General features: G+C 41.8%; 2 protein-coding genes and 1 long non-coding RNA gene across 9 annotated transcripts; 2 read left to right on the top strand and 1 right to left on the bottom strand.

Annotated features, from left to right (window-relative positions):
* The first annotated feature begins 50,113 nt into the window (after positions 1-50,113).
* On the top strand, positions 50,114-99,674 carry LOC125456396 (MOB kinase activator 3B-like). 3 transcript variants are annotated; one of them, XM_048539453.1, is made up of 5 exons: positions 50,114-50,315; positions 59,922-60,497; positions 85,174-85,376; positions 94,734-94,787; positions 97,188-99,674. In XM_048539453.1, the coding sequence occupies exons 2-4, from the start codon at positions 60,080-60,082 to the stop codon at positions 94,761-94,763; spliced, it is 651 nt and encodes a 216-aa protein (XP_048395410.1). In that variant the 5' UTR covers positions 50,114-50,315; positions 59,922-60,079; the 3' UTR covers positions 94,764-94,787; positions 97,188-99,674. The 3 variants fall into 3 exon arrangements, with proteins under 3 accessions (XP_048395410.1, XP_048395412.1, XP_048395409.1); XM_048539455.1 differs by having other exon boundaries at positions 50,114-50,311; positions 94,734-99,674; XM_048539452.1 differs by having other exon boundaries at positions 94,734-99,674.
* LOC125456397 (uncharacterized) lies at positions 99,374-104,428 on the bottom strand. The gene is made up of 3 exons (XR_007248441.1): positions 104,330-104,428; positions 100,418-100,640; positions 99,374-99,530 (listed from the first exon to the last, which is right to left on the bottom strand). It is a non-coding gene; the product is annotated as an uncharacterized LOC125456397 (long non-coding RNA).
* On the top strand, positions 103,721-200,952 carry LOC125456394 (MAP kinase-interacting serine/threonine-protein kinase 1-like). Of its 5 annotated transcripts, XM_048539445.2 has the most exons (14): positions 103,760-103,795; positions 104,315-104,604; positions 125,035-125,155; positions 133,659-133,760; positions 136,778-136,875; positions 138,964-139,043; positions 142,751-142,824; positions 153,333-153,437; positions 159,557-159,612; positions 163,419-163,514; positions 165,961-166,155; positions 169,390-169,554; positions 170,497-170,540; positions 172,413-172,916. In XM_048539445.2, the coding sequence occupies exons 4-14, from the start codon at positions 133,664-133,666 to the stop codon at positions 172,657-172,659; spliced, it is 1,257 nt and encodes a 418-aa protein (XP_048395402.1). In that variant the 5' UTR covers positions 103,760-103,795; positions 104,315-104,604; positions 125,035-125,155; positions 133,659-133,663; the 3' UTR covers positions 172,660-172,916. The 5 variants fall into 5 exon arrangements, with proteins under 5 accessions (XP_059503975.1, XP_048395400.1, XP_048395403.1 ...); XM_059647992.1 differs by lacking the exons at positions 104,315-104,604; positions 172,413-172,916 and adding an exon at positions 200,741-200,952 and having other exon boundaries at positions 103,721-103,795; XM_048539443.1 differs by lacking the exon at positions 104,315-104,604 and having other exon boundaries at positions 103,721-103,795.
* Positions 200,953-245,274: the final 44,322 nt, after the last annotated feature.

Raw genomic sequence — 245,274 nt, 5'->3', positions numbered from 1 at the left:
CATTTATCTTGATAATATAAACCATCATTTTTCGAGGTTGAAATAAAGAGGCCTAATACAAAACTTCAGTAATCCTATAGAATGGATCTTTTAGGGTAATGTGGATAAGTACGACAAACACATTGGCTAGGAGTTTTTGGAGGCAGCAGGGATCCCTGCATGAGTTAAACAGGGCTTGAAAGGTGAATGGCGATGGTGAACCCCTAATTTAGCAGGCAAAAGGACTTGGAGACCCATTTTAGATAATTTTAATAAACCTGTTATGACATGACACACCTCTTGTCCAGATTGGAATTGAACACAGGCGTCTGGCTCTGGAGGCCCAATTCACAGTTGATAGCCAATTAAGTGGCTACTGCTGTTCCATTAAGGATAGCGTCCTGCTTTCAAGGTAAAGTTGCCATAGTCCTACCAGACTATAAGACTGGTCTGTCATTAGAGGGAGGACTGGTGGTGGTTTAGCCTGAGTTACCATACCTCAGTTGAGGGGAGAGGTTGAGAAGGAAAGTCCTTCATTTGCAGGTATTAAACCCACACTGTTGGCAGCATGCTACATTGCAAACCAGTTGGCCAATCAACTGAGCTAACCAACCCCATATTGTCTTCAACATCGGGTCAGCAACTAACTGAAGTGTGAGGGAGTATTGATTACCACTAGGACTCCACCTGAAAGGTCAGGATGCATTGCTGGATGTGTGCCCTCAAAGTAAGACAATGCGTAACACCCTGATAAACAAGTAATTAATTGTGTTCCTGTGCTGAAAGGCATCAAAGGTCTTTCAGGAATATCCTGCAAGAAAATGCTCAAGTCTTAACGTCTCATTGTAAGATTGTTTTATTAATCCCATTAAGTTTTAACATATTATCTGTATGATGAGAGGAATGCAAGCCCCACTATTCCACCAAAAGGTACTAAATCAGCTTCAAAAGTACTTTTCTGGCTTCTCCATCTTAATTTACCACCTTGAAGTAAGATTGCATTCATCCTCATTACTGGAATCAATTGCCACTTTAAAGTGTTTATTGATTTTTGAGGTGCCCAGCGATGACTCATTTATTAGCATTGCTTTCATCTTCAGAAAAGCTGTCTGGCATTCTTTTTCTTCAAAGTGATCACTTTCACTTTGCCTGCTTTTTCAATAAATCTGTTAAAGACACAGCTACTGTGCTAAAGTTAGACATACACATTCCCTAAAATCTCTCCATTTCATTTTAGGAATTGGAAATTATATTAAAGGCACCCTTAATATAATAGGTGCCTTTAATAACAATAATATATTGTAAACTTTCACCACAGAAAATATAACAGGCTCCTATCAAATGGCTTCAAACAAATAGCTTATTACCGATTGTACGATTAACCCTGTCATTTACATACTTGCATATTTTTACAAAACTGTAAAAGCTCAATTGAAACAAAAGAAAATGCATGTCTCAAATGGGAGTTGCAAAATTTAGCAATGTTTTTTCTTACACTCTTCCTCTAGCTTTGCATTGAATATTTCAATGACATCCATAACCCAAGTGTCACTCTATATTAGCTCTAGGTGTTGTCACAATTCATTGAGGTAGCACATTGGAAATCAAGCCGACTTATTCCTATTCATCACAAGAGTTTTTTTTAAATATGCAAAATTGTTAAAGTACCTAAATTTTTGGACCTAGATTGATAGACAGTATGGACAAGGTTTCTGTACCTAACAACAATCACTATTTATTACTGGTAATTAGATTCTAGGTACAGGTGAACAATTAAACTAAATTAAGTCAACTCTACAATTAAAGCTCTAAACTCCCTCTAAATGTGCTCTTACAAACATTGGCAGAGATATAAAGAGGGAGAAATACAAAAACATTGGGCTGAGGGAAAAGTGGAAAGTTAATTCCACAGTCTTTGTTCATGAGAACTGTTGGATGGGTTCTTGCTGATCTGAAGGTTTCTCCTCAATGATCTTTTCACTGCATGCTTCCACTGGTTCATAAGAGGCACCAGGTGGCTGATTCACTTATGAAAGGTCTCTGACTTATCCAATTCGAAGTCACAGCTTGCTACATCTACTGAAGGAAAGATAATTTGGTTTTCTACTGGTTTAAAATGACTTACTACATAGAACTGAGAGACAGAAAGATTTTTGGCCACTGCAGACCTGCTTCTGGTCCGGCCAGCTTCTGTCTGTCTTATTCACAGCCCAAACTGTTCGGCTACCCGACACCAATCACAACAGTTGTTAGCAGGCAGAGGGTTTGTCTTTGAGAATTTGCCATGAGTCCACACCGATCAGCTTCACTTGTAAACTATAACTTGGCTCCAGATCATCTGCAAGTTGCTGGAATACACAGTTATTCAAAAAGGATTCACAAAAGGTAGAAAATTCCTTACTTCCAAAACATGCAACCACCTTTGTAAATCCCTGCAATTTCAATCAATTCTTTTTCACTGCAGTCTACAGTTTTAAAAAGCACAAAATAAAAAAAAAGACACAGTTGTTGCAGTGGTAGTAGGAACTGCTGATGCTGGAGAATCTGAGATAACACGGCGTGAAGCTGAATGAACACAGCAGGCCAAGCAGCATCAGAGGAGCAGGAAGGTTTCGGGTTGAGACCCTTCTTCAGTCATCACCGTGTTGTTCTACCTTTAAATTCAGTTTCTAAACTCAAGTAGGGTAACTTCTCATTTTGAGACAATAAGGTCAAAATGGCCGCTTTGTACCTTAACAATCCCCACTTCAGTCCTGATCAAAAGCCCTTTTGTGTTTTTCAAGTATGTTTGAGTTCTGCGACGATTGTATTGCATTCCTGCTAGATTTGATCTCTGCACTTTCAGGTTTTTCACTTTTTTCACATCCCATCCGACTGTGCCTCGGTTATATTTATCCAGTGATATTTATGGCTCCCCAAGTCTGAATTTTGATTTCCCTTCCCAGCAGTTGTCAATTTACAAACCACATCCTTCCAATCATCTTGGAGTCTGAAACAGTGTTTTGAGAACTGCTGACTTGCCTGGATTCCTGTATCTTCATATTGACTGTTCAAAGTCATTTTGTAGTCTTAATCCTTTATAATGAAAGACATTATTTGGCCATTCTGCAGGCTGTACGGTCTCCGTAGTCTCTGTACTGTCTATCACTGATATGGTCTCATCAGTCTTGCTACTTGAAACAATCCTCTGCTCAACTGAATTACAAATAGGTATATGCACAGAAACAGCTTCAGAATTGGAGCATTTCTTCCCAAGTGGTGGAAAATCCATGTAATCCACTATGTCATTTCCCAATATAAAATCTATCGGTGGAATCCTATAGGATTCTGAGTGACAAGGTCTACTGTGAGAGAAGGCGAGGGTTGGCAGAAGAGAAGACAAGAAGACCAATCTTGATATCCAAATAATCTCATTCCATCTTTTACATTTCTGATAACCACGCACTGGGATTCCCGCTAGGCATCAGAGGGATAAACATTTGTTGAATGATTTGTTAATGGTACAACCTGCTTCATTATTGTTTAGCCTCCCATGTTTCCAAACAACCTAGACATTGGGAAAATCTGACAAAGAAATCAAAGCGGCCAGCTGGCAGATTCAGCTCACCACTTGCTCCAACAGCAGCAACAGTCCAGTTGCACACACCCCTTGTCGAAGAACATTAGCATGTGGCATCTGCCAATATATCACAATAATCCTGGCACTTGCCCTATACACTGGCAGTGTGCTCTGGAAGCAGAGACTTGTATTGCAGGGTGTACCAGCAAATAGCATTGAACAGCTGCAGCAGGGACATTTTGTGTGCAGAGGGACAAACACCCATCTCAGAGACTGGACTGGGCTGCATCTCAGGGATGTTCACCTTCACTTAGTGATCACCCACTTAGCACTTACTGCTTTTTTATAGCATCCCTGCTTTGCCATACCATGACAATGAGCACAGCCACAAAAACAAACACCTTTCCTTGCTTTAAGCAGTCCTCAGTCGAGGCACAGGGTCACACATCATGTAGAACAGCAGTGTGCTACATCAATGTCATACATGAACAATGTCTCAGCAGCTTATGTGGTCAACACACTGCATGTACAGCAAGCAGGCAACCACATCTCAATGTCTTAGGGGAGTCGTCCAGAATGAAGTCTATGGCGGCCCCTGTCAGTCAGGGAGCCCCCACAGTAAGTCACCAGCAGCTTCCTACACCAGTCCTGGGGATTGGTCACGGCCAGGTACCCTGTCAGGGTTTCTTCGGTCACACGCTCCATGTCTGTATTGTCTGCAGTCAGCAGCGCTCTGTTTTCAAGATGGAGACAGTGAATGAGTGCGCTACACATGGTTACCTCATAGGCAGGTGTAAGCACAAGTAGAGGGATTGTGTCGGATCTTGGAAAAGATTTAAGCCTGTGGGGTTAAACAGGTGGGCTACTGGGAAGGCAATGTGTATATATGGGAGCTTTGCCGACACAGTCAGGTTGAGGCTGCAAGTCACTGGAGGAGGCGGACTCACTGTCACTTTCCATTGTGTTGGAAATCAAAAGTGTGCAATGAGAAAGAAACTGGCTGCACCCACAGTCAGAGAGGGCGAGGTAAGTAACTGTAAGGGAGGGAGCTGCAGCATCACCAATCACGGGGCTTTTAAAGGGGAAGAAAGTTGGCCACAGGCCCAGGCAATATAAAGCAGACAGACACGCAGGCTGCCTACTCACTGGCTATCCTACAGCGTTGACCCTCTCTGTATGGCACAGTCACTGCTATTTGACAACTACACCTTTGGGAACAGACAGAGCCAAACATTAGGCATGTTGAACGTGGAGGGGCAAAGGTTTCACTGGGACCCACTGCCATGCGTATGCAATGCTCCTCCAACTTCAAAATGGTGCAGTGGACTCTCGACACTGACCTCCATCCACAGAAACTCACTGTGGCCATGAAGTGCTGACAGATGACATGAAGATGTGCTTAGTGTATACACTGAGAGACTCACAAACTCATGAAAGTTAATGTCAGGAACATTCATGCAAAAACTGAAAGTGACACAGAAGCCATCTTTACCCATGCCACCAAAGCACTCTCAATGTGCTTTTTTTCTCCATCTTACTCCCACTACTTGTTAGTATAGTCCCTGATTCCACAGTAAGGGTTAAGGCAGCCTGCTTCGCTGTTGAGTCCATTGGCCCTGTATGTTTGGTCACATGACTCCAGGGGTGTTTGTGTCTGGATGGGCCACACAAGTTGAGCGTTTTCTTGCTACAGGCAAGTTTCAACTTCCAAGGGGACAGGCAGGGCGTAGATACGCGGCCCAATCACCTCTGTGGTGTCCTGTGTGGAAATACAGAAGGTCCTTTGTGTGATTCAACCACGGGCCAGGTGCTTCTAACATCACTCTGTCTCCCACTAAGGGGGAACACCTGGACTGGCATTCAGATCATAAGAAATTAGTTATCTGATGAGAAATATGATACGCTGTGCCTGAGTTTCTGCCTCTTTGACTTTAGATATCTGAAACTCATTGAAATAGGGCATATTAAATTTTTCTTGAATTATCCACATCTTCCATCCTTTTCTAATTTACAGGAATGAGTGTCAGAGAAAACCTTTAGATTTATAGATTGTCAATCATCTCCAGTTGTTTAGCTTATACAATTCTCTGATCTTCAACGTGATTTCTTATTATTGGAGAAAGTGAATTTTTACATTCTTCTAAGAATGACAGAGTTTCATATATGGCTGTAACCTATGTCCTCAGCCAAGATTTCTTTATCTTTTTAAGTTCAGTGGGTTGCATTAAGTTGCAAACCTTTCATTTTTTATTCAGGAACTAATTCATACTCATCCAGCCTTCTTTTTAACTGTGCCATAATCCATAAAAGCCTTTTCTGAAAGTGATGCATAGATCGCACGAGTTCTTCCCGTAAACCTGTTTTACATGGGTACTAATATAGTAGGAACTACCAATGTTGGAGAATCTGAGGTAACACGGTGTGAAGCTGGACGAACACAGCAGGCCAAGCAATATCAGAGGAGCAGGAAAGTTTGACGTTTCGAAACGTCAAACTTTCCTGCTCCTCTGATGCCGCTTGACCTGTTGTGTTCGTCCAGCTTCACACTGTGTTATTTTACATGGGTACTGTCAAAATTTCCTTTGGCCACTCCATTGCTTATACTCTTCTGTTGTATTACATTAAAACCTTCCTTCACACCATTTTCCTTAAATTTTGGTGGGGCTTGTTTAACAAATATAAAATTTTCTTTAATGGACTTTGGGTTACAGTATGTTTCTGCTCATTGGAATCTTCCTCTGTATCTGAGGTTTTTTTTTTAAATACAACCTTCTAAGCTAGTATTATCTTTCTCTCTTGGCTGAAATGCTCTTTCTTTTTGCTCAAGTTCCAGTTTCTTAAAAGCCCTTACTTTTACCTCACCACCCTCTTTGGAATTCTCTTACCATTTCTTTTTCCTCTCTCAGGAGTCCAAGTTCAAGTTCATTTTAAATTTTCATCACCATTTCCATCTCAAACTGCTTATTTCTTTTTCATACACAAGCTACTTAACTACAATTGAATTCTTGTCTACTCAATTGACTCATCTCTTTGTGTACTTGGTCCATATTGTACATCCAACAAACACAAATGCTGAGCAAGGACTTCAATTATCTCTTTCTTCTTTACTTTTGTGGGCAATTCAATTTCTAACTCTGTTGTCAATTATACTAGCTGAGCCCTAATAGCCCTTGCAAACTAGTCAGGGAATTTCCCATCCTCTGGAATTAAGGACGCTCTCAACCACAACTCCAGTTGTCATACTTTTGCCCTCAAATCCATTCCCTCAACAACAGTAAGGATAGAGTCCCCTTCATCTTCACATACCAACCCACCAACCTCCAAATCCAACGCATCATCCTCTGCCAGTTCCACTACCTACAATCAGATCCCACCACCAAAAAGATATTTTCCTCCCCACCCCTGCCTGCTTTCGCAGGGCCTGATCATTCCACTACTCCCTCGTCAGCCCTACACTCCCGACCAACTTCTCCATCATACCTGGTACCTTTCCCTGAAAACACACCTGTCCCTACACCTCCCCTCTCACCTTCGTTCAAGGCCCCATGCAATCCTTCCAGATCCAGCAGAGACTTAGCTGCACTTCATCCAACCTGACCTGTTGCATCTATTGCTCTGAATGCGGTCTCCTCTATATCGGGAGATCAAATGCAGACTCGTGGATCAGTTCGCGGAGCATCAGTGCACTGCACTCAACAACTAACCTGACCTTCCAGGTGCCATCCATTTTAATATCCCCACCTTCTCCTGGAGCAATTTATCCATCTTTGGTCTTCCACTGTCAGAGGGAGTCCAAATGTAAACTGAAGGAACAACGCCTGATTTTTTGCCTTGGGAGCTAACAGCCCAGTGGCCCCAACATTGACTTCACCATTTCAAAATCCCTCCATTCCCAGCCTATTCCATATCCGGCCTGCCCCCTCCTTCTCACCTCCCTGACCTGCCCTGACCTGCCCATCTTCCTACCCACCTATCCACTCCACCCTTCCCATTGACCAATCACAGTAACCTCTTACATGCATCCAACTACTACCTTCCCACCAACCCTTCCCATAGCACCCCCCAACTAACCTACTCCATTTGCTTCTGGGTTCCCCTTTCCCTCCTTAGCCCTGACAGACATTGACTTTCCTGCTCGTTGGATGTTGTCTGACCTACTGAAATTTATATGGGGTTGTGCAGCAGTTATCCATTTTATCACAATATGAATCTGCATAGGTGAATTGCAAAGTCTACATTCTTATTTTCAAATACCCATTGAATTTAATTAGTTCATAGCAAATTAACACAGAGGCTGTGAAATGATCATTGCTACAATTCCGAAACACAATTACCTACAGTTCTGACCTAACACAGGAAGGAAATATGTTTCAGCGGAGAGTATTCAAGGCAAGTAATTTTAGAATCAATGGAATAAAAACTCTGAGTTTCCGCTCAAACAGAACCGTTCTCAAATTGCCCAGAATCTATGTTTAGATTTTCTTGGAAACAGAAGTATTTATTACATTTTGACCCTTATTGTAAGTAGGTCTGTGGGCAGGAGAGGCTGCCCATCAGAGTAAAAGCAAGGTAGGAGAGTTTAGTGAAAAAAACAGTGAGGATCTGAGAAGGAAGTCCATTCTGTTAAATTAAACAGCTGCTAACAATTACTAAGCCGCTGCAGTTCTTTAAACCCTTCAGGAGTTTCTGATTTATTGCATTTCAAATAGCTTTTGTTCCTTTTGGGGAAAATGGTATGGGGCCAAATTGTACAAAGTAAAGGAGGTAGATCTCCAGTAAAGAAAGTGCAGAGTAGTGGAGTTGGGATAATTTCATGGTTTCTCAGACACCCATGCCCCAACAGGGAAGGGGAAAATGGGAGGTGATACTATTTTGGGGTTGAGAAAGGGGTGCAAGAGTTCTTAACATCATCTCGGTGTTCATTTGAAGAATGATATCACTAGTCACCAGGAACTGAGTCTCTCTCCACACCAGATAGCCAGGAATGATGTTTACTGAGGAGCCCAGCAAATGAAATGGACACCTACAGAGCTTTGGGATGGAGCAGAGGTCAGAGCCAGAACAGGCATAATAAACCAAATGGTCTTTTGTCGTGTTGCATCAATCTAATATTTGCTGATTTTGTATGGAAAGTTATTTTGTGTCTACAACTCAGTTCCTGGTCCGTAAATAATCTGCTATTTAAAAATAACTTTTACTTACTCTTCATCATAAAAAAACTTCAAAACTGTCTTATTTTATCCATATAGTGGCTTACTTTAAATTGTATTGGTAAATATTCTGAGACAGCTAGTTGTAATATACAACCTTTAATAGCTCAGTGAGCAAACAGTTCAATATTCAATGCCAAAGACCACCCAAAGAAAGCTCTAACTCTATGTGACATTGCATAAAATATATTGAGAACTGTAGCACTGTCCAGGAGCAGGCGAGTCTTAATTACTGTAATGCAATCAATAAAAATATCAGGAAGCTTCCAGCATTTTTCCAATCATTGCATAATGAGAAACTAATCATGTGAAAACTTCAATGCTCATAGTTAATGAATTGGGTTTATTAAAATTAAAAATTAAATATTTAAACTTGTCAACACAAGTTTGATTACATTACAGATTTTAAATGCTATGCTTTCATTTGCAAAATAATGCAAGATATATTACTGCACATAATATTTGATATATTGCCTTCTCAGATTAGTTTTTAATTTGATCGAATGAGAAAAACTGCTAAACTGGCAAACAATGCTAAATATATTTCCCTGTCTGAGTAAGGAGATGTAAATAAGCAAATCTCAAGAGACAAGGGAGATCATACATATTGAAGGTTATATGAATTACAGTCAGGTTGAAAGATAAAATATTGATGTCCCAGAAACCATCTCCTGCTATCTAGCCCTTTTCAGAACCAAACCAAATGTGTATGCCCTTCCTGGACCTCTCTGTCTCCATCTCAGGCAACCACCTAGAAACCAACATCCATTTCAAGCCTACTGACTCCCACAGCTACCTAGAATACACCTCCTCCCACCCACCTTCCTGCAAAAATTCCATCCCCTATTCCTACTTCCTTCGCCTCTGCCGCATCTGCTCCCAGGATGAGGCATTCTACTCTCATACATCTCAGATGTCCTCGTTCTTCAAGGACCGCAACATCCCCCCATCCAGTGGTCGAGAATGCCCTCAACCGTGTCTCCCACATTTCCCGCAATTCATCCCTCACACCCCCTCCCTGCAATAACCGCCAAAAGAGAATCCCCCTCGTCCTCACACACCACCCCACCAACCTCCGGATACAACACATCGTACTCCGACACTTCCGCCATCTACAATCCGACCCCACCACCCAAGACATTTTTCCATCCCCACCCTTGTCTGCTTTCTGGAGAGACCACTCTCTCCGTGACTCCCTTGTTCGCTCCACACTGCCCTCCAACCCCACCACTCCCGGCACCTTCCTCTGCAACCGCAGGAAGTGCTACACTTGCCCCCACACCTCCTCCCTCACCCCCATCCCAGGCCCCAAGAAGACTTTTCACATCAAGCAGATGTTCACCTGCAGATCTGCCAATGTGGTATACTGTATCCGCTCTACCCATTGTGGCTTCCTCTACATCGGGGAAACCAAGCAGAGGGTTGGGGACCGCTTTGCAGAACACCTCCGCTCGGTTCACACTAAACAACTGCATCTCCCAGTCGCGAACCATTTCAACTCCCCCTCCCATTCCTTAGATGACAGATCCATCCTGGGCCTCCTGCAGTGCCGCAATGATGCCACCCGAAGGTTGCAGGAACAGCAACTCATATTCTGCTTGGGAACCCTGCAGCCCAATGGTATCAATGTGGATTTCACAAGTTTAAAATCTCCCCTCCCCTCACTGCATCCCAAAACCTGTGCAGCTTGTCCCCCCCTCCCTACCCTGTTCATCCTTTCACCTATCCTCTCCTCCCATCTCAAGCCGCACCTCCATTTCCCATCTACCAACCTCATCTCGCCGCCTTGACCTGTCCGTCCTTCCCGGACTGACCTATCCCTTCCCTACCTCTCCACCTATACTCATCTCTACAGGCTCCATCCCCACCCCTTTAACTTGTCTGTCTCCTCTCCACGTATCTTTTCCTCAAACCATCTTCGATCCGCCTTCCCCCTCTCCCTATTTATTTCAGAACCCTCTCCCCATCCCCCTTTTCTGATAAAGGGTCTAGGCCCAAAAAGTCAGCTTTTGTGCTCCTAAGGTGCTGCTTGGCCTGCTGTGTTCATCCAGCTCCACACTTTGTTATCTCAGATTCTCCAGCATCTGCAGTTCCCATTATCTCAAATGTGTATGCCCGCTGGGATTAACCTCATTGCAAAGGTGCCTCACAAAATGCTAAGTGAACAACCTTCCAGAAGCAATATAATGACAATTGTTGTAGGTAAAGTTCCGAGGGAGTGCAGACACTAACGGTTTTATAAATATAATGCAGGGATCATTTGTCTCATTGAGGGAATCAGACTCTGGAGATAAATTAATATGCTATTCCCAAATCCCAGATGAAAGTAGTCATTGTGGTGGCTGGGCCATTGCCCTGGTGATTAGGCTGTAAGTTGTACAGGGACTTCATCTAGGTCAGATTACAGGTCCTCAGGCCACATTTTATGAGAGCCAGATGACAAATCAATTGCCATCAACATTGTTATCCTTTTGACGGAGATACACCAGCTACTAGGCACTGTCCCCCAAGAGCAATGGTAATGGCTGGGACTACATCTGGCAGAATAGGATGCCATGGAAATGTGCCACTACTCAACTATGTTCTTGGGGCTAGTGGATTGGTGAAGGAGAGTGGATTACTGCAGGATAGCCATTGCTACTGGCAAGCTCTCTGCTGGCTACAGAGTATCTAAATAGGAATTACCACAACATACCACCATCTCCATATCATTTTATTCCTTCATCCACTTCTCAGGCAATCCTAAAGAACTGGTAAAATTAGCTCTGAACAAGCTATTGTTTTACAATGGCTCATCTATCCTTACTCTTAAAAAAATTAATACAAAACAGAAACATGGATAAAGTACTCCAGTTGTGAACATTCTTGTTTTCCGAAGACTGTTACATATTTGCATTAATTTCCTCCCGACTTTCTCTTGAACGGCAGTAACTATCTGCTGGCATCTAGTACTCGTGGAACATGGGATCAGGAGGTGACTATTCAATCCCTGAAATTGTTCTGTTATTTAATTAGATTACGCCTGATCACCTATGTGTAATCCTTAATAACCTCAGCCAATAGAAATATATTAGTCTCAGTGCTGAAATCTTCAGCTGATCCAGCTGCAGCAACTTTTTGTGTAAGAGATTTATTGACTTTCTCTACTCTCCGGATCGGAATTTATGGGGTCCTACGGTTCCCACTGGTCCAGCCAAAAAAATTGGAGATGGGAGCCCACCTTTGATCCCAATGGCTCCCCACAGTAATTTGAATTGAATGGAATTAAATTAGCTTTCTTATCACATGTACTCATTTGGGTACAATGAACAGTTCAGTCAATGCATTGCAGCATCATGTTAGATCCAAGATACAGATATTTAAGACCAAATTCTTAGGAAACAAACAAATGAGTAAAGAAATAAATAGTCCAGCATTATATGTCATAGGAACAAGTTAGAAAAATAAAGAAGTAAAAAGTTCAGAATGTTAATCCTTGCAGCCTAGTCCATGCTGGCACTTCGAGGCCTCCACTTCCTTTAAGGCGAAGCTTCCATCCCTTTTTAGAGAAAGGAGGCCTGTAGTGTAGAGGCAGTCTTCAGGTAGGACCGGCATCAGTAGTCTCAGCCAAGGGGAAAGAGTTGAATGTTATTTGGGAGAGAGTTGTTGAATTTTGACCCAACGGTAATGATGGAAAGGTGATATTGTTCCATGTCAGGTTGATATCTGATTTGAACGGTAAGTTTTAGGAGGTGTTGTTTCCATATGTCTGCTGTCTTCTTTTTAGGCAATAGATGTTGTTACGAACTCACAGCACAACAGTCTTGTTGGTGTTGTGTTTTTATTGAACCAGCTGCACATTTGCATGCATTACCATTTAAACTGTGAATTACCCAATTTACCACTGTGCATACAACTGTTCTCATGAATTAACAGATCCTTATTTTCTGTGCGTGTAAATGGAACATAAAGTCTTTAAATAATGCTGGTTTCTTGATGTTACACATATGTATTATCATGACTGTTAATTTAGATGATATTCCTTCTCCAGGGAATATTATTTTCATGTCACTTGTTGTCACTGTACCTGTTGTTGCTCCATTTCCACTGGGTGCTGTAAACTGCTGGGATTGATGGTTGAGCTGTGCTGTGCACACACTGTCAGTTCACATCTGCTGATCGGCACCAACAGTGACGGAACAGCTTCTTCGGTCATATATACGTACTTGCACTTACGACTGTATATTTGGTCATTCATTTCCACCACGTACAATCGAGGTGGCAACTGCTCTAGACAGGTCCCAGGTCCCATACTGGTTAGCATATTGATAGAACCAAAGGGTTTCTGTACTGCCATACTGACTTCCTCTTTTACTCAGTCACACAGACAGGCTGCCTGTCTTTAGGGATCTGTCTGGGATGGAGGTGGAGGAACATCTTAGCGTACCGTACACCAAGATATCAGTTCAATACTGATGGCATGAGCCAGCTGACTAGGGGACTAGGTGGAGACAAAGTTTGATGTCGCAAATCTTGACATTGGGAGGAATACTGGAGATGGGTGACTTCAACCAAGCCAATCTCGAAAGGGTGCTCCCAAAGTATCACCAACACATCTCCTGCCCCACTAGACAATGAGCATCTTAAACCACTGCTGCACAACTATCAAAGGTGCCTACCGCTCCGTGGCCCACCCACGCTTCGGGAAATTAGATTACAACCCTGTGTTCCTCCTCCCAGCATATAAGCAGAAGCCAAAACTGGAGGATCCTTCTCAGAAAGAAATACAATGCTGGTTTGAGGCAGCGGAAGAACATCACTGGGACTGCTTGGAATTGGTGAACTGGACCACATTCAAGTACTCAGTGGAAAACCCATACAAGTATGCCACCACCATCCTGGACTTCATTAGCAAATGCATGGAGGACTGCATGCCAAAGAAGTCAATCTGGGAGTTCCCCAACCGGAAACCTTGGATAAACCGGGACATCCACTCACTGCTGAAGACCGGGTGTGCGGCATTCAAGTTGGACAACCCAGACCTATACAGAGAATTCCAGATATGATCTCCGCAAGTCAATCTGAGATGCCAAAAGGCAATACCAGACCAAGTGAGAGGCCCAAACCAACCATATGGACACCTGCCACCTGTAACGGGATCCAAAATGAAGCAGAGCAAGATAGCGGACAAAGGCACATCTCTACATGATGTGCTCAATGCTTTCTATGCTCGGTTCAAGCAGAATGTCAGCGGCACAGTGTCACCTGCCCCAACAGCTTCAGACACACCTGTTCCCTCCATCGCCGCTGAAGGCGTCAGATCAGTTTTCTTGCGAGTCAACCCAAGGAAAGCAATGAGCGAGGATGGTGTCCCCAATGTTGCATTTAGATTCCTGTGCAAACCAACTGGCAGATGTATTTGCTGACATCTTCAACCTCTCACTTCTACAAATCGAAGTCCCCACCTGCTTCAAGAAGACCACCAAACTCCCCGTACCTAAGAAAGCACATGCAATGTGACTGAATGACTACTGCCCAGTGGCTCCAACCTCTATAATCATGAAGTGCTTCAAGAGGCTGGTCATGGCGCTCATCAACTTTAGCCTCCCAGTCTACCTTGACCTCCTGCAATGTGCATATCGATGTGACAGTTCAACAGCAGACACCATTTCCCTAGCCTTGCACACATCCCTGGAATACCTGGACAACAAGGACACTTGTGTCAGACTCCACCTCATCAACTGCAGCTCCACCTTCAACACCATTATCCCGTCCAGACTGATCTCAAGACTCTGCGACCTAGGCCTCCATTCCGATGTCTGCAACTGGATCCTCAGCTTTCAGACCCGCAAACTGTACGTGGTGAAGATAGTCAACTGACCTCCTCCACAATAACACTCAACACTGGAGCCAAGGATGAGTTCTCAGCCCCCTACTGTACTCATGTACACCCACGACTGTGTAGCCAAATTTCAAACGACCACCATCTGCAAGTTTGCTGATGACACTACCATGGTAGGACAAATGTTAGACAATGATCAGTCAAAATACAGAATGGAGCTAGAGGCTTGGTGTCGTGGTGCAAAGATAACAACCTCTCTCTCAATGTTGGCAAAACAAAAGAATTGATCATTGGCTTCAGAAAGAAAGGAAGAGGACACACCCCTCTCTATATCAACAAATTGGAGGTTGAGAGGGTTGAGAGCATCAAGTTCCCGTAGTAACGATAACCAACACCTGTCCTGAACTTCCCATGTACTTGCGACAGTCAAGAAGGCACCACAACATCTGTTCTTCCTCAGGTAACTTAGAAAATTTGTATGTCCTTAAGTATCCTCACCAATATTTACAGATGCATCATTGACAGCATACTATCTGGGCACATAATGTCCTAGTGTGGCAACTACGCTGCTCAGGATTGCAAGAAACCAAAGAAGGTTGTGTGCATGGCCCAGACCATGATGGAAGCCAACCTCCCATCCATAGACTCTATTTACACTTCTGCTTGTTGCAGAAAGGTTGCCTACATCAAAGACCCTTCCCACCATGGTAATGTTCTCCTATACCCTCTTCCATCTGGCAGAAGATACAAAACCTTGAACATAAGTACTAACAGGTTCAAGAACAGCTTCTTAAAGAAATGAGCAGTCAACGTCTTTGATAAAACTGAAACTTCTTCCCTGCTGTTATTCGACTGACGAATGGAATCCCTAACTTCAAATAATGTTGAGCGTGTTAATGCTGATTGTGCTTCACACACTTCCTGTGCAGTGTAACCTGTATGCCTCACATTGTCCAATGATCTGTATTTCCTGCTTACTATGATCTGCCTGTATTGCTCACAAACAAAACTGTTCACTGTACTCAGGTACACACAACAATAAACCAATTCAAATCAAGAATCAAACCATAGGGATCAGTTGCTCACAATATATACTAACGATTTAGACGAAGGAACTAAATGTAGAATCTCTCTCACAAACATTCTCTCTGTCTCACATCCAGTCCCTCTCTCATACACACACTCTCTTACACACATTTCCTCTGCCACACACACATTCCCTCCTTCTCATGCATAAACCCTCTCACACATTTGCACACACATACCCTCTCTTTCACACAGACACTCCTTCTCTCTAACAAATACACTCTATCTCTCTCACACATATGCGCACACACACACACACACACACACACACACACACACACACACACACACACACACACACACACACACACACACACACACACACAATCCTCCCTCTCTCTATCTATCTCACTCGGTTAAACTTATTCACAGACTGCCTCCCTCATTTTCCCCATGCTCGAAGGCCTGAATGTCTTCATGCTGTTGACAGTGTGGTAAAGTTACACTTCATCCCGCCTCGTTCACCCCACACTTTGTTATTTCATTCACCTCCTCCTTGTGCTGCCACCTCACGCACCATTAGGGGCAGCGTCTGCATTGCTAACAAGTGGAGAGAAAATGGAGCATGTGGAAAGCAGACCAATACCTGAAAGAACAGGTTGTTTTGTGAGAAGTAGTTGGACAGTCTGGGCTTGTTTTCATAAACTTTAAAGAGTAAGGCTGAAGTATGCAAGATCCTGAATGATCTTGACAAGGTGGATGTGAAAAGGATGCTTCCTCCTGTGGAGGGGGTTGGGGTCCAGAACAAGGGGACACTGTTTAGGTGTTGCCCCATCAAGACAGAGATGAGGAAAAATATTTTCTCTCAGAGGATTGTCTCTGTCCCAGAAGGTAGAGGAAGAGATTTCTTTGAAAATTTTAATGGCTGATTTTAGTATATTCAAGTTTGGCAAGAGAATTAAATTCCTCTGGCTCCGCCACATCTGCTGCCAACATGAAGTGGTCCACTCCTGGACATCCCAGATGTCCTCCTATTTCAAGGGCTGCAACTTCCCTCTTCCAATGATCAAAAATGCCCTCAGCCGCATGTCTTGCATTTCCCGCCCTTCAGCCCTCAAACCCTCTCCAAATAACAAAAATAAAGACAAAATATCCCTGGCAAATACCTCCTCACATACCACCCAACTAATCTCCTCTTCCAGTGTATCATTCTCTGCCATTTCCACCACCTAACATTCCAAATCCACAACTAAAGAGATATTTTCCTCTCCAACCCCTATTTGCTTTTCGTAGGAACCACTCACTCTGCACCTCCCTTGTCCACTCCATGCTCCCCACTAACTCCACTGCACATGGCACCGTTCCCTGCAACTGCAGGAAGTGCTACATCTCGCCCCTCACCTCCATTCAAGGCCCAAAGCAAACCTTTCTTATCTGACAGGGGTTCACCTGTACATCCTCCACATTGGTCTACTCAAACACTGTTCCCAATGTGGCCTCCTCTACGTCAGTGAGACCAAGTGTAGACCTGGGGATCATTTTGCAGAACATGTGTGCTCTGTAGGCAACAAACCTCAACACCTTCTAGTCATTAATCATTTTAACTCCCCTTCCCACTCCCTCGGTGACATGCCCATCCTGGACCTCCTGCAGTGCCACAATGACACCATACACAAACTGGGGGAGCAACACCTCATATTCCATCTCAGGAGCCTACAGCCTGATGGTCTTAACATAGAATAGCGAGTTTTAAGAAGATTTGTACATGGAATTTACCTGTTTTAAAATCTCCCCACCCCTAGCCTTATCCCATGTCCAAACCTCCCTCTCATCCCTGCCTCCTTGACCTGACACAAATGGTCACAAGCTGTCCATTTCCTTTCCCACATATCCGCCCTAGCATTCCTGCCAACCAATCCCCACTACCCCTTACCTGCATCCAACCTATCATCAAGCCACCTACCTTTCAAAGAAACAAAGAAACCTACAGCACAGGAACAGGCCCTTCGGCCCCCCAAGCCTGCGCCGATCAAGATCCTCTGTCTAACCTGTCATCTATTTTCTAACGGTCTGTGTCCATTTGCTCCCTGTCCATCCATGTACCTGTCCAAATATATCTTAAAAGACGCTAACGTGTTTGCATCTACCACATCCGCTGGCAACGCGTTCCAGGCGCCCACCACCCTCTGTGTAAAGAACTTTCCACACATATCTCCCTTAAACCTTTTCCTCTCTCACCTTGAACTCATGACCCCTAGTAATTGAGTCCCCCACTCAGGGAAAAAGCTTTTTGCTATCCACCCTGTTTATACCCCTCATGATTTTGTAGACCTCAATCAGGTCCCCTTTCAATCTCCGTCTTTCTAATGAAAATAATCCTAATCTATTCAACCTCTCTTCATAGCTAGACCTCTCTTCATAGCTAGACCTCTCTTCATAGCTAGCTTTCCCCAGGCCCACCCATCGTCCCTCTTACCTCTTTGACCTGACACAACCTGTCTATCTTCTCTCCCACCTAGCTACCACACCCATTCCACTGGCCAATCCCCACCACTCCCTGCCTGTATTCAACTATCACCATCCCACCTACCTTCACCAGCCGCACCCCTCCTCTCTCTATTTATTTTCCATCTCCCTTCCTCCTCCCCATTTAAGAAGAAAGGTCCGACCCGAAACATCAACTTTCCTGCTCCTCTGATGCTGCCTGGCCTGCTGTGTTCCTCCAGCTCCACACTGTGTTATCTCTGACTCCAGCATCGGCAGTTCTTGCTATCGCCTATCAATATCAAATATGGGGAGGAAGCAGCCCAGCGATTGTATAAACAGCTGTACAGCAATTGCCAAAGCCACTCCACCTATTATTCCATGTGCCTTAAGCAAGACGTTGGAAGCTGCATACAACATCTTGGCTGGCCATTTTCTGGCCAGTGGGCTGCCTGTTGGATGAGCCTGCTGTAAACATAAATTTGTAATAAAACAAAGAGGTGCGGATGCTAGAAATTAGAAACCAAAACAGAAATTGCTGGAGAAACTCAGCAGGCTTGGCAGCATCTGTGGGAAGAAAACAGAGTTAATGTTTTGAGTCCAGTGACTCTTCATGAGAACTGTCAGTAAATGGAAAAGACAGGTATTTATGCTGAAAGTGAAGCGGGGGAGGGGTAACGGGGAGAGGTGAGCGGATATTTGGAGGAGTAGCCCAGACAGACAGTATGAAACAGGGTAGATTACAAGCTGATAGTGGATAGCAGACAGAATAAAAGCTCAATAAGACATAATAAAAGTGAAAACTGGGGAAACGGGTTAGCTGTGCTGAATAAAAACCAAAAGAACTGTGGATGCTGTAAATCAGATACAAGTTCTGAGGAAGGGTCACCGGACCTGAAACATTAACTCTGTTTTCCCCTTCACGGATGCTGCTAGACCTGCTGAGCTTTTCCAGCAACTTTGTTTTTGGAGCTGTGCTGAATGCTGGATATCTCTCTCTGATAGTTCTGATGAAGAGTCACTGGTCTCGAAACGTTAGCTCTGCTTTCTTCCCACAGATGTTGCCAGGCCTGCTGAGTTTCTCCAAAAACTTCTTTTTGTAAATATTGTTGTTCTCCTCTAGAATCTGTTCCATATTCAATGGTTTAGCTGCTATATGTTCAAAATCTCTTTTGGCAGGATGATCCTCACCAGTCTAAGCTTTACCCATGCTCTGGCTGAGCCAAATGATTTTTGCTTGTATTCCAGGCTGTGGAACTCCAGCATCCCATTCTTGTCATTGCACGGTGCTCCCAGAGTGATTTGTCCCTCAGTACGAGTTTTGCCTCAACCTCACTTTTGAGGGCCTCATGTTAGATTGTCACATTGAGATAGTTTGCACAGGTCTGTGAAGCTCATGATATTGCATGAAACTCCAATGTCCATCTGACACGTTCTGTTGACCTGATGTTCTTCTTCTACAGTCATTATTTCAAAAGTTACAATTCGTTTGTCACCTAGTCACTTGACTAAACAAACCTATCGTATGGTGTAGAGTGATTTGTCAAAATCTTTGGTTGAAATCTCTCCAATGGCCATCTGTGGGCTTTTGTCTAGCCAAACATCTGTGGATAAAATGATTCAGGTTCTTGCAGTGAGAATGCTGCTTTCCTTTGGTTGGAAATGCTTTCTTTTCCTTTGTGTGATGCCCTCCAGAGAATTTGCAACCAGCTCTTTGTCCGTGATCTGACAGCCTTTTTGCTCTGGACTATCTATTAGCATAATACAAGGCGTGGTCTGTTCTGCCATGAATGTGATCTAACTGCTGATTTATGATCCCTCTACACAGAGTGCATTGTGTTCCTTCATTAAAAAAAGTATTTCTTCCAAGTAGTGATCAACACGGAAAGGCACTGACTGACTACCAAACAGCGGGAAGTAATGAACAGGAGGTTTCCCTGCCCCTGTTTGACCAAATAATGAAACTTTATGGGGTCATTGTTAAATTTTAGGATGTGCAGGACAACTCTCCCCCTGACTGTATACCATTGCATAACTTCCATCAGCTGGGTTTGATCTGTGGGTGATAGGACTTACCCAAGGATGGTGATGTTGGATTCTTGGACACGGGCTTTTGCCTTCTCAATGGCAACATGTCAGCCAATCAGAGATAATTTTCCAACCAATCAGCACGTTTTTCTCCTATGGTATAAGTTGTTGTTATTGTTTGAGATTTTACATTTTTAGCCTACTGAATGCAAGATAAGAACCTTTTGCAAGGTATCCCTCTTCAGCAGTTTTCATATAATGTACTATCATGTGACTGTTAGTAAGACCAGCTTTTCTAATCCTTAATTTAATTTAAATTCCTTCTTCTGCCGTGGTGGGACATGTCTTCAGGGTATTAACCCAGGCCTCTGGACTTTTAATCCAGTAACATAACCATTACAGTTCCATTCCTGGTAAATTATAAATTAGATAGAGTTCTTCCAGGATAGTAGGAACTTCAAATGCTGGAGAATTTGAGATTACAAGGCATTTAGGCTGAGGATTTTTCAAGTTTTGATCAGTCTGCTTTTAAAATTGGTTTATAAGGCGCTGAGCCTGACACTGTGGAAAAGAAGGGAAGAGGGCAGAATAGAAAAGTACTCGTGGTAGGGGACTCTATAGTTAGGGGAATCGACAGGAGATTTTGTGGTCAGGATCGGGATTCCCGGAAGGTATGTTGCCTCCCTGGTGCCAGGGTCCGGGACGTCTCCGATCGGGTGTATAAGGTTCTAAAAGGGGAGGGCGAACAGCCAGAAATCGTGTTACATATTGGCACTAATGATATAGCCAGAAAAAGGATTGAGGATATAAAAAGTGATTTCAGGGAGTTAGGATGGAAGCTGCAAAGCAGGACGAACAGAGTAGTGTTCTCTAGTTTACTACTGGTGCCAGGTGATAACGAGGTGAGGCACAGAGAGCGGGTGCAGCTTAACACGTGGCTGCGCTGCTGGTGTAGGAGGGAGGGCTTCAAATATGTAGATAATTGGGATGCCTTCTGGGGAAGGTGGGACCTGTACAAGAAGGATGGGTTACATCTAAACTGGAAGGGGACCAATATCCCGGGTGGAAGGTTTGCTGGAGTAGTTCGAGGGTTTAAACTAGTATGGCAGGGGGGTGGGAACCTGAGCTGTATACCGGAGGTGAGAGTTGATGCAGGTGAGCAAGAGGTAGACCAGCTAGTGGGAAGGATTTTCCTGGGAAGGAACCAAGGGATCAGTTAAAGTGTGTTTGCTTTAATGCAAGGAGTATCAGGAATAAAAGTGATGAACTTAGAGCATGGATCAGTACCTGGTGCTATGATGTTGTGGCCATAACAGAGACATGGGTTTCTCAAGGGGAGGAATGGTTGCTGGATGTTCCAGGGTTTAGAACATTTAAAAAGAATAGGGAGGGGGGAAAAAGAGGAGGGGGTGTAGCACTACTAATCAGAGAGGGTATCACAGCCACAGAACTTCCACTGTCGAGGAAGATCTGCCTACTGAGTCAGTATGGGTGGAAATTAGGAACAGCAAGGGAGTAGTCACCTCGTTAGGGGTTTACTACAGGCCCCCCAATAGCAGCAGGGAGATTGAAGAAAGCATAGGTCGGCAGATTTTGGAAAAGTGTGGACGTAGTAGGGTTGTTGTAATGGGTGACTTTAACTTGCCTAATATTGATTGGAACCTCCTTCGATCAGAAGATTTGAATGGAGCTGTTTTTGTAAGGTGTGTTCAGGAGGGTTTCCTAACTCAGTACGTTGACAGGCCGATGAGGGGAGAGGCCATTCTGGACTTGGTGCTCAGAAACGAGCCGCAGCAGGTATCAGATCTTGTGGTGGGAGAGCATTTTGGTGATAGTGACCATAACTGCCTCACATTCTACATAGCTACGGAGAAGGAGAGGATTAGGCTAAGTGGGAGGATATTTAATTGGGGAAGAGGAAACTATGACGCGATTAGACATGAGTTAGGAAGCATGGACTGGGAGCAATTGTTCCATGGTAAAGGCACTATAGACATGTGGAGACTGTTTAAGGAACAGTTATTGCGAGTGATGAGTAAATATGTCCCTCTGAGACAGGCAAGAAGGGGTAAGATAAAGGAACCTTGGATGACGAGAGCGGTGGAGCTTCTCGTGAAAAGGAAGAAGGTAGCTTACATAACGTGGAGGAAGCTAGGGTCAAGCTCAGCTCGAGATGATTACACGCAGGCGAGGAAGGAGCTCAAAAATGATCTGAGGAGAGCCAGGAGGGGGCACGAGAAAGGCTTGGCAGAACGAATTCGGGAAAACACAAAGGCATTTTACACTTGTGAGGAATAAGAGAATGGTCAAAGAAAGAGTAGGGCCGATCAGGGATAGCATAGGGAACTTGTGTGTGGAGTCTGAGGAGGTAGGGGAAGCCCTAAATGAGTTTTTTGCTTCTGTCTTTACGAAAGAAACGAACTTTGTGGTGAATGAAACCTTTGAAGAGCAGGTGTGCATGCTAGAATGGATAGAGATAGAGGAAGCTGATGTGCTGAAAATTTTGTCAAATATTAAGATTGACAAGTCGCCAGGCCCGGACCAGATTTATCCTCGGATGCTTTGGGAAGCGAGAAATGCAATTGCTTCGCCACTTGCGAGGATCTTTGCATCCTCTCTCTACTGGAGTCGTACCTGAGGACTGGAGAGAGGCAAATGTAATTCCTCTCTTCAAGAAAGGAAATAGGGAAATCCCTGGCAATTACAGATCAGTAAGTCTCATGTCTGTCGTCTGCAAAGTGTTAGAAAGGATTCTGAGGGATAGGATTTATGGCCATCTGGAAGAGCATGGCTTGATTAAATGCAGTCAACACGGCTTTGAGAGGGGCAGGTCATGCCTCACAAACCTTATCGAGTTCTTTGAGGATGTGACTAGAAAAGTTGATGAGGGTCGAGCTGCGTTGGAGAAAAGGAGGAGGAGTGGGGACCTAATTGAGGTACACAAGATAATGAGAGGCATAGATAGAGTTGATAGCCAGAGACTTTCCCAGGGCAGAAATGGCTAACACAAGGGGTCATAGTTTTCAGCTGGTAGGAGGAAAGTATAGAGCGGATGTCAGAGGCGGGTTCTTTACACAGAGTTATGAGAGCATGGAATGCGTTGCCAGCAGCAGTTGTGGAAGCAAGGTCATTGGGGTCATTTAAGAGACTACTAGACATGCATATGGTCACTGAAATTTGAGGGTGCATACATGAGGATCAATGGTCGGCACAACATCGTGGGCTGAAGGGCCTGTTCTGTGCTGTGCTGTTCTATGTTCTATGTTCTATGTTCTAAATCTTCATGATTTAATCAAGACATTTGTAAGCAGAAGACTAAGCAAATTGCATTCAGATTTTTAGATGAGAGATAATGGGAACTGCAGATGCTGGAGAATCCAAGGTAATAAAATGTGAGGCTGGATGAACACAGCAGGCCAAGCAGCATCTCAGGAGCACAAAAGCTGACGTTTTGGGCCTAGACCCTTCATCAGAGATTTTTAGATGATACTTTTCAAAATACCATCAATATTGGGAGTGTTAAATCAGTGTTGCAAAGGGTATTAATAATAGTAGACTAAACATGCCATTATGGATACATCGTAACAAAGAGATCAGAACTGAGAGCTTAATATTCCGGGATTTTTGAACATTCAGGAAGACAGGAAGTAAGGAAAAGGTGTAGGGTGGCACTGTCAATAAGAGATGTAATGAGGGCCGTTGTGAAAGATTATTGAGGCTCAGATGGTGTGGAGTCCATTTGGATTGAAGTAAAAAAAAGTTGAGGAAACAAAGACATGGGTAAGAATCATGCACAGACCCACTAACAGTAACCACACTGTAGGAAAGGGTACAAATCAACAAATAATAGGAACATGTCAAAAGAATGGAGTAATAATTATGGATGACTTCAATTTCTCTTACATTCACTCATGGAACGTGTGTGTCACTGACTGGGCCAGCATTTATAAGTGGTCCCAGTTGTCCTTGAGAATGTTGCAGTGAGCTGTCTCTTGAATTAATGCAGTCCATGTGCTGTAGGTTGACTCACATGTCTTTAAGGACAGAATTCCAGGATTTTGATTCAGAAAAAGATGAAGGAACGTTGATATATTTCCAAGTCAAGGTGGCGAGTGGTTTGGAGAGGATCTTGCAAATGGTGGTGTTCCCCTGTACCTGCTGCCCTTGCACTTTGAGATGGAGGTGGTCAATGGTTTGGAGGGTGCTGTCTGAGGATCTTGGTGAATTTCTTCAGTTCTGCTTGTAGATCATACACACTGCTGCGAGTGAACATCAGTGGTGGAGGGAGTGGATGTTTGTGGCTGTGGTGCCAATCAAGTTGGCTGCTTTGATGTGGGTGGTGTCAAGCTTCTTGAGTGTTGTTGGAGCTCCACCATTCAGGTAAGTGGGGAGTATTTCATCACACTCCTGACTTGTGCCTTGTAGATGGTGGATAAGCTTTAGGGAGTCAGGAGATGCATTTCTTGCTGTAGAATTCCTAGTCTCTGACCTGCTGTTGTCATCACTATGTTTCTGGATGTGAGTTTGCTCGCTGAGCTGGAAGGTTAGTTTTCAGACGTTTTGTCACTTTTTTTTACTTGAAAAAATATACTTTATTCATAGAATGTACAAAAAATAAAACATTTATACACCTACCCAGTCATGCAAGCCACTCTGGGTTACCCAGGGGGTACGCACACTAACTAAAGGCTAAAACAAAACAAAGAGAAAAAAACAAAGCAAAGAAAATACCCCGGCAATCGTCTCCCCACACAGTCCCCGTTGGCCCCCTGACCAGTTGGGGAAGGCGCCAGCTGGGCCCAGTTACCAGATAGGGTCCTTTTTACTATTCTGGACGAGGGGTTTCATACGGTGGTCTTTCCCCACCGCGCCTTGGTGGCGGCTGCCCCAAGCTTTAGCGCGTCCCTCAGCACGTAGTCCTGGACCTTGGAGTGCGCCAGTCTGCAACACTCGGTCAGAGTTAGTTCTTTCAGCTGGCAGACCAGCAAGTTGCGGGCAGACCAAAGAGCGTCTTTCACCGCATTGATGGTCCTCCAGGCACAGTTGATGTTGGTGTCGGTGTGCGTCCCAGGAAACAGCCCGTAGAGCAGGGAGTCCCGTGTCACGGAGCTGCTCGGGACGAACCTCGACAAATACCACTGCATCCCCCTCCAGACCTCCTGTGTATAGGCACACGCCAGAAGGAGGTGATCGACAGTCTCGTCCCCCCCGTAGCTGCCTCGAGGGCAGCGTGCGGTGGCGCAGAGATTCCGGGCATGCATAAAGGATCTCACTGGCAGAGCCCCTCTTACCGTCAGCCAAGCAATGTCCTTGTGCTTGTTTGAAAGTTCTGGTGATGAGGCATTCTGCCAAACGACTTTGGTAGTCTGCGTGAGGAACCACACGACAGGATCCACCCTCTCCTTTTCCCGAAGGGTCTCGAGGATACTACGTGCTGACCACTGCCTGACGGCCTTGTGGTCAAAGGTGTTTCCTTTCAAAAATTTCTCCACGAAGGACAGGTGGTACGGCATGGTCCAACTACTCGGAGCGTTCCGCGGCAACGAGGCCAGGCCCATCCTTCGCAACACCGGGGACAGGTGGAACCTCAGTAAGTAGTGACACTTGGTGTTTGCATACTGAGGATCTACGCACAGCTTGATGCAGCCGCACACAAAGGTAGCCGTCAGGGCGAGGGTGGCGTTCAGTACGCCCTTTCCCCCATTTCCCAGGTCTTTGCACATGGTGTCTCTGCGGACCCGGTCCATCCTCGACACCCAAATGAAGTGGAAGATGGCCCGGGTGACCGCAGCGGCACAGGTCCAGGGAATAGGCCAGGCCTGGGCCACATACAACAGTACCGAAAGCCCCTCGCACCTGACAACCAGGTTCTTACCCGTGATGGAGGGGGACCGGAGCGCCCACCTGCCCAGCTTCTGCTTCAGTTTGGTGATACGCTCCTCCCAAGTCTTAGTGCACACCCCAGCTCCACCGAACCAAATGCCCAGTACCTTCAGGTAATCTGTCCTGACGGTGAAGGGGATGAAGGAGCGGTCGTCCCAGTTCCCGAAGAACATGGCCTCGCTCTTACCCTTATTGACTTTGGCACCCGAGGCCAGTTCAACTGGCTGCAGATGTCCAACAGCCTACTCACCAACCGGCAATAGGTACAGAAGATGATGGCATCGTCCACGTACAGTGAGGTCTTGACCTGAAGGCCTTCGCTGCCTGGGATAGTCATGCCCTTCAGGCTCATGTCCTTCCTGATGGATGCGGCGAAGGGCTCCGTTCAGCACACGAACAAGGCAGGAGAGAGCGGGCAGCCCTGCCTGACTCCAGATCTGAGGGGAAAACTGTCGATTCCCACCCGTTAATTGAGGCTGCGCTAACAGTGTTGGTGTAGAGCAGCCGGATCCAATTGCGGATGCCCTCCCCGAATCCAAAATTGGAGAGGACGTCCCTCGTGTAAGCATGAGAGACCCTGTCGAAGACCTTCTCCTGGTCCAGGCTGACGAGGCAGGCATCCAGCCTCATGTCCTGCACATAGGCCATTGTGTCCCTGATGAGCGCGAGGCTCTCAGCAATCTTCCTGCCCAGCACAGCACAGGTTTGGTCTGGGTGAATCACCGACTCCAGGACAGACCTGACCCGGTTGGCTATGATCTTGGCCAGGATTTTGTAGTCCATGTTCAATAGTGAAATGAGACGCCAATTCCTAATTTCTTCCCTCTCCCCCTTCCTCTTGTAAATGAGGGTGATGATGCCCTTCCTCATGGACTTGCACATTTCCCCTGCCCGAAGCGCACTATCGTACACCTCCAGCAGGTCCTGGCCGACCAGGTCCCACAGAGCGGAATACAGCTCGACCTGTAAGCCGTTGCTCCCGGGAGTCTTATTCCTCTCAAAGGACCTGAGGGCTCTGGTCAGCTCGTCCAGGAATATCGGCCGGTCCAGCCACTCCCTCGTGCCGTCGTCCAAGACCTCCGTGATAGATGACAGGAACGATTCAGAGGCCGTGCTGTCCATGGGCTTCACGTTGTATAGTCCGGCATAGAAGGAACTGCTGATCCTCAAAATGTCGGGCTGAGACGATGTCACCGAGCCATCATCCTCCTTCAGCCGGCTAAGCACAGAGCTCTCTTTGTGCACCTTCTGAAAGAAGAAATGCGAGCACATCTCGTCCTGCTCCACGGAGCGGACCCTGGACCGGAAGATTATCCTGGAGGCCTCTGCAGCGAAGAGCGAGGCTTGCTGGCCCCTCACCTCGCGGAGGTCCTCCGTGACATCGACCCCCATCGACTGCAGAGCGAGCAGGTTCTGCATCCTTTTCTGGAGTTGCGACAGCTTTTCCCGCCTCTCTCTCGCCTTCCGAACACCCTTGAGAACAAAGAACCTCTTGATGTTCTCCTTCACCGTCTCCCACCAGTCGCCCGGAGACTCATAGAGGGGTTTCACAGTTCTCCAACCGGCATATTCCCTCTTAAGCTCCTTGACGTTCTCTGGGGTCAACAGAGTTGTGTTGAGCTTCCACGTCCCCTTGCTGGCCTGTTGGTCGTCCTGTAAGTGACAGCCAGCCAGCAGGAGGCAGTGGTCAGAGAAGAACACCGGCTCGACGCCGGTGGACCTGACCAAACGCCCGTGACACAAACAGGAAGTCTATCCTTGAGCGAATAGACCCGTCTGGCCGCGTCCAGGTGTATCTCCGCTGCGCACCATCTGCAGGGGTGCTGAAGATGTCAAGCAACTTGGCGTCCTTCACCGTGCCCACCAGGAATCTGGACGTGACGTCCAGTTGACTCCCCCCACCCGCTGTCCCCACGCCGGATCTTCCATCTGCATCGATGATGCAGTTGAAGTCTCCGCCTAGGATGACCGGCCTGGATGTAGCCAGCAGGGGTGGAAGCCGCTGCAGGACGGCCAACCGCTCACTCCGTACCGCTGGGACGTACATGTTGATCAGCCTCAGGGGAGCATTCCTGTAGGTGACGTCAGCCACTAGGAGGCGCCCCCCCCCCCACCACCACCTGAACTTGAGAGATGGTGAAGTTGTGCCCCCGCAGCAGAATAGCCAGGCCCAAGGAGCGACAGTCATTACCCCCCGACCAGATTGAAGGCCCACAGGTCCAGGCGCCGGACCATTTCCCATACCTGCTGAGGTGCGGTATCCCACACTCCTGCAGAAACAAGAGGTCTGCCTTGACGGTGGTCAGGTAGGCCAACGTGGACACACATTTTGCGATGGACCTGACACTGCGCACATTAACGATCGCAACTCATACCCCCATTGTGGGCAGTGACCGCAGTACCCTCCCCGAATCCAAAGTCCAGCCCCTCCATCCATCCCTTCATGCCCATTGCCCGGGCTAACTGCTGGACGCTCTCCGGGCTCAGGAAACCATCCGTGCTGCCTTCCGGGTGGCATCCCCCCATCGGGGGTACGGAGGCAGGAGAGTCAGGCTGGGACACGCTGTTTCCTGCTTCCTGCCTGAAGGTTCCGGGGGGCCCTCTAGGGCCCCAGTGGCGCGTGGCTGGGTGTCGGAGGGAGCCTCAGGACGCCTCCCGTCACCTGGAATCGGTGTTCTGCTTTCCTTCTCCCTCGAGATCTTCAGCTTCTGCTTTGGACGGACCTCTTCCGAATCCCCCTCGTCAGAGGACCTCTTATAGCCCTCCTGCAGCTGCCTCTTCCCGCCTGATGGTTGCGGTGCTGGGGCCCTCCGGTGCGCCTTCCTCCTCACCTTCCGGACCGTCGTCCACTCCCCTGGGTCACCTGTCGCCTCCTCCATTGACTCCGGGTTGTCGGGGGGGAGCGGAGCCTGCAGGGGCACTTTGCGGGCCTCGGGTCCGTCCTGTGGAGTTGGCCTTCCTGCGCGACCTGGCCCTCCTGCACATTAGGGGGATCCTTGCAGGGGCCTGGTGCCTTCCTGTCCTCCGGGGGGGCTTGCCCCGCATTGGCCCTGCCGGCGACATGGGCGTAGGTGGTCCCCCGCTGCGGGCATGCCCTGTAGAGATGGCCCACTTCCTCGCAAAGGTTGCAGCTTTTCTCTTGTGGGCAATCCTTTGCAAGGTGTCCCTCGTCCCTGCAGATGGTGGCTTTGCAGTCGGCCGCCACGTGACCTGACCTACCACAGGCATGGCAGACTTTAGGTTGCCCTGCATAGGTCAGATAGCCCTTGTTCCCGCCGATCGCGAAGCTGGACGGTGGGTGTACGACGTTCCCATCCGCGCCCATCCTCAGCATCACCTTGACCTGCCTCTTACTCGTCCAGATCCCGAAGGGGTCCACGATGTCAGTTAGGTCCCCTTCCACCTTCACGTACCTTCCAAGGAAGGTCAGGACATCAGCTGCTGGCACGTGCGGGTTGTACATGTGTACAGTCACCATATGGCTCCTCTGCGCTGGGATCACAAACAGCGGGACAGCGGTCAATACAGAGAGGGGGCCCTCACCTCCTTTCTCCTTGAAAACCTCCAGGAAGCGCTTGCAAAGCTTGGCACTCCTGAAGGTCACATCGTAAAAACCTCCTCCTGGGAAATCCTGCAGGCAGTAAATGTCCGCAGCAGCGAACCCACAACAGTCCAACAGGACCCTCTTCACGAAGAAGGTGTGTTCCACAGGTGCACCTTCATCCACCTTCTTTACGGAAACGTGGATGGTGTTCCGGACCCCCTGACCCGGGGCACGAGCACTCGCCACAGCCATCGTTGCAGGTTGGCTGCTCCCCTGAACCAGCGTTAGGCCGAAGCCAGCATTAAGATCCACCGGTTGCAAGGGTGCACAGCCAACCCGACATCTTCCTTCCACCTCCAACACAGTCGTGCTCTCCTATTCTTGGTCCACAAAAGAGTGGGTCTTTATTTTGTTCCGGATGTAAGCTGGTTCAATGAGCTTTCTGCCTGTTTGTCCAAAGCTAGCCACCAGGATACATGAACATCAACTAGCCACAAAACGACATGACCCACTATCACTCGTATCCTTACATACAGATGAGGAAGGACACCACTTTGATTGGGACAACACATCCATCCTAGGACAAGCCAAACAGAGACACGCACGAGAATTCCTAGAAGCATGGCATTCCAACTGGAACTTCATCAACAAACACATTGATTTGGAGCCAATCTACCATCCCCTGAGAAAAAGAACAGAAAATGACATCACCAATGCAGGAAATGACATCACCAACCCAAGGAAACCTAAACAGATAAATAGAAAGTGGGACATAACACCAGTGCTTCACCGGAGGCTCACTGATGCTGTTACCTAGAATGGTGATGAAATGTCTGGGAACAAACCTTCAAGCTCAGTGAACCAGCTTACATCTGGAACAAAATAAAGACCCACTCTCTTGTGGACCGAGAGGAGGAGAGCGCTGTGTTGGAGGTGGAAGGAAGACGTCGGGTTGGCTGTGCACCCTTGCAACCAGTGGATATTAATGCTGGCTTTGGCCTAATGCTGGTTCAGGGGAGCAGCCAACCTGCAAAGATGGCTGCGGCAAGTGCTCGTGCCCCAGGTCAGGGGGTCCGGAACACCATCCGTGTTTCTGTAAAGAAGGTTGATGAAGGTGCACCTGTGGACCGCACCTTCTTCATGAAGAGGGTCCTGTTGGACTGTTGTGGGTTTGCTGCTGCGGACATTTACTGCCTGCAGGATTTCCCAGGAGGAGGTTTTTACGATGTGACCTTCAGGAGTGCCAAGCTTTGCGAGTGCTTCCTGGAGGTTTTCAAGGAGAAAGGAGGTGAGGGCCCCCTCTCTGTATTGACCGCTGTCCCGCTGTTTGTGATGCCAGCGCAGAGGAGCCATATGGTGACTGTACACATGTACAACCCGCACGTGCCAGCAGTTGATGTCCTGACCTTCCTCGGAAGGTATGTGAAGGTGGAAGGGGACCTAACTGACATCGTGGACCCCTTTGGCATCTGGACGAGTAAGAGGCAGGTCAAGGTGATGCTGAGGATGGGCGCAGATGGGAATGTCGCACATCCACCGTCCAGCTTCGCGATCGGCGGGAGCAGGGGCTACCTGACCTATGCAGGGCAACCTAAAGTCTGCCATGCCTGTGGTAGGTCAGGTCACATGGCGGCCGACTGCAAAGCCACCATCTGCAGGAACTGCAGGGAGGAGGGACACCTTGCAAAGGATTGCCCACGAGAGAAAAGCTGCAACCTTTGCGGGGAAGCGGGCCACTTCTATAGGGCATGCCTGCGGCGGGGTACCACCTACGCCCAGGTTGCCAGCAGGGGAAATGCGGGGCCAGCCCCCCCGGAGGAGAGGAAGGCACCAGGGCCCAGCAAGGACCCCACTAATGTGCACGAGGGTCAGGTCGCGCAGGAGGGCCCAGCCCCGCAGGATGGGCCCGAGGCCAGCAAAGCGCCCCTGCAGGCTCCGCCCCTGCCCGACAATCCAGAGTCGATGAAGGCAGCGACAAGCGACCCAGGGGAGTGGATGACGGTCCGGAAGGTGAGGAGGAAGGTGCGTCGACGGGCCCAGGAACCGCAACGATCAGGCAGGAAGAGGCAGCAACAGGGGGGCTTTAAGAGCTCCTCTGACGAGGGGGATTCGGAGAGGGCCCGCCCGAAGCAGAAGTTAAAGATCTTGAGGGAGAAAGAAAGCAGCACCACGCTTCCAGGTGACGGGAGGCGTCCTGAGGCTCCCTCCGACACCCAGTCAAGTGCCGCTGGGGTCCTGGAGGGGCCCCCGGAACTTCCAGGCGGGAAGGAGGAGACAGCGCGTCCCCAGCCTGACCCAGAGCCGGACCCTCCTGCCTCCGCACCCACGACGGGGGGATGCCACCTGGAAGGCAGCATGGACGGTTTCCTGAGCCCGGAGAGCGTCCAGCAGTTAGCCCGGGCAATGGGCATGAAGGGACAGATGGAGGGGCTGGACCTTGGACTTGGGGAGCGTACTGCGGTCACTGCCAACAATGGGGGTACGAGTTGCGAGCATTAATGTGCGCAGTGTCAAGTCCACCGCAAGATGTGTATCCACGTTGGCCCATCTGACCACCATCGAGGCGGACCTCCTGTTTCTGAGGAAGTGCAGGATACCGCACCTCAGCAGGTACGGGAAATGGTCCGGCGCCTGGACCTGTGGGCCTTCGATCTGATCAGGGGGTAACGACTGTCGCTCCTCGGGCCTGGCTATTCTGCTGCGGGGGCGCGACTTCACCATCTCTCAAGTTCAGGAGGTGGTGGGGGGGGGCGCCTCCTAGTGGCTGACGTCACCTACAGGAACGAACCCCTGAGGCTGATCAACGTGTACGCCCCAGCGGTACGGAATGAGCGGTTGGCCGTCCTGCAGCGGCTTCCACCCCTGCTGGCTACGTCCAGGCCGGTCATCCTAGGCGGAGACTTCAACTGCATCATCGATGCAGATGGAAGATCCAGCGTGGGGACAGCGGGTGGGGGGAGTCATCTGGACGTCACGTCCAGATTCCTGGTGGGCACGGTGAAGGACGCCAAGCTGCTCGACGTCTTCAGCACCCCTGCAGACGGAGCGCAGCGGAGGTACACCTGGTCGTGGCCAGACGGGTCTATTCGCTCAAGGATGGACTTCCTGTTTATGTCACGGGCGTTCTCGGTCAGGTCCACCGGCGTCGAGCCGGTGTTCTTCTCTGACCACTGCCTCCTGCTGGCTGACTGTCACTTACAGGACGACCAGCCGGCCGGCAAGGGGACGTGGAAGCTCAACACAACTCTGTTGACCCCAGAGAACGTTGAGGAGCTTAAGAGGGATTACGCCGGTTGGAGAACCGTGAAACCCCTCTTTGAGTCTCCGGGCGACTGGTGGGAGATGGTGAAGGAGAACATCAAGAGGTTCTTTGTCCTCAAGGGTGTTTGGAAGGCGAGAGAGAGGTGGGGAAAGCTGTCGTGACTCCAGAAAAGGGTGCAGAACCTGCTTCTTCTGCAGTTGATTGGGGTCGATGTCATGGAGGACCTCTGCGAGGTGAGGGGCCAGCAAGCCTCGCTCTTCGCCGCGGAGGCCTCCAGGATAATCTTCCGGTCCAGGGTACGCTCCGTGGAGCAGGACGAGACGTGCTCGCGTTTCTTCTTTCAGAAGGTGCACAAAGAGAGCTCTGTGCTTAACCGACTGAAGGAGGACGACGGCTCGGTGACGTCGTCTCGGCCCGACATTTTGAGGATCAGCAGATCCTTCTATGCCGGACTGTACGACACGAAGCCCACGGACAGCACGGCCTCTGAGTCGTTCCTGTCGTCTATCACAGAGGTCTTAGACGACGGCACGAGGGAGTGGCTGGACCGGCCGATATCCCTGGACGAGCTGACCAGAGCCCTCAAGTCCTTGGAGAGGAATAGGACTCCCGGGAGCGACGGCTTACCGGTCGAGCTGTATTCCGCTCTGTGGGACCTGGTCGGCCAGGACCTGCTGGAGGTGTACGATTGTGCGCTTCGGGCAGGGGAAATGTGCAAGTCCATGAGGAAGGGCATCATCACCCTCATTTACAAGTGGAAGGGGGAGAGGGAAGAAATTAAGAATTGGCGTCCCATTTCACGATTGAACGTGGACTACAAAATCCTGGCCAAGGTCATAGCCAACCGGGTCAGGTCTGTCCTGGAGTCGGTGATTCACCCAGACCAAACCTGTGCTGTGCCGGGCAGGAAGATCGCTGAGAACCTCGCGCACATTACGGATGCGATCGCCTACGTACAGGGCAGGCAAGTGGACACCTGCATTGTCAGCCTGGACCAGGAGAAGGCCTTCGACAGGGTCTCTCATGCTTACATGAGGGATGTCCTATCCAAATTGGGGTTCGGGCAGGGCATCCGCATTTGGATCCGGCTGCTCTACGCCAACATCGTTAACGCAGTCTCGATCAACGTGTGGGAATCAGACAGTTTTCCCGTCAGATCTGGAGTCAGGCAGGGCTGCTCGCTCTGTCCTGCCTTGTTCGTGTGCTGTGTGGAACCCTTCGCCGCATCCATCAGGAAGGATGTGAGCCTGAAGGGCGTGACTATCCCAGGCAGCGGAGGCCTTCAGGTCAAGACGTCCCTGTACATGGACGATGTCGCCGTCTTCTGCACCGATCGTCGCTCGGTGAGTAGACTATTGGACATCTGCGGCCAGTTTGAACTGGCCTCTGGTGCCAAAGTCAATAGGGGTAAGAGTGAGGTCATGTTCTTCGGGAACTGGGACGACCGCTCCTTCATCCCCTTCACCGTCAGGACAGACTACCTGAAGGTGCTGGGTGTTTGGTTTGGTGGAGCTGGGGCATGCACTAAGACTTGGGAGGAGCGTATCACCAAAATGAAGCAGAAGCTGGGCAGGTGGACGCTCTGGTCCCTCTCCATCGCGGGTAAGAACCTGGTTGTCAGGTGCGAGGGGCTTTCGGTACTGTTGTATGTGGCGCAGGCCTGGCCTATTCCCTGGACCTGCGCCGTTGCGGTCACCAGGGACATCTTCCACTTCATTTGGGGGTCAAGGATGGACCGGGTCCGCAGGGACACCATGTACAAAGACCTGGAAAATGGGGGAAAGGGCGTACCAAACGCCACCCTCACCCTGACGGCTACCTTTGTGTGCGGCTGCATCAAGCTGTGCGTAGATCCTCAGTACGCAAACACCAAGTGTCACTACTTACTGAGGTTCTACCTGTCCCCGGTGTTGCGAAGGATGGGCCTGGCCTCGTTGCCGCAGAACGCTCCGAGTAGTTGGACTGTGCCGTACCACCTGTCCTTCGTGGTGAAATTTTTGAAGGGAAACACCTTTGACCACAAGGCCGTCAGCCAGTGGTCAGCAAGTAGTATCCTCGAAACCCTTTGGGAAAAGGAGAGGGTGGATCCCGTCGTGTGGTTCCCCATGCAGACTGCCAAAGTCGTTTGGCAGAATGCCTCATCACCAGAACTTTCAAACAAGCACAAGGACATTGCTTGGCTGGCGGTGAGAGGGGGTCTGCCAGTGAGATCCTTTATGCACGCCCGGAATCTCTGCGCCACCGCACGCTGCCCTCGAGGCGGCTGCGGGGGAACAAGACTGTCGATCACCTCCCTTCTGGAGTGTGCCTATGCACAGGAGGTCTGGAGGGGGATGCAGTGGTATTTGTCGAGGTTCGTCCCGAGCAGTCCGTGACGCGGGACTCTGTGCTCTACGGGCTGTTTCCGGGGACGCACACCGAGACCAACATCAACTGCGCCTGGAGGACCATCAATGCGGTGAAAGATGCTCTTTGGTCTGCCCGCAACTTGCTGGTCTACCAGCTGAAAGAACTAACTCTGACCGAGTGTTGCAGACTGGCGCACTCCAAGGTCCAGGACTACGTGCTGAGGGACGTGGTAAAGCTTGGGGCAGCCGCCGCCAAGGCGCGGTGGGGAAAGACCATGGTATGAAACCCCTCGTCCAAAATAGAAAAAAAGGACCCTATCTGGTAACTGGGCCCAGCTGGCGCCTTCCCCAACTGGTCAGGGGGCCAACGGGGACTGTGCGGGGTGACGACTGCTGGGGTATTTTCTTTGCTTTGTTTTTTTTTCTTTGTTTGTTTTTTTTCCTTTAGTTGGTCTACGTACCCCCTGGGTAACCCGGAGCGGCTTGCTTGACTGGGTAGGTGTACAAATATGTTTTTTTTGTACATCTTATGAATAAAGTATATTTTTTCAAATAAAAAATAGCTGATGAAATGTCTGAAAGCTAACCTTCCAGCTCAGTGAGCAAACTCACATCCAGAAACTCAACCTGAGCTACAAATCTTCTCAAAACTTGCTATCACTATGTTTATGTGGTGAGTCCAGTTGAGTTTCTGAAGGTTGGTAAGCCCAGGGATGTTGGTGGTAGGGAATTCAATGGTGATGGTGCCATTGAAAGTCAAGGGGTGGAAGCTAGATTGTCTCTTGTTGGTGTGGATGATGATTGCCACTTGTCTGCCCACGCCCATCCAGATATTGTTGCACTTGGATGTGGACTGCTTCAGTGTCTGTGCAGGTGGGAATGGCACTGGACCTGGTGTGATTGTTGGCGAACATCCCTAATTCTGATTTTACGATGGACAAAAGATTTTGGTGCAGCAGCTGAAGATGTTTGGGCCTGGGACACTACCTGAGGAACCTCGACAGAGTATTAAGGTGAGAAGGAAAAGATTTAAAAGGGACCTGAGGAGTCACTTTTTCACATAGAAGGTGGTGCGTGTATGTATGCCAGAGGAGGCAGTAGAGACAAGTACAGTTGCAACATTTAAAAGGCCTCTGGATAGGTACATGCATAAGAAGTCTTTAGAAGGCTATGGGCCAAATGCTGGTAAATGGGACTAGATCAGGTTACAAAGTCTGATTATTGCAGATGAGTTGCACTAAAGGGGATGTTTCCATACTATGACTCTTTGACTCTATGACTCTCTAAGCACACAGGTAAATCTTGCAGAATTTTGCTGTTGGCAATGTGAAGAGTAATGTCACTCTATTATTTGTCTTTGCTGTTTTTGAGCCAGAGTAGACTCCAGAGCCATGTCTCTTTCTGACTCTCTCGCTCTCGCTTTCTTCTTCTCCTTTGACTCCTTGATCTTCATATATGTAGCAATTTCTTTTTACAAGTCGTAGAGGTAAATGGTGGTTGGTTTACCTTAGTTGGATTGGATGACTGGTTGGTGATGCAGAGTGATGCCAACAATTTAGGTTCAGTCCTGTTCCAGATAAGGTTATCATGAAGGATTCTCCTTGTCAACCTCTCCCCTTGCCTGAGGCACGGTAACCATTAGGTTAAAACACCACAAGTCATCTATCTCTCATGAGAGAGCAGCCCTATGTTCTGGGATGACTATAATGATTTGCACTTTATGTAAGTCATCCTCTCTAATCCCTGTCTCTCTCTTACCACCACCACCCCACCCCGCCACCCCAACTTTCTGAACTTTATGGAACCCAAATGAAAAGCTACAACTGATGTGTGTCAGGAATGAGAGGTTGAATCCTTCTGATAATTAAAATTGAAACAGAAGCCCCCAATCTGTTATGGTGGGAGTAGAGGTCACCCTCTAACAATTAAACCAGAAACAACCAGAGAGGTTCACCCAACCTCACCTCATCTGTTAAACTGTTACAAAGAAGGTCAGGTTAAATTAAAGAAAATCTGTGATATTCACTTTATAAGTAACAAGTAATTTATTTTGGGAGAGTAGGAACTGTAGATGCTGGAGCATCTGAGATTACAAGGTGTACAGCTGCATGAATAGAGCAGGCCAAGCAGCATCAGAAGAGCAGGAAGGCTGACGTTTCGGGCCTAGGCCCTTCTTCCGTAACCCATTTCTGAAGAAGGGTCTACGCCCGAAACGTCAGCCTTCCTTCTCCTCTGATGGTGCTTGGCCTGCTGTGTTCATCCAGCTCTACACAATTTATTTATTTTACTCTAACAGTGAACAAATTAACAGAATTACTAACAAACCAAATGATTTCCCCCTTAACTACTTAGCATTCTCTAACTGAAATTCTATTGGTATATTGTTCCATTAAATCAAATGCGAGGTGATGCATTTTGGAAGGGCGAATTTGAAAGCTGAGTACAGGATTAAGGATAGGATTCTTGGCAGTGTGAAGGGACAGAGGGATCTTGGTGTGCAGATACATAGATCCCTTAAAATGGCCACCCAAGTGGACAGAGTTGTTAAGAAAGCATATGGTGTTTTGGCTTTCATTAGCAGGGGGATTGAGTTCAAGAGTCGTGAGATCTTGTTGCAGCTCTATAAAACTTTGGTTAGACCGCACTTGGAATACTGCATCCAGTTCTGGTTGCCCTATTATAGGGAAGATGTGGATGCTTTGGAGAGGGTTCCGAGGAGGTTTACCAGGATGCTGCCTGGACTGGAGGGCTTATCTTATGAAGAGAGGTTGACTGAGCTCAGACTTTTTCTCATTGGAGAAAAGGAGGAGGACAGGGGACCTAATTGAGGTATACAAGATAATGAGAGGCATAGATAGAGTTGATAGCCAAAGACTATTTCTCAGGGCAGAAATGGCTAGCACGAGGGGTCATAGTTTTAAGCTGGTTGGAGGAAAGTATAGAGGGGATGTCAGAGGCGGGTTCTTTACACAGAGAGTTGTGAGAGCATGGAATGCGTTGCCAGCAGCAGTTGTGGAAGCAAGGTCATTGGGGACATTTAAGAGACTGCTGAACATGCATATGGTCACAGAAATTTGAGGGTGCATACATGAGGATCAATGGTCGGCACAACACCGTGGGCTGAAGGGCCTGTTCTGTGCTGTACTGTTCTATGTTCTATTTCAGTCCCACTTATATCAATGCAAGTAATAAGATAATAAATTAAAACTTAGTCTCTCAAAGTCTATATGCCTCTCTTCTGCTGTTCTCAAGTCATAAACACCTTTCTTCTGCTGATCTGGGATGTTTTCATCATGAAGTCTTCTGTGAGGACTCTTAGCTAGAAGTGCCTTTTATGGATAGATGGTGCTTTCTTACAGAGCTTAGCAATTTCTTGTCGAGCTAGATGCTTATTTGTCAGATGGTGGCTCGCTCTCACACTGATTTTCAAAAACTCTCTCATGTATCTTGGATGGCATAATTATTTTCTTATAATAGCATTGGTCCGAGGTGGTCAAAACCATCAGATTTAAATTCAATTGGTTTTCAATCGCTAAATGCTTGCTTTAAATTAATTGGTTATTTCCAGCTTGTTGCCAAAACATCAAAACAAGCCTAAGGTTTCCAATCACACAGCCAATTGATACATGTTTCAATTTCAGAACTGGCTGTACATATTCAGCAACATACAGATTTTTTTTTCTGTATATATCTCTAAGCTTAGAAAAACATTTTACCTCTTAAGGGAGCCACATACTCTTCTCCCTTATCACTTTTTTTACAAACATTTCAGCTTCCTCCCTTCCAATTCATGATTAATCTACACAAATTTGTAACGTGTAATTGGTATGCTGTCATCTTCAAAGTTCACTTTCCCACAGATAGCTGCAGATGTACACAGCATTTCTGTTTATAATTTATTCAAAATACATTTTACCTCATGGGCAAATATTAAAAGCTCAAGAAAAATATCCCAATAATGGTTCTAATGCAGATAAATACAACAAATTTTTAGCTCTAGGTTAAAATAAATGCCTAACTTGGAAATCTGCTGTGGAAAATTCACAATGAGAAACTGACGTTCTGAGACTAGCATTGTGCTAAATGGTATTTACTATGAAAAGATGTAGCACCTGAAAACTTAACATTCATGATGTGCTGCAGACCATCAGAAGCAGTAGAAATATATTTAGCCACAATCTGTAATTTCAAGATGCAATCAATTCCTGCTCTATCATTAAATAACAAATAACAGCAGATGGGGCCTCCACAAACATAAGCAATGATGAGCCCAGCACATCAGTACAAAAGATGATTCTCATGCTCCCAACTGCTGGTAACACTGAACAAGTCAGATCCTAGAGTGAAGATAATAAATTCTGCTACCTTCGGGTGGCATCATTGTGGCAGTGCAGGAGGCCCATGATGGACATGTCATCTAGAGAATGGGAGGGGGAGTGGAAATGGTTTGCGACTGGGAGGTGCAGTTGTTTGTTGCGAACTGAGCGGAGGTGTTCTGCAAAGCGGTCCCCAAGCCTCTGCTTGGTTTCCCCAATGTAGAGGAAGCCACACCGGGTACAGTGGATGCAGTATACCACATTGGCAGATGTGCAGGTGAACCTCTGCTTAATGTGGAATGTCATCTTGGGGCCTGGGCTAGGGGTGAGGGAGGAGGTGTGGGGGCAAGTGTAGCATTTCCTGCGGTTGCAGGGGAAGGTGCCGGGTGTGGTGGGGTTGGAGGGCAGTGTGGAGCGAACAAGGGAGTCACGGAGAGAGTGGTCTCTCCGGAAAGCAGACAGGGGTGGGGATGGAAAAATGTCTTGGGTGGTGGGGTCGGATTGTAAATGGCGGAAGTGTCGGAGGATGATGCGTTGTATCCGGAGGTTGGTAGGGTGGTGTGTGAGAACGAGGGGGATCCTCTTAGGGCGGTTTCTCTAGATGACATGTCCATCATGGGCCTCCTGCACTGCCACAATGATGCCACCCAAAGGTTGCTCGTTCTCACACACCACCCTACCAACCTCCGGATACAACGCATCATCCTCCGACACTTCTGCCATTTACAATCCGACCCCACCACCCAAGACATTTTTCCATCCCCACCCCTGTCTGCTTTCCGGAGAGACCACTCTCTCCGTGACTCCCTTGTTCGCTCCACACTGCCCTCCAACCCCACCACACCCGGCACCTTCCCCTGCAACCGCAGGAAATGCTACACTTGCCCCCACACCTCCTCCCTCACCCCTATCCCAGGCCCCAAGATGACATTCCACATTAAGCAGAGGTTCACCTGCACATCTGCCAATGTGGTATACTGCATCCACTGTACCCGGTGTGGCTTCCTCTACATTGGGGAAACCAAGCAGAGGCTTGGGGACCGCTTTGCAGAACACCTCCGCTCAGTTCGCAACAAACAACTGCACCTCCCAGTCGCAAACCATTTCCACTCCCCCTCCCATTCTCTAGATGACATGTCCATCATGGGCCTCCTGCACTGCCACAATGATGCCACCCGAAGGTTGCAGGAACAGCAACTCATATTCCGCCTGGGAACCCTGCAGCCATATGGTATCAATGTGGACTTCACCAGTTTCAAAATCTCGCCTTCGTTGCGAGCCCAGTTCGTCCCCTCCCCCCACTGCACCACACAACCAGCCCAGCTCTTCCCCCCCACCCACTGCATCCCAAAACCAGTCCAACCTGTCTCTGCCTCCCTAACCGGTTCTTCCTCTCACCCATCCCTTCCTCCCACCCCAAGCCGCACCCCCATCTACCTACTAACCTCATCCCACCTCCTTGACCTGTCCGTCTTCCCTGGACTGACCTATCCCCTCCCTACCTCCCCACCTACACTCTCTCCACCTATCTTCTTTACTCTCCATCTTCGGTCCGCCTCCCCCTCTCTCCCTATTTATTCCAGTTCCCTCTCCCGATCCCCCTCTCTGATGAAGGGTCTAGGCCCGAAACGTCAGCTTTTGTGCTCCTGAGATGCTGCTTGGCCTGCTGTGTTCATCCAGCCTCACATTTTATTATCTTGGAATTCTCCAGCATCTGCAGTTCCCATTATCTCAGATCCTAGAGTGAAACTTGGTTTGACACACTATAAGATTTATTTTTACAACTTTTGTAACCTTGGTGGTGAGGCACATATTCACAACAGGCTGCTAATGAATGTACTTTTAACAGAAGACTATCAAAGGTTATTACACACAACAGAAAAACATTAATTATTTTAGACGATATACGACCCATTCGAAATGATCTTAGATTAAAAATTTGGATTCATCTCTTTTATCTTCAATAACAATCTGACAGATACTTAAAACTCACTGAAGCGTCACCTGTTTCTGTCTACAGATCTTTGTTCAGTGCATACAGCTGTAATTAGTTTGTTTTCAGCAGGCATCTGCATTTACTTGAAGCTGTTTCTTTACTTAATGTCTGTTTCTGAGATCCTTACACAAACTGCTAACACAGCTCACTTATTACTTAACTTGTGTATTGACTATGAATCCTTAAATGTTTCTTCAAGTCTTCTATTTCTGATTCTTTTTTCTTACTTATGTTAAACCACTAAGGATTCTTTCCTTCTCTCCTGACCACTTTTGAGACTGCTAAACTGCTCTACTGCTACTATTGGTGTTTTTCTCTCTGAAAGAAACATGTACATTGACTGACTCTTCTGTTTTTCTAAAGCCAGTCATTTCTGCCTCCATCTCCGTGTGTCATGGGACACCATATTGTTTGATGACATCCCTTTTTTTTCCTTCTACACGTTTCAAAGACTGAATTATTCAAATTCCGCAATTTAAAAAGCCTTATTTAAATAAATGTAAACAAATTTTTAGTTAGCCAAAATCACTCACAGAACTCAAAATGAAACTAAACAATGTTTCCCCTTCTTAACATGATAGAAATGTAAAATCAAATTTAAAGGTATTTATGGTTCTAGTCACCTTAGACACCATTTTCAAATAATAGTAACATATTTTGAACCTTCATCATTCCTCCCCATAGAAGAGGATATCTTTAAGCGGTACTTTCATGTTTCAATTTCTTTTCATAATATCTATTGTACTTACACACATTTTGTACTGACACTTAATGGCGGGGTTCATATTAAATGCACAAGGACTTTCCATAAAAATAATTTTCTACAAAAGTCCATTTTAATTGCAACATTTGTTTTCTTCTATATTTACTTGAAATGAGTGGCTTGTCATATGAGGAAAAGCTAGATAAGCTATTTCTATGTCCTCTAGAGTTTAAGAGTCAGAAGTGACTGAACTGAAACATATAATATCCTGAGAGGGACTTGACCGGATAGATGTCAAAGGGATAGTTCCTTTTGTGTCAGAACCTGGATTTAGGGGTCATGGTTAAAAAGATAATTTGGTGCCCAATTATGGCAGAGATGAGAAAATATTTTTTTCTCTTGAAGGATTATGAGTCTTTGGAAATTCCTTTCCTCAAAAGGCAGTGGATGCAGAACCTTTAAATACATTTAAGGCAGAAGTAGTTAGATTCTTGATTACCAAGGGGATTAAATATTTTCAGAGATACGCAAGAATGTTGAGTTGAGGTTAAAAATCAGATCAGCCATGGTCTTTTTGAATGGTGGAACAGACTTGAAGGGCTGCCTGGCCAACTTTTATTCCTTGTTTGCATGATCATATTTTAGCTCTTGATAAAGCATCTGGCATCACTATAAAACTGTCTTTTCTACCAGTGTGAATGATTTTCAAATTGTATGGTTGTACAATTAATGCTAATGGAACAGTCTCAAATTTTTGATATGAAGTTTTTCAAACAGGGAAAGCGTTTTAATCTGTATATATGACAGTCTCTGCAGAGTTATTAGATCCATAGATTTAAAAGCCTCTTTTTCCACTGCTGAATATTTCTTTTGACATAAATTTAGCTTGAGAGAGAAATAACTGATTAGCTGTTCAATCCGCATCTTCGCTTTCTGTGATAATACTGCACCAATGCATTACATTAACAGCTAGTTTGAGTGGCTTATCATAAATGGGTGCTGCTAAATCCAATGTAGTAGATAATACAGGGTTGTAGTAGTTAATGCAGCCCCATAACCGTGGAATTGGATATGAATCATAGAAACATAGAAGATAGGGGCAGGAGGAGGCCCTTCTAGCCTGTTCCACCATTCTTCACGATCATGGCTGATCGTCCAACTCAATAGCTTAATGCTGCTTTCTCCACACAACCTTTGATCTCATTCATCCCATGTGCTATATCTAGTCGTCTTCTGAATACATTGAATGTTTTGGCATCAACTACTTCCTATGGTAATGAATTTCATGGGCTCACCACCGTCTGGGTGAAAAAACTTCTCATCTCTGTTTTAAACCTTTGCTACCATGTTGACTTTGTAACGATTTATACACATTTTTTGTAGTCTGTCTATTTTTGGACTAGGTTCCGATCCTCATATTAGGTGAGCTCCAGTTACCAAGACTCAGTTCAATAATGTAATTGTCCATCACAAACTTGATTGTTATCCTCACCTGAGCTAATTACTCACAACTGAATCTTTAAGGATAATTGTATAATGGGAACATATCTCCTACATTTACACTATTTAAAACCAAAGATGGTTTTGCTGGTGTAGTTATAGGAATCAATTTACAAGTGTCTAAGCACATCTCTAAATCACTGATAATTTTCTGGGAGAATCATAATTTTACATCAGACTTTTCAAGCACCTCTGTATTATCCAACATGAATACTGAATGTCAATGTTTGAACTTTCAATTTCTGATTCAATCTCAAATCATTATGATATACTTATTTCATTCCTTATTTCTTTTACCACTATAAATACATATGTTTACTTTTGATTTGATAAGGTCCAGTGAATCTTGCTTTTAATGAATTCCCCACAGATATCTAACATTGCTAGTATCTTGTCTCCAGCAACAACTTTCCATGCTTTAACTTTTTTGAAAAAAAAAATCATCTTTAATTCTCATGAGATAACAAGGCACAGAGCTGGATGAACACAGCAGGCCAAGCAGCGTCAGAGGAACCGGAAAGCTGATGTTTCAGATCTAGACCTTTCTTCAGAAATGGTGGATGGGAAGGGGATTCTGGAATAAATAGGGAGAGAGGGGGAGGCAGATAGAAGATGGATAAGGGAGAAGATTGGTGGAGAGGAGACGGACAGGTCAGAGGCGGGGATGGAGTCAGTAAAGGTGAGTGTAGGTGGGGAGTAAGGGAGGAAATTGGTCAGACAAGAGAGGGCGGGATGAGGCTAGTAGGTAGGAGATGGGGGTGGGACTTCAGGGTGGAGGAGGAGGGGATAGGTGGGAGGAAGGACAGGTTAGGGAGGCGGGGACGAGCTGGTCTGGTTTTGGGATGCAGTGGGGGAGGGGAAATTTTGAAGCTCGTGAAGCCCACATTGCAGCCCAATAGTATCAGGGTTTCCATGCAAAATATGAGGTGCTGTTCCTGCAACCTTTGGGTGGCATCATTGTGGCACTGCAAGAGGCCCAGGACGGACATGTCGTCTAAAGAATGGGAGGGGGAGTTAAAATGGTTCATGACTGGGAGGTGCAGTTGTTTGTTATGAACCAAGCGTAGGTGTTCCACAAAGCGGTCCCCAAGCCTCCACTTGGTCCACGTGAACTTAAGGTTGGGATGGAAGGTGTTGGTGAAGTGGATGAACTGTTCGAGCTCCTTGTGGGAGCACAAGGTGGCACCGATTGAGTAATCGATGTAACGGAGGAAGAGGTGGGGTTTGGGGCCAGTTTATCTACGGAAGAGGGATTATTCCATGTAACCTACAAAGAGGCAGGCATAGTTTGGGTCCATGCGGATACCCATGGCCACCCCCTTTATCTGTTGGAAGTAGGAGGAATTGAAAGAGAAATTGTTGAGGGTGAGGACAAGTTTGGCTAAACAGATGAGGGTGTCAGTGGAGGGGGACTGGTCGGGAAGAAGCGGAGGCCCTTTAGGTCATCTGCATGGGAAATGCAGATGTATAGGGACTGGACGTCCACGGTAAAGATGAGGTGTTGGGGACCAAGGAATCGTAAGTTTTGGAGCAGGTGGAAGACGTGGGTGGTGTTACAGACACAGGGAGTTGCTGGTCAAAGGGGGAGAAAATGGAGTTGAAATAAGTACAAGTAAGTTCAGTGGGGCAGGAGCAGGCGGAGACAATGGGTTGACCAGGGCAGTTAGGTTTGTGGATTTTGGGATGGAAATAGAAACAGGTGGTGTGGGGTTGGGGAACAATGAGGTTGGAGGCTGTGGGTGGGAGATCACTTGAAGTGATGAGGTACTTCTCATTGTTTGTTGAGTATTTTTCAAATTCTTTTCAGTCAACCTTCATGCTATGATTTGTTTCTCTGGGAAACTTGATACATAACCCAGAACGTTAGTTTCTGAGATAACAAAGTGTGGGGCTGGATGAACACAGCAGGCCAAGCAGCATCTTAGGAGCACAAAAGCTGATGTTTAAGGCCTAGACTCTTTTCTGATGAAGGATCTAGGCCCGAAATGTCAGCTTTTGTGCTCCTGAGATGCTGCTTGGCCTGCTGTGTTCATCCAGCCCTACACTTTGTTAGATTGGATTCTCCAGCATCTGCAATTCCCATTATCTCTGATCACAGCGTTAGTTTCTGAGCTTTGGTTTATAATTTTTTTTTAAGGAGTCGTCTCACTTCATGCACATGTACCAGTTCTAAACAACTGAATCCTGTGGACAGAGTAGTGGCATCCCTAATTATAAATATTAACAGGAGAATTCTTCAACCCTAATCACTCAACGTTCTTGACAGCAATCTGTAATGATAGACTTTTAAGTATAACACCATCTTTCCAATGTTCTTTGAGGTAATGAATGATAATCCAATTAGTTAGGCCACATTTGGTACAGTGCGTTCAATTCTGGTTTCCCTGCTATAGGAAAGATGTTGTGAAATTTGAAAGGGTTCAGAAAACATGTACGTGTTTGTTGCCAGGGTTGGAGGGTTTGAGCTGTCGGGAGATGTTGAATAGGTTGGGACTATTTCCTCTGGAGCGTCAGAGGCTGAGGGGTGACTTTACAGAAGTTTACAAAATCATGAGGTGCGTTGATAGGCTGAATAGTCAAGATCTTTTCCCCAGGGTCGGGCAGTCCAAAACTGGAGGGCAAAGGTTTAACGTGAGAGGGGAAAGATTTAAAAGGGTTCTAAGGGGCAACTTTTTCATGTAGAGGTTGGTACTGCCAGAGGAACTGGCAGAGACTGGTACAACCACAACATTTAAAAGGCATCTGGATGGAAACATGAATAGGAAGGGTTTAGAGGGGTATGGGCCAAATGCTGGCAAATGGGACTCAATTATTTTAGGATATCTGGTCGGCATGAATGAGTTGGACTGAAGGGTCTGTTTCCATAATGTACAGCTCTTGGATTCTAAATATTGAGATGAAACAAAGAAATGCAGATGCTGGAAATCTGAAACAATAACAAAAATTCATGGAGAAACTCAGCAGGTCTGGCAGCATCTGTGGAGAGAAAGCATAATTTACATTTCAAGCGCAGTGACCCTTCTTCAGACTAAGTATTGGGATTTGTGTTTAGACTGCAGTCCTGAACTTACACCTTGTTGATTTCTAACTCGACCATTTTCCCCATGTAAATATCTGTGGGAGAATATCATAGATCTCCCAAAACTGCCACATCTCTGATCTTCGATACTTAATGCTCATCAAAGTAAGTCTTACGGGTTAGTGGAATACTACTTCAGAAAACTTCCATAATTATCAGTTCCCTCATGTTCTCATGTTTTTTCTTTGGCTTCAGTGATCAAAACTACTGATCACACAACATTTTTTTGCTTGCAAATTCTACAGATGTCTAATTAGATTTCTTTCTAAAAGTCCTGAATTTTAATACATCAGCTTCAGAGACAACCTCAAAAGCATTGTGCAGTTCCCACTTAAATTTTTCATAGGTTGCAGATTGGTCTTCTGACAAACTAGTGTAGCTGTAGACCTTCTTGAATAGCTATAACACCGAGGTGCAAATATTTCTTGGTCACTTCAACTTCACAGCTATCTTTCCAAATGAGGTGAAATATCATTCAACTCCATCCTCCATATAATTAGGCACCAAACACATATTTTAAGGTAAATCAAATGCATCATTGGAATCAGAATCACCCTCTATGCAACTACCTCTTTTTTCTTTCCTTACCCTAAGGTTTCCTCTTGCCAACTCATATCAATCAGACAGAGATAATAGGAACTGCAGATGCTGGAGATTCTGAGGTAACAAGGTGTAGAGCTGGGTGAACACAGCAGGCCAAACAGCATCAGAGGAGCAGGAAGGTTGATGTTTCGGGCCTAGACCCTCTTCATTTCTGAAGGTGGGTCCAGGCCTGAAATGTCAGCCTTCCTGCTCCTCTGATGCTGCTTGGCCTGCTGTGTTCATCCAGCTCCACACCTTGTCATATCAATCCGACAAATTGTTTTAAAATATAAGATTTTAAAATTGAAATTCCTTGGAATTAAAGCCGCTTAAATTCAATTTCTTTTTCTTTCTTACTCTCTCCTCCAATTTTCATTTCTCTTTGTTTTTTCTTAGCACCCACTTTCTGGGAAAAAAAAACTGACATTCAATTTGAATTCCACCAACGTCACTCAGCGCCTGACCTTACTTCAACTTCAGTCCAAACATGGACAAAGGTGTTAAACTCTACAGATCAGGTGAGAATGACTGTCCTCAACATGAAGACAGCATTTAACTGACTGTGGCATCAAGGATTCCAATCAAAGCCAGATTCAATGGGAATCAGGAAATTTGGAGTCTCCAATATTTGGAGTCATAGCTGTCACGAAGAAATATGGTCGTGGTTGTTGGAAGTCAATCATCTCAGTCCCAGGACATCGCTGCAGGATTTCCTTGGAGTAGGTGCTGACCTAACCACCTTTAGCTGCTTCATTAATTATTTTCCCTCCATCATAAGGTCTGAAGTGGGATCAGCATTCTCCCTAAATTGACTCCTGGCTGCTCATGTCTCTGTGGCCTGTGTGTAGCAGTCAATTCTTGAATTGAAATCAATGCTCTTATTAGCGTGCTGATGCCTGTGCCATGTGTGGGTCATCAGGACAGTTGCACACACGCTCAGCCACATAGCTTAGAGGGAACATTGGACAACATTCACGCTTCAGTTAATAATTGGCTGGTAGCACTTTACAAATACCAGGCAATGATCATGACTTTCAATAGCATTATCATCAGTGAATTCCCCAGCATCAACATCCTGGGGTTGCGACTGACCAGAAAGTGATCTGGATCAACCATATAGTTACTGAGATGACAAGAGCAGGTCAGGCACTAGAACATTTGTGACGGGTAACTCACCACCTGATTCCTAAAAGTCTGACCACCATCTACAAAGCGCAGGTCAGGAATGTGACCTACACTTGTCTGGATGAGTGCAGTCCTAACAACATTTATGAAACGCAAAACAATCTACAGCAAAGTAATCCACTTGGTTGATCAGCACCCACTCCAGCACAGCATACATTCATTCTCTCTGCCACCAATCCCCAATGGCAAAAGTGTCTACAATTCCTCCCACAGTCCAAAGATGTCCAGATTAGGTGGATTGGCCATGATAAATTGCCTGTAGTGTTCGGGGTGTGTGGGTTATAGTGGGATGGGTCTGGGTGGGATGCTTCAAGGGGCAGTATGGACTTGTTGGGCTGAAGGGCCTGTTTCCACACTGTAGGGAATCTAATCTAATCTACATGATGCACTGAAGGAACTTGTGAATGCTTTTTCAACAGTACCTTTCAAACCTGTAGCCTTGACAACCTGGAAGGACAAGGGCAGAGGTATACAGGAACACCAGCACCTGCAAGTTTCGCTCCAAGCCACTCACCATCCTGAATTGGAACTACGTCACTGAACCTTTACTGTTGCTGGATCAAAATCGTGAATCTCCCTTCCAATGACATTGTGGGTGTACCTGGTCTACATCTGCAAATGGCGACTCACCAGCACTTACTCAAGGCTAACCAAGGATTGCGATCAAATGCTAGCACTGCCAGTGATATTCATTCCATGGAAGTATAACAAACAGGATTGGGAGATTTCTGCCAAATAACAGTGGTTCAAAGTTCAAGCGTAGGCCTGTAATAAATGTGAATAGACACAGGATGGAATCCAACAGTAACATTTAAACATTACTGTGAAATATTTAGATTTGTTTTTGAGTTTTAAAATATATTTTTCCCTTATTTTTATGAATAAGGGAAAGAATTGTATGAAGATTTTCAAAATACATTTTGAACAAATGGGGGAAAGGGTTGTCCAGACTGTACAACTCTCCTGAGGCTGAGAAAACAAGACATAATTTTTTGTAACAGGATTACAACAACACAGGTAAAGAATCAATTTTAAGCGCATGCAGACTTTATTTTGTTTAGTAAGGGATGGGTCTTTGCCTCTGACGCATAAGTACTGCAAATGTCCTTTTTTAAAGCGTCGATCTATATTACAGCTGCTTGTGTTTCAGTGAACACGCTGTGCGAGGACTGCATTCACAGAAATTAAATATTACTTCGATAGGTGCACTTTCTCGTAACTGTTATCAGATGCATCTGTTTGTAAGATTTCAAAATGCTGAGTATTTATAAAGCTGTGAGAAGTAAAATGCTAAGGGGTGTGGCTCCCTGTCTTCTATCGCCCGGACATGCCTGATCTGATGTTCAACAGCGGCCGAAAATGAAGAAGGCTTAAGACTGACATTTAGCAGTTAGACAGTAAAATACTTGGTCTGAAGTGAGCTGCTGAAACCACACTACCCCTTTTACATCTTTGGTAGTTAACTCCTTTCAATCGAGCCAAACAAACCAAGGGAACTATTTATTTCAACATTTGTTAAAGCCCTGAAAAAGAAACAATACATATGTGTGAGGAAGAGGATACATTTGTCTCAGGATGTGACATCATTAACAGGAAAATAGGAGAGTAAGCAATTCTGATATAACTCTCTCCTGTCCCCGCGCTCTGGTGAAAAATCGCTAGATTGAGTTTGCAGAGAGGAAAACACCAAATTGCGGTTGTGTTAAATTGAGCCTATAACAATACCATCCCTCCCCCTACAGTTGCAGCTTCCTGTAACAACTGTGAAGATCGTGTATGCAGGCGAGACAGAAAGAGAAATACTTTGTGAGTAAGTGATGAAAGTTTCAACTTTTTCATACTAAAGTTTTATTCTACATCTGACTTTAAGAAGTTTTATTTTTAAAAAATAAAGTAAAAAATATTATTTTCACAATAAATGATCTGTAAGTGTCAGTTTTGTGAATATCAGCTGCGGGGAATCAACTGCCCACTTATTTGTGGAATGCAGGCTAAACAGAAAGACAGCTGTTTCAGTCTGTTCACACGCACAATAAAGTTAACAACTTCTTATTGCAGTAACCAAAGAAAGGGAGGGTGAGCGACAACGTGCTTAAAATGTTAACAAGCCGAGAATGCTATTTTTATTTTTTTTAAAGAAAAGCATAGTTCTTTCTCGGAGATATCACAAACTACAAAAATTGGATAGTTGCCCAAGGACAATACACAGACGCTACATGCTGGAGGTGACTGATTAAATAGGATTTAGAGCAAGATTTTACGCAAATCCCTGACCTTCCTTGAGAGTTCCACAGTGCTATTATTTTACAAAAGAGCATAAAAATGTCAACGTTTCTGTGTCTGGTTGGCTGAGAGATGCCCTGAGGAGTAAAAAGGAAAGTGATAACTGCCAGAATGTGTAAATATTTCAATACGACGTGCCATTGCTTCCTCCTTCTGCTCACCTGCAAAATCTAAATTCAAAATAATTTCATAAATAGTTACATGCTTCGTTAGGCAGTAAGCAGGGGTTAGCACAAACAGCTAGGTTTGACAAGTGTTGAATTTTAAAAGAGACCTTTAAAAATTAGGACAGATGTCGGAAGGTGGATGAAATGACTGCACCTAGACAGCTATCAAATCACCTTTTATTTACAAGTGCAGGGTCCACACACTGATCCAGCTTCCTCAGAGTCAGCTCTCTGGGTGAGCAGCACCTCTGAAACTTATTTTTTTATCTGTCAGATAACAGCCTTAATCAGGGATCTGTTACTCACTGAGATCCTCCTGGCTCTTGTTCCAGTCACTACAGTGAAGGATCATTAGAAGGAGCTCCAGAGTCTGGGGCCATGACAACTGAGGTCTTTGGCAACAGCAGAGCGGAGGGCAAGACATAAAAACTCAACAAGAGCTCTACAAAGGGCAAATGCAAATTGCAACATGGAGATGAGACTGAAACAGGATTTTGCAATCAATGTGTTGGTGACTAGAGAGCTGATGGGGATCAGTGAGGGTAGAATAACCTGCATTGACAGATGGGGAAATACCCTCTGGTCTTCGGCGTGACCAATACAATTGTGCTACCATATATAATAAATTACTTGTGTATGCAATACCTAAAATTTTAAGATCAGGGTTATTGAGGTGGAGTCCTAAGTGAATATATTGCAGGATATCAGGGAGTGGGAGAGTTAGCTGGGAACTTTGATCCAGGAGGCTATGCTACCCCTTTTGATTATAAAGTAGCAAAGGTTTAGTAAGCAGGATGTATGCGACTGCAATTCCAGATAAAGTTCTGGAGGAATTTAAACCTGACCGTTACCCAACAGTTTTGAGATTTTTGAGTTCTGAAGAAGGGTCACTGCTTTTTCCTTCACAGATGCCTCCAGACCTGCTGAGCCTTTCCAGCAATTTTGTTTTGTTGTTGTTGTGTATGAGATTTTTCTGGCCTATGTGGATGACAGCAAGATCTGCAGCTAGTGAACAAACTGCTTTGTATGGGAGGTAATTTAAATAGGGGTGTCACAATGAATGTCAATAGGGACTGTATAGATAGATGTTTTTTTTTACTATTCTCTGTAGCTAGGAAGAATATTTTCAAACGTTATGCTATCTGCTTAGTGCAAGGGTTGAGGAAGACATCTTATTGTGGCTGGAGCAGAACCTGAAGTGGGACGATGAAAATCCATTTGTTATTCTGGGATAACACTAAGGAAAAGACTGGAAATTGGATATATAAAACAAATACTGAGAACACCTATGTTCTGATGTAAGGTCATAGACCTGAAATTTTAACTGTTTTTCTGTCTTTACAATTCTGTTAGCGTAATCTTTGCTTATTTCTGTGGGGGAAATTTGAACAGATTAGGTCAAAATTAACAATCTGAACCTCAGAAGATAATAAACAATATGCTTAACATTGGTATATGTTTAATATTGGCATATGTTAAACAGTCAAAGCATCAAATGCGTGGCTCAAAGAGTGATGTGGAGACAGATTTTGATTTCAGTGAGCACAGGGCACTGGCACTAGTACTGGGAAAGCAGGGGACTGTTCTGTTGCGACACATTTCACAAAATCCAGGCTGGAACCATGGCTTGGGAAATTGCATCATTAGGGCTTTAAACTAAAATGTTAGGTGTGAGCTTTTAATTGAGTAACTCAGAAATCCAGCAAATACATCAATCCCAAGCAGCATTTCATCGATTTGGTAGAGATCGACAGAACATAAGAGACAAAATATTTGATATGGTATATAAGTTTAATAATTGTGCATCTATGAATAAGTCCAAAGCAGAGAAAAGTGATATAGGTAAAATGGTAAGTGTCTTATCTGAATGCATAAAATATTTGTAACAATATAGACAAATGAGTGGCACAAATAGTGCGGATCAGCCATGATTATAATGAATGGTGGTGCTGGCTAGAAGGGCCGAATGGCCTCCTCCAGCGTCTGTTGTCTAAATGAATTTAATTTAATAGCTGTTATGGAAATGTGGCTGCATTGTGGTTGAAAACTAAATATGAGGGTACTTGTTGTTTTAAAAAGGCAGAGAAAATGAAAAAAAACATAATTCCATAAGAAATGGGAAGAAGACTATGCTATTTTACTCCTTGAGCCTGCTGTGCCATTTAATAAGATCAGGGCTGATCCCACACTTCTCACATTCACTTTGCTGTAATTTCCCCATAACCTTTGATTCCCCTATTGATCAAGAATCTGTGTATCTCAGCATTAAATATACACATTGAAGCTGCCCCCACATCTGTCCATGGCATTGAGTTCTGAAGACTGTCAAGTCTCTGAGGGAAGAAATTCTCATCTCAGTCTTAAATTGGTATCCCTTAATTCTGAGACTATGCCGTCTGGTCCTGGATGGTTGTATGAGGAAAAACATCCTCTCAGCATTTGCCCTGTCAAGCCCCTTGGGAATCCTACGTGTCTGAATGAGATCACCTCTCATTCCTCTAACTTCCAATGAGTAGAGTCTCAACCAGTATAGTCTTTGTTCATAAGATAATCCCTTCAGACTAGGAATCATCCTCATGAACCTACTTGAACTGCCTCCAATGAAATAATATCTTCCCTTAAATAAAAGGGACCAAAATTCTCACATTACTCCAGATGTGAACCTTGTGTAGTGCAGAAGACTTCCCTCCTTTTATACTCCAAACCCCTTGAAGTAAAGGAAGGCGTGCTAACTTAGGGAACAAAACAAAGTTGCGGAAAAAGCTCAGCAGGTCTGGCAGTATCTGTGGAGGGAAAAACAGAGTTAACGTTTCAGGTCCGGTGACCCTTCCTCAGAATGGGAGTTTTATAAATAAATTCACTTTCATAATTAGAACTTAAAGTCAAGTCAAAGACAGAGAAATTTGGACAGTGGGGTAAAGTACTTAGGAAGTTGAACTGTATGACAATAGTCAAAAGTCTCACAACACCAGGTTACAGTCTAACAAGTTTATTTGAAATCACAAGCTTTCAGAGCTTGACTTCATCTGATGAAGGGGCAGTGCTTTGAAAGCTTATGTTTTCAAATTTACTTGTTGGTCTGTAACCTGGTGACTCTGACCTTGTCCACCCCAGTCCAACACTAGGACTTCAATATCATATACGACAATAGATGAGGAGTGGTGAACATTTTTTAATAAATGTTTCATAATTCTCACAGTCAATATTCTACTGAGAAATGAAATATCCACAGGAAGATAGATTCATTTGTGTCTAATTAAAATTGTTAAGGAGAATTTTATATTAAAATAATTACAATAATGCCAAGAAGCATTGTGATTGGAAAAGTTTTGGATATCAGCTAAAACTGACCAAAAAGTTGATTGTAAGGGACAGTATAGGATATGAGGGTATGTAAACTGGAAGTGAGTAGCGAAATAAAGGGAGGTTCCTTAGAGGCTGTGACAGTGGAGTTCTAATGGAAAATAAGGAAATGGCAGAGAGGTTAATTGGATGTACTGTGCCTGGCTTCACTACAGGAGACACAAAAGAAATATTAGAAATAATGGGAAATCAAGAGCTAATTAAATTGAAAAACTTAATGTAAATAATATTTCATCATTTGGTAATACAGAACTTGAGATTTTGCTGAAAAAGAACTGATGCCTCTGCATGGCCATGTCTTCCTGACAACCAGTCACTAATCTTCTCTCATGCTGTATAAATGTTGTTTTCCCTTAGGTAAATGTTCTGAGTGCAAATTACTTGAATCGATATTGAGAGATGAGATTAACTGTAACTTGAAGGGACACAGAGATTATTTGGGGATAGATAGCATAAATTTATTAACAAAAGGTTATGTCTTATTACCTTATTTGATTTTTTTTGAGGAAGTAACATGGCAGATTAATGAAAGTAGTGCGGTAGATGTGGTCTACATGGATTTTAGTACAGCATTTGACAGGGTCTGACCTGGCACACTGTTGAGAGAAATTGCACAAAAATGAGTTCAATTTATCCTTCTCTCTGATTTGTTCCAGAACGTACAATTATCTTGAAAGCGTACTATGAAGTTCTCATCCAGGCTACTATTGTCAATCTAATCCTTCCAATTTACGTAAATAAAAATCACCTCTGATTTTTGCTGGCCCTTTATCACAAACACCTGATACTTTTTAGTGTAAAGTTCACGATAAATTGTAGTTGTTAGAGATGTGGTTACTGTCAAATTTTTGCCAGCCCTTTATCACAAACATCGAATATTTCTTTTGTGCATTTGAACACCCTGAACTGTGGTTACTGTTAAGCAGCCTGAAGATAATTCTCGATAGTGATGATTTTGCCCTTCTATACCTCATCAGCACCAAAACCCGTTCTACATTCTGATCTTCTGAACCAAGGTCACCTCTAACTATTGAACCAATGTCATCTTTGATTAACAATGCTACCCCTCTACATTTACCTAGTTTCCTATTCTTCTTGAATGTCATGTACCCCTCAGTATTGATAGAATCCCTACAGTGTGAAAGCAGGCGGTTCAGCCCATCAAGTCCACACCAACCTTCCAAAAATCATTCCAGCCAGACCCAGCCCCACGCCATTATCAGCCTGCATTTCCCATGGCTAACCCACCTGGCCTGCACATCCCTGGACACTACAGCCAATTTAGCATGGCCAGTCCGCCTAACCTGTGCATCTTTGCACTGTGGGAGGAAACGCAATGCAAACACAGGGAGAATGTGCAAATGGCACACAGACAGTTGTCTGCAGGTGGAATTAAACCCACGGCCCTGATACTATGAAGTAGCAGCACTCACCACTGAGCCACCGTGTTGCTCTAGCTTATAAAAGCAAAAACGTTGTATTTATTTACTTTAATGCATGCAGTCACTTCATTTACTTTTATTATGAAGTCAATACAAGTTCAGATAGAGAAGTTTCCCAATGGGAAAAACAACTTTTTTTTAAAAGCAATCGTTAGAAAGGAACATACTGTTTCTCCATTTTGAAAATTACAGGATGGGTTATATGGACTAGTATGTCCCATTTGCAAGTTTTACTGGTTTGTTCCTTCTGGGGGGTTGGTGTGTGCTCCCAGCCAACCACATTGGAGTCCTAGCAGTAGTCCCTCTAATTTCCTTATCTTCCATTTGGTGCTCTGAGGTTCATGTGTGGCAGTGACTTCTGGACCTGGAAGTCAATGATGCAGTCAGCGTCAGTGCGCCAGTTGCAGTACATGGAATGTCAGAATGAGAGAACATTGGTCCTAGGCACCCATTTAATGCTCAAAATGAGCATAGCACCATTGAATTTCTGGACCCCTGTGTATGTCAGATTTTTGGACAAATGGGCTCATGTTTATCTTTATTTCTTTTTGGTTTTTATAATCTAATAAGTACCAATTATTTCATATTAAATAGTTAATTAAAAGTTGTTACGTGACACAGTTTGAAAACAAATTTTACCATAACTTCTCTGTCAGTCATCCGCTGTGTTGACCACTTTTGACAAACACTGTACCATTTAAAATGTGCATGTCAACTACAATAATTCTCAGAATAACTTTGATTTTTTAATGTTACAGCTGGTTTATTTAATATGCTTTAAATCTATTTAAGATAGTCTGGAGAATTTCGGAATTTTATTCTGCAGTCATTTTAGAGCAGAAGCCAAATCCAGGAGGATTTTCTTGTGTTCACAGAGCTTAACTTATAATGGAAAACTTTGTGCTCTGAAGAACCTTATTTTGTTAAAATATAGAGTTAATATTAATACCCGTGGGAAAGCCTTTTAAGTTGTTTTTATTTTCTCTAGTAATTTTACCCAATATGGCCCATAGTAGCTTAATTTGGAATAACAAGGTTAGAGTGTAATCTGAATCCATGGGATTCCTTGAAACCAGAGCATTCAAAATGCCGCAGAAGTAGTGTATTGCCTTTCAGGGCCATCTGAAGCAACCCTACTCTTTCTAGCATAGCTGCCTCAAGGTCAAGTTCACTTCTGAAACATCCCAAAGTAATTTGATTCTAGAGTCTCCATTCAAAGAAGGTCATATCAGCTTTTAGTAAACTGAACCTTTAACAGAAATTTTCAATTACAATATTTTAACTTGAAGTGTGTTAGGGTTATCTGAGCAGAATGATAACATTGCAAATTATATTGAAATAATTTTTATGTCAATGAACTCCCCTACCTTTGACATAGATTCTGCTTCAATGTTTGCCACTGTCTGAATGGCCAGGTGCAAACATCACTTAGCTTTGCACATGGAGTAATGTGACTAGTTTTGATCTCGTTATTTAAAGGAGTTATTTGCATTGAAGGGGATACAGCAAAAGATTTGCTATATTGGCTCCTGGCATGGGAGGGTTGTTCTGTGATCAGATACAAAGTAAGTTGGGCCTATACACCCTGGAGTTTAGAAGAATGAGTATCCTCATTGAAATGCGCAAGACTTTAAGATGATATTTTCCGTGGAGTGGAAGATCTAGAAAACCGAGGCATAATGTTCTGCTTCACTGGGGTAGTCACCTGGATATTCAGCTCTGCTTTACGCAGGGTCATCGCCGAAATTAGAGTTTATAAAAGTGCACAAAGACTCAGGTTGACAGCACCAACTAAGTATCTGGACTTAATGAGTGACTATATAATGCAAAAAATAACTTCTAGCTACAGATAGTTATGAACCATTGACATATAACTCTACTACCAAAACTCTAACCCACTCATTGAACTTCCCCCTATACACAGACAAACACAAAAAAAAGGATGTTATGGGTGGAGAGAGAGACTGTGAAGGCAGCTCAGTGGTCCTTGTCCACAGGATTTGGTGACGTGATCCTTTTGCTAATCTGAACACTGTTCCTTGATCCTCCTTTTCCAGATGCTTTCACTTGTTTGCAGGAGGCTTAGGGTGACTGGTCCACACTAATGAGGGTCTCTGACTTATGAATTAAAAGTCACAGCTCACAGCAATTGATGAAGAGAAATAAACATATTATGTTCAGGCTTGAGATCATTTTACTGCAGAGCAAATACAGCTTCTCTACCTGAAAGCCAATCACACATTTATTGGCAGGTGGAAGACCTTTATCGTCAATAAGAAATCACCATTTCACAGACCAATTAGCTATTTGTTTCTGATCAAATCTCCATTCATACAGTGTCTGCAGCTCATTTGTAAGTCAGCTTTCACCTAGAATGACAGCTAGTAATAGCAAGTAAGTTGGCTTTTTCTAAACAAAAAAGCATAGTAATCCTTCCACAATCCTTGGCTTCTAAAGCAGTCGTTTTTCAATTTCAATCCATTATCAAAAATACAGAAAAATAAAAAGATACGCTCTTTACAATAAGTTGTAGAAAAGAGGTTGATTATTTAGGACTGAGATGAAGAGAAATTTCATTGTACTGAGGGTTGTGAACCTTTTGAATTCCCTACCCCAAAGAGTTGTGGATGCTTACATGGTTGACTGTATTTGAGGCTGAGATAAATAGATAGTTTTGATTTCTCAGTCAATCAAAGGATCTGGGGAATGGATATGAAAAGATGGTTGATTGTTCCAAGGTCTCCTATTCTGCTGCCATGCACCACTATATTCTTAAAAGAAAATCCTAGATTCACAAAGTCTGTCAAATTTTCCTCTGTGTGTTCATATTGAAAACTGCATATGTGAATATGTCACACTGTACTTGCATCACCCCTTCAAGCTATGACATTTCACACCTCAATGTGTAAAGCTCCTTGAGATCACGTCAGCTTTTGTGCTCCTGAGATGCTGCTGGGCCTGCTGTGTTCATCCAGCCTCACATTTTATTAGCTCCTTGAGATCTGTTTGCTTTGTGAATTGCAACAAGTGTTTCTGGACTTATTTCACTGTTGTATTACTTATAGTTATGAATTACAAATGAAAAACGATGTGAATTTAAAATGGAGACTGAATCCATCTGGTGTCTAGCTGAATTATCACCAATTTCTAACACTAGCTCACCTGTAATGCACTGTAGACTATACTAGAGAATGGCTTCACTTGGAACATAGAACAGTACAGCACAAGAACAGCCCCTTCAGCCCACCATGTCTGTGCCAGCCATTATAAACTAATCCCATCCGCCTGCACATGGTCTGTATCCTTTACTCCCTGCCTGTTCATGTCCTGGAATGACCTAGGAAATTGTCTAGTCGGGGTTGTTGATTTTGTTTTTGCGAGTTGGGAGGTTTGTTGGGAATGTTTCATCACCATACTACGTAACATCATCACTGCGCCTCCGATGAACCATTGTTGGTCTTTCCTGTTTATTATTTGTTACCTACTATGGTGACAAAACATCTGCAAATCAACCTACCAGCTCGGTGAACAAATCAACAATCCCATCCACAACCCGAGCTACAAGTCTTTAATTGTCTAGTCTATAATGGCGAAATACCAGGTTGCATGTCTATTTTATGTTCTGACAGACAATGAGAAATGAATAGAACACAGAACATAGAACAATATAGCGCAGAACAGGCCCTTCAGCCCTCGTTATTGTGCTGACCTGTGAACTACTCTAAGCCCCTCCCCCTACACTATCCTGTCATCATCCATATGCTTATCCAAGGACTGTTTAAATGCCCTAATGTGGCTGAGTTAACCACATTGGCAGGCAGGACGTTCCACGCCCTTACCACTCTCTCAGTAAAGAGCCTGCCTCTGACATCTGTCTTAAATCTTATCACCCCTCAATTTTTAGCTATGCCCCGTTGTACAAGCTGAAGTCATCATCCTCGGAAAAAGACTCTCACTGTCCACCCTATCTAATCCTCTGATCATCTTGTAATGTTTTCTGTTAATATTTTAACTTGTACCTTAAAATTGCATGTTAGCGTATTTAAGTTCTGACAAAGTGGTAATTTTATCAGGAGTTGATATGCCAATCAGTTGGATACCTTGAAAAAATATCACTGGACTCAGTTCAATTGAGTACGAAATGTTTCTACTGTCTTACAGGATACACAGATGGCTGCAGCAACTTGTGGAGAGCAAACTAATTAAAATATCTGAAGCTCTTAAATACAATCAGCTTAAGCCAAGAAAGAAACAAACCCTTTTTGTACTGAATCTTTTTTGAAAGGAAGAGATTGGTACCTCTCTGTACTTTCCGAAAGATGGCCCTTTGCCTGAAGCAAGTCTTTAATAAGGACAGGACTTTTCGACCCCGAAAGAAGTTTCAGCCTGGAACCCAACGCTTCGAGCTCTTCAAGAAGGCACAGGCCTCACTTAAATCTGGTGTCGATCTCAAGACAGTAGTTCAGCTTCCTGCAGGGGAAAACCTCAATGACTGGATTGCAGTCAACACTGTAGATTTCTTCAATCGCATCAACCTCATCTATGGTACCATTTGTGAGTATTGCACCGAAAGGAGCTGTCCTGTCATGTCTGGTGGGCTGAAGTATGAGTACAGGTGGCAGGATGAACACAAGTATAAGAAACCAACCAAAGTGACTGCTCCACAATATATGAATTTGCTCATGGACTGGATTGAGGCCTTGATCAATAATGAGGAAAATTTCCCCACTCGTGTTGGTAAGATTTTTTTGATAAAGACTTAGAACTTTTGATATAGTGTAAATGATGAGCTGTACATTTGTCTTGGAAGTTAAAGCTAAATACCAAAAGGCATAATATGTATTGTTTTAAAACCATTGAAATAGAACTGCTGGTTACAAACCACTTTTGGATACGGTTCTAACAATAAGTCGGTGATCTAATTTGTTGTCTTAACGTCATCAACTGCCTCACTATTAATATTTGATGAACCACTGTTACTCAGCAAGCATTAATTACAAAGTACACTGCCTGAATTGAATAACAGCCATCGCTGGGAAGACAAATATAGACATGGCAATACAACAAAATGAAAAGGCATTTTCTGCACGAATAACTATTTCCAGAGCCCTTGATTTGAGTTGATTAAGGGAATATGAAACACTGACATTAGAAAAATAGGTTGAGTATTTTTCAAAAATAAGCTGTAATATGAACAAAATGTTGTATCTGTTGTGCAGTCTAAGCTGATATTTATCAATGAACTGAAAAGGTACTGTTTTAGAAATGGTTAACAGAAAAATTCTTATTTTGTTCATGGTATTGAGAGATTAAGAAAATCGGGTTAGACCAGATGTTATTAATTTCTTTTGGCAATATGAATTCTAGAATCATAAGACTTTTAAAGTTTCTGTTTTAAAAAAAAATAAATGGCCAAAATACAATTTCTATTAAAACTTTCCACTAGTTGTTGATGAATTCAATAGTCAATTGAGAATTTTAAAATAATCTGAATTGAATAGAGTTAGTGAGAATTTCCATTAACAAATAGACTGCCAAATAGGTCTCAAAGGTATAGTGTATAACATTCTGTATGGTATTCTGTTTGCTTGATGTGCCCTTTGTAATACATTTTTCCTGGGTTGATACTGCATCTTCTGGTTCAGCATATGGACTGGCATCTTGCACCCGTGTGTGTGCACGCACGACAGTGTACTTCGTATGATATTGCCTCACATTTTCCCCTTTCCATAGAATGCTTGTCCTTTGTTCAGATCATCTATCAATTTTTAAAATGGTGTGTCAATGTGAGGATATAATTATTGTATCCTAACAAGTTTTTGCATGGTGGATTGATATTGTATTTATTTCAATAGATATATTACAGAGTCATAGAATCATACAGCATGGATACAAATGTTCCAGTCCAACTCATCTGCAAGTTATTAATTCAGTTGTAGTTTACATACCTGGGTGAACCTGCCATAAAAACAAAATTGTCTTCAGATAAACTGCACCACTCTGTACCTGCCCTGAGAATGAATCTAAATTGTTTTTGTATGCTTTCTGGTATTATTCCTTAATTGATGGAATTCCACTGATGGGGCTGACAGAAACCATTTCAAGTGCCCAATTCTATTACTACAAAGGATGCTGAATATTTTCGCTATTAAGTAGATTTACAAAGTTATTCAAACTGCATGTTAAATATTTTGTCTCTGAGAATTGAGCCAAAGAGTTTGTGTGACAGGAAATGACATCTAATTTTGTAGACTGTGCATCTTTCCGATTTCAAAGAGAAATCAAATCAAATAATATTGAATACAACTTGAGTTATGCAACTTATCTCAGGCAATTTAAATTAGGATTCCAAAAAAATACAAAATCATACATGTTTAATCAAAGGTGCTGAATGGCCTTTATTCTGTTTTATACATGTTGCTGTTTTAGGAGTGAAGAGTTCATGATGACTATACAGGGATTCCACTCCCGCACATCCCAGATGTCCAAATTCTTCAAGGACCGCAACTTTCCCCCCGCAGTGATCGAGAACGCCCTCGACCGCGTCTCCCGTATTTCCCGCAACATGTCTCTCACACCCCGCCCCCGCCACAACTGCCCAAAGAGGATCCCCCTCGTTCTCACACACCACCCCACCAACCTCCGGATACAACACATCATCCTCTGACACTTCCGCCATCTACAATCCGACCCCACCACCCAAGACATTTTTCCATCCCCACCCCTGTCTGCTTTCCGGAGAGACCACTCTCTCCGTGACTCCCTTGTTCGCTCCACACTGCCCTCCAACCCCACCACACCCGGCACCTTCCCCTGCAACCGCAGGAAATGCTACACTTGCCCCCACACCTCCCCCCTCACCCCTATCCCAGGCCCCAAGATGACATTCCACATTAAGCAGAGGTTCACCTGCACATCTGCCAATGTGATATACTGCATCCACTGTACCCGGTGTGGCTTCCTCTACATTGGGGAAACCAAGCGGAGGCTTGGAGACCGCTTTGCAGAACACCTCCGCTCAGTTCGCAACAAACAACTGCACCTCCCAGTCGCAAACCATTTCCACTCCCCCTCCCATTCTCTTGATGACATGTCCATCATGGGCCTCCTGCACTGCCACAATGATGCCACCCGAAGGTTGCAGGAACAGCAACTCATATTCCGCCTGGGAACCCTGCAGCCATATGGTATCAATGTGGACTTCACCAGTTTCAAAATCTCCCCTCCCCCCACTGCACCACACAACCAGCCCGGCTCCTCCACTCCACCCACTGCATCCCAAAACCAGTCCAACCTGTCTCCGCCTCCCTAACCTGTTCTTCCTCTCACCCATCCCTTCCTCCCACCCCAAGCCGCACCCCCAGCTACCTACCAACCTCATCCCACCTCCTTGACCTGTCCGTCTTCCCTGGACTGACCTATCCCCTCCCTACCTCCCCACCTACACTCTCTCCACCTATCTTCTTTACTCTCCATCTTCGGTCTGCCTCCCCCTCTCTCCCTATTTATTCCAGTTCCCTCTCCCCATCCCCCTCTCTGATGAAGGGTCTAGGCCCGAAACGTCAGCTTTTGTGCTCCTGAGATGCTGCTTGGCCTGCTGTGTTCATCCAGCCTCACATTTTATTATACAGGGATTCTGCCTCTTTTGTGAGTGAAGATTTGAGTCTTAGTCACTGAGAAACGGTCAACCAAGAGATTACACTTTGAATGGAGAAGAAGCTCTCATACAACATAATCACCTGTTTTCAACTGTTTTTATGAACTAGTCTCCTCAGAGAGCAATCAAAAGATTATCACTATTACTACCAGTTTATCCCACCCTTTTGCGGCACCTAATCATTATCCCACCACTATTTACTGCATGGACACTGGCCTCTGTCAGCTGTAACTACTGGCACCGAAAGTACACGTTATGGTTGCTTTTTCTTTACTGACAACTTAATACTTGGGTACTTTTTAAGGTATAATTTCAGAAAAATAAAGCTGCACAATCTGATATAAAACTAATACCTGCATTCCAAAGAATTTGTTTTACTTTAATATGGGACTTTTTACCCCAGAGCGTCAGAGGCGAAGGTGCGACCTAATAGAGGTTTATCAATTCATGAGGGGGATGGTTAGGGTAAATAAGCAAGGTCTTTTCCCCAGGGTGGGGGCGTCCAAAACTAGAGGGGATAGGTTTAAGTGAGTGGAAGGATTTAAAGGGGACCTAAGGGGCAATTTTTTCCACATAGAGGGTGGTGCCTGCAAGGAATGACCTGCCAGAGGAAGTGGTGGAGGCTGATACAATTGTACCATTTAAGAGGCATCTGGATGGATATATGAATAGGAAGGATTAGAGGGATGTGGGCCAAATGCTGGCAAATGGATTAGGTCAGATTGGGATTTTTGGTCAGCGCGGATGAGTTGGACGGGAACATCTGTATCCATGCTGTATGATTCTGTGACTCTGTAATATATCTATTGAAATAAATAAATACTGAAGCAAGAATGATTCATAAACATTGTAATTACTTCCCACAATCCCGATAGTAGATACTTGTGGTTCCTGTTCAGTTCACAATATTGAATGTTTATCATCTTTCAACTTTAAGTCTGTATTTTCTCCTGGCACTTTCGAGCGAAATGTAATATTAATAGGCCATTATTAGGCAGTATCAATACAAATTTATGAAAAGAAAATCGTAATTGACAAGTATGTTAAAATTTTCAGGGTGCAACTCACAAGTGAATAATAGTGAGCTAATAGATAATTATATTTGAGTTTTCAGAATTGGTCAAATACAACAATAGATTGTTACATATGATAAGGATTCATGGCATGGAAGTAGCACCTTTATCATAGATTGGCTACTGACATAAAATGTAAAATAATGTATCATTTTCAAGATAGTAGGGTGTAATTAATGGAGTGCCACAAGGATCATCTTTAGAACCTCAGCTTTTTATGATGCATATAGACTGTGATATATTCAAGTTTGCTGATGGTGCAAAGCTAGGTAGGAAAGGATGCTGTTAGGAGGATCTGATGCTTCAAAGCCATGATGGTAAGGTGACAAGTAGTATAATGCAGGCGATGTGGAATTATCCACTTTGTAAAAACAATAGAAAGCAGATGTTTGAAACTAATAAACATTGGGTTCTCAGGGATTTCACCGCCCTTGGATAACATTCACAGAAAATTAACATGCAAGTAATGTACAATTAGAAAGGAAAATGGTATGAATGTGTTTATGGAAAGATAGTTGCAGTATATAAGCAAGACTTAGTAAAACCATGCTTTGAATACTGCACATATTTTTGGTTTGTGAGATGAGAAGCTGTCCTTTGAAAAGAGATTGACTGGAATGTGTACTTAAATTGCCAAGAGTCTAAAATAAAATAATCTCTTTGAACCATAGACAATTCTGAAAAGGCTTCCCAAGGTATTTGCTGAAAGGCGGTTTTACTTGGCTTGGTCATAGAGTTGGCCATTTAGCATTAATATGAGGTAAAATTCCTTCATTCAAAGGCTTGTGAATGTTTAGAATTCTCTACTCCAGTAACTGACGACATTTGGCTGATGAGAATATTCAAGATTGAAATCAGTACACTTTTGGGATCTAAGGGTATTGAAAGCTGTGGGAATAGGATAGGAAAGTAATTAATTGAAATGTTGAGCCATGATGCAATTAACTGTAGAGCAAATACAATAGGTCATGCAGCCCATGACTGCTCCTGTATCGTATGTCCATTCTCAGGATGAAAGAATTTACGCTCCCGTCCCTGCCATTCCGCCTGTGTCCTTGTTGACTTACATTCAATCGACCTAGAATGCTGTGGCTCATAATGGGATGATGCTGTCCGCAGCCATGTCAACAAGGAGCAGAATTACTTAAGATGAACTGTATTCTTTTTCACTGAAAGTCAGTCTTCCACCCACTGTGCTACAAACACTAGAATAGCACTGCTTAGCGTATGGGAGAAGACAGGCACTAAGGGATTCATGAGTGAATAACTTCATTTATACGTAATCAAAAAAAATGCAGGGAGATCTAAAGATAGTACGAACTGAAGATGCTGGAGAATCTGAGATAACCAAGGTATGGAGCTGGATGAACACAGCAGGCCAAGCAGCATCATAGGAGCAGGAAAGTAACGTCAGCTTTCCTGCTCCTCTGATGCTGCTTGGCCTACTGTGTTCATCCAGCTCTACACTTTGTTATTGCAGAGAGATCTAGGTGTCCTAGTGCATGAATTACAGAAGTTTAGTATGCTGGTACAGCAAGTAATTGGAAAACTAATAAATGTTATGTTTTATTATGAAGGAAGTTGAATACAAGATAAGGGAAGTTATGTTTCAGTTGTATAGGTGTTGTGAGATCCTATCTAGAGGACCTTTATACGTACTGGTCAATGTATTTACTGAAGGACATTAATGAGTTGGAAGCAGTTCAAAAAAAGGTTTACTAGATTCATACCTGGAATGAATAGGTTGCCTTATGAGGAAAGGCTAGACAGGCTAGGCCAGTATCCTCTAGAAATTAGCAGAGTCAGAACTGACTTAATTGAAATGTGTAAGATCCTGAGGGGTCTTGACTTGGGTGAATGTTGAAAGGATGTTTCCTTTCGTGGGTGAATTGAGAACTGGGGTCATTGTTTCAAAATATTGATTTTAGAAGGTAGGGATGCAGAAACTTTAAATATTTTTAAGGCTAAGGTAGGTAGACTTTTGATGAAAGATTATTGGGAATGTGCGAGAATATTAAGTTATGACTAAAATCAGATGAGCCATGATCTTATTGACTGAGTAGGGTTAGTGCCTACTCTTGTTCCTTGTTCATATGTTAGTAAAGTATGGCATGATTTCACTTACAGATTTGTTTTGGAATGTTTATTTTGTTGAGGCTTTCATTTTGGTCTTGATACCAAATATGTGATGGCCAATAGGGGAGAAGGAGTATGGGGTTACTGGTGAACTGTGAATTGGAGTTGTGGTTACACAAAGTAAGATGAAGCAGAAAGAGGCTGTACAGTATAGATTTGCTACTTTTCATCCTCTTTGTATTTTTCCTCTCCACTTTGTGAGCAGCTTGTCCTGTTTGGGTGGCTTTTGCTCATTCTTCCAAATCAAGCTATATTCAAAATGGAGGGCACAATGATGTAATCATGGCTGGCAGCAACTTATCAGTGGAGAAGGCATACTACTCGAGAGGCAACCGAGTCCTTTATTGGTTTAAAGTGTTGAAATATTAGCATGTCTAAAGATCTGTGCTCCAAATTTCAAGAACAGATTGGCTCATATTGGAATAGATATCTTTATTGATCCTTGGATCTGTTGTTGCCCACCCTGGCTGTGTGAAAGACTTTCATTGTGTCTTAGGAAAGAAGACTTTGAATCTGTTCTGACCCATCTGTTCAGGGGAAGTGGGATCCCAAAAATTTCCGAAGTGTTATTCTTAATCCTGGAAGCTCAAAATATAAATTGTCTGTAAGAAACTTGCAAAATTTTCTCAGGAGTACAACCAACATGTTTTTGGCTGTGGTGAAAGAAAACAAAAATAAAAACCTTTTCATGAACGGTTAATAAAGCAGTGATTCAATTTATAGTTGATTAAACTATTGAGGTTGCTTCATATAATAAAGATTAGATGAGATGCTCTACAGTGTGGAAACAGGCCCTTTTGGCCCAACAGGTCCACACCGCCCTTTTGTGCATCCCACCCAAACCCATCCCCCATAACCCACACACTCCTGAACACCACAGGCAATTTAGCATGGCCATTCCACCTAGCCTGCACATCTTTGGACTGTAGGAGGAAACCGGAGCACCCGGAGACAACCCATAAGGACACGGGGAGAATGTGCAAACTCCGCACAGACAGTTGCCCGAGGTTGGAATCGAACCTGGGTCCCTGGTGCTGTGAGGCTAGAGTGCTAACCACTGAGCCACCGTGCTGCCCCATGCTGATGAGACACGGTAGATAATGAAAAACTAATTAATATTTTGCTCATCAATGAACTATATTGGGCAGTAAGTTTCAGTATCTTAAAAATATATAAGAAATGTTGGTTACAATTGAAGAAATAAGTCTGTCAATATATGTTTATCATTTAAATGATTGCAGTATTCACTTAAGTTACTCATTTATTTAGAGATAACAAGGTGTAGAGCTAGATGAACACAGCAGGCCGAGCAGGAAGGCTGACGTTTCGAGCCTAGACCCTTCTTCAGAAATCATTTCTGAAGAAGGGTCTAGGCCCGAAACGTCAGCCTTCCTGCTCCTCTGATGCTGCTTGGCCTGCTGTGTTCATCCAGCTGTACATCTTGTTATCTCAGATTCTCCAGAATCTGCAGTTCCTACTACCCCTTACCCATTTATTTAATGATTTTACATGTATTTGATAGTTTGAACTTAAACCTGAATACAGACCATTATTGACAAGTGATGGAAGTGTCCCCTCTGTGCAACTTATCCAAGTCCTAACTTAATCTAATCAAATACCTCAGTCAGATAGATGATGTGATCACATTTACATTTCCTTTTTAAAATATAAATCTGTATCTTGTTTTACAACATTGAAACCAAAATGTCTGTTTGATAGACATCTTTTTTCTGGTACAGTATGGCTCCTGTAATCAGTGTTTAGTGTTCTTGCCTCTGAGCCAGAAGGACTGAGTTGAGTCTTACTCCAGGACTTTACGTCCACAGAAGGTGCATTCATAATGTAGCCAAACAGGTTGAGGTTCAATACGTAAATCCTTTCAAATATTCCCAAGGCACATGATAGAAGTAGGACAGACCCTTAGTCAACCATGCTTAATATAGAATGATGAACCTCAAGCTATAGCCTGACAGCCTTAATAACTGTTTTAAGAAAAGCTAACTGTGAAAAAAAACATGCTTTGTCTGCTTCGTGTCATTTGGCATGAGAAGAGAAAAAGGGAAGAATTCCAGCATCCATTCTACTGTTAGTGTGTTCTTTTTGGTGCGTATCTGGTACTGAGTGAACAGTCGACTATGAGAACAGATGGAAATACTCCAGGGGGCGATTTCTTTCAGGATATTGCCACTGAAAACTCGAGCATTAGATGATATTGCACTGTTATAATTTAGTCCTGTTGAGCAAGACGAGTTCTGATCGTTAAGGGAAGGAAAATGACTGTGCGTTATGATGGCATGCAATATTTTCAAGAGTTAGAGTCTTACAGCACGGAAAAAGATCCTTTGATCCAACTGATCCGCAACCAACAGACAACCCAATATGACCTAGTCCCATTTGCCAGCATTTGGCTTATATCCATCTAAACCCTTTCTGTTCATATACCTGTACAGATGCCTTAGAAATGTTACCATTGTACCCACCTCCACCACTTCTCTGGCAGCTTGTTCCATATACGCATCACCCTCTGCGTGAAAATATTACCCCTCAGATCCTTTTTAAATATTTCCCCTCTCACCTTAAACTTATACTGTTTAGTTTAAGATTCGCCCACCCGAAGAAAGAGACCCGTGCTATTCATCCTATCTATGCCCCTCATGATTTTATAAATTTCTGTAAAGTGAACTCAGCCTCTGATGCTTTAGGGAAAAAGTCCCACAAAACACAAAAAACGAAAAAACTAGACCTGCAGAATAAACTAGACAAACTCACACAAAATAACAACACAGACAGCACAGAAGCATGGATAAAAAACTTATCTGACCAACCATTAACAGACACTGAAAAAGCCGTCTTAGTAAAAGGATTAAATTACAACTTGCAGGATGCGGACAAAAAGATTTCTTAGCAGCGTTAGAAGCAACACTGAAAGACAACAAACTCACAGAAGAAACCCAGCAAACCATCAGACAGACAGTCGCACCAACACTAAGCAGGAAAAAGGAAGAAAACACAGTCAATACACAAGAAAGGAAAGCCCTAAAAGGACTCAAAAGATAAAAACATCGTTATCCTACCTGCAGATAAAGGACGCTTGACAGTCATTTTAAACCGAACAGACTACATTGAGAAAGCAAACGCACTGCTTGCAGATATCGACACTTACCAACAGGTGGCGACAGACCCGATCCCACAACTAGAGAACCGAATCACAGCCTTACTCAAAAAACTTCAAAAATCTGGAGGATTAAACAAGAGAGACTTCCAAAAAATGAAACCAGATGGATCCAACACACCACGCTTCTATGGACTACCAAAAATTCACAAACCAGGAGCCCCCCTGAGACCCATAGTGTCGCTACCTGGAACACCAACCTACAGATTAGCCAAGGAACTCACCAAAGACTAAAACACCTAGTAGAAGACTCCCGCCACTCCATTCGCTCCACCCAAGAATTCCTGAACACCATCAAAGACACCAAGATAGAAGAGGATGAAATAATGGTCTCCTTTGACGTAACAGCCCTGTTCACATCCATCAACATCAACCTGGCCAAAGAAACACTGACTACACTATTAGAAGAACCGAAGACACATACACCAGACACCACCAACCTCATCAGCAAGGACAACTTCATCAAGCTAGTGGACCTATGCCTCACCACCCACTTCACTTTCAATAACAAAACCTACAGACAAACCAACGGTACACCCATGGGATCTCCAATATCAGGGTTCTTAGCAGAGACAGTAATGCAGAGACTCGAACAAACAGCTTTGCCAATCGTCCAACCCAAACTTTGGGTCCGCTACGTGAATGACACCTTTGTCATCACTAAACAAAACAAATTAGAGGAAACCTTCAAGACCATCAATAATACCCTTTACTGGCATAACATTCACAAAAGAGGAGGAAAACAACAACAAAATGCCATTCCTAGATGTCACAGTAGAGTGAACAGTCAATGGGGAACTTCAAACCAGCGTCTACAGGAAAACAACACATACGGACCAAATACTGAACTACAGGCGCAACCATCCCAACACCCACAAACGAAGCTGCATTAGAACATTATTCCAACGAGCCACCACACACTGCAGCACAGAGGAACTATGCAGAGCAGAGGAAAATCACCTGTACAGCATATTCAAAAAGAATGGGTACCTTATGAACACAGTCCACCGATTCCTCAGCAATAAACCCAAACAAACAGACAAAACGGGCTCAGAAACCATAACCACTCTCCCCTGCATCAAAGACATTTCCGGAATGACTGCCAGACTACTCGGACCTCTTGGCATCAGGGTAGCCCACAAACCCACCAACACACTAAAACAGCAGCTAATGAACTTAAAAGACCCTATACAGACCACAAGCGAAACAAACGTCATCTACAAAATACCTTGTAAGAACTGTGACAAACACTACATTGGACAAACTGGCAGAAAGCTAGCCACCAGGATACATGAACATCAACTAGCCACAAAACAACATGACCCACTATCACTCGTATCCTTACATACAGATGAGGAAGGACACCACTTTGATTGGGACAACACATCCATCCTAGGACAAGCCAAACAGACACGCACGAGAATTCCTAGGAGCATGGCATTCCAACAAAGATCAACAAACACATTGGCTCCAAATTAATCTACCATCCCCTGAGAAAAAGAACAGGAAATGACATCACCAACCCAAGGAAACCTAACCAGATAAATAGAAAGCGGGACATAACACCAGCTCTTCGTCGGAGGCTCACTGATGATGTTACCTAGAATGGTGACGAAACGTCTGAAAACTAACCTTCCAGCTCAGCGAGCAAACTCACATCCAAAAAAGTCCCATATATTTGGCCTCTCCCTATAGCTCAAACTCTCCCAGCAACATCCTTATAAATTGTTTCTGCACCCTCTCGAATTTAACAGCATCCTTCCTATGCTTTGGTAGAAATTGCCTCAATGTGCACTCATATTTAACAAACACAAAAGACTTCTTCAATGAAACCAGTGCACCTGAGATAACATGAATAATAAAGTTAATAGATGCTATTTGGAGTGAAATATGGAACTAACTCTCTCGCCTAAAAATGCTTAACTATTACAATATGGAGCACAGCAAATTGGAGTCATAACAGACTTTAGGATAGAAATTCATCTGTTTCATAGAACATAGAACAATACAGCACAGAACAGGCCCTTCAGCCCTCGATGTTGCGCCAACCTGTGAACTAATCTAAGCCAGTACCCCTACACTATCCCATCATTATCCGTATGCTTATCCAAGGACTGTTTAAATGCCCCTAATGTGGCTGAGTTCACTACATTGGCAGGCAGGGCGTTCCATGCCCTTACCACTCTCTCAGTAAAGAACCTGCCTTTGACATCTGTCTTAAATCTATCACCCCTCAATTTGTAGCTATGCCCCCTTGTACAAGCTGAAGTCATCATCCTTGGAAAAAGACTCACACTGTCCACCCTGTCTAATCCTCCGATCATCTTGTATGTTTCTATTAAATCCCCTCTTAGCCTCCTTCTCTCCAATGAGAACAGATCCAAGTCCCTCAGCCTTTCTTCATAGGGCCTGCGCTCCACACCAGGCAACATCTTGGTAAATCTCCTCTGCACCTTTTCCAGTGTTTTCACATCCTTCCTGTAACGGGGCGACCAGAACTACACGCAATATTCCAAATGAGGCCGCACTAGCGTTTTGTACAGTTGCAGCATAACATCACGGCTCTGCAACTCAATCCCTCTACCAATAAAACCTAACACACCGTAAGCCTTCTTAATAGCACTATCAACCTGGGTGGCAACTTTCAGGGATCTATGTACATGGACACCAAGATCCCTCTGCACATCCACACTACCAAGAATTTTTCCATTGACCCAGTATTCTGCCTTCCTATTATTCCTCCCAAAGTGAATCACTTCACATTTATCTCTAAACCTTTTGCCACCTTTCGGCCCAGTTCTGCAGTTTATCCAAGTCTCCCTGCAACCTGCAACATTCTTCCACATTGTGCATCACTCCACCGACTTTCGTGTCGTCTACAAACGTACTAACCCATCCACCTATGCCTGCATCCAAGTCATTTATAAAAATGACAAACAGCAGTGGTCCCAAAACAGATCCTTGAGGCATACCACTAGTGACCTGACTCCAGGCTGAATATTTTCCGTCAGCCACCACTCATTTGGTTTCTAATCCAAACTGCTAAATCTCCCTCAATCCCGTGCCTCTGTATTTTCTCCAATAGCCTACCATGTGGAACCTTATCAAAGGCTTTACTGAAGTCCATGTACACCACGTCAACTGCCCCTCCCTCATCCACATGCTTGGTCACCTTCTCAAAAATCTCAATGGGGCTTGTGAGACATGACCTGCCCTTAACGAATCCATGCTGACTATCTCCACAATCAAATTGTTGCTTGCTAGATGCTTATAAATCCGATCTCTTATAATCCTTTCCAAAACTTTTCCTACAACAGACGTAAGGCTCACAGGTCTATAATTACCTGGGTCATCCCTACTGCCCTTCTTGAACAAGGGCACAACATTTGCAATCCTCCGGTCCTCTGGTACTAAACCTGTAGACAATGAGGACTCAAAGATCAAGGTCTCAGGCTCTGCCACCTCCTCCCTAGCTTCCCAGACAATCCTCAGAAAAATCCCATCCGGCCCAGGGTTATTTGTCCTCCTTCTCACCTTCTAGAATTGATAACACCTCCTCCTTACTAACCTTAATCCTTTCAATTCTAGTAGTCCGTAACTCGGTCATCTCCTCTACAATATTCTCCTGTTCCTCAGTGAAAACAGATGAGAAGTAATCATTTAGCACCTCTCCAATCTTCACAGGGTCCACACACAACTCCCCACTTCTGTCTTTGATTGGCCCTATTCCTACCCTCGTCATCCTCTTATTCCTCACATACCTATAGAAAGCTTTAGGGTTCTCCTTTATTCTACCTGCCAATGTCTGCTCATGTCTCCTCCTTGCTTTTCTTAACTCTCTCTTTAAATCCTTCCTAGCTAATCTGTAACTCTCCATCGCCTCATCTGAACCATCTTGTCTCATCGTCACATAAGCCTCCCTCTTCCGCTTAACAAGAGATACAATTTCTTTAGTAAACCATGATTCCCTTACCTTATCGCTTCCTCCCTGCCTGACAGGGACTTTATATCCCAGATTTGGCAATATGAGTAGTATATACGTGTGTCAAGAGTGCGCAGCATAGATGGAAATTGCTTCTTGGGCGTCAGCAACATATTTGTATCAAGCTGTTTGCAACTCCATGAGCAACTTCCTTAGGACAGACATCAGTATTGAGACAAGCATTCGTTGATACTCCTGAGAAGGGCTGGGTATAAGATGGGTCGACACATATGCCTGAGGAATCATGAGAACATTTCTGTTCCCCTTGGTGTTTCTCTGATTTGAAACTTGATTCAATCCAGCACCATTGCAAACTCTGTTGGTGGAATATTTAAATATGGGTGAATTATATGGCTAATCTATCCAGTCCAATATCACCTTGACTTTCTTGTTAGTAAACTAACAATTACAAGGTGTAAATCATTTAAAATTAACTAAAAGGCATCATTTTAATGCATAAATTCTAATCTTTGTGGAAGTATGTTTAGATATAGATATTTAGATTTGGCTGTTTTCTCTAATGTCCAACTTTTTTTAAAAAAGAATTCATGTCATTTCCTTTGGGTGAAAACATTCAAAAACATCCTAACAAGTGAGTGCACTATTGGGAGAACAACACTTGCCTGAAATCTCCTTGGGCACCTTTTTAATTCCAGAATTATGACTTTGTACTTTTGTTTTGCATTGTTACGTAGTAACTTTCTAATTGGTACATCTGGTTAACTGCCTTCGAGATGCATGACAGGAGACAAGATGATCATTTTGTGACGAAGGGGTAAGATGTGAAAGTGTGATTATCATAGTTGCTGGCTGAATATGCAGGTCAGTGACCGACAAACATTAACTGATCAAAGGATGTCACATTCCTAAGTGAAATAAGGCAGTTGCAAGAAGATCTTATAATGATTTATGGTAAATAGTCTAATAATCAACATCTATAAAATCAAATCCATTTATATACTGTGTTTTGTTTTATCATAAATTACTTATGGACAACTAGTGCTTTAAAACAGTGGGTGTTTTATATTTTTTAATATTTTGGATACAATGTTGAGCTCAGGGTGTAATGTTCAATCCTGTAAGCTGCTTCTGTGTGAAATTTGGCCATTTGAAATAATTGAAGACTGCTGTGGTGCAGTGTTATGTAATTTGTCAGTGGAGTGCCATCAATCACAGCTCATTTCAAGTGTCCAGCTCTATTCCGTCAGTGGAGAAAATTACTTTCATCTTTTGACGTTTAGACCACAGGATAAATCCTTCCACAGCTTCGTCTATATAAAAATTGTGTCTCAGACATGTCTTTTAAAAAAGACTTAAATTTACCAATTATCTATAATAAGAGAGCAGAAATTCCTTATTTTAGATTTCTTGAGTAGTCTTTTCCCTCTGAAGACCATTGTGTTTATTTTGTTTATTTAATAAGCAATAGGACTGTGAAGCAGGTAAAAGAAAATGCATTTGAGAAAATTACAATATTTATTTCTTAAAATTTGTTTTATTACTGGCATTATTATTATTCCATGAAGAGCTTAGCACATAAACCTGTCTTCCTATTTCTGGGAAAGCAACATAAAAATAAATAGATGTGTTGAGGAGAATATTCATTTGTAAGGCATTGGCTTGGGCTTTAAGCTACAGAGACGGGTAAATGTGAACTTGTCACTTCTGGGAAGAGGAATAGAAAAGGTAATGAAATATGCTGTATCCCTTGTTATTCCTTGATATCCAGGGTCCCTGGACTTGCTGCACTCACTGCTTGTAATTAGAGGGACAAACTGGCCCTGAATTCTCATCACACTATTTACAAATAGCTACCACTTTCCAACATCCCCCTGTAGACTGTACCTGCAAGTAATTGCTCCCAGTCGATGTTTGCTAAATCCTGTCTAATGATATTGCAATAGGACTTAAGACCATAAGACTTAGGAGTGGAAGTAAGGCCATTCGACCCATCAAGTCCACTCCGCCATTTAATCATGGCTGATGGGCATTTCAACTCCACTTCCCTGTACTCTCCCCGTAGCCCTTGATTCCTTGTGAGATCAAGGACTTATCAATCTCTGCCTTGAAGACATTTAACGTCCCGGCCTCCACTGCGCTCCGTGACAATGAATTCCACAGGCCCACCACTCTCTGGCTGAAGAAATGTCTCCTCATTTCCGATTTAAATTTACCCCCTCTACTTCTAAGGCTGTGCCCACGGGTCCTAGTCTCCCTGCCTAATGGAAACAACTTCCCAGTGTCCACCCTTTCTAAGCCATACGTTATCTTGTAAGTTTCTATTAGATCTCCCCTCAACCTTCTAAACTCAAATGAATACAATCCCAGGATCCTCAGCCGTTCATCGTACGCTAAACCTACCATTCCAGGGATCATCCGTGTGAATCGCCGCTGGACACGCTCTAGCGCCAGTATGCCCTTCCTGAGGTGGGGCCCAAACTTGGACATAATGTTCGAAATGGGGCCTAACTAGAGCTTTATAAAGTCTCAGAAGCACATCACTGCTTTTATATTACAACCCTCTTGAGATAAATGACAACATTACATTTGCTTTCTTAATCACAGACTCTATCTGCAAGTTAACCTTTAGAGAATCCTGGACCAACACTCCCAGATCCCTTTGTACTTCTGCTTTACGAATTTTCTCACCATTTAGAAAATAGTCCATGCTTGTATCCTTTTTTCCAAAGTGCAAAACCTCACATTTGCTCACATTGAATTTCATCAGCCATTTCCTGGACCACTCTCCTAAACTGTCTAAATCTTTCTGCAACTTCCCCACCTCCTCAGTACTACCTGCCTGTCCACCTATCTTCGTATCATCGGCAAACTTCGCCAGAATGCCCCCAGTCTCTTAATCCAGATCATTAATATGTAATGTGAACAGCTGCGGCCCCAGCACTGAACCCTGCAGGACATCACTTCTCACTGGCTGCCATTCCGAAAAAAAGTGTTTTATCCCAACTCTCTGCCTTTGGTCAGACAGCCAATCCTCAGTCCAAGCCAGTAGCTCACCTCGAACACCATGGGCCCTCACCTTACTCAGCAGCTTCCCGTGAGGCACCTTATCAAAGGCCTTTTGGAAGTCTAGATAGATAACATCCACTGGGTTTCCCTGGTCTAACCTACTTGTTACCTCTTCAAAGAATTCTAACAGGTTTGTCAGGCACGTCCTCCCCTTACTAAATCCACGCTGACTTGTTCTAACCCAACCCTGCACTTCCAAGAATTTAGAAATCTCATCCTTAACAATGGATTCTAGAATTTTACCAATAACCGAGGTTAGGCTAATTGGCCTATAATTTTCCATCTTCTGTCATGATCCTTTCTTAAACAAGGGGGTTACAACAGCAATTTTCCAATCATCTGGGACTTTCCCAGACTCCAGTGACTTTTGAAAGATCACAACCAAAACCTCCGCTATTTCCTCAGCCACCTCCCTCAGAACTCTAGGATGTAGCCCACTGGGGCCAGGAGATTTATCAAGTTTTAGACCTTCAAGCTTTTCTAGCACTTCCCCTTTTGTAATGCCTACCATACTCAACTCTGCCCCCTGACTCTCCTTAATTGTTGGGATACTACTCATGTCTTCCACTGTGAAGACTGATGCAAAGTACTTATTAAGTTCTTCAGCTATTTCCTTATCTCCCATCACTAGCCTTCCAGCATCAATTTGGAGTGGCCCAATGTCTACTTTTGCCTCTTGCTTGTTTCTTATGTATTGAAAGAAACTTTTACTATCATTTCTAATATTACTAGCTAGCCTACCTTCATATTTGAGCCTCTCCTTCCTTATTTCTCTCTTTGTTATCCTCTGTTTGTTTTTGTAGCCTTCCCAATCTTCTGATTTCCCAGTGCTCTTGGCCACTTTATCGGCTGTCTCTTTTTCTCTGATACATTTCCTGACTTCCTTTGTCAGCCATGGCTGTCTAATCCCACCCCGGATAATCTTTCTTTTCTTTGTGATGAACCTCTGTACTGTGTCCTCAATTACACCCAGAAACTCCTGCCATTGTTGCTCCACTGTCTTCCCCGCTCTGCTTCCAGTCGATTTTCGTCAGTTCCTCTCTCGTGCCCCTGTAATTACCTTTATTTAACTGTAACACCATTACATCCGATTTTGTCTTCTCTCTTTCAAACTACAGACTGAACTCTACTATATTATGATCACTGCCTCCTAAGTGTTCCTTTACTTTAAGATCTTTTATAAAGTCAGGCTCATTTCATAGCACTAAGTCCAGAATAGCCTGCTCCCTTGTGGGCTCCATCACAAGCTGTTCCAAAAAGCCATCCTGTGAACATTCCATGAATTCCCTCTCTTTGGATCCACCAGCAACATTATTCACCCAGTCCACCTGCATATTGAAGTCCCCCATGATCACCATGACCTTGCCTTTCTGACATGCCCTTTCTATTTCCCGGTGCATCTTGTGTCCTGATCACTGTTAGGAGGTCTGTACATAACTTCCATTATGGTTTTTCTGTCTTTGTGGTTCCTCAACTCCACCCACACAGACTCCACATCCTCTGACCCTATGTCATTCAGTGCCGTAGATTTAATTTCATTCTTAACTAACAAGGCAACTCCGCCCCCCTCTGCCCACCTCCCTGTCTTTTTGATAAAGTACTTGTACCAATTTAGGCACTTAAATTCTGCATTATCCTTATCCTTTGCCACAATGACTTTTAAACTCATAACTCACTCCCCCAAAATGCTCACCCACTTAAACTTCAACCACTTAACAGGTTCCATTCCCTAGGATTAGGTGTGTCACTGCCCCAACTCTCATAGAACTATCCTATCGCACAAAAAGCTCTCTAGGATGCACTTTTAAAAATTCCACCCTAATCCCTTCGCGGTAAGGCGATCCTGGTTAATGTTAGGTAAGTTGAAATCACTTACAACTATAACCCTGTTTCCTTGTGATTTACCTACATATCTGCACCTCTATCTCCCTCTGACTGTTGGGAAGCCTGTAGTATAATCCCAGCAAGGTAATTGCCCTCTTTTTATATCTAAACACTATCTAGCTGGTCTCATTTGAAGACCCTTCAAGTACATCTCCCACATTACTGCAAGCGATGGCTTCTTTTACCATTGATACAATACCCTATCTTTCAAACTCCCCACTAACTTTGAGGTTGAGGAGGGCAGGTTGACCAGAGGCTTGCACTGTCCTTTCCATTATCAGTTCATGTTTTTTTCCTCTTTGCTGCTGAAAGTGCCTGTTCATATAGATCCTGGGTCTGTATACTCCTGACTCTGTTCCACTGCCCTACAAACTGCATATTTTACAACTGTGAATTAAACGAGATGCAAATCTTTTGAAGATGACTCATTTGATTGGTTTCAGTCTGTAGGTATTATCAATGAAACATTCTGCATTGAGTTCACACAGGTTCCCTGGACTTGCCTCAATCTCTGGTCAGATGTTTACAGTCCTGTATGTTGGTACTTGTTCTTTTCAAAAAACACTTAAATCCATGGTAGGTCTCGGGTATGATAATCAGATTATGGATGTTCTAGTGATTGTAATGCGGTCAGCCATCTGGGCTTTGGCTGTTAATCTGGTCCAATCAAGGACCCCTGGCTGACATTTAAAGAGGGTGAGTGGTGCCTGACTTTGCATGAAGCAATAATACAGTCAAGGAGACTATGATGTCTAAATAAAGGGTGACTTCATGATGGGATACTGGCCTCTCTAGAGTTATTTCAGAAGTTGAATCTTGACAGTCCATTTTTTTTACCATTATAATAGCATTGGCACACATGTTCTCCTTGCTCTATGTTCACAGTTTCACATTAATCAGCCATCTGTTCAAACAACCGACGAGACCTGGGGGTGCAGGTGCGCAGTTCCTCGAAACTTGAGTCAGATATACAGAGTAGTGAAGAAGGTTTTAGACCACTTGCCTCCATACGTTAAAACATTGAGTATAGGAGTTGGGACCTCATTTTGCCACTGTACAGGACATTGGTGAAGCCACTTTTAAAATATTGCATTCATTTCTGGTTGCCCTTCTATAGAAAGGATAGTGTTAAACTTGAGCGAGTGCAGACTATATAAGGATGTTGCTAGGACTGGAGGGTTTCTGTTATAGGGAGAGGTTAAATAAGCTGAGGCTTTTTTCCCCCTGGAGTGTCTTAGGCTCAGGGGTGACCTTACAGAGATTTATAAAATCATGAGGTGAATAACCAGGGTCTTTTTCCTAGCGTGGTGGGGAGTCCAGAACTCGAGGGCATAGGTTTAAGGTGAGAGGGGAAAGGTTAAAAAAACCTGAAGGCGAACTTTTTCACATGGAGGTGCCTGTATGGAACAAGGTGCTAGAAGAAGTGGTGCAGGTGGATACAATGACAAGATTTAAAAGGGCAGCTGGATGGGTATAAAAACCGAAAGAACCGCGGATGCTGTAAATCAGGAGCCAAAACAAAGTTTCTAGAAAAGCTCAGCAGCCCTGGCAGCATCTGTGAAGTTGAAAACAGTTAACGTTTCGGGTCCAGTGACCCTTCCTCGGAAACAGTGAGATTTTGGGGAAGGGTCACCAGACCCAAACATTAACTTTTTTTTCCTTCACAGATGCTGCCAGACCGGCTGAGCTTTTCCAGCAACTTTGTTTTGGGATCTGGATGGGTATGTCAGATTTCGTCAATTGTTTACAGGTACCACATTCCAGATCACAGCTACCCTGAAGAAAATTCTTCCTATTTCCCTTCTAATTCTTTTACCAAATTATTTTAGTTTTGAACTCTAGATATTGGCTTACTTATCTGATGAAACATTTTCGTGCAGTTAATTGGACAGCTTGACCAAAAAATTGACACAGGCGTAAATGACTCCATATTGTTCTTCTATTCCATATCATTCTATGATTTCATATCCAATGAGACCTGAACAGTGACTTTTAAAGCTTTAGCATGATTTCCTTGTTTTTGAATTCACTGCCTTTCTTTTTAGAGCCAAGCATCACATGCACTTCGTGAACTGTCTTATTAATTCAACCTGTCACCTTCAAGAATGTGAATTTGCATTCCTCCATTTCTTTGTTCATTCACTGCCCTCAAAAATGTGCTGATTACTGTCTCTCCATTGTTTATCTCCGAAAGTGCACCACTGAACATTTACTTGTCATAAGTAGCCTCTGCCTGTTTCAATGATCTGTCTATGGATTCCAAAAGCCTGCTACTATCCTACTCTGCATTTTTTGCCTTGCTGAGTTTTGTGACATATTTTACTGGAAATGCAATGGTTCTAAAATCCACTCTTGTGAAATTCTATTGCATTCATCCGTCTGATGAGACAAACATATTTTTGCCAATACTGTCTCATATACCTCAATCAATTACTTAGCCAAGTTACCATTTCCCCTTCAACACCATTTGTTCCTATTTTCTGTATAAGTATGTTGGGTATTACTTTCTCAAATGTTTTTCAAGCATCTGCAACTATCTTCTTCAACTCCCTTGTTTCAGCATAAAACTCAAGAATACATTGGTCTTCTGTCAGTAATGAAATAAATAATTGCTCACAATGGAACATGTCATTTACAGGATAATGTAATATTTCATTTTCACACTTGAGACTAATGATAAAGTTTGATTCATCTTGATTATCACTATTTGCTCTACAAGTGATTGGTAAGAAAATTCTCTGACTTTTTAATATTCTACACATCCTTTCCCATCTGCATGTCATAATATGGTTTTCTCATTAGTGTAAACAATATGTTTGATGTAAATAATCATTTCTTTTTACAGAAAGCAGAGGAGGGATTATTTGAAATTGATCGTTTAAGGTGCCAACTAGTGATGATCATGGATGGATGAAAACTGTTGCTTGCAATCCTAGTGCCATATGGAAGCTTCAGGATCTGTCATGTGTTGTGGGAGACTAAATGTGTAGGAAATATTTCCAGCTGCTTCAGCTTGAGCTCAGAGTTTCCAATCTTGAGGAGCAGCTGGAATCCTGTGCGAAACAAAAGGGAGCTTGAGTGTTTCACAGATTCTACAGTCCCAGAGGTGACCACTTTAAAGAGAGTGTGTGTTCAGGACAATAGATGGCTGGCCATCCAGATGAATAGGAAAGTCAGGAATTGTTGATGTCCATGAGTGTATGCCACCCTTAAGCCAATACTCCGTATCGGAGATTGTTGGAGGTGATGATATATTGAGAGAATGCAGTTAAAATCATGGCCCTAATGGACAAAGTCGTGCAGAGGGAGGAATGACAAAGCACAGAAATGGAGGTATTCTGGGTGATTCTATGTCTGGGGAACAAACTAATGGGATAATACCCTACTTGGAATGTTGTAACCACAGAGCCTGAGTTGAGGATTTCATGGTGAGGTTGCAGAATATTCTGCACTGTCAAAGGAATGAGTTTGAAATTAAGGTACATGACACTACCATTGATGCAGTGGTCAGGTTTTGAGGTACTGAGATAAACATTTAAGATTTGGGAAGGAAGTTCAAGAACTAGGGCCTTGAAAGTCATTTCATATTTCAGACAGAAAATAGGGAGTTGTGGTAAATTGTTGTTTTCAGACCGAAGGATGGTAAACTCGGGTGTTCCCCAAATTCAGTGCTAGGACCATTGCTTTAATGTCTTTTATGTAAATAATTTAGATACTGGGCAATAGAGCAAAATTTGACAGTAATATCAGCTTGGAGGTGTGACTGTAACAGGATATAGTCAGTCTAGTTGAACAGGCAGTCAGAAATCAAGGTGGCACAGTGGCTAGTTCCTTTGCCTCGCAGCATCAGGGACCCAAGTTCAGTTCCAGCCTTGGGCAACTGTCTGTGTGGAGTTTGCATGTTCTCCCAATATCTGTTTGGACCCATAGTGTTCAGGGTTGTGCCGGGTAGGTAGGTTAATTGGTAAATGCAAGGTTACAAGGAGATGGTGCTGGGATTGGTTTGGGTGGGATGCTGTACAGAAGGTCACTGCAAACTTGATGGGCCGTGTGGTCTGCTTCCACGCTGTGAATTCTACGATTCTAAGTGGCAAATGAAATTTATCACAAATAAGTTTGAGGTGATAATATTTTGATCGAAGGTATAGGGAGGGGCAGTATAGACTTTATGGCACAGTTCTAAAGAGTGTGCAAAGATTGAGGGACCTGGAAGTTAAGATGCATAGATATTGGAAGTTGACAGAATATGTTGGGAGACATTCAGCAAAGCATGTGGGAGCTTGGGTTTCATGAACAGAGGTATTGAGTAGAAAACAGGCAAATCATTTCTGACTTTGTTTATAAATCTCTAGTTTGGAAACACATTACTGCTTCCAGTTTTGATCACTGCATAGTAGGGAGATGTGAAGGTCCTTGACAGGGTATGAAGTTTATCAGAATAGTTTCTGGCATGGGATTTTTAACTGTAAAGTTAGGTTGGACAAGCTGGAGTTGTTCCCCTTTGACCTAAGGAGGTTGCAGGAAGACTTCATTAGGTGAACTTGATTATGACAATTTCTGACACAGTAGACAATAATAAGAAAACAGCTGTTCCCACTGGCTGATTGTACAAGGACTGTGGTGGGACGCATGCTTTTTTTAAAGATGAGATACAGGGGTGTATAAGGTTTAAATTTTTTTAATGCAGAGAGTAGTACTAACCTGGAACTCACTCTGTGAGGGCTGTGGATGTGGACATAATCAGTCAGATCAGATATGATCTTATTGTATAATGGAACTGTCTAGAGGGGCTAAACAGTCCATTGCTGCTCTTAATTCAGGAACACATCTCTACAACATGGAGGGATTTGAGGGGATGCAAGACATTTTTATGAGGATGTTAGTGAAACCATTGAGTTATATATGAGGAAACAGTGAGTAGGTTAGACCTCCTTTCTCTTTAGAAGAGAACATTTGGGGAGAAAACTAAAGAAGTCTTTAGAGTTAAGAGGTTTCATTGGAGTTGACACAAAGGGTGAATTTTCCTCAAGACAGTGGGAAACAGGAGTCAAATTGTTTTGGAATCTGTCTCTTTCCATTGGTAAAATGAAAGTTAGTATTACATATGGGTGAACCCTTAGTTGACATGGAGACAGGTTCCCTGCCCATGAAGGGTGGTTTGTAAGCTCTGGAAGATAGAGGGCCAATCAGAGGCCTTTCAGCTTCAGAGAAACCACTTGGTGTTTTACTAGGTAAGCAATGTGGAGGGTAGTTCAACAAGAAGGTTACCTCTCAGCTACTTACTAAAGTTTAATGTAGAAATATACAATGAAGCTAGGCCACCAGGTGTGTGATGTGGAAGAGGTGGAAAGGGACTTTCTACAGGGCTAGTCTATTATTATACCTTCACCCATGTAGGCTGATAAAAAGGACCTGTGATGAAAATTTGCTGTTGGGCCCAAGATCTAACAAGGGTGAAGAACTGCCACGCTACTCACCTTGGAACCTTTGGACACTGTCCAGCTTCTTTCTGATGCCTGTGAACCCTGAAGATTTAGGCCAGTGTATGTTTCCACTTGAGTGAATGGGCATGAGTGTAAAACTAGTGGACAGCAGTAGAAGATAGCCACCAGGAAATCAGCTGAGTAATTCTGAAGAATTTTGGTTAACTCAGAAAGTGGTGAGAAGATACAAGTAGTTGTTGTGATAAATAATATAAATGCATTCAAGGGGAAATATATATACATTGGCATGCACTTGTTGAGCTGAATGACCTTTTTCTGTGCTGTTTATCATTTGTGATATCAATTGATTCAAAAGTCAGAATCAATCTCTGCCTCCTCCTACTAGACATTTGGGCAGAGCTTGGAGTACTTGTCAAAATTGGCTTAAGAGTTTTTGGTTGGGTCAGTGACGGGCTGGCAAATTTAGTGGAACATTATGCATATGTTCGTGATTGAGGGAAAGCTGATGGATATTGTGTTGGGCAGCAGTTATAGAAAGTAATGGTGTGATTTGCTCATCACAACCTTACCAAAACACAGTTTTTGTTTTAATAGAAACAGGAAACGTGTGAGAACTATATTTCTATTCAAGTTATGAATTTGCTTTCACCCTGTCCTGTATCATTGCTATAGAACTACTGCCCACTCAGTATGCCCGTGACATTAATGTGGAATCTTCCTATGTCACTTTGCCACTCCTACAATTTAGCACTGGCTATGCTTCCACTACTTCCATACCCTCCCCCCATCTTTGGTAAGTTGTGGTGTCGCTTTGCACTAAGATGGTTAAATGCAACAAACTATATATCCTTTGTACGTTAAAGTAGATAGTCTGAAAGTACTCCCATCTGAATTTGCAGCTCTGGGACTGCAATGCAGTTGTGTTACTTAATCATCCGTATGAATAGAAAGGGAAAATGAAAAGTAATTATTATTTTAAATAACTTGTACATGTGGCAACAAAGCTCTTTATGTTTAACTTTGCCTCCTTTTCGATAGGTGTTCCCTTCCCCAAGAATTTTATGCAACTCTGTAAGAAGATTCTCACTCGACTTTTCCGAGTCTTTGTTCATGTTTACATTCACCACTTTGATCGTATTACTGCCATGGGGGCAGAGGCCCATGTCAACACTTGCTATAAACATTTTTATTACTTTGTGACGGAGTTTGACTTGACAGATGAGCGGGAATTGGAGCCTCTGGTATGTATGTTTACATGTATGGTTGTATGTATTTCTGAGTCTTACCTGTGAAGTCATATTCCTCTTGGCTTTATTTTCAAGAAATAGTCTTGCATTTTGCCACTTGTGCATCAGGAAGGGTGTAGAAATTTTCAGCGGCTGTTTTTTAGAATGAGGACATCACTGGCCAAACTAGCATTTATTGCCAATCCCTAATTGCCTAAAGGGCAGTTCAGAGTCAGCCACATTGCTGTGAGTCTGAAGTCACATGTAGGCCAGACCAGGCAAGGATGGCAGTTTTCTTCCCTAAAGGATATCAGTGAACCATATGGCTTTTGCAACAATTGACAATCATTAGACTCTTAATTTTTTAAAAAATTTGAATCCAAATTCTATCATTTGCTGAGGTGGGATTCAAACCCAGATGCCCAGAACATTATCTGGATTAACAGTCCAGCAGTAAAACTACTATGCCATTGCCATTCCATTTATGGGCATAGAAAGTAGGTGCAGAGTTACTGTGATGCTGTGAGCCTGCTCCACCATTCAACAAGATTGTGCCTGATCTGTTTGTTTTTTGAATTTCACATTGCATCCACCAATGATAACCGTTGATTCCCTTTACTAGGGAAACATCTATCCACCTCTGTCTTAAAAATATTTAATGACTCTAGTCCACCACCTATCCAAATGTTGGTTGATCCTGCCCTCCGTATCTTCTCCAATAACCTGCCTACCACTGATATCAGGCTCATTGGCTTGCCTTTGCTACCTTTCTGAAACAATGGAACAACATTAGCTAGATAATAAAATGTGAGGCTGGATGAACACAGCAGGCCAAGCAGCATCTCAGGAGCACAAAAGCTGACGTTTCGGGCCTAGACCCTTCATCAGAGAGGGGGATGGGGGGAGGGTTAGCTACCTTCCAGTCTTCTGAACTTCACTAGTAGCTAAAGATGAAGGAAAGGTCTCTGCAAGGGCCTCCCACAATGTCTGAGGATGGACTTGGTCAGGCCCAGGGGATTTATTCACTTAATGCGCTTTAAGACTGCAACCACCTCGTCACTGGTAATATGGATGCGGTCGAAAACATCCCCACTTGTTTCCCTTATTTCGTTAGGATCCATGATTCTCTCCTCAGTAAACACTGAAGAGAAATATTAAAAATCTCCCCTGTCTCCTGTAACTCCACACACGGCCATGCTGATCTTTAAGGGGGCCTCTAGCCACCTTTTACTTTTAATACAGCTCTAAAACCTCTTGGGATTATCTTTAACCTTATCCGCCAGATCAATCTCATACCCTCTTTTTGCTCTTCAGATTTCTCTCTTTAGTGTACTCCTACACTTCTTATAGACATCCAGGCATTCATTTGAGCCCGATAGCTTAAACCCAATGTATGGGATAATGGGAACTGCAGATGCTGGAGAATCCAAGATAATGAAATGTGAGGCTGGATGAACACAGCAGGCCCAGCAGCATCTCAGGAGCACAAAAGCTGACGTTTCGGGCCTAGACCCTTCATCAGAGAAGGGGATGGGGTGAGGGTTCTGGAATAAATAGGGAGAGAGGGGGAGGCGGACTGAAGATGCAGAGAAAAGAAGATAGGTGGAGAGAGAGTATAGGTGGGGAGGTAGGGAGGGGATAGGTCAGTCCAGGGAAGACGGACAGGTCAAGGAGGTGGGACGAGGTTGGTAGGTAGGAGATGGAGGTGTGGCTTGGGGTGGGAGGAAGGGATGGGTGAGAGGAAGAACAGGTTAGGAGGCAGAGACAGGTTGGACTGGTTTTGGGATGCAGTGGGTGGAGGGGAAGAGCTGGGCTGGTTGTGTGATGCAGTGGGGGGAGGGGACGAACTGGGCTGGTTTTGGGATGCGGTGGGGGAAGGGGAGATTTTGAAGCTGGTGAAGTCCACATTGATACCATTGGGCTGCAGGGTTCCCAAGCGGAATATGAGTTGCTGTTCCTGCAACCTTCGGGTGGCATCATTGTGGCACTGCAGGAGGCTCATGATGGACATGTCATCTAAAGAATGGGAGGGGGAGTGGAAATGGTTGCCAATGTATGCCGCCTTCTTTCCCCTGACCATTCACTTTACTTTCACTTCTGAGGTTAGATGTCTCTGGACCTGAAACATTAGCTTTGATTTCTCTCTACAGATGCTGCCAAACCTGCTGAGCTTTTCCAGCAATTTCTGTTTTTGATTCACTTTACTTTCTCCTTTCCTTTTAAAAGCTTTAAAAATGGATAGCAGGAGTTTCTATATGAGTAGCTAGCTTTCTCTCATATTTTATTTTTGTAGCCGATTAACCTTCCAGTCAAACTCTACCATTCTTTATTTTCTGACCAATTATCTGACCTGCGACATACCATTTCTGCAGTTATATGCTATTTCCCTAACTTTAGTTAATCATGGATGGTGGGTCCTCTGTGAAATTTTCCTTTATGGTTGGTATATATTTATTTAGAGGATTCAGAAATATCACCTTAAATGTCTACCACTGCATCTCTAGCGGGTTTTGAGGAGGAGATTTGAATGGGTACCCTATGAACACAGTCCGCCGATTGCTCAGCAACAAACCCAAACAGACAAAACGGGCTCAGAAACCATAACCACTCTCCCCTACATCAAAGACATTTCCGAAATGACTGCCAGACTACTCGGACCTCTCGGCATCATGGTAGCCCACAAACCCAACAACACACTAAAACAGCAGCTAATGAACTTAAAAGACCCTATGCAGACAACAAGCAAAATGAACATCATCTACAAAATACCTTGCAAGAACTGTGACAAACACCACCATTGGACAAACAGGCAGAAAGCTAGCCACCAGGATACATGAACATCAACTAGCCACAAAACGACATGACCCACTATCACTTGTATCCTTACATACAGATGAGGAAGGACACCACTTTGATTGGGACAACACGTCCATCCTAGGACAAGCCAAATAGAGACACACACGAGAATTCCTAGAGGCATGGCATTCCAATTGGAACTCCATCAACAAACACATTGATTTGGAGCCAATCTACCATCCTCTGAGAAAAAGAACAGGAAATGACATCACCAATGCAGGAAATGACATCACCAACCCAAGGAAACCTAATCAGATAAATAGAAAGTGGGACATAACACCAGCGCTTCACCAGAGGCTCACTGATGATGTTACCTCGAATGGTGACGAAACGTCTGAAAACTAACCTTCCAGCTCAGCGAGCAAACTCACATCCAGAAACTGCATCTTTATTGATCTATCCTCCAGTCTTGCATGCTAGTTCATATTTTAGATTTCTTGCCCATGTGGTCACCCTTGCTTAAGTTTAAAATATTCTTTAAAGACCCAGTCATCTCCCTTTAAGACAGGATGTAAAGTACAGTCAGATTGTGGTCACTGCTACTTGGGGTGTCTTTATGATGAGGTCTTGAATTAGTTCTGTCACATTTCACAATACTAAATCTGCTGATAACATGCCATCTGGTTGGTTCAAGAATTTTCCATTCTAAGAAATTATGTTGAAACTGTTCTATGAATTTATTGTCGCTACTATAGCTGACCTGTTTGTTACAGTGTGTATGCAAATTAAAATCACCCAAGATTATGACCATCTCTTTATCACAAACATTTGGCATTTCTTCTTGTTTACTTTGTCATAAATTGTTAGTTACTGTTGGGAGGCTGGTAGACCACTCCCTGTAATGACTCCATTCCCCAAACCTTACCTCCGTTCAAATTGTTTATACGTTATAATCTTCTGAACCAAGGTCATTGCTAATTATTACACCAATGCCATCCTTCATGACAAGTGATATCCCTCCAACTATTCTTGTTGAATGCTGTGTACTCCTCTAATATTGAGGACACAATTTTTGTCATCCTGCAACTACATTTTTGTAACAGTAATATATTTATGTTTTTGATCACAACTTTCAAAAATATCCTGTGTTGTGTGTTTGCACAAATATAATGAAGATTTAGTTGTGAGGCTGCCCAGTCACAGTAGCAATGTAAATCAATTAGTAGCACTCAATCCAGTTACATGGTTATATCATGCCACAGTATGAGGTATTCTAACAAAACACCACAAGAATTCTAATACTTCACACTATTTTCCTGGGACAAATTGTTTGACCCATTCCTTGGTGCACTATTTTAACACAACTGCTAACCTCTTTAAAACAAATAGATTTTTCACAAATAATGCAACACAGCAAATAATTTAAGACAAGACAATCCTACATGAATAATTAAGTTGTACACTGTCAAAAGAAGTTAATCCCACAGTACTTTTGCTGTTGCTTCCGTCCACTCTGCATATAAACTGTCATCAGGTAACTTCTGGAATAGTGCACTACAGCAGAATATCTTTAACAGCAGTAACGAATGGGAAGGATGACTTCATCTGATCTGAATAACAGCTGATTCAATTTGCGTAATATGATTGAATATTTCAACAACCACAGGATCATCCTGGAATGCAGGACAACCATTTACTTCTTTTCTCAACTGCAGGCAACCTTAAACAACCGGTGTGTGATCCTGTTTCAGGTTGGAACTGCAGTGTCAAGGTTGTCTGCGGCATCCAGACAGATGGCCTGTTTGCAAGTTGACTGCAGAAAACCAGTTAGACTCCAGTGCTTGGCTTTTAGGTTGTTCTGATAAGCGCACTGTCATTTCTGCCCATTGATCCAGCCTGCAGGAACATGACTCAGAGATAAGGCGGTGTGAGCAGGTGAACCAGTTGCATAAAATTATGTGCCCACCTACCTCCATTCTCTATTTCCAGGTAAAACTTTATAGGTAGGGAAGTATTGTGGTATGACGATAATTGTCATTTAACAAGCAGCACTATTGCCAGTCAATTGGACTAGAGCATGGGGAGTGTGATATTTTAATATTATCACTTGTATGTAGATACAGTAAAAAGTGGGCAATAAGAACTAGGACCAGGAGTAGGCCATCTGGCCCCTGGAGCCTGCCCCGCCATTTAATAAGATCATGGCTGATCATTGAGACTCAGACTCAGGTCCACTTACCCACCCACTTACCACAACCCTTAATTCCTTTACTGTTCAAAAATATATCTTTAAGCCTTGCCTTAAAAACATGCAGTGAGGTAGCTTCAACCACTTCACTGGGCGGAGTATTCCACAGATTCACAAGTCTTTGGGTGAAGAGGTTCCTCCTGACCTCAGTCCTATATCTGCTTCCCTTTATTTTGAGGCAGTGCCCTCTAGTCCTAGTTTCATCTCCTAGCGGAAACAACCTCCCTGCCTCCACTTTATCTATTCCCTTCATAATCTTATACATTTCTATAAGATCTCCCCTCATTCTTCTGAATTCTAATGAGTATAAGCTCAGTCTCTGCTCATAATCCAACTCTCTCAACTCTGGAATCAACCAAGTGAATCTCCTCTGCACACCCTCCAAAACAAATATATCTTTTCTCAAGTAAGGAGATGAAAACTGCACACAGTACTCCAGGTATGGCCTCACCATGACCCTATACAGCTGCAGCATAGCCTCCCTTTATTAAACTCCATCCCTTGAGCAATGGCAGACAAAATTCCATTTGCCTTTTTAATCACCTGCTGCACCTGCAATCCCACCTTCAGCAATTCATGCTCAAGGACACCCAAGTCCCTCTGCAGAGCAGCATTCTGCAATTTTTTACCATTTAAAACATAGTCCATTTTGCTGTTATTCCTACCAAAATGGATGCCCCCTCACTTATCAACATTGTACTCCATCTGCCAGACCTTTGCTCACTCACTTAGACTATCTATATCCCTCTGCAGACTGAATGTCTTTTGCACACTTTGCTCTACCACTCACCTTAATGTCATCTGCAAATTTTGACACACCACATGCAGTCCCCAACTCCAAGTCATCTATGTAAATCGTAAACAATTGAGGTCCCAGCACTGATTCCTGAGGTACACCACTAATACTGACCGCTGACCTGAAAAATACCCGTTCCCCCCTAGTCTTTGGTTTTTACTGGTCAACCAATCCTCTATCCATCCCAATATATTACCTGTAATACCGTCCAACTTTATCTTATGTAGCAGCCTTTGGTGTGGCACCTTGTCAAATGCCTTCTGGAAATCCAGATACACCACATCCACAGGTTCCCCAATGTCCACGATGCAAGTAATGTGTTCAAAGAATTCCACCAAACTGGTTAAACATGATCTACCTTTCATGAACCAATGCTGGGTGTTCCCAATGGGACAGTTTACATCCAGATGTCTCGCTATTTTTTTCCTTAATGATAGACTCAAGCATTTTCCCCACTACTGAAGCTCAGCTAACTGGCCTATAGTTACCTGCTTTTTGTCTACTTCCTTTTTCAAACAGCGGCGTCACATTGGCTGTTTTCCAATCTACGGGAACCAGAGTCCAGTGAATTTTGGTAAATAATTACTAGTGCATTTGCTATTTTCCCCCATCGCCTCTTTTAGTACCTTGGGATGCATTTCATCAGGGCCAGGAGACTTGTCTACCTTTAGCCCCATTAGCTTGCCCAGCACTGCCTCCTTAGTGATAATGATGGTTTCTAGGTCCTCACCTGCTATAACCTTCTTGCTGTTAGTTTTCGGCATGTTATTTGTGTCTTCCACTGTGAAGATCGACACGAGGTAACTGTTTAATGTTTCGGCTATTTCCTGATTCCCAGGTTTACCTTCGCCACTCTTTTACAACTTACATATTTATAGAAATTTTTGCTGCTTTTTTTTTTATACTGAGCTAGTTTACTCTCATAATCTCTTACTTCTCTTTATAACTTTTTTTTTGTGGCTTTCTGTTGACCTTTAAAGATTTCCCAGTCTACTAGTTTCCCACTACTCTTTGCTTTCTTGTATTTCTTTTCAATCTGATACTTTCCTTTATTTCCCTAGGCATCCATAGCTGGCTCTCTCTTTTCCTACAGCTCTTCCTTGTCATTGGAATATACTTCTGCTGAGCACTGTGAAAAATTGTTTTGAAAGTCCTCCTCTGTTCCTCAATTGACCCACCATAAAGTTTTTGCTCCCATTCTACCATAACTAACTCCACCCTCATTCGTTCATAGTCCCCTTTGTTTAAGCACAGGACATGGGTACTGGATTTAACCTTCTCACACTCCATCTGTATTTTAAGTTCGACCATACTGCGATCGCTCCTTCTGAGAGGATCCTTAACTGTGAGATCATTAATTATTCCTGACTCATTACACAGGACTAGATCTAGGATAGCTTGCTCCCTCGTAGATTCCATTACATATTATTCAAGGAAATTATCACAGATGCATTCTATGAACCCCTCCTCAAAGCTACCATGACCGACCTCGTTTGACCAATCGATATGTAGTGTAGGTTAAAATCCCCCATGATAATTGCTATACCATTTTTACATGCATTAGCTATTTCTACATTTATTGCCTGCCCCATCACGATGTTGTTATTTGGTGGCCTATAGACCACATCCTTCAGTGACTTCTTCTCTCTGCCATTCCTAATTTCCACCCAAATGGATTCAACATTTTGTTCAGTAGAACCTATATCATCTCTCAATACCGCCCTGATATCATCCTTAAAAATCAGAGCAACACCACCTCCCTTACCTTCCTGTCTGTTCTTCGAACAATTTGATACCCCTGGATATTTAATTCCCAGTCATGACCATCCTGTAACCATGTCTTTGTAATGGCCACTAACTCATACCCATTTGCCATGATTTGCACCATGAACTCATCCATCTTGTTTCGAATGCTCCGAGCATTCAGATAAAGTGCCCTTATGCCAGTTTTTGCACCTTCTTTTTTGGGTCCTATTAGCTCCATTACTAACAACTCTTGAGTTCTCCTCGTGCTTCCTCCCGGATTCCCGCCGCTGAAACTACTACTGTCATAGTAGTACTTCAGGCGTTGGCCTGCTTTCTGAGTCAATGTTTTGTGAGGTATTCTGTTATAATGTGTAGCATAAGTACTACAATACTGTTAGGCCTTCATCAGATTTGTCTTCATTCATTGAAATTCTACTCAGTAGTAATAGCATTACTGATTTTTGCTTTGCCGGGACAAATGGAAAATTTGATTCATTTAAGTCAAAGTCTGGCACAGACTATCAATGGTGCAAGCCATATCACCTAGTAATTGGTAATAACATGTATAACCATTATTTAACAATAACTTCTTGTAAACACAAGTGCTTTATGTTGTTAGATTTTCTTTTGCGGGCAATGAAAGGGAAGAGCTGCATACTTCAAGTACTATCTTGTGGGATAAAAAGTAGAATGCAAAATCCCAATCCAAATCATCAGTGAGTGCAAGATTTGATTGATTATTGATAATGAAAAGTAAGTCGCAAAGGAGCTTGATCAATGAATCCCTCATAAATAAAGCAACACAGACTCATCAAACAGTGGTGGACAAAGGAGCACAACTAATTGAAAACAATGTCATAAAGAGGAAACTTTATAAATTAAATAACAAATGTATTATCCATGTCAACTACGCGGTCTAGTTTCTGTGGTATTTGCCAGTTGTAGAAGGTGATGAGTACCACTGGACAACACACAAAAGCAAAAAAGGCTTGCATTTATCTAGCACCCTTCACAACCACTGACACGTTTCATAATCAATTAAATACCTAGAGGATCACTCGATAGCTTCATAATAAAAGAAGCTAAACACCTAATCACAACAACAATTGTACACAACTATATTATGCAATTTAAAGTAAGAGTCCTGTCTGGTTTGGGTCTAAGTTATCACTTAACTAATAATTGTACTTCTTGAAATTCTTTCCATTTTTAATTTGTTATGTGAGCCTTTTAAATTGAAAAGTATTTTGCAAAAGCTAATATAACATAAATATATTGGACCACCACAACACAACCAGCCTACCCACATTAAGAAATGTTACCAGAAATCTCTGGGGCATAATTTATATTCCAGAATGGGGTGAATATGGAAGTAGACAGGAGCACAAATTCACACCACAGGCCGATCTACCGGTACAAGGTCAGGAGCACCAGATGAACCTATATTGTGGTTCTGACACAAAATGAAGAACTGTGCCTCTCTTTGGTTGTTTAAGTTTTCAGTTAAATTCCTTTAACCTTTATCAATCTAATTATCTAAAGTGACAGCAGTGTAATTATGTTGTTGATTACGTTGAGTGCCTTGGGACACTGTTTAAATAAAAAAAAGGGTACTATATAAAGGCAGACTGTTGTTGGTGGTCCTGTGACGTTCATAGTGTCTGCTGCAATGCAGAATTCCCCAATTGCCTGGCTGTTCCAGTAACTGAATGTGCTCAAAAATGTCTCTGAACTGCAAAATGCTTCTTTTAATGAGATGTTCTTTTATTCTTTTTCTCCTTAACAGAAAGCGATGACAGAGAAAATTTGCCATTGATTCTAGCTTGAGAGAGGCCTTGCAGTAAGTCTCTGAAGTGACATGACACTTTAAAAATTGAGCCATATACTGGAAAGGATTATCAGGAAATCAAATGCTACAATCTGAATCCTTGCAAAGGCTTACCAAGGGAAATTGTTTAAAAGCATAAGAATTCCTAAAATTCGTGGGAACAGATTGATGTTGATGGAATGTATTCCGCAATTGGTGCTCATATCCTCCCTCTATGTTCTCAAATCTGATTCAATTTAGTCAACTGAACATAGTTCAGTTCTTCTAGACAAATTATTTAGATTCCCAAACTAAATACACCTGTTTGAACATTGTTACAGGCCAATAGAAACTTTGTCATTCATGTCATGACTGTCTCTAAATTACTTTGTTTATAAAGTGTTCTTTGCTTATTTGATGATTCCTATAACAACATATTTGAAACCTAAGTGACCACCACCATCCACCCCCGATACTTCTGCATATTGGCAGTAGATGTACACTTCATCAGAGTACCTTCTGGAGCACTTAAATATTACAGAGCAAAAATTTACTGCTTCACCATCAGGCTACCAGGAATCAGAAACCACATCGACTGCAAACCAAAAGTTTTCATACATATTCAAAATCATTGGAGTTCAAGTATATGCCATCCTGCCATGAGACAAGGTGATTAGGGATATACCATCAAGATCAACCACTAACATTCCAGATCTGGATGATCAGGGATCAGATGTCCTGTGAGTGCTGCTCATAAAATACCAGCAGCACCATACCATTAGTAGTACAAAGACAGTTTAGTTTTTACTCTGTTAGTGTAATGATTCAAAACATCCTCATTTTTATTTGGCAGATTAATTCTGGTCTCCCAAACAGTGAATGGTTTTAATGTAGTAGAATTGTAGTACAAGGATCATACTGCAGACTTTTAAATTTTTACCAGAACAGTAACACGGTAGAGACACAGATACAGAAGTTGTACGTGATTGGGTCAAGAAGAAAATCATTCATCTGTGATACATCGAGAGCTGACACGGAGATATATGCAGAATTGATGAGATTTAACAGGAATGAAATGTTTGATTTCATCAATTATCTATTGTCCTTTTACATAATTCAAAATTGAGGCAATATAGTGCCTCGAAAGTAGAATGCAAAATCCCAATCCAAGTCAGATCAGAATAACATGCCAGCTTTTGCATTTTTCAGAATCTGCCAAATAACTGCTTGAAATCACCTGGTATGAAACCTATCCAGTCTTTGAATTGAATGCAAGTTACTTCTGAACCCTTGTTTTAAATGTACCACTCTTGCTAGATTTGAAATATCCTGCAGCCTTAATTCAAAGTAGCTATAGGTCCTAGCATACAAAAAATGGCAATGAATGTGCCACAGTTATGCCTTTAGATAATTGTCAAACAATAGATTCCAATATTTTAAAGAAAATAAGAAATGCCAACTTCATTTCTTTTAAACATGGCATGTTTTACTATGACTTATACTGAAACATCTGAAGAATGTCAGTTATTTCATAATGACATTCAATCAAAATGATAAATCTGTTGGAGTTATTTTCTATAGAGTTGGTTGAATGGGTAAGAATATAAGCAATGGGAACAGACAACCATATTGCCCGTTGAGCCTCCCCCTTATTTCAGTTTGATCATGGCTGATTTTCTGCCTCAACTTCATTTTGCCACTCACTCAGTACAGCTCTTTGCATGTTGGTATAAAAATCTATCACCTTAAATGCACTCAAATATACATCTAAAATTCCAAAGTTTCACAACTATCTTGAGTAAAGAAATATCTTCTAACATCAGTTTATCCTTCAACCTCTCAATGTTGCCCCTTCAAAAGTTTGTATGTTTTAAGGAGATCATCTCTCATTTTTCTAAACTGGAAAGTAAAGGTCCAACTTACTCCAACTTTCATCTTAGGCACTAACTCAGTAACAGCTAGCAAACTGCTGGACAAGCCAACTTCTTTATAACTAAGCTTACGCACAACACACAATACACCAACTGTTCACTGAAAATGTATCCACACAATCAAATTACTGCAAATACTATTGTTTACTATAAGCGAAGGAAAGTAACACAAATTTATTTATAGCGCTGTGTTCCAACTGGCTTGATGTTTTGATCATCCCTGCATTAAATGATTCAGTTTGCTAGGGACCAAATCTAGGCATGTGTATTCTAATATTCTAATGGTCAAATATTGAATAACTTTTTGTGATTGAGAGTTATGCTGTGTGACTTGAAGAAGACATAGTTTGTCAAAACAGTGAGGACAACATAGTTTGTCAAAACAGAATACATCTTCACAACAGAACTGAAGAATGACGACTTGTTACTCCTTTGTTGTTTTTGGTGGAGGAATAAACATTTTCCAGGATAATGGAGCACTTTGTTATATGTTCTCATGTAGATCTTTTATGCGTATTTGAACAACTGGATGGAGCCTTGGTTCGATGTCTCATTGAAGACATTACACATCTATCAAGAAAGCATTCCTCCAGTACTTCCAATAGAGTAACATAACTGAGCCATGCTGACAGAACATTTATATAGCCTCCTCCTTAGAATTATATTTGGCAATGTGGAGGTAGGGTCCTCATTTTTCTAGTACACTGACGTTCACATCTTCTGTAGATCTTCTTGTGACTGAAGATTGATGCAGTATCGCAGGAACATTTACAATCATGGCAATATCAGATTTTGTATCGGGTGTAGTTGGCTGTGACTAGCTTAGAACATCTGTGAAAACAGTTTGATGGGAATAACGCATTGTGTATCAGTCACAACCCAATAATTATGTGGGGTTCTTCACTGAAGTACTGTTTAGACTGTCAGCTAATAAGAATTTACATTTTTGAGTTTGATTTGAGAATTGTGAACCATACATCAGTTGCAGGTATATGGAGTCTGAAAAAGGCTCCAGTTTGTGATATTATCTTATTCAATGTGTATCACAGCTGATGACTAAGATGAAACAAATGTCCATTTATCTATGGACTTGATGGGAACTCAAAAAATGTATTTTGAAAAGTGTATGCTTTATTGCTTATTCAAGTTTTATACTTTTATATGAATGAATGCTTTGTAATTTCTGTTTTTTAAAAGTGGTAATTGGATGATTTAATATCTTGCTTAAAGTTCAATGCTGTTATGATGGACTTACTGTGTCAAAGTTTGTGTTGTTTAAAGTTGTTTTCAATCACCAGTTTCCCCCTATCCAAAGTCTTTCATACCTTGCAGATCGCCATTGCCAACTAATAACTCATTCAAGTAGTCAATACATAAATGCAAGCCTCAACATTGAGTGTAAGTAGATTTCTCTGGAATGGTGGATATCATGTCCAAGTCAGATACTATTATATATATATGCACACTGTCATCAGAGGTAGTTGGATAACAATCAGAAGCACAAAATATGGTTAGTTTTGCTTTTCCAAACAGAGGGTGAGGGTTATGCTGATAATAGCAGGTCAACTGCCAATTATATCCAAAGAACATAGAAATTGGAGCAGGAGTAGGCCATCGCTCTCCCTCGAGCCTGCTGTGCCATTCAGTAAGATCGTGGCTGATCTTTTGTGGACTCTGCTCCATTTACCCTCCTGCTCACCATGACTCTTAATTGTTTCACTGTTCAAAAATCAATCTTTGCCTTAAAAACAATGAGTGAAGTAGCATCAGCTGCTTGGTTGTGATTCTGTGGAATTCCCTACCCCTCTGGGTGAAGAAATTCCTCCACAATTCTGCCCAAAATCTGTTTCTCCCTTATTTTGAGGTTGTGCTCCTATTCCAGTTTCACCTGCCTGTGGGAACAACCTCCCTGTTTCCATCTTACCTTTTCCATTCATAATTGGAAATGATTTATGAGATCACCCCTCTGCTCCCCCAACCTCCCACCCCCGCCAATTCTTCTAAATTCCGATGAGTATAGTCCCAGTTTAATCAACCCCTCCTCATAAGGCAACCTTTCCAACTTTGGAACCAACACAGTGAACCTCCTCTGCATCCCCTCCAATGCCAGTATGACCTTTTCTCAAGAAAGGAGACTAAAACAAACTAACTCAGCTTAGATTAGGGAAGTCATAGCGATTAAGGTGCTGATATTTGCTATATGAAATTACTGAGGCATTATGATCATCCTATTAACTTAGTAAAAGCAAAATAATGCAGATGCTGGGAAGCTAAAATACAACTAAAATGCTGGAGAAACTCAGCAGGACTGCAGCATCTATGAAGAGAGAAATAGTATTCACATTTCAAGTCTAAAATTACTTAATCAGAACAAAGTATTAAGAATCATATTACACTCAAAACGTTTAAGCTGTTTCTGTCTATACAGACGTTGCCAGACATGCTAAATTTCTCCAAAAATTTGTTTTAATCCCATTACTTTAGCCTCAATATTACTTTCAAACTAAACGTTTAAAAATTCATCGATTTTATGTAGGTTATTTTCTTTGATTTGAAGAACTGACATGATCCATTTTAAAATCAAGCATGTTGAATTAATGCATTTCGAAACAGTCATTTTTCCATTAAATTCCTGAACATTAAACTGATGAGGTTTCATATGATTTATATTTTAATGTTCTTGTGTACAGAATATTGTTTTGCATAGGTTTTTTAATTGATGGAAATTTCTGAAATAATTTTCTACATTTATATAAACAAGATGACGTCTGAGAGTTTTCCAGAAGTGTTGCTTTTGATAGCCATGGTACTGGAATCAGGAAATTGAAACTGCAAGGATCATCTTCTGAAAATGAGTGAACAGGAGTGATTGTGAATTATTTTTTTACAAGAACATATACTGAGCTGGAAATGGATAGAATTTGTAGGACATTATAAGGAACTTGGTTTGTGAAATGACTAAATAAAAAATTCACTGGTCATAACAATACTTAAGCTATTGTAGACATTCTTATTATGTTTTTCCTACTTGTGCATTGCACTTTTAATATTTTTTTGCTTTTGGGCTTTATTATTCTCTTTGTTTTAAATAGAGCTATTATGAATTAAAATTACTAAGTTATTGGTTTTCTACCAATTTGAACAGAAATGCTTAAAAATGTGGACTGAATTTTCAATTTTTTTTGGACAGTGCTTTTTCGAGCAAGATTCATGGCGCCCAGTGCACTGTGAAGCATGGCGATTTTTTTATTTCTCTCATGCAATCTTCTGATCTTCATTAATCATGCAACTGAATTCTTTGGCACCTGTCTCATGAAGTCATGTGGCGGGGTGGGGGGTGGTGAAAACAAGTGCTTGCTAATGCAGGGACTTTGCAGTGTTCTTGCTGCTGGTGGTCATGGCATACCGTCTACGCGCATCCACACACACACGCATCAAATATGTACCAGCTCCTAAGAATACTAATGGTGTATCTGCACCCCACAATATAGTACGCTTGTTCAATTCAATAATGCACTTTGGGTTGCAGCAACAACTATTATTGTAAAGCTGCAGTGAAGACACTTGGTGCTCAGGAATACACATCAAGCTCATGGACCAGATCTGGCTGCATCTCCAGGTTCTTTGCTTACTGTTAAGTGCTTACTTACTCTGAGCCTACCTGAATGCATGCAATATCCCCGCCTTGCAATGCTTTGCCTTTTTTGAACATTTCCCCTCAGCCAGACCTACCAGCCTGAGATTACTTCTGTCTTGGGGCCTTGCTGTTTACAAAGCCAGGAAGTTTGTCATGGTAGTCAGCAGTCCTCACTCAAGCTGACATAGGTAGACTGCAGTCAGAGGGGCCCTGCACAGTAAATCAGATGCTCAGGGTGATCAGAGTAAGGTTCTTCTTCATATAGGGGCAAACAACCACCCAACTTTCATTTCTGCCCTACGGTGCACCGTTTTCCACCTGTAATGAGAAAGAGGCAGGTTTTACAGGAATGAAAAGTGTATGATATAACTGATGCAGATGGAAGTTTCCTGGGTGAGTGAGTAGGCAGGGTTAGAGGTGTTGAGGTGAGTGAGCGCAAGTGGGGAAAATGCGATAGTGTGTGGGCTTCTGTAGGACCTGAGTACAATAGCAGAGTTAGTGTGAGATATCAGAGTGATGGTGGCACATACACTGGTGGAATGGAGAAGGTCACTAACTTTCTTCCTACACTATTGGACATTCCTTCAGATGGTTGAAACTCCAATAACCCAGGTGACCGGACTAGTGTGGTCTGGTTTTGTGGCTCCCAGCGCTGTTCCTGGGCAAGAGGCCATTCCCTGACTGCACTGCCCTTTTCAGCCACACTTTCAGTTCCTATCTGCAAAGCAGTGGTGCCAATTTCCTTGTTTGGCAGGTACAGGGAAAACGTCAGGGATGTGATCTACAGCTGATGACTGACAGTGCTTGTCCAAGGTGCACAATGGGCTTTTAAATGATAGTGTGGGTATAAAGCTGCTAGTTCATCAGTGAGCATCTAATAAGCGGTGAGCTGTGTTAAAATGTGGACAGAATTAGACAAGAGGGTTGCAGTAGGGCGAAGTAGTTGTTAAGTAGTTAATGAGGTGAGTTGTGAAATATACATAGGCCTCCAGCGAGAGTCCCTCCAAAAACTTCGACACAACTCACACTTAGTCAAAAAAACTGCAAGATTTAGCCAAGATAGTAGGAACTGTAGATGCTGAAGAATCTGAGATAACAAGGCGTAGAGCTCCTGCTCCAATGATGCTGCTTGGCCTGCTGTGTTCATCCAGCTCTACATCTTGTTAAGTAAGATTCAGCATATAGTTTTTCAAAACTATGAAATTTAGGCGAAGGACAGAACTTCCTCTTTTCTTAAATTTGTTCATTAGATGAGGACATCACTTGCTAGGCCAGCATTTATTCTCCATCCCTAATTGCCCAAAAGGCAGTTAAGAATCAACCACATTGCTGTGGGTCTGGAGTCACGTGTAGGCCAGATTGGGTGAGGATGGTAGTTTCCTTCCCTAAGGGACATTTGTAAACCAGATGGGTTTTTCTCAACATTCAGCAATAAATTCATGATCATCATTAGACTCTTACTTCCCAATTTTTATTGCATTTAAATTCCACCATCTGTCACGGTGAGATTTGAACCTGGATCTCGGCCCAAAACGTCAGCCTTCCTGCTCCTTTGATGCTGCATGGCCTAATGTGTTCATCCAGCTCTACACTTTGTTATCTCCCCAAAACATTAGTTGGGTGTCTAGAATAACAGTCAAAACATTAATGCCATTAGGCCAGCACCTTCCCATAATCTCTAGCAAAAGATTAAATAGAATCATAGAGTCGTACACCATGGAAACAAACCATCGGTCCAACTCGTCCACGCTAACCAGACATCTCAACCTGACCTAATCGCATTTGGCCCATATTCCTCTATATCCTTCCTATTCACATACCCATCTAGATGTCTTTTAAATGTTGTAATTATACCAACCTCCATGACTTCCTTTCACAGCTCATTCCATACACTTACCACCCTCCACATTAAAAAATTATCCCTGATGTACGTTTTAAATCCCTCCCCTCTCACATTAAACCTATGCCCTCTGGTTTTGGAATGCTCCACCCAAGGATAGAGTGGAAAGTATGAGGCTTTTTCCCAGGGTGCAGGGGTCAATTACTAAGGACACAGGTTCAAGATGCGGGTGGGGGTGGGGCAATGTTTAAAAGAGATGTGTGAGACAAGTTTTTCCACACGAAGGGTACTGAGTTCCTGGAATGCGCTGCCAGGGGAGGTGGTGAAAGCAGACACATTAGCAGCATTCAAGAAGCACCTAGGCAAATACATGAATAGGAAGGGAATAGAAGGATACGGCTCCTGTAAGTGAGGACAATTTTAGTATGGAGGGCAAAATGTGTCAGCACAGGTTTGGAGGGCCAAAGGGTGTGTCCCTGTGCTGTATTATTCTTTGTTCTTTGAAAAACATGTTGGCTCTTCACTCTATCCATAAACCTCTATAAGGTCACCATTCAGTCTCTGATGCTCCAGGGACAAAAGCCCCAACCTATTCAGCCTCTCCCAATAGCGCACACCCTCTAGACCCAGACTGGCAGGAGGATAAGATTTATATCATGCATTTAAAGGAGATGTTTGTAACAGTGCTTTATGATACTTTGTGAGCTAAGCAGATAAATACTAATTTTCATTAACCAACATCTCCGCCTATTAATGTTTCAGCAATTGAAAGCTGAAAATGCTGGAAATACCGGGCTTGGCTGTATCTGTGAAGAAAAACAATTCATGACCATAATTCAAAACATTGCTTTCAGGAAATTTAAGTGTTAACTATAGAGAAAACAATGTTCTGGATTTTGTAACCTATCCTATGTTTTATTGTTCAACATTTAAAATACATAATAAATCTCAGAAAATAATTTCTTAAACTGACAAGATTAAATATTGCTAATTCTTGATCACGGTTTGTTTTGCCACTGTTAAGTGATGCAGAACATTCAATATTGGAGAAAAAATTATGATCTTTAATGATCCTAAATGAAAAAAATGTTTTAAAAAGTAATACCTAGAAATGGATGTATTGGATCTCCAATTCCTGTCTTAACCTGTGACTACTTAAATGGCAGTTATGGCTCCGTAGGAGATCTATACGCTTTATTTTCACATCTGGTGTGGGAAATATTTCCTGTTTTCAGACATTATCAGATCAACTAACCTGAGTAAGTATAATGAAGGTGAAGACACAGCTGAGTAGCAAAGGAGTGATGAGCACATTGAACAGAGTATATGGGGCAGTAGGTCCATAATCCTTTAATCAATCACTACAGATGCTCTGTTACAGAAACAGAAATTGCTGGTGAAACTCAGCAAGTCTGGCAGCTTCTGTGGTAAGACGGAGCTAATGTTCCACGCACGGAATCCTTTACCTTTAATAAGATGGCACCCACGAGCAGTCAATTCCCTTCCCAAGAGGGCGGTGGGACGGTGGCCGGGAGGTGCCTCGACAACACCCTCAGCTCCGGGAATTTCGACAAGCCAGTAGCGGCCAGGAGGAAGGAAAATGGCGGAAGGACCTTACGGCCGGAGTTGCAAGGTAAAGACTGAGTGGAGTTTGACTCTTACCGTTAGATGGGAGGACGTAGGTTTTTATTGTGTGTGAGTGTGAGTGAGATGGGGAGACCGGGGGACAGGCCCTAGCCGCCGGTTTCTCGGCCACTTTGTCTCTGAGTGACACAGAATGGACACGGCTTGGGATGACATTGTCAGAAGTTCTTATACTCTCTGTGCTAAATTATGTCGAGCTGTGTGATTTATTTGTAGTTGAGTTTTGTTCTTCCCCCGTCCCCCGCCTGTATGGAGACTCAAACTTATGACTCCGTCCAGTTAAAAATAGCAGAGAGACCAGGTTTCCCTTGAGGGAGGAGTTTTCAGTTTACGATCAGATAGCTATAGACCAGATCAATGGTGAGCATTTACCACCATCGTGCTCCCATCTGATTTGCAAATACATCCCGCCCCTCCCCAATCACAATGGAAATAAAGTCCCATCTTCTCACCACGGGCTGAGCTGCTATATTACTGCTCCCAATTGTTCTGTTTTTATTTGTAAAAGAACAAATGCACCGACCTTAAAAAGTGATACTATCCGGAGGGAACGTTGCAGGAGAGGAATCAGTTAAAATTTCGGATCGATCTGGGCGAGGAAGTCCTCCAGTTTTAGTTCATTGTAACTCATCTTGCATGATGCAACTTACCGGGACAGTTTCACCATTCAGTGACTGCGGTGGGACTGGTGTTTCCTCATCAAAGTTGTCACCTCAACACACAAACTCTGAATGTAGCTTTTGTAATTTTATTTGCGGAGGCTGTTTGTAACAAAGCGACTGCAATCTCATTTTCCAGGTATGTATTATCGTGGTTTAAATTGCGTTTATTTGAAACCCATTTCGGCTCATTGCTGGATGTGCTGATGAACTCCAATTCGTGTGAAATTTACTGTCGTACTCGCTGGGTAAATTGTCAAAGTTGTTTGTAAATAATGTTTCGAGGACATTAACACTGCTAACTGGCATGTTTGCAAAACAGGAACGGTTTAAGATCTGGCACCTTTGTATTGGATTTACTAAATATTAAACATTATTATGGCACAATCAACATTTACCCTAGCGAAAAGTTGTGTAGATGAAAAAGTGGCAGATTCCAAGGGCGATAAAATATCATAAACAATCTCCGACGTAGTCGGGGTGCAAAATTCAGGAATATTCAACATGTGTTTATACTGCAACATGATTGTTAGGTGTAGTTCTAGTTTCGGCCGGGCAAATAAACGTAAGCTTTACTTGCAACTCTTCATGCTCTCCATTTGAGAAATAAAACACGGTGTCTGCACGGGTACACAGTTATGTGGTTGAGGGGAGAGGGAGAAATTGAAAGTTATTGTTCAAATGTTTAAACAAACTGGTTTAAAATTTGTCCAGTGTGTTGAGCGCTTTTGACAACAACGAATTTATGCTGTGCACCGCGGACTATAACGCCATATCATTGCAGAATCAGGCTTAGCACTGACCTCTGATTAACGCTGAATTTAAATTCCGTAGGTGCATACGGCTTGAGACTAGCACGCTAAACTAACTTTATACGAATTGTGTATTCATGCTAAAGAAGTGTATCTTGCCTGATGTGTCCAAACGTGTCTAATTAAACCGAATTTGTCGTTATTTTTCATCATTAATCGAATCATAGGATACCAGTTAAAGATGTGAAAAAATACATTTAAGTGTACACGGGAATGATGATGATTTGCTTAAGAACAATTTCTAATGGGTTCGTTTTCCCCCTCAATACCATCACACACTCAACAGATGGCCTCCGGAACTGTCAGCATGCCTTGGGGATTTTTACTTAGAAATCCAGTGTGCAAGTTCCGTTTTCTTTCAGAATTAGGATTTGCAAACTTGGCTGTTACCAACATTTCTTAAGCGATAATAGTAATTGCAGATGCTGGAGAATCCGAGATAACAAAGTATAGAGCAGGATGAACACAGCAGGCCAAGCCGCATCTTCGGAGCTGCTTGGCCTGCTGTGTTCATCCAGCTCTAGACTTTGTTATTTCTTAAGTGATGTTTTGTGGCTCCCCATGTGAGGTAAAGCATATTTTTCACAGGGATACTTCTGGTGGATTTTCGAGGATAAGAGTTGTTGTTTTGATCTGAACCACTGTCTCTGGCTTCTGCACTGCCGCTCACCTTGCTGCAGTTGCATTAGCGAGATGACTGTGCTGGGCCTTGAAATTTTTACAATTTACATCAGTGGCAGAGAATTGTGGGGGACGGGTTGGCATGATGGCATGGCAACTAAATTTGCTGACTATGCAAAGGTAGGTGGAGAGGTATTTAGGCAGCAGGGATGGCAGTGACGGTGGCTCAGTGGTTGGCACCGCTCCCTTGCAGCCCTAGGGATCTGGGCAACTGTCTGTGTGGAGGTTGCACATGCTGTCCATGTAGTTTTCCTCTGTATGATTCAGTTTCCTTCCACAGGCCAAAGATGTGAACATTGAGTGGGTTGGCTTTGCTAAATTGCCTGTAGTGTCCACGGATTTGCCATTGGAAATCAGGTGGTCTGAATGGGATGTTCTTTGGAAGATCAATGTGGACTTGATGAGCCAAATGGCTTGCTTCCACACTGTTGGGATTCCATCAGTAGTAAGGAGTTTGCAGATGGATGCAGACTGAATGGGCAAAAAATCCAGCAGATGGAGCATGATGCAGGAAAATGTGAAGGAGGAATAAAAGAAGCAGAGCATCACTTAAATAGAGAACCACAGAACCTGAGGTGCACAGGGCTTAAGTATTCTAGTACAAGTAAAAAAAAAGTTAGTATACAGATAAAGCACATAATGAAAAAGACTGATCTCCTTAATTATGAGAGGAATTGAACACAAGAGGAAGGATTACCTGAGTTTTATTTATCATAGAATCCCTACAATATGAAAACAGGCCATTTGCCCCAACAAGTCCACGCCAACCCTCCGAAGAGCATCCCATCCTAACCCACCTAACCTAAACATCCCTAAGCACTATGGGCAAGTTAGTATAGTCAATCCACCTATCTTGCACGTCTTTGGACTGTGGGAGGAAACTGGAGCACCCGGAGGAAACCCATGCAGACACGGGGGAAAATTTGCAAACTCCACACAGACAGTCGCGTGAGACTGGAATCGAACCTAGGTCCCTGGCGTTGTGAGGCAACGGTGCTAACCTGAGCCACCATGCCACTGTAGTTGTATACCAATCTTTAGTACTTCATGCACTCGGATGTCAAGTTCCCTGTGTATAACTGGATTCTTCAATCTGCTTCCATTTAATGGTACACTGCTTCTATATTCTTCCAGCCAAATGGACCAACTCACATTTTCCCATGTATTTCATTTGCCCAAAGTTTGCTCACTTAGTTAACTAGTCTATAACCTTTTTTGTAAACTTTTTTTTTAACTTGCAAACTTGCAGTCCACCTATTATGGTGTTATTGGCAAATTTAGTTTGCTCCCTTCATCTAAATCCTTAATATAAATTCCAAATAGCTGAGGCCCAGCAGTGCTCCCTGTGGTAGTCCACAGCTTTCGGTTTGTCAACCTAATAACGATCTATTTATCTTCACCCTCTGTATCCTGTTAGCTACCCAATCTTTAATCCATACCAATAGGTAATCACCCACAACATGAGCTCTTATTTTGTGTTTTGACCTTTTGTGAAAGCTTATTAAATGCCTTTTGTCTTCAAAGGACTCTATTAGTTATGTTCCTTTAACAAAACCATGTTGACTCTGTCTGATTGCATTACGATATTTTTAGGTAATCCACTATAACTTCCTTAATTCTAGCATTTTGCTGTGGTAGATGGTAAGCTCGCTACTTAAAATTTCCTGTTTTTTGTCTCCCACCTTTTAAAAGCAAAGAATAGTACAGCACAGCAATAGGCCCTTTGAGTCTATCAAAACTGCACCGATGCATGATGCCTTTCTAAACTAAGAACCTTTTGCTTTTATGTGGTCTGTATCCATCTGTTCCCTGCCTATTGTCTCCTCCGTCAAATGCTTCTTAAATGTTGTTATGTATCTGCCTCCATCACTTCCTCTGGCAGTGCATTCCAGGGACTTAACATCCTCCGTGTACAAGAACTTCCCTCTCACACCTCCTTTAAACCTACCCCTTTTAACTTCAACCTATTTCCCTAGTAATTGACATTTCTCACCTGAAAAGGTTTTGCCTATCTGTTCTATTGATGCCAGTCATAATTTCGTAAACTTCCATCAGATTGTCCCCTTATCCTTTGATGTTCAAGTGAAAACAAACTATTTCTTCACCCTCTCCAAAGCCTCCATGTTCTTCTGGTAGTGCAGTGACCAGAACTGTATTACAGCATTGTCAATACAGTGTGGAGCTGGAGGAACACAGCAGGTCAGACAGCATCAGGGGAGCAGGAGAGTCAAGGTTTTGAGTCGGGACCCTTCCCCAGCATCTGTAGTTCTTGCTATCTCCTTGTATACAACAATTGTTACCTGATTAAAGTTGTGTACAACTGCTACATGCCGATTTTTGTACTCTATCTCTGTCCTTCAACTAATGAATAAATGAAGAACCCAACTTCAGGCACCTGTCCTGTGACTAAAGAGGATACAAGGATTTCAAACAGGGCCCCCGCAATTTCCTCACCTCCCTTCGTCTGCGCTCTGAGAGAGATTCTATCACTTCTTGAGTACTTGTCAACCTTAATGCTTTTCAAAACATTCAACACCTTTTTTGTGTTGACATGCCCTAGAGTTTCAGCTAACTCTTCCTGAGACTCACCATTCATAGTGTCCTAGCAGCATCTCAGGAGCATAGCTTTTGTGCTCCTGAGATGCTGCTTGGCCTGCTGTGTTCATCCAGCTTCACAGTCTGTTATCTCGGATTTTCCAACATCTGCAGTTCCCGTTATCACTCATTCATAGTGTCCTCCTTTTTTGTGAATACTGATGCAAAATAGTTGTTGAAGACCTTAATTAGTTGCTCTGGCTGCACACACAAGTTCACTTTTTTGTCCTTGGTGGATCTATCCTTTCCCTAACCACCCTTTTGCTCTTTGTATAAAACATCTTGGAATTTCCTTATTCCTGTTTGCCAAAGACAGTTTATGGCTCCATTTACTCCTAATTCTTTTTTAAAAATTAATTCCTGCTATCTTTGTGTTCTTCAAGATCGCTGTCTATCTTCAGTTTCCTAAACCTTATGCATGCCTCCTTTTATCTTTTTGACTAAGCTCTCAATTTCTCTTGTCATCAGAGGTGCCTGAATCTTGCCACCATTATCCTTCATTTTCACAGGAACATATTGGCCTTAAGTCTAATCAATCAGCCTTAAGGAAAAAAAAAAATTCCAGCATGCCAGATGTGGACTTACCCTTACACAGCTGCCCCAATTTACATTTCCCAGTTCCTGCCTAATCTTTTGGTTATTCACCTTTCCCCAATTTATTACTTCCATCTGGGGGCTACTGTTACCTTTATCCATAAGTTACAGAACTATGTAGAGTGTTCCTGAAATGCTCCCCCAGTGAAACTTCGATCCCTGGCTGGATTCATTTCCTTAATATCAGGTCTGGTATGGCCTGCTCCCTAGTTGGACTATTTACATATTGTTTCAAAAAGCTATTCTGAACACACCTAACAAATTCTGCCCCTCACTGTCCAAACCACTTGTACTAAGTGTGTCCCGATCAATTAAGGGGAAATTAAAATCACCCACCACAAACCCTGTTATTTTTACATTTTCTCACAATCTGTCTATATATGTGTTCCTCTTTCACCTGTTGAATGTTGGGACATCTGTTGTACAATCCCACTGAAGTGATTGCATCCTTCCTGAGCTGTGCTCATGTGGTCTCATTGGACGAGCCCTCCAGTACAGCTGTCATTTTCTCCCTTATTTGTAATGCAACATCCCTCCCCACCCCTTATATCCCTATCTTGTCTGAAACATCTTGAATAAGGTATTAAATTGTTATTTTCCAGCTCTGAGGAAGTTTGGAATATGTGACTGTCTACATGGACCCTTCCAATCTAAGTGAAGTGGCTTTGCAGTCTTCTTCCTGCAACTCAGGTGTTTGAGAGCCATAACCAGACTTCCTGTTAGATTTTATCTTGATTCTCTTATAATTCTCACCATGGGAGCCACGTTGAGTGGTTCCAGCTGATATATCGCAATGCTGTGCGGCTAGGACTTGAGGTTAAAGCTTGGCTGACAAATAGTTGGCAAAATTTCAACTTTATTCTGGAGGTGAGTTTGATTCGCCAGATGTAATAGTTATGCTGTATACACTGTTGTATGTTAGAGGGAGTTTCTTACAGAATTGTGTGCCCTTCATCTTCAGATATTAGGTAGTACACTTTGTAGGCATTGCCAGCAGAATCTTACTAATTGACCTATTGCAGTAGCCAAAGTACAGTTTACAGTTCACCTTATTTAAAACATTAAGACTTGGCACAACATTGTATAACTGTGCAGAATAGCATGGCTTAACCATGCACCCATAGATTCAAGTTATCTGCTTCTATGTAAAATTAAGGTTGGCTGCAATATATTATTTTCAGATATGTAATTGAACGCTAAATGGCGCATATGCAGGAATGAGAGAAGACACATTTCCAATCACCAACCCTCTCCCACTTGAAAACGTTAACTCCTTGCCGAATTACATACCCATGAATGGCATTTGTACTGACAAGGGATGAGCTATTTTTCTAAAGCCCAAACTGCTGAAGAGGAAGCAGAATGATCCACAGGAGGGCAAAATTGTAAAAACAGAGTGTACTGAGTATTGGGACTGAAGAAGCTGAATTTTCAATGCCCTCTAATGTTATGAAACACATTGTTGTAAGTGCACCAGTTACGATGTTGCACCAAAAGAAACTCTTGAGGAAGATAAAGTATTGCACAGTACCTTGCTTATAATATGAACAGCAATCAAGATTGGAATAAACGTATGACACACTTAATCATTTGGCGCAAGTAACAATTTTACAAATCCTGTAGTGTTTATTTGATTGGATTCTTAATCAGTTGAATTAGGTTAGTAATTTACTTTGATATCTATCTTTGTAAACCATCAGAACATCTACAACAGAGTAAAAATGTCACTGGGTATCCACCTTTATCTTCTACATCATCCATTCCAAACTTGCCTGATAATTCTGTTACAGATGAATTATGTAATATGGTAATTATATTTTGGGTATTTACTCTGTGTAGCTGGCGGCTTGGGAGATATCAGTAGTTGCAACACAAAACTACAGGGAGTACGGGGAATATTGCAGAGCTGATTTAATATTTCAATTTTTAAAAACTCTTTGGAAGAAGATGTAGGAAAGAAATTAAGAGTACACTTGTCAAAAGGTAAAGTATTATTGATAGTCTGTTTGCCTGAGGAATAATGCAGAAAATAAAGATTCTTGTTTAGGCTGTGAATAATTGTCTACTGCAGCCATATACTGGTCTTCATTTTAACCTGAGCTGCTTTCTTCACCAGGTGAGCCTTTTGTTTCTGTTCGCTTCTTTCACTACTCTTGCATTAATTCTCAAGAAGTCACAGCTATCAGTGACTCTCCCAGTTGACAGTGTCAATTCTGGATTTCTTTGATTTCTTGATTTGGATGATTTCTTTTTTGTTTAGTTCACTAAAATGTTTACTTTATCACACAATTGACAGCTATGGTGAGGCAGAATATGATAATAGAACTGAAAAACTGTCAATGTTTCTTTTAAGATAAGCTTCACAGAGGCAAATATTAATTTCCAATGAAAAAAGTAATTGATAGGATTCATGCTTTTGCATTAGCAAGTTATTGAAATTGTCAGTTACATATGATATTTTGTCTAGCTTAGTCAAAGAAACAGACCCAAATGAATGACCCAGAGAAGAAAGGAAATTCTCTAGATACTTTGAAAAGGAAGCCTTATTCTGATGTTGCACTGAAAATCAAGCCCTGCTATTCCCAAACTTATCACAAAAGTGAAAATTTTAATTTAAAAATGTGAAATTTCCCAGTTTAAATGTCTTTTTAGACCCATGCTAAGAGACAGTGTGAACCAAGTTTGTGTAGTTAACAAGACTTACTATTTATTACAAATTGATTCGAGCCACAGCTTTCAACTGTCGGCATCGAACTATACCAGCTAAGATTCTTCCGCACTTATAACTCATCCACCCATACATACCCACATGAAGACACACGAATCTCTGGAACTATTGTGGAAGGAAAAATTGGAAAGGTAGTTCATTGGCCCCTAAACACAGGGTTGGCTGTGGACTGCAAAATGTACTTTTTATTTGTCAGGACTTGGCTCTGGATCTTGTTTCTCTAGGTACTGTCACAGAGGCATAGAGCAATTAGTTCACAACTTGCATCTCACTTTCTGGATTCTTCTGCAACATTGGCTTTTCTGTTTGGACCCCCAAGTTTTTCAGCTACTTGTGTGCTAATGGCAGGCTTAAGACCTTTGCCAACTGGTCACTACTCCGCAGACTATTCTGCTACTTGTTGACAGCTGAATCTCATGATGCTGAGGCCTCTGGCTCCAGCTTGTTTGCAGTCATCTTCCTGCCTCCAACCCTTGTCCATGATGCCAAAACTATTGGTTGAACAAACAACAGTGTAAACAGCACTTGGTATGTGTTGGCTGCTAGCTTTTAAAAAGCATCGCAATCCCACCCACCTTGGTTTCCAAACTGGATATTTTTATAAATGCAGTTCCAAATCAAAGGACAAAATCAAGCTACTACATCTCATATGCATCAAGTCAAATGGACTAGATTTCTAGAATTGGTACTGGCCATTGAGATGCAGTGGAAGTCTTCTGTCTTGTAAAATGATTGTTTGCGGAACTCTATACTTCAACACAGCAGTCTCTGCATCATGTAAGCTGCAAAGACTGTCATCTGAGAAAGTGTATGATTCACTGCCATCTGTTTTACCTGAGTTGCTTTATTCACCATGTGAGGTTTTTGTTTCTGTTCGCCTCTTCCAGTACCTTGCATTCAGCCTCAAGGATTCACAGCCACCAGTGACTCTCCCAGTTGACAGTGTCAATGTCCACCATCTTAGTATCTTACTTGTAGCAAAGAATTGTGATATCCAGGAGCTCGTGGACCAACAGCCAATTTACTACATGAAGATCTTTAGGTATACAGTTATTATCTAGTCAATAAATGTGACCAAATCAGCATGGACATTCTCGACTTAGCAATGAGTGTATGTTGATGGAATTAGCATGCTCAAGGATCTCAGAGTTAGTGATGCTGTCCTGCTAAGAAATTCGAATGTACATCTGAGACAGTGAAGATGCAAACTGTGATAATAAAATGTGAGGCTGGATGAACACAGCAGGCCAAGCAGCATCTCAGGAGCACAATATCCAAGATGCAAACTGTTCTGCCTTTTCTACTGGCAAGCATCTATTACCCTGATCTCACCATTGCAAAGGACTACACTGAGAAGATTGGCTTGGTAGATTTGCAGTTTGGTGTTCTCAGTCAGGTAGGTGTTCCACGCTCATACTCAGCACGAGTATAACAGCTGCAATCCTTGTGATGCAAATTTTGCTCTCAGCGTCACTAACAGACTGCTGGGTATTTTGAATTTGGATGTTGAAGCCATCAAAATCCTTCTGCATCACATGGTCAGTGCTGGTGACATGATAATATCCTGATACATGGTAGTTGCCTTTTTGACTATGGTAGTCAAATCAGATTTGTTCCAGGTAACAGTGAGTTTGTCCACTTGCTGCTGAAGATGTTCTTCGCTATGGATTGCTAGTGCAGCATCGTCAGCAGAGGACAACTGTCCACTGAGGACTTCATAGATCATACAGTCATAGAATTCTTGCAGTGCAGAAACAGGCTATTCGGCCCAACAAGTCCACACCACCCCAATGAAAAGCTTCCCACCAAGACCCATCCTCCTACCCTTTCCTTGTAACCCAGCATTTTCTATGTCTAATCCACCTAACTTACACACCCCTGGACACTACAGGAAATTTAGCATGGCTAATCCACCTTACCTGCACATCTTTGGACTGTGGGAGAAAACCAGAGCACCGGGGAGAATGTGCAAACTCCACACAGACAGCTGCTGAGGGTGGAATCAAACGCAGGTCCTTGGTGCTGAGAGACAGCAGTGCTAACCACTGAGCCACGGTGCTGCCCCCGACTTGGTGTAGTTTTGTCTTGGATTTCGGAGCGGCAAGCCTGAACAGCTTTTCGACAGTTTCGGAATGTAAGTAGGCTCCCTGCAGCTAATTTGAAGACTTACAATAGTGGCAAAGAGTGTCACTTCCAGAAAAGATTCGTGTTTAAGCCTACTCCAAATCTGAAAGTGTTCAGATATTGTCCTATCTCTCTTTACTACTCATAATGGTATCTAGAGAGAATGTAATTACTTAGAGCAGTTTTAACAGGAAGCCAATCTTCTCCAGCATTTTAAGTAGACCATCTCTGCTCACAATGCCTTGGTGAGATCAATGAAGTCAGCATTTACTGGTGTCCTTTAAAGTTCCGAAGAAGAATCATTGAACGTGAAATCTTAACTCTACTTCCCGCTCCTCGGATGCTGTCAGATTTGCTGAGTTTCTTCACCATTTGACTCCCGTGTTAGTTAAGTACCTATCTAAATCTGTCTTAAAAAATGTTCAATAATTCTGTTTCCACTGCTGTCTGGGGAAGAGAATTCCTCAGAGCCATGATATGTCTCTCATTTATCTTAAACTGGAGATTCCTTATCTTTAAACTGTCCCCTAGTTATGGTCTCTCCAATAGTCCCCAAAGTTGAGGAACTTTTTTAAAAAAAAATTAATAAAGTAGTGTCGACCATGGACCCGAAGATGATTGAGGATGTAACCAAAAAGATTGAGAGCAGAGGGGTAGACGTTGTCTTCAGACATCAGTAAAGCTTTAGACAAGATTCTGCATGGTAGACTAATTAGTAAAGTTAGATCGCATGGGATTCAGGGAGAGCTTGCCAAGAACAGCAAGGTGGGAGCCGGTAGCCGAGGGCAGCTGGTGGCGAAAGCTGGAGCAGGGATGAGGTTGAGCCTTTAGGAGGAGTGCAAGCCCAGCATGGCCAGGTGCTTATGGACTGTGGTGTTGGAACTGTTAACTGTGTTTCTTTGTTTTTTACCTTTTTAGTAAGAAGGACTGTAATGTTTAACTTCTAAACTTTGTTTTCATTATTCTTCTGCTTTGCGCAGAAGATTCTGTACCTAGGCACCTTCGTGCCTAAGATGGTGACTTGTGAACTTTTCACTGTACTTCATTTTGAACCGAAGCGCAGTACAGGCTGTATATTCGTGTGAGTACGTGTGACAATAAACCTAATTCAGTTCAGTTCAATTGGATTCAAGATTGGCTTGATGGTAAGAGACACTGTCTTTTTTTGGACTGGAGTCCTCTAACCATTAGTGTTCAGCAAGAGTCGGTGCTGGGTAAACTTCAGTCGCTCATGTAAATGATTTGGATGAGAATATAAGAGGCATGGATGGTAAGTCTGATGACACCAAAATTGGTGGTATAATGAACAGTGAAGAAGGTTATCTAGGATTACAAAGGGATCTTGATCAATTGGGCCAGTGGGCTGAGGAGTGACAGATGGAGTTTAATTTGGATACAACAAACAAGGGCAGGATTTATATAGTTAATGGTAGGGCCTGGGTTGCGTTGTCAAACTGAGACCCAGGGGTTCAGGTAGTTCTTTGACAGTTGCTTCACAGGTAGACGGGGTGGTTAAGAATGCCTTCATTGCTCAGCCCATTGCGTGTAGGTGTTGGGACATCATGTTGAAGTTGCACAGGACATTGGTTAGCTCACTTCTGGAGTACTGTATACAGTGCTGACTATCCTGCTGCAGGAAAGATATTATTAAATTGGAGAGGGTACAGAAAATATTGACCAGAATGTTGCCAAGACTAGAGAGTTAAAGGACAGGTTGGGATGTTTTTCGTTGGAGTGTAGAAGGTTGAGGGGTGACCTTTATGATTCTATAAATCTCCATGAGAGACATAGATAAGGTGAATATCCTTATTCAGCAGAAAACAGAACACATCAGTTAAGGCTGCATCTGTGATGCTGTCACACCTAGTTTGTCCCTTCAGCTGGTGTGGGAAAGACCACCAAGTGGAAATTTTTAGATGTGGTGATATCCTTAGCAGAACAGTTGTTTTCCCACTGTGCCCATGTTGAGAGTTGTGCCAGGTGACAGATCCTGCCAGTTGAGACCTGGAAACATTTTTAGTGGAGATGGATGTTTCTTTTCTCACCACTTTTTTGTCTGGAAAAAAAGGTCTTTTTCTTGCAGTGGGTGGAGTTCAAAACTAGGGGGTGTACTTTCACAGTGAGAGGAGAAAGATTTAAAAGGGATCTGAGGGGCAACATTTTCACTAAGAAGTGGTAGATGCAGGAATGGATACTCTATTTAAAAGACATTAGAATAGGTACATGAAAAGGAGGGGTTTGGAGGGATATGGGACAAACACAGGCAAGTAAGATCAGTCTAGTTTGGGGAAACTTGGTCAGCATGGAGGAGTTGGACCGAAGGGCCTGTTTCCATGCGGGACGTCTCTGTGATGGCATTTCTGCTTTGATTGAAGAAACCTCAAAGGTTACAGCCTAAGGGGTGATCTGTGGTAACTGCACAAGTTGAGAATGCTGTTCAGAGTCATATCAAGTAATGACCATACCCAGCTAGTGCCAGTGCCCTAAAGTTGATGTTTCTGGGATATCTTGTGGCACAGTGTGTTCTGAAATAAGAGGATGATACTGCAGAAACCTCATGATAGTAGTTTATGGTTGACAACTCAAGTGGTCTCTGAGTGTTCTTCTTTATCTTTACCAGGACATGCTGACCAAGGTAGGACTGTCAGGTCTCCTGGTCCACATGTATTCTTGCATTGAAATTTCCCAGAAGGTAAAAATTTAGGAATTACACTGATTGTTGTGTCAAGTTCCTCGTTGAACTAATCTTTTGCCCCTCTATTCAAGTGTAATGTTAGAATATGAGATTAACTGGTCCCGTTTAAGTTGAGATACAGAGAGAGAGATCACGTTCTGAACCATTTTGTGAGTGTTCTATCATTGAGAGTAGTGATGTCATTATAGCAAAGTCTACAAGTTTCCCATGTGTTCCTGTGAATTTTTCTCCTGCTAGATGAAGTGTGATGTTTTTGTTTAAAGTGATCCACTTTCACTGAGCCTGATCTCTGGTAACAAAATAACGTCAATATTCAAGCTGTCAAGTTCCAATGTCAGTCACAGCTATCTTGAACAGATTTTGACCAGCTGAAAGTCATTTTCTGATTCTATTCATGTGCTCCTGGCGAATCAGAGTTGGCATTTTGTTTCGGTCTGTTTGCCTGGTATGATGGCTTCTGTCCATTTGTTGAGCGGAGATTCTAAGTTTAAAAACACCCATTGAAGGAGTTTAGCAGAACTCTATTTGGATCTTACCAATTAGACACTGCCAGATTTCCAGTGGCTGGTGGCTGACCAATGTATGGCTATAGTTAGACTCCACCCCCAAAACCGTCAAAGATAGCCATTTCTCTACACGAGTTGGGCTTGTCACTTGTAATTGTTGTCTCTAATACTGTATTAATCCCTTGCAATAAAAACCAGTGTCCTCTCCATTAGTGCAAGCTTGGACAGAATTTATGAAGTTGCTGGGCTAACCAAATGTCAAGTTCATCCTCTATGTACTGAGTAGGAATGCAAAGCACTACATGCGGCATGGCTAGTTTGCAGGAGTTGGTGGAAAGATTAAATGTTTAAACATCAGTCTGCCTTTTAAGAGTTTGTGTTTTTATCAGAGGGTCAAATCTCTTGAGTTCCTCTGAAGATTTAAACTGAGGGCATGAGAGACTTAGTTTCCGTATGTTACCATGAGGAGGGATAATTGAGGACTTGCTGATGCAGAGACTGTATGTGAGAGAGACTTACAAAGACTTGTTTTCTTCACACTGTTGTCAACCAGCAGTGTAAGCTGAAATTGAGATGCAAACTAGCACATAAAACTGGTTTCTTCACCAACACACTAGGTGCTTCATATTAACCAGTTGGACACAGTGAAGATGCAAGTAGATTCTTATCATATGGCATCTGGTGAGAATGTTGCTCTTTTTGGATAGTTGGAATCAAATACAATGCAAATTGAAGTGAAAGTGCCCTCTGTAACCTGACTTTAATTTCATTTGGGAAATTAGAAATACAACTTTATTATATGTGGACATTTCTAGTATGCTTCCGTCAGTATTCTGGTAAAAGGTGTTGATGACAGATCCAGGACTAATTTTGAGTGGAAGTATATTTTATCGCTATCTATAAGTAGCATCCACTTGTCTAATTCTTTTTGGGTTTTTTGCTTTTCTGTCCCTTTCCGGGCTACTCACCTGTTTTTATTTTATCTGCATTGCATCACTAAAGAATTGAATTGAATTATTTATTGTCATGTGTATTCAATGTAAAAATGCAGTGAAAAGTGTGTACCTTTGCTGTACGTACATGGTGCCATTCACATTAACTTAGAATAAGATTAGAAAAAGAAGATACCTTGAAAGTCCAACATTTCTTTTCACTGCCACGGTCCCATTCAGGGCTTTCCAGCCCTCGCCATGCCTCCGCCAAAGTCCCACTGCCACCGCTGCTGCCTCACTCACCCACTCTTGGCGGCTCACTCTTAATCTACTGCCATTGTTCTGGCCCACACCTGATCCACTGCTGCAGGACACAACCTGCGTATTCAGCTTCTGTCACGTGGTTCCCGGTTGCAACTTGGCTCCTTCCTGACTCATTAGCTAGGTCGTTAAAGAGGTGAAGGGTGGGGATAGAATTACTACAGAGGGAGAAAAGAAAGAAAGAAAGAGAACTGGTGAGCAAAGCTCTGAATGGAGCGACTTACCCTGCCGGCATCTTGCCAGCAGCTGATGCATTCTTTCCTCTGAGTTCTCTCCCGTTTGGATTCTTCCTCATGAAGTTCGACAATATGACAAGGCTGCACCCTCAGCATTCTGTTCTTGGGAAAAGAATTGTTTATATTCAACCCCTATGTTGCTCTATTTACTCCAAGCAAGAAAGGAACTACTTTTGGTTTGAAAAGGAAACCTCTTATAAATTCAGGTGATTCTGAAAGACGATTTTATGTGTGCAACCAGTGATTTCAAAAGATATGTGCTCGAATTCACTCCCCCTTTTCTGTGGTACATGGGAACATAGGAATAGGAATAGGCCATTCAGCCCTTCAGGCCTCTTCAACGATTTAATGAGATCATGGCTGATATGTGGCTAAGCTTCATATGCCTGCCTTTGGCCTGTATCCCTTAATTTTTTTTGTTAAGCAAAAGGTATTATCTATCTGAGATTAAAACTAACAACTGATCTAGTAATAATTGCCATTTGTTGAAGACATTTCCAAACCTTGGCCACCATTTATATATAGAAATGCTTCCTAACATCCCTCCTGATCAGTCTATCTCTAATTCTCAGACTGTGTCCTGAGGTCTCGGTAATTTCTTGTTCTTTTGTAACCAAATGACATAGTTATATACAGCACAGAAACCGACCCTTTGGTCCAACTCGTCCATGTTGACCAGATATCATACATAAATCTAGTCCCACTTGCCAGCATGTGGCCCATATTCCTCTGAACCCTTCCTATTCATATACCCATCCAGATGGCTTTTAAATGTTGCAATTGTACCAGCCTCCACCAATTCTTCTGGCAGTTCATTCCAAATGCACACCACCCTCTGCATGAAAGTGTTGCCCCTTAGGTCCTTTTAACATCTTTCCCCTCTCACCTTTAAACCTGTGCTGTTCAGTTTTGGACTCCCCTACCCTGGGCTAAAGACCTTGGCTATTTACCCTACCCATGTCCCTCAAGATACTATAAACCCTCCATAAGGTCACCTCTCAACCTCCAACACTCCAGGGAAAGTAGCCCCAGTCTATTCAGCCTTCCAACCCAGGCAACATCCTCGTAAATCTTTTCATTGATTTGTAGGCTTCCAAGGCGGAATATGAGGTGCTGTTCTTCCAGTTTCCGAGTGGCATGGTTGTGACACTGGAGGAGGCCCAGGATGGACGTGTTATCCGGGGAGTGGGAGGGGGAGTTGAAGTGGTTCACGACTGGGAGGTGTTGATCCAAAACGTCAGCTTTCCTGCTCTTCTGATGCTGCCTGGCTTGCTGTGTTCCTCCAGCTCCACACTGTGTAATCTTTTTCTGAACCTTTTCAAGTTTCACAATATCCTTCCTATAGCAGGGAGACCAGAACTGCACACTATATTCTAATTGTGGCCTAATCAATGTCCTGTACAGGCACAAAATGACCTCCCAACTCCGATCCTCAATGCTCTGACCAATAAAGGCAAGCATACCAAACTCCTCCTTCACTATCCTGTCTACCTGTTACTCCACTTTAAAGGAATTATGAACTTGCAGTCCAAGGTCTATATTCAATAACACTCCCCAGGACTTTACCATTAAGTATGTAAGTCCTGCCCTGATTTATTTTTTCCAAAATGCAGCACCCCGCATTTATGTAAACTCCATCTGCCACTCCTCGGCCCATTGTCCCATCTGGTCAAGGTCCCTTTGTCTGTTGAAGTTCGCCGATCCTCCTGGCACAACGCTGGTCACAGGCCTCCAGTCTGAACAGCAACCCTCCAGCACCACCCTGTGTCTTCTACGAGCCAGCTCTGTATCCAGATAGCTAGTTCTCCCTGTATTCCATGTGATCTAACATTGCTAATCAGTCTACCATGAGGAAGCTTGTCAAACGCCTTACTGCCCTCCTCAATCTTCTTTGTTACATCTTCAAAAAACTCAATTAAGTTCACGAAACATGATTTCCCACACACAAAGCCATGTTGACTATCTCTAATCAATCCTTGCCTTTCCAAATACATGTAAATCTTATCCCTCAGGATTCCCTCCAACAACTTGTCCACTGATATGGCTCACCGGTCTATAGTTCCCTGACTTTTCCTTACTACCTTCTTTAAATAGTGGCATCATGTTAGCCAACCTCCTGTCTTCTGGCACCTCACCTATGGCTATTGATGATGTAAGCAAAGGGCCCAGAAATCACCTCCCTTGCTTCCTGCAGAGTTTCAGAGTACACTTGATCATGTCCTGGCAACTTATCCACATGTATGCATTTTAAGACTTTTGGCACCACCACCACCTCTGTAATATGGACATTTTTCAAGATGTTGCTGTTTATTTCCCCAAGTTCTCCAGCTTCCATATCCTTCTCTACAGCAAACACTGATGCCAAATACATATTTAGTATCTCACCCATCTACTGCAATTCCACACATAGGTGGCCTTGCTGATCTTTAAGGAGCTGTATTCTGTTTCTAGTTACTCTTTTGTTCTTAATGTATTTGTAGAATCCCTTAGGATTCTCCTTAACTCTATTTGTGAAAGCTGTCTCATGTTCCCTTTTTGCCCTCCTGATTTCCCTCTTAAGTATACTCCTACTGCCTTTATACGCTTCTAGGGAATCTTTCAATTTCTGTTGTCTATATCTGACATATGCTTCCTCCTTATACTTGACCAAAACCTCGCTTTCTCTAGTCACTCTAGTATAGCATTTGCTACTCCTACCAGCCTTGCCGTTTTTAAAAAAAACCAGAACATACCATCTCTGAACCTTCATTATCTCATTTTTGAAGGCTTCCCATTTTCCAGCCATCCCTTTTACCTGCAAACATCCGCCCCAATCAACTTCTTGCCTTTGGGTGACACAGTGGCTCAGTGGTTAGCACTGCAGCCTCACAGCACCAGGGACCCGGGTTCGATTCCAGCCTTGGGCAACTGTCTGTGTGGAGTTTGCACATTCTCTCCGTGTCTGCATGAGTTTTCTCCAGGTGCTCTGGTTTCCTCCCACAGTCCAAAGATGTGCAGGTTAGGTGGATTGGCCATGCTAAATTGCCCGTAGTGTTCAAGGGTGTGTGGGTTATAAGGGGATGGATTTGGCTGGGATGCTGCAAGGGGCGATGTGGACTTGTTGGGCCGAAGGGCCTGTTTCCACACTGTAGGGAATCTAATCTAATCCAGTCAGCCAGGTCTTGGATTAATGAAATGTGAGGAGTTAGCTTTATTTTAAATTCAATCAAGTATTAAACAGTATAATTAAATGATAAAACCCATCCTGAATTTGCAAGCAAGCAAACTGAAGAAGTTAGAGTTGCGGAGAAGTGGAATCGGAAAAAAGAAATTTAAGTTCATAAGCAAAAGTATCAGACATTCCCACATGCCTTTTTAGTTGTTTTGATAGTCCAGTGGTATTGCAGACAATATAATTTGGTAGTTCTTCTGGAGACAGTCACTTTTTAAACTGCGATCAGTCCTTTACCAGAGTGGATGCTCTGGTACTTGAAGATCTTTTTATTTTAAATTTTCTATCTTATTCTAATTTGTAACAGAGATAGCACCTGAATGCTCAGATCCTGTTATTTCAATTCTACAGGCCTTCTTGGTGTTACTGTCTTTCTGGAACAAACAGACCCACTTATTATAATAAGATAACAAAGTGTGGAGCTGGATGAACACAGCAGGCCAAGCAGCATCTTAGGAGCACAAAAGCTGACGTTTCGGGCCTAGACCCTTCAACAGAGAGCGCATCAGTAGATTCCCTACAGTGTGGAAACAGGCCCTTCGACCCAACAAGTCCACACCGCCCCTTGGAGCATCCCACCCAAATCCGTCCCCTTATAACTCTCTGAAGGGTCTAGGCCCGAAACGTCAGCTTTTGTGCTCCTGAGATGCTGCTTGGCCTGCTGTGTTCATCCAGCTCCACGCTTTGTTATCTTGGATTCTCCAGCATCAGCAGTTCCCATTATCTCTCTCCACTTATTATAATAGTCTTTCCCAAGTAGGATTTTGATCATGTGATCACTGGTTGTTGGCACATAAGGATGTATCTGCATTAATAAGGGAGCTTTGATCTCCCATTGTCAAGTCTTTTAAGTCGCAGTTGAACCAGGAGAATCTTCAGCACTTCTCTGACTTGAAAGCTTTCCTTTGTCTCTGGTAGTTTCTGCAGATGTATTGTATATTATCTGTTTTCCTTGGGCTTTTCCAGATGGCTCAAGCAATGGAACTGCATTAATTCATGTCAAGCTTAGCCTTTCTTGTATGTCAAGATACTGCTACAGCCTTTTAAAAGATGGTATCTTGGCTCATTTAAAGATGATTTCTTTCAAATGAAAAATCAATCTGCAGAATTAAGGACTAATAGTTCAAATTTTATAACTTCATGGTCATATAAAAGCTTCCCTTTCTCTGCTTTAAACGTTCCACCAAAAATGCAAACAAAGTATTACAGGTACTGAGATCTTAAATAAAAACAGTGCTGGAGAAATTCTGCAGATCTGACAGCATCTGTGAAGAGAGTAACTGGTTAATGTTTCAAGTCTAGTGACTCTTCCTCCTTTAAAATGGGTTCCTTGAGCAGAGATGGGAACGTTTTTACTGAAAGAAATCCTATTGTTATGTCAGCATCACAGCTGAAGTGACCTTGTTCTTGTTGAACTTCCTGCAAACTAAATATAGATCTTTTATATTCTCTTTGCTTTTGGTCCTGTAAAAATGGACGATTTACTGATCCTTGCAACCTCAGGAAAAGATGAATTATTGGTTGATAACCTAATTAGGACTGTGTTTTTACACTGACTATAATTGTGTTAGCTGTCATAGCTCAGTTAGCTCTCCATCCTGTGTGATGCAAGTTCACCTGTATGACTACAGTGGCTGTAAAAATGTGTTCCAACATGTTGGCACATTTGGGCAAGAAGTGTAAGCCCAAAAGAAGGATGAAAAACCCGGTGGACTTTGACAGGCAACAGTTTGTTTCAACTTACAGATATCCAATTAACAGGAATAAGACCGTATCTTGCTAACACTCCAGTTTTCTAGTGTTTAATCATCATCTAGCAATGGAATCACTCAGTTTCACATGCAATTTCCAAAAGAAGATTTTCCTATTTTTGACAGTATAAACTGAATTTGTGTTAGTCTAACTGGTTCAATGAACAACAGAACAATAAAGATGAGGATTTGTGATTAATCACTCTTTCTACAGTGACAGCTGGGACATTGTTCAGAGTAGTACAGTTGGTATCACTGCCTATGAGATAGGAACAAAGCAAATAAACATATGAACCAAAGGCAGGGTTAGATAATTTGGCTCCCCTAGCCTGCTCTATCACTTCAATAAAATCATGGCTGATCTGATTGTGACTTCAAATCCCCATTCCTGCCCACCCATGATAATCCTTAAACCTCTTGATCAATAAGAATCTGTCTATCTGTACCCTAAAAATATTCAAGAACTCTGCTTTCACCATCTTTTCAGGGAGAAAGCATTCCAAAGACTCAGGATCCTCTGAAAGAAAATTGCCCTTTTTAATACCTGTTTTAAATGGGGAACCGAGTTCTAGATCCTCTAATAAGACGAACTGCTCCACATCTACTCTATCAAGACCCTTCAGGATTTTGTGAATTTCAATCAAATTGCCTTTTACTCTCTTAAAATTCAATGGATATTTGCCTTAGCCTGTCCAACCTTGCCTCAAGACATCTAGCCCATTCCATGTACTAGTCTAGTAAAACTTACCTGAATTACCTCGACATATTTACATTCTTCCTTAAGTAAGGTGACTATACCTTCTGTCACTTCAACTAAGTCACTTATAGAAATTACAAATAGTTGTGGCCCAAGCAATATTCCCTGTGGCACAGCACTCAATACATGTTGCCAACCTGAAAAAACATTTACAACTAGTCTCTGCTTCCTGTTTGCCCCTTTTATTCATGCTGGTATGTTACCCTTACACCATGAGCACCTTATTTTCTGTAATAATCTTTGATTATAGCACTTTCTGGAAATCTAAGTATGGCATGCCCACTGGTTCCCCTTTATCTGCCTCATGCGTTGCTTTCTCAAAGAACTTCATAGATTGGCCAAACATGATTTCCCTCTCTCAAAACCATGTTGACACTTCCTGATCGTCTTGAACTTGTGCAGGTACCCTGTTACAACTTTTTTCAAAATAGCTTCTATCATTTTTCTATTTTACACGTTTAGCAAACTGGCCTGTAGTTTCCCAATTTCTGCATTTTTCCTTTTTTGAATAAAGGAATTACATTCATTATATTTCAACTTATTGGTCAAAGCCTTGTCTTCTATTTTCTGTGATGTTACCACAAAAGTACTGTTTTGTGCTTACATAATTAATTGCTACTTAACAGATGCAGAGAAATTGATGGTCCCTGATCCCTGCAAGTGATTTCAACAGCGGCAAAAGCAGTTTAAATCATCCAGTAACCAACTACCTTGAAGAAATTACTTGGGTTTCATGATCAAGATCAGGTATCAAATACAAGCCTATCTTTATAGTTTCAATAACTATTAAAGTTGGGAAATCTGACATAGACTAGAAAATGCTGAAAATACTTAGCAGTTCAGCTAGCACCTACAAAGAGAAAATATAAAACATTAATGTTTCACCAGAAATATTTTTATGCAGTTATTATTCTCTACTTGTCTGTGTTAAATAAATGCTTTTAGTTCAAAATATCACCTTGAGTCTAAAGAGATTCACAGATGAAAAGCTTCACCAAATAGTTCTGTTTTGTCTTTGCAATCAACTTGCTGTGCACTTCAGTTTTTTAAAATGTAAAGATATTTGTAGATACTGTACCAGCATTTTTGAAATATTATCTTAATGCTCTTAAGAGTGCTTAAGACTTTTCCACATGATTCAATAATCATTATCAATAAATAAAATATTTTTCACCATTTCATGCAGGTGCTTGCATGGGGATCTGCCATCGCATGCACCTTGCTGCCTAGTCTGTAACACCCTACATTGTGTTCTGCCTTTACTGTATCTTAAAGTACTCATGACCATTTGCGATTCCCATATGTATGTAATTATATTGGTGAATATACATTTTTGTACGGATTAGACTTCTGCGTGGAAAGTGACAAGGTGAGATCTTAGATTTAGATTTGGGTCCATAATGGATATGGGATAATGTGGCCTCAATATCTGTTTGATATGTGTTAGAGTGCAATGGTATTGATTTTTGTACTCCTCCATTATCTGCCAGATTATCTCAGAGAAACTGATGTTCGGGCATAGCATCGTTACTGAAAAACATATCCATTGCCCTATGACTACCTGAACGTTCCCAATAATAATGGAAAATTGTTTTAGCATATTAACATATTATTTATTTTTCATTTAAGTCTCCTCTTATTCTTCTAAACTCCAATCAGTATTGACCTAACCTATTCAATCTCTTCTCAATAAAAAAAAATCCCTACATACTGGCATTAACCTAGTGAACTGTACTGCATCCTCTACCAATACATCATCTTTTACATACGAGATCCAAAACTATTGCTGTATTACAGGTGTCGTTTGACTAGTGTCTTGTATAGTTTTAATAAAGCCTCCCTATTTCTAAGTCTCATTCCCTTTTGAAATAAGGGGTAACATTCCATTTATTTCTCAATCACCTGCTGAACTTAAATGCTATCTTTTTGTGACTTATGCAAGAAGGCCCTCAATCCCTCCATGCTGTAACTTTCAACAGCCCATTATATCAATAAAATTTTATAGGAGGACACCAATAGGCCCATTGAGTCAGTACTGGCTCTTGAAAGAGCTACTACCTAGGGCCGGAGAATGGGACAAACTCCGTAGACCTCATCCCATTCATAAATTTTCCGGATCTCTTTTGTAATCTTCTATGGAATTTGCATCCACCACTCTTCCCAGCAGCGATCCCAGTGGCAACTCCACTAGTTATAGGTTGTCAGCTTAAAAATGCCCCTTAATTCAAATTCTGTCTTCAATGAGTTAGCCAATCCTTTATTCAGTGCAACATACTACCTTCAAAATGGGGACTCTTATTTTGTTAAGTAGCTATTTATACAGTACCTTACATATATTAATGATAGAAGTAAAAGAAATTGAAATCTGATGCAAAGTATTTATTCATTTCCTCTGTGTGGATCCCCATTATTATTTCACCTACCTCATTCTTTAAGGGACTAATGCTTGCTTTGGCCTCTCTCTCTTCCTTTAAAGAAGCCCATGTTGTCAGTTTGTATATTGCTTGTTCACTAACCCTCCTAGTTTATTTTCTCCTCCTCCATTTTATTTTTTTCGTAATCTTTTGTAGGCATTTAAAACTTTCCCAATTTTTTTTTAACCACTGATCTTTCCCGTATTGTATGTTTTTATTTCTTTCACTTTGATACTGTTCTTAAATTTGATAATATCCTTAACTTCTTTGGTTAATCATGGTCAATTTATCCTCCATCCTACAGTCTTTATTCTTCCTGGAATGTAGATTTGCAGAGAGCCATGAACCACTTACTCCCAGCAATGACTTTATTCCCTTGTTATTTCTTCCTGCAGCCAAATGGAATATGCATTATTCAATCCAACATCAATTCGTACTATCTTATTTATTCTCATACTAACAAAGTTACCCTAACGTCCTTTTGAAAAATCACATATCTCCAAATGTTTTGTTTTATATTATAATTTATAAACTTCTTTCATAGCCTAATTCCTCCGTCCAACCACATTTTGATGTTTTGTTTGTGTTCTGGCCAATTTTCTGAACTGCCACCTGTGTTTACAGAGTTATGTCTTTTTGACTTTATTATTTTCTTTGACTTTTTTTACTTAACATCAGAGGTACAGCTCTTCAAATTTTTCTTAGCACAGAACAGATATATTCCAACAGCTATTTTTAATATCCCATCAACTGTTTTGTCAGTTCGTCTCTATTATTACTTAACCTTCATTGCTGGTTTAAGTTCACTGACTCTGCTTTCATGCCCTCCTATTTACCTTTATTAAACAAAATAGTAGTCTAGGACTCATAGTTCTGTCCCTTTAAAATGAATGTAAAATTTAGTTATATTACGATCACTGCTACACGGGAGTACTTTCACTGTCGAGTTAGTAATTAATCCTATCTCATCGGTTAAAAACCGGGTGTGGTTTGGCCTGCAGTTGATTCTAGTACATGCTGGTCTACAAAATTGTTCTGAAACTACTTGATGAATTCTTCATCCGGTCTGTTTTTTCCAGTCTATATATTGGTTAAAATCCTGTGGTAATCACTGTGTCCTTTTGACAAGCTCCCATTATGTGTCTTTAGTTAAGTTAATTTGGTAAATTAATACAGCATACAGAGAGGTGAACCCAGTGACTTAAAACCGACTGCAGAGAGGTGAGCTGGGGGTGGGGGGCAGCTCACCATAAACAGAGTGGAAAAGAAACAAAGTGAAATCACAGGAAAACGGTCAGGAACCTGTTGGTTAAAGGAAAAGGCACAGGTGTAGATGAGTGATGAGGCTGATTTGTTACCGGGGAATTGTACAAGAGTATGAAATTTGATAATAGAACAAATGTGAAGGTTTTCAATCTGGATGCACAAAGCATTCATAGTCATAGTGAAAGTCATAGAGGTCACAGAGTATTACAGCATAGGAACAGGCCCTTTGGTCCAAACTGGTCCGTTCTGACCATGGTGCCCACATAACTAGTTCTAGTTGCCCACATTTGGTTCATACCCGGCTAAACCCTTCTCATTCATGCACCTATACAAATGTTTTTAAGTGTTGCTGTTGTACCTGCCACTTCATCTGGCAACCCATTCTATCTACATAGCACTCTCTGCATGAAGAAGTTTCCCCTCAGGTCCTTAAATCTACCTCCTCTCACCTTAAACCTATGTCATCTACTTTTCGATTTCCCCATCCCAGGGAAAAAGACTACATGCTTTCATCCTGTCTATGCCCCTCATGATTTTATACTCCTCAATAAGTCACCCCTCATTCTTCAATGTTCTAAGGTTTAAAGTCTTATCCTGGTTAAGCTCTCCCTATAACTCAGGCCTACTAGACTTGGCAACATCGTTGTAAATCATCTTTGCACACTTTCCAGTTTAACGATGTCTTTCCTATAACAGAGTGACCAGAACTGTACACAGTACTCCACAGGGCCTCGCCAATGACTTGCACAACCGTAACATAATGTCCCAAATGCTGTACTCAATGCTAAATGCCGCCTTCACCACCCTGTCTCCCTGTGATGCTGCTTTTAATGAACTACGTACTTACACTCCTAGGTCTGGCTGTTCTACAACACTCCTCAGGACCTGACTGTTTACTGTATCAGTCCTACTTTGGTTTGACTTTCCAAAATGCATCACCTCACGCTTGCTGTGTTGAATTGCATTTGCCAGTTCTCAGCCCACTTTCCCCATCTGATCAAGCTCCTTCTGTAATTTTTGACCCACCTTTTGCTATCAACAAAACCTCCTAATTTTGTCTCATCCACAAACTTACTAATCATGCCTTGTATGTTCACATCTAGATCATTTATGTAAATAACAAGTAACAAAGGTTCCAGCACCAACCCCTGCAGCACACCAATAGTTACAGGCCTCCAGTTTGAGGAAACAACCTTCAACCATCTCCCCCTGCATTTGAGGTAAAATTACTGAGTTGACAGCTCAAATAGACAAGTAGGTATGATTTGAGGGTGATTATGGAGAAATGGTTGCAGGGAAACCAGGTTTGAGAATCGAACATCCAAGGGTACTTGGTGTTTTGAAGATATGTGATGAGGAAGTGTAACTGGTTACAATTGATTTTAATGACTTGGATGCAGGGATAGAAGGTTCTATAGCTAGATTTTCAGATGACACTACAATAGATGGGGAAGTTAACTAAATTAAAGAAATAAGAAATTTGCAAATTGATATGGCTAGGTTCAGTATATGGGCCAAAATTTGGCAAATGGAGTTTAACATGGAGAAGTGAGAGGCTATCCATTTTGGTGGGAAGATTAGAAAGCAACCTATTGTCTAAGTAGAGAGAAACTTAAGTGCAGAGGGAAGCTCATGAATAAATCGCAGAAAACTTGAATGTAGGTGCAGCAGGTAATGAGGAAGGCCAATGGAATTGTGGTGTTTTTGTTTTGCAAAAGATGTGGAGTATAAAAGTAGGAAGTGTTGCTGCAGCTGTACAAGGCATTAGTGAGACCACACCTGGAATATTGCATACAGTTTTGGTTCCCTTACTTGAGGAGGGATGTAATTGTATTGGAGGCAGTTCAAATGAGGCTCACAAGATCATGAGGGGTTTGTCTTATAAGTATTTTAGGCCTGTACACTCTAGGGTTTGGAAGATTGAAAGGAGATCTAATTGATGTATATAGGATGCTTAAAGTCAAAGTAGATGTAGAGATAGTGTTTTGTCTTTTGCGCAATCAAGAATGAGACGTCATAATCTTAAGATAAGCGGTAGCAGATTTAAAACAGAAATTAGTTGTACATACTTCTCTCAAAAGACTGTGTCTCTGAAATTCACGATCCAAAGTAGAGTAGATGTCATAACATTGAGTAAGCTTGAGGACGAGGTAGATAGATTTTTTTCATTCGTGCTGGGTTGAAGGGTTATGGAGAGTAGGTAGGAGAATGAAATTGAAGTTGAAGCTGAAGCTGAAGCTGAAGCTGAGATGAATGGCAGAGAAGGCTTGAGAGGCTGAATTGTCTTCTACTCCTCGTTCATATGTTTACGTGTATGTTCATTTCTACCTAAGCTGCTTCTATATACTGATAATCAGATCATCCCCATCTCTTGTTCTAATTTTGTCTTGAATTAACAACCACTCCTCCACTCTTTCATAGCTTCTCTTTCATAAATTTCCATACTCTTCAATATTTGTGTTCCAACTTAGATCATCCTGCAGCCTCATCTCACTAATGGCCAATCGATCATACTTATTACAATTTGTATTACGAGTCTGTCTGTTTTCTTTCCATCACTACATGCATTCAAATACGCTGGCTTAACTTTTTGCCTTTTTATGATTTTTATAACTTCCGGTCTTATCTGCTGATTTTGTTTTTAGATCTGTATTCTCTGTTCCTTCCTGTTGTTTATTTATCATTTCCCACATTAATTCCTACCTCTGTTGCCTTTTCCCACTCTTTTGATTCACTGCACCTACCTAGATTTTGGTTTTTATCACCGCTTTTTAGTTTAAAAGGTTGCTTTGCAACAGCAAGTTTAACAACTTGTAATTATGTCGCATTTTTATTGTGGTAAAATGTCCAAAGTGTCTCTCAGGAGGATGGTCAAACAAAATTTGATACCTAAAGAGGGATTGGACCAAAAGACTTTGAAGGAAAAGAGAGATGTGGAAATGTTTAGAAAGAGAATCTAAGAGTGGAGGTAGTTTACCTTGCTTTTTCTGAGCCTCCTTTAACTGATTTTATCTTTGCTGTTGTTTCCTTCTGTTCAGGAAAATAGTGCGTCTTCATCTGATTTATGAACTCTTATTTGAAGAAATTTGGTTAAATTGCTAAAATAATTGGTGAGATTAAATCTGCTGATGAACACTACACTTGCTATCATGATGAGCTGAAAGGTGAAAAACAAAATTACAAATAGCAAAAACTAGACCAGGTAGCTGGGGTGGGGTGGGGGTGGGGGGTTGGGTGCAGGGGGTGGCGGAATGAAGAGGAATGACTTGCAGTGGGATATCATGTAATGAGTACTCATTTTGGAACAGTGGGAATGAGTTTAGCAGGAACAAGAAAAGGAAATTCAGAGTGAATGCTTAGTGACGGTCTTTAACTCCCATCTCCGACGTTTAATAGAATAGAATCCCTACAGTGTGGCAACAGGCCCTTCGGCCCAACAAGTCCACACCAACCCTCAGAGCATCCCATCCAGACCCATCCTTCTATAACGCATCTAATCAGCATATTGCTGAACACTATGGGCGATTTAACATGGACACCTTTGGACTGTGGGAGGAAACCCACGCAGACATAGGGAGAATGTGCAAACTCTGCACAGACAGCTGCCCAAAGATGAAATCGAACCCAGGTCCCTGGCACTGTAAGGCAACAGTGCTAACCACTGAGCCACCATGCCATTATAAATACGCAGAGCACAGTGCAACGTTTGAGTCATGAGGTTTAAACTGGGTAATTCTCAAAAATGAATGGGAAGTTTTTAACGTGAGTTTAATCTCTGACCTTACAGGGTAATGTGCCCAGCATATGAACATTTTGCAGTCACCGCTAGTTGTGCTGTTCTTTTGCTGTATGCTTTTTGGAATGGGCTCAAAGTCAAAATTTGCGAGCGTCAGTTAAAACTGGTCTGGATCCCTTAAAGAGTAGGTGTAGCATTGCTGAAGCTTTTAGGAAGTCGAATGCAACAGAGGAAACGATGATGTTGACTCAAACTGGGAGAGAGTGGTATCTACTTTGGACATTGTATGGGAGCTTGTATTGGAAGAGGTGGGAGGCAGGAAACATGTATTGACTGGAGGTCATCTAAACACCGTGAACAAGCAGTGGGACCAAATAATCATGGGAGTGAACACCAGTAGTCACTTTGAGGACTTGGCTTCACCTCACTGTTACACTTAGCAATTCTGTAAGCTTCACTTTGTGTTCACTATCAGCTAAATTTGATCTTAAGAGCCACGTCAGCTAAATACATTGCACAACATTCACTGATACACTTAGACTTACACTTACTTCTCGCTTTCTGAATGTATCTTAACTGCTGTGGAGACTGTGCTGGCTATTATGGGATGCCTTATCCCATGGATGGCGCTGAATCCATCAAAGCTGATGGTACCTTTCAGACCTACTAGCCTTCTCACATCCCACTTCCCCTTCTTCTCACACTCTATTCTGATTAACAAGCTGCAGATTGTGTAAGCCTGCACATGTTAATACCTCCCAACCCCCAACACTAGCACCACAGTTCAAGCATGCCTCTGTGACTTTCACTTTGCAGATACCCGAGAGGGAGTGAAAGTACTGCAAGAAGGAAGCCGTGACAAAGTCCCCAACTCTTATTACTTATTTCACAGTCACACCCAACAATCAGATAGTGACATTGCGTCTATCTTAGAGGGTAGATTAGAAGCAGGACCTGCAGAAGGTGAGATATTAGGGACGACTGGGCTGCAGCAAGGGCAGAGCATGAGGATAAGAGAAATTGCTGAACACTGAGGTATTTGACATAATTGACCTGTGGCACTTACTAAGTCATGTGATAGCCTACAATCCTAGGGAAGCCATGTGTTTGCTCAACTTGCTTGTTTCTGGCAAGGGAAGTATACTTCTAGCTGTCATTTCCCTTATGCAGTATCAATGGCACATTGTGAGATGTTGCAAATATAACTCGCTAAATATTTGTCACCAAAACTGGTCTCTGTCCCCTTCTGAGATGGCAGTCTTGATTGCCTATTTCCGTAAAGGTGCCTTTACAATAGGAGTCAATGTAGGGCCTGCCAATTAAACGGCGCTGATAGTTTGAACAATAGGAGTAAATTGTCCAGCTTTTGGTCATAGGTGTAGGTTGTAAAGATCTCTAATCCAGAGCTTGTGAGAACAGTGACAAAATGGGCTGGATAGAGGAGGTGGTGTGAGTGTATTAAATTGCCAATGATAGAACAAAAATGTCCATTGGAGCTAATCTTTCTGAGATTAAAAAGCACACTTTGTCCTAGCACAGCATCTGAATAAATAGAGGTATGACTAATGAAATACAAAGCTTTTGAGAAGAAACAGTTTTCTCTGATCATCAAGAATAATTGATTGTCAGTTGTCTGCAACATCTTGGATTCCATAAATGATATTTCTGTGTTATAGTAGAACTTAATGTTTCAGTGCTCATGTTACTAGAATTTATATCCTTTCAGTCAGTGTACAGAGTGAGATGAAATGGTAAAGGGGAAGTTCATAATATTTGAATAATCATCAAAACAATAAATATTTTTACATGCACATTTAAATTTTTTTCCTCACAGAAATTATGTCCAGCCAGCCGGTTGATATTATTGACATTGGAAAGCGGAAGAAGAAAAAGAGAAGAACAAGGGCTACGAGCAGCCTTACTGGAAAGTTTGATGGTATTTATTTTGGTTCATTCTAATATTTGTTTAGCAGAGTTGGTTGACGTGCCAGAATTTTACCTACTACACCTCCTTTATGATAATGTTACAAAGCCCCATGCCATGTAATGTTGGGTCATTGAGGATCCCTGCAGTGTGTGTCATACTCCTATAACTCTCGATCTGAAGTTATCTACTTGCTCAGGAACAGGCTCATTTTGTGTCACAGTCTGATAAAATTTGAAGGTATTAAATTGAAAAAGCTATCTACTGGATGCAAGTGAAATCCATTACTGTCAAATATAACCTTGTCAAATGTTTAAATCCTACTGAAAGAAATAGATTCTTCAGACAGGAAAAGATTAATACTTAGCTCATTGTCACTCCATTTATGAAATGGCTTAAAATATAAACTTCGGACAGTTAGTGAGTGGAATTTATTATATATACAAAATACACAGTCACATGCATAGTAAGATTTGGGCACACGATTATCATTGTTCCATCTAACTGACTGTCCCTAATATCTCCAGCTTGACCTCTGAAACAAAAGCCCAGAATCTTAAAATCTGTAAATGTTTTCTCTGCCATCTTTCCTAATGGTAACCTGTTCCATAATTCTATGAGCACTTTAGTTTTTAAAAAAATTGCCTAAATTTCTTGCACCTGTTAAAGCCCTGAACTAAGATGTTTTATTCTTTCTTTGAATCCTATGCCTGACAGAAGAACTTCCCTGTTTCCATGTTTTGACTTACAGCTTTGAAAGTCTTTCATAATGTTATGTTTTGATTTTGTGCAACTCTTCAAATGCTATCCGTGCTCCTATGCAGAGAGTCAAGCTTCCAGATAGACAATTGTTAAGTCTCAGTGGGGTAGCACGCTTGAAATCAAGCATTTCTATTCCCGGACTCAGTACGAAACTTAATGTTATAAATATGCATAAAATTCCCCAGTTTGCCGGGATGGACGAGGTTCCCAGACTCGACAAGAATTAATATTTGCTTTCTGCAAACCGATTCTAGCTACAAGCAAACAATTATGAACTGTCAACACATAATTCTTCTAGTTAAAACTTTAATCCCCTTTAAAACTCCCCCATTTCATACAAATAGATGGAAAAAATTTCAGGGGTATCACGAGCAGAAAAGACGACTGTGAAAGTTGTACCCTACCAAAGGTAGAAATGCTTTTAGTGAGACACCGGTCACACCTCTTTCGTTCTGTTTTAAATTTTATTTTGCTGAGATGATACCATCGGCTTGTCATGTTCTGCTGATCTCAACCTTCCTTCTCCAGGTACTTTCATCTGCTTGTAGGAGGCACAGAACGACAGGTTCACACTGATAATGTTTATGTTTATTAGTTAAAAGCTACAGCTTACAGAAATTAATGAGGGCAAGTTAAAGTATCTTTTTTTCAGACTTGATGTACTGTAGAGAAAAAGGCTGCTTCTTCCATTTCAGAGGTCAAATAGTTCTGCACAAACATTCACGATTGCAATCTGGTCACCTAATTGACAATCACATAATTGTTGGACAAAAAGGGCCACTAATGTACAGGCCACTCATTTACATGTACTCCTTGGCTCCAGTTTTCTGCAACCAGACCTCCTCCTTTCTTCCTTAATACCACCTCCACGCCCATTCGTACTTTACCCATGAACTAGAAGCAATGATGAGTAGTTGGCTAGTACTGCCAGAGATTATTAAACTTAGATGATAAAAAAAAGTGGGGAATAAATCTGCAGGGACTTTCTATACTTCACTAAGGACTGAAATAGAAAATATGGGATCACTATGTCAAGCTAAATTCATCAACTGGGGGACTAAGTCAACGCAGAGATTTTTGTGGAAAAGCTACAACAAGCCCACCTATTTTCAGAGAGCATTAAAGAAAAAGAAGAGACAGAGCTTGTTTTCATCACTTGGAATCTACATCTACCTATTTTACTGTCACAGTTTCATGTCAAGGGCCATTTTCAGTTTACCTTTCTCATTTCTCAGCTTGAAAGCTTTTGTGTTTCAAGACTGAAATACAGATTTTTTTTTTCCAAGTTTTATTCATTAAACTTCAAAGTAATTCATGCTTGTAACCAGGAAATAAAACTATTTTCTATCCACTTACCTGTATGCTTTGCAACTTGAACAATAAAATGGTAGCTGAGGTGTATGCTTAAAATCCGTATACAAATCATCAGATGAAGAAAGAGGTTCTTGAAATTGCAAGAACAAAAATAACCCTTAAAAAATGACATTCAGGAAAGAAAATGTCTCTATTTATTCCATTTGTTTGGAGCTGAAAAGCTGTAAAGATCTCTTTCATAGGACAAAATGAAGGGCAGCAGAAGGGCCCCAACCTGAAATGTCAGCTTTCCTGCTTCTCTGATGCTGCCGGGTCTGCTGTGTTCCTCCAGCTCCACACTGAGTTATATCTAACTCCAACATCAGCAGTTCTTAAGCTAGGCATTGTTGGCTGATGGACATCATAGAATGGATGTGAATGTGTGAGAATGGCACAAGGCAAAGGGACATGATGTACCATGACAGCAGGTAACCTGGCTGGAATACCTACAAGCATCAAATTCAGAAGTCCATCTTTTAATTTTAGAAATAGGTTGTCTAAATTTCTCCTACCACCTTGAAAATATTCTTTAAGTTTGCTGATCAAAATTGAGCAAAATACTTGGATGCTGATTGGAGCATTGTATTTTGAACATCATGTTCAATGACCTTATGCTATAAAGGTTTACCTGTAAGATTCAGAATTCCCACACACTTTGTTAGCCAAGCATTAATTAACATATGTAGCTGATCAAATTTCAGAAATTTTATACTGGTCAATGAATGTAGAATTTTTGAACATTTTGACAGTTACTCTAAGCTACTACTGCTTGTTTTCCCAATGACTTATGGCTATGTTCTGACTTCATTTTAATCAGTTTACTAATGGTTTCCCTTGGTAGCATCTTAAGTGTGATGACCAGATTATGACCATTCTGAAATAATTATTTATTAAAACATTAATTGCATTGATAGATTTGTACAAATTGACTGATGAACAACTAGGTGAAGGATCGTACGCCAAGGTCCGAGGCTGTGTCAATCTACACAGTGGAAAAGAATATGCTGTAAAGGTAAAGAGCAAAATGTTACTGCTATTGCTTAACTGGGGATACATTGCTTGCAGTGGGAGATGAGGCTACTGAAAACCCATCTTTTCAAAGCTGTCTCTGTGTTGGAGTTATACTTGCCTTAGTCTGAAACTGTCAGTCTCATGTGGGCTTGTACAGACACTGTGCTACCACCAGCAGCTGAATCAAAAGTCTTCAGGTGCTGATCCATGGCGCGCGCACACACAGTCTCAATTGTTATAATGAAGGTAAAATACTGTGGATGCTGGAAATCTGAAACAAACATGAAGAATAGTGGAGAAACTTAGCAGGTCTGGAAGCATCTGTGGAGAGTGGAACAGATATCTAAAGTTTTGAGATAATAAAGTTTGGAGCTGGATGAACACAGCAGGCCGAGCAGCATCTTAGGAGCACAAAAGCTGCCGTTTCGGCCCGAGACCTTTCTCAGAAAAGGGGGAGGGGGAGGAGGGTTCTGAAATAAATAGGGAGAGAGGGGGAGGGGGATCGAAGATGGACAGAGAAGAAGATGAGAGGAGACAGACAGTTAAAGGGGCGGGGATGGAGCCTGTAGAGGTGAGTGTAGGTGGGGAGGTAGAGTGGGGATAGGTCAGTCCAGGGAGGACAGACAGGTCAAGGGGGGGCGGGATGAGGTTAGTAGGTAGGAAATTCGGGTGCAGATAGGTGAGAGGAAGAACAGGTTAGGGAGGCGGGGATGAGCTGGGCTGGTTTTGGGATGCAGTGGGGGGAGGGGAGATTTTGTCTCCCACATTTCCCGCAACTCATCCCTCACACCCTGTCCTTGCACTAACTACCAAAAGAGAATCCCCCTCATCCTCATATACCACCCTGCCAACCTCCGGATCCAACGCACCATCCTCCGACACTTTCACCATCTACAATCCAACGCCACCAGCAAAGACATTTCTCCATCCCCACCGTTGTCTGCTTTCCAGAGGGACCACTGTCTCTCCATGAGTCCCTTGTCTGCTCTGCTCTCCCCTCCAACCCCACCACACCCGGCACTTTTGCCTGCAACCACAGGAAGTGCTATACCTGCCCCCACACCTCCTCCCTCGCCCCCATCCCAGGCCCCAAGAAGACTTTCCACATCAAGCAGATGTTCACCTGCACATCCGCCAATGTAGTGTACTCCATCCACACTCCCCGTTGTGGCCTCTACATTGGGGAAACCAAGCGGAGGCTTGCGGATTACTTTGCAGAAAACTACGTTCGGTTTGCACTAAACAACTGCACCTCCCAGTTGCAAACCATTTCAACTCCCCCTCCCATTCCTTAGACGACATGTCCATCCTGGACCTCCTGCAGTGCCACAACGATGCCACCCGAAGGTTGCAGGAACAGCAACTCATTCCGCTTGGGAACCCTGCAGCCCAATGGTATCAATGTGGATTTCACAAGCTTCAAAATCTCCCCTCCCCTCACTGCATCCCAAAACCAGCCCAGCTCGTCTCCGCCCCCCTACCCTGTTCTTCCTCTCACCTATCCCCTCCTCAAGCCGCACCTCCATTTCCTACCTACTAACCTCACCTGGCCCCCTTGATCTGTCCATCCTCCCTGGACTGACCTATCCCCTCCCTATCTCCCCACCTACACTCACCTCTACAGGCTCCGTCCCCGCCTCTTTGACCTGTCTCCTCTCCACCTATCTCCTCCTCTATCCATCTTTGATCCACCTCCCCCACCCCCCACTATTTATTTCAGAACCTCTCCCCGTTCCCCTTTTCTGATGAAGGGCCTAGGCCCAAAACGTCAACTTTTGTGCTCCTGAGATGCTGCTTGGCCTGCTGTGTTCATCCAGCTCCACACTTTGTTATCTCGGATTCTCCAGCATCTGCAGTTCCCATTACCTCTGATACAATCTAAAGTTTTGAGCCTGTTTTGACTTGTCTTCAGAACTGATGCTATCTATGCCTGAGGAAAGTAACTATGATTTTGAATTTTTCAAAATCTCTTGTGTTAGTTCTGTTAAGACATATAGAAGATATGGAAAAACAAGAAAAAAAGTTGCATTTGCTTATTATGGTTACGATTAGAACAGTATTTGAAAGCACTTTTTGTTCTCACCTACAGATAATTGAGAAGAAAACAGATCTGAGCCGAAATAGAGTGTTCCGTGAAGTTGAGACTTTATACCAATGTCAAGGAAGCCAGTAAGCTTCAAATCCTGCAGAACGGGAACTATGAGCAGTGATATCTGAGAGAAGTGATACACTACTGCGTTTAACAAACATTAGTATCCACTTGAAGTAAATTAGCAGACCACTTTATTTCTCTGACTTCCTTTTAATTATTAACATCTATCTTCCTCTTCTGTTTCAATCTCATTTTTCTAATTTTCATGCTTTCTTCTGTTCTCAGTGCCACCTTCTGTTTATTTGCAGAATAGGAGAGGGAAAAATATAGGTCTGATGGGTCTAAGCCAGGCCGTTCACTAAAGGCAGTGCCTGTTGACGCCACACATGCACACTGCTTGAAAATGTGTGCATGTATGTTTACTGGAACATGTAGGATTCTTCACCGGTATTTAAAAAAAAATGCTGGCAATGAAATAAGCAGAAAACCAACTAACATGAGGGACTGAGGCCTGAGGCTTGGAATGGTTATATCTGATGCACAGATGGTAATGGGAAAGAGAGGGGTTGTTGTGAAAAGGGTATGGCCCCCATCTCCAATAATAACCCCACCTCCCACCACCTCTCCCTCTCGAATTCTCTTTTCTATTTTCCCTTACAGCCTTCCCCCATCCTCATCTACACCCAGTCCCTCCCACCCCCATTCTGAACTTCTGCATGCACCCAACCATCTCCTGTACTCACAACTGCTCCCCCCACCAAGTCTTCATTTCACACCATATCTGTCCTCATTGCACTCAAGCCCCACTCCACTCTTCTCACTGTCCATTCCCAACCACTCCAATCCTGCCTAGTCCCTGTCCTGCCTGCTGGACTCCATTTCAATAGCACACTTCTTTCTGTTCATCTACAGTGCCTTCGTATATGTCATTGTCAGAATTCTGCAAGATGTATCGTCCATGATGCAGTTTGGAAGTAGCAGGAAATATTCGGTACAAGAAAAAGTTGATGGGGGAGAATGACTGAAGTTAGGAAGGCAAATGTGATGTTAATATTCCTTTCAAGAAGGTTAGAATACAAGAGCAGAGATGTAGTGCTGAGGCTGTATAAGGCCCTGGTTGGTCAGACCGTGTTTGGAATATTGTGAGCAGTTTTGGCCCTGGATTGGAAGGATGTCTTGGCATTGGAGGGGGTTCAAATAATGTTTATAAGAATGATCCCAGATCCTCCTGAACAGAAGGCTATAGAGGCCAAGTCATTGATTGTATATAAGACAGAGGTAGATAGGTTTTTGATTAGTAAGGGAATCACGAGTTACAGGGTGAAGTAGGAGAATGGGGTTGAGAAACGTACTGGCAAAGATGGAATAGCCTAATTCTGCTCCTTTCTTTTATGGTCTTATGGAAGATGAATTTGTCTCTTAGCTAAAAGAGGCTGAGCAAGTCTGAGATTACCCAATTTGGACTGACAAAGGATAAATCTGGTGCTTTCTTGATGGTCTGAAGTTTAGTACAGGTGGATGTCAAAAGTGACTTGGGGATTCATGTGCATAGATCTATAAAACATCATGAACAGGTGGAGAAACTAAGAAAGCTGTTGGAATGTTGGCCTTGATATCTAGAGAATTGGAGCACAAGAATGCAAAAGTTAAGCTGCATTTATACATAACATAGAACATAGAACAATACAGTGCAGAACAGGCCCTTCAGCCCTCGATGTTGCGCCAACCTGTGAACTAATCTAAGCCCCTCCCCCTTACACGATCCCATCATTATCCATATGCTTATCCAAGGACAGTTCCACGTTCCACGCCCTTACCACTCTCTGAGTAAAGAATATAACCCTAGTTAGACCCCATCTTGGAGTACTAAGAGCAGATCTGGGCACCACACCTTGGTAAGGGTATATTGGGCTTGGCAGGAGTACTAAAAGATTTACAAGACTGATACCTGGACTTCAGAGGTTAAATTATAAGTAGAAATTAGATAAATTAGAATTTAAAAGGGTAAGGTATGATTGATTTGAAGTTTTCAGGATATTAACAGAAAGAGACAGAGTAGCTAACAATTAACTATTTTCACCGGTTGAATATTCTAGAATTAGGGCCAGACTGTGTAGGAGAGATGTGAAAAAGCACTTTTACACACAGAGTGGAAATTGTTTGGAACGTTTTTCCATAAATGGCAGTGGAAGCAGGATCAGTTATTAATTTTAAATCTGAGATAAAGTTTTGTTAAGCAACATATTAAGAGATATGTGCCCAAGTACATGGGGTTGGGGCATAGATCAGCTGTGATCTCATTGAATGGTGGAACAGGCTCAAGGGGCTGAACAGCCAACTCCTGTACCTATGTTCCTCAGGTATCCACATAATCCTTTCAATGAAAGACAGTTAACTTTGTTCTAGAAGTAGATATTTTAAGCCACTGCACAGAAGTCGCAAAGAGGACTGTACCTGTACTTAACCTCCTGTGTCATTGAATTGGTGAGGGAATGCTGGATGGTTACTTAACAAACACAAATGGAAGGACCCTCGTGAAATTGTCCACCTTGGAAAATAACTAAAACTGAGGAGAAGTGAATCATAACTGTGGAGAGCTATGGTATATGTTTTGGTTTTGTCCCAGGGAAGAAGTGAATAAACCTTCAGGGTTTGTGTAATGTATAAGGCTTTAGAGTGGTGGGGGAAGGAAGAGGGAGAAATAAAAAGTCATGGTGTATAACTGTATTGTTTATAAGGTTTACTTTTGATTTTGTCATTGTTTTATTTAATTTATACGTACAATAACACCTGTTTTTTTTAAGGCAAAGCGAAATTTGTGGTGTAGTTCTGTCTGCTGGGTGTTCAGATTTCTTCTTTACATGTTAACGTCCTTAACAGGATTAGAGCAACACTCAATCCTGTAACTGTTGTTGTGATGTTCTATTTCCAGTGACACTTCTTGTCTTGGCAGTTGCTTGATGACAGTTTCAATGTTTGATTGTGTTACTCAACATGTTATTCCTCCTGCCCTTTACATTGCAAGGAATATATAATCCTCTTTCAATACACCTCATTTAATATTAAAATGCTATAAGAGAGCACATCAACATTCTGAAAGTCAGAATTTGACATTCAGAGGTTTCTATAAAACTAAACCTAAATGATCACGCAGATCGTATTAATTCCTATTAATAGTGTGTGACCACATTCATTGTATTTATAACAGCAGTAACAAGACCTAAGCAGGTGTTCCATGGCATGGAGGAGAGGAATGATCTTGCATGGTTTTGTTTGCGAACACGACCTTACAAAACAGCGAATGTTGACATCACATTGGCAGTTGGCTTGTCGGACTGCAATTATCCCAATGTTTGAACAGTAACTGGGTTAAGTGTTAGAACATGACTGCAGTTTGTGACTTTAACCCAAGCCCAGCACAACCAATGTTATGTAAACTTGCATTGTAATTTTTATAATAGTGAATTATTGATGAGAGACTTGTAATAGTCAATAATTGATAACAAATAAGATTGTCAAGTAGCAGCTTTTATTCATTTGTCTGTGTCAGAGACTCTTATTCTGGTTTCAGCAAATTGAAATGTGTGGAAAGCATCAATCATATTTTCAAATATCACCATAGAAATTCACTGGAGAAATATGTCTGTTTGAAGAAAGGAAATCAATATATGATAAAATGTTGTCATTTGCTTGTTATTCAATTGGAACAAGAAGCGTTTTCTCCTGGTTTTGTGTTCTTCACTAAGGTCTCCTGGGATTTGAATTTATTTTTGCCTTTTTATAGGAACATTTTAGAACTGATCGAATTTTTTGAGGATGAAGCGCACTTCTATCTGGTGTTTGAAAAAATGCGTGGAGGTAGGTCATTTTTATTATTTCTGCAGCAAATAGTTGCTGCAAAATGTTGTGCTTTCTTGATGCTCAGACTAGCAAGGACCTTGTTTCATCTTAGTACTGTTCGTTAAATTTCAAATAAAAAGATTTTTCTACATGACAGGCACAGAATTCTGCAAAATGCTTCACACACAATTATTTAGTTTAATGCTAACGTGTAGGTTTTAGATGCATCCAACAGTCTGTCCTGTTTACCATTTCCTTAGGTCAGTCTGCTGATCCACCCACTCAAGATTAAGTTTTGGTGTTGGAAGTGTATTAGTTGCTTGTATCTTAATTGCTAATTGTGTTGGTGGTGTGGGCAAACGGAAGAGAAGGACTTGATACATGTCGAGTAGAATTGAAGAAGAATCATTCGAGTCTTCCAGCCCATCCATAAAATACATTGTCTGTTAACCCCTGTCCATTTCTTCTTTTTGTTATGGTATTGGAGATTTGATTCCACTAGCTTATCCAAAACACCAGGAGCAGTATTTATCATTTTGTTTGGAGATCTAATGACTGAATTCAGTTCTAAATGTTTTGTTTTAAAATCTGGCACCTGTTATCTCTTTTTATGCTGCTGCATGCTTTGGTTGAAATCCGATCTGGATTAACCATTTTTCTATTTCACTTAATTTTGTACACAAGGTATGTTGATTATAGGAACTTGTTGTTATGTCACTGCACTAATAATCTACAGGTAAATATTAAATAATCCAAAGTGTGCAAGTTACATTTGAAGCTGAGGAATTTAAGTTCATTAAATGAAAAATAATTAATAAAGATTAGTCTCAGTAATGGTACCCATGAAGCTATCAAAGCAATTGTTGACTTTTAACTACCCCTTTAAAAAGAGCCAACCTAGTTTCAAACCACTACAAATAAACAAGTAGTATAAAATCTGATGGAGGGCTCTTGAGGTGCAGTGGGAGTATCCCTACATCCAGGCCAGAAGACCAGGGTTCAAGTTGCACCTGCTCTCGGTGTGCCATGACACCTCTGAATGGATTGATTAAAAGACATTTAAATCTTAATGGACCAGCCAGCAGCATCCTGGAGATCAAATACCACTAAGGGACATTGAGCCTGGCTAATCCTGCAAACCACTTCACATCACTAACATTTGGGGACTTTTACCAGAATTGAGAGAACTCCGATATTTAAGCATTAGCCTGATTTTTTTTCATCGCAATAAAATCATAATACAATCTCAGATCCTGCTGCCATAACCGTCCTTGGGTATGTCCCAGTGCAAGAGGCGGTGATGCAGTGTTATACCATTGGTAGGGCATGGCTATAAGATTTCATAATCTTGATTCTGGACCCTATGAAGTTCCATGACATTGGGTCAAATAGGACCAACTAAACCTCCAGTTAACTTATTGCTGTCCTCTGCTAACGAATCAGTGCACATTAATTTTTAGTGCCACTTAAAGGTTGTTTTTAAATATTCATAGGATGTTGCTATTACAGGCTATGCAAATAGTTACTTCTGGCCCCAAATTGACCAGCCACCTAAATACTGAGGCTACAAAGAAATCTGGGAATTCTGTGCTGAGTAACTTGACTCCCTAAACCACTCCACTATCTATAAGGGAAAAATTAGGAATGTGATATATTGTTCAATGGATGAGTACAGCAGCAGCGTCATTCAAGAAACTCACCTGAACATAAGAAATAGGAATAGCAGAAGGCTATTCAGAACCCCACCCAACCCCTGGTCTGCTTCACCATTGGTAAGATCACAGCTAATTTGTTTATGTTTCAGAGTCCACATTCTCACCTACCCTCTACTTTTGCTTTATCAATATTGAGTGACACTGACTCCTGAGACAGTGTTTGGAAGTCTCAACTCTCGAGGGGGAGAAAAGGTCAACCATTCAGATCAAAACTTCCTACATGGTGGGCACTAGGTCCAATACCTTTAAACATTCATATTTTCCACAACTGGCACACACTGCTTGTAGTATGTACCATCTACAAGATACACTGCAGCAACTCACCATGTCTCCTTCAAAAGCACCTTCCAAACTCACAATCTCTATTACTTAAAAGAATAAGGGCAACAGATGTATAGGAGCACCATCAGCTACAATTTGCTTCTGAGCCTTGCACCATTTTGATTTGGAATGATAGCACTGTTCCTTCACTGTTGCTAGTCAAAATCCTGGAATTCCCTTCTTAACAGTATTGTCACTTTATCTACACCATATAGACTGCAACAGTGCAGGGAAGGCAACTTACCAATAGCTTCTCAAGGACATTATACGGCGGTTCAGTGGTTAGCACTGCTGCGTAAAAACACCAAGGACCTGGGTTCAATTCCACCCTCTGGCAACTGTCTGTGTGGAATTTGCGCATACTCCCCATGTTTTTATGCATTTCTGTTGGGTGTTCTGGTTTCTTCCCAAAATCCAAAGATGTGCCGGTTAGGTGGATTGGCTATGAATTGCCCATAGTGTCCAGGGATGTGTACACTAAGTGGATTAGCCATGTGAAATGCATGGTGACAGGATAGGGTGGGGAGTGTGTCTGGTTGGGATGGTCTGAGGGTCCATGTGGAGCTGGTGCATTGAATGGCATGCTTCCACACTGTAAGGATACTATAATTCTATGAGTTGAGGATAGGCAACAAATGCTGTCCTTTCAGTGACATACATGTTGTAAAAATCAAAAGTTTGCATGTGTTATTAAAATGTACAAAGTTATTTATTACAAAAATACCAAAGCTGAGCGAATATCCCAGAACATTATACCTATTAGAAAAGTTTGACCTACAAAGGAGAAGACTGATGCTGGACCTGATTGAAGTCATCAAAGTCAAGAAAGAGTTTGATAGGGGAGAGGTGGAGAAGATATTTGTGTTTGTGGTCAAAACCAGAATTTAGCACCATAAGTATGATAGTAACTTAAATCCACTAGAGAACTTGGGGAGAAACTACTTTATGCAATGAGTGATTTAGAATTAACCACAAGGTATAGTTGCAGCAAATAACAGATTGAAGGATATCTAGATAAGCCTGAGAAGTAAAGGGTAGAAGAATATGTTAGTGGGTTTATATGAAAGTTGTGACAATCTTATTTGGAGCGTAAAAACAGCATGGACCTGTGTCTGCAAAAAGTCCATAGGACCATAAGACATAGGAGTGGAAGTAAGGCCGTTCGGCCCATCAGGTCCACTCCGCCATTTAAATCATGACTGGGCATTTCAACTCCACTTCCCTGCACTCTCCCCGTAGCCCTTGATTCCTTCTGAGATCAAGAGTTTGTCGATCTCCTGCCTTGAAGGCATCCAACGTCCCGGCCTCCACTGCACTCCGTGGCAATGAATTCCACAAGCCCACCACACTCTGGCTGAAGAAATGTCATCTCATTTCAGTTTTAAATTTAAACCCTCTAATTTTAAGGCTGTGCCCACGGGCCCTAGTCTCCCTGCCTAACGGAAACAACTTCCTAGCGTCCACCCCTTCTAAACCATACATTATCTTGTAAGTTTCTATTAGATCTCCCTTCAACCTTCTAAACTCTAATGAGTACAATCCCAGGATCCTTAGCCGTTCATTGTACGTTAAACCTACCATTCCAGGGATCATCGTATGAATCCCTGCTGGACACGCTCCAGGGCTAGTATGTCTTTCCTGAGGTGTGGGGCCCAAAATTGGACACAGTATTCTAAATGGGGCCTAAGTAGAGCTTTATAAAGCCTCAGAAGCACATCGCTGCCTTTATATTCCAGCCCTCTTGAGAGAAACGACAACATTACATTCGCTTTCTTAATTACGGACTCTACCTGCAAGTTAACCTTTAGAGAATCCTGGACCAACACTCCCAGATCCCTTTGTACTTCTGCTTTGCGAATTTTCTCTCCATTTAGAAAATAGTCCATGCCTGTATCTTTTTTTTAAAGTGCAAAACCTCACATTTACTCACGTTGAATTTCATCAGCCATTTTCTGGACCACTCTCCTAAACTGTCTAAATCTTTCTGCAGCTTCCCCACCTCTTCAGTACTACCTGCCTGTCCACCTATCTTGTATCATCAGCAAACTTCGTCAGAATGCCTCAAGTCCCTTCATCCAAGTCATTAATGTATAAGGCGAACAGCTGCGGCCCCAACACTGAACCCTGCGATGAGGGCGTAGAAGGATGGGTTAGTAAATTTGCAGGCGACACTAAGATGGGTGGAGTTGTGGATAGTGACGAAGGATGCTGTAGGTTGCAGAGAGACATAGATAAGTTGCAGAGCTGGCCTGAGGTGGCAAATGGAGTTTAATGCGGACAAGTGTGAGGTGATGCACTTTGGTAGGAGTAACCAGAAGGCAAAATACTGGGCTAATGGTAAGATTCTTGGTAGTGTAGATGAGCAGAGAGATCTCTGTGTCCATATACACAGATCCTTGAAAGTTGCCACCCAGGTTGACAGCGCTGTTAAGAAGGCATACAGTGTTTTAGCTTTTATTAATAGAGGGATCGAGTTCAGGAATCAAGAGGTTATGCTGCAGCTGTACAAAACTCTGGTGCAGCCGTACTTGGAGTATTGCTTACAGTTCTGGTCACCGCATTATAAGGAGGATGTGGAAGCTTTGGAAAGGGTGCAGAGGAGATTTACTAGGATGTTGCCTGGTATGGAGGGAAGGTCTTACGAGGAAAGGCTGAGGGACTTGAGGCTGTTTTCATTAGAGAGAGAAGAAGGTTGGGAGGCGACTTAATTAAGACATATAAAATCAGAGGGTTGGATAGGGAGAGCCTTTTTCCTAGGATGGTGACGGCGAGCATGAGGGGGTATAGCTTTAAATTGAGGGGTTTGAGATATAGGACAGATGTCAGAGGTAGTTTCTTTACTCAGTAGTAAGGGAATGGAACGCTTTGCCTGCAACGGTAGTAGATTCGCCAACTTTAAGTACATTTAAGTAGTCATTGGATAAGCATACGGACGTACATGGAATAGTGTAGGTTAGATGGGCTGGAGATCAGTACGACAGGTCGGCACAACATCGAGGGCTGAAGGGCCTGTACTGTGCTGTAATGTTCTGTTTGTCTGTGTAATTTGGTATTTGGGAATCTGTAAAGTTGCACTTAATTGCTTTTCATCTATGTTAAGATTCTCAGTAGTTGTAGAGTATTTACTGACAGCAGTATGAATTATGAATTGTTTGCTCAATGGTCATTGAGAGAATGTGGATTGTATAAAGAGGTTCCTAATTCAGAAGTTAACTGAATGCAATAACTTATCCATATAAAATTTAAGCCATGCCTATGGGCAATAATGAGATCAGCAACTAATTTCTGAATAATTTTGGGCTTTAGATGATTAACTGCACAGCTTTGTTGTCATGGTTTATAACATCATCCAAATCCTCAAATAGAGTGGTGCTTAAGTTGTGTTTTGTTATAATATACAAATCAAACAAGGCACTGAAGAAGCTGTTTTGTAAGTGTTATGATTTGATACATACGCAGGTAGTATCTTGTATAAGCAATTACAAATCTGTCCCTCATACATCATGCATCTATTGTGCTATTAGAATATTTGATTGAAAAATAAGTATTTTCAAATGCCATTACCAGAGCTATTGCTAGACATCAAACATGGACAAAATATAAATTAAATTTGACAGTGTCCAATAATTGAATCATTGTTCAAAATAACAGTTGGGACAACTGGTAGCAGTTGATAGGTACCACTTTCACAAATGGCTTTGAATCTTTCCTTACTTGTGATGAATTGTATTGTAAATTTAATTAATTAAAGTGGCTAGAAGTAGTGGCTGTGTTAAAATCCAGTATTGTTCTGCATTTTCTCCTTTATTTTTAATGGTTTAGGAACAACAGACCATTGGCATTATTTCCTTTATATTGAAAACTGTAAACACAGTTCCATTGTTATTTCCACTGTCCAACTCATCAGTACAGTGCAGATTCATCACCCGTGTTCTCTCCACTCTACAATTAATCATTTCAAAAAGCAAAGTTACATTGGGCAGACAGAGTCATCAGACAAGATAATATATAGACGGATGTTTTGAACAATGGTCATGGGCTAAGCAGTTTAAACAGTTAAATAGTTTTAACAGTTAAATAGGATATTTTTTTTAAAAATAGATAAATCCTAGTAAGGTCCCTGCAGGATTTAAGGCTTCTTTAAACTAGAGATTACAGCGGGATGTGACTAGTTTTATGGGACTAGGGAGAAGTTGTACTTCAGCTGTATAAAGTCCTGGTTAGACCATTGCTGTGAGCAAAGCTAGGTAGAACATTTTAGAAAATATTAGCCTTGGAGGGGTGCAGCATAGATTTGCCAGAATGATATTTGATCTCCAATGTTAAGAGTACTTAGAGGAAAAAAGTAATTACTATGCCTAGAATTTCAAAGTTTCTTGATAGCCCTTGCTGCAAAGCCTGATCACCTTGTCAACAAGCTGGTCTGTTCCTCTTATATGGCTCAGAGACATGGACTGTGTACAGCAAGTACTTCAAAGCTCTAGAGAAGTATCACCAATGTGGCCCCTGCTAGATCCAGCAAATCAACTGGCATGATAGGTGCACTAACATCATTGTTCTTGCTGAGGCTAACATCTCCAGCATCTGCAACAAGCTGAAATCACGGCTCTGCAGAAAAAGGAGTGTGGCAAACCAGTTATTCCACCCTCCCATTCTCCGAACCACTTTCTGTTGCATGTGTGACACAGGCTGTAAGTGATGGATTGGACTCTTCAGTCACCTTTAGAACTCATATTTTGCATGGAAGCAAGTTATCCTTGGCCATGGGAAGAATAACTAAGATGAAATTGTGATACCAAGAAAAATGGATTGGGTAGATAGATGAAAAGTTATTCTTGTGTTGAGGCATCAAGAATTAGGACTAATAATTTTTTGAATTGGATTCAGATATTGCAGGAGTGAATTTGGAAAACACATGCACAAAGGATGACGAAGTTTCAAAATTTCTTCTGCAAACAGCAATAGATGTTCGGTCACTTACTAATCAAATGTTTTATGGGATATAGTACAAATACAGTTACGTGGGATCAGGTTGAAGATAAGCTATGTTCTTATTGAATTGCAGAACATGATTGCATTACTGGATATTCTGGTTGTCTGCAGGAGCAAGTCAGCCACTCCTGTTCTCCAATTTTTTTCTTACAGTCCTGTAATTTCTTTCTCTTTAGAAAATTATACTGTTCACTTTTGAAAGACAGAATGGATTCTCCCACCATCACTCATCCTGCATTCCAGATCTGAACCACTCACTATATAAAATGTTTCCAGATGTCAGTTTAAAATATTTGGCAAAAGAAGTAAAATTGTTGTCTGCTGATTCTCAACCTTTGCATCAAAGGTAACAATTTTTCCTCTGTGCTTCATCAGACTCCTCGATGTTTTGCAAATCTCTGGCCAATTTCCTTTCAAACTTCTCTAAAGAAGAACAACCCCCAGTTTTTCCAACATAACTGAAACCTCCTCCCAGGAACCATCCTCATAAACCTTTTGAGCATCCTGTTCAATGTTTTCACATTCCTCCTAAAATGTTGGTCCCAAATTGGACACTATATAGTAGGTGAGGCCAAAATCATGTTTTTATAAAGGTGAACTACAACTTCCACAATAAAACCAGCAGCTGTCCATATTCCTAAACCAAGAGCTGAAACTCCTTCAGCTGATGACACTTACTGTGTATATGGTTATTCAAGACTCGAAATATCCTGGAATTCCATCATGGCAAAGGATGTGCATTCCTTTTAAAACTCATTTGAACAAAGAATGCGGGTGCTGTTGTCTGTGCTAGCATCTATTGTTCATACTATTCACTCTCAAGGTGGCAGAGAGGTGTCAGCTTGAACTGCTACAGTCCATGAGGTGTAAATTCACCCACAATGTTGAGAGATAAGGGAGTTTCAGGATTTTGATCCAGTGAGATGAGAGTTTTAGTCCAATAAAAAAAATGCATTCATTAGACTACTAACAGACTTAAGAAATAAACTGAAGACTTATACCCATGTCAATATATTTTACAGGGCATTAACCTGATTGTTTTAATTAACTCCTATTGCCCATTAGCTCAGATTTTAATTTACTGTAAAGGTCAGAACGCTTTACTGGTACTATCCACTTCTATTTCATTTTTAACTTTATCCCGAACTTATTGAACACTATGTATATACACTGGCTTATGTTTTTAATGCTTTTTACTTGATCCTGTCATTATTTAATAACTTTTTCTTAGAATTTAATTTATTCAATTAAATTCTTACCTGTGCACTCACCCCATATGATTTGTTATACTGTGATAGCGATTATATCACACAAGATCTTTCACTATGGCTCTTTCCTTTTGTTGCTGTGGCAATGCCTTTAATATCTGGAATGCAAAGTATGGGCTAATGGTAAGATTCTTAGTAGTGTAGATGAGCAGAGAGATCTTGGTGTCCGTGTACACAGATCCTTAAGTTGCCACCCAGGTTGAAAGGGCTGTTAAGCAGGCATACAGTTTCTGTTAAGAAGGCATACAGTGTTTTAGCTTTTATTAATAGAGGGATTGAGTTCCAGAATCAAGAGGTTATGCTGCAGCCGTACAAAACTCTGGTGCGGCCGTACTTGGAGTATTGTGTACAATTCTGGTCACCGCATTATAAGAAGGATGTGGAAGCTTTGGAAAGGGTGCAGAGGAGATTTGCTAGGATGTTGCCTGGTATGGAGGGAAGGTCTTACGAGGAAAGGCTGAGGGACTTGAGGCTGTTTTCATTAGAGAGAAGAAGGTTGAGAGGTGACTTAATTGAGACATATAAAATAATCAAAGGGTTCGATGGGGTGGATAGGGAGAGCCTTTTTCCTAGGATGGTGACGGCAAGCACGAGGGGGTATAGCTTTAAATTGAGGGGTGAGAGATATAGGACAGATGTCAGAAGTGGTTCCTTTACTCAGAGTAGGAAGGGAATGGAACGCTTTGCCTGCAACGGTAGTAGATTCGCCAACTTTAGGTACATTTAAGTTGTCATGGATAAGCATATAGATGCACATGGAATAGTGTAGGTTAGATGGGCTTGAGATCGGTATGACAGGTTGGCACAACTTCGAGGGCTGAAGGGCCTGTGCTGTTCTGCAATGTTCTATGCTCTATGTTCTATGTTCTATCCTACTGCTCCTAAAGATAGGAAGGTCAGGAAACTTCTTTTGTGTAACTGTTTAATTCCATTTGGGACTGCAGTGCAAACTACCTTGATTTTGTTGCTGCAAAAGTTGTCATCATTATAGTGATTGGAACGAAGTCAGCGTGGTGGACCTATAGATAGGAGTTCCCTGACTGGACCAGGTTAACAGACCCAATCAAGGAGTCCTGGCTGACAAATATAAACAGGTGCAGTTGTTTGTTAGCTCACTGAGCCAGTTCTTCTCTGGTGTGCAGACATTTTGTTACTCTTCTAGGCATCATCAGTGGGACCTCTAATCGAAGCATTGGTGTCCTGCTTCCTTAAATCAGAAAGTCAATAAAATCAGAATGTGCTGTAAATACTCAGCAGTCTGACAACATCTGTGGAGAGATTGGGATTTTGCTCACGTTACTATAATCTTTAAAAAGGGTGACAGAGGGAACCCAGGGAATTACAAACCAGTTAGTCTGACATCGGTGGTGGGGATATTGTTGGAATCTATAATCAATCTATAGATTGTGTCGCCTGCAGACTTAGCAACAATGCCCAGTTCATTCGTCCAGATCATTACTGGTATAACGTGAATAGTGGCATGGACCCCCGCAGAGCTCTACCAGTCACCTGCCATCCTAGAAAAGATTCCATTGCCCCCGCTCTCTGCCTTCTGCCAGTCCTCTTCATGCCATACCTTGCCCTTAACACCGTTAGCTCTTCTCTTATTTAGTAGCCACCTGTGCAGCACCGTGTCAAACACATTCTGAAATCAAAAGTGGTGAACCTGTGCAATTTGCGACTAGAGAGAGCTGCCAAGGCCAAAACATTGCATGATTTCAAGGAACTCAATACAGCACTTTTATCTAAAAGGATAAAAGGATCTGGGGGAAATGTGGGAACAAACTGTTAAGTTGGATGATCAGCCATATCCTGAGGAATGGCGAAGTAGGCTCAACGATCCAAATGGCTTATTCCTCCTGTGTTTCTGTTTCTAACATATTTGTGGTTTGGCGGGGAGGAGGGAAATCTCCGAAAATTAAGTCATGGCACTGCTCTTTTTCAGAGTAAAAAGATTGAATACCTTTGACGTACTATATCACTAGTGAAAAATCTTTTTTTTTTTCCCCCCCAGCATTTATGGCATCCTTACACATGTAAGATCAGTTCACCTTGTGGGAAATGCAGGCACAAACATGTATTTCATGTTCGAATCCAATTCTATTTCTGATTCTTGTAATGGTGCTGCGCATGAAATTCAGCTTCCTGTCTGCGTGTTTTGTTTTACTCTTTGAAGAATTCCATCATATAATCTTTACATTGAAGAACAAAACTCTGCTGTGTTTTCTAGGTTCCATTTTGACCCACATCCAGAGAAGAAAGCACTTTAATGAGAGAGAAGCAAGTATTGTTGTGAAAGACATTGCATCTGCCTTGGATTTTCTGCACACCAAAGGTAAGGAGAGTTGTGTCAAAAGAAAAGTCAAATATGTTCTGAGATGAGATAACAAAGTGTGAAGCTGGATGAACGCAGCAGGCCAAGCAGCATCTCAGGAGCACAAAAGCTTTTGCGCTCCTGAGATGCTGCTTGGCCTGCTGTGTTCATTCAGCTTCACACTGTTATCTTGGATTCTCCAGCCTCTGCAATTCCCATTATCTCTGTTCTGAGATGAGAATGACTTGAGATCTGTATTTACAGGTATCAATTGAAATTTGTTGTGGAGTTCGATCTGTAGGAGCTAGTAAAAGTTGCCCACTGGAAATAGCAGCTATCAATCAAGGTGAAATTTGAGGAAAGAAAAATTTAAGCCATTTGGCTGGGGTTTGCCGAGATATTTTGGAAATAACCTGAGTGGATCAAACAAGTCAGCAAGTGTTAGTTCATTCAGACGCCACAAATTGTATTAAGTATTTGGGAGAGACAAGAAGTAGACTGCCCTGCAAAGAAAATTGGTTGAAAGTGAGAACATTTGGAAAGAGAAAACATGTCTAATGGTGTGAGCAGCGCATACCTGGTGATGTTGCAGTATGACAATGCCTTGCCTGGTCTAATCCTGGATAATCAGGACCTTGAAGGCACTAAAGTATGTTTTTAAAAAATTAGACATTCTAACAGATAAACTATGCAGAATTTCATTTTCGGAAAAAGAAGAGTTTAAGGAAAACATAATCTTGAAAGGTGGATAGACTGCATTGTTTTGTCAAACAGTGATAAGCCTTTTGGTTTAATTGACCTATTCCCAAGAGCCCTTGCTTTTTAACATTTTGTAAAATCAAAAATGGTTTTTGGTTTATTGCAAAAAATATTGTGATCAATAGCCTTTATTTGTTTTCTTAGAATGAGTGAGTATTTTTATGTAATATATAAGATTTTGGAGCATCTGTGGAGAGAGGAGCAGAGTTAACACTTTTGAGTCCAACATGATGATTCCTCATAACTAAAGAGAGTTGGTAAAATGCTGGGTTTTTTTTAACCTGTTGAAAAGATAAGGAGCAAAAGACGGAAGGTCAAAGAAAGGTTACGGGGTGAGTGAGATCCGTGGCTACATGACACATAATAAAAGGTAAAGGGAATAATAATGATTGTAGAGAAGGGCGAAAGGTCCAGAGAGATTTATTGCATGATATAGCTCCGCTCTGCTGAAAGCAAAACCAGGAACACAAGAAATTACATTGCAGGGTGAACAAAATGGAGGACAGAGTTTAAATTGTTGAAATTGGTTGAATCCAGAAGTTGGTAAAAAGTGTATAAATGGACAATGAGGTGCTGTTCCTCCAGCTTGCTTTGGGCTGTCCTACCATCCTACCATCCTGACCAATGTGCAAGCATGACTGACCTTCTGATCGATTGCTAGTTTAATGCACCTTCTTGCTCTCATTTCTGTTGTATGCCTGCTGCAGTGTTCCACTGAAAGTCAGTGCAAGCTGTCAGACTCAGCATTGACTTTGACAATTTCAGACTGTGAACTGTTCTCCATTTCGTTTCTCCTACCCCCACCTATGCAAGGCAGTTAGCCTGGCAGTTTTTACTGTATGAGCTGATGTCGGGCATGGATTGGTAAATGTCCTTTGCGGGGGGCTGGGGGTCCCTTCAGCACATCAGAGATGTCCACCCTAAGAGCATTGGCAATGCTCTAACCCTCTGAGTCTTAAAATCATAACATAGAAACAGGCCATTTTGCTCACGGCCTATGCTGCCTAACAAATACCAAACTGCGCTAACCCCACTTGCCTACAGTTGGTCCATAGACTACTATTTTAAGTACTGATCCAGACCCTTCTTAAACGTTGAGAGAGTACCTGCCTCCACCACCCTGTCAGGCAGCACCTTCCATATTTCTGGGTGAGAAGATATTTCCTCAGGCCTCCTCTCAACCATTTACTCCGCACCTTAAACTTATGCCGGAGACTTCAGCAAAGGGAATAAGATTCTCAATATCTACCTGTCTGTGCCTCCATTCTTTATACCTCCAAGCAGATCTCTCCTCAGCATCTTCTGCTCCAAGGAAAACAAACTCAGCTGATCCAATCTCTCCTTGTCACTGAAACTTTCCATCCCAGGCAGCATCCTGGTGAATCTCCTCTGCACCCCCGAAACGCCAGCTTTTGTGCTCCTGAGATGCTGCTTGGCCTGCTGTGTTCATCCAGCTTCACACTTTGTTATCTTGGATTCTCCAGCATCTGCGGTTCCCATTATCTCCTCTGCACCCAGTTCAGAGCAATAACATCCTTCCAATAGGATGACAACTAGAATTGCGCTCATTGTTCCACCTGTGGCCAAACCAATATTTTGTAAAGTTGTAATGAGACTTCCTTGTTTCTATATTCTACACCACGGAAAATGAAAGCAAACATCCTGTATGCCGCCTTCACCACTCTGTTTACCTGTGCTGACATCTTCAGGGATGTATGGATTTGTACACCCAAGGTCCCTTTATTCTTCAGTAGGAACAAGCCAATTCATTGTGTATATCTGTCCCTTATTAGACCTCTCAAACTTCATCACCTCTCACTTAGCAGGATTAAATTAAATTAAAATTGTTCTCTCCAATTTACCGGTTGATCAATATCAGACTGTAGCCTGAAACCATCCTCCCTCACTGCCAACAACACCAATTTCATGCCATCTGCAAACTTACTAATTAAACTTACTGCTTTCACATCCAAATCAGAAAACAGTGTCCCAGCACGGATCCCTGTGGTACACTCCTAGTCATAGGCTTCCAATCACAAAAAACCCCTCTGTCTCCTATTTGTAAGCCAATTTTGGATTCAGTTTGCCAATTGTCTTGAATGCCATGGGCTGTTACGTTTTGGACTAGCCTTCCATGCGGAACCTTGTCAAGGATCTTACTGAAATCTATATAAATCACAATCAACTGCACTACCTTCATCAATGTAGTTAGTCACCTTTTCAAAAAAACTTGATTTAAAAATCAGGCTGACAGTGTCTTCCTGCAGTAAATAATGCTGATTATCCCTGATCAACCCCTGGCCTCAGAATTTCATCCAATGATTTTACACCCACCAATATCAGACTAACTGGTCTGTAATTACCTGATCTATCTCTGCTGCCCTTCTTGAACAAAGGAACCACATTAGCCATCCTCCATTCACCTGGTACTTTACATGTGGCCAGGAAAGTATTAAATATCTCTGCCAGGCCCCCAGCAATCCCTTCCCTTGCCTCCCGTAGCAGCCTCAGAAACATCTCATTGGATCCTGGGGATATATCTCATCAGGCCTGTGGATTTATGCACCATTATGACTACTAAAATATTTAATACCTCCTCCTTGTTAATCTTAACATATTCAAGAACCTCACCATTCCAACTAAAATCCCTGGCTACACAATCTTTCTCTTTTGTGAATACGGATGACCAGTATTCATTTTAAAACCACACATGTGCCTTCTGGCTTCAAGCACAGATTGTCCATTTGATCTCTAATAGGTCCCACTCTTTCCCTGGTAACTCTCTTACTGTTAATATACTTTTAAAAAGCCTTGGAGTTTTCCTTATTCCCATCTGCTGAAGATATTTTATGGTCCCACACTTGCTCTCTTTTTTCCTTTAAAAGCACTCCCTATTTGCTCTATACTTTTGAAGGGCCTCCCCTGTTTTTAATACACTGTACCTAACATATGCTTCCTCCTTTTTCTCTATTAAACTCCTTGATATTCCTCAATATCCACCATTCCCTGGACTTGCTGCCCTTGACCTTTACGCTGAGGAACATACCAGACCTGAATTTAAAAGGCCCCCGTTTTCCAAATGTAGACTGTACCCGCAAGTTGCTGCTCCCAGTCAGTGTTTGCCTAATGATATTGAAATCGGCCTTCCCCCAATTTTGACAATTTTCATCCTATTACTGTCTTCATAATGACTCAAATACTTATGAGTAATGATCACTGACTTCAGAGGGAACATCACTCTGCACAGTTCCTTTCTAAGTGAAGAACAATTGTTCAACACCTACTGTCTATTTTCTGTCCCATGGTCAATTTTGTATCCTTGCTACCAATGCCCCTTTAATTCCATAGGCATTACATATTGCAATGTTTTTACTACTATTTTAGTACATGGAAGTTTCCATGAACTACTTTACCCTCCCCATTCTGTTATTGTAACAAAAGCCCAGTTAAATTTATTACACCCAAATTGCCTTTAACAACTGTACGCTGACTTTTTGCTCATACCTTTCTCACTATGCTAAATAATTTTGTCCCAGCTAATTGTCTGTAAAAGATTCTCCATTCTGGGCTGACTGATTTGGAGTTGCAGAATTATACTATTTTTAAATATGGAGAACAATTTTTTACATCCTTCTAGTTTGAATGCCACAAAGTGTCAAAGAAAACTGAAACATTGTAGCTGGATCTCCAATACTTTCCCTCTTCCCTCTGAAACCTAAGATACATGCCAGATCAAGCGATAGCTGTTAGAACATTTGGATGACAAGGACACCTACATCAGGCTCCTACTTATTGACTACAGTTCTGCTTTCAATAACATAATTCCAAACAAACTCATCTCTAAACTCGAGAGACCTAGGCCTCAGCTACTCCCTCTGTAACCTCCTGACCCATTGGCCGCAATCAGTAAAAATAGACAACACCACCACTTCCACCAGAGACTATACCCCACAGGCTGCATACTCAGACCCCTACTATACTGCTTATACACTTGGGAGTTTGTGGACAAATTCCACCCCAATTCCATTTACAAGTTTGCTGACAACACCACCATTGTAGGTTGGATTTCAAACAATGACGACACAGAATACAGGAAAGAAATTGAGTGCTTAGCAATATTGAGTAAAGACAGCAATTTCTTCATTAACATTAGCAAAACAGAGGGGCTGGTCATTTACTTCAGGAAATAGAGTGGACGGCACACGCCTGTCTGCATCAATGGTGCTGAGGTGGAGATAGTAGAGAGCATCAAGTTCCTGGGAGTGATCACCAACAATCTGTCCTGACCCACCCATATTGACACTCTGGTCAAGAAAGCACAGCAACATTTCTACTTCCTCAGTAGGCTAAGAAAATTTGGCACATCCACAAGTACTCTTACCAATATTTACAGATGCACCAGAGAAAGCATCCTATCAGGATGCATCACAGCAACTGCTTTTCCCAAGACCACAAAAAACTACAGAGGGTTGTGAACACAGCCCAGTCCATCAACCAGCCTTCCATCCATTGGCAGCATCTATACTTACCACTGCCTCGGGAAAGCAACCAACATTCCTACTCCGCTTATACCCTCTTACATCAGGCAGAAGATATAAAAGTTTGAATAAATGAATGAACAGATTCACGAACAACTTTTTCTTGCTGTTATCAAACTTTTGAATGGACGTCTCAAATGTTACCTCTGATTTCTGTCTGCACCTTAGCTGCGGCTCTAACGTTGTATTCTGCACTCCGTTCTGTTATTCTGATCCACTTTGTATGGGATGATCTTCCTGGATAGCTCACAAAACAACACTTTTCACTGTGTGTCTCAGTACATATGATCAATATATGATTCATAAAATCAATATTTTGAGTTTTTAAAATTCTATTTATTATCACTGCTTCCTAGTTTGCTGCTATATTGATCATATCTGAGCACTGACAATGCCAGGTATTCAAAAATTATTGAATTCAAATTTGATTTTATTCAGAATGAGAAACATAAAAGCAATAGTGCAGATGCTTGAAATCTGAAATAAAAACAGAATGCTGGAAAGATTTGCATCAGGCAGCAGAAACCCAGTTCTGAGGAAAGGTTGTTAATCTGAAACATTAACTTCCATTGCTCGCTCTCGCTCTTGCTGTCTCTCCACAGTCCTTCTTTCCCTGTTGAGTGATTCCAACATTCTCTGTGATTTAAAACATACATTTTTCTTTCTTGAAGGATATTATAATTTGCAAATGGCAATAAATTAGTTATTGACTAGTTTAGCAGCAACAATGCAGATTGAATGTGTCATACTGTCACAGCAAACAGCTGAGGGAAATGTTTCCGTACTGTGCAATATTTATGGTTTCTCTGCTTTTGTAATCAACTTCTTGTTTTCCCTGTGAAGGTATAGCACATAGAGATCTGAAGCCAGAGAACATACTTTGTGAATTCGCAGAACAGGTACAATCTCTATTTACCCTGTATAAACTTGATATCATATTGAGTGCATTTGTTAAAAGTTATGCTGCTTGCTTGAGTCATTGAGAGGTGCTTTCCTTCTCTAATGTGGTGCTGCTCACTTTGCATTTTAATGACTGAAATGAGCGGTTGAGATGGTTAGCTCTTTTGGTTAAGAAAACAATTATTCATGCAGTAGGTTATTTTGCCCTCTTCAAAATTTCAAACTGCTTTTTTAGAAACTGTACAGTTTCTATGCATGAGAATAGACACAAGAAAAATTCTCAGATAAGCAACAGCAAGATAGGAAATATGGAGTGATGGAGGCAGATTCAAAGAAAAGGAATGCAGATTGATTATGAACCGCTACTGTGCCTACTCATGATGGATGGGGTGCCAGTTTGCCAATTCAATTTTAGACTTAGTTAAAATTCATTGGTGTTTAATTTCAAAGTATGTGCAAACTGCTCCAGGAGCATTAGAATAAGCAAAATGCCAGCATGTCGGCAGGCTTTTCTTGCCAATTATACCTAGTTTTTCAAGCAGACTTTAGATGCAGCCAGCATGGATGCCCGTATAGAACCATCTTATGATTTTAAAGATATCTTGTCCAGCACACACACACATGTTATCATTTGGCTGAAATCTAGTGATATTATAGTTTGGAATTGTGTACACTGAATAATGGCTAATTCCATATTTTCTTCACTTATAAATCAAACTACATGAGACGTAGAGCTGAGGTGTCTAGTTGATAAGCCCAATGAATTACCAGTTATTATGCATTTCAGTATTTTGCTTCAAAACCAGATTTGATTACTGTTTGTGTATGAACATGCAGGTACATATTCTGCTCAGTCATTTGATTTGTATATTGTGCCTGTGATAGTTTATGTATATTTCAAGTCAACTTTTAGTGGGTTATTTCCTAATACAATGTTAGATACTGCATTTCTATTTTTAGTGAGGATCAATTGGTGCATGAATAGCTTTAACTCTGTGACCTTGCCCCACTCCTGTGGCCTTAAAGGGCCAGTCCTTTTGTAAAATTTCACTTCAGTCCTGTATTTGGAGTACCAAATGTTTAATTATTTCAGAACAGTGAAAATGAAGTGGACTGAATTAATCACTGGAGGTTTCGCACCTTAATGATAATTATTTTGTCTACTGTGCAGGAGAAAGTTTTCTTTAAATCCTTATCTTTTTGTCTTAACACAGTGAACTGTGATAACTGGTTGGAGACTGGAGCTTGCACTTAGCTAAAAATGGGAGAAAAATCAATTACTAACTAAGCAGTTACTGAAATAAATCCATTATTCTGGTGAATTAGGCATATAATTAATCCTTCTTAAAATGGTGCTGCTGCATTTCAGTTAAACATGCAGTCAGTATCTTTAGTAGCAATTTATTCACAACTGGATGAATGCATTTCCTCTTGCAGTTTTTGTCAGTCATTTGCCATTGTTGGCGAGATTTGTACTTTGGTTTCATACAACATGGGGATTTGTTACAAAAATAGAATTGCTGGAAAAGCTCAGCGGGTCTGGCAGCATCTGTTGAGAGAAATCACAGTTAACGTTTTTTGGTCGAGTGACCCTCAACAGCATCCACAGTTCTTTTGGCTTTTACGGGGATTTGTTAGCTCAGTTGGTGGATGACTAGTGTGTGATGCACAGTGATGCTATTGGTGCAGGTTCAATCCCTGTAATGACTGTAGCTTAGCAAGGCCTGACTCATTGCCTTGCCCCATTCCATGATGTGGAGTGGTGCTCCTCAAGGCATATACCTCTGGTCCTTTGCAGACTATGCGTAATTATGTTAACTTCATAAAATGAGAGGATAGCCATAAGATGCAGGATGACGTCAACAGACTAGTCAGGTCGGCAGGGCAGGGGCAACTGAATATATGTGGTAATCCACTTGAAGGGCTAACAAGGCAAGGGATTATGTTACAAATGGCAGGCCCCTGGACAGAACTGCAGATCAAACCTTGGTGTGCATATCCACAGATCCCTGAAGGTTGCAAGGCTGGTAGAAAAGGTAGTTAAAGCATATTGGATGTTTGCCTTTATAAAACAAGGCATAGAATACAGTAACAGGATGGTGTCTGGACTGGATGATGTGAGGTATAAGGCATAAGGCAAGCCTGGGTAGGTGATAGCAAGAACTGCAGACGCTGGAGTCAGAGACAAGACTGTGTGGAGCTGGAGGAACAAAAGATGCCAGGCAGCATCAGAGGAGCAGTTTTGGGTCAGGATCCTTCTTCAGGAACGGGGAAGTGGGAAGGAGCTGGGAAATAAATGGGGATGGGGGGGGTGGAGTGGGGCTGGGCAAAGGTAGGTGGGATGGTGCTAGGTGGATGCAGGTTGGGAGTGGTGGGGATTAATTAGTTGAATGGGGTGGGGCGGCTGGATTGGAGAGAAGATGGACAGGTTGTGTCGGGTTAAGGAGTAGGGAGGGTGGTGAGTGGGGCTGGGGAAGGTAGGTGGGGTGGTGATAGGTTGGATGCAGGTAGGCAGACAGAAATTGGTCTGTGGAAAGGGTAGGGGGTGATAGGTGGGGAAGAAGATTGACAGGTTGTGTCAGGCTAAGGAGGTGGGGATGAGAGGGAACTTGACGTGGGATGAGGCCATGGTGGGGAGACTTTAAAACTGGAGAATTCTATGTTTAGGTCATCGGGCTGTAGGGTCCCAAGATGGAACATGAGGTGTTGCTCCTCCAGTTTGCATGTGGTGTCTTTGTCATCAAGGGAGTGGGATGGGCAGTTAAAATGGTTGGCGATGAGAAGATGGTGGTGTTTGTTGCGTGCAGAGCACAGATGCTCCACAAAATGGTCTCTAAGTCTGTGCTTGGTCTCCTCAATGTAGAGGATGCTACATTGGGAGTAGCGGATACAGTAGACCAGGCTGGAGGATGACCAGCCTGGGTGGGTGAAGTTATTTCCTTTGGAGAGTTGAAGGTGAGAGGGGTCATGATTATGAGGAGTGCAATTAAGGTGGATAGGAAGGTATATTTTCCCTTAATACAGAATCAGCAACCAAAAACATAGCTTTGAAGGTAAGAGGTAGAAGGTTAGGAGAAGAACTGAAAAGTTGTTTTTTCACCCAGAGGGCGTCAGGAATCTGGAACACACTGCCCGAAATGCTGGTTGTTTAAGATGTTCAGTTGCATTGTCTTAGCTATCAGAATTATGGGTCAAGAGGTGGGAATGGGATTGTTGTAGTTATATATTTGTTGACCAGCTCAGTCAGGATAGGCTGCATGTCATGCTCCTCTGCTATAAATATCAGCATCTATAAAGTTGAGGGCACTTTGTTTTAAGAGATGTTTGAAATTATGCAATATGGAACATTCTAGCACAACACAGGCCCTTCGGCCCTCGATGTTGCACCGATCTGTGAAACCAAACTGAAGCCCTCCTAACCTACACTATTCCATTATTATCCATATGTTTATCCAATGACCATTTAAATGCCCTTAAACTTGGCATTTAAGGAGCCGTTTCTTTGAGACAGAGGCTGTAGAAGAGCAATTTGAAATATTTGGACCCCATTCTAGCAGACTGCCGTTCCGCTGAGCAGAAATCTACAACCTTGTTACACTCTCGTTGCTTCTCAATGCATGCTGGAACTTGCCAATGTGATTGTAAATACATGTCTGTCTCTCTGCTGCCCCTGTCTCTCTTTCTGCTGAACTATCCCTCCCTCTCACTTGCACTTTTTCTGTCTGCCTGCCCGTCCCTCCCTCCCACCTGCTCTTCTCTTTGCTGTTCACGCTCCCTCTCTCTCCCTTCTCATTCCTTTCCCTAGATATCCCCGGTGAAGATTTGCGACTTTGATCTTGGCAGTGGGGTGAAGTTGAGCAGTGCATGTACTCTAATTTCAACTCCTGAGCTGATGACACCGGTATGTAAATGTGATTATGGTTTCTTTTCTAGTGCATTTCCCAAACTCAACCGCTGCAATTGTTTCTGTCATTGTGTAGTACATTTCTTGAGAGCTTTCAAAGGTAATTTTGATTTGTTTCAAATTCCAATTTGAGAACTTTCTCCATGCTATATAAGTACTCCTTATTGGAAATATTTTCTGGTAAAAGCTTTTGATGTTAGTCTCAACTTTGAAAGTAGAGAACTGTAAAATATTTATTACATTTTGGATAGGTTGTCCAGTAGCAAGAGTTGTTCTAATTTAGTGTAGAATATTGCTGTGTAGGCTGTCAGAAATGAGACATTGACCCAGATGTTGTGGTAGTACTAATAGTGAAGCTGTTGGGGCTCACAATGAACAGATCATAGAATCATAGAATCTCTACAGTATGGAAGCAGGCCATTTGCCCCAGGAAATCCACACTGACCCTCCAAACAGCATCCCACCCAGGTTCACCCCTATCCTATTTCTACATTTCCCATTAGTGACACTGTGGGCAATTTAGCATAGTCAATCCATCTAACCCGCATACCTTTTGGACTGTGGGAAGAAACCGGAGCACCCGGAGAAAACCCCGCAGTCATGAGGAGAATATGCAGACTCTACACAGGCAGTCGCACGAGGGTGGAATCAAACCTGGGTCCCTGGCGCTGTGAGGCAGCAGTACTAACCACTGAGCCACCGTGTCACTGAAAAGAGCAACCTGGTAGTAAAGCTCCTTGTTTTGAAGTTATCCGGACAGAATTACAAGAGTATCAAATCTCGAAGGGAATAGAAATTTATGTTACGTGACAAAGGTGTTGATTAATTGCAAGTAGACTGATTGGTAGATGCAATAGCATGGAGAGCATGGCAACTGCAATGTTATTTAAATTCAAACCAGGCAAGTTGACTCTGCCTGAAGTACCGAAATGGGATATGCTTTAGGGAAGGGCTGCTTCCCTAGCTTTGTATGTCGTTAAAACAAAAACAGTATGTAGATAACAAGGTTTAGAGCTGGATGAACACAGCAGGCCAAGCAGCGTCAGAGGAGCAGGAAGACCCAAAACGTCAGCCTTCCTGCTCCTCTGCTGCTTGGCCTGCTGTGTTCATCCAGCTCTAAACCTTGTTATTTCAGATTCTCTAGCGTCTGTAGCTCCTACTATCTCTGAAACAATATACAGATGTTTCCTTTAACAAAGGACAGGGCCCTTCCTGTAAGTATAGGTTGCTTCTAGCTTGTGTGGTAAACCACACTGCAAGTCCACTTGCTAACCAAAATGCTCGTTTTTCTCATGCAGTACAACTTGTTGATCCCTTTGATGTTTGGTTTGTTTGTGATTCTGTTCTGATGGGTGCAAGATGAAAAGGTTTAACAGCATGTTTTTTCAGCAATACTCCTGTATTCCTATTTTGTATCAAAGAACAAAACAAGACAGCGACATTTGGCAAGCATAGAGTCAAATGCAGAAATCAGGAAGTTGCTATCTGAATAATGCTGTTGCTCCAGATGTTTTTATAATGATGTGGCTCCAAGAGACTCCATGCTATTCAATTTGTTAATGTTAAGCTAGGTAATTTCCTATCATATATACCAGAAAAACCTAGGACTTGTCTGCTCAAGTGTTGATGATGGACTGAGTCTCAATTATTGCCGAGCAGCCTCTCTAGTATTGGAAATTAATCTTTAGTGACGTTTCTAATTCTTCTAGATGTTAATTATTGTTGGATTCTAAACTTTCCATTCTGGCTCATCTCTATCTCAATCCCTTTGATTTTCTCATTTTATCTTCTGTACGTAATTTGACATTAAATTAGCTAATTTAAATTTATACTTCCTGATTTACACACTTATATCAAAGAATGCTTACTGTGAAATGTTTAAGGAGTCACATTGTTTCTTGTGGAAGAGTAATGAACAATTAATGCTGTTTTTTGCCTCCCACCTAAAAATTTGGGTCATTATCTTTTCTTTAGTTTACTAAGAAGGGTTTCCGGTGAAAGTGTAAAATTGTTTGTAAAAATTCATGCTGGCACGTTTCCTAAACATAGGATGCTGTCAGGGAGTAAGAATTATCAGTTCTTTGGTAGTCATTGATGCATGATTAAATTACACTTGTCATCTCCAGGTAAGAATTACATTCTTGACAAATTGAATATGGTATGTTTAGATTTTTCTGCAGTATGTTTGTTTTTAGTTACATAATTTCAATTTGCCAGATAGTTTGTAAAATTACTAAAGTGCATGACACTTGATTAACACAATCTTAATAATTGAGGAAAAGTTATTTATGGAGCCAGGTATAATTTCTATCCATCTCCAAATTACAGCTCTGTCTATATTTAATGGGAAGCTTGAACTTATTCTCATTTTGAGAGCTGGATTAGAATATAATGCTCAACCATTTTGGGCTTTAATTTTGAATAACTGTGTTAATGTTCTCAGTGTGGTTCTGTGGAATACATGGCTCCTGAAGTAGTAGAGACATTCACCGAGGATGCATCATTTTACGACAAGCGTTGCGATTTGTGGAGTCTTGGAGTAATACTGTACATCATGCTGAGTGGCAACCCACCCTTTGTGGGGAACTGTGGAACAGACTGCGGCTGGGACAGAGGCGAGGCCTGTCTGGCTTGTCGGGTAAAACAGCATGACACATATCTGCAGATAATTTATTGAAGAATGGGAAATGATGCTTTATTTGTGGGGGGAGGAAATGTGTTAAAGGTGATTTCAGAACTACAGAAATATGATACAATATTAGATATGAATACTCTCACTCATGTTTAATGGTACAGATGTCACAGTAACTGGTAAACAGGTCCTCAAGCACCCTAATCAGATTTATACAACACATTATTGCAGGACTTTGTTTCCCTGGAAACAGCTGTTACTGCCAATGTCCAAAGCTGTTCTGATTTGTTAATATTGTAAATCGTCACTTCAGACTCCTCTTTAGCTATTTGTGCTCCAATTCTGTGCAGTGTTAAGGCTTATACCCTGTTGTATAAGTTTCAGTGCTACATTCTTTATTAATTATTTTGGTGCTGTAATTTCCCTTTTCTCTTCATGAAATGAGTCATCTTTTAACTAGTATCTTTTGTAGGAAAGTTCATAACAGCCTCCCTGACCTGACATTCTATAATTTCTCTCTATTTTCTTCATGAGTTTTGGTCCAATGATTTTTCCGCAGAACCGAGGTATAATTGCAACATATATTCTATTGACAGTTCGTGAGATTGCATTTCCTGTTTTCACTGATTTGATCACTAGAGTTTTATTATTACCTGTCTTCAATTTGTTTTTTTTTTCCTGCCTTTACTGGTGTTCTTTCCTGCATTCCCAAGTGATTTTTGTTGAAAAACAATACTGTTATTCAAAGAAACAAACAAAATTCTGAAACAAGAATTCAAAAATAGATTAAATGATTCTCATTGAGAAAAACACTGCAACAATAAAAAGTGAACCTTTGCAGACAAACTGAGGTGATCACCCCATGGGAGATGGGTGGTCCTGTTAGATGTTAAACCCCAAATCACATGAAGCATCTTACCTGGGGTAAGGGACTGAGTTAATTTAAAAAATATTTATTCAGCTCTATTTAGGGTATCAGAATTAGGCAAACAGATTTTCTGTTTGCCATGAGGCTGAGAAATATATTGATTAGACTAAAGAAAATTAAAAGGCAGTATTTATAACTATAACTAAATCAAAGTTAATCATATTTAAAAGCTCTCACTAGGGTACAATATCTTAAGATTCACTTTTCTCTCATTATTCAACTGACAAATGTCCTTTCACATTTAAGATTTTGAGATAGCATAAAAGTAGAATAACTCAAACATCTAATAGCATAAGTAAATGAAATTTATTCAGGAATAAAAGCAAAGTTGCCGGAAAAGCCCAGCAGGTCTGGCAGCATCTATGAAAGAAAAAGAGTGTTAACGTTTCAGGTCCGGTGACCCTTCCTCAGAACGTGAAAAGAAACAGTTCATGGAATTTTTGACAAAACTAAAATTAAACTGAAATTATTGCTAGTATCCCAGTCTTGGAACACAATTGGATAAATCATGAAGACTAATTATTGTGAGCACTTTCCACTTGACTGATTTATTGCCTTTCTGAGAAAAGGAAGGGGAATTGAACCTGACCTGGAAATTAGAAATTTTGAACCTCAATGAGGGACTTAAGGTGAATGTACCTACTTGGAACTGGATTATAACTGCTGTATGTAACAAATTCAGTTCTGCAACTTGAAAAATAGCATAGAAGGAAGCACCGCTTAAGCAAAAGCTATGGCTATAAGAGTGAGTTAACGATTTTCCTCCCCTTAACTTAGGCCAAGGGTAACTTGCTAACTTTGGGATTTGAGGTAAATGTTCCTTTAATAAATTATGGATGTCCTACTTAAATATTGTACTGCAGCAATTTAAATTTAAATATTGGATTCAATTATAAATAAAGATTGTTTTCTACTTTTCCCTGATACTATTAATGTTGCACTTGACTACTTTGCCAACTGTGAATTCCATGCTTTCTTTTTTCTATTAAAGTTCTGTGTCACTTAAATTTTATATTGTCTTGTGTAGACAATATGTACTGCTAACTCTTGAGCCTTGTCTTAATGCTATGTTTGTTGGAGAAATTTTTAAAAAGTTATTGAAGAGAGAACTGTGAGCCATCACAATATTGACAATATTATAGTTTGGCTGAAATGTGTTAGCTTCTTTTGATACATTTTCCTGGAGGAGGAGGATGATGATGTTGTGCTCCAATTGCTCTTTTCCTTTGAGAATTACACCAGGCCTTCAGATATTTCCACTGCCTTTAGAATTTGACTTCCTTAACCTTAACTTGAGAGTGAACATCAGTAAAGTTCACCTGATCTGAAATGGTGCCACAAAGTGGTAAGCATTATAATACACCTCAGAACAGCACTGTTAAATTAAGCCGGGCTTTTGGCTAAAAGCACTAAACAATTTTCATTAATGTACCATCATGACTTGTAAAGTTTCTTGTACATTCATGTTGATTGGTAGAAGCTTTATAACCTCATGCTCAATCCACAGAGGAAATACTTTGAATGTTAATGTTCTATCTCTTAAAGATATTTTGAATCCATTCAGTCAGAGGATGTAAATGTCAGTGGTAAGTCCAGCATTTCTTACCTGTCCCTAATTGCCCTTGAAGGTGGTGATGAACCATCTTTCTGAACTGCTAGAGTTTGTCACAACAGTTTTTGATGCAAGTGAGTGGCTTACTACATCTTTACAGAGGAGAGTTGAGAGTCTACCACGTTGCAATGGGCCTGGATTCAGTTAACCAGGTATGAACAGCAGATTTCCTTACCTAAAAAGGTATTAGTGAACCAGTTGAGTTTTAATGACAATCTGGTAGTTCCAAGATGACTGTTACTGATGTCAGCTGCTACTTCCAGGCAGTTCCCCAACTGGCTTTTTTGGGATTTGAACTCTAGTATCAAGAAAATTTGCATATAACATTTCTAGTCCACTAACATAACCACCATACTATCCTACCTGGAGTAGGATTATGGTTCTATTAGAACACTCTTTACCTGGTAAAGTAGGTCCCTTTGTTTGCGCCTAAACTGAGAGGTTTGGTGACCTAATGCAGGGTATTGAAGCTAAACTATATCATCTTGAAGATACAGAGTAGTCATGAGATATTGAACCAGGGCTCATAGTTCCCTTTACCACCCTGGAGGTATTGGTATCACAGCTTGGATTATGGAATAACAGAAACTGTATTCAATTTGTGTCTGTGTGTGTCACTGGCAGAGCTTTGGTATTACTGATGGCACATTCTGTTAAAGGCACAACAAGCAATTAGAATATTATTTTCTTTGGCCTACAGAACATATTATTTGAGAGCATACAGGAAGGTAAATATGAGTTCCCTGAGAAGGACTGGGCTCACATCTCTGTTGGGGCCAAGGATTTGATTTGTAAGTTGTTGGTGCGTGATGCAAAGGATAGGCTCAGTGCTGGACAAGTTCTTCAGCATCCCTGGGTGCAGGGGGTAAGTACACATTCTAAAATTGAATTAGAATGAGACTGTTTAGCTAAATAGTTTAATGCGCTGCTGTTTCACTTCTGGCCAAAGGTCATATCACAAAGACACTTTTTTTAATTGGTTTATTGGTGATTTTCAGTACAGTGAAACTGAGAAACCATTTTAAATCTTAAAATATAGTCAAGACCTAGCTTTTACATTTATCATGCAGCATTTTCTACTTGCTCAATATGTGAGTCATGTGTGCTGCAGCTACATGCGCAATCCAACCATCAGTTATTCAGTAACTGGCAAAAACAAAAGATTAATTCACTTGTGAAATCCAAACTTTTCCGTTTGAACCTTCATATGTTCATGTTTGTTGAAAGGATTGGAATTAGTTAAGGGAACAATACAGAGCAAGATATGCTCACTACATTTTATTGTTAAACATCTTGTTTTGGTATAGATATTACTAGAGATCACAAGTAAACCAACTAATTATTTAATAAGAAAACATTTGTTAGTTTCTGGAAACATTAATTCATTTACTACTGCATGAAAACATTTAAGTTAGTTGTCAAGACTGATCAGTTGGTTAATGACCATTGAAGTGGTGATCAGATTGATTCAACAATTAGAATTCAATTCTGTTGTAATTTAGTTTCTAACGTACTTTTGAGGGGATCACCTTATGCTAAATCAAGCATTAAGCACATCTATATTATTAGTCAGTTTTGAAGTGTACTGCTTAAAAAAAAAATCTAAGTACTGTAGTTGTAAAAGTTATTCTCTAATGATTTAATCTTGTGGTTTTGCATTCATCTGCAAGTGCTACTTTATCTGCACAGTAATTTAATATCATGTCCCCTTTTGTGAAATGACCTTTTGATGTTAACAAAATTTACAACAGAACAGTCTAGGAAAATGCTTTTGCAACGAAAATAGTAATAATTCTCCTCTTTATAGAATGCACCGGAAAGACGTTTGCCTACACCACAACTATTACAGAGGTAGGAAGCTTTCTAATCTTTTCCTATTAATTCAGACTCAAAAAACCTTATGAATCTTTGTAGTACCTCCATTACTTGACTGTATCCTAGAAATTAGAACAAGATATGATGCACATTATTTGGTTTAACCTGGCTACCACATGCAGTTTTGTTGTGACATTCTCTTTCTTATACTGTGTAGTTATACAGTTCCGCATTCTTTTGGCTTTTTTGACTTTCAATTTAATCTTGATTACTTTAATGTCATTTATAAGAGTGACATGTATTGTCCATTGTTTCCTCCTTATATACAGTCCTTTGCAATTTTTGCACTTTTATGTTTTGTCCACTGATTTTGTAATTTGAGCTGTGTCAACAAATTTTACTGCTATAGAGACATACACCATGGAAACAGACCCTTTTGTCCAACCAGTCCATACCGAACATAATGCCAAACTAAACTAGCCCCACTTGCCTGCTCCTAGCCCATATCCCTCCAAACCTTTCCTATTCGTGTACTTATCCAAATGTCTCTTAAATGTTGTAATTGTACCTGCATCAACCACGACCTTGGGATCTTCATTCCACACATGAACCACCCTCTCTTATTAAAAAGAAAAATTGCCTCTTTTATGCCTTTTTTAAATCTCTCTCCGCTCACCTTTAGAAATATGCTTGTAATCTTGAAACACCCATCCTAGGAAAAAGGCAACTACCATTAACTCTACCTATACCCCTCATTACTTTATAAACTTCTACCAGGTCACCTGTCAACCTCCGGTGCTCCAGTTAAAAAAAGTCCCAGCCTATCCAGGCTTTCTTTATGGCTCAAACCTTCCAGACTGGCAACATTCTAATATATCGCTTCTGAAAACTCTCCAGCTTGATAATATCCTTCCTATAATTGGGCGATCAGAACTGGACATAGTATTCCAGAAGAGGCCTCACCAATCTCCTGCATAACCTCAACATGACTTCCCAACTCCTATAGTCAAAATACCGAGAATGAAGACAAGCATGCCAAATGCCTTTTTAAACCACCCTGTCTATATGTGACACAAACTTTAAAGAATTATGTACCTGCCCCCGTAGGTCCCTCCGTTCTACAACACTACCCCAGGTGCTACCATTAATTGTAGATGTCTAACACTCCTGCTTTGGCATAAACTGAAAATATGACCAGTTTGTAGTCCGTTTCTGAATCCTAGGTGACTTCCTTAGAATTACTGTTGTTGCCTATACCTGGCTGTCAGCCTGTCAGACAGCATGGGCATCATACTTGACTGTTTCCAATATACTGGCATAGCGTTCAGTGATTCTCTTGACAGTGATCATCAATGCCAAAAAAAGACATTCCTTCCCAGCTTCTCTTAGCCTCCTGGGAAAATAACCACATGTTAGTGGAGATTTTTGTTTTAAAGCTCATTTAATCTTTTTAAGACTTCAATCTGTCTCATTTATATCAATCTCATTAATTCTGCTCAGAGAAAGTAGTATGTTGTACATTACTTCCTCCAAATATTCACAGGGAAAGATATTGTTCAGATTAGTAATGATTTTATGCATGTCCAGTTTCGAGCCTGTTTCTATCTTTTAACTTTATTAAAAGGCTACTGTTTAACAGTTAAATATGTGCAAGTGTAGAGATTTCTTAACATTTTCTGGTTGACCTGATTGATCTGTTAGTTTATAATGGTTAACATCAAACTGTATGATTAAGTTAATACTGGGATTTAGTAATTACAGTATAATGTCTTAACTTATGCTGCATTACACAGTATTATCCTTTTATAGTGATTAAACTGCTTTATATGTATTTTAAGATATTATGCAGTGAATTACTGGCATTATTTCCCAGCTTATAAGCACATAATTATCTTATTTGTTCTCCAGAAACAGTAGCACAAAGGATCTGACTGATTTTGCTGCAGAAGCCATTGCCTTCAAAAGGCAGCTTTCACAGCAAGACGAGGAGATGCGAGGGGAACAGGAAGCAATCATCAAGACTGTTTGCTCTATGCGGCTTTCCCCTCCTTCCAATTCCAAACTTGCTAAACGTAGGGCCAAGACACAGGCTGAGAAAATCTCTCAGTGGCAGTTACCCATCTCAACAATGAGTGTCTATGATGGGACTTCTTGACATATATCAAATAGATTTTATCCAATACAGAACTGCTGTGACGTAATGGCCTAGTCAAACAGTCAGTACCTGACTGCCCTTGTTTCTGTGGTTTTGGACATAACTTATGTAGTTCTTCAAAGTTTTAATTTAGAAGGAACATGATTTGCCTGCTCAACCTATAGCAGCCAACTTTAATAATTTTGTACAATGAGAGGTTATAGTACAATATTTTTAAACATTGTACATTGTTACAAATATATTTATTTTTATCTTAACATCTGGCCAATGTTTTAAATACTTTAGATTAAACTTCCTGAAAGATAAAAATAAATAAAACTTGATTCAGGGATTCATTAAAAGGAAGGAGATTTCTCTTCAGGTTACTGCAAAGCATTTACTTACGGCTGGTCACTTGCTACTTCAGATTTTGAGTGTTCAAGTTTCTTGTATGTGAACCACTACATTTATCCAGGTTACACATCATTTGCCAAGTCACAACCCTTATCTCCCAACACAACATGGTCTGTCTGCCTTAAACAGTCTAGGAGCATCAACCATCCCAACATTGACATCTTGGCATATTATGCAAATTTTCAGATTGTGACTCCCAACAACTACATCAAGATCTTTGATTTGATTTATTGTAATGTGTATTTATTACAACTACCCTAAGACCTTTTAGCGTCTCTACTCTTCAGTGCCATCTTTAAACACAGAAAATAAACCAAACATAGAACATAGAACATAAAGCCAGAAAAATAAAAAGATAAAGTTCATCTTCTAATCTTTTCAATTAAGTTAGGTTGTCTTTGAAACTGCTCCTGTTTCTAGATCAGCCATAGGCCTGGATTCAGTCATTCGATAGTGCACAAATATCTACCTTGAGAGGTTTAAGCAATACAGCATATTAATTTCGACTAAGGGAATCTGTATTGGAGATACAATTACAAAGTATATGTGTGTTTGGCCTTCTGGGACTGAAGGTTTCATTCACCTTTTATAGAAAGCTGACTTTGCATTTAGGCCAAAGGTAAAATAAGAATACATCTGGCAGTTGCACGTGAAAAGTTCCACCTGTCTGTAGAGTTATTGCCTTCTTTAAATAGTAGTGGATGTGTGGTCAATGAGCTCTTTTTACCACAGGAAAAGCATGAAGGATGGCAAACCTTATGTTTTGCAAGAATGCAATAGACATTTTTGACTGGCGTTTCAACGCTGCTCTTTATAGGCAACTTTTTTTTGTATTCTGAAAGGATGTGATTTTTTTCCCCAAATGATACTTAAAATTGTTTTAGTGCCTTAATACACAGAAACTTTTTTGTTAATGATATTCAGCACTGAATATCATAGCGTATGTGTTGATTAGTGTTTATAATTGTGTGTGATAATTGCTATGACCTTGACATTCTGAGGAACAGGCTGGAATTGAGGAGTAATCAAAACAGCTTTTATCTTCTGGAATGGCAGAACCAGACTCCAGGGGCCTGATGGGCTCTCCTGCTCTTAATTTGTACGTTTGCATGAATCCCTTCCAGTATAAGCTGCTCAATTATGTGTACTATCTTCTAATGGTGTCAAATTGTATCACTTGTACCACTGAGCTAATTTGGCAATTTTTGCAAAAACAGTAGCTGTTAACATCAAGTGCTTCCGTGTGGAGTTAATATTTGCTGACACCGGACCTTGTGACAAGAGGATTGGATTGTTGAAAACTCCCTCTCCCCAGGAGTTAGCACTAAAGTATGAATTCATGTTTAGGTTTCACTCTCATCATTGGCATCCATATGGCAGAATACTGAAATTCTCTAGTATTTCTTGCCTCTGAACCACTTAACGAAATGTTAATTTTGTTTATTTAGAAACAAGCAGGAAAATTAGCATCACATTTCATGGAGGAGAGATTCCATTGGGTAACTGTGAGCAGGTTGGTTAGAAGTCGGTCTATTCAAGCACTCATTAAAATTTCAACAGTGAGAAAAGACAAACCAATGCAGTTCAGTATTGATACTCATTCATGGGATGAGGGCATCAATGGCCAGACCAGTATTTATTGTCCATGCCTAATTGCCCAGAAGGCAGTTTAGCCCCAACCACATTGCTCTGGGTCAGGGGTCATATGTAGACCAGACCAGGTAAGGATGGCATTTTTCTGACAATTGACAATGGATTCATGGTCATTATTAGACTCTTAATTCCAGATTTTGTTTTGTGATGAATTCAGATTCCATTATCTGCTATGCCATAGCAGGATTCAAACCCATGTCTCCAGAACATTACCTGAGTGTCTGGATTAATGGTCCAATGATGATAGCACTAAGCTGTCACCGCCCTTTGAAATACTGAATTTATTTGTATAAAACAAATGCCTTTACATTATGAAAAAAACCCCTCCATTTACCTATATTTACATTAAGTTGCTTTGTAGCCCACTTATTACTCCCTGCACAGCATGTTGCGCACCTTTCATTGACAATCATTCTTGAAGAGTTTCAACAGAAATTGATTTCTGTGCCTGCTAAGATGGAGTAAGATTATGAAAACATTGGTGGTTGGAAATGGGATAAAATTTCTGTATCTAGTGCTTTCAATCTACTGCCATAACTTTGAAAATTAATTTTAATAATTGATGGTCATGGTTGCAGCATCACAATTAAGGGGAACAATAATGTGTGCAATCTTGACAATGCTGAGGTTGTTAACATGCTTGCCGAGCTGGCTTGTTCTCATTCAGATGTTTCGTCACCATTGTCATCAGTGGAACCTCTGAAGCAATGTGATTCTACTCTGCTTGGAATTTACTGTCTGGTCCATTATGGTGAGTAGTGTCATTTCCGGTTTTGATCTGAATGGGTTTGTATATGGTGTCCAATTCTAGGTGTTTGTTGATTGCATTATGGATGGAGAACCATGCCTCCAGGAATTCCAGCGCATGTCGATATTTATTTTGGTTTGGGCTACTACAATCAACTTGTCTCCGTTAAACTAATGGCCTTCATTGTCCAAGTATATTGATATTAAGGAAAGTTCATCTTGCCGTTTTGCTGCTAATTGATGTTCATGTATTCTCATGGCTAGTTTCCTTCCTGTCTGTCTGATGTAGTGTTTGCAGCAGTCTTTGCATGGTATTTTGTAAACCACATTGGTTCTGCATGTTGTGGGAATGGGGTCTTTAAAACTTGTAAGACAATGAAGACCAGTTTAATTGGGACCAGGTAACCATAGTAGCCCAAGCCAAACATAGACATGCATGGGAATTCCTAGAGGCATGGCTCTCCACCTGTAACGCAATCAAACACACACCTAGAACTGGACCCCATACAGACGAAAACCAGAAATGACACTACTCGTTACAATGGCCCAAACAGTATAAATTCCAAGTGGGGTAGAATAACATCGCTTCATCAGAGGCTCCACTGATGATGTCACCTAGCACGGTGATGAAATATCCGAGCAAGTCAACAACCTCGCCCACAACCTGAGCTGTAGATCTTTGCTAAAACCCTGACAACACTGTCATTTCCTGTCAAAATGAATGATGGAATTTTTCTCACCCGGAGCAATGTAGGTAATGGTAAGCTAGTTAGGAAAATATGGTGAGATTGGAAAAGAGATTTTTCAATGCTGACTGGAAAGGTCTGATTCTGCAACCACGTTTTGAACAGCAAGGTGAAAATTTTGCTAGTGAGCCGCAAGAGACCTATTTAACTGTACTAGTACATTTGCTCATCTCATTGATCTGCAGTTTTCCATGCACTTAGAAACTGAATGCTGACAGTTCCTAACAAGAAAATCAAAAGTGAGTACCTGGCTGCTCCAATTTGCCACTTGCTCCTCTGACACACCACCTTGGAGAGCAGCTGCAACATCTCTGGTTAAACTCCATGGGCAGCAAGCATGTGCAAACATCTGTGGTCCCAACCATCCAGTAGATGGTGGCATCAGACATGGACTAACTTCACCACATGATTGTAAGTGGGGTGAGAGATGTCCAACAACGCAGTTCTCTAGATCAGTGCTGCACTCTGGAATGTACTGGCACCTTTCTCGTAATGTTACTAGGACACTGGGGACTAGCACCCATTGTGTGTATCGGACCATGTTGTTTCTCATGTTCTTCGTTTATTTCCTTAGTGTTTTCTCAATTTGTACTTGGATCATCAGAGCTTCTTTGACTTGCCATGCCACGTCATTCAGACCTTAAAGGTTGAGAGTACTTTTGTCTTACCATGCATTTAGTGTAAATGCAAAGTCAGGCAGCTGGCATGATTGTCAGCAGTGACCACTCAACAGAATGGACATGTTGCTTGACACCACCATGCTAAGCCAGCACAACTCCTACACCATATGCCAACAGCTTGTGCACCAAATGAATTACATATGTTATAACCAAATGGCCATTTCTCAAACTCTAAGGGATGTAGCGCCCAGTCAGGTCAAAGGATAGACTTCAGTCAGGTGGTAGCAGGACAGCAATTCAAGGGTATCCCAAGTGCAGTTACCACTTAAAATCTTTAAGCTTTCTATTTATTCCCTGCTATTTAATAGAATTTAAGGCTACAAATGAATGCAAGTTTTCACAACATCCAAATGCTCCCTCATTCAATCCAGATAAAGGAACAGGCCATTCAATCCTGCTGCACATTCAATACGATCATGGCTGGTCAGCCAACTCAGTACCATACTCCCATTTTTCTCCCCCTATCCTTTGATCCCTTAACCCCAAAAGCTGTATCTAATTCCTCATGAAAACTTTCCATTTATTGGTCTCAACTGCTTTCTATGGCAGAGATCCACAGGCTCACCACTTTCTAGATGAACAAAATTTCTCATCTCAGTTCTAAATGCTCTAGACTGTGACCCTTGGTTCTTGACACCCCAGTTATCAGGAACATTTTCCTGTTATGGGTGTCTACAAGATTCTTCTTGATTTTTCTAATATCCAATGAATATAATCCTAACTGATCAAGTGTCTCTTCCCACGAGTCCTACCAACTCAGGAATCAGCTGAAATCACAAGAAGAGGGGAGCCAGGGAGGTGGCTCCCACTCTCGCTTGCACGCTCAAACACCCGTGTCTGCGCGCCCACCGTGCTCCCCGCAGCGTGACTCTCCATCTGGCTTGTCGGTTCAGGCTCTGGCACATTTGTCCATTCACTCAACTTGTCCAAATCACACTTAAACATCTCTGCATCCTCTTCACTGTTCACCCTCCCACACAGCATGGTGTCATCTGCAAATCATTACTGTATTCCAAAGAATTGCTGAGCTCCAAGCAGTGATCCTTGTGGTACCCTACTAGTCGAAGGCTGCCAGTTACAAAAACGTTCATTCCTATGCCTTGTTTCTTCTCTGTCAGTTTTCTATCCATTGTTACAATACTGTCCCTTATCCCTTGGTCTATCTTTTCAGGCTGGCAGCAATGTGGTTGCCTCTTCTCATTGGAAATTACCTGCAAGCCACTCAGTTCCAGGGCAATTTGGGATGAGGAACAATATTGTCCTTGCCAGTGGCACCAACTTCCCATGAAATAAATAAAAAAATCATTTGGTCCGTATACAGCATTGTTATCATACTTCAATGCAAACCTCATCCCATGAAAAATTAAAGAAAAGTGACTTGCCTTGTTATTTATTTTCTGAATTCAGTCTGTTAGTATCATTAGTACAAGCAAGTCCCTCCCTAATTGTCCTTGAGACATGGCTGAGTGACTTGGTTAGCCATTTCAGGGGGATTTAGGAGATAAGGTAGGAAAGGAGGGTAGATACCCTTCCCTGAACGGATACTACACTAGATAGATTTGTACTTCCATGGTCATTATTTTTGGTGCTAACATTTCCAGATTAATGAGCTGAACTTGTATTTCCCAATTGCTGTGATTTGTTTTAATCTAGCTCATTAGCTCAGGCTTCTGGATTATTTGGCTGTGTTACTTGACTTTGTATGACTGAACATCTATATCTTGCAGTAACTGATCAGAGTTGCATTGAAAGCAGTCAGGAGATAAGCCTGCTGACTGTGCATTTGCTTAAAGCCTGGATACAGTGCAGAGAAATGCAGGTTTGTAGTAAAACAAAGTGAATGTAAGGAAACACAGCCAGTTAGACACATCAGCCTCTCATAAGATTGCATGGTTTTGAAATGTTATCACACATTAAACTACCCTAGATCAAATGAAAATACAATGTGTTTAATAACCCAAAGTTCTTGGTTTGATTTCAGCTTTGTTTCAATAAAGTGAGATTACTGGTTCAATAGTGTCCTTTAATTAACCCTGCACTTTAGTGGATATAAAAGATCTACATTTTCCTCAAATCATCATTGGTTTCATAGTTTTGTATTATTCATAAGTGTGCATAGCCTGGAGCCTTGACTAATGATTTAGGTTTATTCGTCCAGAGGGAGGACCACTTGAAGGATCTGCGTTTACCTGCACAAAAACTATATCATTGTGGCTCTGGATTTGTTTTGTACAGGGTGAGCTGGATGTTGACATGCAGGGGAATCCATTATATTTGAGTTTCCAAACTAAAGTATTATGAAATGTTGTTGACAGTCTTGATTTGCCTGATGGACAAATGTGCATTATCTCCTCATAAGAACATATGTCCAGAAAAAAAACTTAGTAGGTTAGCAAGGGCCAAGGTTTAGGAAATCTAGGAAACACAGGGAAATTGCTTCAGATTAACCAACCAGGTTCCAAGCACAGGACTTGAACTTTCCACTTATTTTCCTGCTTGGACCACTATTTGCAAGATTAGCTGGAATTAATGGGCGGAATCCCAAAATGCAGTGGTGAATCTACTGTTAAAAATTCTTTAGTGAGCTGGATTAGATGATTAATCAGCTGCCAGCTGAAATACTGTGCATCTGCTTGCTTTGAAATTCATTACACAGATGAGAGAATCAAATCTCTTCAAATTTTCCATTGCAGAACCTGTTTGGGAATCAGTTTGGTCTGAAAAGAAATATTTCTCCTCCCACCCTAAAGAAATATATTTCTTCTCCCTCCCACTGAAACTGAGGAGCACTCAAAGCAGACGTCAAAAAAACTTGAGTGGGAATGTATTACCATGTTGCAGAGGCACAAAATTGACAAGCTTCTTATACATTTGTAAAGATTTTGCAGCAATTCTTTCTATATCTACAATCCATTCTGGTGTCACTGAACCCTAGATTTATGTTTCATTAATTATATGGCAAAACCTTCCAGTAGTTGCAATCCCAAAACTGATGTGGTGGTCTTTGGCTGAAAATGATATCTTGAAGCTATAGTTGCTTCAGGTTTTTCTCCTTATGTTTTAAGTTTAGCATCTGGCCTCCAGCAAATGATCATGTGACCAAGTTACATGAGAGGTAAACAATAAAAAAGTGACGTGTCAACAAGAAATTAATTATAGGTTAAGTAGATTGAAGGTGTCTATTTGATTGCAAGTAAGGATTTAATTTTAGAAAAGTCTGGTTGCATAGCCAAGAAAATCTCTTTCTAGTAGAGATCATTTGCAATCCAGTGTGTTGGCTAAGAGAATTTTTACCTCTTGGTAACCAAAGGACTCTTAACAGTAAAGTGGACTCCTGGAATAACCAAGCTAAGAAAAGAAAATGACAATAGATATGCTACATACAGCCATTCCCAAAACAGAAGCTGGGAACCTTGTAAATGTACAGCACATAAACAGACCCTTCATCCATGCTGACCAGATATCCTAAATAAACCTAGACCCCTTACCACCATTTAGCCCATAGCCCTCTTAAATTCATCCAGATGCCTTTTAAATGTTGTAATTGTACCAGCCTCCACTACTTCCTCTTGCAGCTCATTCCATACATGCACCACCCTCTGAATGATAAAGTTACCTCTTAGGTCCCTTTTACATCTTTCCCCTCTCAACTTAAACCAATGCTCAACTTAAATCTAGTTTTGAGCTTCACTACCCATGGAAAAGACCTTGTCTATTTACCCTATCCATGCCCCTCATGATTTAAAATACCACTACAAATGGCACCCTTCAGCCTCCGACACAAGGGAAAATAGCTCAAGCCTATTCAGACTGTCCCTGTAGCTCAAACCTTCTAACCCTGACATCTGATTACACAAATGTAATAGTGGCTGAAGGACCTAGGGTAACGGATGAACTGAAGAGAATTTATATTAGGCAGTAATTGGTGTTGGATAGACTGTTAGGTCTGAAGGCTGATAGGTCCCTGGGACCTGATGGTCTGCATCCCAGGGTACTTAAGGAAGTGTTTCTAGAAATCGTGGATGCTTTGGTAATCATTTTCCAATGTTCTATAGATTCAAGATCAGTTTCTGCAGATTGGAGGGTGGCTAATGTTGTCCCACTTTTCAAGAAGGGAGGTGGAGAGAAAACAAAGAATTGTAGAGCGGTTAGCCTGATGTCAGTGGTCAGGGAAAGATGCTTGAGTCAATTGTAAAAGATGAAATTACGACTCATTTGGATAGCAGTAACAGGATAGATCAGAGTCAGCATGAATTTACAGAGGGGAATCATGCTTGACTAATCTTCCGGAATTTTTTGAGGATGTAACTATGAAGATAGACAAGGGAAAACCAGTGGATGTAGTGTACCTGGACTTTCAGAAAGCCTTTGATAAAGCCCCACATAGGAGATTAGTGAGTAAATTAGGGCACATGGTATTGGGGGCAAAATGCTGACTTGGATTGAAAATTGGCTGGCTGACAGGAAGTAAAAGAGTAGTGATAAATGGGTCCCTTTCAGAATGGCAGGCAATGACCAGTGGGGTACCACAAGGCTTGGTGCTGGGACTGCAGCTGTTTACAATATGCATTAATGATATAGATGAAGGCATTAAAAGTAATATTAGCAAATTTGCTGATGACACAAAGCTGGGTGGCAGTGTGAAATGTGAGGAGGATGTTATGAGAATACAGGGTGACTTGGACAGGCTAGGTGAGTGGACGGATGCATGGCAGATGCAGCTTAATGTGGATAAATGTGAGGTTATCCACTTTGGTGGCAAGAACAGGAAGGCAGATTACTATCTAAATGGAGCCAAGTTAGGTAAAGGGGAAGTACAACGAGATCTAGGTGTTCTTGTATGTCAGTTAATGAAAGCAAGCATGCTGGTACAGCAGGCAGTGAAGAAAACTAATGGCATGCTGGCCTTCATAACAAGAGGAATCGAATATGGGAGCAAAGAGGTTCTTCTGCAGCTGTACAGGGCCCTGGTGAGACCGCACCTGGAGTATTGTATGCAGTTTTGGTCTCCAAATTTGAGGAAGGACATTCTTGCTATTGAGGGAGTGCAGTGAGGTTCACGAGTTTAATTCCCGGAATGGCGGGACTATCATATGTTGAAAGATGGGAGTGACTGGGCTTGTATACATTGAATTTAGAAGGATGAGAGGGGATTTGATTGAGATGTATAAGATTATTAAGGGATTAGACACTCTGGAGGCAGGAAGCATGTTTCTGCTGATGGGTGAATCCAGAACCAGAGGACACAGTTTAAAAAGAAGGGGTAGGCCATTTAGAACAGAGTTGTGGATATATGGAATGCTCTGCCCCATAAGGCAGTGGAGACCAAGTCTCTGGATACTTCCAAGAAAGCGATGGATAGAGCTCTTAAAGGTAATGGAATCAAGGGTTATGGGGATAAGGCAGGAACAGGATACTGATTGTGGATGATCAGCCACGATCATAATGAATGGTGGTGCTGGCTCGAAGGGCTGAATGTCCTACTCCAGCCCCTATTGTCTATAATGTCCTTGTAAACCTTTTCTGAACACTATCATGTTTCACAATATCCTTCCAACAGCAGGGAGGCCAGAACTGCATGCAGTATTATTTAAGAAACAGATCTCAATAAAACATATAATCAAAAAGTAACCCACTTTACCCACTATTGAAGATTAATTAAAATAAAAACAGTAAAGTTACACTTTGACAAGCCACTTATCTGCTCCCCTGCCGTGAGCTTCCCCAAACAGGCTTTTCCAAGGTCAGCTGTGAATTTTGCCATTTTTTTTTCAGACAAACTCCGCTGTCCGGAGATACTTGAAATCAAACAGTAGAACTGTCAGCTGTGCGAATTCACTGCTAGGTCAGATGGCAGTGCAGGTTTATTTCTCCATTTCATTCACTTCCCATTTGGCCACTACCTTTGTCTGTCTTCTGCCTTTTTAAAAGCGCCGTTACTGTGATCTTTTCTACCCTCAAAGTTCCAAAACAATGCAACAGCGTATAAACTGTAATTACTGCTCCTAGAATTTGAGGAAATCTGCTCTAATGCTGAAAATCTCAAAAAAAAGCAGCTTTTACAGCCACAATTTTTCCCACTGTCTTCCTTCTTGAATTACCCAGAATATTCAAACCTAGAGAGAGTTCTCATCTGAGATGGCAATGGTTGAGATGCTGGAAAACCTATGTTGAGCTTGAAACCTATGATTGTGGATGGCTAGAGGAAGCATGGAGGGAATATGCATGCCCGAACTAAACAGGACGCCTGAGGAATCTCAACCCTTAAATGATTCATCAAAATATAAGATGTGAACATTATAAATGTTCACATTCAGAAAAACTCAAGTGTTCTCATACAGGAGCTCAGATCAGCCATGATTATAATCGAATGGTGGAGCAGGCTTGACAGCTGATTCGCTCTACTGCTTCTGAGATGTCGTGTGTTTTAAACTCTCCTTACTTGCCAACTGAAACTATATTTTTCTCTGCCATTAACACACTTCACAGCTTGATTGTGCACCTGAAAAACGTTCTGAGGAAGGGTCACCAGACCAGAAACGTTAATTCTGTTCTCTCCTCCACTGTATTTTGTCCCTGAAAAACTATTTGGTCACTTTTGTATATTTGTCTAAACAATGGTATCTAGAAGGAATTTGTAAACATTCTATTTCACAATCATTACCCTTGTCCTCTTGTTCACATACATCAGCACACCTACAATTCAATTATTATATTAAACAGAACGTTACTGATTGGGAAATTGTGGGAAATTAGGCCTTTTGCTGAAACCATGAAGTATCTATGTGTGCATAGAAAACGAGAAGGTGTAATTTTAGAATTAAAGGCTTGCCCATTTTAAACACTTTTCCATCCAAAGGTCTTGGAAGTCTGAAATTCCCTTTCCAAGAGGCAATGCAAACTGAGTCAGTTTAAACTTTCAAGACTTGAGAATGGTGGATTTTGTTTGTCTGTATCTCTAAGTTCAAGCCTAAGACTGCGTGATGGAGTTAAGCTATAGATCTATCTTTGGTTGATAACTGGCAAGATAGGTTGAAAGGCTGATTGGACTTCTTCTGTTCTTATGTCTCTATTTTGCAGATTGAAGCTACAGTATCATTCTCTGGTCTACATATGTGTCCTCGAATGGTGTTGTGATATTACATCAGTAACAGTATTACAGGTTCATAGAATTTTAGAATAATCAATTTTTTACAATTCCATAGCTTCCTTATAAAAAAGTTGAACAAGGTTTATAATCATAGTCGGATAAAGCTTGCATTCTATGAACAAGCAATTATTCCCTGTGACCATTTCAGTCTATAGAAATGCAGTGATACATACTGTTCTTAACAGTGGAATTGCAATTCCTTTCTTTATTTACACTAATTCATAATACTTCCTTGTAGCACAGCATGCCTGTTGCTAAAGCAATGCTAGAGTCACATCAGCTGGGAAAAGAGATAATGGGAACTGCAGATGCTGGAGAATTCCAAGATAATAAAATGTGAGGCTGGATGAACACAGCAGGCCAAGCAGCATCTCAGGAGCACAAAAGCTGACGTTTCGGGCCTAGACCTTTCATCAGATGAAGGGTCTAGGCCCGAAACGTCAGCTTTTGTGCTCCTGAGATGCTGCTTGGCCTGCTGTGTTCATCCAGCCTCACATTTTATTATCAGCTGGTATAATTTTCACTTTCAAATAACAACCTTCCAATTTCCAAAAGAAGCTAAAATTCAGCATAGAGTTATGTAGATTTATTGCTAAACATTAAAATGATGACTGTTCGAAAGCAATTTAGTGGAAAGTAATTACATTGGTCCCAAGGATGTTTTCATGCTGCAGATATCTTTAAAAGATTGAAAAATTTCTTCTACGACCTCTCAATTTTTGTTTAAGTGTTACTTTTATCAAATAAATCTTTGGATTCAGAGATTTCTACAGCAAGCTCTTGGAATGTGTAGAGAGATAATCCAGGCTGATTCCACTTATGATTTATTTTTCAGTTTATTTTCACCTCATTTATATGGATAGAAGATCGGTTCTCTAATAGAAAACAGAGAGAGTGGGATAAAGAAGGCATTTACAGGATTACAGCCTGTACCTTATAGAGTGACACAGATCAGTTTTGGGGTCATAATTATTACAAGATTGTGACATAGATGATGTAAGTGAATATACCATAGCCAGGTTTATGGGTGACAAAAGTGGAGGGGTGGTGGGGACCGCAAATAGCGATGAAGACATAATCGGACTGTATCCAGCTGTGGACTGCTGAACTGAATAGGCAAAAAAAACTTGGCAGATGGAAAATAATGTGGGAAATGTGAAGTTAAGCACTTTAGTGGGAAGAATAGGGGAGCTGAAGAGAGAAAGACTGCAGGAAGCTGCAGCACAAATGGATTTGGGGGTCATTGTGTGTGAATCAAAATAAGCTAGCACCCAAGTTCAGTCAGTAATAGGGAAGGCAAATTGAATGCTTTCTTTTCAAAGTAAATGGAATATAAAAATAGGGAGTTCCTGCCAAAACTATATAATACACTTGTTACGCTACATCTAGAATACGGTGGACATTTTGGTCCCCTTATCTAAGGAACGATATATTGGCATTGGAGGCAGCAGAGACGGTTCACTAGCTTGCTCCTGGGTAAAAAGAGATTTTCCTGTGGAGGAGTGGTTGGTAGACTGAGCTTGTACTCATTGGAGTTTCAAAGAATGAGAGGAGACCTTATTGTAAAGTTAACATTCTTAGAGGGTTTGACAGGGTCCTTAGAAGGAGAGGTTGCTTCTGCTTGTGGGAGTCTAGGCATATAGGTATAACCCCAGAGAATGGGGTCACTTATTTAAGACAAATGTGAGCGTCACTGTTATTCCCTCTATCAGAGGGCAGTGAATCTTTGGAATTTGTTATCACAGGGGACTGTTGAGAATGGGTTGCTGAGTACATGCAAGGCTTAGATAGATATTTTTCAAATCTGTATGGAAATAAAGAATTATGAGGATAAAGGAGGAAAATGGAATTGTGGATTCTCATTGAATGATGGAGCAGACTCAATGGACTGATTCTACTCTTACATTTTATGGACAGATAGACGATCAACCTTTTCTCAAGGGAAATGATCTCCAATTTCTATAGTGTCTCACAAATAAACTTATTTCTTCTGAAATACCAGAAGGCTTAATAAAACTTGATAAATGTGTGTTTGAAAATTATGATGCCATAATTTTGAATGAAAATCATCAAGAGGAAATATAATTTTTCCTCTGGTGACAAGGAGTTATCAATTGTGCAAGAGGATAGAAATTAGGGTGCGTCTATTAATTGAAAAATAGATAAATATTTGAAGCGGCTGAGTTTGTAGCAAACTAGTGAGCTTCATTTTGGAGCTCTTTAGAAAAAACAAATTGTTAATGGCCTCAAAGTTTTTTCTCCACCCCCCCCGCCCCCGCTTTGCCTATTTGCCTATTTCTATATTAATGCTGCACCTATTTTGGTAGAATATCTGGAAATATCTATAGGACACACATTCTGATTGAGTTTTTAACTAAAATAATATTTACAGAATCCCATAATTGTTGCAGTACAGAAGGCTGTAATTTGGCACATTATGCATAAACTGCATTTCAAACAAACAATTCACTCAGTGACATTCCCTGACTTCTCCATAGAGACTTGCACCTCCCTGTTTTTCAGATAAGCATAATTTCATATTGAATGCTTCAAATGAATCCACTGCAATCCCGACCTTAACTCCACACGATGTGAAGATGATTTTCCTCATGTCACTTCTGCTTTTCTTGCAATTACTTTAATATTGTGATGGCAGGAGATACATTAGAAGAAGTCAGGATGTCATCATTGTGTGCCCACATTGCACAGAAATAGGAAGTTGATACGGGTGACATCATTTCTATGCACCAATTGTTACTGTTTCTTCCTTGACATTCCATTCTCCATGTCATTTGCTGCCCTTTGTGACCCATTCCTACTCTTCTTGCTGCCGTGTTCTCCATATTCCCTCCCAACCAACTCACCATTCCTCTTGTCACTTTGCTCAGGGAGTGGGATGGTAAGAGAGAAAGTGAAGCTATGTTCTGAGAGCTCTAAACTATAGTTTGTACATTATTAAAATGGGAGATTTTAAAACATTAATCCAGGCAAATATATTAAAACTTCCAATGCAGTGAGTCTGATGGGAAGGCAGGCTCTGCGGCAAACCTATGTTCGCATACATGGACAATATTCAGATAAAGAGGTGGTTATCTGCAACCTCAATGCAATGATATTGCAGGAACTGGGACTGCGTGGAAGGGAGTGCACTCTCTACATTTGTGGTGACAGAGAACACAACTTTACTTTTAATCCTTGCCCTCTCCTTTTTGATCTTTTCACAATGGGAATTATTTATCGTTTTCTAATCTGTGTAGACCTTTCAGGATTTTAATACATCTAACAGATCTTCTCTGAGCATTCTTTTCTAAGGTTAACAGTCCTAACTTTTCCGTTCTATCTTAATTATTGAAATTCCTCATATCTGGAAGCACTTTGTTAATCTCTTTAGCACTCAATTGTGGTCACAGCCAGTGGTATTAATGGATAAGTCAGAACCCAGAATCTGGATTGACAGGTTTTTCTAGTTCACTGAGACATGGTCACATGAGGCTGCAGATTTTCCTGAATATCAACAGAGTGTAAAACAATAAAACAAGCTACTTACACATAGAAAACAGTTAGATCAAAAGCATACAGCAAAACAAAGTTTTGTTCAACTAACACTGCGTTATAGAGACACATGTCCAGAAAAATTACAACTTTATCTCAACACTTTAGGATTCAATTTAACTAACTCAGGAGAGTTTCTTTCCCATTGACTGGGGACAATTCAATAAATTGTTTCTAAATCTGCCAATATGAACTTTTCCAAAAATCTGGGAGTCTGATTTTTCTCAGTTCCAAAGTCCTGTCAATTCATAACCAAAGTCACCAGGCTTGGAAGTTTCACAAACTAAGTCCTCCTGCTGAGGAGACTAGTTCTGTAAATGGCCCTAAACTTGTGGGTGAGAAATTAAAACTTTCTGCCATACTCAACTCTGGTGATTTTGAATTAAAATATTTAAAAATTTCATACCTAGATTCTTCTGAACTGAAGTAATGGCTTGAGATATTTGCCACACTCGGCGTAAAAAACAATATAAAACATCAACACCCCTTAACACAATCACCTACTTTCTAACAAAATATTGCATTTAAATCACCGTTCCTGCAAGATTTATTGACCTTTTAAAGAAAAAAATGCTTTGCCGAAGTAACCAACACACACATTTAGAAATCAAGTTTCAAATGTTATTAGTAATTATAATAAATATACCTTTCAGCACAACCCTCTCTAATGCCTTTGTATCCTTCCTAAATTATGCATCCGGAAGTGGGCACAATATTGCAGCTCAGCTTAAGCTTGTCTTCCACAAGTTCAAATTAGTCTCCTTGCTCTTGCCCATGCTCATCTTAAATAAGCCTAGAATACTGCCTGCTTTGTTAACTGTTCTCCCAACCTGTCCTGCCACCTTCAAAACAACTTTTACAAATGCACACTGAGGTCCCTCAGCTCCCACATCCCTTTAGAATTGCACTCTTAAGTTTACATTGTCTCATCATGTTCTTCACATTAAAGTCATAGAATCATGAAATGATTCATCATATTTCTCCGTTTCAAGTTCAATCAAGTAAAATCATGGAGATGAATTTCTGCTTGTCCACCATATTTGGAAACCCTGGAAATACTGCTAGAGTAACCATGTAAGTTGTTCCAGGATCTCTACAACCATTTACCAAAGCTACAGCTTATAAGACAAAAGATGCCTCTTTAAAATTTATTCCATTTCTGAACAAAAATCCACTGGAACAGAATACAGATTTCAGGAAGACAAACTTTTGCCCAAAAGGCTCATTGTATTTTTCAAGATGAACCTTAGGATTGGCTAGGAAATTGGCTACAGGTGAGAAGCAGGTGGTACTTCTGGAGGGGTAGTACTGAGTAGAGTGCCTGAAGGGATTGACGTTCAGATACATATTACAATTGACATAAATTATTGTTTCAGAAACCCAGTTTACAAATGGCCCTAAACTAGGACAGTCTGTTGAATTCAATTAATTCAGTTAATTAAACAAATCTGAAATGAAAATGCTATTGTCAGTACAAGTCACCATTAACCTACCAGATCATCATAAAAACCCTTCTGGTTCGGTAAAGTCTTTTAAAAATAAAATGCGATCTACCACTCTTACTGCCTGGTCAATGTATGAATCCAGATCTATAGCAATATTTTGCTATGATTCCATATGATTCCGCTCTTAACTGCTCTCTGCAAAGCCACTTAGTTGTATCAAACAGCTATGAAGATGTCAAATGTGATTAAAACTATACAAACTAATCAGTATTAAACCAGAAATAGTGGGAACTGCCAATGCTGGAGAATCTGAGATAACAAGGTGTGGAGCTGGATGAACACAGTAGGCCAAGCAGCATCAGAGGAGCAGGAAAGCTGACGTTTTGGGTCCGGATCCTTCTTCAGAAATTTCTGATAAAGGGTCTGCACCCAAAACATCAGCTTTCCTGCTCCTCTGATGCTGCTTGGCCTGTTGTGCTCATCCATCTCCACACCTTGTTATCTCAGTATTAAACCTGATACTGGATAGGAGAAAAAAGGTACTCCTGTTCATTCAACTCTGTGAAGTCTTTTGGATCAATGTCTGGGGGTTTGGGACTAAACTAAAAGAGCTAACCCATGGATAATGTCAAGCAACAACCTGACAGAGTTATACCATCAAGTAAATGGCTTAGATTTTCTCCACAACCACTCCTGTATCTTGTCCCACTAGAAAATATACACCATGGCACACAGTCACAATGAATATATCCTGAGTGTCTTCCACATTGATAGTCACAGAGCCAGAGTAATACAGCATGGAAACAGGCTCTTTGGCCCAAACTAGCCCCTGCTTACCATGGTGCCCACACAGCTAGTTCCAATTGCCCACATTTAGTTCATATCCCTCTAAACCTTTCCCATCCCCGTACCTATCCAAATGTTTAAATGTTGCTATTGTACCTGCATCAACCACTTTGTCTGGCAGTCCATTCCATACATGCACCATAATCTACATGAACAAGTTTCCCCTCAGGTCCTTCTTAAATCTATCCCCTCTCACCTTAAACCTATGTCCACTAGTTTTCAATTCCCCATCCCTGGAAAAAGACCATGTCCATACATCCTATCAATTCTCCTCACGATTTTATGCTCCTCAATAATGTCACCCCTCATTCTCCCACATTCCAAGGAATAAAGTCCTACCTGGCCAAGCTCTCCCTATAACTCAGGTCTGCTAGTCCTAGCAACATCCTTGTAAATATTCATTGCACACTTTCCAGTTTAATTGTATCTTTCCTTTAACAGGTGACCAAAATTATATGAAATACTCCAAGTGCAGCCTCACCAATGACTTGTACTACTGTAACATAACATCCCAACTCCTATACTCAATGCCTTGACCAATAAAGGCCAGCATGCTAAATGCCTTTTTCACCACCCTGTCTGCCTGTGATGCTGCTTTTAATGAACTATGTACTTATACTCCTAGGCCCCTCTGTTCCTCAGGACCTTACTATTCAATGTACAAGTCCTACCTTGGCTTAACTTTCAGTGTTGCAACACCTCAAACTTATCTGTATTGAATTGTATTTGACAATCCACAGCCAACTTCTCTATCTGATTAAGATTCCTTCTGCAATTTTTGATCGCCTTCTTCGCTATCTCCTAATTTTGTATCATCCACAAACTTACTAATTGTGCCTTGTATATTCACATCCAGATCACTTACGTGAATAACGGACAACAAAGATCCCAGCACCAACCCCTATGGAACACCACTACGCACACTACTCCAGTCCGAGAAACAAACTTCAACCATCACCTTCTGCTTCCTACCATCAGGCCAATTTTGAATCTAATCAGCTAGCTCTCCCTGGATCCATGCGACCTAACTACCACAGCTAGCCTGCTGTGCAAGACTTTGTCAAAGGCCTTACTAAAGCCTATATAGACCACATTGGCTGCCCTATCCTCATCTATCCTCCTGGTTACCTGTTCAAAAACTTCTTAAAGAAGTGTGTCAGACATGACTTCCATACTGACAATCCCGAATCAGACCTTGACTATCCAAATGTTGGTTGATCCTGTCCCTCAGTATCCTCTCCAACAACGTGCCTACCACTGATGTCAGACTCACTGGCCTGTAGTTCCCTGGCTAATCTTTGCTACCTTTCTTAAAAACTGGAAAAATCATTGGCCACCCTTCAGTCTTTCAGAGCTTCACTAGTGGCTAAAGATGAAGCAAAAATCTCTGAAAGGGCCTCTACAACTTCTTCCCTAGCCTCCCACAATGCCAGAGGATGGACTTGAACAGGGCCTGTAAATTTATCCACTTTAAAGGTTGCAAACACTTCTCTGGTAACGTGTATGGGGTCCAAAACATCCCCACTTGTTTCAGTTATTTCCTTAGCATCTGTGATTCTCTCCTCAGTAAACGTTGATGAGAAGTATTCCTTAAAAATCGTCCCCATCTCCTGTTGTGGCTCCACACATAGACGGCTATGCTGATCTTTAAGGACACCGATTCTCTCGCTAGCCTTCCTCTTTCTCTTAGTATAGCTAGAAAACCTCTTGGGATTATCTTGAACCTTATCTGCCAGATCTATCTCATACCTTCTTTTTGCTCTTCTGATTTCCCTCTTACGTGTGCTGCTGCAGTTTTTATAGTCATCTAGGGATTCACTTGAGCCCGATAGCTTAAAACCCAATGTGCGCGCCTTCTTTTTCCTGACCAGAGCCTTATTATTCCTTGTCAGCCCAGGATCCCTAAGCCTGCCAGATTTTCCTTTCACCCAAACAGGGACATACTGTCCCTGCTAAATCCTGTCTAATGGCCCAAACATTGGCCCTGCTCCAGGTCACAATATAGGATCCCAAGAAGTATCATGGTATCACGTCAAAAAAGAAATTATCTACTGATTACCACTGACTATCTTCACTTAGCAGATAGTATTTCTCCATTTTGGATATCATTTTAAAGAGGGAGTGAGGAAATAAAATATACAACATGTATTATGTGAGAAGGCTTGATAGTCCATTGTAAAGGATGAGATTTCTGAATATTTGTAAGTGTTTGGTACAATAGGGCAAAGTCAGCATGGTTTCATCAAGGGAATGTCATGCCTGACAAATTCTAGAATTCTTTGAAGAAGTAATAAGCAGGGTAGACCAAGGAGAGCCATTGGATGCTATCTACTTGGACTTCAAGAAGGCTTTGATAAGGTGCCTCACAGGAGCCTGTTGAGTAAGATAAGGGCCCATGGCGCTAGCATGGATAGAAGATTGGCAGTCTGGCAGAAAGCAGAGAGTGGGCATAAAAGGCAGCTGGTGACAAGTGATGTTCCACAAGGGTCAGTTTTGGGACCACAACTGTTCACTTTGTACATTAATGATCTAGATGAAGAGACTGTGTGCATTCTGGCTAAGTTTGCAGATGATACAAAGATAGGTGAAGATACAGGTAGTATTGAGGAGGTAGCAAGGCTTCAGAAGGATTTGGACAGGTTAGGAGAATGAGCAAAGAACTGGCAGATGGAGTACAGCCTGGGAAAGTGTGAGGTCATGCACTTTGGTAAGAAGAAAATAATCCATGCTTTTATTCTAAATGGGGAGAAAATTCAGAAGTCTGAAATGCAAAGAGACTTGGGAGTTCTAGCCGAGGATTTTCTCAAGGTAAACTTGCAGGTTGAGTTAGTAGTCAGGAAGGCAAATGCAATGTTGGCATTTATTTTGAGAGAACTTGAATATAAAAGCAAGGATACACTACTGAGGCTCTATAACGCTCTGGTCAGGCCACATTTGGTGTATTGTGTGCAGTTTTGGGCCCCATATCCCAGGAAGGATGTACTGGCCCTGGAGCAGGTTCAGAGGAGGTTCACAAGAATGGTCCCAGGAATGAAAAGCTTAACATATGAGGAATGTCTGAGGACTCTGGAACTATATTCATTGGATTTTAGAAGGATGAGGGGGGATCTAAATGAAACTTTCAGAATACTGAATGGCCTGAATAAAATGGATGTTGGGAAGATGTTTCCATTGGTAGGAGAGTCAAGGAGCTGAGGGCACAGCCTTAGAGTAAAGAGAAGGCCTTTTAGAATGGAGATAAGGAGAAACTTCTTCAGCCAGAGAGTGGTGAATCCATGGAATTCACTGTGGAGGCCAGGTCATTGAGTACATTTAAGACTGGTTTAGATAGGTTCTTGATTGTCAAAGGGATCAAGGGTTATGGAGAGAAAGCAGGAGAATGGAGTTGAGGAACTTATCAGCCATGATGGAATGGCAGAGCAGACTCAATGGGCCGAACGGCCTAATTTCTGCTCCTATGTCTTACAGCTACTGGATGAGCTGGTTGCATCCAGAAGGATGTAGTCACAATACAGAGCCTGTGGCAGATTGTGACAAAACCAACAGGGAAGATTGAAGAAAACAAAGTGTGAAGCTGGATGAACACAGCAGGCCAAGCAGCATCTCAGGAGCACAAAAGCTGACGTTTCGGGCCTAGACCCTTCATCAGAGCAAGAGTTGAATTGAAACCTTCTTGACCTCAAACTCACCAGTTCATCTGTTGTAGGTACATCTGCCTATGGCCATGGTAACAATAGTAGGAATGCTCATTGCATAGTTTTGTGGAGGCAATGTCCCACCTTCACACTGAAATTACTCTCATGTATTGTCTGGCATTACTGTTGTATTTGTTCTTATATTGGTTCTTCAGGTCTTCACTCAAACTCAGGTCAGACTTCTAAACGTCTTTTAAACTATGTTTGTTTATTAATACATTTATTGTGATGGTAAGGCTACAGAGCAGCATGGTCTCAGCTGTATCATGTCACAACTTCTTAGCAGATCTTTAACACTGATTACATAGTTATGTGATAGCTTATGTCAGAAATTCGTCTTCATATTCATTAGACTCTTTCTCCACAATTACCACTGTGCTAAATGGGATAGATTCAGAACAAATCTATCCCTCAAAATTTGACATCCATGATACACTGTGATCCAGCTTAGCAGAATTGTATCCTACCAAAATCTATAACCTGATAACTGAGCCTATCCTTCACTCCATCATGTAACTGGACTAAGCTATTCACCCGTTGAACCTGTCCCATCATTCAATATGATCATGGGCAATGGAACACTTCAATACCTTTTAACTACCCCATCCTTATAATGCTGAGGGTAATTGACAATTAGAATTCTATTAATCCCTACCTAAACACACAAAAACTGAGCTTCCAAAGCCCTCTGTGGTAGATAAATTCAAAGATTCACAACCTTCCGACTAAAAAGAATTTTTCTCATCTCAGAGCTAAGAGGCATTTCCCTTATTTTTAAATTGGGCCTGCTGGTCGGGGAGTTTTGAACTAGGGCTGCATGCCTTCTTTCCTTAAAGTACTTCGAAAGTTTCAGAAGGCCAACTCGCATTCTTCAAGAGTCTGGAGAATATGTGCCCTGTTTGCCCAATCTCATCATAAGACCATCCAGCCATCCTGGGAACAAGTCTCGTTTAATGAGAAATGTACGAGAGCATTCTAGGTGCAACACCAGGTATTTTTTTAAAATGAGGTGTCAACTTAGTGAAGCTACAAAATGGGAATACATACAAACAAAACAGAAGCAGCATAAAGTAGACAGAGCTAAGCAATCCCCAATGAACAAACTGTCAGATTTTTGCAGCCCTGCCATGCCCATTTGGGATTGGTGGCGAACAATGAAACAACCAACTGAAGGAGAAGGTACCTACATGCGACTGAAAAGGGCAAGGTTTAAGCATTTGTAACTATCTTCAGGGAGAAGTTTGATCTATCATGAAATCATCCAGAAGATTAATAGATGTCAATCTTCAGTCAATTTGAGTCAGCCTGTGATATCAAGAAATAGCTGAAGGCTCAATCCATTGCAAAGCTTATGGACCCTGACTATATCCCAGCAGTAGAACACAGATGTTCAGTCCTCGAACTAGCTGCACCCTTAACCAATCCTATTCCTGTATAGCTATATATCATCTCACCAGCAATGAGACAATTGCCTAGCTGCGTCCTGACCACAAAAAAAGGACAAATCCAATCCATCCATTTAACACCCCCATTAGTCTACTTTCGATCATTAAAGTGATAGAAGATGTCATCGGCAATGCTATCAAACTTACTAGCATGAACCTTCTCACAAAAGTTTAGCTTCACATTGTTTCAGACCTCATTACACCCCATCCAGACTTCAGTTATTGGAGGTCAATCAATTCCATTTGAGACACCTCAGCAGGTGCTCCTCAGGGTTGTAGTCTAGGCTCAATTATCTTTCGTTGCTTTATCGATGACTTACCTTACGTCAGGACGTGATAAACTGGAATGTTTGGCAGGAATGCATATTGTTTAATGCCATTCACAATGTCAGATAATGAAGCATTAGAACTGAGTTGCAGCAAGACAAAGGCAACTTTCAGGTACACACTGATAAGAGACAAGTGATGTACATGTCTTACAAGTGCCAGGAAACGAATGATCATTTCTAACAAGTATTTATAATCCATAATGAGATCACCAAATTCATGTTACAGCTTGGCAAGGGCCTAGTAACTATTTCATTTAAAGTAGGAGACTTGAGAGTTCCAAGGTACTTACAGGATTCCACAATTTTGAACAAATAAAACTAAACATTGCAAAATTAGAACAGTAAAAGCAAACCAAATCAAATATAAACTATCCAGCCAAGTTTCAATCTGGGATCTGACTTGCCCAGTAATAACATCAACTGGGATCATAACAATAAAGTCAATGAAATACATTGGAGAAAACTCATTAGTCTCTTGATAACTTCCAATTATTTCTGTACTTTAGATCAAAAATTAACAGTTTACTCAGGTCTACGCATTTTTATTTAACAGGAGATAGTAGGAACTGCAGATGCTGGAGAATCTGAGATAACAAGGTGTAGAGCTGGATGAACACAGCAGGCCAAGCAGGATCAGAGGAGCAGGAAAGCTGACATTTCGGGTCTAGAACCTATCTCTTTCATGTAACAGGATATTTTGACTGCTTCTCCAGTCTTACTCCCCAGTGATATAACCTCCATAAATTGCTTTAATATACTGAAGATTTTTAAAGAACTTCTTTACTTTATTCCCCATCTTCACTCCAACACCCTAGGTGATTCAATATTTTTTGTGCATGAGAAAATTTCAAGTGAACTTAGTTAGACGATATAAAATGACCGGTCCAGTGAAATCCAGGATAATTACTGAAACTCAGGTTTATGTGAGTGCTGAAAACAAAAGCGACTTTTAACCCAAAATTAGCCCAATTCTGTTTAGCTTAAAAGCTATCAGGTGACAAAAGCACAGTTAATACTTAGTTTTGAAATAGGTAAAGTGACTAAGTTCCAGCAATATTGGCAAAGTATGACTGACAATATGGTGTGTTTTGTATTAAATAGTTTTATAGCTTAGCAATGATTATTTCTTTGAGGCAGCAGTGGGTGTCCGTGCTCAAGCAGAGAGATGGAAGAAAAGTAATTCCCTGACAGGTGCAACTTGTGGCCTGAACCTCACAGTTCAAGGTATAGGAAATTAATAAATGATTGTGAACAAAATATTGCTTCTGCATTCACATGAGTGGAATAAACAGTAAGATACAGGAGAATGTCTCATTTATTACACTAGAAAAGGTCATGAAAATCAACTGAAACCAACTGATAAAAGGTTGAAAACAAATGTGCAACTTCTCAAGTGTATTGAGGTCATGATAGGGCCTCCAAATAAAACATTCATACAGTCACCATTTCCATTTCTGCCATTCTCGATATATAGATTATAAATTGTTTATACTCAAGAAAAAATTCTTTAAGGGATTTTTTTTCCTTATTCTTAAAAAATGACATGAAATATATTACCTTAAAATGGTGGGAAGCAACATTAGAATGGCAAGACGGGGTAAGATAAAGGAACCTTGGATGACGAGAGCGGTGGAGCTTCTAGTGAAAAGGAAGAAGGTAGCTTACATAAGGTGGAGGAAGCTAGGGTCAAGTTCAGCTAGAGAGGATTACATGCAGGCAAGGAAGGAGCTCAAAAATGGTCTGAGGAGAGCCAGGAGGGGGCACGAGAAAGGCTTGGCAGAAGGAATCCGGGAAAACACAAAGGCATTTTACACTTACGTGAGGAATAAGAGAATGGTCAAAGAAAGAGTAGGGCCGATCAGGGATAGCATAGGGAACTTGTGTGTGGAGCCTGAGGAGGTAGGGGAAGCCCTAAATGAGTTTTTTGCTTCTGTCTTTACGAAAGAAACGACCTGTGTAGTGAATGAAACCTTTGAAGAGCAGGTGTGCATGCTGGAATGGATAGAGATAGAGGAAGCTGATGTACTGAAAATTTTGTCAAACATTAAGATTGACAAGTCGCCAGGCCCGGATCAGATTTGTCCTCGGCTGCTTTGGGAAGCGAGAAATGCAATTGCTTCGCCACTTGCGAAGATCTTTGCATCCTCGCTCTCCACTGGAGTCGTACCTGAGGACTGGAGAGAGGCAAATGTAATTCCTCTCTTCAAGAAAGGAAATAGGGAAATCCCCGGCAATTATAGACCGGTAAGTCTCACGTCTGTTGTCTGCAAGGTGTTAGAAAGGATTCTGAGGGATAAGATTTATGACCATCTGGAAGAGCATGGCTTGATCAAATACAGTCAACACGGCTTTGTGAGGGGTAGGTCATGCCTTACAAACCTTATCGAGTTTTTTGAGGATGTGACTAGGAAGGTTGATGAGGGTCGAGCTGTGGATGTGGTGTATATGGACTTCAGTAAGGCATTTGATAAGGTTCCCCATGGAAGGCTCATTCAGAAGGTCAGGAGGAATGGGATACAGGGGAACTTAGCTGCTTGGATACAGAATTGGCTGGCCAACAGAAGACAGCGAGTGGTAGTAGAAGGAAAAGATTCTGCCTGGAAGTCAGTGGTGAGTGGGGTTCCACAGGGCTCTGTCCTTGGGCCTCTACTGTTTGTAATTTTTATTAATGACTTGGACGAGGGAATTGAAGGATGGGTCAGCAAGTTTGCAGACGACACAAAGGTCGGAGGTGTCGTTGACAGTGTAGAGGGCTGTTGTAGGCTGCAGCGGGACATTGACAGGATGCAGAGATGGGCTGAGAGGTGGCAGATGGAGTTCAACCTGGATAAATGCGAGGTGATGCATTTTGGAAGGTCGAATTTGAAAGCTGAGTACAGGATTAAGGATAGGATTCTTGGCAGCGTGGAGGAACAGAGGGATCTTGGTGTGCAGATACATAGATCCCTTAAAATGGCCACCCAAGTGGACAGGGTTGTTAAGAAAGCATATGGTGTTTTGGCTTTCATTAACAGGGGGATTGAGTTTAAGAGTCGTGAGATCTTGTTGCAGCTCTATAAAACTTTGGTTAGACCGCACTTGGAATACTGCGTCCAGTTCTGGGCGCCCTATTATAGGAAAGATGTGGATGCTTTGGAGAGGGTTCAGAGGAGGTTTACCAGGATGCTGCCTGGACTGGAGGGCTTATCTTATGAAGAGAGGTTGACTGAGCTCGGTCTCTTTTCATTGGAGAAAAGGAGGAGGAGAGGGGACCTAATTGAGGTATACAAGATAATGAGAGGCATAGATAGAGTTGATAGCCAGAGACTATTTCCCAGGGCAGAAATGGCTAGCACGAGGGGTCATAGTTTTAAGCTGGTTGGTGGAAAGTATAGAGGGGATGTCAGAGGCAGGTTCTTTACGCAGAGAGTTGTGAGAGCATGGAATGCGTTGCCAGCAGCAGTTGTGGAAGCAAGGTCATTGGGGTCATTTAAGAGACTGCTGGACATGCATATGGTCACAGAAATTTGAGGGTGCATCCATGAGGATCAATGGTCGGCACAACATTGTGGGCTGAAGGGCCTGTTCTGTGCTGTACTGTTCTATGTTCTATGTTCTATGTTCTAATTGCTCATCAGTTCTTTGAAGATTCAAAGTTGAAACTTTTCACTTCAGATCTGTGGCATTTCAAATCTGCTGATCAAAGACAATACCGGATGAAGCCATTTGTTCTGCTCAATATGTTCTCTATTGAAAGTTACACAGTGCCTTTTTTTTAAAAACCAAAGTAAAAATAATAAAACAAAGTGTAATACTTGGTGTGGAAACTAATGCCTCACTCCTAACTTCCTTTCTTCTGAAATTTGAAACAGTCCTAGAAGTGTTTTGCCCTCACTGAAAAGATGCCAATCAAATTTAAGTAATGCTATGCTCCTCAGTGAATGTGAGCAAAATGTATGATCCCTTATTTATTGTTCCTTTCATTCTGCAGAATTTGACATTTTTAATCACATTACCTTTGCCAATGCCTCTCCTTCATTGTCCAGCTGAATGGATAGTCCTTTGCCTCCACTCTGTCCATACTGTCATCCATTTCCAGAAACCATTTTTCCTCCTACGCTTGTTGCGTTAATTTTAGAAGCTCCTAAACGTTTATGTTGGATTTCTTACACTTCATCTTCTGTACATATAAACTGTCCCTTGGTGACACCTTCCAAAGAAAGGAGGCTATCACCCACATTTACACTGAGGACAACCCTACCTCTCTATCACATCTCACAAACTCAATGGCTGAAATAAGCAAGAATAAAAACACAGGGATGACCAAAGCCATTGTTTATTTATTTATTCAGAAAAAAGAAATCATACCCTACACCTCCCTAACCTGTTCTTCCTCTCACCCATCCCTTCCTCCCACCTCAAGCCACACCTCCATTTCCTACCTACTAACCTCATCCCACCTCCTTGACCTGTCCGTCGTCCCTGTACTGACCTATCCCCTCCCTACCTCCCCACCTATACTCTCCTCTCCACCAATCTTCTTTTCTCTCCATCTTCAGTCCGCCTCCCCCTCTCTCCCTATTTATTCCAGAACCCTCTCCCCATCCCCCTCTCTGATGAAGGGTCTAGGCCCGAAATGCCAGCTTTTGTGCTCCTGAGATGCTGCTTGGCCTGCTGTGTTCATCCAGTTCCACACTTTGTTATCTTGGATTCTCCAGCACCTGCAGTTCCCATTATCTCTGAGACCCTTGACACTCCCAACCTACCACTGTCTTGTGCCCTGATGTTCTCAAAACACAACCATACCTTTAACATTTCAATTTAACTATTCCAAATTCCCCTGGCCAACTTCCCATTCACTACCAGTAGGCTCAAAGTAGAGTACAAAAGCATTTTGATTTTCCCCTGTCATTGGCCTCCTGCTCATTGATCCACACTGGCCCCTCAGTCCCCAAGTATCAAGTCACCATATTTGTGTTTACTTACTCTCAGACTTAACATTCACTACTTCTTTAATGTTCTTCCTTGTTACAGCCCTCTACAAATTTTATTCAAACCAGGCCATGCAGACTATTGATTGATTTTACCCCACCATTGAAGGTTGCACTATCAGCTGTCCAGGACCTGGGAGCTTCAATTAACTTCCTAAACAAATGTCTACCTGCCTCTCTGCTCCTTTAAGATTCATTCCTAAGTACAATATTTTTGAAAGACATAAAGAAAAGCAATTTTCACTTATCAGTAAATAGGTATTTAAAAGTTTACGTTACCTTTCAACCCAATGACTGAGCTGTAAATTTATTTATCTGAACCTCAAAATGCATTTCTCTCTTTATCAATTTCTAATCTTGTCAAAGATGTTTTTCTTTAACAGTCTTTCATCTCTCAATAGCTTTCAGTTTGTTTTTTACTCTTCTTCAGGAAAAGAGGAATGCGGTGAGGAGTAAGCTATTCAGCCTCAAGACTCGAAGTCTATCCCTCCAATAAATTAGATCATCTGCATCTTAAACCCATTTAACTTTAGGTGAGAATCAAAAGAAAAAAAGAAACTACAAAAACAATGATTAGACGCAAAATTAAAGTAACAAGGAATATTAAAGTTCACTGGGCACATAATCAATGAAAAGGAAAATGAAATTCAAATGAAATCTGATTAGACAGCGTCTTTGAAATTGATGACAACTACCGAATGGAGAGGCAAGAGCAGCACATACAGGGAAGCTCTACCACTTGCAAGCTCCCCTCCAAGCACATCACCGTCCTGACTTGGAAATGAATCATTGTTTCTCTGCTGTCACTGTGCCAAAATTCTGGAACTCCATCTCGAATAGCATTATGGATCTACCTATTGTACATAGACTGCAGTGGTTCAAGAAGGCAGCTCACCACCAATTCCTCAAGGGCATCCTGTGATGGGCAAGAAATACTGCCCAAGAGATGCCCACATCCCACCAAACATTTTTTTTTAAGAATTAAAAATAGGCCAACTAAAGAATGAAGTAAATAGACCCTCCATTAATGGCAGAGAAATAGCATGAGTATTGAATAACTACTTGGGCTTAGTTTTTAGGAGTGAAGATAAAGATAGACATCATATTACAGAGTATACTTAAAGAATATTAGTCCAGAAAAGATGACAAGGGAAAAAATGAATGACCAACAAGCAAAATCAAAAGAGGGTAAAGCCTTAAATGATATCAGTCTATGCATGCTCAAGAAAACAACAATAAAAGAGGGAGAAAGAACAAAAACTTAGCTCAGTCAAGATAATGTTAGCAATAGGAATAATACTGGGCTCTACACTGAAAGGATTCATTAAATAGCAGAATCAGGAAATAAATTTTAAAATATAGTAGCATGGATTCTGAATGACCAGACTATACTTAATTAAAAGACAATGGGAAGCATAGACAACAATAATGCAGTAGGTGCTAAAATTGAATTTCCAAAAGGCTTTTGATTTGTATCACACAGTAGGTTCATATCAAAGGTGGGAACATTTGGAGTTGGGGACAAATAAGTAGTAAGTTGTTGTATCAAAAATAAATTTAGAGGATGGGCAAATGGTAGTTATTTAAATTGATAGACAGTAAAACTTGGTACTACTTGATCCACTTTTATTCTTAATTTACATGTATTAATAATTTAGAAGCAAGCAACTCATCATCAAAATTTTCAAATGATACTAAATTGGGGGATATAGATAATATTGAGAAAATACTTCAACAACATGGTATTAGAAAACTTGCAGACTGGATAATTAAGAGACAAATATACAACCAGCTAAATAGAAAGTGGGACATAACACTAGCGCTTCGTCGGAGGCTCACTGATGATGTTATCTAGAATGGTGACGAAACGTCTGAAAACTAACCTTCCAGCTCAGTGAGCAAACTCACATCCAGAACAAATATACATTAACAAAAATAAATATAAAGATCATACAGAAGTCATTCCTCATTGAGGTCAAAAATAGAAACATTACTTACACCATAGTAATTAAGAAACTGAATATTATACAGTCTGTGTATTCCTATTTGAATTCTTCTTTAAATTTGCAGTTCTTGCGATGACGGCACTCTCAGGGCTTTAAGAGTTGGGAGTTTCAAGACTTTGATCCCCAGGCATTTAAAGAACATAACATATGTCAAAATCAGGATGATGTGTGATATGGAGGGGAACTTGCAGGTGATTGAATTCACAAATGCTTGCTCCCTTACCTGTCTTAGTGGTGAAAGCTGTGAGTTTACAAAATGCTACTAAAGATGATGCAGAATTGCTATTCTGGTTAAATCAGGGACTGCAATTGCAGTTATCTTTGCTTTTTTTGGTAGCTATCTATTTTTCTGATTCTGTAGGTAAAGGTAAGTGCAGGTGAAAGCAAATATGGCTTGCATTCTTCTTTCAATTAAATAGCTCAAATTAGGACAATTAGGAACACTTAATTCCAATACCTACATTAGTGTTTTGATTGCTGCAATGGATAATCTGGTAATTCAGCTCTCTATTTTTGAAATGCTGGAATATCCCTGCCATTATTACCCAATTTAAAAATATGAGCTGAGTGCGTAGAACATTTGGATGATAAAATCAGAAAACCCTTTCAGGTAATTGATCCTCATTACTATAAAGTTCCAGCTTTAAATAAGGCTTATTAGGCAAGAACAGTTTAGATTTGTTATTTTAAAGACTAGGGACCCATGTAAAGGAATTTCCTTAGCTGGTTTCTTGGTTCTGCCAGCTGAAAAGTGTGTGGCATTGTTTTCAAAAGAACAGGAAATGTTTAACAAATGGGTCAGGCCACAAGTTACCCAGCTTCACCACATTGTGGACCAACTGAGGAGTCATGAATTGTGCTGAACATTGTGCAATCATCAGCAAATATCCCCACTTCTGACCTCTTCTCCTTCATAAGGTCAGAGTGGGGATGTTTGCTAATCATTGCACAATGTTCGGTACCATTCACAACTCCTCAGATACTGAAGCAGCCCATTTCCAAAAGCAGCAAGATGTGGACAAAATCCAGGCTTGAGCTCATGAGTGGCAAGTAACATTTGTGCCACGCAAATGCCAGTCATGACCATCTCCAGTAAGAGATAAGCTAATCATTGCCCTTGGCATTCAATGGTGTTACTATCACTGAATCCACCAATATCAACATCTTTAGTTTACTATTAACGAAAAATTCAACTGGGCCCATCACATATACATGGTGGCTGCAAGAGCAGGTCAGGTACTAGGAATACTGCAGCGAGTAACTCACTTCCTGACTTATCTTCCCCCCCAAAACCTGTGCTCTATCTACAAAGCACAAGTCAGGATTGAGTTGGAACACTCCCACTTGCTTGGATGGTGCATGCCCAATGACACTCAGGAAGCTTGACACCATCCAGGACAAAGCAGCCCACTTGATTGGCACCACATCCACTCCCTCCACCACTGATGCTCAGTGGCAGCAACAGATGCACTACAGAATTTCACCAAAGGTCCTCAGACAGCACCTTGCAAAGCCACAACAACTTTCATCTGGAAGGACAAGGGCAGCAGATACATGGGAACACCACAATCTACAAGCTCCCGTCCAAGCCACACACCTACCTGAGTTGGAAAAATATCACTGCACCTTCACTGATCCAGGATCAAAATTCTGGAATTCTCTCCCAATGGGCATTGTGGATCAACCTACAGCATGTGGACTGCAGAAGTTCAAGGCAGCTCACCAGTACCTTCTCAAGGGCAACAAGGGATAGGCAATAAATGATGGCCAGCCAATGATGCCTACACTCCATGAGTGAATATATGTATAAAAAACTCTCCTTTCCTATTCATTTCATAACTACGTCTCAAAAGAACACTTTTCCATAAATCTTTCTGCTGATCAGGATGCGAGCTGAGGGATGAGATATTTTCCCATTTATGGTGCATAAACGATGATTTCAAGAATGCATATGTCCACAATTGTTTTGGATGGTAAATCATTAAGAGTGTAATCATAATTTCCCAATGCATATGCCTAGTGCCCATCAAAAACTTAAACTGGTCTGAAAGCATTAATAATAAAGTACGTGCAGCTTTTGACCCCAGCAAGGGTTAAATTTAAAACATTTAAAATTGTAATTGTGTCTTTTACAACCCGGGGAATCAAAAAGTAATTCACAGGCATTTAAATATTTTTGAAGTGTAAGAGCTGTTCAGACATTCAGGACTGAGATGAAGAAATTTTTTTTCAGTCAGAGGGTTGTGAATCTTGAGTACAGTGGAAGCTCAGTCATTGAGCATATTCAAAGATAAGATTGATAGCTTTTCTGTTGCTGAGGGGGTGAAGGAATTTGTGGTTACAATGTGAGGGTGGAATTGAGGCAGAAGATGATCAAATTTAATGATGAAAAAGGCTTGTTGGCCAAATTGCCTACTCCAGCTTTTATTTCTTCTACTTTACTGTACCTGTGATGTAGGAGATTTCTGCACAGCAATGTATCCTAAACCTCAATCAGATGAATAACAAATTAATAATTTGTGAGGAATAAATATTTGCTGGGACAATTGTGTTCCTCTTGCAATGGTACCGTGGGATTTCTTTCATTTCTGTACATTATACACTGGAAGGTGCATTGATGCAGCCCAGATTCAACTTACATTCAAATCTTAGATGACAGAAAGAATGGAAAGAAACCATAACTCAGGTCCAGATTAAAATCCAATCTCTAACGAGGAAAAGACAGAGTTTCACTTTACAATTCCTTGCAGTGCACATTGTTGCCAACATTAAGTAAAATACAGAATGCAACAGCAATGAATGTCAATGTTGTAAAACTGTTCAGGTTTTTAATGACATACTCTAATTGTAATGACTTTTCGATCTGCAGTCAGCATGTTTGCTTTTAATGAGGTAGAATAAACGTGCAATCGGTTATTGCACAGGGTTTACATGCTCAACCAAGAATTTTAGAAATACCACTCATTAAGCACTTAGCTTTTTCATGGTAAAAGCCTGATAACAATTTCTTCTGTTTTATTACAATGGCCTTGCGACAGATTCAATTCTGAATTGATAGAATCACACTATTTACTTTACTCTTTTTCAAAAAAAACCTTTGGAGAAGGTTGTTGAAATGGTCAGAAAGCCATGGTAACATTAAACTCTGCTGTATTTATTTGCTGGACAACACCAATTCATCCTGCATGAATGGGCTGCTAAGTTGATTGCTATGGTAACCTGTTACTGTAGCAACCACTGCAGTAACTAGGTGCTCCTTTAGCACTACTGTGCAAAGAATACGGTAAATGTTTCAGAGTCATAAGTTGAGACAGTGAAGGGTAAATCAAAAGTAATATGGATTTTAAAACATTTTGACCCATTGCAGTAACATAGGCTGTTAAAAAAGGATGCTGCATAACCGATGAATTAGTTCCCAATCAGTGATTTCAGAAATACAATCACAAATGAGAAGTCATTGGTCATTCTTTCCCTCATCTTTTGTTAAGTTAAAAACATGGAGTGTTGTGCACAGTTCTGGTCTCCCTGTTTTAGGAAGGATATTATTACATTTGAGAGGGTTCAGAAGAGATTTACCAGGAAGTTGTCGAGAATGGAGAGTTTGAGATATAAAAACAGATTGGACAGGCTAGGAGAGAGATAATGGGAACTGCAGATGCTGGAGAATTCCAAGATAATAAAATGTGAGGCTGGATGAACACAGCAGGCCAAGCAGCATCTCAGGGAGAGAGGGGGATCTTCGGTCCGCCTCCCCCTCTCTCCCTATTTATTCCAGTTCCCTCTCCCCATCCCCCTCTCTGATGAAGGGTCTAGGCCCGAAACGTCAGCTTTTGTGCTCCTGAGATGCTGCTTGGCCTGCTGTGTTCATCCAGCCTCACATTTTATTATCTTGGACAGGCTAGGATATTTATCACTGGAGTGTAGGAGGTTGAGGGATGACCTTATTGAGTTTTATGTCATCATGAGAGGCATAGATAAGGTAAATGACAAGGGTTTTTCTGTTGGGTGGGGGAGTTCAAAACTAGGATTTTTTTTAAGGTGAGAGGAGCAAGATTTACAAAGGACATGTGGTGCATCTTTTTTGACACAGAATGGTTTGTGTGTAGAATGGACTGCCAGAGAAAGTGATGGATGCAGGAACAGTTACAATGTTTAAAAGACTTCTGATAAATACATGAATAGGAAAGATTTTGAAGGGATATGGGCCAAGCATAAGCGGATGGGATTGATTTAGTTTAGGAACATGACATGGTCTGGTTGGACTGAAGGGTATGTCTCCATGCTGTATGGCCCTCTGACTCTGACTCTATGCAAAGTGAAAAGATAGTTGCCTCCCAGACAAACTATTTGTAAGGAAGAAATTGAAATAAGAAGCATAGAAATGAGGTGGTTTCTTCATACAGAAGAACTGATGTTTCTGTAGATTTTCCCCATACAGGTCATTGCTTGGTTCATGCACAATTTAGTTTACCAATTGGCCTCAATAATTGGACTATATGAACAAGGCAGAGAGACATTCAAAGGGGGCTGTGAATATTCTGTGGTGGGTTTCGTGGTAAACTGTAGCTGCTAAAAGTTTTGATATTTCAGAAATCATCAAAAAGATTAAGTACTAAATTTAATGCTTGAGATATGCTTGTGAAATATGCTTGTGATCTTTATAAATGACTTGGATGAGTAAGTGGAAGGGTGGAGTAGTAAGTTTGCTGATGACATGAAGATTGGTAGAGTTGTGGATAGTGTGGAGGGCTGTTGGTTGCAATGGGTCAGTGACAGGATGCAGAGCAGGAGAAAGAAGTGGCAGATGGAATTCAACTCAGAAAAGTGTGAAGTGATTCATTTTGGATGGTTGAATTTGAATGCAGAAAACAGCGTTAATTGCAAGATTCTTGGCAATGTGGAGGAACAGAGGGATCTTGGGGTCCATGTCCATAGATACCACAAAGTTGCAATCCAAGTTGATAGGGTTGTTAAGAAGCCATATGGTGTGTTGGCTTTCATTGGCAGGGGAATTGAATTTAAGAGCCGTGAGGTGTTGCTGCACCTCTATAAAACCCTGATTCGACCACATTTGGCATATTGTGTTCAGTTCTGGTCACCTGATTATAGAAAGATTGTGGAAGCTTTAAAGAGGGATCAGAGGAGATTTACCAGGATGCTGCCTGGACTGGATGACAGGTTTTATGAGGAAAGGATGAGGGAGCTAGGGCTTTTTTCATTGGAGCGAAGAAGGATGAGAGGTGACTTGATAGAGGTATACAGGATGATGAGAGGCATAGATAGAATGGATAGCCAGAGACTTTGTCCCAGTGTGGAAATGACTAGCATGAGGGGTCATAATTTTAAGGTGACTGGAGGAAGGTACAATGCCAATGTCAGAGGTAGGTTCTTTACACAGAGGGTGGTGGGTGCGTGGAATGCGTTGCCTGTTGTGGTAGTAGAGTCAGATACATTAGGGACATTTAAGCGACTCTTGGATAGGCACATAGATGATAGTAAAACGTTTGACTTTAGACTAGAATTATAAATCGGCACAACATCGTGGGCCCAAGGGCCTGTACTGTACTGTTAGTGCCGTGGAATAATCCTAATCCAAAAATAAAATAACCTAACCTACATTCCCCTCAATTCACTGCTGTCCATGTGCATGTCCAGCAGTCGCTTAAATGTCACTAATGACTCCGCTTCCACGACTACCACTGGTAAACTATTCCATGCGCTCTCAACTCTCTGGGTGAAGAACCTCCCTCTGACGTCTCCTCTATACCTTCCTCCTAACACCGTAAAACTATGACCCCTCGTGGCAGTCAATCCTGCCCTGGGGAAAAGTCTCTGGCTATCGACTCTATCCATGCCTGTTAATACCTTGTACACTGTTCTATATAAACCTTGTTCTATGTTCTATATTTTATAATAGTTTTGCTCTTGAGGAATTAGTTATCTAAATTGGCTGGATGGGTAGTATGTGGATCAGAATAATGCCACCAGCATGGGTTTAACCTTACCTTACACACAGAAAAGATCACAACACTATGCCACGGGTAGACAAATAATTGCCAGGCACCTGCCTTTGGGTGGGGAACTCAGAAAGACTTTATACAGATATTGGTAGCCTTAGAAAGCACAGGACAGGTCATGAGAAAATAACAATTTCTTTCTTCTGTACATGATTGTGAAATCTGGCGTTCACTTGAACTTAATTGTAAGACATCAGTCAATTGCAACTAAAGTCCGAGTTGGGAGAGCTGATGTTAAAAGGCATGCCTGAGTCCAGCACTTCTGAGGAAATGTCACCAGACCCGAAACGTTAACTCTGTTTTTTTCCTTCACAGATGCTACCAAACCTACTGAGCTTTTCCAGCAACTTTGTTTTAGTTCAGTGTTTAGTATTGAAGCAGGTTACACAGTTAGGAAGGGGCTAGTTCATGGAAAGATTTGAAAACAAGGATGAGGGTCTTCAAGTTGTAGCATTCTTTGACTGGAAGTAACCAGCGAACACAAGAGTGATGGATAAACAGAATTTGTCGTGAGCAGAGCAGTTTGAATGAATTCATGTTTAAGAAGGGCGAAAAATGAGAGGCTGGGCAAGAGTGCATTGGAACAGTTGATTTCAAAATCTAGAAGAAACACAGGTATTCAACAGTAGACAAACTGAGGGAGACATTTGATTTGATTTGATTTGATTTATTGTTATCGTATGTACATGAATACCATGAAAAATTTTGTTTTGTGAGCAGTACAGGAAGATCATGACATACAAGGACATACAGATCAAAGGGTGTTTAGACAGAACGAGGCATTCAGGGTTAATTGAAATTAGAGAGGTCCATTCAGCAGTTTAATAACTTCAGGGAAGAAGCTGTTCTTGAACCTGTTGGTGCGTGCGTTCAAGCCTCTGTATCTTCTGTCTTCGGAAAAGTTCAAAAGAGAGTATTACCAGGGTGGGAGGGATCTTCGATGATATTAACAGCCTTATCGTGGCAAACAAGATGTGTAAGTGGAGTCCATGCATGGAATCTTGGCTTTTGTGATGGCCTGGGCTGTGTACACACCTTTCTGTTGTTTCTTCTGGTCCTGGACAGAGCAGTTGTTGTACCAAGCTGTGATACACCCAGATAGGAACTCATCATTCATCCTTTGCCCTCGAGTGAGCCAACATTTCTAAAAGTAGTTAGGAGCTAGCCATGTTGCTGCATGTCTGGAGTCACACGAAGACCAGACCAGGTAAGGATTGCAGGTTTTGTCTCTGTAGGACTTTAGTGAACAGATGGGTTTTGACAATGAGTTGTAGTCAAAAGTCACACAACACCACGTTATAGTCTAACAGGTTTATTTGAAAATAACTTATGGAGCCTCAGTCCTTCCTCACGTGTTAGTGAGACAGGTAGTATCAGATACAGAACTTAAGTAAAATTTTGTCTGCTCCAGTCCCACACCAGCACATCCACGTCATGGCCACCATCATTGAGAGGCGATATCAATTTAGTTATTATGAACTTCAAATATTTAACTCTAACCTGAAGAAAGTAGTCAGCTCCAGTGACCGGGAGGGAGCTGAGCATGCAGGCCGTGCACAGTAGTAGTGGCGGAGGGAGCAGGAGCCGGAGCGACATTGGCAGGTCAGATGTCGTTCGAAGCGAGTCCTGGAGGAGCCAAAGGTCCAAGTCCGAGAGCAGCAGAGGAGCTGTGTCCCCAGAGTGATGGTGAGGCCACCTACCCAGGGCATCATGGGGGCCCAACCCCGGAGTGAAAGGTGGCCAAGAGAGCTGTTTGGCAGGACGTGGCTTCAATGGGCTCCGGATCGGCAGCAGCAGCAGTGCCGGTCGGTCGGCCTGTGAGGCCTGGAGTGGGGCTTTTGTTTTCCATGTGGAAAAGGCCCCTGACAGCAGCATGGCCTGGACTGGTGTCGCCTGGGGCAGTAGGATAATCTCGGCAGCGTAGCGTGGGCTGGGAAGCCCAGAGTGGGACTCTGGTGGTAGTATAGCTGTAAAGAAAGAAAGTTGGACTCTCTTTAAGTTATCTTTCTTTATTTTATTCTGTGAATGGTGCTTTTGTACTTGTGTCAGTGCATACTTTTCACTGCATTTTATTTTGAACGTACTTGACAAGCTAGAATATTCAACATATTCAACAGATATTTTCTAATCAACTTGTTGAAAGATGTTATTACTCATCTCTGAAGCAGGTGGGTCTTGAGCCCATGCTTTCTTGAATCCAGGGACATTCAATCCCAGATTTAATTAATTGAATTGAAATTCCCCCAGCCACAATAGTGAAATTAAATCTGTACCTCCAGAGCATTAGCCTTGCCCTGTGGATTACAATTGTCACCATTTTGGTCTGGGAAAAGAAATGGTGAAGTGAACAGTCTTGATAGATATGTTGATGAGGAGCACATCGCAGAGTCAAATATAAGGTTGCCAAGTTAAAAGGTACTGTGAGAAGTACATGCAAGAAAAGCATTCAGAACAAGTTCTAGTTCATTCTACATAACACAGCTTGTTAGTTCAAGACAGAGTACTGCAACTTTGGATGTGTCTTCGTTAAAGGTACCTCTGTTGAGCCACTGTGATTAGTTAGTACGTAAGTCATCATCTGTTGTCAATAGTACATATTGAAGTAATGTCCCAACGGTGAGCTTTGTGTTTCCACATTGCAGTTTAATAGTAGAACTTCCATGATTTGAATGAAGGTATTAATGAGCTTCTAGATAAAACAGTGTGGAACTGGAGGAACACAGCAGGCCAGGCAGCATTAGAGGAGGAGGAAAGTTAATGTTTCGGGTTGGGACCCTTCTTTATTTTCTGAATAAAGGTCCCAGCCTGAAAAGTCAACTTTCCTGCTCCTTTGACACTGCCTGGCCAGCTGTGTTCCTCCAGTTCCACACTGTGTTATTTCTAACTCCAGTGACTGCAGTTTTTGTTATCTCTTAATGAGCTTCTAATTGTCCTAATAAATTAAGCTGTTAAAAATTAATAGTGGGAAAACTGGGCGAGGCATGCAGTAGTCATTTGTTTCAACAATGCCAGTATTATGTTATCACATATATTGAAAGTCCCATTTTTGAACCTACTGTGTCAATTACTCTAGCATGAATAGGGGATATAATTACAGAATATGGGGACACTCATTTAAAACTCAGATGCAAAGTTATTTCTTCTCTTAAAGGACAGTGAATACATTTTATTCGCTACCCTAGAGAGTTGTGGAAGCTAGATCACTAAATATTTAAAGAGGAGAGAGAGAGATTTTTGAAATACCAAGGAGTTGACATGAAAGAAGAGTTTCGGCCTGTGGCAGATGAGGCCTCATGATTCTCTTTCCAACTACCTCCAATACTGATGTATACTTCCTTAAATATAGGAGCCAAAACTGCACACGGTACGCCAGGTGCGGCCTCATCAATACCCTACACAACTTCAACAAGACTTTCCTATTCTTAAAATCCAAACCTCAAAACAAAGGCCTAATTTCCACTTGCCTTCTTAATTATTTGCTGCAACCACATGTTAACTTTCCATGTTTCACGCTGTAAAATCTCAGATACCTCTGTTCTGCATTGTTTGGAGTCTTTCTCCCTTAAATAATGTTATTTAATATTATAATAACATTGATTATTATTTGATTCTTCCTAGCATTGTGCATGACTTCACACTTCAGTTCATTAAACTCCTTATACCATGTTTTGCCCACTCACTAAACCTATCTATATTTCCTCTCTGATGAAGGGTCTAGGCCCGAAACATCAGCTTTTGTGCTCCTGAGATGCTGGTTGGCCTGCTGTGTTCATCCAGCTACACACTTTGTTATCTATATTTCCTTGCAGATTCTTTATGTCCTTACCACATCTTCTCTTATCTACTTTTGTAGGTCATGCCTTACAAACCTTATCGAGTTTTTTGAGGATGTGACTAGTAAGGTTGATGAGGGTCGAGCTGTGGATGTGGTGTATATGGACTTCAGTAAGGCATTTGATAAGGTTCCCCATGGAAGGCTCATTCAGAAGGTCAGGAGGAATGGGATACAGGGGAACTTAGCTGCTTGGATACAGAATTGGCTGGCCAACAGAAGACAGCGTGTGGTAGTAGAAGGAAAATATTCTGCCTGGAAGTCAGTGGTGAGTGGGGTTCCACAGGGCTCTGTCCTTGGGCCTCTACTGTTTGTAATTTTTATTAATGACTTGGACGAGGGAATTGAAGGATGGGTCAGCAAGTTTGCAGACGACACAAAGGTCGGAGGTGTCGTTGACAGTGTAGAGGGCTGTTGTAGGCTGCAGCGGGACATTGACAGGATGCAGAGATGGGCTGAGAGGTGGCAGATGGAGTTCAACCTGGATAAATGCGAGGTGATGCATTTTGGAAGGTCGAATTTGAAAGCTGAGTACAGGATTAAGGATAGGATTCTTGGCAGCGTGGAGGAACAGAGGGATCTTGGTGTGCAGATACATAGATCCCTTAAAATGGCCACCCAAGTGGACAGGGTTGTTAAGAAAGCATATGGTGTTTTGGCTTTCATTAACAGGGGGATTGAGTTTAAGAGTCGTGAGATCTTGTTGCAGCTCTATAAAACTTTGGTTAGACCGCACTTGGAATACTGCGTCCAGTTCTGGGCGCCCTATTATAGGAAAGATGTGGATGCTTTGGAGAGGGTTCAGAGGAGGTTTACCAGGATGCTGCCTGGACTGGAGGGCTTATCTTATGAAGAGAGGTTGACTGAGCTCGGTCTCTTTTCATTGGAGAAAAGGAGGAGGAGAGGGGACCTAATTGAGGTATACAAGATAATGAGAGGCATAGATAGAGTCGATAGCCAGAGACTATTTCCCAGGGCAGAAATGGCTAGCACGAGGGGTCATAGTTTTAAGCTGGTTGGTGGAAAGTATAGAGGGGATGTCAGAGGCAGGTTCTTTACGCAGAGAGTTGTGAGAGCATGGAATGCGTTGCCAGCAGCAGTTGTGGAAGCAAGGTCATTGGGGTCATTTAAGAGACTGCTGGACATGCATATGGTCACAGAAATTTGAGGGTGCATCCATGAGGATCAATGGTCGGCACAACATTGTGGGCTGAAGGGCCTGTTCTGTGCTGTACTGTTCTATGTTCTATGTTCTATGTTCTATCATCAGCAAATGGGGCCACACTACACTCCACCCCCTTCTTGAAGTCACTATTACCCATGGTAAATTATTGAAGCCCTAGTACTGTTCCTTGTGGTACTCCACTTGTTACATCTTTGCAACATGAAAAAGGCCAATTAATCCCTATTTATAAGGATTATAGGCTACCCCAGGGAGCTCGAATTGTTCATCCTCTTTACTAACACCTTCCATCCCAACCTTAAGTTCACCTGGACCACCTCCGATACCTCTCTCTCCTTCCTGGGCCTCTCTGTTTCCATCTCTGGCAACCACCTGGAAACCGATATCTGTTTCAAGCCTACTGACTCCCACAGCTACCTAGAATACACCTCCTCCCACCCACCTTCCTGCAAGAATGCCATCTGCTATTCCCAATTCCTTTGCCTCCACTCCATCTGCTCCCAAGATGAGGCATTCCATTCCCGGACATCCCAGATGTCCTCTTTTTTCAAGGACCGCAATTTCCCCTCCACAGTGGTCAAAAACGTCCTCGATCATATCTCTCACATTTTCTACTACTCATCCCTCACACCCCCTCCCCGCAATAACAACAAAGACAGAATTCCCCTCATCCTCACGTATCACCCCACCAACCTCCGGATTCAATGCGTCATCCTCTACCACATCCACCACCTGCAATCTGACCCCACTACCAATGACATTTTCCCCTCCTGACTCTTATCTGCCTTCTGGAGGGACCACTCTCCCCATGAATCTCTCGTCCGTTCCACACTCCCCACTAGCTTCATCACCTCCTGCACTTTTCCCTGCAACTGCAGGAAGTGCTACACCTGCCCCATCACCCCATCCCAGGCCCCAACAAAACCTCCCTCATTAAACATGTTCACCTGCACATCTGCTACTGTGGTATATTGTATCCGCTGTTCCGGATGTGGCCTCCTCTACATCAGGGAAACCAAGCGGGGGCTTGGCGACTGCTTTGTGGAACACCTTCACTCAGTTCGTGACAAACAACTGCACATCCCAGTCGTGAACTATTTCAATTCCTCCTCCCACTCCTTGGACGAAATGTCCACCCTCCAGTGCCACAATGACACCACCCAAAGGCTGCAGGAACAGCACCTCATATTTTGCTTGGGAACCCTGCAGCCCAATGGTCTCAATGTGGACTTCACAAGCTTCAAGATCTCCCCACCCCCAACCTCATACCAAGACCAGCCCAGCTTGTTACCCCCCCAACCTATCTGTCTTTTCTGCCACCTGCCCGGTCCTCCCACCTCACTGACCAAGCCCCACACCCACTTCCTACCGACTAGCCTCATCCCCACCTCCTTGACCTGTCCACCTTCCTTCCCACCTCCCACCTCCCACCTATCCTGCCCCCCCCAACTGACCAATGCCCATCCCATCTCCTTCCCTACACTCACCTGTACTGGCTCCATCTCCGCCTCTTTGACCTGTCTGTCTCCTCTCCACCTATCTTCTCCTCTATCCATCTTTTATCCGCCTCTCCCTCTCTCCCTGTTTATTTCAGAACATCCTTCTCCTCCCCCATTTTTGAAGAAGGGCCTGGGCCCGAAACATCAGCTTTCCTGCTCCTCTGATGGTGCTTGGCCTGCTGTGTTCATCCAGCTCTACACCTTGTTATCTCAGACTTCAGCATTGGCAGTCCCTACTATCTCTAATCCCAATTTATGTTTTCTTTGTATTAACCAATCCTGAATCCATGCTAATACGTTATCAGTATCTCAGTACCGTGAGTTTCTATCTTGTGCAAAAATCCTTCTCTGTGATACCTTATCAAATGACCATAGGAACATAAGGCATAAGAACAGAGCAGGCCAGTAAGCCTATCTAGTCTGCCCCACCATTCAATGAGATCCTCAACTTCATTTTCCTGTTTTTGCTCCATAACCCTTGATCCACCTTCTGATTAAAAATTTATCTATCACAACATTGATATACACTTAATAACTCAATTCTGCATAGTAAAGAATTCCACAGATTCATCATTGTCTATGAGAAGAAATCCCACTTCTTAAACCTCCTCTTCTTGTCTTAAATGGGAAACCCCTTACTCTGAGATTATGACCTCTAGCCCTAGTCTCAGCCCCCGAGGGGAAATAACCTTGCCACATCTACCTGTCAAGTCCCCACAGAATCTTATATATTTAATTAAAGTCACCTATTATTATTCAAAACTCTTAATACATACAGGCCCAATCTACTCAATCTCTCCTCATAAGACAATAAGAGATCAACCTCATGAATCTTCTCTGAACTGACTCCAATGGCAATATATTTTAGTTAAATAAAGCAACCTAAACTGTTTAGTGTTCTAGGTAAGGTTTAACTATAGCCGTGTATTGCTTTGGCAAGATTTCCCTATTTTAAAACTATTTCTTCTTTGACTTAGAGCAATATTTTGTTTTCTTTCCTTATTACTTGCTGAGCTTGTATGCTACCATCTCATGACTTACATGCAAAGACCCCCAAAGCCCGCTGAACAGTAGCTTTCTGCAGTCTTTCTCCATTTAAATAATATTCAGCCCCTCTATTCTTGCTGTAATGAGTTTAACCTTGCAGTTTCCCCGCCTTATTTTCCATCTACCAAGTATTTGCCCACTCACTCAACCTGTCTATGATGCTCTGCAGTTTTTTTGTGTCACTTGCCTTGCAAACTACTGTTGTGTCATCTGCAAACTTGGCTTCAGTACATTTACTTTCCTCATTTTAAGTCATGAATATATATTTTAAACAATGTGGCCCTATGACTGATCCCTGTGGTATTCCAGGTATATACAGGCTTCTAACCCAAAAATGCCCCACTTATCCCAATAGTCTTTGTTTATTAGTTATCTGTGCTAATACACATGATTGAAAAATCATAATCTAATCAAGTCGAATCAGCATGGCTTCATCAAAGGGCAATCATATCTGACTAATTTATTGGAATTTTTCAAGGAAGTTTCATCCACAATGGACAAAGGAGACTCAGTAGATGTGTTGTATTTGGACTACCAAAAGGTGTTTGACAAAGTGCCTCACAAAAAGTTAAATCATAAGAGCCCAAGGTATTGGAGGTGGTGTATTGGCATATTAGAGAATTGGCTAATCGGCCGGAAAGAGTGTGTGGGAATGAGGGATTCTTTTTCAGATGGGTAGGGTAACCAGCACTAGTAGGGATCAGTGCTCTGACTCCAACCGGTTTATCTATATATATATATATTTGGAGGAAAGAGGTGAAAGTGCTGTAGCCAAATTTTCAGTTGACATAGAAATTGGTGGAAAGGCAAAACAGATACAAACAGTTTGCAGAGAGATATTAATAGGTTAAGTAAGTGGGCAAAACGTTTGCAGATGGAGTATAACATGGAAAAATGTGAAGTTGTTTAGTTTGGAAGGGAGAACAAAAGAATAGAGTTTTATTTGAATGGAGAGAAACTGCAGAAAGCTGCAACACAAAGAAACGTGGGGGTATTTGTGCACAAAAAACACAAACACAGAAATCTAGCACACAGGCACAGCAAGTAATCAGAAATGCTAATGGAATGTTGGCCCTAATTACAAAGGGCCTAGAGTATGAGAGGAAGGAAATCCTACTGCAACTGTGCAGCTGCTGGTGAGACCACATCTAGAGTGCTATGATCAGTTTGGTCCCCTTATTTAAGGAACAATATCTTTTTGTTGGAGGAAGTTCAGAGAATGTTCCCTAGGATGATCCTTGGCTTGGAAGGATTCTCTTATGAGCAAAGGTTAACCAGGTTGAGACGCTACTCATTGCAATTTAAAAGAATGAGAGGTGATCTTATTTAAAAATAAAGGATACTTAAGGGGCTTGACAGGATAAATGCTGAGAGGACGTTTACTCTCATGGGAGAGTCTAGGGCCAGATGGCATAGTCTTGGAATTAAGGGGTGCCAATTTAAGACTGAGATGAGGAAGAATTTCTTCTCTTAGAGGGATGTGTGTCTTTGGAACTGTTTGCCACAGAAGGCTGTGGGGCAGAGTCCTTGGAAATATTTAAGGCTGTGATGAGATTAATGGTTATGGACAAAAGGCAGGAAAGTGGCATGAGTTCACTTTTGTGAAGCCATGTTGACTCTATTTGATCATATTATGAATTTCTAACTGTTCTACCATTAAATCAAGGGGGTCGTTTAGCTCAGTTGAATTGACAGCTGGTTTGCAATGCAGAGGGATGCTGACAGCTTGAATTCAATTCCTGCACTAGTTGAAGTTACCATGAAGGACTTACCTGCTCAATTTCTCCCCTTGCCTGAGGTGTGGTTACTCTCAGCTTCAACCACCACCAGACATCTCTCTCTAATGAGAGAGCAGCCCTAGAATGTAAGAACTAGGAGCAGAAGTAGGCAATTCAGCCCCTCAAGGCTGCTCTGCCATTTAACAAGATCTTGGCTGATTTCATCGCAGACTCAACTCCACTTGCCTGCCCACTCTCTATAACCCTTCAATCTATTTATGAGCAAAAATCTATCTATCTTTTTGTTAAATTTACTCAAAGTCCCAGCATACACATCAGATTCATCATCCTTTGAGAGAAGTATTTTCCCTTTTTCTCTCCTTTAAATTCATTATTCTTTATCCTAAAAATATGACCTCTTATTTTAGATTGCTCCACATTAGACAAACCCTTCATCTGTAGTAATGAGCTTCATTTGAACTGCCTCCAGTACAACCACATCCCTTTTCAAGTAAGGGAACCAAAACTGGGTGTAATACTCTAGGTGTGGCCTCACTAAAGCGTTGTACAGCTGCAGCAACACTCCCTGCTTTTATACTCTATTCCTTCAGCAATAAATGCCAAAATTCCATTTGATTTCCTTATTATCTGCTATGCCATTACACCTCTTATGGTAGACTCCAGCATAATAATGAAATGTTAATTTTTGAAACAACAGATGTTAAACTGGCCCGTAGTTTCCTTTTGGTTTAGTGTTGCACTGGCAGTTTTCCAATCTTCATCAAGAATAAGGACTGTTGCTCAGTTCTGTGAAAAGTGGTCAACTGACAGAAAACTGATTGCAATCTGAGATTGTTTAAAAACATTAGGCAACAATATAAATGTCTCCAAGAGAACATCCTTCATTTCTGTTTATCCACTTATGTGTATGTATTCTAAATGTATGTCATAGAATTTGGAACTTCTTTTACTTTTTAAATATATTTTACATCTAACTTCAGTTAACTAAAGTCTTTTTAATTATAATAAACTTAAGGAGATTTGTCTAGCATATTCTTCATAGCTTTATTACATGTACAAGCACTTATGGAATATATAAGAACCAGTTTTTGTTTAAAAACATCAAAAATTTTGTTATACCAATATTAGAAGAAAGAAAGGAGGAATTTACTTTGCTTCTGGGCTTGGTTACAACAGTAGGAAGACAATTACTCTGATCATTCATTAATCCCCTAGATGCCTTTCAATCATTAACACCTTTCCAGCATTTGAGTTTGAACTGAAAATTGAAGAGAACGGTCAAATGATCACGTCGCAAGATGTCCAACTGCTGAAAACATTGAAGTAATAATGTGTTTATATATTATTCATGTGATGATTTAAAATAAGTAATTTTACTAACACATTACACTGGTGGAATTGTTTTTTAAAATGTTTGTTATTGATGTTCCTGTGTGTTTGGTGTCCTTGTCCTGCTATGCAGTAATGGCTGTGGGTTTAGCATGAACGGTGGAGAATGAAACATTTCTTCACATCTGGTACATAAAAGGCAGTTTTTACCAGATTGAAAATCACATTGAGTCTAACTACAATTCCCAAAATGTAGTCTTGGTGTACATTGGTTGCTTAGTGACGTGAAAATGGTCTGCGCAGTATTAACATGAAGTACTTACAGTACGTCTACTAAGTAAGTGTCAAAAAAGAAACAAGTCTCATTTATGTATTAACCTTCACAACCTCAAGATATCACAAATGGCGTTACTGATAATGAAGTACTTTTCAAGGTAATTATCGTGTAAGGGAAAAATACTGTGGCCCATTTGCACAGGACAAGACTATACAAACTTCATTAATGAATGATCTGCTTTCATGCTGTTCAAGAATAAAACTGAAAAAGTTAGTAATTGATTTTAAGTGTAATGGGTTGGCCTTGGGATAATTTACTTGTGATTAGTCTTTCTGCTACATGCACATAATATCATCAGTGGGAGCATATCAGAAAAGAGAGGGGAAAGGTCTCAAAGAGATTTTTAAAACGTGCAAAAAATGATTTAACCTAAAACATAGAAATGTACAGACCCTTTGGCCCACCATGTTGTGCAGGCCTATTAACCCTCTAAGATCAAACTACCCTGCATACCCTACATTATACTATCATCCATGTGCCTATCCAAGAGTAGCTTAAAAATGTCTAAAGTATCTGATTCCACTACCACTGCCAGCAGTGCACACCAACAAGCCCACCATTCGGTGTGTGAAGAACCTACCTCTGACATCTCCCCTGTACCTTCCTCTAATCACCTTAAAATTATGCCCCCTCACCTAGGAAAAGGATTTCTTTTGATGTCCCCTCCCTTGGAACATCAGGGGGTTATGCTGATTTTCTGACTGATCATATAGGTGCTCATCCTTGTTGAACGTCCACATTTAAGTGCTTCTTGCTTTGGTTATTTAAGGAACCTCACTCCAGTGATTCGAGGCAGGTTCAGGGGTCTTATAACTGCAAATCTTTTCTCAGCTCACTTTCAGCACAAAATGAGAATCCAGCAATGTCATGCACTAAAATATATGACTTGTGTTCTGCCCCTGCTCCTGTGACAGAAATGTCTGGATAGCTTTCTTTTCAAAGGATGAACTAATTCAACTAATGATTCATCTCTACTTTTCGGTTTTCCTTCAAAAGACTTTTCCTTCAATAGACAAGGCAGATGAGCTTAGGGCTTGGATCGGTACCTGGAGGTATGATGTTATTGCTATTACTGAGACTTGGTTGAGGGAAGGGCATGATTGGCAACTAGTTGTCCCAGGATATCGATGCTTCAGGCGGGATAGAGAGGGAGGTAAAAGGGGTGGAGGAGTTGCAATCATGGTCAAAGACGATATCACAGCCGTACTGAAGGAGGGCCCCATGAAGGACTCGAGCAGTGAGGCAATATGGGTAGAACTCAGAAATAGGAAGGATGCAGTAACAATGCTGGGGCTGTACTACAGGCCTCCCAACAGCGAGCGTGAGATAGAGGTACAAATATGTAAACAGATAATGGAGAGGTGTAGGAGAAACAGGGTGGTATTGATGGGAGATTTTAATTTTCCCAACATTGACTGGGATTCACTCAGTGTTAGGGGTCAAGACAGAGCAGAATTTGTAAGGTGTGTCCAGGAGGGTTTTCTAGAGCAGTACGTATGTAGTCCAACTCGGGAAAGGGCCATACTGGACCTGGAGCTGGGGAATGAACCCGGCCAGGTGGTTGATATTACAGTAGGGGACTACTTTGGAAATAGCAACCACAATTCTATAAGTTTTACAATACTCATGGACAAGGATAGGAGTGGTCCTAAAGGAAGAGTACTAAACTGGGGGAAGGCCGACTATACCAAGATTCAGCAGGATCTGAGGAATGTAGATTGGGAGAAATTGTTTGAAGGTAAATCCACATTTGATATGTGGGAGGCTTTTAAGGAGAGGTTGATTAGCGTGCAGGAGAGACACGTTCCTGTGAAAATGAGGAATAGAAATGGCAAGATTAAGGAACCATGGATGGCAGGTGAAATTGTGAGACTAGCCAAGAGAAAAAAGGAAGCATACATGAGGTCTAGGCGACTGAAGACAGGCGACAATCAAATGGGCTGTTTTGCCTTGGATTCATCTAGGCAAGAGGAGAGCATTCCATCAGCTCTGATTTGTGCCTTGTAAGTAGTGAACAGAGTACTTGGAGGTGAGTTATTCATCACAAAATCCCTAGTCTCCACTGTAACCCAGAGCATTCAAACAGCTGATCCTGTGCAGTTTCTGTTCAATGGTAACTCCACTGGGGCTTTTGGGGTTTCAGCAATGGTAATGCCATTGAATGCCAAAAGGCAATGGTTTTATTCTCTCTTGTTGAGATGGTTACCGTCACTTGTGTGGCATGACTATTCTTTGCTATTTCCTAATCAAAGCCTGAATGTGTCTAGGTCTTGCAGCATTTGAACACAAATTTCTTCATCATCTGAGAAGTCATGAATGATGCCAAACATTGTGCAATTGTCAGAGAACTTTTAATATTATGATGGGAAGGAGGTCATTGATAAAGACAGGTCAGCCGAGGGAAGGTGGTAATCCATAGGAGGTTTCCTCACCCATCTTTGACCTGGTGCCATGAAATTTTATTGGTTCCATGCTTAATGTTGAGGACTCCCAGGTTACACCCTTCTAGCTTTATACCTGTGGTAATACCTCTGGTAAGTCTGTCCTGTTGGTGGGATTATGATGGTGACGTCTGAGGCATTTTTGTGAGGTTTGATTCCAGGAGAATGATTAGGCTACATTATCACTTGAATAGGTTTTGGGATAGATTGCTCAATTTTGTCACAAGGCCCCAGAAATTATTAAGAAAGACTTTGCAGGGTTGACCGGGCCTGTGGAGCTGAAGTCTTGTGAAGGGCAGAACAGGTAAGGAAGACACATTTTCTTTCTCTAAATGACATTAGTTAACCAAAAAGATTTTAACAACAATATAGTCATCAATAGAGTGACTTTTAAAAAGCTTCTCAATTGTTATCAATTGAATTCAAATTCCACAATCTCCACAATGGGATTTGAGCCCATGCTTCCAGAATATTAGACCAGAGACAATACCATTACACTTTCCCCATTATTTTTCAGATCTGTGTCGCTTAACGGGCTAACACTTATTACCACCCATAGTTGCTCTTGTACAGTAGTTGGTGAATTCTGCTCCTTTCCACTACAACCTATGTCATGAAGCTGCTCACAACAATAGGGGATCCAGGCATTTTGACTAAGGGATAATGAAGGAATAGAAACTGAGATTGCTGGTAAAGCTCAGCAGGTCTAGCAGCATCTGTGTGGAAATCAGAGTTAACATTTCAGGTCCAGTGACCCTTCCACAGAACATCAATTTCTGTTATTGTTTCTGATCTACAGCATTGCAGTCCTTTTGGTTTTTATTGAACACTGAATGAATATGTGCTGGTTAAAATGAGGTGTGACAAAGGGAAATTGGAGATGATAATATTCCAATGGGCCTAGAACCTTGTTCTTCTAGGTAGTGAAGGTTTTGGGTTTAGATGGTGTCATCAAAGAGGCCATGGCAAGTTCCTGTAGCACATTTTGTAAAACGTGTTGGTTGTGATGAAATCGATGCATGTTTAGACTGGAGGATAAGATTTAAATAACGTGGAACACTTTGACGCTTACATATGTCTTGAGTGTTGTTGCAGCTATATTCGTTCAAGAAAGTAGGCCATATTACATAACACTGCTGGTGCATAATTTATTGGTAAATGGAAAGACTTTTACAAAGGTTTACTGTAGTATTCAGACTCTGATCCCTGGCCCAATAGCTAGAGTGTTCATGAGATTGGTCTAGTTGAGTTTCTGAAATTGGTATCCATGGGATGTTAAAGCTAGGAGATTTGATAATGGCAAAGTCAATGAATAGGCATGGGGTGTGGAAGGAGGATTGAAGCTTGGTTCTCCCTGTTGAAGATGACCATTCTCTGGAACTTTTGTGGCATTACTATTACTTGCTATTTATCAGCTCAGGGCTCTATATTTTCCAGGTCTTGCTGTATGTAGGCTCAGATTTCTTTTATAATCTGAGAATTACAAAGCGTGGATAATTGTCCTCCAACATTCTAACCATATTCCATTGTATCATGTATGAATCCAGCCAGTGAAAATTTTTCTCCTATACTCTCTTCAGTTTTATTGGGAACTTGATGCCACACTTAGTTGATGTGAAGGTCAGTTAACTTCACCTGTGAATACATTGTACTGAGAGGTGGCAAAAGCTGGAGGTGGTGTTAGGGAGGACAAACCAGGAAATAGAGTCCTGTTCCACTTCGCTCCACAGGAATAAAATGTAGGCATCATCATCTAGCTGTAAACCCAGATCAGCTTTTGAAGAACGGTCCCGACCCGAAACGTCAGCTTTCAGCTCGTCTGATGCTGCCTGGCCTGTTGTGTTCCTCCAGCTCCACGCCCTGTTATCTCTGACTCCAACATCAGCAGTTCTTACTATCTCTGTTGCCTAATTGACACAGTATCTTAGGGTAAGAGGTAGGACATCCAATTGCATACTTAAGGTGTCTAGTTTAGGATAGGCATCTGTCAGTTTTCAATCTAGCGCTAAGTGCACACCCAGACAACATTGGGAATAAACAATTCAAAAGTGATACTTTCAACAACAGTTCTGTGCTCAAGAAATGGGTTTAACAGGAATCAGTTCCACTCTAAGCGTGAGCTATCTCACCTAACATGAGCGGAGATAGTGATATAGTCTAGCCAAGGTGCGATAGATAATAAAAACAGAAAGTGCTAGAGAAACACAGCAGATCTGGCAGCATACATTGACAGAGAAACAGAGTTAATGTTTTGAAGTTGATATGACTCTTCCTCAGAAACATTATTTCTCTGTCCACAGGTTCTGCCAGACACACTGAGTTGATCCAGCAATTTCAATTTTTAATTGAGACTTCCAGCATCAGCAGGATTTTGCTTTTAAAGGAGACATAGATCGCTGGTTGGATTGAATATAACAATCTACTTTTAATACTTTTTGAAAATAAATAATCAATTTGATTATTTAAGTTCAATAGAGGTTAATTAGTATAATCCAAATACTTTGTTGCCTTCGCATACATTATGTATTGGAGTGAACAGATCCTATCCTGCTGGGGGCTGCCTATCAGTGCCAATGCAATGTTTTGTACACAGTAAACTCCCATGCTATTCAACTCAAACATTCAAACACGAGAGTCACATAGATGTTTGTAAGCTAGGCTCCCCTCATTTAATTAGCCATTTTCATATACAACGATAGAAGTCAAATAGCTTTCAGATTTTCTACAAGTGAATGAAATATATTTTATTAATACAATTGCAATTCTTTGAAGACCATAAGCCTATAACTAAGCTGTGCAGCCTAGCGACATCCAGTTGTAAATGGTGAACAATTAAATACCAGACTGGAAGAGGCTCCACATGTATCCCCATCCTTCATAATGGGGGAGCACAGCAAATCAGTGCAAAATATATGGGTGAAACATTTGCAACAATCTTCAGCCAGAATTGCCAAGTAGACCATCCATCTTGGCCTTATCAGTGGTCCCCAACATCACAGATACCAGTTTTCAGCCAATGAATTCACTCCAGGTGTTATATCAGTTGGAGGCACTGGACACTGCAAAGGCAACATTACACCATGGTACTGAAGACATATGCTCCAAAACTTGCCTCACTCCTAGCCAAGCTGTTTCAGCATAGCTACAACACTAGCATCTACCTGACAACATGGAAAATTCTCAAACATGTCCTGTACACATAAAACAGGACAAAGCCACCCAGGCCAGTTACTGTTCCCACGGTTTACTCTCATGCAGCAAGGAAGTGATAGAATGCAACATTTATTTAGCAATAATCATAGAATCCCTACAGTGCAGATAGTGGCCATTTGTCCCATCAAGTCCCTAATGACCCTCTGAAATGCATCTCACCCAGACCCACTCCATCACCCCACATTTCCCATGGCTAACCCACGTAAGCTTCACACCCCTGAACACTATGGGCAATTTAGCATGGCCAATCCACCTAACCTGCACATCTTTGGACTGCGGGAGGAAATCTGAGCAGCTAACGGAAACCCGTGCAGACGTGGGGAGAATATGTAAACTCCACACGGACAGTGGCCCAAGTCCGAAATCAAACATGTTGCTGGAGCTCTTGTTGGCATTGCTCAAGACAAAGCAGCCTACTTGATTGGCACCACATTGACAAACATCCACTCCCTCCACCATTAATGCTCAACAGCAGCAATATGTATTATCTGCAAGATACACTGCAAAAATTTATCAAGGATCTTCAGGCAGCACCTTCCAAATCTGCAATCACTACCATCCAGAAAGACAAGTACATCAAAGACATGAAAATACCGCCAAGTTGCAAGTTCCCCTCCAAGCGACTCACCATCCTGACTTGAATATATATCGCTGTTCTTTCAGTATCACTGGGTCAAAATCTTGGAACTCCCTCTGCAGTATCATGGTGGGTGCCGCTAACGCACAAGGATTGCAGCAGTTCATAAAGGCAGCTCACCATCTTCTGAAGGGCAGCTAGGGATGGGCAATAAATGTTGTCTCAGCCAATGACACTCACATCCCATGAATGAAGAAAGACAGAAGAAATTTCCACATTAATTCAATGTTTTTTTCTGAGATATTATGAATTGTTTCATATACTTTAAAGTAAATTGAATGCTTATGTCTTGTGGTGCAGGGAAATGGGCTGTGTCTTTGATCCAGAAGCTCTGAATTCAACTCCCACTCCAGGACATGATGCCAAAACAAAAAGATGGGTTCATAATGTGACCGAGCAAGTTGTCCTAGACCTGTAAATCTTTCTGATACACTTAGGATGGTGATTGGGAGAGTACCCTGATCAGCAATGCTCAGTGTGAAGCTTGATCCTTGAGCCTCTACCCTGTAATGACAGCTGCTATAGCAATTTCACTGTTTCAGGGAAAACTAGCTCTTGAAACAAAGGTATGCACGTGTTTGGTCTGCCTTATTTTTCATTAGACACAGGGAGGAAAGAATTAATTCAAGAGGCTCTATCGAAACAACCTATTTTTGTTAATTTGAAGTGAATTATTCAGTTGATAGTTTAGAAATTGTATTAACGTAAGTAATCTGCTCCCGGACCTCCAATTTTTGTTTGCATTATGTGGAGATTTCATTTGTTGAAAGTGCTGGAACTAGTGTACATACTCATTGTAGTTTACTCTGCACTTCATGATTTTTTAAAAACAATTTTATTTGTTGAAAATGGATCATTTTAAGAAAAATGCTCCCCTTGAAATAGCCAATGTACCTCCAAGGAGGATGGAAAAAACTTTCTGCTCTTTCGGCTCTGTGTGAAGTATGCAAATAATGAGACACTCTGATGACTCTGTTGATTAATAACAGATGTAACTGACTTGCTAAAGACAAGAACCTGAGTGCTAGAATTAAATAATTTGTATCATTGGTCTAGTAATTAATTGCATGATGTGATAAGGAACATTCAAACGGAAACACAACAGCTATGATTTGCCTGAAAACAAGCAGTGAAGTGAAATGGTATACATTGTAACATGGACCATTTGAAATTGCTATAGCAGCTGAGAAAGGCAATCAGCCATTACCAGTATGTTGCTTCTTGATTGCATACCGTTTAGTTAGCTGTTCTGCTATGGGTGACTTATGCTACTTAAAGATAGTCTGCATTTAAATGTTGTCTTCCCTCATTGTTGACAGGAAGAAATTGACTGCAAGGGTTATAGATCAATCTCCTGAATTCTCTGATATTGCTTTGAAGACCCTGCGCCATGTGATTGATCAGTGGATGATGGTGGGGTGTTGAACAGAGAAATCTCACTAAGCAACACCTAGGTCACCAGTGGGAAAAGATTTTCAAAGAGGTTAATGCAGAGTGCTTAGCTCTCCATGAAGATGCAATGCTGGAAAAGGTTTAATGAGCTCAGGAGAGTCATCATGATAAGTATCCATTTTGTTTTACACTTCAAAAACTCTACTCACACCCACAGTTACCTGAAATCTCAATAATCACAATGCTCTCCTCAGTTTCTCTTTACACTCCTGCACTTTCATTTAAACTCTATCTCTCCATGTTTACTCAGCCACTGTAACCTCACAAATTCAGTGCTATTGATACCATCATTTCTCCACATCTTGCACTAACTGGCATTACTTGACCAGGGCAGATTGAAAGAATGACATGTTTACCACTAATGCACTTCCTTTCAGGAGAATTTCACAGACATGAGGCGGCAGACAATGAATCAAGTAGTCTAATATTGCCTGCAAGATTATCCCCACTTGGGAAAGTGGCGAGTCATGGATGTGAAAATGATAAAGATAGATTAAATGATATGCAGGGTGTTGTATTAATGAACAGATCTCAGAAAGACAAAATACTTTTAAGGCAGCTAGGTGACATCACTATACAGACAAACAGCCAGTCTGTTAGCCAGTTAGTTGCAAAGATAGTTAACTTGCAGACTATCTTTAAGTAGCATAAGTGACCCGTAGCAGAACAGCTACCTAAACGGTATGCAATCAAAAAGCAACATACTGGGAATGGCTGATTGCCTTTCTCAGCTGCTAGTAAAATTTCAGATGGTCCATGTTACAATTTGTACCCTTTCACTTCACTGCTTGTTTTCAGGCAAATCATAGCCAGTTGACTGTGTAGGTAATGAAATAAGAGTGCACATAAACATATAACCCAGATTGTATATACAAATAGAACATTACAGGCCCATGATATTTGCTGAACCTTTACCCTAAACCTAAGGCCTATCTAACCTCCACCCCTACCTTATACTATCATCCACATGCCTATCTAATAGCCGCTTAAATGCCCCTAATGAAGCCAATGCCACTACCTGCTCTGGCAATGCATTCCATGACCCTACCACTCTCTGAGTAAAGTTCCTACCTCTGATGTCTTCCCTTTATCTACCTCCACTCATTTTAAAACTATGCCCCTTCGTAATAGCTACCTCCACCCTAGGAAAGAAGTCTCTGGCTGTCTGCTCTATCTATATCTCTGATCATTTTGTACACGTCTATCAAGTCACCTCTCAGGTTCTGTCGTTCTAAAGAGAAACGCCTTAGCCCTTTCAACCTTTCCTCGTAAGACCTTCACTCCATTCCAGGCAACATCCTGGTAAATCTCCTCTGCACCTTTTCCAAAACTTCCACATCTTTCCTGAAATGAGGCGTTCAGAACTGGACGCAATACTCCAGATGTGGCCGAACCAGGCTTTTGTACAGCTGGAGCATAACTTCATGGCTCTTGAACTCAATCTTTCTACTAATGAAAGCTAAAAGACCATACGCCTTCTTAGCAACTCTGAGATGTTACATTGATGTAAATGGTTATTTGTTCATAAATGTCAAGACATCTGTCCCAATAAGAACTGGTATCTCTGTGGTACATGTTGTACAGCTACATGTAGAAAGAGGTGCTGCTAGCAAGTAAGTCCTAGAAGTTGGTTCTAGTAAGTCGGTGCCAAAGGATATAAAGCCGTTAGTAGCAGTGGCTATTGTGAAAATTAACTTGCTTAAAAATCATCTCATAGATAGAACATTACAGCACAGTACAGGCCCTTCGGCCTTCGATGTTGTGCCGACCTGTCATACCGATCTCAAGCCCATCTAACCTACACTACTCCACGTATATACATATGCTTGTCCAATGATTACTTAAATGTACCTAAAGTTGGTGAATCTACTACCGTTGCAGGCAAAGCGTTCCATTCCCTTACTACTCTGAGTAAAGAAACCACCTCTGACATCTGTCCTATAGCTTTCACCCCTCAATTTAAAGCTATGCCCTCTCGTGCTCGCCATCACCATCCTAGGAAAAAGGCTCTCTCTATCCACCCTATCTAACCCTCCGATTATTTCATATGTTTCAATTAAGTCACCTTTCAACCTTCTTCTCTAACGAAAACAGCCTCAAGTCCCTCAGCCTTTCCATGTAAGACCTTCCCTCCATACCAGGCAACATCCTAGTAAATCTCCTCTGCACCCTTTCCAAAGCTGCCACGTCCTTCTTATAATGTGGTGACCAGAACTGTATGCCAGAGTCCAAGTGCAACCGCACCAGAGTTTTGTACAGCTGCAATATAACCTCTTGGTCCTGGAACTCGATCCCTCTATTAATAAAAGCTAAAACACTGAATGCCTTCTTAATAGCCCTGTCAACCTGGGTGGCAACTTTCAAGGATCTGTGTACATGGACACCGAGATCTCTCTGCTCATCTACATTACCAAGAATCTTACCATTCGCCCAGTACTTTGCCTTCCGGTTACTCTACCAAAGTGCATCACCTCACACTCGTCTGCATTAAACTCCATTTGCCACCTCTCAGCCCAGCTCTGCAGCTTATCTATGTCTCTCTGCAACCTACAGCATCCTTTGTCACTATCCACAACTCCACCGACCTTAATGTCGTCTGCAAATTTACTAACCCATCCTTCTAAGCCCTCATCCAGGTCATTTATAAAAATGACAAACAGCAGTGGACCCAACACTGACCTTTGTGGTACCCCACTAGTAGCTGGTTTCCAGGATGAACATTTCCCATCAACTACCACCCTCTGTCTTCTTTCAGCAAGCCAATTTCCGATCCAAACTGCTATATCTCCCACAATCCCATTCCTCCGCATTTTGTACAATAGCCTACTGTGTGGAACCTGATCGAATGCCTTGCTGAAATCCATATACACCACATCAACCAGTTTAGTCTCATCTACCTGTTTGGTCACCTTCTCAAAGAACTCAATAAGGTTTGTGAGGCATGACCTTCCCTTCACAAAACTGTGCTGACTATCCCTAATCAATTTATTCTTTTCTCGATGATTATAAATCCTATCCCTTATAAGCTTTTCCAACACTTTACCAACAACTGAGGTAAGGCTCACTGGTTTATAATTACCAAAGTTGTCTCTACTCCCCTTCTTGAACAGGGGAACCACATTTGCTATCCTCCAGTCATCTGGCACTATTGCTGTAGACAATGACGAGTTAAAGATCAATGCCAAAGGCTCGGTAATCTCCTCCCTGGCTTCCCAGGGGATCAGAGGATAAATCCCATCCAGCCCAGGAGACTTATCTATCTTCACCCTCTGTAGGATTTCTAATACCTCTTCCTTGTGAACCTCAATCCCACCTAGTCTAGTAGCCTGTATCTCAGTATTCTCCTCGACAACATTGTCATTTTCTAGAGTGAATACTGTTGAAAAATATTCATTTAGTGCTTCCCCTATCTCCTCTGACTCCACACACAACTTCCCACTACTATCCTTGATTGGGCCTAATCTTACTTTCGTCATTCTTTTATTCCTTAAATACCTGTAGAAAACCTTAGGGTTTACCCTGATCCTATCCGCCAACAACTTCTCATGTCTCCTCCTAGCTCTTCTGAGCTCTCTCTTTAGATCCTTCCTGGCTACCTCGTAGCCCTCAAGCGTCCTAACTGAGCCTTCACATCTCATCCAAACATAAGCCTTTTTCTTCCTCTTGACCAGAGATTCCATTTCCTTCGTAAACCACGGCTCCCGCACTCTACAGCTTCATCCCTGCTTGACAGGTACATACTTATCTTGGACACACAGGAGCTTTTCCTTGAATAAGCTTCACATTTCTAATGTGCCCATCCCCTGCTGTTTCCTTCCCCATCGTATGCTCCCTAAATCTTGCCTAATCTCATTGTAATTGCCTTTCCCCCAGCTATAACTCTTGCCCAGTGGTATACACCTATCCCTTTCCATCACTAAAGTAAACATAACAGAATTGTGATCACTATCACCAAAGTGCTCACCTACTTCCAAATCTAACACCTGGCCGGGCTCATTACCCAGTACCACATCTAATGTGGCTTTGCCCCTTGTTGGCCTATCTACATACTGTGTCAGGAAGCCCTCCTGCACACACTGGACAAAAACTGACCCATCTATAGTACTCAAACTATAGTGTTCCCAGTCAATATTTGGAAAGTTGAAGTCCCTCATGACAACTACCTTGTCTCTCTCACTCCTATCGAGAATCATCTAAGGATAGCATCTGTCTGAGTTCAGGGCTGATGTTCACATTTAACAATGAAGGCTGATGCAATAACAGTTTGAAGTATAGCAGAGGAACAGTTGTGAATAAACTGTCCCAGAAAAAAAAAATCAGAGGGCACATTTTATCTGATTCTAAAAGGAAACAGCACCTTACAAGGCCCAAGGGAACTGCAATTTGGTTAAGCAATGCTAGAATGAATAGAGCCCAAACCACGGTAAAAGAAATCGTTCCATGTATTGTTAAGGTTTACCCATTCACAATCGTTAACCAATTTCATCCATTGTGGTTCCTTTAGAAAGGACATGAAAGAAGAAAATAGATCCTAGTGACATTATTTCAATACATTTTTTGGCATGAGTGCTACATACAACCACTGCTCAGCTATTTCTTTTAAAAGAAAATATAAAAAGAGAAAAAATAGCAGCAAACTTTAAAGCAGCCAAGAGAGAAACAACAAAAGAGAAGTCAACACAAAATAAGCAAAGCAAAGTGGGCAAGATCGGGATTCCCGGAAGGTATGTTGCCTCCCTGGTGCCAGGGTCCGGGACGTCTCCGATCGGGTGTATAAAGTTCTGAAAGGGGAGGGTGAACAGCCAGAAATCGTGTTACATATTGGCACAAATGATATAGCCAGAAATAGGTTTGAGGATATAAAAAGTGATTTCAGGGAGTTAGGATGGAAGCTGCAGAGCAGGACGAACAGAGTAGTGTTCTCTGGTTTACTACCGGTGCCACGAGATAGCGAGGTGAGGAACAGGGAGCGGGCGCAGCTGAACACGTGGCTACACAGCTGGTGTAGGAGGGAGGGCTTCAGATATGTTGATAATTGGGATGCCTTCTGGGGAAGGTGGGACCTGTACAAGAAGGACGGGTTGCATCTGAACTGGAAGGGGACCAATGTCCTGGGTGGAAGGTTTGCTCGAGTAGTTCGAGAGGGTTTAAACTAGTATGGCAGGGGGGTGGGAACCTGAGCTGTATACCAGAGGTGAGTGTTGATGCAGGTGAGGCAGTAGCAAGAGGTAGACCAGCTAGTGGGAAGGATTTTCCTGGGAAGGAACCAAGGGATCGGTTAAAGTGTGTTTGCTTTAATGCAAGGAGTATCAGGAATAAAAGTGATGAACTTAGAGCATGGATCAGTACCTGGTGCTATGATGTTGTGGCCATAACAGAGACATGGGTTTCTCATGGGCAGGAATGGTTGCTGGATGTTCCAGGGTTTAGAACATTTAAAAAGAATAGGGAGGGGGGAAAAAGAGGAGGGGGTGTAGCACTACTAATCAGAGAGGGTATCACAGCTACAGAAGCTTCCATTGTCGAGGAAGATCTGCCTACTGAGTCAGTATGGGTGGAAATTAGGAACAGCAAGGGAGTAGTCACCTTGTTAGGGGTTTACTACAGGCCCCCCAATAGCAGCAGGGAGATTGTAGAAAGCATAGGTCGACAGATTTTGGAAAAGTGTGGACGCAGTAGGGTTGTTGTAATGGGTGACTTTAACTTTCCTAATATTGATTGGAACCTCCTTCGAGCAGAAGATTTGAATGGAGCTGTTTTTGTAAGGTGTGTTCAGGAGGGTTTCCTAACGCAGTACGTTGACAGGCCGACGAGGGGAGAGGCCATTCTAGACTTGGTGCTCGGAAACGAGCCGGGGCAGGTATCAGATCTTGTGGTGGGAGAGCATTTTGGTGATAGTGACCATAACACTCTCTCATTCTACATAGCTACGGAGAAGGAGAGGATTAGGCAGAATGGGAGGATATTTAATTGGGGAAGAGGAAACTATGATGCGATTAGACACGAGTTAGGAAACATGGACTGGGAGCAGTTGTTCCATGGTAAGGGAACTATAGACATGTGGAGATGGTTTAAGGAACAGTTGTTGGGAGTGATGAGTAAATATGTCCCTCTGAGACAGGCAAGAAGGGGTAAGATAAAGGAACCTTGGATGACGAGAGCGGTGGAGCTTCTAGTGAAAAGGAAGAAGGTAGCTTACATAAGGTGGAGGAAGCTAGGGTCAAGTTCAGCTAGAGAGGATTACATGCAGGCAAGGAAGGAGCTCAAAAATGGTCTGAGGAGAGCCAGGAGGGGGCACGAGAAAGGCTTGGCAGAAGGAATCCGGGAAAACACAAAGGCATTTTACACTTACGTGAGGAATAAGAGAATGGTCAAAGAAAGAGTAGGGCCGATCAGGGATAGCATAGGGAACTTGTGTGTGGAGCCTGAGGAGGTAGGGGAAGCCCTAAATGAGTTTTTTGCTTCTGTCTTTACGAAAGAAACGAACTGTGTAGTGAATGAAACCTTTGAAGAGCAGGTGTGCATGCTGGAATGGATAGAGATAGAGGAAGCTGATGTACTGAAAATTTTGTCAAACATTAAGATTGACAAGTCGCCAGGCCCGGATCAGATTTGTCCTCGGCTGCTTTGGGAAGCGAGAAATGCAATTGCTTCGCCACTTGCGAAGATCTTTGCATCCTCGCTCTCCACTGGAGTCGTACCTGAGGACTGGAGAGAGGCAAATGTAATTCCTCTCTTCAAGAAAGGAAATAGGGAAATCCCCGGCAATTATAGACCGGTAAGTCTCACGTCTGTCGTCTGCAAGGTGTTAGAAAGGATTCTGAGGGATAAGATTTATGACCATCTGGAAGAGCATGGCTTGATCAAATACAGTCAACACGGCTTTGTGAGGGGTAGGTCATGCCTTACAAACCTTATCGAGTTTTTTGAGGATGTGACTAGTAAGGTTGATGAGGGTCGAGCTGTGGATGTGGTGTATATGGACTTCAGTAAGGCATTTGATAAGGTTCCCCATGGAAGGCTCATTCAGAAGGTCAGGAGGAATGGGATACAGGGGAACTTAGCTGCTTGGATACAGAATTGGCTGGCCAACAGAAGACAGCGTGTGGTAGTAGAAGGAAAATATTCTGCCTGGAAGTCAGTGGTGAGTGGGGTTCCACAGGGCTCTGTCCTTGGGCCTCTACTGTTTGTAATTTTTATTAATGACTTGGACGAGGGAATTGAAGGATGGGTCAGCAAGTTTGCAGACGACACAAAGGTCGGAGGTGTCGTTGACAGTGTAGAGGGCTGTTGTAGGCTGCAGCGGGACATTGACAGGATGCAGAGATGGGCTGAGAGGTGGCAGATGGAGTTCAACCTGGATAAATGCGAGGTGATGCATTTTGGAAGGTCGAATTTGAAAGCTGAGTACAGGATTAAGGATAGGATTCTTGGCAGCGTGGAGGAACAGAGGGATCTTGGTGTGCAGATACATAGATCCCTTAAAATGGCCACCCAAGTGGACAGGGTTGTTAAGAAAGCATATGGTGTTTTGGCTTTCATTAACAGGGGGATTGAGTTTAAGAGTCGTGAGATCTTGTTGCAGCTCTATAAAACTTTGGTTAGACCGCACTTGGAATACTGCGTCCAGTTCTGGGCGCCCTATTATAGGAAAGATGTGGATGCTTTGGAGAGGGTTCAGAGGAGGTTTACCAGGATGCTGCCTGGACTGGAGGGCTTATCTTATGAAGAGAGGTTGACTGAGCTCGGTCTCTTTTCATTGGAGAAAAGGAGGAGGAGAGGGGACCTAATTGAGGTATACAAGATAATGAGAGGCATAGATAGAGTCGATAGCCAGAGACTATTTCCCAGGGCAGAAATGGCTAGCACGAGGGGTCATAGTTTTAAGCTGGTTGGTGGAAAGTATAGAGGGGATGTCAGAGGCAGGTTCTTTACGCAGAGAGTTGTGAGAGCATGGAATGCGTTGCCAGCAGCAGTTGTGGAAGCAAGGTCATTGGGGTCATTTAAGAGACTGCTGGACATGCATATGGTCACAGAAATTTGAGGGTGCATCCATGAGGATCAATGGTCGGCACAACATTGTGGGCTGAAGGGCCTGTTCTGTGCTGTACTGTTCTATGTTCTATGTTCTATGTTCTATTGCACTATAATGTTGATCCTTTGTGTAGTGGCAATTTTTGAAGAGCGTAAATTATTGGGCGGCACGGTAGCTCAGTGGTTAATACTGTAGCCTCACAGCGCCAGGGACCCGGGTTCAATTCCAGCCTCAGGTAACTGTCTGTGCAGAGTCTGCACATTCTCCCTGTGTCTGCGTGGGTTTCCTCTGGGTGTTCTGGTTTCCTCCCACAGTCCAAAGATGTGCAGACTAGGTGGATTGGCCATGCTAAATTGCCCATAGTGTTCAGGGGTGTGTGGGTTATAGGGGGATGGGTCTGGGTGGGATGATCCAAGGGGCGGTGTGGACTTGTTGGGCTGAAGGGCCTGTTTCCACACTGTAGGAAATCTAATCTAAAGCTGCACAATAAGGCTAGGGAGCTAACATTGTGTCAGAATTGCAGTTCTTCCAAGAAAGAATGTACCTTCAGTTCATAGATCAACAGGTTACTTATCAAGAAAGAAAAGCAGTCAATCCTCTTACTGCTTTGGCCTACGAAGGATTACAAAGAATCAAGCCCTCTGGTATTTCTAATGACTTTCTCACAATTTTTGGAAGATCAGCTTAAGATCTGAGCCAAGTTCAGAATAGACAGGCTTTATTTTTTGCCATACAGTACCATCAGCAGCTAAGTGAAAAAATGGACTAATTTGCAGGCAGATGTCAACACAAAAGCCAATTTCGCAGGAGCTAACATAGCTGAAAGGTTGAAGAAGCTAGTTTTCACATTTATGCCTTTTGATAGGCATTTAGAGCCATTGAGTCATACAGCACGGAAACAGACCCTTCATCCATGCCTCCCAGACACCCCAATCTGACCTAGTCCCATTTGCCAGCACTTGGTCATTTCCCTCTAAGCCCTTTCTATTCACATACCCACTCAGATGACTACTAAATGTTTTAACTGTATCTGCCTCCACCACTTCCTCTGGCAGCTCATTCAAGACATGAACCATCCTCTGTGTGAAAATATTGCTTGTCAGGTCCTTCTTAAACAAAAACACAGTTGCTGGAAAAGCTCAGCAGGTCTGGCGCTATCTGTGAAGGAAAAAAACAGACTTAATGTTTCGGGTCCAATGATCCTTCCTGTTCCTGACTTACAGCACCCGCAGTTCTTTCGGTTTTTCTTTAGGTCCTTTTTAATTCTTTCCCCTCTCACCTCAAACCTATTCACTCTAGCTTTGGATTTCCCCACCCTAGGAATAGGACGTTGGCTATTAAACCTATCCATGCCCTCATGATTTTACAAACTTCTGTAAGGTCACCTCTCAATCACCGAAGCTCCAGGGAAAAAGCCCAGCCTACTCAGCCTCTCCCTATAGCTCAAACACTCCAACCCTGGCAACAACATTGTAAATCTTTTCTGAACCCTTTCAAGTCCCACAACATCTTTCCAATAGTAGTGCGATCAGAATTGAATGCAGTATTCCAACAGTGGCCTCACCAATATCCTGTACAGCCGCAACATGGCATCCCAACTCCTATATTCAGTGTTGTGACCAATGAAGGCAAGCGTGCCAAAACTCTTCCTTCACCGCCCTGTCTATCTGCGACTCCACTTTCAAGGAACTATGCACCTGCACTCCAAGGCCTCTTTGCTTGGCAACACTCCCCAGGACCTTTAGAATTTACTGTATAAGTGCTGCCTGGTTTGCCTTACCAAAATGCATTAGCTCACACTTATCTAAATTAAACTCCATCTGCCATACCTCAGCCCATTGGTCTGTCTGATCAAGGTTCTATTGTACTGTGAGATCATCATCTTCACTGTCCACTTATTTTGGTGTCATCTGCAAACTGACTAACCATAACTCCTGTATTCACATCCGAGTTATTTACATAAATGACAAAAAGCAGTGGATCTAGTGGTACACCACAGATCACAGGCCTCTAGTCTGAAAAACATCCCTCCATCACCACCCTCTGTCTCCTACCTTCAAGCCAACTTTGTAAATAGTTGGCTAGCTCCCCCAGATCCCATGAGATCTAATCTTACTAACCAGTCTACTCTGCAGAATCCTGTTGAACACTTTACTGAAGTCCATATTGATAACGTTTACTGTTGTGCCTTCATCAATCTTCTTCCTCACCTCTTCAAAAACCTCAATCTAGTTAATTTCACACAATCTCCCCCATGTAAAGCTATGCTGACAATCCCTAATCAGTCTTTGCCTTTCCAAATCCTGTCCTTCAGAATCTCCTCCAACAACTTACCCAATGCTGACCTGATAAATGCCCCCTTTTTCTTGACTCGAGCCTCACCGGTCTATAGTTCCCCAGCGTTTCCTTACAACCTTTCTTAAATAATGGCACCACATTAGCCAACCTCCAGTCTTCAGGCACCTCACTCATGGCTATCAATGATACAAATATGTCAGCAAGGGGCCCTAGCTTCCCATAGAGTTGTGGGAAACACTAATCAGTTCCTGGGGATTTATCTACCAATATGCATTTTAAGGCCCCTCCTCCTTAATGATCCCAGCCGATGTTTGGAAATTTAAAATCCCCAATCATTACAACCCTATATTTCTTACAGGTATCTGAGATCTCCTTCCCTATTTGCTTCTGAATTTCCCACTTTGGGGGAGCTTTAATACAATCCCACCAAGGTGATCATTCCTTTCTTATTTCTTGGTTTCACCCACATTACTTCACGGGACAATCTCCTGACAATAGGAGACAACAACCTAGTGGCAGTACTACTGGTCAGGGAGGATCCCAGAGGACTGGAAAATCACAAACGGGATACCCTGTTTAAAAAAAGGGTAAGGCACAAGAAGGAAAATTACAGGCTGATTAGCCTAACCTAGTCGTGGGTAACATTTTGGAGTCAGTTATAAAGGATGAGATTTATGAACGTTTGGAAGGTATGATAAAACAGGGAAAAGTCAGCATGGTTTCATCAAGAGGAGATCATGTCTGACAAAACTGCTAGCATTTTTTGAGGAGGTAATGAGCAGGGTAGACCAAGGAGAGCCAATGGTTATCTACCTTGACGTCAAGAAGGCCTTTGACAAGCTGCCGCACAGGAAGCTGCTGAGTACGATAAGGGCCCATGGTGTTAAAGGCAAGGTGCTGGCATGGAGAGAAGATTGGCTATCAGGCAGAAAGCAGAGAGTGGGGATTAAAGGGTCTTTCTCAGGATGGCAGCCGGTGACAAACAGTGTTCCACAAGAGTCAGAGTAGGGACCACAACTTTTCACTTTACACATTAATGATCTAGATGAAGAAACTGTGTAGCTGAGTTTGCAGATGGTACGAAGATAGGTAGAGGGACAGGTAGTATTGAAGAGGTGGGGAGGCTGCAGAGGATTTGGACAGGTTAGGACAGTGGGCAATGAAGTGACAGATGGAGTGCAATGTGGGAAGTAGTGTGCACAGTATGGGCCCCATATCTCAGGAGGGACTGGGGTCAGAGAATAGCGCCAGGAATGAAAAGCTTAACATATGAAGAACATTTGAGGACTCTGGGACTTTGCTCTTTGGAGTTCAGGAGGATGAGGGGGGATCTAATTAAAACTTTCAGTACACTGAATGGTCTGGACAGAGTGGATGTTTTCATTTATAGGAGAGACTAGGACCCGAGGGCACAGCCTCAGAATAAAGGGAAGACCTTTTACAACAGAGATAAGGAGAAACTTCTTCAGCCAGAGAATGGTGAATCCATGGAATTCACTGCCACAGAAGTCTGTGGAGGCCATGTCATTGAGAACATTTATTACTGAGATAGATAGGTTCTTGAATATCAAGGGGATCAAGGGTTACAGGGAGAAAGCAGGAGAACGGATTTGAAGAACTTATCAGCCATTATTGAATGATGGAGCAGACTCGATGGGCCGAATGGCCGAATTTCTTCTCCTCTGTCTTATGGTCTTATGGAATTAATTCCCTCAGTATAGCTGATTGTTCTCTCTAACTAAAAATACCACTCGCCCTCCTCTCTTGCCTCCCTTGCTATCCTTTATATAGCATCTATGCTCTGGAACATTAACCTGCCAGTTCTGTCCATCCTGAGGCACATTCCTGTAATAGCTATGATATCTCAGTTCCATGTTCCCAACCATGCCCTAAATTCAAATAAAAATTGAAAAAACTGTCATTGCTGTAAATCAGGAACAAAAACAATAGTTGCTGGAAGAGCTCAGCAGTTCCAGCAGCATCTGTGAAGGATAAAACAGAGTTAACATTTTGGGTCTGGTGGCACTTCCTCTGAACTCAGTGTTGTGATAGTACCACACTATCTTGATGTCTCGCTGATGACCACACAGACATCTGTCTGTGCCCCTGACCAGACAGTCCCCTATTACAAGTGATCGCTTGGCACCTGTCATACCCCTCATTATAGTAGAACCAGTCTCGGTATCAGAAGCCTGTCTGACAGTGTTATATTCCTCTAAGAGGGCATTGCCCACCCACAGTTTCCAAAATAGCAACTTGTTTGAGGTGGGGTTAGCCACAGGAGTCTCCTGCACTACCTGCCCACCTCTCCTACCATTCTTAGCGGTGCAGCCACCTTTCTAATACTGCCATCCGTCACACCCCCTTGCCCTTGTAAACTTTTCATTGCCTGTAAATGTCACTCCAACCAATCCATGTCATCCGTTCGGATTCACAACCAAACAAGCTTCATGTAGACATAGCCTCCAAAATCATTCAAATTCTCCTTGATCTCCCACATTGGTCAGGAAGATCTCATTACCCCAATAAAAACTATTTTAGCCCCTTTAACAATCTACAGACCCAGAAATTATCTAAAATCAAACATTACACTTTGCTTAAAATATGGTGTTGTGCAGTCTTACTGCTCAAAAACACAGCTCTGGGTAGATTTAATACCAATGCTTAAGATTAAAAGTCAATCAAGAGACAGATCAGAGTATAAACTTAAAAAAGAAAGCTGTCATCTCTAAAGAAACGTAAAGATTATACCATCAACACACTGCTAGAAGAAGGATGCAGATTTGAAGCAACTGTTGCAGGATAGCAGCCATTTGCAGATGCTTGACTGTGCCAAAGTCCGTACCAATGTTGGTGGGATGTGGCCTTGAAATGGCATTAATTAATTAAGAGTGGGGATTAAGTAGTTAATCCATATTGCGCCATTTTTATCACCCCATCATGACCTATTGCCTGTTTTCTAACCTGGCACCCCCATTGAAGCAACATTCCTGAGCAAGGTCGACCATCAGACATCATTTGGATCAAGGATTGGGGAACACAGAAAAATCACTAACAAATTCCTTGCACCAATTCCAATCTGTTGAATGAAAATGTGATCCTTGTTAAACGGGTCCAGGGAAAAGCAGAGCCCCTGTTCAGCCAAACCTTCACAATAGAGTCTCAGTACAAGCCCCTTATGCACTTTCTAGTGTGAAATTATATAAGAGTGAAAGACAAAAAAAAAATCTGCATGTTTCTGAGAAATGACCCCTCACATACTATGTGGCAGATTAATCACCTTAAGCTCAGCAATTTAGAGACGCTATTATTTGACTTTGGGGATTTGCATTTGTGAATTAAGACTGACTATTTACTTTAAAAATTAAGACCTCCCACTTTAGTTAGCTCTGTTGGCCGGAGAGCTCGTTTGCAATGCAAAGTGATACCAATAGCTGGGGTTCTAATCCCACACCAGATGAAGTTACCATGAAGGTCCCACCTTCTCAACTTTGCCAGTCACCTGACCGTGATGACCTTCAGGTTAAACTACCACCAGCCATCTCTCAGTAGTGAGAGAGAGCAGCCTTTTGGGACTACGGTAACTTTACCTTTTGTGTACATTGTGTCTGGTAAACGCCAAGTGCCACTACGTACTGAGGTTCTACCTGCCCCTGGTGTTGTGACGGATGGGGCTGTTTGCGTTGCTGCAGAATACTTCAAGTAGATGGACTGTTCCCTATCTCCTGTCCTTTGTGGATAAATTTGCAAAGAAAAACTCATTTGACCAGAAGTCCGTCAGGAATTGATCAGCATATAGCATCCTCGAGACCCTGAGGGGGGAAAAAAAGGGTGAATCCTGTTGGGTTGTTCCCTGAAAAGACTCAGTCATTTGGCAGAATGGTGAGAAGGGCATTACCTGTAAGATCCTTCATGTATGCCCAGACTCTCTATGCCACTACACAGTGCCCTCAAAGTGGCTCCAGGGGACAGAGACTGTCACACATCTCCTTCTGGAACATGCCTTTGCAAAGGAAGTCTGGAGAGAGAAGCAGTGGTTATTGTCGAGATTCCTCCCAAGCAGCTCGGTGATGCCGGACTCTGCCCTTATGATCTGTTCCCCAGGATGAACACCAACACAAGCATCATCAACTCAGTGAAGATCATCAACTCAGTGAAAGACACTCTTTGCCCTGCCCAAAACTTGTTGGTCTTCCAGAGCTAGGAGTTGACCTTGACCAAATGTTGCAGACTGGCACATTCCAAGATCCAGACTGCGTGCTGAGGGATGTGCTTGAGTTGCCTCAAATGTATGTAAATATAGTCTTACACAAGTATGAAATGCCTTTGGTTGTTTGTTGGATAGAGTCAAACTCCAATGTTCATTTGTTTCTTCATGTGTTACTGTACAGAATTAAACTGCCTTAGTGACTATGTACATAAAGATACTTTTGTGAATAAAGAATATTTTTGAAATTTAAAAAAATGCATTATGTCTCTGTTAAACCTCCAAGAGGTCGTTTCTACAGATTCACAGGGTACAGAATAGGATATTCTGTCCCTTGACCCTTTTTCATCTATTAATTAGCTCAAGGTTCTATCTCAACTTCCACTTATTGTTCTTTGATCCATATTCTGTGACTCGCCCACTTAATAAAAATCTGTCAACCTTAAGAATGATATTTAAAATGACCTAACATCCAAGATATTTTGTGAAAGAGAGACAGTTCTAGAATTCCCTAACCCTTTGTATGAGAAAGGCTATGTAGTGTCACTCTTGAATGGTTCAGTTACAATTTTAGGACTACCCTGAAATCATCTCCAAATGAAAATCACCTCTTTGCATTTATCCAATAGAATCTGCTTATTGTCTTAGAGCACTCAATTAACTCTCCCTTCAAATTTCATGAAAAAGAACACCCCAAACAAGCCATATGGTACTTCCTCTGAATTTTGCAAACGATATTGATGAAAATAGTGAGCAAGTGATCACAGTAAAAGGGAAACCTTACAAAATAAATAGCTGCAGCCCAGTTACCTACAGCCAAACTGCTGAAAGAATGAAACAGAAAACGCAGGGACAATTAAAGAGAAGCAATAATTGTTTCAGTTCCTCCTTCAGGTGTGTGCAGTCCTCCCTTTAAGGATGTCAGTTTGCAGGCTGTCTAATTTACTAATCTGTGACCTTAGTTAAGATTATCTTTCATCTCCTTCTGCTTTCTTCATGTGACTTATAAGTATTTAACTGGCTACAATCCATATACCTGAATGCGATCATCCACTTTTAATTAATGAGTTCAGCAGCCCATTTTCATCTTGTACTTTGGCACATCAGTTTGCAACTGGAACAATCTGTAGATAGAACACAAAACAAGCAGCCGGAAGACATTAAGGACAAGAGAGTAATTTTGTCAGCACGTCACAATAGCAGAGCTCATTTATCTTGCAAAGTCATTTGTAACAAAATTGAAGGCATGCTCATGTAGTTCCCACGCCTACTGTAAATTTCTGATCTTGAATTTCATTCAGCGATTTATATCAAGTTTTGCTTCAGTTATGCTGAAATTTGCACAGAAGGCAATTGGCATTGTGAAAATTAAAATATAGCCAGAGTAGCAATGCTACATTACTGGGGTTCCCCAAAATCTTAGCATCCCATCTTATTGTGTGTAAAGGTCTACTCTGCACCAAATGGGAGCCATGTCATAATGGGGTGATGTGCAGGGTGCCAGAAACTTAATTTTGTGTGCAATGTTGATTAAGGCCTTTGCTTATATGTTAACTTGGAGCCCACCTTGTAATCACCTTACAATTAGACTCCTGTGGCAGGTGAGCAGCAGTGCAGATATTAGATGCTCGTGAGTCCAATCTCACAATATTGGTTCTGACAATCATTTGAGGTCCAGGCCTATATAGCTTGTGAAACAGTGGTGCCAATGGCTATTTTTTCCTTGCGACATCTAATTCCTTCTTTATTGTAAAGCTAATTCAGTTTAAAGACTAGGTAGTAAATATATATACATGTCCATTAAGAAGTAGTCCCTTTAAAAAAAAACTGCTGGCTTTGTTATATTATCTAAATGATAAGAGGTTGCTAGAGATCTGGGAGTCCTAGTGCATGATTCACAGAAGGTAATGAGGAAAGCTATTAGAATGTTATCAGTTATTGCAAGGGGGATTGAATACAAAGTAGAGACATTATGCTTCAGTTGTGCAGCAGTAATATCATATCTGGAGTGCTGTGTATAGTACTGGTCACTATACTTATGGAAAGATGTTAATACATTTGAAGCAGTTTAAAGAAGGTTTACTAGACTATTACTAGAATTAGCAGATTTCCTCATGAGGAAAGCTTAGACAGGCTAGGCCTGCATTCTCTGGGGTTTAGAAGTGTTAGAGGTGACTTAATTGATACATATATTGAGGGGACTTGTCTGAATAGGTATTGAAGCCATATTTCTCTTTGTGGGGAATCTAGATCTATGGGCCATAGTTTTAAAACAAGAGATTGTCCATATTAAACAGAGATAATGGGAAGTGCAGATGCTGGAGAATCTGAGATAACAAGGTGTGGAGCTGGATGAACACAGCAGGCCAAGCAGCATCTTAGAAGCACAAAAGCTGATGTTTCGGGCCTAGACCCTTCATCAGAAAAGGGAATGGGAAGAGGGTTCTGAAATAAAGAGAGAGAGAGAGAGAGAATGGATAGAGAAGATAGGTAGGGAGTTGATAGGTCAGTCTGGGGAGGACAGGCAGGTCAAGGGGGCAGGATGAAGTTAGTAGGTAGGAATTGGAGGTGTGGCTTGAGGTGGCGGGGAGGGGATAGGTGAGAGGAATAACAGGTTGGGGAGGTAGGGCTGAGCTGGGCTGGTTTTGGGATGCAATAGGGGGCGGGGAGATTTTGAAGCTTGTGAAATCCACAGTGATACCATTGGGCTGCAGGGTTCCCGAGCGGAATAGGAGTTGCTGCTCCTGCAACCTTTGGGTGGCATCATTATGGCACTGCAGGAGGCCCAGGATGGACAAGTTGCCCAAGGATATAAGGAGTTGAAATGGCTCGCAACTGGGAGGTGGAGTTGTTTATTGCGAACCGATTCACTTGGGAACCCTGCAGCCTAATGGTATCAATGTGGATTTCACAAGCTTCAAAATCTTCCCTCCCTCCACTGCATTCCAAAACCAGCCCAGCTCGTCCCCGCTTCCCTAACCTGTTCTTCCTCTCACCTATCCCCTCCTCCCACCTCAAGCCGCACCTCTATTTCCTACGTACTAACTTCATCCTGCCCCCTTGACCTGTCCGTCCTCCCCCAACTGACCTATCCCCTCCCTACCTTCCCATCTATACTCTCCTCTATACCTATCTTCACCTCTATCCATGTTCGATTCACCTCCCCCTCTCTCCCTATTTATTTCAGAACTGTCTCCCCATCCTCCTTTTCTGATGAAGGGTCTAGACCCGAAACATCAGCTTTTGTGCTCCTAGGATGCTGCTTGGCCTGCTGTGTTCATCCAGCTCCATACTTTGCTCCCTGATCTCTGAGATTTTTTTTCTCTTGAAGTTGTGTTTTTTTAATTATCATCTTCAAAAGGTAGTCGATGCAGGATTGTTAAATCTTTTTAAGGCAGAGGTCAATAGATTCCTGATTACCAATGAGATGTTTATCAGGGATATGTAGGAATGTAGATTTGATGTTAAAATCAGGCCAGCCATGATCTTATTGAAAGGCAAAGCAGGCTTGGAGGGCTGAATGGCTTACTCTTGTTACTTGTTCACTTTGTTTTTTGGCAGATGCTTAGGTTCTCAAGTCACTTTCTAAAATGTTTGGATTGTCTAACACTCCCAATATTGGCCCATCTAGTCTTATAACAGTAACATGATGCTTAAATAAATAAAGAAAGAAAGAATCAATTTGGGATTTA

The sequence above is a fragment of the Stegostoma tigrinum genome, chromosome 8, assembly GCF_030684315.1.
Source record: "Stegostoma tigrinum isolate sSteTig4 chromosome 8, sSteTig4.hap1, whole genome shotgun sequence".
NCBI classification, from domain to species: domain Eukaryota; kingdom Metazoa; phylum Chordata; class Chondrichthyes; order Orectolobiformes; family Stegostomatidae; genus Stegostoma; species Stegostoma tigrinum.
This window is presented reverse-complemented; position numbering and strand designations above follow the sequence as displayed.

What these genes read in the sequence shown, in the direction of transcription:
- LOC125456394 (XM_048539443.1), top strand. Translation starts at nt 133,664, where the DNA reads ATGTCCAGCCAGCCGGTTGATATTATTGACATTGGAAAGCGGAAGAAG. An exon ending in CCTTACTGGAAAGTTTGATG is followed by an intron (nt 133,761 to 136,777) that starts GTATTTATTTTG and finishes TTGCATTGATAG; the next exon opens with ATTTGTACAAATTGACTGAT. An exon ending in CTCCTGAGCTGATGACACCG is followed by an intron (nt 163,515 to 165,960) that starts GTATGTAAATGT and finishes TAATGTTCTCAG; the next exon opens with TGTGGTTCTGTGGAATACAT.
- LOC125456396 (XM_048539455.1), top strand. Translation starts at nt 60,080, where the DNA reads ATGGCCCTTTGCCTGAAGCAAGTCTTTAATAAGGACAGGACTTTTCGA. An exon ending in AAATTTCCCCACTCGTGTTG is followed by an intron (nt 60,498 to 85,173) that starts GTAAGATTTTTT and finishes CCTTTTCGATAG; the next exon opens with GTGTTCCCTTCCCCAAGAAT. An exon ending in AGCGGGAATTGGAGCCTCTG is followed by an intron (nt 85,377 to 94,733) that starts GTATGTATGTTT and finishes TCTCCTTAACAG; the next exon opens with AAAGCGATGACAGAGAAAAT.